Source organism: Symphalangus syndactylus, chromosome 20 (genome assembly GCF_028878055.3).
Source record: "Symphalangus syndactylus isolate Jambi chromosome 20, NHGRI_mSymSyn1-v2.1_pri, whole genome shotgun sequence".
NCBI classification, from domain to species: domain Eukaryota; kingdom Metazoa; phylum Chordata; class Mammalia; order Primates; family Hylobatidae; genus Symphalangus; species Symphalangus syndactylus.
The window spans coordinates 42,259,885-42,503,677 of record NC_072442.2 but is presented as its reverse complement, the minus strand read 5'-3'; the positions used below and the strand labels follow the sequence as shown (position 1 = coordinate 42,503,677).

Below are 243,793 nucleotides of genomic sequence, written 5' to 3'. Positions count from 1 at the left end.
CTGGCTAATTTTTGTATTTTTTGTAGAGATGGGGTTTTGCCTTATTGGTCTTGAACTCCTGACCTCAAGTAATCCCCCACCTTGGCCTTCCAAAGTGCTGGGATTACAGGTGTGCGCCACCACGCCTGGCCACCCCCATTTTAGGACAAGAGAAGAGAGGTGATAAGAAACTGCTATTTCAGAAAGATGAATGGGAGGGAAGGGACCAGAAAGTGACATCATCAGGGAACACGTGATTCAGGCATGAGTAGCAAGTTCAGTTACCTTACTCCTGGCAGCAACAGGATCGGGGGAGGGAGTCTTGGAGAAGATTTTGTCTGCAAGTGTCGCAACACTGTTGCAGTGTGAGTATGCCCCTTGGCAGGGGCACAGGCCTGCTGCTTCCCTGCATTCTGGGCTGACCTCTTCGCCTGAGCCGGTTAGTGGATGCTTCTGGCCTCCTTCCTGGAGCTAGACAGCTGTTAGGCTTAGGGAGCAGCTCCGGACCTACAGGGTTGGGGTGCAGGTAGGGAGGGAGGCTGCAGCATGTCCGAGTGGTAAATACATGTCCTGCTTTCCAGGACTGATTTCACATATTCTGCCCCACAAGTTCACCAGCACCTGTCAGACTGGATGTCCCAGTTTTTGGTTTGGAAAATTCGATCTGTCTCAGGTAATGGAGAAGCGGGAGACACCAATTCATTCATTCCAGTGTCTAAGCCTGGGGTTGGTGGGAGCAAGAGACTGTCTGGGATGGCTCCAGCCCTGCGCTGGAATCTCGCATTGAATTCCTAGCTCCGCCCTGATCCGTGCTGAAGCGAGCAGGTGAGTGGGACGGACAGCGCTGTGCCTGCACCCTCCTAGCCCCACTTGCTTACCGCGGCCCCTGCCCTATCCCACACTGGGAAGTATGCTCTGTTAGCCTCGGCTCAGCCTTGCCCCATCGGCCCAGTGGGGAGAGTCCAGGGAGGGGACAGGCGCCACGTGCTAATAGAAAGCGGCCTGCCAGCCACTGCTGCTTAAGGAGACTGTCTAAGCAATCGGGTTCGGTGCGGCCCAGATGCAGACTTCCGTTTCTCCCAAGGGAGGGAGCAAAGGTACTCCAGGTCCCAAAGCTGCGTTGCAGCCAGTTGGGCTAATCCCATCCTCCCCTTCCCCAACTCCCCGAGTGGCAATCTGTCCAGCCCCTCAAGCGATCAGGCCACAGCCCCCAGCACCACACGTTCTCCTCCCAGCCTAGCCCGGCCCATCTCCCCACTCGGGGCCCCGCCCCGGCCCCGCCGGCTCCTAAGAGGCGGTGGACGGGCCAGTGGGACTACAAATCCCAGCAGGCCCCCGGGCCCGCCCTCGTGGGGCGGGGCCAAGGCGGCAGCGAATTGGGAGGAGCTCTGGCGCTCAGGCTAGGGAACGCGTGTGGCCAATCGCGGGGCCGTTCTCGCCGCGAGCTGATGGGGGCGGGGAGAAGCCCGGCTGGGCCGGGACAAAAGCCGGATCCCGGGAAGCTACCGGCTGCTGGAGCGCTCCGGATTTTGCGGGGTTCGTCAGGCCTGTGGAGGAAGCGCCGCGCACGGACTTCGGCAGAGGTGAGCACGAGAGGCTGTTTTCGCTGGCTGGAGCCCGCTCGCCCTAGGAGCTTCCTGCCTCCCTCCACTAACCCGGAACCGCCTTCCCCGACGCGGGCTCGGTGCCCACGCGCTCTCCCTGCACCTGCTTGGAAGTTTTGAGGGTCTTAGCTTTAGGTTAGCCTTCGCCCGGGGTCCCGGCTGGTGGCCGCTTGTCGACGCCCCTCCCCTCCCCCCGCGCGACACACACATTCCAGTTCCTGGGAGTTTGCATGGGGCTTGCCGCCGTCCTTGCCTCTCCTGCCTCTGCCACATTGCATGGGCCTCCTCCTGGCGCGCCTCATCCCTCCCGGGCACAGCTATCGAGCTCCTCGGGCTCATCGGGCCGCCTTTTGGCTCCATCCGGGTTCCCCCATCGGATGCCGGGACAGGAAGTAGAGAAAGCGGTTGCGACTTGTCCCACTCCGATTCCTCACTGGCCGGGCTCAGGCCCTTCCCTTGGTTTTGTGGGGACAAAATTGAGCTCCACGCCCAAGTGGAGAGAACGAGCTATGCGCGCCTCCGGGGCGGGCCACGCGGGGCCAGGCTGCCCCAGGGTGCCCGAGGCCTTGCCTCGTCTCGCCGCGAGGGCTGGAATCTCGCAGCAAGGACCCTCCTCGCACTGGAGGTACCGTCGAGTCCAAACCCCTAAGCGACAGATGGCCGGGGTGCCACCCCACCCCTGAGCTGACGCCAAGTCTGGCCGGGGAAAGGTCTTCAAGGGGCTGGAGGATGCTGCCGCCGCCCTCCTGTCGAGCCTGGCAATGGGCCAGTCCCAGCGCCTGCCGCCGTCTCCAACCTTGGCAGATACCGTGCAGCGCCGAGTTCTGCCGTTACGGGGTCTCTGGAGGTCTTCCTGGGAAGAGGATTTTGGAAGAGATAAGGAAAAGTGCACAGCACAGTTTGGCCAGCTAGCCTACTCCTCTCCACCCTTAACTTTGCTCTGTGTTTTCAACTGGCTCAGCTGAACTAAAATGTGGGGTGAGGGACAGCTGGTAGGTCCCAGTTGCCCAAATGGGTGATTTTCACCTCTTAGAAACCTTCCTAAACAGCTTGGGGGGCGGTAGTGGGAAGAGCCCTCAGACACTGGGCAGCTGATGGCTCCATCCCCGTTCTGACACTATGCCTGCCGCAGTAGGGGGCACTCACAGAATTCTGCCTCTCTAGAATTTACTCCAGGGATTGCCTGTCTTCTAAAAAAATAAATACATACATACATACATACATACATACATAAATCCCAATCATGCAGAGACTAACCTTCAAATGAGTGTTTTTGTCTTTCCCAGAGGCACCCAAAGTAGCATCCCCAGTGATTCCCTTCCACTGGCTGTGTCCCAGAGTGTGTCCTGGGGAACAGGCTTCTTTCATTCAGCCTCTTGTGTGGGCTGCTTCTCTCAGTGTCTGCTAAAAGTGAACTCAATCCTGGGTCACTCACCCGTCTGCAGAAAAGACTCCATTCAGCTCATAAGGCCCCTCCCTTAGAGAATGTGTGTATGTGTGTGTTTTCAGGTTCCTTGGCATGATTTCCCCCAAATGGTTTACACATTTAGCTGTTACCAAGTAACAGTTCCTGGAGTCCAAGCTCAGCCCAATCATCTGTCACTTGTTTGACAGCACATTCAGCTACTGAGGAGGCAGACTAAGACGTTGCAGGGAGAGATCCCAAACCCAGATAGGTATTTGTAGGTATTTGCTGATTCCACTAGAGCAAATATTTTCTTTCTTTTTTTTTTTTTTTGAGACAGAGTCTTGCTCTGTCGCCAGGCTGGAGTGCAGTGGTGGATCTCGGCTCACTGCAACCTCCGCCTCCTGGGTTCAAGCAATTCTCCTGCCTCAGCCTCCCTAGTAGCTGGGACTACAGGTGTGCACCACCACGCCAGGCTAATTTTTGTATTTTTAGTAGAAACAGGGTTTCATCATATTGGCCAGGCTGGTCTCAAACTCCTGACCTTGTGATTCGCCCTCCTTGGCCTCCCGAAGTGCTGGGATTACAGGCGCGAGACGCCGCGCCCGGCCGCAAATGTTCTTAACTGGTGGTCAGTCTGTGGGCCATCGGATCATTGTCACAGGTGAGCACCTTGAAACAATATGCACAATTGGATTTGTGTACCTTTTTCTGGGATTTTCTTCAGTCTCAGAAGAGTCTGAGACCTCAAAGAGGTTAAGAGCCACTGCCTTAGAGAGACTTTAAGACCTCACTGAAGGCCGGGCGCAGTGGCTCATGCCTGTAATCCCAGCACTTTGGGAGGCTGAGGCGGGTGGATCACGAGGTCAGGAGTTCGAGACCAGCCTGACCAACATGATGAAACCCGTCTCTACTAAAAATACAAAAAAATTAGATGGGCGTGGTGGCATGCGTCTGTAATCCCAGCTACTCAGGAGGCAGAGGCAGGAGAATCACTTGAACCTGGGAGGCTGAGGCTGCAGTGAGCCAAGATCACTCCAGCCTGGGCGACAGAGCAAGAGTCCTTCTCAAAAAAAAAAAAAAAAAAAGAAAAAAAAAAAAAGAAGACCTCAGTGAACCATTAAAGTTGCGATTTATCTCTACTGACTCCACTCCCTGGGTTTGTGAGCCATTTGCCTTCTCTGTATTGGTGAATTTGCAGAGACCTTTTTTTTTATTATGTTGTATACATTCCTTGTCTCAACCTCCCCTCTCTAAACCAAAATGCTCTAGTGGCAAATCTCTTGTTTTGGTAAACTGGCAAATCTTGTTTTCTATCCTGTATCATCCCATTGTGTCTTCTCTCCTATCCCTCTTCCAAAGACCCTATGGAGGTGGGCTCTTGGACCTGAAATTTGATCTGGGTCTCAAGAAAACTGTGATTTCTCAGCTGCAGGGGTCCGTTTTCTTTCCCTTGTCCTTTCCAAAGTTGGGTCTTGTGTCTGTTTTGGAGGTGCCAGGTTCAGGGGACTGTTTTACTGGAAGTCTCAGACTTCTTTCTCCTAGAGAGGCATAGCCCAGGGACTTCCTTTCCCCTGGAGTTATGGAAGGAGTCTGAATTGCTGAGGATGGTCAGCCACTGCCCCCTCCTCTCTGAGTGTGCCTTGATCTGCCCTGGGCTGCACTCTCTTTGGAAGAGGGGTAGGGGGTGTATCCATTCAATTTCAGGACCGGTTTTTCTGGTCTGAGTCAAAAAGATTGGGAAATGGAGCAGTGGGTGGCGGGTGGCGGGTGGCGGGTGGAGGACCGTGGGGCAGTGGGGCTGGTTGGGACGTCTCTGGAAACTCATACTGAGAAGGAATCTCAAGTCATTCCAGGGGAAGGCCAGAAAAGGGAACATCTCTGAGCCCCTTCCCAGCTACCCCACTTTAGGCAGACAACAGGCTGAATACACCCATTGTGCCATGCTGGATACTAGCTGGGAGGCCAACAGAGGCAGCTAAGCCAGGATGAGAACCTGAAGCCCCACCAGCCTGGCCGACTGGGAGGGGGCACAACATAGCCCCTGGAATGTTGGCCTTCTCTGAACTGGGAATGGAGACCCAGCTTCCACCACATGTAAACAAGCCGGCTCCTTCACTCTGCCCTCCTTTATTTGTACTTGACTTTTTTCTCCCACAGCAAATTCAACAGCTTTGCTTCTGGGCCTTGGCAGGAGAGACAGGAGTGACTTTTCCTGATCCGGCCAAGCTCTTGGCCTGAATTCCCATGCCCATCTCCCCCCATTCCCCTCCCCAGCTCACTCGGAGTTACCCACAGGAGAATGGGTGTATCAGGACAGAGTGGTGGGGAGGGGAGATGATGAAATTCTTATCATAGACTCTTTGAAGTGAAAAGGACACACGGGCCTGGCTTTTGGAAAAATGGTCTTTTCTCGGGCTAGTGTGGATTTTTCTGGGGACCTAGGTGTAAGAGGGTTTGGGTTCGAGTCTTGGGTCACAACCTTGCTTATTATTAGGTGGGCTTCTTGGGCAAGTTATCCTAACGCCTCTGAGATTTTATTCCTCATCTAAGAAACGGAGTTATAAATCTCAGTGTAGCTCCCAGAGCTCATATGAGATGAGTTTCTTTTTGTCTTTTTTTAGACACAAGGTCTTGCTCTGACACCCAGGCTACAGTGCAGCAGTGCAATCACAGCTCACTGTAGCCCCGAACTCCAGGATGAGTTTTCTTATACATGTGATGAAGGATGGTTTCTGCCTCTTCCTCCTTCTCCTCTCAGTCTGCCCCAGTTAGAAGTGACCACTACAGGGTGGTCCCCAGAGAGGCATCTGTTTTGCTTAGTGAGTTTTGCTCTAAATTAGCAGCTGGATGACTCAGTGGGGCGGATGGAATGTACTAAAGCTCAGTTTCCCTGCCCTGTGTCTGCTCCATACTCAGGGTTGGGAGGCTAGTGTCCGGGAGAAATGAGGAGAAAAGAGCTTTGCGATGATCCTCCCCCCTCCCCTACTCCCCTTCTAACCAGGACCTGGGGGTGTGACCCTTTTTGAGGCTAAGTAAACTTGCTGGCTTGGCCATTGGCCCGGTGGTGTGTAAGGGTATGTGTAGGGGTAAATCTGGGTGTGGGGGAGATGAAACCTGTAGGGAGAGAAAGCCTAGCCTTTTGCAATTTCAGCCGTACTCTGCACTGGTCAGAGAACAGAAAGGTGTTTCAGAGTCTCTGCCCACCTCAGATGGGACCAGCACTCAGATTTGGGTCAAAGCACCGGTTTTCCTGGCCGCCTAGCCAGCTGCCTTTTGCTCCAGGATGAGTGTGGTTGTGGGTCAGCTAGTTTGCCTAGAGGGAATGGGGCAGGGTGAGGCAAGAGTCCCAGGGCAAATGGCACCTTTGTTTTTCTCTATCCTCCCTCACCCATTATCTCTGGATCTTCTTCCTCTGTTGGCAAAAGTGCTGCTTGGTATCTCTCTTCCATCCTTCCCTCTGGGACAGCATTTTTTCCTTCCTCTTGAGAAAAGCTGAGATCTGGTTTTATTGTCTGGGGGCAACTGGGAGCGGGTCTGCCCTGCTGGGGAAGATAGTGCCTCCACACGCCTGCCCCCTTCTGACCAGCTCCTCTCTCCCAGACAGGTAGAGCAGGTCTCTCTGCAGCCATGTCGGCCAAGGCAATTTCAGAGCAGACGGGCAAAGAACTCCTTTACAAGTTCATCTGCACCACCTCAGCCATCCAGAATCGGTTCAAGTATGCTCGGGTCACTCCTGACACAGACTGGGCCCGCTTGCTGCAGGACCACCCCTGGCTGCTCAGCCAGGTGAGCCCTGCCTCCACTCGGGGCTGTTCTTCCAGGCCTGGGGTCTGAGGAAGAGAAAGCCGTTGGTTTGTTGGTGATGCCGATAGAGTCACAGGGTTGGAGGCTGCCAGCAGCAGCTGTGGGAAGCATGCCGTGGGCTGAGCAGGGTTTGTGTTCATGCTGAGCCCTGCATGTTGAGGTACCCCAGCATGGTATACCCTGCCATGGGCTTGAAACTGGATAAAATGGTGTCCAAATCACAGCTGTGTTTATTAACCATGTGGCCTGGGGCAAGCCATTTCACCTCTTTTGAGTTTTAGATTCCCCATCTCTCCAATGGGATAATACTTTGAGCTGTAAGGATTAGCAAGAAACATTTAGCATGCTTGGTGCCTGGCACATGGTAGATGCTCAGTAAAAAGTAGGGATATTCCCTCTCCTCCCCTAAGTGGAGTATATCAGGAGTGTATCAAGGCAATTAGGAAGTGTGACATTGTACTTTGTGAAGAATGGCCCTGACCCTGGAGGATCAGCCTGGAATAGAGGCTCCGTTCTTGAGATCTCTGCAGGACCGTTGTTAGAAAGCTCTTAGATTTCCTTGTCAGGGCTCAGAGAGCAAGCCTAGGACTAGTGGTGGTGTTTCTTCCCACTAGAAGGCAGCTCAACCACAAAGGGATGGAGAGAGTTTCCTGGCCCTGGAGATGTATGAGCAGTGGTTAGGGGCTGCTTGTTGGGCCTGTTGTAGACAGGGTTCAAGCACAGGGATGGGGTTGACCAGATGACCTCTGAGGTTCCTTGCTGCCTCAAGGCTCTGTCTCTCTGTTTTCCTCTTTGGAACATGGGTTCTGGTCCATATTCTGAGGGGCTTACTGTTGAATGAAGAAGCTAATGTATCACATAGGGAGGGTAGGGAATCACTTATTCACTCAGCAGGTATTTGCTGAGCGCCTCCTCTGTGCCAGGCTCCATCTGGGCACAAATGCCTCTAGATACCTGGTTGTCAAAAGCAAGATATTGCCTAGGGTAGGTGGGGGAAGCATCCAGGAGTTGACTCTGAAGGATGGATGGGGCTGGCTTTGGAGCAGAGTGAATGGGAAGTCAGTCCCTGCTGTCCTCTATTTGGATCCCCAAAATACTAATGTTTATCTAATTCTTCCTCACTCTAAATACAAACCGCTTTCATTCCAGAACTTGGTAGTCAAGCCAGACCAGCTGATCAAACGTCGTGGAAAACTTGGTCTCGTTGGGGTCAACCTCACTCTGGATGGGGTCAAGTCCTGGCTGAAGCCACGGCTGGGACAGGAAGCCACAGTGAGTGGGCATGGGGTCAGGGTGAACTTGTGTGGTAACAGAAGCAAATATGGTCACCTCCAGGTTAGCAGCTCTGTGGATCACCCCCACAGCCAGTCTCATTGTAGCTCAGGGAAGGCAGGGGTCCTGTGTCGCTGACCCACTCAGGTGGCTGCCAGCAGTAGGCTCAGTCTTGGTGCCCATTCCCAGCTCCCTCATCATCCAGACTTCTTTGTTTTATTGGTTTGGGCAAGATGTGCTGCAGAGGTAACCTCAATATAATTCAAGAGCCAGGTGGAAATGGTCTGAATCTTTTTTTTTTTTTTTTTTTTTTTTTTTTTTTTTGAGACAGGGTCTTGCTCTGTAGCCCAGGCTGGAGTGTGGCATGATCTTGGCTCACTGCAACCTCGGCCTCCCAGTTCAAGTGATTTTCCTGCCCCAGCCTCCTGAGTAGCTGGGACTACAGACACTTCCCACCATGGCAGGCTAATTTTTGTAATTTTAGTAGAGATGGGGTTTCACCATATTGGCTAGGCTGGTCTCAAACTCCTGACCTTGTGATCTGCCTGCCTCAACCTCCCAAAATGCTGGGATTACAGGTGTGAGCCACCGTGCCTGGCCTGGTCTGATTTTTTTTTTTTTTTTTTTTTTTTGAGGCGGAGTTTCACTCTTGTTCCCCAAGCTGGAGTGCAGTGGCGTGATCTCAGCTCACCACAACCTCTGCCACCCAGGTTCAAGAGATTCTCCTGCCTCAGCCTCCCGACTAGCTGGGATTACAGGCATGTACCACTATGCCTGGCTGATTTTGTATTTTTAGTAGAGACGAGGTTTCTCCATGCTGGTCAGGCTGGTCTCAAACTCCCGACCTCAGGCCTCCCAAAGTGCTGGGATTAACAGGCGTGAGCCACCACTCCCAGCCCCATTCTAGAAACTCCTTTCTTTCCAGTTTCCAAAAAGGAAGGGTTATGGTAGCTTGTGATAGCATGTGTACCTAAGGGGTGGGTTAAAAATATGAAAAAGGGAGATGCATAGTCATTTAGGCAGGAGGACGTACTGGGTCAAGAACCTAGGATGTGATAGTTAATAACGTTGAAGGGTAAATTCAGTTCTTTTTTAAATTTTTATTTATTTATTTTTGAGACAGGTCTCGCTCTGTTGCCCAGGCTAGACTGCAGCCTCGATGTCTTGGGCTCAAGCATTCCTCCCACCTCAGCCTCCTGATTAGCTGGGGCTACAATGCTACCACACCTGGCTAATTTTTTTGATTTTTTTTTTTTTTTGAGATGGAGTTTCACTCTTGTTGCCCCAGCTGGAGTGCAATGGCTGGATCTCGGCTCATTGCAGCCTCCGCCTCCCGGGTTCAAGTGATTTTCTAGCCTCTGCCTTCTGAGTAGCTGATATTAACAGGCATGCACCACCATACTTGGCTAATTTTGTACTTTTAGTAGAGACGAATTTTCTCCATGTTGGCCAGGCTGGTCTCGAACTCCTGACCTCAGGTAATCTGCCTGCCTCGGCCTCCCAAAGTGCTGGGATTACAGGCATGAGCCTCTGTGCCCGGCCTACTTTATTTTTTTTAAGACAGGGTCTCACACTGTCACTCAAGGCTGTAGTGCAGTGGCATGTTCATGTCTCACTATAGCCTCCACTTCCCAGGTTCAAGTTATCCTCCCATCTCAGCTTCCTGAGTATCCGGGACTATGGGTACATGCCACCATGCCAGGCTGCTTTTTAAAAATTTTTTGTAGAGATAGGGTCTCGAATGTTACCCAGGCTGGTCTCAAACTCCTGGCCTCGGGTAATCCTCCTGCCTCAGCCGCCCATGTAGCTGGGACCACAGATGTGTGCCACCAAGCCCAAATTCAATTATTAACTTCTCCTAGCTTGGTGATGAATTTCAACCATGTAGATGAGAGAGTTAAAGTGAAACATGGTTTAGGAAGGCTCAGAGATGCTGGAAATAAAATTGTGTTTCTTCTCACTCCCCAAGGGAGCTGGAGGACTAAGGGAGGGAGTGGAGCTGAGGCTTGGCCTAGCCTGGGAAGAATGTGCCATCCACACCTGGCTCTGTAGAGCATGTGGGTCTGAAGGGCGTGGTGCTTGTCTGGGGTGAAACTGTACCAGGGATGAGCTGTTCTCTTCCTTGGCTACCTCGGGAATAGTAATGAAGGTGGTGATGGAGATGTCTTCCTCCCTTATTGGTCTTCCTCAGAGTAGCCCTTAAATGTTAATTTCCCAGTTTCTGGCTCTCGTTGGTAAAGAGGGATCCTTGAAGTTGCACATGGACCCAGGCATGAAGCAACCTGTCCCTTGAGTTCCCAGGCCTTTGGAGAGAAGATGGTGGGATTGGAGGGAGGGATGCTGAGCATGTCCCCAGGGAGCACGTCCTGCTTCCTTCTGCTGGCCTCTGGGAGGGGAAGGTGGGGGACATCAGACATCTGAGCTGGCGGCAGCGTTGGGCCAGCAGGAGTGGCTCATTACCTCTGATGGATTGCTGTCTGGTCCCTGACTCAGCAGTGACGCACAGGCCGGGTGGGGGGTTTAGGACTTACTAGGATGAGGGCTGTCTCGCCACAGCCGCCTCCAGGGAATCACTCAAACTGATTAGCTCTGCAGGCCTGTGGTCCTCAGCCAGGAGAGTCTGTGTGGAGAAGTTTCCCTGATTAAGCCCTGGCTCCCCACTTCTCCACCCATTCCCCACGCCTGGACCCATGTCCTGAGGCTGAGTCACTGTGCCTTCCTCAAGGCCCATGAAGCAGAATGGTTACCTCCCTCCTACCCAGTTTCCCCTCCCTGTCAAGCTCTGCCACAGCCGTGACTTGTTGGAGCCCTTTCACTTGCACAGGTCCTGTGTCACCCTCCAGAGGATGCCAAGAGTGGGCAAGGTCGGTGCCTGTTCAGGCACAGCCCGCACCAGAGCAAGGGGTGAAAGGGCGTCTCATGAGGACTTACTGAGCTAGGGATCTGTGACCCCATTTTTTCTGGAAAAATCTCTCTTTGCTGGGTGTGGTGGTGGGAGTGCTTGGGCACCACCCCTGTGTAGTCCCTCCTTCTGCCCTGGGGGCAAGATGTGCTGTCCCTCTGAGTTTCATCTCCCTCAATTTTTCTGTAGGTTGGCAAGGCCACAGGCTTCCTCAAGAACTTTCTGATCGAGCCCTTCGTCCCCCACAGTCAGGTATGTGTGAGGCGGCTCCAGGCTGGGTCTTCTCCCTCCTGGAACCTTGGGTTTGTCCACCGTAACATGATGAAAGAAGTCAAGCTGATGAGGACAGTCAGAGGGACCGGGGTCCCTGAAGCTGCACTGAGGATCTGAGGGTGCTGCGGACTCGGGAGTCCAGAGGGGAAGGAAAGGGCTTGGTCTGCAGCAGAGAGGAGTTAGGACTGGTAACAAAGGGGACTTCCCACTGCAGGGATGAGAACGACCTGCAGGCAGGCCCCACCCCTCAGCTGGGGTCGGTCACACTGATTCAGTCTGGACCGCCAGCCAGTGGGGTAGAGGCTTCTTCCTCTTGTCCTCGGGGAAATGATGGTGGACAAGTCTCTGGATATATGGTTTTTACTGGGTTTTAGAAAATAAGACCGTGGGGATTGGTTTCCTCTCCCAGTACATGGTAGACCCCCCCATCTTCCCCAGTTCAGTGCCCCTCACCAGCTTCGACCCTCAACCCCAATCCCACTGTCCTGTCTCTTCACCTGCAAGGCGGAGGAGTTCTATGTCTGCATCTATGCCACCCGAGAAGGGGACTACGTCCTGTTCCACCACGAGGGGGGTGTGGACGTGGGTGATGTGGATGCCAAGGCCCAGAAGCTACTTGTTGGCGTGGATGAGAAACTAAATCCTGAAGACATCAAAAAACATCTTTTGGTCCACGCCCCTGAAGACAAGAAAGAGTTGAGTGAGAGGGATGGTAGGGAGGTGGCAGTTGGGATGAGAAGGCTGACAGGCTCTGGGCACAGACCAGGGAGAGTGGAGCGGTCTCCTCTCTGGGAGCCAGGTGGTAGACATGGCCCTGTCCTGAGGAAGACAGCTAGGTGCAGGGCGGGGACTGGCTCGGAACCAGACTGAAATATGCCGCCAGCGTCCCTCACCTCCTTGCCCCTGTCTGTCTGACGCCTCTGCCTCCAGCTTCTCGCCTGACAGCTCCTTTCCGCCTCAGTGGCTGAAGAGCGATGTCCAGGGAGCAGGGGTTGCAGAGGAGATGGAAGGGCTGGCGGGGTGCGTTTCGGGAAATGGAGCTGTTGGTGGCAGTGAGAGATTGCTGCGGGGCGCCTGGGGTGCTGCCGAGCTGCTCCTTGATGGATGAACTGTCCCTCTCTCCCTCCCACCTCTAGAATTCTGGCCAGTTTTATCTCCGGCCTCTTCAATTTCTACGAGGACCTGTACTTCACCTACCTTGAGATCAATCCCCTTGGTAACTGGGTGTGCTTGGCTGGGAGGGGGCAAGGGTCCCACTGCTTATGACAGCCCTGGCCTTGGCATTCAGAGAACCAGACTCCCGCTTGCCAGAGGGTAACACAAGACAGATGTGCACAAGCAGAGGGGTCCCCATGCACATTTAGTGCCAGTTCCTGTTTCTGAGCTCTCAGAAAACTGTAGTTCTTCTCTTAGTCAACTCCAACCTCTCTCTTTGGTCTTAGAGACAGTCTTGCCTTGTCACCTAGGCTGGAGTACAGTGGCACAATCTCGGCTCACTGCAACCTCCGCCTCCTGGGCTCAAGCAATTTTTCTGCCTCAGCCTTCCGAGTAGCTGGGATTACAGGTGCCCGCCACCACGCCGGGCTAATTTTTGTATTTTTAGTAGAGACAGGGGTTTCACCATGTTGACCGGGCTGGTCTCCAACTCCTGACCTCAGGTAATCTGTCCGCCTCGGCCTCCCAAAGTGCTGAGATTACAGGCGTGAGCCACCACGCCTGGCCAGAAGTCCTGGTTTTGATCTGACTGTGTGCTTCTGCTCCTCCCGCCAGGTCAGGCTGTCTGACAGCAGGAGGTGGGCAGCCTCTGCACTGCTCTCACCGTTTGGCCCTTCATTCCTCCTGGTGCACTCAGAGGCCTCACACTTGCCTCCCTCTGTGGGAGTTGGTCAATCATTAACCCTTGATGCTGGGAAGAGCTTGGTCTGTCTCTGGGGCTGTGAAGGACGCAGGTGGTGTTGAGGGAGAGTGGCGTGGGATGGCTCTGGCCAGGACTTCTCAGGGCAAAGTCTAGGAAGGCGAGAAATCAAATCATTCCAGCTGAGGATGCAGCCCCTCTAATGGACCAGATGGCCTTGTGCTAACTCAATCAGCTAATTGGTCCTGGGGGAGGAGGAAGATGGGTGTCCAGTGAAGTGGTATAAACAAATCCTGCTGACTGGCAGTCCAGTGCACCCTGTGGCCCCTGCTCCACCTGACACTGAGGCTTCCCCCTAGCGAGACCCTGGGAGACATAGATGTGCATACCGATGGGGGGTCTTCTGTCAGCAACATGTACCTTTAAACACTTTTTAAAAGTGGCCGGACCATGGGTTTGCGCATGGTTAGATACTCAAAGCAGGGAGTGTAGCGTTTTGTAAAGATGTTTGAAAATTGCCATGGCAACTAATATAGACCTCCATGTCCCATTACCTATAGGTCAGGGAGAGGGGAATGGCCTTGTAGAATTTGTTTTGCCTTTAATGGGGAAAAGCTCTGTCTCCATGAGGGCCTCTCTGGTTTCTTATTGAGCTTAGAGAGTTCTGAGGCCTGAGTGGGCCACCGTGGGAGCGGTGTTTGTGGAGGGGTTGGAGGTTGGTGGTTGTCTCTACCCAGAGCCGGTGTCTGATGATTGCCTCTGCTCCCCTTGAAGTAGTGACCAAAGATGGAGTCTATGTCCTTGACTTGGCTGCCAAGGTGGACGCCACTGCCGACTACATCTGCAAAGTGAAGTGGGGTGACATCGAGTTCCCTCCCCCTTTTGGGCGGGAGGCATATCCAGAGGTAAGGCTGGTTTAGAGAGGAGATAGGGACTGGGGGTAGGGCGGTCGGGAGGTGACTCATCTCTGATGTGCATTTGGCCCCCCTTCATGAGCTGTTTATTTGGCAGGGAAAGGAAGACCGAGAAGCATTTAATTTTCTTAAAACCCCAATGGGGTGGGGGTGGGAGTGAGCCAAGCCTCTGAATCCCAGCCAGAAATCCTTTTAGATTTCTCTCTCAATCAGCCTCCCTCGACTCTTCACTTGATTTGTTGCCTCTCCATGATTCCAAGTGGCTCGCCCTAATCCTGATGGAAGGTCATTCTCTTGGCGTCTCACTGAGAATTTTAATTGCTCTTTCCTACTCTGTCCTCTGAGAAGTCCTCGCAGCAGAGTTGGGCTTTCTGGGAAGTACCCCAGGCCCAGGGAAGAGGCTGGGCTGGGAGACGGTCTGGCCTGGGGAGGCCTGGGGTGGGGGGGACGTATGATGGGCCGGGCAGGCAGATGCTGGGGTGAGGGCATGGTTGAGCAGAGGGACATGGTGTGGCTCAGGACTTAGGCAGAGGGCCAAGGACTTGACGTCAGAGAAGGGAGATGGGAAGTTTGTCCCCAGGCAGTGACTGTGACTATGGATGGTTTTGGTACTTGGAGACACCATCAAGTGTCTTCAAGGCATGTGGGGCCCTGCATAGCCCCTTCTTCCCACCCCACTAAGGTGATTAGTAACCTCTTCATGTGCCTCCAGGGAAAGCGGGGAGAGGTCCTAGGATCTGGGACCTGGTAAAGGGGGCACCCCAAGGGCCTACCTGTTGCTGTCTGGTCCCCAGGAAGCCTACATTGCAGACCTAGATGCCAAAAGTGGGGCAAGCCTGAAGCTGACCTTGCTAAACCCCAAAGGAAGGATCTGGACCATGGTGGCCGGGGGTGGCGCCTCTGTCGTGTACAGGTGACTGAAGGGGGTTGCTGAAGGGATGCCAGCCCAGTCTACCCAGCATCTACATGTGTGTGGCATGGGTGGGTGGGGTCCTGCCACTTTGATGTGGGAATTTGGGGCAGAGGAAACCAGTGGCATCCCAGAGGGCTTCAAGGGACATTGGCGAGGGCATGTCCTGCACACAGTGTCTTCTATAACCTTCTTGTTTGTGTCAAAATGAAGCTGTTTTATAAGTTTTAATTCTGAAAATTATGTACTCCATACAAAGGTACAGCAAATACAGAAAATGAGCTAGAAAGTGAAAGCTGCCTGGACATTTCCCCATCCTCTCTCTGACCAGGTCACCCCAGTTAGCAAGTTACTGTATGTCCTGTCAAGCATATATAAATATTTATACTCTTTGCTTTATAGAATATTAGGATCATATTCTACACCCTTTACAATAATTAGCAGTTTTTTCACTTTAAGCATGGTAGACACCTGCTCATTTCTAGATGTGCAATCTGTCATTCCCTTCTGTGTGTGACTGGCACTATTTCCTCTGGCTGCAGCACACCTTCTCTTGGGCAGCCCGTCACGGATTCCTGCAGTGTGTGATTTTTCTTGTCTTTGTGTTAGGGAGGTGCTCATTGTTCATTTTACCTGCCATTGTCCAGGGCTCCCTAGTGCCCTAGGGCTGGCAGAGTGCCACCCAGAAGAGTCTGATGTAGCACCATTAACCTGCAGGCCAGACTTGCATGGGAGTTGGGGGCTGGAGGTCCAAGAGCCGGTTCCACAGACTAACTCCAGTGTTTTGAGGGATCCGTGTGTTCTCCCAGGCACCAGGCTGCCACCCCCTGCCCCAAGTGTGAGAGCCATCACTGACTTCCGTGTCTCCTTGGCAGCGATACCATCTGTGATCTAGGGGGTGTCAACGAGCTGGCAAACTATGGGGAGTACTCAGGCGCCCCCAGCGAGCAGCAGACCTATGACTATGCCAAGACTATCCTCTCCCTCATGACCCGAGAGAAGCACCCAGATGGTGAGATATGTGCACACACACACACCTGTCCCCCCTTCCCCAGGACAGCCCAGCAGGCTGCAGTGGGACAGCTTTATCCGAGGAGTCACCAAGGCTGTGTGTGGTCCTTTGCAGCTTGAGGCTAATCATTGAACTTTGGCTCTCGGTTTCTCTGACTGCACAGAGGGCAGGGACCACATCTATCAGTGGGAGGGGACTGAGAGGGCAAGAGGCGATGTGTCATAAAGCCCTTCAAACAAGTGCAGGGGAGGAGGTGGCTGTGGCATGCTCCTGCTACAATTGCAGTAAACTCAGTTTATCCGATTGCGATAAACTCTGATTGCAATAAACTCAGTTACCCTCTTATATTACCTGGCCTCTGTGAGGCTCAGTGCCCCTTTACCACCTGTGTTTTGGGGCTCTGCATACCAGTTCTTCTTCCCTTGAGCCAGAGAGAGAGAGAGATTCCCTCCAGAGATATCTAGAAACCAACCTGGATTTTTGGATGTCGGTTAGGAGTTAGGTAGTGCTCCTGTGGGTTTGTTCTGACCCCTGTCTGGTGGCATAGGTAATGGAGAGTTGAGCTGATAGAGTGGAATGTCTGGAGAGACTGTCCTGCTCACTCCCCAGTACCTCCTGGCAGATGGGGGACCCTCATTCAGGGGAACAAGAACTTCCTCAGTTGGATTGCTGGGAAGATGCTCAAGTCTACCTATGTAACTGTTTTTGATTTTTCTCTTACTCCAAATCCAGGCAAGATCCTCATCATTGGAGGCAGCATCGCAAACTTCACCAACGTGGCTGCCACATTCAAGGTAACAGCTGCAGCAGTGGTGCAGTTTCTGGGGAAAGTGGTTTGGGGAAAGCAGGGAAGGGGCCTTGAAAGCAGAGTTTGAGCCAGAGCCAAGTTACCATGAGTTCCCAGGTCAGGTAGGGAGCTCTTGCCCCAGGGTCTCTTAAAGGGGTGGAGAAGACATTGGGACAGGAGCTGCCCATCTGCGCTGTGTGTCTCTGGGCAAGCAGCTGCCATGCTGAACCATAACTCTCCCACCTGAAGCATAGGAGGCGAATTTCTGCTTTCTTCCTTCTCAGGACCAGTGCTTGGAGCACTGGCTCAATCGATCCTTTCTTTCTTTCCTTTCTTTCCTTCTTTTCCCTTCCTTTCCCTTCCCTTCCCTTCCTTCTTCCCTTTCCTTCCTCCCTCCCTTTCCTTCCCCCCTCCCTTTCCTTTCTTCCTCCCCTCCCTTCCTCCCTCCCTCCCTTCCTTTCTTCCTTCCATGGAGTTTCACTCTTGTTGTCGAGGCTGGAGTGCAATGGCACGATCTCAGCTCACTACAACCTCTGCCTCCTGGGTTCAAGTGATTCTCCTGCCTCAGCCTCCTGAGTACCTGGGATTACAGACACCCACCACCATGCCCAGCTAATTTTTGTATTTTTAGTGGAGCGGGGGTTTCACCATGTTGGCTAGGCTAGTCTCGAACTGACCTCAGGTGATCCACCCACCTTAGCCTCCCAAAGTGCTGGTATTACAGGTGTGAACCACCATGCCCAACTGATCCTCCTTACTTTCAACACTCTTGTGAGACTCTGGGTTCTCTGCATCTCCTTGGGTTTTTTTTGTTTTTTTTGTTTTTTTGAGACGGAGTCTCGCTCTGTTGCCCAGGCTGGAGTGCAGTGACGCAATCTCGGCTCACTGCAACCTCCGCCTCCCGGATTCATGCCATTCTCCTGCCTCAGCCCTCCAAGTAGCAGGGACTACAGGCGCCCGCCACCACACCCGGCTAATCTTTTTTGTATTTTTAGTAGAGACAGGGTTTCACTGTGTTAGCCAGGATGGTCTCGACCTCCTGACCTCATGATCTGCCCGCCTCGGCCTCCCAAAGTGCTGGGATTACAGACTTGAGCCACTGTGCCCGGCCATCCTGGTCTTACATCTCTCAGTCATGAGCTCTTTTTCCAAAAGATCAGAATGAAGAAAGTGCTTTGATGATCCGGGGCTCCTCTCATCCTACCAGGGTCTTCTCAACCTGGGTGCCTGTTCACCGGTCAGGGCTGTGTGTGCACATGCTTTAAAGCACATATGACTGCTGTCAACAAGGAAGACAGAGCTAACGTGTCTCAAGAGTCATCACTTTCAAGATAGCCACCCAAGGAGGCCATTTATTAATATTCCATACTGTCAGATGCTCAGTGAGTGTATTCAAAAGAGTATGTGCCACATCTGGTGGATCCATGTGAGTTTTGAGAATAATGACTAGATAAGTGTCAAACTTGAAAGTCTGAGATCTCAAGAAGTGAGGGGCTGGGCGTTGTGGCTCATAACTATAATTCTAGCACTTTGAGAGGCTGAGGCAGGTAGATCACTTGAGCTCAGAAGTTCAAGACAAGGCTGGGCAACATAATGAGATCTCACCTCTACTAAAATTCAAAAAAAATTAGTGGGTTGAGCTAGGAGGATTGCTTGAGCCCAGGAGGTCAAGGCTGCAGTGAGCCGTGATCATGCCACTGTGCTTCAGCCTGGGTGACAATGAGACCCTGTCTCAAAAAATAAATAAAATGTGGGACCAGACCCCATCAGTCCTGCCCAAAACAGGGTGTCCATAACTGGACCTGATTTAACAGACAAATCTGGGACAGGGGAGCCTCAGCAGCTTTTATTTAACTTCTGAGCAGCCCTGTACTGACTCTTGGTTAGGGCACTTGGTTTGGAGCAGGTACTGTACATGGAGCCTTGTGTAAAATGCCTTGGGTGACAGAAGTCAGACTCCAGGCTCAAAATCCAGCCTCTGTCTTGAGAAACAGAACTAGGACACACCTTTCCACCCTCTGATTTTTCCAAAGTGGATATCCATTGTAAGAACTGTTCTTACACCGCGCTGGGCGCAGTGGCTCACGCTTGTAATCCCAGCACTTTGCGAGGCCGAGGTGAGTGGATCACCTGAGGTCAGGAGTTTGAGATTAGCCTAACCAATATGGTAAAACCTCATCTCTACTAAAAATAAAAAAATTAGCCGGGTGTGGTGGCAGGCATCTGTAGTCCCAGCTACTTGGGAGGATGAGACAGGAGAATCGCTTGAACCCGGGAGGCAGAGGTTGCAGTGAGCCGAGCTCGCACCACTACACCCCAGCCCGGGTGACAGAGCGAGAATTTGTCTCAAAAAAAAGAACTGTTCCCGCACATCACTTAAGAAGCTTTTGTAGGACATTGACTATGTCTTAGTACCTCTGAGAACCCTTGCATAGAGCCCAACGTAGATATCCCCACCAAAAACAAAAATGTTGTAAGAGGCAGTAATGATTGCAGAAGGGGCAAAAGAGAGACCAGCAAGGCCTTGCTGACGATGGAGGCCTGGAGCACCATGACATTAAGGGGTGTCAATCCCGGGTACCCCACGTTCCCACCTCAGCAACATTCTGAGTGATCATATCCCAGGCCGTGGCTGCTTATGCGTAGTCCCATGCTTCCTGAGGAGCAGCCCTTGTCACATACACCGGGTACGTTTGTTTATCATGGTTATAAATCATTGACTTGTGGCTGCCTTGTTCTTAGTCACATGTCCCTTTGGGCTTCCAGGGCATCGTGAGAGCAATTCGAGATTACCAGGGCCCCCTGAAGGAGCACGAAGTCACAATCTTTGTCCGAAGAGGTGGCCCCAACTATCAGGAGGGCTTACGGGTGATGGGAGAAGTCGGTAAGATGAGGACCTTTTCTCTCCCCCTTACCCTGAGTGTGGCCTTCCTCTTTGGGATTCCTGAGCATCAATCTTGGGCTCTTTTGCTCTCCACTCCCCTTCCTGGGTGTGCAGTTTGGGTTTCCATTCCCTGTCCCAACACACAGTGCTGTCCTAAACTTTGGAGTGGTCAGGAAAGCATTTTCATTCAGCTCTACACTTAACAGATATTTATTAAAGATCACTCACTCTGTGCTGGGCTTTGTGCTGGCGATGAGGGTTACAGCCACAAAAGCAAGCCTTCACGCAACGGAGACAGACAGCAAGCCTTCATGGAACGGAGGGCACAAACTGTGATGTCAGAGGGTGCCAAGTGCCAGGAAGGAAAACAAAGCAGGGAAAGGGAGAATGTATGTGGGAGGGGCCGGGGCAGCCTTCAACAGGGAGATCAGAAAATGCTTGATCAAACTTGATCAAGGCTGGGCACAGGTGGCTCACGTACTTTGGGAGGCTGAATCAGGAGGATCCCTTGAGCTCAGGAGTTCAAGACCAGCCTGGGCAACATGGCGAGACCCCGCCTCTACAAAAAAAAATAGAAAAATTAGCCAGTCTTGGTGGTACACACCTGTAGTCCCAGGTACTTGGGAGGCTGAGGTGGGAAGATCACCTGAACCTGGGAGGTTGAGGCTGCAGTGAGCCATGATCTTGCCACTGCACTCCAGCCTGGGTGACAGAGTGAGACCCTGTATCAAAAAAAACAAGAAGAAAGAAAAGAAAACTGACATTTGAGCAAAGACCTGGAATGAGGGGGCAGCGCCATGGTGACTCTTGGAGAGGGAAGGGCAAATTCCAATGCCCTGCAGTGGTAAGGGGCTGGGGCTGAGAGAGTGGCAGCGAGACACTACAGGAGGACTTGGCTATTACTGTGAGATAGCAGGCACAAGAGGTGTTTAAGCAGAGGAACCACATATTTATTATTTTTTTTTTTTTTGAGACAATGCCTTGCTTTGTCACCCAGGCTGGAGTGCAGCGGTACCATCATAGCTCATTGCAGCCTCCATCTTGTGGGCTCAAGTGATCCTCCCTCCTCAGCCTCCCAAGTATTGGGGACCACGGGTGCGCACCACCACGCCTGGCTAATTAAAAAAAAAATTTTGTTGTGAGATAGTGTCTCACTGTGTTGCCCAAGCTGATCTCAAACTCCTGGCCTCAAGTGATCCTCTTGCCTTTGCCTCCCAAAGTGCTAGGATTATAGATGTGAGCCACTACAACCAGCCAAGTGACACAATTTGACTTAGGTTTGAATTGAATAGGGTTAATTTCTTTTTCTTTTTTTAATTTTGAGACGGAGTCTTGCTCTGTCACCCAGGCTGGAGTGCAGTGGTGCGATCTCGGCTCACTACAAGCTCCGCCTCCCGGGTCCACGGCATTCTCCCGCCTCAGCCTCCCGAGTAGCTGGGACTCCAGGCATCCGCCACCACGCCCGTCTAATTTTTTTTGTATTTTTAGTAGAGATGGGGATTCACCGTGTTAGCCAGGATGGTCTCAGTCTCTTGACCTTGTAATCTGCCTGCCTCGGCCTCCCAAAGTGCTGAGATTACAGGCAATTTTTTTTTTTTTTGGAGACAGGGTCTCACTCTGTCACCCAGGCTGGAGTGCAGTGGTGTGATCACAGCTCACTGCATCCTCTGCCTCCCAGACTCAAGGGATCCTCCCACCTCAACCTCCTGAGTAGCTGGGACTACAGATGCACACCACAATAAATACCCAATTTTTGTACAAAAAATTAGCACACACTTGGCTAATTTTTTTGTAGACGAACTTTTGCCATGTTGCCCAGGCTGGTCTCGAACTCTTGGACTCAAGCAATCCCCCTGCCTAGGCCTCCCAAAGTGTTGGGATTACAGGTGTTAGCCTTTTGTTTTCTTTTTAATAGAGCTGGTTCAAAGCTGAGGATCTGCTATGTGCAGTGGGGCAAGCCTGGGGACAGCACAGTGAAGTTACCAAATCATGCTCTTAAATTAGAACATTCCACAAATAAACAGTAGGAGAAGATGCTAGGGGTCTGTCTGTACAAGGAGGAGGGGAGCGTGGCATGGGAGAGTGACCGTCAAGGTCAGAGGGGACCTTTCTCCAGAGGTAGCGCTTGGGTTGGGCTGGGAGACCAGAGAGCAGCCAGGTGAAGCTCCATGGAGAGCTCCATGCAGAGGGAGGAGCAGGGCCAGAGCCCTGGGGGAATGGGCTCAGGGTGTTTAGGAACAGAGACCAAGCACTGGTGGATGCATGTGATGAGGGCTAAGGAAAGCTGGAGAGCTGGGGTCCAGACTGCGAACAGGAGGAATACGGGCTCTGGTAATTTGGTTACTTGAATCTTGCCAGTAAATATGTTTCTTGTTCTTGCGTGTCTTTTTTTTTTTTTTTGGTGACGAGTCTCACTCTGTCGCCCAGGCTGGAGTGCAGTGGTGCAATCTCAGCTTACTTTGCAACCTCTGCCTCCCAGTTTCAAGGGGCCCTCCTGCCTGAGCCTCCTGGGTAGCTGGGATTACAGGTGCATGCCACCACACCTGGCTAATTTTTTGTGTTTTTAGTAGAGACAGGGTTTCACCACGTTGGCCAGGCTGGTCTGAAACTCCTGACCTCAAGTGATCTGCCCGCCTCGGCCTCCCAAAATGCTGGGATTACAGGTGTGAGCCACTGCACCTGGCCTGTTTCTTGTTCTTGTTATCAGCAAGTGGCCTTTAGAAAGATTTGTCTGGTGGTGAAATTATATGACAGCTGGTTTGTCCTGGATATTGGTCTTGCACTGAATGTGCCAAACACTGATCATGGCTGTAAAAGGCCCTTTGCAGGGTCACATGGACTTGGGCACTTATCTGCAGACTTGAATTATGGATTTTTTTTCCTTCCCTTACAGGGAAGACCACTGGGATCCCCATCCATGTCTTTGGCACGGAGACTCACATGACGGCCATTGTGGGTATGGCCCTGGGCCACCGGCCCATTCCCAACCAGCCACCCACAGCGGCCCACACTGCAAACTTCCTCCTCAATGCCAGTGGGAGCACATCGGTAGGTGCCGGCCTCCCCCAACCTTACAGGAAGGAACCATCTCATCTTTTCCACTAGGATACAGTCCTCCTTCTCTGTTCCCTGGGGGCATAGAGGAAATACAGCAGGAGTTAGTGCATGGTTGGTTTCTGGATCTCTGCCAATTTTTTTCCTGTCCTGATCAAAGTAGTATAATGGAAGGATCAAGGATTTTAAAATTGGATCCAAGTTCACATTGTGGCCGGGCATGGTGGCTTACACCTGTAATCCCAGCACTTTGGGAGGCCGAGGCTGGTGGATCACCTGAGGTCAGGAGTTCGAGACCAGCCTGGCCAACGTGGTGAAACCGTGTCTCTACTAAAAATACAAAAATTAGCCGGACATGGTGGTGCATGTCTGTAATCCCAGCTACTCGGGAGGCTCAGGCATGAGAATCACTTGAACCCGGGAGGCAGAGGTTGCAGTGAGCTGTGATGGCACCATTGCACTCCAACTCTGAGCAACAGAGTGAGAATTCGTCTCAAAAAGAAAAGAAAAGAAAAACTTAAAAATCGTTACTCTTACTTTTTGCTGGGAGAGCAACCTTAGCCAGTGTCTTGTCCACCCAGGGGCCTCAGTTTGCTCATCTGTAACATGGGATAATATTAATTCGTATCTTAGAGGATTGTTAGTACTTTTGGAAGTAGCTTATAAAGAGCATTGTTGTGCATAATTTTTATTACCAGTTTTCTTTGGGGCCTTTAAGGACCAGTGGCTTTTTTTCCCAGCTGTGACTCTTACCTCTTACACTCTCTCCTTATCTCACCCCAGACGCCAGCCCCCAGCAGGACAGCATCTTTTTCTGAGTCCAGGGCTGATGAGGTGGCGCCTGCAAAGAAGGCCAAGCCTGCCATGCCACAAGGTAACTCCCTGAGGCTTCAGGCACGTTGCAGGGAGTGGCCTTTCGGTACCCTCTGTATCTCTCTCCCCTTTTCCTTTCCCTCCTGGGCTGGCAGAGGCGGATGAAAAGTGGTTTGGGTTTTGCAATGGGAGTGCACCTGGGACACAAGGATGGTATGACTTGAGCCTTCCCTGTGGGCGCTCCTGAGGCAGAGGACGCACGCCGTGCCTGGTCGCCTCAATTCCCCCTATTCTCTTCTACCCCTGTTCTTCTTATGGGGCTGTGAACTGGGCAGGGAGGCTGTGGAGGAGATAGGGTTACAGAAATTCCAGGAAGTGGAAAGTTCTCTGGGACTCTTCTCCTGAGTGGAGGGCAGATGCCGGGACCCCAGGACGGCAGAGCCAGCTCCTACGACAGCAGTTCCCAGGCCACCCCCACCATCTTGGGGCCCTAACAGACATTCCCTCCTCTGAATCCCCAGCAAGAAAAGCCCCCGCCTGTCAGCCCATCTGTATTTCACCTAATTTTTCTCTCCATGTAGATGTGATTCCTGCTGGCCAGCCCTTGCAGCCAGCTCTACAAAAGTGGTGTTAGTTACCCCTGGGCTGGTATGCCTGTGCAGCCTCTTCCTGGGACACACTTTGCTTACGGCATTTTGGGAAATAGTGACACTGTCCCAAATCAGCATCTTTGTCCATAGCACGGGTCAACCCCATGCTGGCCAATCATCTCATAGTGTTTCATGGAGACAAAAAGGGATTGGCATTAAGAGGGTGGGACTGTGCCAGCTAGAGAGCCCAGAGTTCAAGTCATCCAGCTGTCCCTGCAGAGGGCCTGGGGGAGGCACTGGTGTTGAGCACATCTGCCCAGCCTTCGTCCTCCTCTTGCCCCCTCTCTGCCCATTTGGTCTTTGCTCTTTCTTGCTTCCATTCTGCTCATCGGTGCTTTCACCTCTTCTGCTGGCCTTACTCCATTGTCCATTGCAGAACAGGAGAGGGATGGTGAGGGCTTTAGCCCTGAAAGCCTTGTCCATGGGACCCTTCCCTGTTCCCACCCTCTCCCTCCAAAGCCTCCAGCCATCAGTGGGTCACTCAGTTGCCTTGGTCATTTTCTTTGACAGATTCAGTCCCAAGTCCAAGATCCCTGCAAGGTAGGATGCCCCCACCCTGCCCCCACTCCGCGTGTGGCTTTGTTAGCGGGTGACAGTTTTATCGTGTGCTCTGTTTCCCCCTCCCCTGGTGGGTTGCAGTGTCGTCTGGTCTATTTTCTGTCCCTGCCTTGATGTGGCCTGACCCCAAGTCCTAAGTCTTCGCTCTTCCTCCACTCCTATCCCTGCTCAGTACGCGCCTCACTCAGCGCTCTCCTCACTGTGTGGCTGTTCCTGGCTCCAAGCTTGGGAGGGGGTAGAGATTTTGGAAGGAGCAAGAGCCAGACCCATGGCCCTGGAGAGTGTAGTGGTGTCAAGGAGAGAGTGTCGCCTGGGAAGGAGGGAGCCATCCAACTGAATGGCGAGTGGCAGAGAGTTGTGGGTGTCTGTCACTGCTGGGGTGCACAAGGGGAGCCACAAGTCACCCCTGCTTCTCATTTACATCTCCTGATGTCATTTTCTCACCTTTCCTGCCTGGACTTCACCACTGCCAGCTTCATCCTCAAGCTCCAGGGACCAGTTTATCTTTTTCTGGGGTTGTGGTGGAGGAACAAGAGAGGTGAAGAAGGAGGTAGACGGAAGCGCTGAAGGGTGTGCAGCGGATCTAGAGACTGGGTAATTGGAAGGGGTATGAGCTTTGTCTGGCATGTGAGGTCACATTTTACAGTGGACACTTCTGTGCATGCGCATTCACCCACTAGCCTAGCTGAGTAGATTAATTGGTTCATAGCATCAGAGCTTCCATTTAACTTTGACATTCACAGCCGTGGAGGCAGGGAAGTCTTTGTTGTCCCCTTGCTAAGGGGAGGGGAAGGAGTAATTGGCAGGGTCGATAACCAGCTGGAAAGGCCTGGAATGCAGCCCTTTGGCCACCTGGCTTTAATCCTGATGTTTTTGCCTCTGGAAAAAGTTAAGAGCAGGGTAAACCCAGTGTGGAAAGAACAGGGACCAGCCCTGGTTCTCCAGGAGCTCTCTGTGCTCTGAAGGGGAGGAGGGTTATGAGGAGGGAGGTTATCCTTGTTACTTTCTGGAGTGAGAGAAATAAAAGGAGGGTGTGTCAAGGAGGGAGAACAGATTATGGCTGAGCGAGCCCTCCCCTCAGCGAGGCCAGAGGAGGCCTGGTGTAGGGGGCATAGCCCCTGGCACAGAGGTTCTCTCTGGGGTCTCTCTGCTGCTGGTGGGCTGAGGATACACCCTTCAGCTTTGGTTTCTCTGTGCTTGAGGAAGGGCCACTTTACCTCCACCCTTTCCTGCTGGAGATGCTGGTAGGTTTGTAGATTCCAGGCTTTGTCTTGATTTCTGTAGCTGGCAGGGTAGATAGATCAGAGGCATGTGCACGTGCGTCACCTGTTGGGGGTGACATGATGCAGGCTTCCCCTGAGGATGGCGGGTCATGAACTCACACTTATATTCTCCCTCCTCACTTTCACAGTTGAGCTGCATTTTAAGTGATTATGTAATCCTGGCTCTGATGCTGGATGACCTCGGACCTCAGTCATTTGGCATCTCTGGGCTTCAGTTTCCTAGGACTGGGAAGTGGGAGAACTGGATTAGGTGGCTTCCCTTGTTCTGTGATCTCATGTCTCAGCAGAACCCAGGTGGGTCTAGGTGACAGTAAATCTCAGGTATTTGCAACATCAGGAACCTTCTGCCATGAGAAGCTTAAGGCTGTGATGGAAGAGGCAGGCCTGTACAGGGATTTAATGAGACCATGAACTTGGTTAGCCAAGCCTGCTCTAGTACAGTAGGTTAATTAATACCAGATGCCACTGGGCTAGATGCATCATTCTCCCTAGGGGAGCTCAGAACCTCCCTGAGGGCTGCTTTCCTCCTCTTGGACTTGCAGGGACCCAGAGGGGAAGGTCAACTGCCTGAAGCATGGTAAAAGTCCTTTTCCTTTAGGCTAAGGACTGCACTTTTTTTTTTTTAAATATACTTGCTGCATTAAAATTTTCTTTTTAAAATTTTTGTGGGTACATAGTAGGGGTGCATGAGCTATTTTGGTACAGGTGTGCAACGCGTAATAATCGCATCATGGAAGGTTTTTTTGTTTTGTTTTGTTTTTTGAGGTGGGGTCTCACTATGCTGCGGTGGCTGGTTTCGAATTCCTGGGCTCAAGTGATCCTCCCACCTCAGTCTCCTAAGTAGCTAGGACTCAAGCATGCACCACTATGCCCACCTAGAGAACTGCACTTCTACCAGCTCCTTTTGTTCCCTTACCTTTTTTTTTTTTTTGGAGGCAGGGTCTCACTCTGTGGCCCAAGCTGGAGTGCAGTGGTGCGATCTTGGCTCGCCGCAACCTCCGCCTCCTTGGTTCAAGTGATTGTGTGTTGGTTTCCCAAGAAGCTGGGATGCCACCACTCTAATTTTTTTTTTTTTTTTTTGAGATGGAGTCCTGCTCTGTCACCTGGGCTGGAGTGCAGTGGCGTGATCTTGGCTCACTGCAACCTCTGCCTCCCGGGTTCAAGCGATTCTCCTGCCTCAGCCTCCTGAGTAGCTGGGATTACAGGCGCCCACCACCACACCCAGCTAATTTTTGTATTTTTATTAGAGACAGCATTTCACCGTGTTGGCCAGGCTGGTCTTGAACTCTTGAGCTCAAGTGATCCACCGGTCTCAGCCTCCCAAAGTGCTGGGATTACAGGCGTGAGCCACCACACCTGACCTGCGCCTTACCTCTTAAGTGCCCACTGAAGGGTCTGTCCCAGAGCACTGTCCTGAGCAGTAAAGAGCCACCTGGTAGAAGGGAGAAGGAGAGGAAAAACAGGAGAGCAAGTTGAGGGCACTGGCCCTGTGTAACTAGCTTGCTGCTCCTGCCTTGTGCAGAGCCCTGGCCGGAACTGCAGTTAGCGATAAGGTTGCTGTGTCCTCAGCCCCGGCTGCACAAACCTCTTCATTGGACCTACACTGACCTAGAATTCATGCTGATTCAAACCCTGACTGGAGCTGGTTTTATGTCCAGATTTACAGGGTAATAAGCATTGTTGGGACATAAGTCCTGAGCCCACCAAAATTGGGAGAGCTAAACATTTTTTTCCAATGACTTTAAAAATAATTTGTCAAGACCTCATTTGCATATAACCTGATGACACGCCTTGCTTGGGAAATGAAGCAGGTCCTATAGGAATTATCCTGGGCATCTTTGACTGTGGGGCCCTTCTTTCTCTGTTCTTTACAGAGCTACTTACTAGCTAGCAGGCCCTCTTAGCTTGATTTGCTCTTTCTGCCACCTTCTTCCAGAAAAATCGAGGCCCCTCCTCCCTAAGTTCTCAGAATTCTGTCCTCTTGACATTCCTTTACGGTTGTCATGAGGCATCACCCTGTGGACATGGGGTGTGGAGGGGTCTGGCAGGCAGCCCTGGCCCCTGCAGGTCTCCCGGGGGTATGTGTTCTGGGTGCACTCTCTGTGTCTTTGCCCACCAGGAAAGAGCACCACTCTCTTCAGCCGCCACACCAAGGCCATTGTGTGGGGCATGCAGACCCGGGCCGTGCAAGGCATGCTGGACTTTGACTATGTCTGCTCCCGAGACGAGCCCTCAGTGGCTGCCATGGTCTACCCTTTCACGTGAGTTACCCCATGGCGGAAAGTATCTCCTTCCTCTGCTAAGACAAAGCTTGGGGCTGGGCACAGGGGCTCATGCCTGTAATCCTAGCACTTTGGGAGGTCAAAGTGGGAGAATTGCTTGAGCCCAGGAGTTTGAGACCAGCCCTGGGCAACATAGGGAGACCCCCATCTCTACAGATAATTTAAAAATTAGCTGGGTGTGGTGGTGTGCACCTGTAGTCCCAGCTACTTGGGAGGGTGAGGCAGAAGGATTGCCTGAGCCTTGGAGGTTGAGGCTGCAGTGAACTCTATAATTATGTCACTGCACTCCAGCCTGGGTGACAGAGCAAGACCCTGTCTCAAAAGAAAGAAAAAAAAAGGCAAGGCTTGGGGAGTCAGCGAGCTCGTTCCCTTTGCTGGGGAACGCTTTGCCCATCCTAGAGACAGAGGCGGTCAGTATTCCTGGGGGATCTTTGTCCCTTAGATGAAAATTCTTTGAGGGCACAGACCATGCCTTTTCTACCTTCTAGGTGAAATTCCTCCCCTCAGCTTCCCCTTCCCCAGTCCTGACAGGTTGAGGATGTCCTAATTCTTCTTTTACTTTCTCACAGTGGGGACCACAAGCAGAAGTTTTACTGGGGGCACAAGGAGATCCTGATCCCTGTCTTCAAGAACATGGCTGATGCCATGAGGAAGCACCCAGAAGTAGATGTGCTCATCAACTTTGCCTCTCTCCGCTCTGCCTATGACAGCACCATGGAGACCATGAACTATTCCCAGGTAGATCACTGGGCTCTGGAGGGTGGGGGGTGGGGACCATGAACTATGCACAGGTAGATCACTGGGCTCTGGAGGGTGGGGGGTGGGGACCATGAACTATTCCCAGGTAGATCACTGGGCTCTGGAGGGTGGGGGGTGGGGACCACGAACTAGGCACAGGTAGATCACTGGGCTCTAGGGGGCGGAGGGTGGGGAAGCAAGAACGCCTCCTGATTGATGTCCTGTCACTGCTGCCTGGGACAAAGGGCTGGGGATTTGGGAGTAGCCAGTGGTTTGGGTGGAAATGGTTGGAGACATGCGATCTTCAGAAGTCAGGATAGTGACTCCGGGCAGGTCAGTCTGGGCAGAGGCTGCTTATCTGGGCTTACAAAGAGGCTGCTCAGGCTGGGACAGTGACTCATGCTTGCAATCCTAGGACTTTGGAAGGCAGAGGCAGGAAGATTGCTTGAAGCCAAGAGTTCAAGACCAGCCTAAGCAATAAAGCGAGACCCATTCTCTACAAAAAGTTTAAAAATTAGTCAAGCCAGGCATGGTGACTCACACCTGTAGTCCCAGCTACTCAGGAAGCTGAGGCAGGAGGATCGATTGATCACCCAGGAGTTCAAGGCTGCAGTTAGCTATGATCATTCCATGGCACTCCAGCCTGGGTGGCAGAGCAAGACCCTGTCTTTAAAAAATTAAATAAAGTAAAATAAAATATACGCTGGGCATGGTGGCTTATGCCTGTTATTCCAGCACTTTTGGGAGGTCAAGGCAAGAAGATTGCTTGAGCCCAGGAGTTTGAGACCAACAAAGCAAGACCCTGTCCCTACAAAAAAATTAAAAAAAAAAAAAAATTAGCTGGACATGGTGGCATGTGCTGGCTGAGGTAGGATGATCGATCACTTGAGCCTGGGAGGTCAAGGCTACAGTGAGTTGTGATCACACCACTGCACTTCAGCCTAGGCAACAGAGTGAGACTCTCTCTAAATAAATAAATAGATAAATAAATAAATGTTAAATAAATAAAGGAGGTGGCTCAGGCTCCACCCCACCCCCACTATATCCTCTCTGTGCTATCCATAACTGGCTTGAAAACCAGGATTGGCTGGATGCCGTGGCTTGTGTTTGTTAGGAGGCAGAGGTGGGGCGATTGTTTGAGGCTAAGGGTTCAAGACCAACTTGAACAACACAGCAAGACCTTGTCTCTACTTAAAAATGGATTAGCCAGGCATGGTGGCACTCACTAGTCCCAGCTACTAGGGAGGCTAAGGTAGGAGGATCGCTTGAGCTCAGGAGGTTGAGGCTGCAGTGTGCTGTGATCATGCCATTGCACTCCAGCCTGGGCAGCAGAGTAAGACCCAGATCCTGTCTCAAAAATAAACAAACAAACAAAAAAATCAGGATTTAAGCACTTTATTTTATGTATGTATGTATGTATTTATTTATTTATTGAGACAGAGCCTCACTCTGTCACACAGCCTCCGCTTCCCAGGCTCAAGTGATTCTCGTGCCTCAGCCTACTGAGTAGCTGGGATTACAGGCACATGCCACCACACCTGACTTTTTTTTTTTTTTTTTTTTTTTTTTGTAGAGATGGGGTTTCACCATGTTGGCCAGACTGGTCTCGAACTCCTGGCCTCAAGTGATCCACTCACCTTGGCCTCCCAAAGTGCTGGGATTACAGGAGTGAGCTACTGCACCTGGCCTATTTTAATTAAAAAATTTTTTTAATCGGTCAGCTTCCCAAGCCAGAGGAGGCTCAGAGAGACTCCAACATTTCATGATTAAAAATATTACATATTTATTATAGAACAGTTTCAAAATACTGATATTGTTTTGTTGAAAATAAATACTTGAGGTCCCATTTCAGAAAAACATGACTGCTGCTATGAGAGTATGTCCTTATCTACTCCCTTTTCTAGATTTGAACAAAGGGAATAATACTGTATGCCACTCATATAATCTGCTTTCTTCAGTTGCTCTTTCCACATCAGTAAGCACTTACCGGCAGCATCACTTTTGCTTTTGCACATCTTGTGATGGGCAATCTCAGATTAACATTTGCCTATATCCTTAATTATTCCCTAAGCATAAATTTCTAGAAGTTGAACTACTGCATCAGAAGGTGCAGGTTTGAGGCTGGGTGCGGTGGCTCACACCTGGAATCCCAGGACTTTGGGAGGCCAAGGTGGGTGGGTCATTTGAGGTCAGGAGTTTGAGACCAGCCTGGCACCGCCCCTACTAAAAATAAAAAAAATAGCTGGGTATGGTGGTGGGCACCTGTAGTGCCAGCTACTTGGGAGGCTGAGGCAGGAGAATCACTTGAATCCAGGAGGTGGAAGTTGTAGTGAGCCAGGGTCATGCTATTGTACTCCAGCCTGGGCGACAAGAGACTCCAACTCAAAAAAAATAAAATTAGGATGTTGATTATTTTGTTGAAAATTATCATCTGATCCCAGACTGGCTTATTTCAGTTTATGACTGGAGAACATAAAATTGTCTTGATATCTAGAGGAAGTGAAAAAATACATTTGCCGAAAATGAGCTACCTTTTTTTTTTTTTGAAATGGAGCCTCTCTCCGTTACCCAAGCTAGAGTGAGTACAGTGGCGTGATCTCAGTTCACTGCAACTTCCACCTCCCAGGTTCAAGCAATTCTCCTGTCTCAGCCTCCCGAGTAGCTGGGACTACAGGCGCCTGCCACCACGCCCAGCTAATTTTTGTATTTTCAGTAGAGATGGGGTTTTACCTTTTTGGTCAGGCTGGTCTCAAACTTCAGGCCTCAGGTGATCCAACCACCTCGGCCTCCCAAAGTGCTGGGATTACAGGCGTGAGCCACCACGTCCGGCTGCTACTTCTTTAGTCTAGGGCAGAGGTTGGCAAACTATGGCCCAAGGCAAAACCTAGCACATCACCTAGTTTTAAGGCTGTTTTTTTGTTGTTTGTTTTTGTTTTTTGTTTTTTGAGACAAGAGTTTTGCTCTTGTTGCCCAGGCTGTAGTGCAGTGGTGCGATCTCGGCTCACCGCAACCTCCACCTCCCAGGTTCAAGTGATTCTCCTGCCTCAGCCTCCCAAGTAGCTGGGATTACAGGCACGCACCACTACGTCTGGCTAATTTTGTATTTTTAGGAGAGATGGGTTTTCTCCATGTTGGTCAGGCTGGTCTCAAACTCCCAACCTCAAATGATCTGCCCACCTTGGCCTCGCAGATTGCTGGGATTACAGACGTGAGCCACCGCGCACAGCCAGGGGTTTTTGTTTGGTTTTAAAGAGACAGACATACTGCTCTGTAGCCCAGGCTGGAGTGCAGTGATGCAATCATGCAACTCACTGCAGCCTCAACCTCCTGGGTTCAGTTGATCCTCCTACGGGGTCTCCCTGTGTTGCCCAGGCTGGCCTTGAACTCTTGGGCTCAAGGGATCCACCTGCCTTAGACTCCCAAAGTGCTGGGATTACAGGCATGAGCCACTCCACCTGGCCCCTACAATACTATCTTGACCCTTTATAGAAGTTTGCTGGCCCTGGTTTAGAGCCAAAGAGAAGTGATTCCTGGATCTGTCCCATGCCCCTCCCACCCCGTCTCTGGGCTGAGTGTAGAAGCAGCTCATTTCTCTTAAACGCTGACCCTGTCCTGTGGGGATGGTGACAAGACTCGGAGGGTACCATGGAGAAAAGCCTTAGATAGCTGCTTTATGAGCAGGCACAGGAACAGGTAGACAACAGAAGGGTGTGAGCTTTTGGGTGAGAGTGAACATAGCTGCTATGACTGTAGCAGGGCTTCCGAAGTACCTACCTCTGTTGGGTGGATCACTGCGGCATTAGCTATTGGAGATCAGTTTCGGCTATCCACCACTTGTGTTTTCAGGAGATGGTTAGAGTGATTAGGAGCAGAGGCCTGTGGGAAGAATGAGATGCGTATTGGTTTTGTTTTTTCATTTTGTTTTGTTTTTGTTTTTGAGATGGAGTCTCGCTCTGTTGCCCAGGCTGGAGTGCAGTGGTGCCATCTCAGCTGACTGCAACCTCCACCTCCCTCGCTCAAGCAATTCTGCCTCATTCTCCCTAGTAGCTGGGATTATAGGCACGCACCACCATGCCCAGCTAATTTTTGTATTTTTAGTAGAGACGGGGTTTTGCCATGTTGGCCAGGCTGGTCTCGAACTCCTGACCTTAGAAGATCCACCCTCCTCGGCCTCCCAAAGTGCTGGGATTACAAGCATGAGCCACTGTGCCCGGCTGATATGCATATTGTTAGCATTACTTTGTTCTTGGACCCTGGAAGGGGACATGCGGAGTGGGAGGTGGGCCCTTAAACGGTGCTGTCTTGTTGCCCTGAGGCAGAAAGTTAACGGGAAGGGACTCTTGTCATCCTCTAGATCCGGACCATCGCCATCATAGCTGAAGGCATCCCTGAGGCCCTCACAAGAAAGCTGATCAAGAAGGCGGACCAGAAGGGAGTGACCATCATCGGACCTGCCACTGTGAGCTTCCCCTCCGGAAAGCTTTTTATGTTCGATGCTATCTTATGAAGTTCAATGCCCTTAGGAAGTTTACGTTTTGACTCCTCTATCTCCCTCCTAGGTTGAGAAGATTCAGGAAGTACGTGTTGAAAATCAGTCTGTCCATTTTTAGCTTTTTTTTTGAGACAGAGTCTCACTGCAATGCCTAGGCTGGAGTGCAATGGCGCGATCTTGGCTCACTGCAACCTCCGCTTCTGGGTTCAAGTGATTCTTCTGCCTCAGCCTCCCAAGTAGCTGGGATTATAGGCACCCGCCACCATGTCTGGCTAATTTTTGTATTTTTACCCCCAACGGGGTTTCACCATGTTGGTCAGGCTAGTCTCAAACTCCTGACGTTAGCCTCCCAAAGTGCTGGGATTACAGGTGTGAGCCACTGCGCCCGGCCCATTTTTAGTTTTTGTTACTGTTGTTGTTGTTTTTGAGATGGAGTCTTGCTCTGTTGCCCAGGCTAGAGTGCAGTGGCGCGATCTTGGCTCACTGCAACCTCTGCCTCCTGGGCAGAGTTATTTTTTTAAAGGCTGTCTCCCTAGTACATATCACCTTTATGGTTTCAAGGAGCTAATGAGTAATTTTTTTAGTATTTGTCTACCTTCATAAAACCATAGCATAGTCTTTGCTAAACCAAAGAATAAGCTGCCTGGTGGCCAAAAGTCTTCGTATAAGAAGAAATTATTCTTTTTTGGTGGGGGCGGGGACAGAGTCTCACTCTGTTGCCCATGCTAGAGTGCAGTGGTGCGATCTTGGCTCACTGCAACTTCTACCTCCTGGGTTTAAGCAATTCCCCTACCTCAGCCTCCTGAGTAGCTGGGACTACAGGCGCCTGCCACCATGCCTGGCTAATTTTTGTATTTGTAGTGGAAGCGGGGTTTTACCATGTTGGCCAGGCTGGTCTCGAACTCCTGACCTCAAATGATCCACCCCACCCACTTCTGCCTCCCAAAGTCCTGGAGTTACAGGTGTGAGCCACCATGTTTGGCCTTTTTTTTTTTCTTTGAGACGGAGTCTTGCCCTGTTACCTAGGCTGGAGTGCAGTGGCACGATCTTGGCTCACTGCAGCCTCTGCCTCCTTGGTTCAAGCAATTCTCCTGCCTCAGCCTCCCGAGGAGCTGGGACTATAGGTGTGAACCACCATGCCTGGCTAATTTTTGTATTTTTAGTAGAGACAGGGTTTCACCATGTTAGCCAGGCTGGTCTCAAACTCCCAACCTCAGGTAATCTGCCCCCTACAGCCTCCAAAAGTGTTGGGATTACAGGCGTGAGCCACCATGCCTGGCTGAAATTATTCTTTGAATTATTTTTTGTTTTTTTTTTTAAGAAGCAGGGTCTCGGCCGGGCGCAGTGGCTCACGCTTGTAATCCCAGCACTTTGGGAGGCCGAGGCGGGCGGATCACGAGGTCAGGAATCGAGACCATCCTGGCTAACACGGTGAAACCCCGTCTCTACTAAAAATACAAAAAATTAGCCGGGTGTGGTGGCGGGCGCCTGTAGTCCCAGCTACTCGGAGAGGCTGAGGCAGGAGAATGGCGTGAACCCGGGAGGCGGAGCTTGCAGTGAGCCGAGATCGCGCCACTGCACTCCAGCCTGGGCGACAGAGTGAGACTCCGTCTCAAAAAAAAGAAGAAGCAGGGTCTCGCTGTGTTGCTGGAGTGCAGTGGCTTTTCACAGGTGCAGTTATAACACACTTCAGCAGCCCCGAACTCCTAAGCTTGAGCAATCTCCCTGCCTCAGCCTCCTGAGTAGCTGGGATTACAGAAGTGTTCCTCCACACCTGGCTTATTTTTACTTCTTACTGTATTAAAAAATTGAAGCTAGTATTTATTTCCAAAGAGCTGAGATTACAGACCGGAGCCACTGTGCCTGGCCGAGTATACGTATCTGAACCTGAATGAGTGAGCCATGTTTTACAAATAAGGCTCTCTTTTGTTCTGTATAATGTCTCTTGAGAGAGAGAGAAGACTTTCCTAAGCAGGAAACCCAATGGGCAAGTGTGATTTCTCTTGGTCATTCTCTCCCCAGCCTGGCCAGAGGGGGCTGGGCAGTAATGCAGGGGCTTTGTGATTCTTTGTGGTGAATCTGGAAGTCACCTTCCTCCCTGATTGTGGTTTCTGCCCCCACAGGTTGGAGGCATCAAGCCTGGGTGCTTTAAGATTGGGAACACGGGTGGGATGCTGGACAACATCCTGGCCTCCAAACTGTACCGCCCAGGCAGTGTGGCCTATGTCTCACGTTCCGGAGGCATGTCCAACGAGCTCAACAATATCATCTCTCGGACCACGGATGGCGTCTATGAGGGCGTGGCCATTGGTGGGGACAGGTAATCAGCTGGGAAGCCAAGGAGGGGCTTCCTGCATTGAGAGCAGTGGGCTAGGAGACGATGCTGTGTCCTGCAGGCTGCTTGCTGCCCCTGATTTCCAGGCCCGCAGAAATGCTGCTGAAGTCTAAACAATGGGGCATCACTGCTCTTGTCTTAGGACTGACAGAGCATGAAATTGGAAAACACAGAACAGGGCAACAACGTGCAGGGGAGGTGACTGGGCTTTGGGGATAATTCTGTTTGTTGTGATTGGCCATAGGGAGGCAGCAGAGTGCAGTGGTCAGGAGGGTCAGTTCTGAAATTGGACTAAAGAGGTTCAAATCCCATTTTCCCTCTTTAGTAGGGGGTGGGTGGCAGAGGTCATCCTGGGCCAGTTACTTAACCTCCCTAGACCTCCATCATTTTTACACATCAATTGGGTAAATAATACCCCCACCTCATGGGGCCACTGGAGGAATAAATGAGGTGTAATACATATAAGTGTCTGAGCCAGGGCCTGCCCTCAGCAGGTGCTCAGTGAGTTTTTATTGTAGTTAATAATAGTATCTTCATTATTTTTGTTAGTGGGAACACTGATCAGTAGGTCATGAATACAGTATTATATCTTAGAGTAACGTCTGGCACTTAGTTCATAATAAATGTTAGCCATTATTGTTTATTATTCCTACTATTACTACTGCTGTCAGGCTTAGAAAGCAAAAGCTGTTGAGATAGAGTCACCTTGTTCGTCTCCCTAGCTCTGCCACATGATTTCCAATAGGATGCCTGGGTGGGGAAGAACTCTCACCAAGGTCTTTAGGGGTGTGGCCTGGGAATCCCCAGTCCTTGGGTACTACCTGACCGAAGTCTCAGGGAATAAGTCTAGGAAATGCTGCTTGTTTAGATTGTCTTCTTAGATTTATAATGATCATATCAAAAGACATGAAGAGGCCAAGAACAGTAGCTTATGCCTATAATCCCAGCACTTTGGGAGGCTGAGGGAGGAGGATTATTTCAGCCCAGAAATTCGAGACTAGCTGAGGCAACACAGTCTCAAATTTGGTAGAGACCCCCATCTCTACTAAAAAAAAATTAGCCAGATGTGGTGGCGTGTGCCAGTAGTGCCAGCTACTTTGGAGGCTGAGGCAGGAGGATCGCTTGAACCCGGGAGGCAGAGGTTGCAGTGCACCAACATCACACCACTACACTCAAGCCTGGGTGAAAGAGCAAGACTTCATCTCAAAAAGAAAGAAAATATGTGTGTGTTCTTAGGTTTTTGTGGGTTTGTTTTTTTTTTTTTTTTGAGACGATCAAAAAATTTAAGCCATCCTCCCGCCTCAGCCTCCTGAGTAGCTAGGACTGTACAGGCGCCCACCACCACACCTGGCTGATTTTTGTATTTTTAGTAGAGACGGGGTTTCACCATGTTGTCCAGGCTGGTCTGGAACTCCTGACCTCAGGTGATCCACCATCCTGGGTCTCCCAAAGTGCTGGGATTACAGGTGTGAGCCACTGCACCTGGCCGGAATTTGTGGATATAGTTTAAAACAACTGCACCAGGGCGTACTTTCTAGGTCATCTCTTACTGCTGAGCGAACCTCTCTGGGCTTATTTTGTGCCCAGTCCTTTCCTTTGCAAGTTAAATAGCTCCAACTCCCTCCCTCCTCTTTCTTCTCTTCTGTTCCATTTGCTACCTTCCCCTGTCCATTATTGCTGGGGCATCTCTGGACCTATACCGGCCATCCACATCCCCCCAAAATCCAGTGTTCCCAGTACAAGTGTGCTTCCTAATCCTGTACACACTTCCCCAGGCCTCCTCCTAATCCTGTATCTTGATACTCCCTGCTCTCAACAGGTACCCGGGCTCCACATTCATGGATCATGTGTTACGCTATCAGGACACTCCAGGAGTCAAAATGATTGTGGTTCTTGGAGAGGTGAGTTACTTTAAAAAAAAAAAAATTATGATTTTAAAACTGTAATGCATGATCTCAGTTTTCAAAAAATTAAAACATTTTGGTTACATGTAACTTAAAGGGACAGTCCCTGGTAATCCCATCCCCTAGATACTGGGGCCTCGAGGTTGTCACTATTAGTACTGCCATTTATGTTTCAGAGAAAGGAGTTCTTAATCTCCCAGTGTCCCAAACTTCAGTGCCAATAAGAGAAAAGCTCTGCTCTGGCTGGCCATGGTCTCTACCTGGTGGGCAGTGGAAAGCTGGAGTAAAAAGTGCATTTTTTTGGCCAGGTATGATGGCTCACACCTGTAATCCTCCCAGCACTTTGGGAGGCTGAGGCAAGTGGGTCACTTGAGATCAGGAGTTCTAGACCATCCTGGCCTACATGGCGAAACCCCATCTCTACTAAAAATATAAAAATTAGCCGGGCATGGTGGTGCACACTTGTATTCCCAGCCACTCGGGAGGCTGAGGTGGGAGAATCACTTGAACCCAGGAGGCAGAGGTTGCAGTGAACAGAGATTGCACCACTGCCCTCCAGCCTGAGAGACAGATCAAGACTCCGTCTCAAAAAAAAGCAAAAAAAAAGCACTTTTTAAAAAATGTGGCCGGGCGCGGTGGCTCACGCTTGTAATCCCAGCACTTTGGGAGGCCGAGGCGGGCGGATCACCAGGTCAGGAGATCGAGACCACGGTGAAACCCCGTCTCTACTAAAAATACAAAAAAAAAATTAGCCGGGCGTGGTGGCGGGCACCTGTAGTCCCAGCTACTCGGAGAGGCTGAGGCAGGAGAATGGCGTGAATCCAGGAGGCGGAGCTTGCAGTGAGCCGAGATCGCGCCACTGCACTCCAGCCTGGGTAACAGAGCGAGACTCCGTCTCAAAAAAAAAAAAAAAAAAAAAAAAAATGTGATGACTTCTGGATAGAACAGTTAAAAATTTTTTCTAAATACTAAAAAATTTGGGAGTCCCATAACCCCATCCCTTGTTTGCACCTCTGAAGGCAGGTCTAATCCTAAATCATGTTATATCTCTAGATTAGGAAGCAGGAGTACCAGAGATTCCTTTAGGAGACCTGCTGTTTGTTCCTTTAGAAATCCTCCTTGTATCCAGGCTGAAACTAAACTCGTTTTATTTGGCCAAAGCCCATGTCACTCCATTTTCTATCCAGTTTTTACGTCAGGATGGGCTGCACTAACTTGGCTTTTTCTCATTCCCCATTCCCTGGCAGATTGGGGGCACTGAGGAATATAAGATTTGCCGGGGCATCAAGGAGGGCCGCCTCACTAAGCCCATCGTCTGCTGGTGCATTGGGACCTGTGCCACCATGTTCTCCTCTGAGGTATGGCTGAGATGGGTCACTTCTGGGCTGGGAATGGGGATTGCAAGAGGGGGCATTTGAGGCGAACCATGTAATCATCTTATTAAGCAGCTAGTTGCTTCAAGAAACGTTTGTTACTTGCTTGGTTACTACAAAGTCCAGCCAGGGCCCTGCTCTCTGGGAGCTTATATCCAGTTGGAGGAGACCAACTTATAAGCAGATTAGAGCCACAGTCAGGCTCTGAGTCCCTGCTTGGCGTAGGTAGCAACCAGCTGTCTGGAGAAGTTGAGACGGCTTCCCTGAGAAGGTGATGTTTGAACTGTTAGTTTAGGGGATGAGAAGGGCTTTGCTGATGAAAGGGAGGCCGAGGAGGGAGAAGGACACAGCCTGGGCTCAGCTGGGTGGGGCTTGGTGAGATGTTTTGTGTGGGGAGAGGTGGTAGAAGGAAAGATTTGTTCTTGATGTGTTAAAATGATAAAATGTATGTGAAAGTGCCTGGCGCACCTGATGGTGTTGAATATAAACACTCCTTGGGCTTCTGCTGTCTGCTGAGCTTCTGAGCTATCTGTCTTCTGCTGGGGGATCATACACCAGACTTCAGCCCCTGTGCTTCGGCTTAGAGAACCCTTTACCACCTTGAAGGTGGCTCACATGATGATGATGAAATTGAAGGAAAAGCCAGGCGCGGTGGTTCACGCCTTTAATCCCAGCACTTTGGGAGGCCGAGGCGAGTGGATCCCCTGAGGTTGGGAGTTCAAGACCAGCCTGACCAACATGGAGAATCCTCGTCTCTACTAAAAATTCAAAATTAGCTGGGCATGGTGGCACATGCCTGTAATCCCAGCTACTCAGGCTGAGGCAAGAGAATCGCTTGAACCCGGGAGGTGGAGGTTGCAGTGAGCTGAGATCATGCCATTGCACTCCAGCCCGGGCAACAAGAGTGAAACTCCATCTCAAAAAAAAAAAAGAAAGAAACAACCACTCATCACCCAATTAGTTTATCAGTAGTTGTTAGCACCCTGTTAGTGTAGGGCCTTCTCTTAGTGCTGCGTATATAAAAAGGTAAAGCCTTCAAGGCTTCCTGCAATCATGAGAATCCTTAAGCTTTAACCCTAAAGTTTTCCTACCAGTAAGATACTGTCACTCTCTGCCTAGAATGCATGCCTTTTGCCTTCAGATTCCTGCCCACCTCAAAGTGGCAATATTTGTCCAGTTGTCAAGTGCATATCCTTTGAACGAGTAGTTCCACTTTTGCAGATTTACCCCATGGGTATGCATGCAGAAGTGTTTCAAAGTATGTGTACAAGAATTCTCTGCAGTATCATAACAACAAAAACTGGAAACAACTTTTTTTTTTTTTTTTTTTTTTTTTTTGAGACGGAGTCTCACTCTGTCGCCCAGGCTGGAGTGCAATGGTGTGATCTCGGCTCACTGCAACCACTCCGCCTCCCTGGTTCAAATGATTCTCCTGCCTCAGCCTCCTGGGTAGCTGGGATTACAGGTGCGTGCCACCACACCCAGCTAATTTTTGTATTTTTAGTAGAGATGGAGTTTTACCATGTGGGTCAGGCTGGTCTCGAGTTCCTGACCTTGTGATCTGCCTGCCTTGTCCTCCCAAAGTGCTGGGATTACAGGCGTGAGCCACCGTGCCCGGCCTGGAAACAACTTACATGCTTATCAGGAGGGGACTGTCAGCATGGCATATCCACAAACTAATGGAAAACGGGGGAGGCATGCAAAGAAGGAGGAACTTGATATGTTGATACAGAAAGAGTTTAAGATACATTACCTGTAAGAAAGGGCAGAGTTCAGTAAATGCTTATAATATCCATTTTGTGTAAAGTGTGTATGTGTGGGGTTTTTTTTGTTTTTGTTTTTATTCCATGTAAGTAAAAGGGGAGGAGAGGTCCAGAATCCTGCCCCTCCCTCCAGGATGAGCTCTGCTTGCACAGGCTTTAAAATCAGACCTTGGTAGATCTGTGTAGCCAGACGTGGTGGCAAGTGCATATAATGCCAGCTACTCGGGAGGCTGAGGCAGGAGAATTGATTGAACCCGGGAGGCAGAGGATGCAGTAAGCTGAGATTAGATCTTTAAAATCAGATCTTGATAGACCTGGGCAAGTCATTTAGCCTCTTGGTAACTGTTTTCTGAGCTGTAAAATGAGGATGCTGCAAGTTTGTTGTATGACTTAAATGAGGAAGTAATTGTAAAGGTCTGGCGTGCATAGGTCTTAGAAACTATTCCATTCCATGCCTTGTCAGTCCACTTATTCCATGAAGCTGTTCCTGATTCTCTTTTTTTTTTTTTTTGAGACGGAGTCTCACTCTGTCGCCTAGGCTGGAGTGCAGTGGTGCGATCTCGGCTCACCGCAACCTCTGCCTCCCTGGTTTAAACAATTCTCCTACTTCAGTCTCCCAAGTAGCTGGGATTACAGCCACCACGCCCGGCTAATTTTTGTATTTTTAGTAGAGACAGAGTTTCACCATGTTGGCCAGGCTGGTCTCGAAGTCCTGACTTCAGGTGATCCACCTGCCTCGGCCTCCCAAAGTGCTGGGATTACAGCCGTGAGTTACCGCGCCCAGCCGGTTCTCTTTCTTCTTGAGTGCTCTCCCCCGAGTCCGTACTCACCCAACAGCCAAAAATCAGTCACCCTCCTCCATTGTTTCTCCTGTTGCTTTGCATTACCAGCCCCTCCACCTTTCCACCCCACCTCCCCATCCCCACCATGATCGGGACACTTCTAAGAGGGTGAGCACCTTGCATTTCAGTATCTGGCGGCACTCATCGCCCCATGGGTAGGGTGGGTCCTTGAATTATTTTAGGTTTTTTTTTTTTTTTTTTTTTTTTTTTGAGACAGAGTCTCGCTGTTGCCCAGGCTGGAGTGCAGTGGCACGATCTCGGCTCACTGCAGGCTCCGCCCCCTGGGGCTCACGCCATTCTCCTGCCTCACCCTCCCCAGTAGCTAGGACCACAGGCACCCGCCACCTCGCCCGGCTAATTTTTTGTATTTTTAGTAGAGACGGAGTTTCACTGTGTTAGCCAGGATGGTCTCGATCTCCTGACCTCATGATCCGCCCACCTCAGCCTCCCAAAGTGCTGGGATTACAGGTGTGAGCCACCGTGCCCGGCCTTTTTTTTTTTTTTTTTTTTTTTTTTTTGAGACAGAGTCTCGCTCTGTTGCCCAGGCTGGAGTGCAGTGGTGCAATCTCGGCTCACTGCAAGCTCCGCCTCCAGGGTTCACGCCATTCTGCTGTTTCAGCCTCCCGAGTAGTTGGGATTACAGATGCTCAACACCACGCTCGGCTAATTTTTTTTGTATTCTTTTAGTAGAGATGGGGTTTCACTGTTAGCTAGGATGGTCTCAATCTCCTGACCTCATGATCCACCCGTCTCGGCCTCCCAAAGTGCTGGGATTACAGGTGTGAACCACTGCGCCCAGCCCTTTAGTTTTGTTTTTTTAAATAATTCATCTCCCCTTTAGAAATTTTGTTTTTAGTTTTGAGAAATCCAGAGTTAAAGAAACTTAACTTCTTTAAACCTAGGGTTTCTGAATATAGACTCTCTTCTTCCCACCCATCTGCGGATGCAGATTAAATCCTACAAAGAACGCATTGGGAACTCACGCTTTAAGGTGTCTTTCAACCTTTGCTTACAGAGCAGCAGTTCCTAACCTTTTAACCTTTTTGTTCTGTTTGCATGGTGAAGAGCACAGGCTGAGGCCAGATTGCCTAGGTTCAAGTGCTACCACATACTACCTGTGTGACCTAGGATAAATCACTCTACCCATCTGTGCTCCCATTTCCTTTTTTATAGGAAACGATCATAGCTACTGAGATTGAATGAGTAAAACTCTTAGAAAAGTGCCTGAACATAATGTTATGTAAACAGGTTAGATAGTACTATGATTACTCTCTGCACTCCATCCTAAGACAAGGCTTTGCATCAGATGTCTTGTGGGTTAATATCCTCCATCGCTTGATTAAAGACACAGTCACACTGGGCACTCTGGCTCATGCCTGTAATCCAGCAGCTTGAGAGGCTGAGGTGGGTGGGTTGCTTGAGTCCAGGAGTTGGAGACCAGCCTGGACAACATGGCGAAACCCCATCTCTACTGAAACTACAAAAAACTTTTAGCCAGGCATGCGCCTGTGGTGGCATATGCCTGTAGTCCCAGCTACACGGGAGGAGGTGGGAGAATCACCCGAGCCCGGGAGGTTGAGGCTGCAGTGAGCCAAGATAGCGCCACTGCATTCCAGCCTGGGGAACTGGAGGGAGACCCTGTCTCAAAAAAAAAAAAAAAGAAAGAAAGAAAGAAAAGATACAGCCACCATTTAGCGCTTTTTTTTTTTTTTTTTTTTTTTTTTTGAGACGGAGTCTTGCTCTTATCACCCTGGCTGGAGTGCAGTGGCACAATCTTGGCTCACTGCAACCTCAGCCTCCTGGGCACATATCTATAGTCCCAGCTATTGAGGAGATTGAGGTGGGAGGATTACCTGAGCCCAAGGAGGCCAAGGTGCCAGTGAACCATGACTGCATCACCTTACTCCTGCCTGGGTGACAGAGTGAGACCCTGTCACTTTAAAAAAAAAAAAAAAAAAAAAGGCAGGGGGTCAGGCGTGGTGGCTCACACCTGTAATCCCAGCACTTTGGGAGGCCGAGGCTGGTGGATCACCTGAGGTTAGGAGTTCGAGACCAGCCTGGCCAACATAGTGAAACTGCATCTCTACTAAAAATACAAAAATTAGCTGGGCATGGTGGCAGGCGCCTGTAATCCCAGCTGCTCGGGTGGCTGAGGCAGGAGAATCGCTGGAACCCAGGAGGCAGAGGTTGCAGTGAGCTGAAATCACGCTGTTGCACTCCAGCCTGGGTGACAAGAGCAAGATGTCTTAAAAAAAAAAAAAAAAAAAAAAAAAAAAGAAGGTAAGGGAAAAAAAAAAGGAAGGTGATTCTGGAGTTGGGCTGCCAGTCTTTGTATCCTGACTTCCATGCACATTAGCTGCGTGACCCTGAGGAAGCTCCTGAACTTCTCTGTGCTTTGGTTTCCTTGTCTGTAAAATGGAAATCATCTATTGTACCTATTCAGTGAGCTTGCTTGAGGCTTAAATGAAGTGATTCATGTAAAGTGTTTAGCACAGTGCCAGCCTATGATCAGTGTTGGCATTTCCCTGGGGATTCTATGTTCACTCTTGGGGAATTAGCAGTAAAGCTACTTTCCTTTGCTTTCCAGGTCCAGTTTGGCCATGCTGGAGCTTGTGCCAACCAGGCTTCTGAAACTGCAGTAGCCAAGAACCAGGCTTTGAAGGAAGCAGGAGTGTTTGTGCCCCGGAGCTTTGATGAGCTTGGAGAGATCATCCAGTAAGTGGACCCTGGGGAGGATGCCGGCCTCTCCCTCCTTGCCAAATCCCTCCTGAGACAGCAGCCTCTCCCATACAGGGACATTCCGTATTCCTGGTCCCTCTCGGTGTCTAGCGCAGCTGTGTGGATGGTTCAAAATCCTCTTTCTCTTTGGCTTTCCTTTTGTTTTATTTAGTTTGTGGAAGCAGTAGGTCTAGGCTGGTGTTAAAACGTGTTGAGTTTCTGAGCCTACCTATTTGGCTGGGAGGTGGCAGCCAGAGATGAGAGCTCTGCATGAAAATATTTAGAGAGTGTTACCTATGACTGATAGAGAGTTATTAGATATCCTGTGATCTCTTCCCATTTCTACCTCTTAAACCTGCCTGGACTCCCGGCTGTGTCCTTCCTTGCCATCCAGAGATTGGGACGTGAGGTAGTAGGGAGCAGACGGGCAGGTGCAGTCTTGGCTAGAACTTGTTTTCATTTAGTTCTCAGAATTCAGCAGGTAAGAGTAAACTAAGAAACCTACACTGTTTGGGTTAGATAGAGCATTCTTGGGATGACTTACAGGAGCCCAAAATAAGAAAACCCACGTGGATGTCTTTTTTTTCCTGCCTCCCAGGTCTGTATACGAAGATCTCGTGGCCAACGGAGTCATTGTACCTGCCCAGGAGGTGCCACCCCCAACCGTGCCCATGGACTACTCCTGGGCCAGGGTAGGTGCCTTGAATGTCGCTAACAGTGTGAGCAAGGGAGATCTGTGGGTCTATGGTGGTGGGTTTTGCGTTGATTTGCCTTGAACTCTTGGAGACCAGGCTTTCTGTATTAGTCGGGGATCTCTTAGAGGGACAGAACTAATAGGATATATATATATATATATATATATATATATATATATATATATATATGAGAGTTTATTAAGTATTAACTTACATGATCACAAGGTACCACAATAGGCTGTCTATAAGCTGAGGAGCAGGGAGAGCTAGTTCGAGTCCCAAAACTGAAGAACTTGGAGTCCGATGTTTGAGGGCAGGAAGCATCCAGCACGGGAGAAAGATGTAGGCTGGGAGGCCAGGCCTATCTCTCTTCACATTTTTCTGCCTGCTTTATATTCACTGGAAGCTGATTAGATTGTGCTCACTACGCTAAGGGTGGATCTGCCTTCCCCAGCCCACTGACTCAAACGTTAATCTCTTTTGGCAACACCCACACAGACACACCCAGGATTAATACTTTGTATCCCTCAATCCAGTCAAGTTGACACTTTTGGAGGTCAAGGTGGGAGGATTGCTTGAGACCAGGAGTTGAAGGCTGAAGTTAGCCATGACTGTGCCACTGCACTCCAGCCTGGGTGACAGAGTGAGACCCTGTCTCTAATTTAAAAAAAAAAAAAAAAAAGTGCTGGGCCTGGTGGCTCATGCCTGTAATCCCAGCACTTTGGGAGGCCGGGGTGGGCAGATCACCTGAGGTCAAAAGTTCGAGACCAGGCTGGCCAACATGGTGAAACCCCATCTCTACTGAAAAAATACAAAAATTAGCCAGGTGCAGTGGTGTGCTCCTGTAATCCCAGCTACTCGGGAGGCTGAGGCAGGAGAATCGCTTGAACCCGGGAGGCGGAGGTTGCAGTGAGCCAAGATCGCGCCATTGCACTCCAGCCTGGGCAACAAGAGCGAAACTCCGTCTCAAAAAAAAAAAGAGGAGAGAGAGAGAGAGAGAGCATATTCATGTTGTTTTTGTAATAAAAATGTAACTGTAAAGCATTTTGAAAATTCATAGAGGATAATTGGAGAAATAGGATTGGACTAAATTGGCTGATTTGCCTCAACTCTGGAAATGGGAAATTCAGGAGTTCAGTCCCCGTCCCCTGGGTAAAAGACATATTGAAGGGCTCCCCTATTTCTGTAGCCACGTATCTCCTCCCCCCCACTTTTTTTTTTTTGAGATAGAGTTTCACTTTTGTTGCTGAAGCTGGAATGCAATGGTGCGATCTCTGCTCGCTGCAACCTCCGCCTCCCAGATTCAAGCAATTCCCCTGCCTTAGCCTCCCGAGTAACTGGGGTTACAGACGCATGCCACCACGCCCCGCTAATTTTTGTAGTTTTGATACGGGGTTTCACCATGTTGGCCAGGCTGGTCTCGAACTCTTGACCTCAAGTGATCCGCCCGCCTCGGTCTCCCAAAGTGCTGGGATTACAGGCATAAGCCACCGTGCCCTGCCCCATTACATTATTGTTAGGGTTGGCAGCTGTATCTGAAGTGTATGTAAGATTTTCCCTTTGGATTCATTTTACCATTTCTTACCCAGGTGACCTTGGGCTGGTTACTGAGCCTCTCTAAGCCTCATTTTTTTTTTTTTTTTTTGTGCTATAACACAAGGAATGCTTCTCCTTTGTGAGGTTAAAATGAAGCAATGGGCTGGGTGCAGTGGCTCACGCCTGTAATCCCAGCACTTTGGGAGGCTGAGGTGGGCGGATCACGAGGTCAGGAGATTGAGACCATCCTGGCTAAAACGGTGAAACCTCATCTCTACTAAAATTACAAAAAATTAGCTGGGCGTGGTGGCAGGTGCCTGTAGTCCCAGCTACTTGGGAGGCTGAGGCAGGAGAATGGCGTGAACCCGGGAGGCAGAGCTTGCAGTGAGCCGAGATCGCACCACTGCACTCCAGCCTGGGCGACAGAGCGAGACTCCGTCTCAAAAAAAAAAAAAAAGAAGCAATGGATTGGGTCGCACACCTGTAATCCCAGCACTTGGGGAGGCTGAGGTGGGAGAATTGCTTGAGCCCAAGAGTTTAAGACCAGCCTGGACAGCATAGCAAGACCCTGTCTCTACAAAAAAATTTTAAAATTAGCCAGGCGTGGCGGTGTGTGCCTAGTTGCCCCAGCTACTGGGAGGCATAGCTGGGCGGATCGCTGATCCTAGCTAGGAGTTGGAGGCTGAAGTGAGCTGTGGTCTCACCAGTGTACTCCAGCCTGGGCAACAGAGAGACTCTGGTCCCCCTCCAGAAATGAAGCAATGGATGTAAACTGCTTAGGCTATTTCCTAGCCCAGCAAGTGCTCAGGGAAGGATAGAAATAGAGCTGATAGTGCTGATGCCAAGTGGTATCATGGGTCCTCCTGTTTTCTATGTCCAAAATGATCTAATGAAAGGGCTTTTGCACTTCTTCCTTGGGAAAACTTTGTCTGAGAGTTGTTACTTGGCTGCCAGAGTTTAAGACATTCTTGGGGTGCTTTGGTTCTGAGAGTACACACAGCGGGGCAGTCCTGGAAAAATCTGTGGTGGTCACCAGAGCCCTGCTTCCCTCTGCCCCATCTCTGCCCAGGAGCTTGGTTTGATCCGCAAACCTGCCTCGTTCATGACCAGCATCTGCGATGAGCGAGGACAGGAGCTCATCTACGCAGGCATGCCCATCACTGAGGTCTTCAAGGAAGAGATGGGCATTGGCGGGGTCCTCGGCCTCCTCTGGTTCCAGAAAAGGTGAGCATGGAGGGCAGAAGATGACAGGGCCCTGCAGCTCGGAGTTAATGATTTTCCCCAACAAAGGGGTAGGAGTGGACAGGCCTGGGGAGTGTGTCCAAGGTCAATCTTTGGGGCCACAGGTCAATTGAACGGCCAGAGGAAGGACACATAAGCTATTCCTAAGTCTTCCAAGGACAGAAAGTCCAGTCACATGAGCCACCGCACCCGGCCAAATGCAGATCTCTTGACAGCAAGATAGAGGTTAGGCAGGAGAGAACTGGGAAGATGTGGTGGCCTAAGGAGTGTGGGCCTAGTGGAGCTGCTGAACAGATAGAAAGTACCTTATGGGCCAGGCGCGGTGGCTCACGCCTGTCATCCCAGCACTTTGGGAGGCCGAGGTGAGTGGATCACCTGAGGTCAGGAATTCAAGACCAGCCTGGCCAACATGGTGAAACCCCATCTCTACTAAAAATCCAAAAAATTAGCCAGGCATAGTGGTGCGTGCCTGTAATCTCAGCTACTCAGGAGGCTGAGGCAGGAGAATCACTTGAACCTGGGAGGTGGAGGTTGCAGTGAGCCAAGATTGCACCATTGCACTCCAGCCTGAGCAACAAGAGCAAAAATACTCTGTCTCAAAAAAAAAAAAAAAAGAAACAAAAAAGGAAAAAAAAGAAAGTACCTTATGTTGTGTTCACTTTGCAAATTTGTTTCTCCCATCAGCTTGAATGTTAGAAAAAATTGGTTTTCTCTGCAACTCCCAATCTTAGCCCTCCCATGAGACTGACGGCTGGGCAGGGAAGCCAGGGAGTATGTGATTCACAGAGCCCTGGGCTTAATGTGGTGCTAGGCAGAAGGCCAGGTCAATGTCTTTGGTTGTGTCATGCCCTCACCTGCAGAGAGATGGGTCTTGGTCCTGCTTTGGATCCTTCCTGGGAAAAGTTCATGGGTTATAACACCTGAGCAGGTCTCTCTCTGTCTGCTCCTGCCTCCCACCTCTCCATACTTTGTTCCTGATTCTTAGTTGGGAGGTTGAATACTACAGGAACGAGGCATGGGGCCTCTTACACTGTGAAGGGACAGGGTTCTCACCTCCTGTCTGTCTGGCACATGGAGCATAGCCACAAATACAGGTCAAATCCTGGTGCAGGCAACTCATGCTGAAAATCACTGACCAAAGAATAGATTCAAAACTCTGGTATCAAACTCTATTTTACAAACAGTATTTGGGGCCGGGCGCAGTGGCTCATGCCTGTATGTAATCCCAGCACTTTGGGAGGCCGAGGTGGGCAGATCACTTGAGGCCAGGAGTTCTAGATAGCCTGGCCAACATAGCAAAATCTCGTTTCCACTAAAAATACAAAAATTAGCCTGGCGTGGTGGTGCGTACCTGTAGTCCCAGCTACTTGGGAGGTTGAGGCAGGCAAATTGCTTGAACCTAGGAGGTGGAGGTTGCAGTGAGCCAAGATCACACTACTGCACTCCAGCGTGGGCGACAGAATGAGACTCTGTCTAAAGGAAAGAATCAGGAGGTTTTGCCTTAGAGTTGTGTGGTAGTATTAGACTTGGATTGGTAGTTACCCTTCTTGGATTTGAATGACTTGTTTAGGGAGATAGAAAGTACGAGCATGGCCTTGTTGACCATCTCCTGGCCTTTGTTCTTCCCGCTCCAGGTTGCCTAAGTACTCTTGCCAGTTCATTGAGATGTGTCTGATGGTGACAGCTGATCACGGGCCAGCCGTCTCTGGAGCCCACAACACCATCATTTGTGCGCGAGCTGGGAAAGACCTGGTCTCCAGCCTCACCTCGGGGCTGCTCACCATCGTAAGTACTGTCATCATGGGAGGTGAACAGTGGGGACACTGGGCCTTGTCCTCATGCTGCTTTGCCACAGCAGGGCCCTAGAAGGAGCCCCTGAGTGTAAAACCCAGTGCTCAGGGCCGTTTGGGACACACTGGGTTGGTTTGCCCAGCTGAAGGAAACTCTTAAAGCTCAAGGCAACATGCACTTGTTTCTCCTCCAGGGGGATCGGTTTGGGGGTGCCTTGGATGCAGCAGCCAAGATGTTCAGTAAAGCCTTTGACAGTGGCATTATCCCCATGGAGTTTGTGAACAAGATGAAGAAGGAAGGGAAGCTGATAATGGGCATTGGTCACCGAGTGAAGTCGGTGAGTTGTTACTCTCCTAAAAAAGTGGGATGGAAGCCAGGCGTGGTGGCTCATGCCTGTAATCCCAGTGCTTTGGGAGGCCAAGGCAGGTGGATCACCTGAGGTCGGGAGTTGGAGACCAGCCTGACCAACATGGAGAAACCCCGTCTCTACTAAAAATACAAAAAAAATTAGCCAGGCATGGTGGTGCATGCCTGTAATCCCAGCTACTTGGAAGGCTGAGGTAGGAGAATCGCTTGAAACCTGGAAGTGGAGGTTGTGGTGAGCCAAGATTGCGCCATTGCACTCCAGCCTGGGCAACAAGAGTGAAACTCATCTCAAAAAAAAAAAAGTGGGATGGATCTACTGGGTGGGTTGTGATAGTGGGGGCATTAATTTATTTGGGAGAATACCTAAGCTTTCAACTCCCAAAATACAAAGTTTTGGATGCGTTGACAGATGCCAAATACAAAGCAGCTATTTTTTCCATGTTATAATACAGATTGCCCTTAACAGTTTTTCTGTTGTTCGCTTGCAGTATGGAAATAGCAGTTGAAATGAGATGGAAAACTTGGTAACTTTGGTTTCCCAAATGAACCTTATGGGAAAAAGGACCAAGGTCAGGTTGAGGGGACATATTGGTCACCTTAGGCTAGATAATACCTCGTTCCGCAGTAACAGACAACTCCAAAAATCTCAGTGGCTTACCACAGCAAAGGTTTATGTCTCATTCACACTACATCCACTGAGGGTTTGCTGTGCCTGTTCTCTGCCATCTGTGCTGAAGGAACAGCCCTTGTCTGGGATGTGCTGGCCTCACGTCAGCAGGATAACAGCAATGGCAGGACCACGTGCAGGCTCTTAAAGCCTTACGTGATTCACCTTCACTCACATTTCATTGGCCACCGCAAGTCAGGTGGTTATTTGTGACCTCACTGGGGCAGGAAGAGTGATAATATCAAGGCATATCTGATTGGGAGAGACCAGTGGGAAAGGACAGTAAATATTTGAAACAGTTTATATGGTCTCACATAGGGCCGGTCATTTCTATGTCCTTATAGTGTGCTGTGGTTAGAAACCGAAGAGCAAGAGATGAGGTCACTGGCAGCTGCTCAGGGCCTTATGGGGACAGCTCCTTAGTAGATCCCTTTACCCTGGGCTCCTTGGCTCTGTAGCTCCAGAAACCTCATTTATTTGGTCACTCCACTGGCCTTGGTGGGGAGTATTAATACGAAGGTCATGCATGTGATTCAGGACACCACCTTCTAGGCAGCCAAACACTTGGCCATCTCAGGTGCTACCCAGAGGTTGCTTGATGAGCAAGGACCAGCTCAGAACCAAGCAGGGAAGGTGGGTGGCTCTGAGGGACATTCCATCCAGGACTTGCTGGACTTTGCTCAGCCAGCCCCAGCTCCTGAGCATATAATACTTTGCCCATCTACAGTACAGAGCCTCTTCCTAAGATAATGCTAGACTTACACTCCACACTCACTCATTCACTCTTTGAGCTCCCCGCTTTCTAGAGGATGTACTGACCCAGCTATCTCTTTTGCTGAGGGCGGAAGTTGCTTTGGTATTCGATTTGGTATGTCCCTAGATCATCTTCCTCCCCCACTGACAGGTGGTTAATTTCATTCACGGCAGGTCTAGAGTTTTTCCTAAAATTTTGGGAACACTTTGCCCCCCCACACTCAACACGTGTTTGTTTAGTGTTGAACTTTGTCACAGCTTGAGTAGGCACAGAGCTGGTGGGGGCATGGCTGGAGGCTGGAACCTAAGACTCTTGAGTTGGAGAGTGGTTAACTTTCACACCTCTGCTGCTCAACACTGTAGGACCTGGCCAGTTCCCTGAACATCTCAGGGCTCAGTGTCTTCTTTGCAACTTAAAAGTGAGAACCTACCAAGGTTGTTTTGTGTCCCAATTGAGATATGAGAGGACTTCAAAAGCCAGCCTCATGACATTAGCACAGTTGGTGCCACATGGAATTGTACACGTGGGTCAGGTTCCTGAATCACCTCTGGGATATGTCCAGTTCTACCCACCTGTAACACAAGTATGAACAAACACATCCCAGCAGTGTGTGAGTGTTCCTCTGTACTGTTGGATTCATTTCTAGATAAACAACCCAGACATGCGAGTGCAGATCCTCAAAGATTACGTCAGGCAGCACTTCCCTGCCACTCCTCTGCTCGATTATGCACTGGAAGTAGAGAAGATTACCACCTCGAAGGTAACAAAGAAAAAGCTTCCTAATTCCCTAATATTACGTTGGACACATTATTGGAGGAAATAGGAGCCAGGTTACATTTTGATTATGCAGCTAAAAGCAAACCTAGTTTTCTGGAAATGTTATTTTTGTTTCATAACTAAATTTAACAGACATGCACTAAATGTCAACTAGGTGTTGGGTACTTTGCTAGATGCTGGGAATTGAACTGAGTCAGACACAGTGTCAATCAGTGGGGCTGGTAGAAGGTTTTTAAATGATGGTCACAATTCGTAGTAATAGTAGTAACAGTGGAAAATTATGAAGAAAAAATGAGAAATAATGATAAATGCTTTGAATTTTTTGCCTTCCCAGAAGCCAAATCTTATCCTGAATGTAGATGGTCTCATCGGAGTCGCATTTGTAGACATGCTTAGAAACTGTGGGTCCTTTACTCGGTGAGCATTGCAGCTGTTTTCTTCTACACTTGATCTTAGCCAAAAGGCCGAGAAGCGATGCAGCTGTTTTCTTCTTCATTACGTTTGTTGATTTTTGTTGTTTCCTCCAAACTATAAAAGTAATGCATACTCATAATAGAATATTTGAAAAATAAGGAGAGGTATAAAGAAGAAAACAAAAATTGCCTGTAATGCTACCACCCAGAGCACCCCTTTTCTCCTCATTCCTGGGCAGTAGTAGTACTGTCTGTGGGGAGGAGGGCAGTCACGTGAGCCTTTTAAAACTACAAGTTGATTGTGTGTTACAGGGAGGAAGCTGATGAATATATTGACATTGGAGCCCTCAATGGCATCTTTGTGCTGGGAAGGAGTATGGGCTTCATTGGTGAGTCCATTTGTTGTTGTTTCAAGTTTTTTTTTTTTTAAACCCCTACGGTTCAGCTACACCACTTACCCATGGGGTTGAGTTTCTTTCTTTTTTTTTTTTCTTTTTTAATTCTCTTTTTGTGGTTCAGTTTCTACAGAAGAAATGTCATATCCTCTTAATCATTGTTCTTAATCTTTCCTTTCTTACTTTAACCTTTCCCCTTATCTTTATCATTGTTCCTTTGTTCTTAGAAATGATTGCTAGCCCTGGAAAAAAATTTTTTTTTTTTTTTGAGACTGAGTCTTGCTCTGTCGCCTGGGCTGGAGTGCAGTGGCGCAGTCTTGGCTCACTGCAACCTCCGCCTCCTGGGTTCAAGCGATTCTCCTGCCTCAGCCTCCCAAGTAGCTGAGACTACAGGCGCATGCCACCATGCCTGGCTAATTTTTTGTATTTTTAGTAGAGACGGGGTTTCACTGTGTTAGCCAGGATGGTCACGATCTCCCAACCTCGTGATCCGCTCACCTCGGCCTCCCAAAGTGCTGGGATTACAGGCAAGAGCCACCGTGCCCGGCCTATTTTTATTATTTATTTTATTTTATTTTTTCCCTTTAAAATTTTGTTTTAATTTAAAGGAAAATAGAATCAGATCCAACAGCTCCCTTGTACAAAGTCTGCCTCATCTACCTATGCAATGGATTTGGACTAAACTTCCCACTGCTTTGTGTCTACTTTTTTTGTGTATTAGAAAGATTTCCCTTCCTTAGCCTCTTCCTCTCACCAGGCTTATGAAGCTCTAATAAAAAAGATGTGTTTGCTTCATTTTAGGACACTATCTTGATCAGAAGAGGCTGAAACAAGGGCTGTATCGTCATCCGTGGGATGATATTTCATATGTTCTTCCAGAACACATGAGCATGTAACAGAGCCAGGAACCCTACTGCAGTAAACTGAAGACAAGAACTCCTCCCCCAGGAAAAAGTGTACAGACAGCTGGCAGTGGAGCCTGCTTTATTTAGCAGGGCCTGGAATGTAAACAGCCACTGGGGTACACACACCGAAGACCAACATCCACAGGCTAACACCCCTTCAGTCCACACAAAGAAGCTTCATATTTTTTTTATAAGCATAGAAATAAAAACCAAGCCAATATTTGTGACTTTGCTCTGCTACCTGCTGTATTTATTATATGGAAGCATCTAAGTACTGTCAGGATGGGGTCTTCCTCATTGCAGGACGTTAGGATGTTGCTTTCTTTTTCCATTAGTTAAACATTTTTTTCTCCCTTGGAGGAAGGGAATGAAAAATTTAAGGCCTCAAGATACTATACATTTAAAGTACCCCAATGTCTCTTTTTTTTTTTACTTCCCTTTCTTCTTCCATATATAACATGAAGAACATTGTATTAATCTGATTTTTAAAGATCTTTTTGTATGTTATGTGTCAAGGGCTTGTTTGGTATCCCACTAAAATGTTCTGTGTTGCAGACCAGAGTCTGCTTATGTCAGGGGGATGGGGCCATTGCATCCTTAGCCATTGTCACAAAATATGTGGAGTAGTAACTTAATATGTAAAGTTGTAACGTACATACATTTAAAATGGAAATGCAGAAAGCTGTGAAATGTCTTGTGTCTTATGTTCTCTGTATTTATGCAGCTGACTTGTCTGTCTGTAACTGAAATGTGGGTCCAAGGACTCCTAACTACTTTGCATCTGTAATCCACAAAGATTCCGGACAGCTGCCACCTCAGTCTCTTCTCTGTATTATCATAGTCTGGTTTAAATAAACTATATAGTAACAATGAAGGCATACTGCTGGCTCCTGGCATCCATATCCTTTGATCTGTATTCCTTTGTAACTGTACTTTTTTCCAGACAGGGTCTCACTCTGTCGCCCCAGGGCTGGAGTACAGTGGCACCATCGCAGCTCACTGCAGCCTTCATCTCAGGGGCTCAAGCAATCCTCCCACTCCAGCCTCCCAAGTAGCTGGGACTACAGGAGCGTACCACCACTCCAGGCTAACTTTTGTATTTTTTGTAGAGTTATATAAGGTTTTGCTGTATTTCCCAAGCTGGTCTGGAACTCATGGACTCAAGCAATCCATCCTCCTTGGCCTCTCAAAGTGCTGTTACGGGTGTGAGCCACTGTGCCCGGCCTGAACTGTACTAATAGTTTCAGTACATATGGTTTTAAAAATGCTCATCCACCGTCAGGCGCGGTGGCTCATGCCTGTAATCCCAGCACTTTGAGAGGCCGAGGCGGGCGGATCATGAGGTCAGGAGATCGAGACCATCCTGGATAACACGGTGAAACCCCGTCTCTATTAAAAATACAAAAACTTAGCCGGGCATGGTAGCGGGCGCCTGTAGTCCCAGCTACTCGGGAGGCTGAGGCAGGAGAATGGCGTGAACCCGGGAGGCGGAGGTTGCAGTGAGCCGAGACCGCGCCACTGCACTCCAGCCTGGGCTACAGAGCGAGACTCCGTCTCAAAAAAAAAAAAAAAAAAAAAATAGCCTGGAGTGGTGGCGGGCGCCTGTATTCCCAGCTACTCGGGAAGCTGAGGCACGAGAATCGCTTGAACCCGGGCGGCGGAGCTTGCGGTGAGCCGAGAGCGCACCACTGCACTCTAGCCTGGGCGACAGAGCAAGACTCCGTCTCAAAAAGCCAAAAAAAACGGATAACAAGTAACTCATTCATCCCTCATCCACTTAGCTGGGGCTAGATCTTATAAAAATCCTGTATTGCCACTCAAGGCTTTAACAACAGGTATAGTCTAAGGTGGCTTTTACTCGACAAAATGACTGCAGAAAGCATGCTACCCCCTAAGGAAAGGGAGCGAGCCATCCTCGCACCGACGTCCTGGGGGTAGGCCTGGGGCGAAGTCGTCTGGACTGGTCGACTGTTACTGCCGGACCTCACCAAGGCTGGCAGGGCTGCTGGAGGCGAGGCGGCGCAAGCGCGGCGGGCGGGCGACCTGGCCCCGCCCCGCGCGCAGTATTTAATCCCAGAATCCCTCTCTGTCGCACCAAACGGCCGCATCGTTCCGAGGCTGCGGAGGCCGGGCGCAGCGGCGTCAAGATGGCGGCTGCGGCAGTGGCGGCGGCGGCGGCGGCGGCCGCGGCTGCATCTCTTCAGGTACTGGAGATGGAGAGCATGGAGACGGCCGCCGCCGGCTCGGCAGGACTGGCCGCCGAGGTCCGAGGCAGCGGCACGGTGGACTTCGGGCCTGGGCCGGGGATCTCTGCAATGGAGGCGAGCGGGGGCGATCCGGGCCCAGAAGCCGAGGATTTCGAGTGCAGCTCTCACTGCTCAGAGCTGTCCTGGCGGCAGAACGAGCAGCGGCGCCAGGGCCTCTTCTGCGACATTACCCTGTGCTTCGGCGGGGCTGGAGGCCGCGAGTTCCGGGCCCACCGCTCGGTACTGGCTGCCGCCACCGAGTACTTCACGCCCCTGCTCTCGGGCCAGTTTTCCGAGTCCCGCTCGGGACGGGTGGAGATGCGCAAGTGGAGCTCCGAGCCGGGGCCCGAACCCGACACGGTGGAAGCCGTTATCGAGTACATGTACACCGGGCGCATCCGCGTTAGCACGGGCAGCGTGCACGAGGTGCTGGAGTTGGCCGACAGGTAGGCGAGGGAGGCGGGAGCGCGGAGGGCGGCGGGCGCGGAGAGGGGGAGATGCTCGCCGGCGGAGGGGAGGGCAGTGCCTGCCACGGCAGCTCGCGAGTCCTGAGTGAACGCATTGGTTTCACACTCGCTGCGCGCCTGCTGGGGGGCAGCCACCGCGGTGGGCGAGGAGGATGTACCATCAGGTCCGGCGGGGGCGCCCCGCGCCCAAGGAGCTCAGATACTAGGTGGTGGGACAAAAGTGATGAAAAGGAAAGTCAGTATGTGGTAACTGTTGTGCTGACGTTCAAAAGGAGTGAAAGGCTAGGGATTGAATAAAGATTTCTGAGGAGGTGAAGTTTAGATCGATCTCTGAATGTCAAAAAATAACTGACCGTGCAAAGATGGGGAATGAATATTGCAGACAGCGCAAAGGCCCTCAGGCAGGATCCAGTTTGGCTTAGAGAAGAGAATTAAAATACAGTCCAGTGAGGCTGGATCTAGTGGATGAAGGGGAGAAGGATGCGTGAGATGCGCTGGAATAAGGAGTTCGGATTTCACTAAGTGTGATAGGAAGCTGGGTAAAGAAATTATCTGATTTAAATATTTTAATATTATTCTGCCACTGTGGTAAACGGATTGTAGGGAGCAGGAATGCTCCAGAGACTGGTTAGAAGGCAGGTAATACCGTTTATAGAGATGGAGAGGCGTTTATTTTGGCAATTATCGTCTTACAGATACGTTAACAAAAATGCCTATTGAGCGCCTACTGCGCATCAGCTCAGATGCGGGATTCTAAGGTGCTAGGGTTTCAGCAGTGATCAAAACAGGCAAAAGTCCTTTTCCTTATCGCACTTAGGTTGGTAGATGGACGGTAAATAGGTAAAATGTATAGCCTGCTGGATGATTGTTATCACTGATGAAAAATAAAGCATGGGGGGAGTACATAGAAAGTGCTGAGGGAGAGGAAGTGTTTTTCAAATTGGGTGGATAGAGAATGCCCTATGAAGAAGACGTTTTGCTAAGAACCGAAGGAGGTAAGGTAGACTGTGTCAGGTAGGGGACACAGGTACAGAGGCTCTGAGGTGGAGCTTGTATGTTAGAGAACAGCGGGGAGCCAGTGTGGCTGTATCAAAGGGATGCAGGGTGAGAGGAACAGGAGAAGCCCCAGGGTGGTGATGGGCATGGATCCAGATCCCGTAGGGCCTTGATGGCCTGTAGAAGGACATGAGCTTTTACTCTGATTGAAATGGGAAGGTTTGGGGCAGAGGAATGATGCAGTCTGATTTGATGAATAGTGCTGTGTTGAAAAAGGATGTGGCGGCCGGGCGCGGTGGCCCACGCCTGTAATCTGAGCACTTTGAGAGGCCGAGGTGGGTGGATGCTTGAGGTCAGGAGTTCGAGACCAGCCTGGCCAACATGGTGAAACCCCTGTCTCTGCTAAACGTACAAAAATTAGCCAGGCGTGGTGGCGTGCCTGTAATCCCAGCTGTTGGGGAGACTGAGACACAAGAATCGCTTGAGCCTGGGAGGCAGGAGGCTGAGGTTGCAGTAAGCTGAGATTGCGCCACTGCACTCCAGCCTGGCTGACAGAGCAAGACTGTCTCAAAAAAAAAAAAAAAAAAAAAAAAGAACAAAGGATGTGGCGTTGGGGAGGAGGGGGCAACAAGGGCAGACGCAGAGAGACTAGTATAGGAGGTTGTGGCAGTGGTGGTGGAGGCTTCGATTGAGGAGGGAGAAGGAAAGGTGATGAGAACTGCTCTTGTTCCAGATATATTTCGAAGGTGGATGAGATGAATTTGCTGATGGATTTGATGTGGGGTATAAGGGAAAAGACTGCTACCTTTTTGACCCAAGCAATGGGAAGGGTGGAATTATTAAGATGTGGAAGATTGCAGAAGAGCAGGTTTGGGAGTAAGATCAGGAGTTTTTGGATTTGGTTAAGGAGATCTCTGGGAAGTGCATGGGAGCTAGAGATACAGATTGGGGAAAATTACCGTATAAATGGTAACTAAAGCCTTGGCGCTGGATGGTATTACTTAAGGAGTATACATAGAAAAGGGGCAGCGGGGAGAGGGTAGGCAAGACTGAGCCCTGGGGTTCTCTAGAATGTAAAATAGCCGGCTGGGCGAAGTGGCTCACGCCTGTAATCCCAGCACTTTGGGAGGCCGATGCAGATGGATCACTTGACCAGCCTGGCCAACATGACGAAACCCCATCTCTACTAAAAATACAAAAATTAGGCCGGGCGCGGTGGCTCACGCCTGTAATCCTAGCACTTTGGGAGGCCGAGGCGGGCGGATCACGAGGTCAGGAGATCGAGACCATCCTGGCTAACATGGTGAAACCCAGTCTCTTATAAAAATACCAAAAAAAAAAAAAAAAAAAATTAGCCAGGCGTGGTGGCGGGTGCCTGTAGTCCCAGCTACTCGGGAGGCTGAGGCAGGAGAATAGCGTGAACCCAGGAGGCGGAGGTTGCAGTGAGCTGAGATTGTGCTACTGCACTCCAGCCTAGGCAATAGAGTGAGACTCCATCTCAAAAAAAATAATAATAATACAAAAATTAGCAGGGCGTGGTGGAAGGTGCCTGTAATCCCAACTACTCAGGAGGCTGAGGCAGGAGAATTGCTTGAACCCGGGAGGTGGAGGTTGCAGTGAGCTGAGATCGCGCCACTGCACCCCAGCCTGGGCAACAGAGTGAGAGACTCGGTCTCAAAAAAAAAAGAATCTTAAAGAGGAGATTGATCTTATGGAAACGTAGAAAGAAAGGATATCAAGGAGAGAGTAGCCAATCGTGTCAACTCTGTCAACCCATAAGTGATAGTTGCAGGTCAGAGATGCCATTGACAAGAGCTAGTTAAGCCTTGCTTTATAAAGAGGATCAGAAACGTGTAAATGTTTTGGGGGACAATCCCACCAAGGTAAAAGATACTAGAGCATGTCTGTGTGCTGCTGAAAATGATTCAGTAGAAGATGAGTAATTGGTGTTACAGGAGCAGGGGAATAATTGCAGGAGTAAAGTCCTTGCAACCAAGAAGGGAACTGTCGGGATGGAAGAGGGGTGATCCCTTTCCTCTCCCTCATAAAGGGGTCACAGCTGACATTCTTTTTTTTTTTTTTTTTTGAGACAAGAGTCTAGCTCTGTTTCCCAGGCTGGAGTGCAATGGTGCAATCTCGGCTCACTGCAACCTCTGTTTCCCAGGTTCAAGCGATTCTCCTGCCTCAGCCTCCCAAGTAGCTGAGATTACAGGCATCTGCCACCACGCCCGGCTAATTTTTGTATTTTTAGTAGAGACGGGGTTTCACTGTGTTGGCCAGGCTGGTCTCGAACTCCTGACCCGCTGTGGCCTCCCAAAGTGCTGGGATTACAGGCATGAGCCACCGCACCCGGCCACAGCTGACATTCTTATAATAAAAGACAGGTTATATAGGACAGAGAAAAGCATAGCAGATTATTACAGGCATATTTGTGCTTGAGAGTCTTACAAAATATGAAAACTAAGGGTGACTGAAGTTTTTATACCATCCTGTGGTTATAGAAAGAATAGGGGCTTGGGGCCGGGCGCGGTGGCTCAAGCCTGTAATCCCAGCACTTTGGGAAGCCGAGGCGGGTGGATCACGAGGTCAGGAGATCGAGACCATCCTGGCTAACACGGTGAAACCCCGTCTCTACTAAAAAATACAAAAAAATTAGCCGGGCGTGTTGGCGGGCGCCTGTGGTCCCAGCTACTCAGGAGGCTGAGGCAGGAGAATGGCGTGAACCCAGGAGGTGGAGGTTGCGGTGAGCCGAGATCGCGCCACCGCACTCCAGCCTGGGGGAGAGAGAAAGACTCCGTCTCAAAAAAAAAAAAAAAAAAAAAAAGAAAGAATAGGGGCTTGGAATGCATCAAGACAGGTTATGGGAGAGCCAGGAGAGGAAAGCTTGGCAAGCACAGGCTGTCCTGTTAGGCAGGTGAAACCTCATGGGCAGCAGCTGTCAGAAAAAATGGATGTAGCCTGTGGGAAAAGTTTCTGTCAGATCTTTAAAGTGTCAGACCTTAGCCTCCTTAGTTTTTCCTGTGAGTGCATCTTTCCTCGATCTGAGTTAGGCGAGGCCTCAGAGAAAGCCTGTTTGCATCCCTGTTTTCCTTGCTGTTTACCTCATTAATGTAGATTTTCTCTACAGATGCAAATCGCCCCCACAAAAGACAGCTCTTCAAAGCTATTCCTGTGTTTTCGGCCCCTCTGAATATGTCAAATGAGTATATTTTGGGGTGAAATATTCTGGTTATTCAGTGTAGAATCCATATTAAAATTGGAACGGTTGTACTGCAAAGTATAGGGTACAACTGCTGGTGGATTGGGTGGTGGGAAGATGAAGTTCCTGCTTGATTGTTTTCTCAAGAGGCTGGGTCATCAATGAGAAAGTGAAGTGGGATGGGCATAGCTCTGAGGGAGAGAGGTTTGTTGCATGAAAATGAGTGGAAAAGGGTCATTGCACTCACTGGAAGCTATGTTTGATTCTGTCATATCATCTTGAGTTTGTCAGATTTGTTCCTGCTCTGTTGGGGAGTTAGAGGAGAGGAGAGGATACTCCGGGGCATTTTACTAAAAACTCTTAACTACTCCTCTCCATCTGTCAGCAGCTAAGCCAATGGCTTTTGTCAGGCACTGTTCAAAGTGCCCTGCAGCCATCACATTTAATCTTCCCATCAGCTCTGAGGCAGGACCCGCCCCCCCCAAACCCCTAAATACATATGTCTGTTGATGATCATGCCTGCCTCACTGGGCATTTGTAAGGATCAGAAATATAATAATAGGATGTGCACAATGCCCCTCACATGACAGATGCCTAGTGTATGACAGCTATTTTCATAGAGTATTGCTTCCAGACACCTAAGGGAATTTGTCTCCGAATTACCTGGCGTGCCCGCTAAAACTAGGAGCCCAGGGCAGCCTGGGAATCAGGTGACACTGGCACCCAGACATGTCTGGGAGCCACTATATCCCTTACCACTCTACTTGTCTTTGCTTTATCTCTAAAATGACATGTTCTCTTAAAAGGGTGAAGGGAGCCTGCCTTATTGATTTTCATATCATAGTTAAGACAGTTACTAAGCACAGTCACTAATAACAAATGGTTACTGAATTGGGAAAGGCTTGAATTGATGAAATGATTCTTAATCTTGTTTAAGGTTCTTCTTGGTTCTGAGGACTTAGTCTTTTTAAAGCAGTGGTCTCAAATTGGCTGTCCTCAGGCTGATTGCTGCCAGATTTATGAATTTGTCTGAAACAATGTTGTTTTTTTTTTTTAATTAAACTTTAAATGTATTTAGGTGAGCAGACAATATCTAGTCAGCTGCATGCCAAATCACTTTCTTTTTTTAACCTACGCATGTTTTGTACTGTGTCGCCCAGGATGGAGTGCAGTGGCGTGATCTCAGCTCACTGCAACCTCTGACCCCAGGTTCAGGCAATTCTTGTGCCTCAGGCTCCTGAGTAGCTGGAATAACAGATGCTCGCCACCATGCCCAGCTAATTGTTGTTGTTGTTGTTGTTGTTGTTGTTGTTGTTGTTGTTGTTGTCGTTGTTTGAGATAGCATCTCATTCTGTCGCTGGAGTGCAGTGGCGCGATCTCGGCTTACTGCAACCTCCACCTCCCGGGTTCAAGCGATTCTTCTGCCTCAGCCTCCTGAGTAGCTAGGATTATAGGCACCTGCCACCACGCCCAGCTAATTTTTTGTATTTTTAGTAGAGATGGAGTTTCATCATGTTGGCCAGGCTGGTCTCGAACTCCTGACCTCAGGTGATCCACCCACCTCAGCCTCCCAAAGTGTTGGGATTATAGGCCTGAGCCACTGCGCCCAACCCTACACATTTTTTTTTTGTTGTGTTTTTGTTTTGTTTTCTGCTTCTTCAGATGTTTGAGTTTGCTTTGCATCCCTGCTTTGATGAGAACCCAGTAAAGGACAAATCTTCTCAGTACCCCATCCCCTCTGGCTGCCCAAAGAAAAAGCTCTGGTGATGAGATTAAAACCTCTGACACAGGGAGTATATATTCAGGGCAACTTGAATCTATGATCCTGGAGAAAAATTTAAAAATGAAATAAAACCTCTAGCAGAAAGCCTAGATCTGAGTAAGGGTGGCCGTTCCTTCTGATATCTGACCAAACAGGCCCCCAAAGAAGTTCCTGCCTGGCTGTTACTTTATACCATAAAGTCCCTTCACTGAGACGCTGTTTCATTTAAGAGGAGGCTGGTGGGCTGGGCGTGGTTGCTCACACCTGTAATCTCAGCACTAAAGTGGGCAGATTGCTTGAGCTCAGGAGTTTGAGACCAGTCTGGCCAACATGGCAAAACCTTGTCTCTACAAAAAATTACAAAAAAAAAAAGTTATCTGGGTGGCCAGGCACGGTGGCTCATGCCTGTAATCCCAGCACTTTGGGTGGCCGAGGTGGGTGGATCACCTGAGGTCAAGAGTTCGAGACCAGCCTGGCTAACATGATGAAACCCTGTCTCTACTAAAAATACAAAAAGTTAGCTGGGCGTGGTGGCAGTTGCCTATAATCCTAGCTACTCGGGAGGCTGAGGCAGGAGAATCGCTTGAACCCAGGAGGCAGAGGTTACAGTGAGCCAAGATTGTGCCATTGCACACCAGCCTGGGCAATAAGAGCGAAACTCCATCTCGGGGGGCAAAAACAAAAACAAAAACAAAATATGGGTTTGGTGGCATGTTCCTGTAGTCCCAGCAACTTGGGAAGTTAAGGTGGGAGAATCACTTGAGCCCTGGAGGTCGAGGCTGCAGTGAGCCATGATTGCACCACTGCACTCCAGCCTGGGTAACAGTGATAATCTGATCTGTCTCAAAAAAAAAAAAAAGAGGCTGGTGACTAGCAAGGAATTAGGAAAGGAGGCAAAGAAGTTTGGATAGGGATTTGCCTTTGCCAAGGACAAATTAAAGTGAAAATAAAGTGTTTGGCCGGGCGTGGTGGCTCACGCCTGTAATCCCAGCACTTTGGGAGGGCAAGGCAAGTGGGTAACCTGAGGTCAGGAGTTTGAGACCAGCCTCGCTAACATGGTGAAACCCTGTTTCTACTAAAAATACAAGAAATTAGCCAGATGTGGTGGCACGCACCTGTAATCCCAGCTACTTGGGAAGCTGAGGCAGGAGAATCGCTTGAACCCAGGAGGCAAAGGTTGCAGTGAGCCGAGATCACGCCATTGCACTCCAGCTTGGGCAACAAGAGTGAAACACTGTCTCAAAGAAAAAAAAAAAAAACGGAAAAAAAACCTCCAGCCAGACACAGTGGCATGTGCCTGTAGTCCCTGCTACTCTGGAAGCCGAGGCAGAAGGATTGCTTGAGCCCAGGAGTTTGGGGCTGTAGCGCACTGTGATCTCACCTGTGAATAGCCACTGCAACATACCAAAACCCTGTCTCTTAAAATAAAAACTCTATTTTGGGCCGGGCGCGGTGGCTCATACTTGTAATCCCAGCACTTTGGGAGGCCGAGGTGGGCGGATCACCAGGTCAGCAGATCGAGACCACGGTGAAACCCTGTCTCTACTAAAAATACAAAAAATTAGCCGGGCGTGGTGGCGGGCACCTGTAGTCCCAGCTACTTGGAGAGGCTGAGGCAGGAGAATGGCGTGAACCCAGGAGGCGGAGTTTGCAGCCAGCCGAGATCGCACCACTGCACTCCAGCCTGGGTGAGAGAGCGAGACTCCGTCTCAAAAAAAAAAAAAACTCTATTTTGTGTTTTTATATATGTATATGTGTGTATATATGTATGTATTTCACATATATGATAGGTAATTAAACTATATAATATAAATAATACTTTATATTGTATATATAAATAAGATTTTTATATATGCTTTTTTTTTTTCTTGAGACAGAGTCTTGCTGTGTTGCCTAGGCTGGAGTACAGTGGCTCGATCCCGGCTCACTGCAACCGCTGCCTCCCGGGTTCAAGCCATTCTCCTGCCTCAGCCTCTGGAGTAGCTGGGATTACAGTTGCCCGCCACCACGCCCGGCTAATTTTTTTGTATTTTTAGTAGAGACGAGGTTTCACCATGTTGGCCAGGCTGCTTTCGAACTCCTGACCTCATGAGCCACCCGCCTTGGCCTCCCAGCGTGCTGGGATTACAGGCGTGAGCCACTGCGCCCGGCCTATACACGCTTTTTTTTAAAGAGACAGTCTTGCTATGTAGCCCTGGCTGGAGTGCAGTGGCTATTCACAGGCACGATTATAGCTTACTGCAGCCTTGAACTCCTGACCTCAGCCAATCCTCTTGCCTAAGCCTCCTGAGTAGTTGAGACTACAGGCATGCATCTCCCCGCCCAGCTCTATATGTGCTTTTTATTTTTATTTTTATTTTTTTTGAGACAGAATCTCACTCTGTCACCCAACCTGGAGTGCAGTGGTGCAATCTCAGCTCCCTACAACCTCTGCCTCCCAGATTCAAGTGATTCTCCTGCCCCCGTCTCCTGAGTAGCTAGGATTACAGGTGCCCACCACCATGCCCAGCTAATTTTTGTATTTTTATTAGAGACAGGGTTTCGCCATGTTGATGGCCAGCCTGGTCTCAAACTCCTGCCTTCAAGTGATCTGCCTGCCTCAGCCTCCCAAAGTGCTGGGATTACAGGTGTGAGCCACTGCGCCCAGCCATGTGCCTTTTTTTAAAGAGACTTGGTTTTGCCATGTTTCCGAGGCTGGTCTTGAACTCCTGGCTCAAGCAACCCTCAGCTTCCCAAAGTGCTGGGATTATAGGTGTGAGCCCCCATGCCCAGCCTATATGTGCTTTTAAACATACTTTGCCAGCACAATATTTTCTACTTTGGTGGTGGTTTTTTGTTTTGTTTTTTTCAGATTTTGTGTATAAAGTGAGATTAATCTAACTATTTCAATATGTATAATTTAGATGCTCTCAAAATGTGACCATAGGCTGGGTGTGGTGGCTCACACCTGTAATCCCAAACACTTTGGGAAGCAGAGGCAGGAGGATTGCTTAAAGCAAGGAGTTCAAGACCAGTGTAGACAATATAGTGAGACCCCGGCTCTACAAAAAAATAATAATTTTTTTTAATGTAGGCCATGGCCAGGCACGGTGGCCCACGCCTATAATCTCTGCACTTTGAGAGGCCGAGGTGGGTGGACGCTTGAGATCAGGAGTTCGAGACCAGCCTGGCCAACATGGTGAAACCCCGTCTCTACTAAAAATACAAAAATTAGCTGGGTGTGGTGGCACACGCCTGTAATCCCAGCTACTCGGGAGGCTGAGGCAGGAGAATTGTATGAGCCTGGGAGAAGGGGGTCGCCGTGAGCCAAGATTGTGCCACTGCACACCAGCCTAGCAGATAAAGTGAGACTCTGTTTTTTGGGGTTTTTTTTTTTTTTTTTTTGAGATAGTGTAGGCCGGGCATGGCAGCTCACACCTGTAATCCCAGCACTTCGGGAGGCCGAGGCAGGTGGATCACTTCGAGGTCAAGAGTTCGAGACCAGCCTGGCCAATATGGTGAAACCCTGTCTCTACTAAAAATACAAAAATTAGCCGGGCGTGGTGGCACACGCCTGTAATCCCAGCTACTCGGGAGGCTGAGGCAAGAGAATTGCATGAGCCTGGGAGATGGAGGTTGCCATGAGCCAAGATTGTGCCACTGCACACCAGCCTGGCCGATAAAGTGAGACTCTGTCTCAAAAAAAAAAAAAAAAAATGTAGGCCGGGCACAGCAGCTCACACCTGTAATCCCAGCACTTTGGGAGGCCGAGGTGGGCAGATCACTTTGAGGTCAGGAGTTTTAGACCAGCCTAGCCAATATGGTGAAACCCTGTCTCTACTAAGAATACAAAAATTAGCTGGACGTGGTAGCATGCCCCAACTACTTAGGAAGCTGAGGCAGGAGAATCGCTGGAACACAGGAGGTAGAGGTTGCAGTGAGCTGAGATCACGCCACTGCACTCCAGCCTGGGTGGCAGAGTGGGACCCTGTCTCAAAAAAAAGAAAAAAGTAACCACATAAAATATGCACATTCTTAAAATTAATCTTTTCTCTTTTTCTTGATTTTAGGTTCCTACTCATTCGTTTAAAAGAATTTTGTGGAGAATTTCTCAAGAAAAAACTTCATCTCTCAAATTGTGTGGCAATTCATAGCTTAGCACACATGTACACCCTGAGCCAACTTGCTCTGAAGGCTGCTGATATGATACGGAGAAATTTCCACAAAGTGATTCAGGATGAAGAATTTTATACGTTACCTTTCCATCTCATTAGAGACTGGCTTTCAGATTTGGAAATTACGGTTGATTCTGAAGAGGTTCTCTTTGAAACCGTTTTGAAATGGGTTCAGAGAAATGCTGAAGAGAGAGAGAGATACTTTGAAGAACTTTTTAAATTGCTCAGGTTGTCCCAGATGAAACCTACCTACCTTACTCGACATGTCAAACCAGAGAGGCTGGTAGCCAATAATGAAGTTTGTGTCAAGTTGGTCGCTGACGCAGTGGAGAGACATGCTCTGAGAGCTGAGAATATACAATCTGGCACATGCCAGCACCCCACTTCTCATGTCTCACTATTGCCTCGTTATGGGCAAAACATGGATGTGATCATGGTTATTGGAGGTGTGTCAGAAGGAGGGGACTATTTAAGTGAATGTGTGGGATATTTTGTTGATGAGGACAGATGGGTAAATCTGCCACATATTCATAATCACCTCGATGGACATGCTGTTGCAGTAACAGAATCCTACGTGTATGTTGCTGGATCAATGGAGCCAGGGTTTGCTAAAACTGTAGAAAGGTATAACCCAAATTTGAATACATGGGAACATGTTTGTAGTCTGATGACAAGAAAGCATTCTTTTGGACTAACAGAAGTCAAAGGGAAGCTCTATAGCATTGGAGGACATGGCAACTTTAGTCCTGGTTTTAAAGATGTGACTGTTTATAATCCTGAGCTTGATAAATGGCACAACTTGGAATCGGCACCAAAGATTCTTCGAGATGTCAAAGCACTAGCCATTGAAGACCGGTTTGTATACATTGCCGCCCGCACTCCTGTAGACCGGGACACTGAAGATGGATTAAAGGCTGTAATTACTTGCTATGATACAGAGACTCGACAGTGGCAAGATGTGGAATCTTTGCCGCTTATTGACAATTACTGCTTTTTCCAAATGTCTGTGGTCAATTCAAACTTTTATCAGACAGCATCATGTTGTCCCAAGAGTTATTGTTTAGAAAACGAAGAGGCAGTAAGAAAAATTGCCAGCCAAGTGTCTGATGAGATCCTTGAAAGCTTGCCTCCAGAAGTCCTAAGCATCGAAGGAGCAGCCATTTGCTATTACAAAGATGATGTCTTTATTATAGGAGGCTGGAAAAACAGTGATGATATTGATAAACAGTATCGGAAAGAAGCCTACCGATATTGTGCGGAGAGGAAGAGGTGGATGCTTCTTCCTCCTATGCCACAACCTCGTTGTAGAGCCACTGCTTGTCACGTGAGGATCCCATACCGGTACTTGCATGGCACACAGAGATACCCTATGCCTCAAAACCTGATGTGGCAGAAGGACCGCATCAGACAGATGCAAGAGATACATCGTCACGCCCTGAACATGAGGCGAGTGCCAAGCTCTCAGATTGAATGCTAGGTTCTCTCAAGCATGCCGATTAAAACTGTTAAACCATTTCGTGAAGCTGAAGATATCCAGGCTGTTACTTGAAAAAGTATGTCGATAACTTACTTTCTACATGAACTGATTATTACCCCATATAAAGGAAATAGAGTTAAAAACTAAAGAATGGGAGACTCAGTTCAATACATGGTCATTTTGTTAGCTTGCAATTTTTGTCTTTGGTTTGTTTGTGCTAGCTACATAAGATCTTATTAAGGACAAGTGGAAAAATCAGGTGTAGTTGCTTAGCTGTTTTCCTGCCAACGAGTTATAACTCCTTTATCTTGGGGACTTATGTTTTGAACATGCTTTAAGCACCAATTTTATTTGCACATTTACTTTGATATTCTTTTTCATTTTTTATTAAATGATTGATTTTGGCAAGATCTGACTTCTGCATTGAGCCCTCATCTGCAGGAGGCATGTGCAATAGTCAGACCGAAATTTGGATGAAAACACTCAATATTTCAGCAAGATAATTTGAGAATGTTCGCATTTATATTTTCTTATGTTTATCTAGAAATGCCACTTTCTTTCCTAGAAGATGTGACTGATGAGAAATTTTTTATTGGCTCATGCATTTTTTGAATATTTTTCATTAGCAGCTGTTTATAGACTTTAAGCCTTCAATCTGAGGTGAGGGTAGTTGGCAAAAGTATAGATCTTTAGCTAATTGACTAAATACAGAGCAAGTTACATGTGTGAACTTTGTTTCTCTAAGAAGAAAAGTATTAGTGTAGACTGAGAAATAAAAGGCATTTAAAATTTTTTCAACATTTTTTTCAGGAGTTGCAGGATTATTTGAGGATATGTTAATGAGTGTAAATAATGCCTATGACAATCGACACTCAATGCCTTCCACTTTAATTTTTGCTCTAATGCATATTATATAGAATCTTCATTATTCCTTTTCTTTTTTTTTTTTTTTTTGCTCTTGTTGCCCAGGCTGGAGTGCAGTGGTGCAATCTCGGCTCACTGCAACCTCTGCCTGCCAGGTTCGAGTGATTCTCTTGCCTCAGCATCCCGAGTAGCTGGGATTACAGGTACCCGCCATCATGCCTGGCTAATTTTTGTGCTTTTAGTAGAGACAGGGTTTCACCATGTTGGCCAGGCTGGTCTTGAACTCCTGACCTCAGGTGATCCGCCCGCCTCAGCCTCCCAAAGTGCTGGGATTACAGGCATGAGCCACCGCGCCCAGTCCATTATTCTTTTCTACAAGAAACTGTTTTTTTCCAAAATGGGAAGGAAGTCACAATTTAGAGAAATGTTGCTAAAGAGAAGCCTTATTATTTCTGATTGTTATATTTTATCCAGTTGCCCTACACTTTTAAACTTTGCCTGATCCTAGGATACCAAATTTGGGTACATAATTTTGGCTTTTAAAGGTTTATGGGCTGGGCACGGTGGCTCATGACTGTAATCCCAGCACTTTGGAGGAGGCTGAGGTGGGCAGATTTTGAGCCCAAGAGTTCAAGACCAGCCTGGGAAACATAGCAAGACCCTGTCTCTACAAAAAGTACACAAATTAGCTGAGTGTGGTAGCTGGCACGTGCCTGTAGTCCTTCCTGCTTGAGGCCAAGGTGGGAGGATCACCAGAGCCTGGGGAGGTTGAGGCTGAAATGAGCCGTGATCATGCCACTCTGCCCTGGGTGACAGAGAGACGGTGTCTCAAATAAAAATTAAAAAGATCACTGAAGCTATCTTTAATCTTATGCATTGTTCGAATTCTGTCTCCTGAGCTTTATAAAAGTTAGCACTCAAATTGACCTTTTTTTTGGGGGGGTCAGGGGATGGGGTCTCAGTTTGTCACCCAGGTTGGGGTGCAGTGGTACGCTCTCGGCTCACTACAACCTCCACCTCCCGGATGCAAGCCATCCTGCCACTTCAGCCTACTGAGTAGCTGGGACTACAGGCACGCGCCACCACGCCCAGCTAATTTTTTTTTTTGTATTTTTGGTAGAGGCGGGGTTTCTCCATGTTGCCCAGGCTGGTCTCCAACTCCTGGGCTCAGGAGATCCACCCGTGTCAGCCTCTCAAGGTGCTAGGATTAGGTGTGAGCCACCACGCCCAGCCTCAAATTAACTTTTTTTTTTTGAAACAGTCACGCTTTGTCGCCCTGGCTGGAGTGCAGTTGCGCAGTCTCAGCTCACTGCACCCTCCACCTCCCAGGTTCATGCAATTCTCCTGCCTCAGCCTCCTGAGTAGCTGGGATTGCAGGTGTGTGCCACCACGCCCAGCTAATTTTTCTATTTTTAATAGAGATGGGGTTTCATCATGTTGGTTAGGCTGGTCTCGAACTCCTGACCTCGTGATCCGCCCACCTCAGCCTCCCAAAGCGCTGGGATTACAGGTATGAGCCACCATGCCCGGCCCTCAAATTTACTCTTAATGCTCAGTTAGTATAAAGGATTCCTAACAGTTTACAATGTGGTTTTCTTGTTTTTGTTGTTGTTTTGGTTTTTTAAGATATGAGGTCTCACCTTATTGGCCAGGCTGGTCTCAAGCTCCTTTCCTCAAGCAATCCTCCCACCTTGACCTCCCAAAGAGCCACCTGTCCAGTGATTTATCCTGTTTCTTAAGGACTGTCTTTACCTTCTTAGACATTTTGGCATACCATTCTAGAAGTCAAATTCCCAGTGCAGTGATTTTTTTTTCCCCTAGTCCATTATAGTTAATCTTGTTAGTGATCAAATACCAAAAGAGAAAAGCACAACCAGAAATTTTGGCTATTTGCTGCAAGACTAATAGTTGTAGGTCTGGGGCTCTATACTAAGAACTTGAAATTTTTAAATTAGTATCCCTGCCTAGGTGAAAAGTTCTTAATAAATATGTTGAAAATCAACTTTAAATCCATTTAATTTCGATTGGAGTGGGCGTGAGAAACTGCAAGTCTATTTCTACATATAAGGATATATTATCCTATCCCACTACTACCTTTTTCTCAATTTCTATTTCTTTGTAGTTATTTTAATAAAAGCCGTTTGGATTCTGAGAAGCACTAATTCTTAGTTGTGAGAGATCTATGCAAGTAAGACAGAATCATTAAATGAAGCTCACTAAATGAAGTTCTCATTTCTCTCCAGTAGACTATGCTAGCAAACTTCGTTTTCTTGATTGTGTTTAAATAATTTAGTGTCTCACTACGATAATCGTTTTTCACGGGGAGGGTGTGATGTGTTTTTTGTTTTTTGTTCTCAGAGTTGTCTTCTGAGATAATCATTACCAAGTCATTTGTGGGGTTGTGTTTTTTTCACATGACGTGACAGAAATTATAACTCATAAGATTTAGGCATAATCTGGTTTTAAAACCTTGATTGAAACTGTTGTTTTTTAACTTAGCAGGCAGCCTAGGCCATGGCTGAAAAGAAGGGGTAAGTCCTTCATTGCATGATGATGTGTGCAGGTTTTCCTGATTTTCTAATTTGTATATTTGAATTCACATGTGTAATTTCACATCAATAACTTGTGTTTCTGAAATATCCTAACTAACTTGTTAATAAGGAAAAAACCAGATTTGCTTAAATCTGTTCAAGGCTGACATTCTGAAATTCTAAACTGGAAATAACTTCCCAGAGTATTTGGAAAGGTTCTAATTACAAGGATCAGGCCTAAAATAGCTTCTTGGGAAAGAAATTTCCTTTTTGATGAGAAAACTTAAAATACTGTTTTTGGTAATGTATGCAGTTAAAAACATGACTTTAGAAAGACAGCTTAATGTGTATTCAAGCAAACCTTTGTTTTGTTGCTTTTGCTTTTGTTTGTAGAAAAGAGAGGAGGTCATTATACCAAAAAGTAATAGTATATATAACTTTGAGTGAGGCTACTTATATCTTAGAATGGGTATCCTTGAACTATACCCCACCATGGCTTAAAAAAATCAGTGGTATATATTGAGAATGTCAGTCATGAGCTTAGTGTTTAAGTAACACATCCCACTTACAGTTGTTTGCATGATTAGTCTTGTGTATCATGATGTTCAACTTTGCTTTTGCTGTGCCAGTTCAAAAACAACTTTTTTGCTAAAAACTCTTAAAATTCATGACATAAGTTTTGTTTTGATCACCTGGTTTTATATAGTATTTCTGGGACCAAAAAATTTAAATATACCTTTTTAATATAGAACAGAGGTTTGAAGCTGGAAAGATAGCGTTTATGGAAGATTTATGTGCTTTTGTGTTTTTTAAACCCGTCAGGCTGCTGGTAAGGCAGTTTCTAGGGCTCACTTTTCCTCCTTACCTCTTGACTAGTGTAGCATGTGGTATGTTTAAAATATTTCACTTTCTGCTTTGTAATTCTAATGTCAACACTATACTGTATGTAGACAGGAGAGTTGATTTGTATATTTTAGTTATTTGGTCTAATCAAGCATAACTAAAGGGACTTCTTTTTTGATACTTTTCTCAAATTAAGTTTAAATATAGTATACTGGCCACATTTCATGTCTTTGAAAGTGTTGTACATTACTGTAAACCAAGTACTCTGTCTACAGCAGAGGGTGCTTTAACTGTACAATATTTGAGAAACAATTCAGTCTCTCAAACATTTTGGCACAGTTGATCGCTCCAGTTTATTACTTTCTTGAGAATAGTCCATTTTTTGTTTTTGTTATTATACCGTATGTTCTGGTCATTGGAAACAGAACAGCTCATAGTTGAGTGATGTAATATAATAGCAGTAATATAACCTAGTAGTCATTTTGCTTCAAATAATTTAATTAGATAGCAAAATCACTGCTGTTTGTTTATTACATTTGTAGGGCTTTTTGTCTTACTCAGTGACCATCACTACGAATGTCTTACATTGAAGCACAGATTGCAGAGCACTTGTTAACTTAGTCCTCCTGCATAATGCACTCGTGAAAAGTAGTGCTTGCTAGGTGTTTGAAGATTTTATGATCCGTGTGCTTGGGCTCGTTGAGTTATTTGTAAAATAAACATTTAGTTTGAGTTGATGCAGTAAGTTTTTTGGGCTAGTAGTATCCAGGTCCCTACTCTACTGAAAATACAATCTTCACTATCTCCCCTTAAGTCAGAGGAGATGTAGTATTTAGAACACCTTGAGACATGACATTGTAAAATAGCTTGTTTTATGTTCCTGAAGCTATCTTGTTCTCTGTTAAAGCTACTAATTGTCTCAGTGTAAGTTTTAAATAAACATATTTCTTTAAAGCTGGTTTGTACTGTGTGACTTTTTTTTTCTTCTTTATGCACTGTCGGATATAATTGCCTTCTTCCATCCCTCCTGCTCCCTCATTTATCCAGCCATTGGCTCTCTTAAGTTGAACATTTTCCAGTACTCTTCAAAGTTTAAACACTGCATTTAAAAAAAAAAGAATTAATTCTTATTGCTTAGACTTTTTATTAGCTAAATGAAGAGGCTCATACAGGTAGGGTACTTGTCGAAGCAGAATATTTTACTTCATCTCGCAGTGCTAATCCTGGGAAGTTGTCCCGTCTAGCTGCATATTCCTCAACATTGGCCAGCTCTGGTACTACACAGCAGCTCAGAGCACTGCGGTATATATTCATGTCATGAGCATCATACCACTCATCGGTCTTTTCATCATAGCACTCAACATTAAAGGTGGTGGTAAAACCATTAAAGCCACCCACCACAAACAAGAGGTCGTCCACCACCTCGATGCCAAAATTGCTACGAGGATTAAACATAGTGGGAATTGTGCGCCAAGTGTTAGCCACAGGGCTGTAGGCTTCGGCACTCCTGAGTCGATTAGCTCCATCAAAGCCACCTACCTGTGGATAGCAAAAGAAACACAGTTGACTGCTAACCATTGATTCTGTTCACTGAGGAAGCCCTTGTTGGTGGTACCAGTGATTTCATAACTCCCTCTTCCATTATCTTCCATGAAAAAAAGCTTTTCAGCCGGGTACAGTGGCTCATGCCTGTAATCCCAGCACTCTGGGAGGCCGAGGTGGGTGGATCATGGGGTCAGGAGATGGAGACCATCCGGGCTAACACGGTGAAACCCTGTCTCTACTAAAAATACAAAAAATTAGCTGGGCATGGTGGCGGGTGCCTGTAGTCCCAGCTACTCGGGAGGCTGAAGCAGGAGAATGGTATGAACCCAGGGGGCAGAGCTTGCAGTGAGCCGAGATCCTGCCACTGCAGTACAGCCTGGGCAACAGAGCGAGACTCTGTCTCAAAAAAAAAAAAAAAAAAAAAAAAAGCTTTTCAAATACTTACCAATAGTAGCATAAACCCATTTACTAATACAAAATCTAGGGGTAATGTTTTCTTTTTTTTTTTGTAGTACTAGATAAACTTACCGCATATACATGTTCTCCATAAGCAATCACGCCTATTCCACTCCTCCTGCTTCTCATGGGTGCTATGACTGTCCACTGATTACTTTCAGTGTTGTATACTTCTGCTGTAAACAGGCACTCGTTTCCATTAAACCCACCACATATGTAGACCTGTGTGAAGAGTTCCAAGATTATTAAAATTCCCACTCTAGGGAGTAGAAAGAAAGGATATGTGTGTAGTGGTAGTGGGCACTTAATTCCAGTCTGTACAGTCTGAATTTCTTTTTTTCATATGTGCATGCATTGCTTTTTATTTATTTTTTAGAGACAGAGTCTCACTTTGTCACCCAGGCTGGAGTCCAGTTGCGCCATCTCTGCTCACTCCACCTCCCGGGATCTAACAATTCTCCTGCCTCAGCATCCGGAGTAGCTAAGACTACAGGCACACACTGCCACGCCCTGCTAATTTTTTGTATTTTAGTACAGACAAGGTTTCACCGTGTTGTCCAGGCTGGTCTCGAACTCCTGAGTTAAGGCAATCCATCCCCCTCGGCCTCCCAAAGTGCTAGGATTACAGGCATGATACACTGTGCCCAGCCTATTTATTTATTTATTTATTTATTTATTTTTTTTTGGAGACGGAGTCTCGCTCTGTCACCCAGGCTGGAGTGCAGTGGCGCAGTCTCGGCTCACTGCAAGCTCCGCCTCCCGGGTTCACGCCATTCTCCTGTCTCAGCCTCTCCGAGTAGCTGGGACTACAGGCGCCCGCCACCACGCCCGGCTAATTTTTTTTTTTTTTTTTGTATTTTTAGTAGAGACGGGGTTTCACCGTGGTCTCGATCTCCTGACCTTGTGATCCGCCCGCCTCGGCCTCCCAAAGTGCTGGGATTACAAGCGTGAGCCACCGCGCCCGGCCCAGCCTATTTATTTTTATTTTTTGAGATGGAGTCTCGCTCTGTTGCCTGGGCTGGAGTGCAGTGGAGCTATCCCGGCTCACTACAACCTCCACCTCCTGAGTAGCTGGAATTACAGGTGTGCACCACTGTGCCTGGCTAATGTTTGTATTTTTAGTAGAGACTGGGTTTCACCATGTTGGCCAGGCTGGTCTCAAACTCCTGACCTCAAGTGATCCGCCCACCTTGGCCTCCCAAAGTGCTGAGATTACAAACACAAGACACTGGGCCCTGCCACATTTTTTTTTTTTTTTTGAGACGGAGTCTTGCTCTGTCATCTAGGCTGCAGTGCAGTGGCGCAATCTTGGAGCACTGCAACCTCCGCCCACTGCAGCCTCCGCCTCCCGGATTCAAGTGATTCTCCACCTCAGCCTCTTGGGACTACAGGCGCCCCCCACCACGCCCGGCTAATTTTTTGTATTTTTAGTAGAGACAGAGTTTCACCATGTTAGCCAGGATGGTCTCGATCTCCTGATCTCGTGATCCTCCTGCCTCGGCTTGCCAAAGTGCTGGGATTACAGGCGTGAGCCACCCAGCCCAGCCTGCATTACTTTTTTTTTCTTTTTTCTTTTGAGATGGAGTCTTGCACTGTTGCCCAGGCTGGAGTGCAGTGGCACCATCTTGGCTCACTGAAATCCTCTGCCTCCTGGGTTCAAGCGATTCTCCTGCCTCAGCCTCCCGAGTAGGTGGGATTACAGGCGCCTGCCACCAGGCCTGGCTAATTTTTTGTATTTTTAGTAGAGACAGGGTTTCACTATGTTGGCCAGGCTGGTCTTGAACTCCTGACCTAGTGATCCGCTCGCCTCGGCCTCCCAAAGTGCTGGGATTACAGGCTTGGGGCACCGCGCCCGGCCTTGCATTACTTTTTAATAAGCAAAATAAAAGGCAGTTGCAACTAGTCACCTTGTCAATTGAAGAAAGAATGAGTGCTCCAAAGTGAATACTGCCACTGCATCTTCCAACCACCCCAAAAAAGAGCAGTATCATTTCTGGGCTTGTACTTTGCATCCATCTCTTCCCTTCCCACCCTGGTCCTTTACCTTCCCATAGAGTGTTGTGGCGCTTGCATCACTCCTCTGTTCGTGCATGGGGGCGATGAGTGTCCATTGATTGGTCTCTGGCTCATAACGTTCAGCAGTGTTTAGACGCACGTAGCCATCAAATCCTCCCATGGCATAAATAAAATTGCTGAGGACTGTCACACTGACATAGCAACGTCTGGAGTGCATCGGGGCCACCTGATGCCAAGTTTTCTTGACTGGGTCAAAACGCTTAACACTATTGAAATAGTCTACACTATCAAACCCCCCAATGATATACACATAGCCTTTCAAATAGGCTGCCCCATGGTAGGCACGGGGACTCTCTTCCTCACAAGTAACATTCACCCATCTGTCTGCCCGAGCGTCATACGCCTCAATGGCATTGGTGGGGCTCCCACCACTCCAGCCACCAATTGCAAAGAGGATGGCATAGGGCAAGCGGGGTCTGGTGAGTGGGTTGGTGAAATCAGAATTAGAGGGTCCATTCATGTTGAGGTCATACATGGCCTTTAGGGCATTAATGATGACTGGTTTGCATTCCTCACTGTCTTTGACATAGTCATTCATCTTAACATTGTTCATGAAGTACTCAGCATGCATTAGGGCCAGGCGAACCTAAGAAGCAAACGCAGAAAGTCATTCAGGTGACCTGAGGGTGCCAGGAAATCCCACATCCTTAACTCCCATTTTACAATCTGCCTTTGAATTGCTGGAAATATTTTGGTTTGTTTTTGAAATGTATAAGTCACAGTTTAAATAGTCGATTTTGAGGTTCACACCATAATCCCAGCACTTTGGGAGGCCGAGGCAGGCGGATCACTTGAGGCCAGGAGTTTGAGACCAGCCTGGCAACATAGTAGAGACCCTGTCTCTACTAAAAATACAAAAGTTGGGGCCAGGCGAGGTGGCTCACGGCCGTAATCCCAGCACTTTGGGAGGCCGAGACGGGCGGATCACCTGAGGTCAGGAGTTCTAGACCAGGCTAGCCAACATGGCAAAACACCATCTCTACTAAAAATACAAAAATTAGCTGAGTGTGGTGGCACGCACCTGTAATCCCAACTACTCAGGAAGCTAAGGCAAGAGAATTGCTTGAGCCAGGGAGGCAGAGGTTGCAGTGAGCCGAGATCGCCCTACTGCACTCCAGCCTGGGCCACAGAGCGAGACTCCGTCTCAAAAAAAAAAAAAAAAAAAAATACAAAAATCAGGCTGAATGCAGTGGCTCACGCCTGTAATCCCAGCACTTTGGGAGGCCGAGGTGGGCAGATCACTTGAGGTCAGGCATTTGACACCAGCCTGGCCAACATGGTGAAACCCCCATCTCTACTAAAAATACAAAAATTAGCTGGGCGTGGTGGCAGGTGCCTATAATCCCAGCTACTCAGGAGGCTGAGGCAGGAGACTCGCTTGAACTGGGGAGGTGGAGGTTGCAGTGAGCTGAGATCGCACTACGACACTCCAGCCTGGGCAACCGAGCTAGACTCCATCTCAAAAAAAAAGAAAAAAAAATTAGCCAGGCATGGTGCCGCATGCCTGTAGTCCCAGCTACTCTGGAGGCTAAGGCGTGAGAATTGCTTGAACCCAGGAGGCGGAGGTTGCAGTGAGCTGTGATCACACCACAGCACTCCAGCCTGGGTGACAGAGTGACACTTGACTCAAATAAATACTCGTCAGCCGGGCGCAGTGGCTCACGCCTGTAATCCCAGCACTTTGGGAGGCTGAGGTGGGCGGATCACGAGGTCAGGAGATCAAGACCATCCTGGCTAATACGGTGAAACCCCATCTCTACTAAAAATACAAAAAGTTAGCCAGGCGTGGTGGCGGGTGCCTGTCATCCCAGCTACTGGGGAGGCTGAGGCAGGAGAATGGCATGAACCCGGGAGGCAGAGGTTGCAGTGAGCCAAGATCGCGTCACTGCACTCCAGCCTGGGCGACAGTGAGACTCCTTCTCAAAAAAAATAAATAAAATAAATATTTATTTATTTTTTATTTATTTATTTATGGGGAGGTGGTATATACATTTGGAAGCTGAGAATGAGTGAGATAGAAGGCACCTCAAGTGGCCAGAGAGCAATCCCATTCCTTGGCCAATGGTCAGTACTATTAGACCAGGAAAAACCATGGTAATTGTTCAGTAATTGAGCATGTCTGTATATGTAAAATAATGCTTATTAGCACCAACTGACAACAATCGAGTGCAATACTTACGATTTTGTTTGTTTGTTTGTTTTGTTTTTTTGTTAATTTGAGACCAAGTCTCTCTCTGTCACCCAGCTGGAGTGCAGTGGTGTGATCTCGACTCACTGCAGCCTCCGCCTCCCGGGTTCAAGTTACTCTCCTGCCTCAGCTTCCCGAGTAGCTGGGATTACAGGCATGCACCACCATACCCAGCTAATTTTTGTATTTTCAGTAGAGACAGTGTTCTGCTATGTTGGCGAGGCTGGTCTTGAACTCCTGACCTCAGGTGATCCACCCACCTCCGCCTCCCAAAGTGCCAGGATTAGACATGAGCCACTGTGCCAGCCATGATTTCTAATTCAACTTCTACCTTGGGTATGGAGAAATTCATAGAAAGGAAAAAAGCTGAAAGGAATGTCAGCCTTTAGAATTTTTTTTTTTTTTTGAGACAGGGTCTCGCTCTATTGCCCAGGCTGGATTGCAGTGAGGTGATCACAGCACACTGCAGCCTTGACCTCCCAGGCTCAAGCAGTCCTCCCATTTCAGCCTCCCACCTAGTAGGTGGAACTGCAGGCATGCACCACCAAGCCTGGTTAATTTTTAAATTTTATAATTTTTTTTCTTTTTTTTTGAGACGGAGTCTTGTTCTGTCACCCAGGCTTGAGTGCAGTGGCATGATCTCAGCTCACTGCAACCTCCGCCTCCCAGGTTCAAGCGATTGTTCTCCCTCAGCCTCTTGAGTAGCTGGGATTACAGGCGCCCACTACCATGCCCAGCTAATTTTTGTATTTTTAGCAGTGATGGAGTTTCACCATGTTGGCCAGGCTGGTCTCGAACTCCTGACCTCAGGTGATCTGCCCACCTCGGCCAAAGTGCTGGGATTACAGGCGTGAGCCACTGCACTTGGCCAAATTTTATAATTTTTAAATTTTATAACCTATGTTGCCCAGGCTGGCCTCAAACTCTGGGCTCAAGTGATTCTCCCACCTTGGCCTCCCAAAGTGAGCCACCACACCCCACCTAGAATTATTTTGAAGGCTCTCTTCTTCCCCTACCACCAGGAAGGATTTTGGTCAAAGAATGTAACTTAGGTAAAAAGAACTAGTAATGCCAAGGGAAAAGACAGTTGCAAAATTCCAGAGAATAGTAGATGCCTTCTATCTAAGGACATGTAAATACAGCCTTGGGATCTGTCATATGTCTGAATTTTGCTTTTAGGACAATCTCTCTGTGATAAATGAATCAAGAGTGAACACTGACCTTAGGAAGCAAAATTGAAATGTGCTGCTTTCTATTTTGGGGGTCATGAGAAATCCACTTTAAAATGGCCTCAAATACAGCATCTTCCTGTTTGACATTGAGCTCATCTTTCTCGATGATATCCTTAAGTTCGGTGACCGAGAGCTCTAAAAATTCCTCCGAGACTTTCACCATCTCCTCGAAGTTGTGCAGTATGAACATGTAGGCCTTCTGCCTCAGCTCAGGACAGTAGTAGTAGTCCGTGAACTTACAGATGCCGATACAATTATCCAAGCACAGCTCCGACTTGAGGAACTTGCAGCAACCCCTGACGATACCCATGATGTTAAACTGGTCTGCAGCGGCAAGCAGTTTCTCCACATTGTCCGGTGTGATAGGCACGGTCCGGGTGTATGCATACTCAATGATTAGCTTCATCATGTCAGGAGAAATGCCAGGGATGTTGTATACCTTCTTTTCAGTGTTGTTCCAGCCACTTGTAAACAAAGCTCTGGAAAAAAAAAAAAGAAACTAGCAGCCACAGAAACATTTCTCTCCTGTTAGGTGAGTACATTGGAAATGGCCTGAGAAAGTGGGGTGCAGGCATGTGCTATATACAGTGGACAAGAAGAACACCTTTCCAAGAACTCTGACTTTGGTCACTCTTACCTTGTGGATGGAGAAATTAAGATCTAGAACTGAGAGTTAGACCCAGGTCTCTTGGGCCAGGCGTAGTGGCTCAAGCCTATAATCCCAGCACTTTGGGAGGCTGAAGTGGGTGGATCATGAGGTCAGGAGTTCAAGACCAGCCTGGCCAACGTGGGGAAACCCCGTCTCTACTAAAAATACAAAAATTAGCTGGGCGTGGTGGCACTTGCCTGTAGTCCCAGCTACTTGGGAGGCTGAGGCAGGAGAATCGCTTAAACCTGGGAGGCGGAGGTTGCAGTGAGCCAAGATCACGCCACTACACTCCAGCCTGGTGACAGAGTGCGACTCCACCTCAAAAAAAAAATTTTTTTTCATATAAAATATGAGATTGGGGTTGTGGGGGGGTCTCCCTATATTGCCCAGGCTGGTCTCGAACTCCTGGGCTCAAATGATGCTCCCGCCTCAGCCTCCCAAAGTGCTGGGATTATAGGTGTGAGCCACTGCATTCAGCCTAGAGTTTATATAGTCTTATCCCAGCAGCCACAGTGATTCTTATGAGTTTATGTTTCTTTGCTACTTGAAATCTTCCACTGAATTCCCTTCTTACTCAGGGTAAAATACAAAGTCCTTACCCAGGGAATGCTTAGGCCTCTGAGGTCTGGACCACTAATACCTCTCTGACCCTGTCTTCTTCCACCTTCCCTTCACTCTGTCTCCAGCCCTACCGGCCTCCTTGCTGTTCCTTAAGCACACCAGAGCTGCTTCCACCTTTGGTCCTTTGTACTTGCTGTGCCCTCTGCCTGGAAGGCTCCCCCACATCCGCATATTTCTTCCTCCTTCGTCCCCTTGAAGTCTTTGTTCAAATGTTACTGTGTCAGCAAGACCTTCTCTAACAATCCTAACAATGGGGCAGGGTGCACTGGCTCACACCTGTAATTCCAGCACTTTGGGAGGCCGAGGCAGGCAGATCATATGAGGCTAGGAGTTCGAGCCCAGCCTGGCCAACATCTCAAAACCCTATCTCTACAAAAAATACAAAAATTAGCCAGGCATGGTGGTGCATGTCTGTAATACCAGCTACTTGGGAGGCTGAGAATCACTTGAACCTGGGAGGTGGAGGTTGCAGTGAGAGCCAAGATCACACCACTGCACTCCAGCCTGGGGGAAACAGCGAGACTCTGTCTCAAAAAATAAAAATAAAATAAAAATAAAATGGCCACTCACTGCTTTTTATCTTCCTTCCTTTTCTTATTTTCCCAGGCATTTATGATGATTTGATATGCATTTTACTCATTTAATGCCTATTTCCCCATCCAGAGGGTAAACTTCATGAGAACAGGAATGCTTCTCTTTTTATTCATTGTTTTCTTTTCTTTTTTATTTTGGAAACAGGGTCTTGCTCTGTCACCCAGGGTAGAGTGCAATGGCACGATCTTGGCTCACTGCAACCTCCAACTCCTGAGTGCAAGCAATTTTCCTGCCTCAGCCTCTTGAGTAGCTGGGATTATAGGCGTGTGCCACCACGCTCAACTGATTTTTGTATTTTTTAGTAGAGATGCGATTTCACCATGTTGGCCAGGCTGGTGTCATCATATTGGTCAGGCTTGACTCGCACTCCTGACCTCAGGTGATCTGCCCGCCTCAGCCTCCCAAAGTGCTGGGATTACACAGGTGAGCCACCATGCCCGGCCTTTGCTTCCTTTTTCTAAGAGGTTTAAGGAAATGTGGTCTTAGAAATCAAATTCTTCCTCTAGAGCAGGGGTCTGCAAACCTACAGACTCTGTCCAAATTTGGCCCACGTCTTGTTTTCATGCTGCCCACAAATTAAGAATAATTTTTACATTTTAAATGGCTGGAGGAAAAAATCTTTTTTTTTTTTTTTTTTTTGAGATGGAGTCTCGCTCTGTCTCCCAGGCTGGAGTGCAGTGTCTTGATCTTGGCTCAGTGCAACCTCTACCTCCCAGGTTCAAGCAATTCTCTGCCTCAGCCTCCCAAGTAGCTGGGATTATAGGCGCCCACCACCATACCCGGCTTTTTGTATTTTTAGTAGAGAAGGGATTTCACCATCTTAGCCAGGCTGGTCTTGAATTCCCGACCTCATGATCCACCCACCTCAGCCTCCCAAATTGCTGGGATTCCAGGCGTGAGCCACTGCGCCCGGCAGGTTGGGGGAGAAAATAAAAAGAATATTCTGTGACACCTGAAAATTATAATACATTCAAATTTCAGTGTCCATAAATAATCTTATTGGAACACAGCCACACCCATTCATTTAGTATTGTCTATGGCTGCTTTTGCGGTATAAAAACAGAGTTGAGTAGTTGCAACAGACTGTGTGGCCTGCAAAAACCTAAAACAATTTCTATTTGGTCTATTTCTGGACTCAGCTGAGCGCGTTGGCTCACGCCTGTAATCCCAGCACTCTGCGAGGCTGAGGCAGGCGGATCACCTGAAGTCAGGAGTTCAAGACCAGCCTGGCCAACATGGTGAAACCTCGTCTCTACTATAAATACAAAAAAATTAGCTGGGCATGGTGGCAGGCACCTGTAACCCCAGCTACTCGGGAGGCTGAGGCAGGAGAATTGCCTGAACTTGGGAGGCGGAGGTTGCAGTGAGCAGAGATCGTGCCATTGCACTCCAGCCTGGATGACAAGAACAAAACTCCATCTCAAAAAAAAAAAAAAAAAAAGAAAGAAAAATTAGCCAGATGTGGTGGCACACAGCTATAATCCCAGATACTCGGGAGGCTGAGGCAGGAGAATCACTTGAACCCGAGAGGTGGAGGTTGCAGTGGGCCGAGATTGTGCCACTGCACTCCAGCCTGGGTGACAGAGCAAGACTCCATTTCAAAAAAATAAAAATAAAAAATAAATTGTGGACTCTGCTCTGTGGTCTACATGAATGAGAAGTTTTAGCAACAGGTAGGACACATTGATCATATCTTCATTGGAATTGATTACTCAAACATTTTCAGCTCATGAACAAAATAGCCCTTCTACCTCCTGGGTTACAATGGTTTTAGCCCAAACTCCCTTTTTCTTCTGATATTTCCCGGGTATTTCCCCCTCATCCCCCTTCCCATCCCCTTAATCTTTGTTAATTTATCACCCTGTTTGAAATGGTCTCTATTGGGATGGGGGTACAGGGGGGTCCCTGAAGTGGCATTGTCATCTGAGATCCAGTAGGGATGTCCAACCTTCCCAAAGGTTGGTTGGATGAGAATCAAAGATGAAAGCACCTGGCCCATCAATAGTTGGTTGAAATCCAGTTGAAAAATCAGATCTTAAAGGCCAGATGCAGTGGCTCATGCCTGTAATCCCAGCACTTTGGGAGGCCAAGGAGGGTGGATCACGAAGTCAGGTGTTCGAGACCAGCCTGACCAACGTGGTGAAACCCCGTCTCTACTAAAAATACAAAAATTAGCTAGGCATGGTGGCGGGAGCCTGTAATTCCAGCTACTCGGGAGGCTGAGGCAGAAGAATCGCTTGAGCCTGGGAGGCAGAGGTTGCAGCGAGCTGAGATCACGCCACTGCATTCCAGCCTGGGGGACAAAGCGAGACTCCATCTCAAAAAAAGAAAAATCAGATCTTGCCAGGCGCGGTGGCTAATGCCTGTAATCCTAGCACTTTGGGAGGTCAAGACGGGCAGATCACCTGAGGTCAGGAGTTTGAGACCAGCCTGAGCAACGTGGCAAAACCCTGTCTCTACTAAAAATACAAAAATTAGCCAGGCATGGTGTCAGGCGCCTGTAATCCCAGCTGCTCGAGAGGCTGAGGTGGGAGAATGGATTGAACTGGGGAGGCAGAGGTTGCAGTGAGCCGAGATGGCGCCATTGCACTCTAGCCTGGGTAACAGAGTGAGACTCATCTCAAAAAAAAAAAAAAAAAAAAAAAAAGACAAAAATCAGATCTCTCAAGAGCAAAAGGAAAAAAACAAAACAAACAAACAAAAAAAAAAAGAGAGAAAAAAGGCCCTGACCCTAGTCATGCCTCTTCAGAAGCCAAAGGAGCCAGGCAGGAGCTCCTGCCTGGACCAGAGTTGGCCAGGCACGGTGGTAATCCCAGCACTTTGGGAGACTAAGGCAGGAGGATCACTTTGGGCCAGGAGTTCAAGACCAGCCTGGGCAACATAGCGAGACTCCCTCTCTACAGAACATTTCAAAAGTAGCCGGACGTAGTGGCATGTGCCTGTAGACCTAGCTACTTGGGAGGCTGGAGTAAGTGGATTGTTTGAGCACAGCAGTTCAAGGCTGCAGTGAGCTATGATTGCATCACTACACTCCAGCCTGGGTGAAAGAATGAGAGCTTATCTCTAAAAAAAAAATTTTTTTTTTTAATTTTTAAGGAGCCCAGAGCTTTGACAGTCTCCCTAAAGTTAACGTGGTGGGGTGGGAACCAGAAAATGGATCAAAGTGTCTCAAAATGAGCCCAATTACCCCTTTGGCTTAATTTGGCAACCCTGTTATACCTAAAGTAGGAACTGCAGCTACAGAGGATGTTCTTATGGGCACTGAACTCAAAACCATTGACCTTGATGACCACGTCGCAGAGCTTGCCCTCTAGTCTAAGCTCATTGAAGATCTCACAGGCCATCGCACTCATCTTCCTTTCCATGTGAGGCTGGTGGAAACGTGTGGAGGCCGCCGCGCTCTCCATCTCCATGGCACCCTGGGACAGTGGAGAGAAGCTGCTTTCCTAGGGTTTCGGGGAGGGTTGTGGGGGGCCCCTTTAGCCAGCTGTCGCTCCTTTTCCCTACTACATTTTTCCTATAGGGTCTATCAGGCAACCCAAGTTCCAGAATCCTGGCCCTGCAGTGAGATCACAGGATTGTTCTCTCAGGTTCTGGAACTGCCTCCTGGACTTGTCCTCTTCCTTCTCCCCTCCTTACCACCCCACTTAGGCTGAAAACCACCTCACGCCTCCTTCTGTGTCCTCAAACCCAGAACAGGACCATGACCACTAGCACCATCTGAGTGTTTATTGATTCCAGCTCCTGTTACTCACCTGATACAGGTCTCTATCCCTGGAGCATCCATCTACCTTCCACAGCCCAACACTTGGCTCCCTAGACACCGAACTCCAGGAAATCCAAGTCAGTTGAGGCTGAAGGGAGAAGTAAAGCTGATTAAATTTCTTTCTTAGGCCGGGCGCAATGGCTCACACCTGTAATCCCAGCACGAGGTGGATGGATCACGAGGTCAAGAGATCAAGGCCATCCTGGCCAACATGGTGAAACCTCGTCTCTACTAAAAATACAAAAATTAGCTGGACGTGGTGGCACATGCCTGTAGTCCCAGCTACTCGGGAGGCTGAGGCAGGAGAATCGCTTGAACCCGGGAGATGGAGGTTGCAGTGAGCCAAGATTGCACCACTACACTCCAGCCTGGCGACAGAGTGAGACTCCATCTCAAAAAAAAAAAAAAAAAAATCTTTCTTTTTCTAGGGACGGGTTTCGCTCTCTCACCCAGGCTGGAGTGCGGTGGTGTGATATAACTCACTACAGCCTCAACCTCCTGGGCTCAAGTGATCCTCCCACCTCAGCCTCCTGAATAGCTGGGATTGCAGGTGCTCTGCACCGTGCCCAGCCAACGCTGATTACATTTCAGAAAGCTGTCCCGGGTCTCCCAGCCCCCCTGGATGGGTTAGTCACTCAGTTTCTTCTGGAATGAGGAATGGCCTAGTTAACAGAGCCCCTTCTGGGTGATTAACAGAATTCAGTTTATGGCTCCTTCATCTCTCCTCCCATCCAGCCGTGTGGTTTTTCTGTTTTTGTTTCTGAGACAGGGTGTCATCTGTCACCCAGGCTGGAGTGCAGTGGTGTGATCTTGGCCCACCGGAGCCTGGACCTTCCGGGCTCAAGTGATCCACCTGCCTCAGCCTCCCAAGTAGCTGGGACTACAGTTGCGTGCCACCATGCCCGGCTAATTTTTGTATTTTTTGTAGAGACAGGGTTTCGTCATGTTGCCCAGGCTGGTCTCGAACTCTTCGGCTCAAGCGATCCTCCTGCCTCAGCCTCCCAAAGTCCTGGGATTACAGGCATGAGCCACCGCGCCCAGCCCCAGTCATGTTTTTGTCACACAAACTTTCAGCCTGGAAATGACCACGCTTGGCAAGGCTTTTCCTCCACAAAGAGTGGCAGAACCCTACCTACCCACGTAACCCCAACACCTTGGGACCTTCACCCTGCTCTTCACAATAAATAGAACCCTCCTCCAGTTTGCCTAGCGCACCCGGCAAGCCCACCCGGATCGCGGCCATCTCCCGGACCACTCGATTCTCGGCCCCGCCCACTCCCCCGCCCCCGCCCCGGCCCCGCCCCCCTGCCCGGGCACCCGGCGGGAGGCGACGCCTGCGCAGTGCGGTCGCGGGGGGCCGTCGTTGTCCCCCGAGCCGCCGACCGGGCCTCGAACGGGATGGCAGAGGAGGTGAGGAGGGAGGAAGCGTCCGGAGTGGGGCGGGCCCGGACTCCGACCCCCGGGGCGCTTCGAGCCCCCCAGCGGGTCACCGAGGCACCGCCGCTCCACCCAGGCCAGTAGCCGCCCCCTCGCGCACCCCGGCCCCGCCTTACACGCGCGCCCGAGCGAGCCCCGGGCTCCCCTCGGGCCCAGCGCGGCGCAGGGGTCAGTGGTTCTCTCGGGTCTCGGGACAGGTGAGCACCCTGATGAAGGCCACGGTCCTGATGCGGCAGCCTGGGCGGGTGCAGGAGATCGTGGGCGCCCTCCGCAAGGGCGGCGGAGACCGGTTACAGGTACCTCTGGGGCGTGCGGGGGCCGGCCAGGCTGGGGGCGGCTGGAGAGGCTTCCTGGCCGTTGGGCCTTCCCGCTTTGCTCGGCCGCGGACCCCTCCTAGCTCTCTGCCCCAAGAAATGGCCGGGAGCTTGAAGGAGAGCGGGTTGGTTCGCCTGTCCTAAAACCCAGATTTCAGATTTCTCAATGTGGTCATGCTGCTTCCTCTAATTGGACAGAAGGCGCCCACACCAGTACCTAGGGCCTTATCCTCCCCAAGCCAGCGGCTCCCCAGTAAGTTGAAGATGTCCAGATGGGCCGTAATGGTAGAGATCTCTTAGGAAGGACCTGATATTGAAGGAGTCAGAGGGGTCCTGAGTATTCACCCTCGCCCCTACACTAGGAGACTGCGTTTTCCTCAGGGTTAACGGGTACTAATTAGGATCACTTCCCCTCTATCCCTCTGTGTCACTCGGTAACTCCCCTAGGGCTTTGCCTACATCCTGGCCACTGAGCTGTATTGATTTCCATAATCATCCCCCAGGCTGAGGCAGGGCCACACTAGAATTCTGGTGCCTATTTAGGCATCATCTCTCTTTTGCCTTTTAGGTGATTTCTGATTTTGACATGACCTTGAGCAGATTTGCATATAATGGAAAGAGATGCCCTTCTTCTTACAGTAAGTCACATTCTAGCTTCCCTTGAGCTTGACAAGACGATGGGTTCTAAGAGACAAGTAAAAGGAGTTTTCTCTTTTTCCAGATATTCTGGATAATAGCAAGATCATCAGTGAGGAGTGTCGGAAAGAGGTGGGTTGCTCCTGTCCTTTATTCAGAAATGGTTGTCATTTGCTACTTCAAATGGTTCCTGATTGGAACCAAAGATTCCAGTATAGAGACCTTAGAAAATTAATTTTTAAAAACTTGTTGTTTTGCTAAGGAGGATCTAGTTTTAATACATTAAGACAGCTTTTCCTTACTGGCCAGGACATATGATGATTAATGGTTGGAACTGGACGTTATACTTACTGTTGGCTATAGAGTTTACAAGAGATTTGAACATTCTGGAGGTTCAGCAACTTACCCAGGGTCATACAGCCAAATGGCAGAGCTTGTTTGTTTGTTTGTTTTGAGACAGGGTCTCACTCTATCACCCAGGCTGGAGTGCAGTGGCTTGATCATTGCTCACTGCAGCCTTGACCTCCTAGGCTCAAGCGATCCTCCTGCCTCAGCCCTACTGAGTAGCTGGAACTACAGCCATGTGACATTACACCTAGCTAATTTTAAAAAATGTTTGTAGAGATGGGGTCTCACTATGTTGCCTAGGTTGGTCTCGAACTCCTGAGCTCAAGCAACCCTCTGCCTCAGCTTCCCCAAAGTGCTGGGCTTATAAGCATGAGCTACCACACCTGGCCTTTTTAAAAGAAAATTTATATTCTTCTGTTGGGTTCTAGTGTGTGTGTGTGTGTGTGTGTGTGTGTGTGTGTATTTTTTTTTTTTTTGAGACAGAGTCTTGCTCTATCGCCCAGACTGGAGTGGCATAATCTCAGCTCACTGCAACTTGGGTTCAAGCAATTCTCATGCCTCAGCCTCTCGAGTAGCTGGGATTACCGGCATGCATCACCACGCCCGGCTAATTTTTGTATTTTTAGTAGAGACGAGGTTTCTCCATGTTGGTCAGGCTGATCTCGAACTCCCAACCTCAGGTGATCCGCCCGCCTTGGCCTCCCAAAGTGCTGGGATTGCAGGTGTGAGCCATCTCGCCCAGCCTGATTTTTAGAGAAATGTTCTCACTCCAAAAAAGACACACACATTGAGAATCTTAACACATTTCAGAAGTTTTCTGCCTTTGTTACTATGTCATCTTTGCATTTAATCTTCTTTTGAACAGATGGACAGGGATTCCATTTTACCTTGTAATGTTCCTGAGAATCATGCATGTATTAAAATTCGTTACTTGGTCATTTTTACTAGGCACTGTTACGGACTGGCTCTGTGTGTCACATGATCCCTGGAACAGCCCCTTTAGAGTGTCAAAGTCCTGACACATAGAAGGAAACCTTAGAGGAAACACACGTAGATGCTGTGCATTCACGTGATATTGACACTTTTGACGGAATTGTCCACCAACATGCCGTGTCCCAAAGTACAGTCTTCTAGTTATATTTCATTTTTTTTTGCCATATCTGTATATCATCTTTACTAAATCTTTCTCTAAATTGGCCTGCTTTTAAAAATTGTAATTAACTATAAAGAAACAGGCCGGGTGTGGTGGTTCACGCCTGTAATCCCAGCATTTCTGGGAGGCCGAGGTGGGCAGATCGGTTGAGGTCAGGAGATTGAGACAAGCCTAGGCAACATGGCGAAACCCCGTCTCTACTAAAAATACAAAAAATTAGCTGGGCGTAGTGGTGCATGCTTGTAATCCCAGCTACTCGGGAGGCTGAGGCAGAAGAATTGCTCGAACCTGGGAGGCGGAGGTTGCAGTGAGCCGAGATTGCGCCACTGCACTCCAGCCTGGGCTACAGAGTGAGACTTCATCTCAAAAAAAAAAAAAAAAAAAAAAAAAAAAATTGTACATGAAAATGAATCCAAAACTACTGAGTTGAAAAGCGCTTCTCCATGAATTCCCTAAAGTTACCTATCACCTGAGAAAGTGGACCACATTCTGGGAAACACAGCATTAAGTAAGTTCTTATTGGTTAAGCTCTGACAATTGAGCTAATTAATAACAGCAAAAAAATCTTAGTACCCTTCTTCTCTCATAGTAAAATCTGATATTGCTGACTTTTAGACCTCACTCTCAAGGTGAGTGCAAAGGAATGACCAGCTCTGTGGATCCAGGTGCTCCCTGGACTTCACCAAATAGGTAAAAATGTGAGTGTATTGAGCGATTATGTTGGAAGATAATAAGAGAAGAGAAACTTAGGTCTTATAAATGACATGTCCCCAAAGGAAAACTTGAAGAAAATTTCATGTAACACTCTTAGATGAAGTTGCATCTTCTTTTTATTTGAGACACAGTTTTACTCTGTGGTCCAGGGTCGAGTGCAGTGGTGTGATCCCGTCTTGGCTCACTGCAACCTCCGCCTCCTGGGTTCAAACGATTCTCATTCTTCAGCCTCCTGAGTAGCTGGGATTAAAGGCATGTGCCACTACACCCGCTAATTTTTGTATTTTTTAGTAGAGACAGGGTTTCGCCATGTTGGCCAGGCTGGACTCGAACTCCTGACCTCAAGTGATCCACCTGCCTCAGCCTCCTAAAGCACTGGGATTTCAGGTGTGAGCCACCGCCCCTGGCCATGAAGTTGCCTCTTCTAGGTGACTTTTTTCTCATACTAAGCTGTAGAACGTTGCTGGGAAGAACTTGATATAGACTAATGGCCTTTCTCCCCATTTGAATATCCCAGCTCACAGCACTACTTCACCACTATTACCCAATTGAGATCGACCCACACCGGACCGTCAAGGAGAAGCTACCTCATATGGTAGAATGGTGAGTGATGGTGGTGGAGAAAAGCTTCTGGGCCCTTGAGATGGAGTAGGCTGAGAGGGGCCTATTTTTCCAGACCCTTGATGAGATGACAGGCTGCCTTACTTCACTGAGGGCTTAATTTAATGCTATCAGTCCAGCTATTGGAACAAACTTTTCAGATGAACCCAGGGCTTTTTTGTGGCTGCTGCTGGAGTGGAGACCCTCAGAGAATCCTTGGAATAAGTTAAAGACGCTTGGTGTCGGGGGATAAGTGCTTTACGGAAGTGACTCTTAGTCTGTTTTGTGCTGCTGTCACAAAATAACAGACTAATTTATTTATTTATTTTTTCTATTTTTTGAGACAGGGTCTTGCTCTGTTGCCCAGGCTGGAGTCCAATGGCGTGATCATGGCTCCCTGCAGCCTCGACTGCCTGGGCTGAAGAGGTTCTCCCACCTCAGCTTCCCAAGTAGCTGCTACTACAGGCACGTGCCACCGTGCCCGGCTCATTTTTTCTATTTTTTGTAGAAATGGGGTCTCACCATGTTACCCAGGCTATTTTCAACTCCTGAGCTCAAGCAATCCTCCCACTTTGGTCTCCCAAAGTCCTGGGGTTACAGGCATGAGCCACTGCACCCAGCCTAGACTGGGTAATTTATAATGAATAGCAATTTATTGGCACACAGTTCTGGAAGCAGGGAAGTCCAACATCGAAGGACTGGCTGGCATTTGGCAAGGGCCTTCTTGCTGCGTTATCTCCTTGTGGAAGGGCAAAGAGAGTGGGGGAGAGAGAAAGAGAAAGAGAGGAGTTGTTTTTATAAGGAATCTGTGATAATGACATTAATCCATTCATGAGGACGATGCCCCATGACACCTCCCATTAGGCCCCATCTCTCAACACCTCCACATTGGGGATCAAGTCTCCAACACATTCAAACCACAGCAACCGTCATCACTGGACAGAGCTCCAGTTCTCCAGATAAAGGGTTCACGGAGGAAGGGATTCAGAAGAGTGCCGACTTCACCGGTCAGCTTGCCCAGCACTTGTATCTGTTGGGTTGCTTTTCTCATCCTCTTCCTTTTTTTTTTTTTTTTTTTTTTTGAGATGGAGTCTTGCTCTGTCACCCAGGCTGGAGTGCAGTGGCCCGATCTTGGCTCACTGCAACCTCCCCCTCCTGGGTTCAAGTGATTCTCTTGCCTCAGCCTCCCGAGTAGCTGGGATTACAGTAGCTGCCACCATGCCCAGCTTATTTCTGTATTTTTTAGTAGAGACGGGGTTTCACCTTGTTGGCCAGGCTGGTCTCAAACTCCTGATCTCAGGTGATCCACCCGCCTTGACTTCCCAAAGTGCTGGGATTATAGACATGAACCACTGTGCCCTGCCACCCGTTTCCTTTTAAGGGCAGCTAACGTAAGGATGAGGCCTCTGTCGGCAATGCTGTCAGAGAGTACTTGGCTCCGTAAAGGGAAAGGATGAGTTATTTACTTCAGTGATTTGAATTTGGGGTTTTCTGGGGTGTCTGTTTCCAGGTGGACCAAAGCGCACAATCTCCTATGTCAGCAGAAGATTCAGAAGTTTCAGATAGCCCAGGTGGTTAGAGAGTCCAATGCAATGCTCAGGTAAGCGTCTTGCTCTGGAAAACATTTCTATCAGACTATTAAGAACTGTTTTGTTCAAAAAAAGGAGGTGGGGGAAGAGTAGAGAGGAGTTAGTTGCTTAAAGGACCGGAAGGGACATGGCACTATGAACAACTGATGTGATACAGCTAAAGCATTTCTTACCCTTGCTAGGAAACATTCAGCAGGTAGTGGGTGTAGTACAAAATGGCCAGGGCACTATCTCTGAGAACAAACCAAGTCTAGCTCTTTCTTTCTCTCTCCTTCTCTTCCCTCCTCTTCTCTTCTCTTCTCTTCTCTTCTCTTCTCTTCTCTTCTCTTCTCTTCTCTTCTCTTCTCTTCTCTTCTCTTCTCTACTCTTCTCTTCTCTTCTCGAGACGGAATCTCGCTCTGTCGCCAGGCTGGAGTGCAGTGGTGCGATCTCGGCTCACTGCAACCTCCACCTCCTGGATTCAAGCAATACTCCTGCCTCAGCCTCCCGAGTAGCTGGGATTACAGGTGCCCGCCACCACGCCTAGCTAATTTTTGTATTTTTAGTAGAGACAGGGTTTCACTATGTTGGCCAGATGGTCTCAATCTCTTGACCTTGTGATCTGCCCACCTCGGCCTTCCAAAGTGCTGGGATTACAGGCGTGAGCCACCGCGCCCAGCCAAGTCTAGCTCATTTTTCACAATGGTAAAAGACTTTTGGGGTCTCTCTGGTGACTGGTGTTCTTCACGGCGACTGGGAGATGGCTAGGCTGGGACGCTTGATCATTGGCGGCCTTCACTGAACAGCTGTCTCTGCCGGAGATTTCTTTCCTGGAGGAAAGAAATCCTCATAAAGGAAGGAGTGACATGGGTGCCTGCCCTCAAGGGTTGTGCATCCTAATTGGGGAGATTGGCTAGCTCCTGAAAAGTCAAGACAGTGGAGACGTGTGCTGACCCAGTAAGTGCCAGGGTGGGAGTTCGTGTACCCTAGTGAAGGTGCCCAGGTTACAGATTAGCTTCCTGGTTGTATGGACAGCAACAGAAAACATATGCCTACCTTCCGCCATAACAGCATCTCTCCCAGGTATGTACCCCAGAGGAGTGAGGGCATGTAGCCCCTATAAGACATGCACAGGGTATTCATGGCAGCTGTATCCGTAACAGCTGAAATCTGAAAATCTCTCAACTGTCTATCAAGGAGAAGCTGGGTAGATAAATTGTGGCATGTTTATATGGTGGAATAATGCTGCATAGCAGTGACAAAGAATAAACTCATTACATGCAAAATATAGATAAACTACATAGCATTATATTGAACAAAATAAGCCAGGCACAAAAGAGTACATGTGTATGAGTCTATTTATATGAAGTCCAAGGACAGGCAAAGCTAATCAGTGGGAGGGATGATATTGACTGGGAGAGATCGTGAGGGAGCCTCAAGCTAATTAGTTACATGGGTGTGTACGTATGTCAAAATCAACTGAGCTGAACACTTAGGATTAGCACACTTTGACCGCTTATTGAATATATCGTATGCTCTATTTTATTTATTTATTTTTTGAGATGGAGTCTCGTTCTCTTGTCCAGGCTGGAGTGCAGTGGTGCGATCTCACCTCATACCTGTAATCCCAGCACTTTGGGAGGCCAGGGTGGGTGAGTTGCTTGAGCCTAGGAGTTCGAGACCAGCCTGGGCAACATAGGAAAACCCCATCTTTACAAAACATAAAAAAATTAGCCAGGTGTGGTGGTGTGCACCTGTGGTCTCAGCTACTTGGGAGGTTGAGGCGGGTGGATCACTTGAACCCGGGAAGTCGAGGTCGCAGTGAACTGTGATTGTGCCAGTGCACTCCGGCCTGGGCAACAGAGCAAGACCCTGTCTCACAAAAAACCCAAAAAAACAAGTAACCCAAATAGGAAACAAAGAACAGCAGTAGAGGCAGTGCCATTTCAGAATTCCTCTATCTCTTTTCAGGGAGGGATACAAGGCCTTCTTCAACACACTCTACCATAACAACATTCCCCTTTTCATCTTTTCTGCGGGCATTGGTGATATCCTGGAAGAAATTATCCGACAGATGAAAGTGTTCCACCCCAACATCCACATCGTGTCTAACTACATGGATTTTAATGAAGATGTGAGCCAAATCCTGTTTGGGCTGGGAAAGGACGAGGGGTGGGGACCACCAGCCAGGGCAGTTAACTCTGCATGAACCCTAACCTGGGGAAGAAGGGGAGGGAAGCCATGCTGGCTTCTTCACCCTCAGGCAGTTGTTTATGGGTTACTTTTTGGCCAGGCGCGGTGGCTCAGACCTGTAATCCCAGCACTTTGGGAGGCCGAGGCGGGCGGATCACTTGAGGTCAGGAGTTCGAGACCAGCCTGGCCAACATGGTGAAACTCCATCTCTACTAAAAATACAGAAATAAGCCGGGCGTGGTGGTGTATGGCTGTAATCTCAGCTACTTGGGAGGCTGAGGCAGGAGAATCGCCTGAACCCAGAAGGCAGAGGTTGCAGTGAGCCAAGATCACACCACTGCACTCCATCCTGGGCGACAGAGTAAGACTCTGTCTTCAGAAAAAAACAAAAACAAAAAAACTTTCAAAGGATCCTCTCTCTTTGGTGTTTGCCTGACAGTCAACTCTCTGCCCTGGGGTACCTAATTTATGAGCCTGCCCTGCCCCATGTCACTGTCATATTATTATGTGCCATTCTGGGTCCTAAAGGGTTTGGGGTTTGATTTGTTTTTCCCAAGCCAGAGGTGGGCTGCTCCAACTCATCCACGTTCTGACTTTTTTCTCCATGAAACTGATGGTTGGAATTTTCATCATGTTGACCTACAGTGAGGATGTGGCCCTCAGCTGAGCATTAGTACATGTGTAACCTGAGCGGCATTTGTATCACAGCTTTGTACGTCCACCAGAACAGATGATCTGCAATATTGGGTGGCTCCTGTTCATTTAAACTAGGAGTTACAAACTTATGCTGTAAAAGGCCCTGTCGTCAATATTTAGGCTTTGTGGGCCGTGGCATCATTGTTGCAACGGCCCAACTTTGCCTTTATAGCATAAAAAAGCAGCCATAGGCATCATGTAAACAAATGAGTTTGGCTGTATCCCAATACAACTTTATTTACAAAAGCAGGCCAAGTCTGGCCCATGAGCCCTAGTTTAGGCTACAGTGAAGTTTTGGCATTATCTGTCACTTTTGGGATTCCCTTTTCTCTGTGACAGAGACAGTGGAGAGCTGGTGCCGCATGGGTCCCTGCAGCCCTTCCATCTGTCTCTTGTCTTCATTATTTAGGGTTTTCTCCAGGGATTTAAGGGCCAGCTCATACACACATACAACAAGAACAGCTCTGTGTGTGAGAACTCTGGTTACTTCCAGCAACTTGAGGGCAAAACCAATGTCATCCTGCTGGGAGACTCCATTGGGGACCTCACCATGGCCGATGGGGTTCCTGGTGTGCAGAACATTCTCAAGATTGGCTTCCTGAATGACAAGGTGGGTAGAGGACCAGGGCTGCTTCTCTTCATGGCTTTCTTCTCTTTGAATGCCCATTAAGAAATGCCTTTGAACATATTCTTCTTTTTTATTTTTATTTTTATTTTTATTTTATTTTATTTATTTATTTTTTTTGAGACGGAGTCTCACTCTGTTGCCCAGGCTGGAGTGCAGTGGCGCTGTCTCGGCTCACTGCAAGCTCTGCCTCCTGGGTTCACGGGAGCCTCAGGCTCCCAAGTAGCTGGGACCACAGGCGCCCGCCACCACTCCCAGCTAATTTTTTGTATTTTTAGTAGAGACGGGGTTTCACCGTGTTAGCCAGGATGGTCTCAATCTCCTGACCTTGTGATCCACCTGCCTTGGCCTCCCAAAGTGCTGGGATTACAGGCATGAGCCACTGCACCCAGCTTTTTTTTTTTTTTTTTTTTTTGAGATAGAGTCTCACTCTTGTCGCCCAGGCTAGAGTGCAGTGGCGCGATCCTGGCTCACTGCAAGTTCCACCTCCCAGGTTCAAGTGATTCTTCTGCCTCAGCCTCCTGAGTAGCTGAGACTATAGGTGCGTGCCACCATGCCTGGCTTATTTTTGTATTTTTACTAGAAATGGGATTTCACCATGTTGGCCAGGCTGGTCTTGAACTCCTGACCTCAAGTGATTCGCCCACCTTCGCCTCCCAAAGTGCTGGGATTACATACGTGAGCCACTGTGCCCAGCCACCTTTGAACACCTTCTGTATGCTAGACACTAGGTAAAGTATTATGGGCACAGAAGGAAGCTGTATTGTCTTGGAGCTCATAATCTCATAGGAAACAGAAACCCAGTGATTACAGCTTTGTCTTACCACATGACCTGATAGGCGTTCAGAGAGAAGATCAGGCCGGGCATGAGATCCTAGCCTCAGTTTACTGATTGTGCACCGCACTGTCACTCTTCTCAGCATTTCATGGATATTAATTCATTTGATTTTTATGATAACTCCTTAAGGTAGTGAGTGTTATCCTCATTTTACAGATAAGGAAACTGAGGCCTGGGGTTAAGTAACTTGCCTAAGATGATAGAGTTCAGGAAACAGTGGGGCTGATTACCAGCCCTAAAGCCTACTGGAAGGCATGATTGAGGTGGGAGATGTTGGTAGTGAGGACATTGGTTTATAATTCAGGGAAGAAAAATAACAAGAACAGATCAGGGACTGAGAGGGGTGAAAGCAGCATTGTCATAAAGGGGCCCAAATATGGGGTGAAGCTAGGCAGCTGCCAGGGTGCTTCCCCACAGCCTGCAGGCACTGGAGCCCACCAGGATGCTTAAGCCGTGTAAAACTGGGTCCTGTTGGGTGTGGTGACTCACGCCTGTAATCCCAGCACTTTGGGAGGCTGAGGCAGGTGGATCACCTGAGGTCAGGAGTTCGAGACCAGCCTGACCAACATGGAGAAACCCCGTCTCTACTAAAAATACAAAATGAACCAGGTGTGGTGGTGCATGCCTGTAGTCCCAGCTGCTCGGGAGCCTGAGGCAGGAGAATCGAACCCAGAGGTGGAGGTTGCAGTGAGCTGAGATTGCGCCACTGCACTCCAGTCTGGGTGACAGAGCAAGGCTCCATCTCAAAAAAAAAAAAAAAAAGGGTTGTGGTCAGGTGTGGTGGCTCATGCCTGTAACCCCCCCACTTTGGGGAGGCCAGGGCAGGGGGATCACTTGAGGCCAGGAGTTTGAGACCAGCCTGGGCAACATAGTGAGACCCTGTCTCAACAACAACAACAACAATCAGCTGGGTGTGGTTAGCATGCCTGTAGTTCTAGTTACTCAGGAGGCTGAGGCAGGAAGATGACTTGAGTCCAGGAGGTCGAAGCTGCAGTGAGCCAAGATTATGCCACTGCACTTCAGCCTATGCAGCAGAGTGAGATCCTATCTCAAGAAAGAAAGAAAAAGGAAGGAAGGAAGGAAGGAGAAAGAAAGAAAGGAAAGAGAGAGAGAGAAAGAAAGAAAGAAGGAAGGAAGAAAGAGAAAGAAGAAAGAAAGAAAGAAAAGAAAGAGAGAAAGAAAGAAAGAAAGAAAGAAAGAAAGAAAGAAAGAAAGAAAGAAAGAAAGAAAGAAATTAATTCAGTCCGGATGGATTAGAGGCAATATCTGTTTTGGTTGTTTGTTTTTTTTTTTTTTTGAGACAGGGCCTCACTCTGTCACCTAGGCTGGAGTATCATGGCTCAATCTTGGCTCCCTGTAGCCTTCATTTCCTGGGCTCAAGTGATCCTTTCTGCCTCAGCCTCCCGAGTAGCTGGGACTACAGGCACGCACCCCCATGCCCGGCCAATTTTTGTAGAGATGGGGTTTTGCCATGTTGCCTGGGCTGGTCTCAAATTCTTGGGCTCAGATGATCCTTCTGCCTCAGCCTCCCAAAGTGGCAACATCTGGTTTTTTGTTTTTATTCCTTGTTACTGTCCTTTGGTATTGGCCCAAGGGTTAATTGTGATAGCCCATGCCCATCCCTTGTCTGTCTCCAAAGGGTAGGTCTGGTAACCTTGAACTCCTTTGGCTCTCAAAAAGGAGCTGGGAGTTGCTTCTTGAATGCTCTCCTCCCCAGCCCCAGGGGCTTTGAGAGTGAGCTATGGAGGGCAGGGCATTTGGGGACCCTCTGGCTTCTTCCTCTCATTCCGGGCAGGTGGAGGAGCGGCGGGAGCGCTACATGGACTCCTATGACATCGTGCTGGAGAAGGATGAGACTCTGGATGTGGTCAACGGGCTACTGCAGCACATCCTGTGCCAGGGGGTCCAGCTGGAGATGCAAGGCCCCTGAAGGCGCAGGCTCCAGCCCGGCCTGCAGGCCGTGGTGAGGAGGGGCGCCTCCCCAGAGTCTGCTCCCCCATGAACACAGAGCAGAGGCCAGGGTGGCCAGCAGTGGCTGGGTCCTTCCATGCCCCTCCGTCCTCCTTTCCCTGAGCACCTTCATCACCAGAGGCTTGAAGGAACCCCGCCATGTGGCAGGGCACAAGCACTGTTCTTGGTGAACCTTGGACCACAGCATGTCAGTGCTCTAGGGATTGTCTATTCCAGGGATTTTTTTCAAAATTTTTAAACATGGGAAGTTGTTCTTCAAGCAAATATAATGTGTGAAACAGTCAACATTTTTAAAATGAAAAAACAGCTGTTCTGATTCAGGGGATGTGGGTGGGGGTAGAACCTGGACATCTTGGTCCTGGGGGCACATGCGATGCTTCTAGGAACACAGTTTGAGAACCACCACAAATTGGCCTGAGACCCCATCCGAGCACAGCCTGATTGTGTCTGTCTGGTTCAGTGTGGGGCTGAAAGGATATGTTCTAGCCTACAGTGGTTTGACTTTATTCTGATTCAGCCATCAAACTTGAAATTCATTTGAGATCGGTGGGGTTGAGGCAACGCTGTGTGAGGGCCCCCTCTTTAGGGATCACTGAGGGGATGCATTCGTGTGTGGCTGTCCCCCTATGCCCTAGGATCTCCTTTCCCCTCCTCTTATGGGTCAGGGCCACTAAAGTGGATGACCTGAAAAGGGGAATTTAGAGCAGGGACCTGAGGGAGACTGTGCCAAGGTGAAACAAGTGATGTGTGCACTGTGGTCTTGCATTATTGGGCCGACCCTGAAGAGCCAGTTAGCATTGTCTTACTTAGCCTTAGAGGAAATCACCAGCACCCTTCCTGCAGTGTTCGGCTAGCCGTTGGAAAGTTCTATTATTCTGCAGATGTGAAGCGGGAAGTAATAGAGATGTTACTGAAGGCCTGCGGTGTGCCAGGTGCCACTCTGGGCACTTGGGTGCCTGCCAGTTCACCCTCACAATGACCCCACGAGTAGTTGCAGCTCCTCCTGCTTCCAGATGGCTCAGGCAGGACGGGTAACTTGCCCAAACTCCACAGCTGGGAGCTGGAGCCAGGATTTGAATGTTTCTGACCAAAGCCCATGCCTTTTGCTGCATTTCTCTGCTTCAGGCCTGTTCCATTCAGTTTTGGGAGGAGGGAGTGGCCACCACCTGAGGCTGGGTTAGTAACCACTTCCAGACTTTAATCAAGGAGCTTTCTTGGCCGGCGCAGTGGCTCATGCCTGTAATCCCAGCACTCTGGGAGGCCAGGGTGGCAGATCACTTGAGGTCAGGAGTTTGAGACTAGTGTGGTCAACATGGTAAGACCCTGAGGTCTCTACTAAAAATACAAAAATTAGCCGGGCTTGGTGGCCCGTGCCTGTAATCCCAGCTACTCAGGTGGCTGAAGCAGGAGAATCACTTGAACCTGGCAGGCGGAGGTTGCAGTGAGCTGAGATCATACCACTGCGCTGTGGTGACAGAGCGAGACCCTGTCTCAAAAAAAAAAAAAAAAAAGACTTCAATCAAGGAGCTTTCTGGATGCTTCGGGGCCAGAGAATGTCGTTCATTGCCCGTGGGGAGCAGTCACATCTCTAAAGGGACCCTGGGCAAGAAGTGCTGATGGGGGCAGTTTGCTGTATGAGTCCAGTCCTGTCATTTTCTTTCCTAAGTCCCCACCCCGTCCTCAGAATGCTTGGGTCATATCAGGCAAGCGAGGACAGATGGCTTGTTTGGCGGCTGAAGTCCTCCTGCAAGACACTGTGGAGATCTGAACCATTACCTTTCCCCTAGCAAGAGGGAGAAGGGTGGGCAGGTGGTAACAGGTGGTGGCCAGGAGCAGGGAGAGATGGGAATATCATAGTATTGGAAATGATCTACGGAAAAGGATCATCTGACTTGTGTGGTTTAATTTAATCCTTGAACTTTGTAGGTTGTGTTTGAGGTCAGGGACCTTGTCTTTCCCATTCAATGGGGACAATTGGAGGATGAGGATCATCTCTCCACACCCTGCTGGAGGCCTCCCCCCTTTACACATTCACCCCCTCCACAGACCAGGGCTCCTTCCCACAGCGAAGCCCCCAGGTTAGGCCCAGGGCAGGCAGGAAACCTCCAGATGGGGAGCCCCTGATCTGGGGACACACTGCCTGGAGCTAACAAGACCATGGAAACAGCCTGGTTTAACTTTTTCCCCAATCTCTGGATCTAAAGGCCTCCCACAACCCCCACTTCATCCCCCTGCCCCTCAACCTGTTCCAAAAGACACCCTAAGGCCATTGGTTTAATCTTTTATTTGGAACAAAGGAAAAAAGGACTGACACCAGTTTAGCCTTTGAGTGTGCAGAGCTCTGCCCTCCCTCCCACCCCTCAGCCCCAAATCCAAGATTTCATAGCCCTAACACCCACCCAAGCAGCTTCCCTCACACATGCCGTTTGTTTTCTTCCTCTTCTATGGTTCCTTAGGGAAAGGAGCCTTCTTTAGGGATGAAAAGCTAACTACAGCCCAGTCCGGCCTCCAGCAGCCCAGGGGTCAGCTCAGCCTCCACTGGAGGCGAGGTAGGGCAAAGGGCATGGGAGAGGTAGGGCTGCCCTCCAGGAGCTGTCCCCTTCCCTAGGAGCCAGTCAGGATTGGGGAGGAAGGCGGAGGGGTCCTAGGGAGCTGTCACACAGAGGAATAGGGGCTGGGAGTGGGGATGACAAGAAGTACAAATAAAGAGAAAGTGGGGAGATGAATAACAAGCTCAGCTGTATCAGTGATGTGGAGGGGAGGTATGGTGGGGGACCAGCCATGGCCCTATCCAACCCCAGGCTCCACCGGCCCCAAATTGGCTTTGCAAATCCAAACATTTTAAGGAAGGGGTTTAGGGATGAAAGAGAAACGGGGTAGAGGTCTGTGCTGTGGATTTTCATCTAGGGTGGTGGGAACACCAGAGATGTCTCCTCTGCCATCATTTTAGTTGGCTCCTGGACCTCATCCCAGCAGAGGGAGGGTGACTGTCAGCAGGTCAGTCCCACCGCCACTGTCCCCCTCGCAGTGGGCCTCTGTGTCTCAGGCCCGGCCAGGCTCCCTGCCCCTCAGAGCTCCTCGTGGACCAGCTCCTGGTCCTCATCTGACTTCAGCTTGAGCTCCTCGACTGTGATCTTGCCATCCTGGTTGCGGTCCTGGTTCTGGAACATGTCTCCTATGGTTTTCTCAGGGTCCTGCCCAGGCATGAGGCGTCCTTTGCCCTCACTCACTTGAGCCTTGATGAAGGTGGAGAACTGGGGGAGGGGAGAGCGAGGGAGTGGGCAGTGAGGGTCATAACCTTGGGTGGAGGCCAGTGAGTGCTTTCTTTTTCTTCTTTTTTCCCAGGCTCCCCCGCACCCTGTAACTCAGGAAGGGCTGGGAAAGGCACTGGTGCTGGGGTCCTGGTGGGGGCTGGGGTGGAGGCGTGGCATGGGGGATATTCTGTGACTGGTCTCAGGTAGGGAACAGCCTGCATATGTGCCCAGGAAAAAGCAGGGACGAGGAACCTGAGGCACGGGACTCAGCGCAGGCAGGAGCACCAGGGCAGGTGGGCAATCCAGACAGGGGACGTCTTCTTCCTCGATGCTTCCTGGGTGTGGGGATTGCGTGGGCATGGCTATTAGGACTGAACCTTCACTCACCTCCTCTGGAGGGACCTCGCCATCCTTGTTGAGGTCCATGTCTTCAAACAGGTTGGCAGGAGGGTCCTCGTGCCACACAAACAGGTAGCCTGTGGGCAGCCCATCCTCCCGGGACACCAGCTCCACCTCAAACAGCAGCACAGCACTGCCTGGGACTCCCCGGGCTGGAGGGAGGGCAGGAGAGAAGGGAGGGGTCCTAGTCAGGCCAGGGTCTGGGCCTGGCTTCACTGTTTCCCAGCCCACAAGCCAGTTTCCCCTCCTGGGGCTGGGCTGGAGAGTGGGGCATGGGATGTTTAAGGAGCCATCCTGAAGGCATTCCTGACTCCTCCCACCAGCCATCAGACCCACAATGGACGGGAGCAAAAGGGACAGATGCCAGTCAGATTACGGTCTCGGGCCAGGCTCAGTGGCTCACGATTGTAATCCTAGCAGTTTGGGAGGCCAAAGTGGGTGGATCACCTGAGGTCAGGAGTTCAAGACCAGCCTGACCAACATGGCAAAACCCTGTCTCTACTAAAAATACAAAAATTAGCTGGGCAGGGTGGCAGGTGCCTGTAATCCCAGCTACTCAGGAGGCTGAGGCAGGAGAATCGCTTGAACCTGGGAAGTGGAGGTTGCAGTGAGCTGAGATCACACCACTGCACTCCAGTCTGGGTAACAGAGTCAGACTCCATCTCAAAAAAAAAAAAAAAAAAAAAGATTATGGTCTCAGCCCCTCACCTCCACTCTCCCCGTGGGCCAGGTGCGGGGGCACGATGAGCTGCCGCCTCTCTCCCACACACATGCCCTGCAGGCCCGTGTCCAGGCCTTCGATCACCTTGTTGGCCCCTAGAGTCGCCTCCTGGGGTGCCCCGTAGTCATGCCTAGGGGAGAGCAGATGCCCAGGTCAGCAGCCATCCTGTCCCCTGCCAGGGCACACCCCACTCTCTCTGAGGTGGGCCCAGAACAAGCCCTTAGTTCCGGAGTTACTCCCACTGGTGACTTCGGCCATGCAGCAGAGTGCAGGGGCCCAGCGGTGCAGACGTGGGGTTCCCTTCTCATCTTGCCTCTGCCCCCTAAAGTGTGGCCTCGAGGGCTCATGGCTCCCTGCGTCAGTTTCCCCTCTGTGAAATGGAAAAAGCTGTTCTCCCCCAACTGTTGGCTTCCCCTTCCCTTCCCCTGCGAAGCAGAGAATTTCATCTCCTCATGGCTCCCCGACATACTCCAAGATGGGGACTTACAGAAGCAGCAAGAGGCTGAATGCTCCCCTGGCGCTCGAGGACCAAGAGGGAGGAGCAGGCATCAGGGGTGCGCTGAGGAGGACTCCCCATGCCTGTGCTCACCCACCTGCCCAGTCCCGGCCCCACCCCGGACCCACGAGGTGAACAGCTGGGTGCCGTCCAGCAAAGAACAGTTGTAATGGTATCGAACAAAGTCCCCAAGCTTGGTGGTCTCATTGCAGGTCTCAGATGGCCGGGACAGTGTCCTGATTTCCACCACATCCGCAGGGTTGTGGAAGTCAATGACATGGACGTTGAAGATCAGCACGGCAGAGCCAGGGATCTTGTCTCCTGAGGCCAGAATGGGGGAGTGTGGTCAGCTCAGAGCACTAGGAGAGGTTCCTTGAGGTCTCTCCATGGAGGTCCCCAGACCTGATACCCCTTCCCGACCCTCAGGATCCAAAGGAGGATGGGACGGGATGTTTGTCCAGAGTCAATTCTAACAAACTCTCACTGGGGCAGGGGGCAAGGGAAGGCGGCTTTCCAGTAAGAAAGCCCTTTTCCACTCACCGTCTTGCAAACTCCCAGTAACTTACCCGCGGATCAGCATGGCTTGCCCATTTTACAGGTGAGGACACTGAGGCTCCCAGCACAGCTGGGTCCTGGGGGTATGCTGGTTCTGTTTTTCCATAACCACCCTCCCTCCCCAAACTCAGGAGTTGGCTGCCCTTCTCCACTGCAGAAGGGGAGAAGTGAGGCGCTGCCCTGGAGGAAACCGATGGAGTCTGTGTGGCAGGAATCAGATGGGGTGACCAGATGTAAGCTGCATGCATGTTTTTGTGATGAGAGGGGCCGAGCGGTGGCTGGAATCCCACTGTGGGAGGGGGCAGCCTAGCCACAATGGGCAGTTCGGAGGAGGAGCTGAGGTGGTGGCTGGGGAACGCCCCTACCAGTTCCATTCTCCCCGTAGGCGAGGTGCGGGGGGATGGTAATTCTCCGGCGTTCCCCCATGCAGGCACCCTGCAGCCCCTGGTCCATCCCGGGGATGATGTAACCCTGCCCGATATAGGTATTGTAGGTGTGGTTGCGGGAGTAGCTGCAATACAAGGCGGGAGGGCCAGGAAGGGAGTCAAAGGGGCCCTCCCCTTCCAGACAGCTCAGAGTGACCCCCAGCTTCGTCCACATTTCACCCAGCCCCCGCCCTCCCACCTCAAGACCCTCCTGACCTGGAATCGAAGAGGGTGCCGTCCATCAAGGAGCCATTGTAGTGGTAGCGCATGAAGTCCCCGGCCCCGGCTCTGCGGACACAGCCGGGGGGGAGCTCCAGCGTCTCTAGCTGGACAGTGTCCTTCGGGTTGTGCACATCAATCAGGAGGACGTGAAAGACCAGTGAGGCCTGTGGGGGGATCACTGTCCCTGGGGAAGGGATAGGGCTTGAACCATACAGTTGGGGAGCAAGCCGAGGCTCCTTCTTGAGTCAGGAAGACCCAGTGGGCACCATGCAAGAAGACACTAGCCCCACTCTCCAGAGCCCTTTCCCGCCCATCAGCAGCCCTGCTTCTTGCTCCTCCAGTAAGGCCTCAGCTGGGTTTTCCCCAGGGCCACCACCGGCTCATACTGAGCCTTCGTGTGAATCAGAATAAAGCACCCCTTCTTAATGAGGTAGCACCAAGGGTAGATTTCATCCCGCCTTGAGTCCTTGGTTGGATGCCCTCGTGCAACTATATGTGGAGGCCTGATTTTTCCCTCTTCTGCAGAATTTCCCCTTGTGTCCTTGCCCACCCTCACCATAGCCTTTCTCGCCATAGGCCAGGAATGGAGGGATGATAATCTTCCTTCTCTCTCCAGGACACATGCCCAGCAGCCCCTGGTCCATGCCCTTGATCAGCCAACCAGAGCCGACGTAGGTGTCATAAGTGCCGCCCCTACTGTAGCTGCAGAAAATGAGGTGGAGGTGGGAGAGGCAGGCTGAGCCCCGGATTCCTGCTCCCCATGCCACAGTCCCCAGTGCCTCAGGGTTCCCCTCCAGCCCCTTACCTGGTGTCGAAGGAGGTGCCGTCCAGCAGGGTGCCATTGTAGTGGTAGCGGACAAAGTCGCCATCCTGGACCATGCGGGGGCAGTGGGGCGGGCGCAGCAATGTGCTCACCTGCACGGTGTCTTCCTTGTTCCACACATCCAGCAGAACCACATCGAAGTAGAGGGTGGCATCCGGTGGAATGAGCCCCGCTGTGAGGGCACAGCAGCGTGGAGATCTCAGAGTTCTGCTCTGCCAACCACGATCCCAGCCAGGGCCCCGTTATTCCCCTTCCTCTCATCCCAGCACCAAGAGACCCAAACCAGGCACAGAGCTGCCACTATTTTTGTTTTTTTTTTTTAAGAGATAGGGGGCCGGGCACAGTGGCTCATGCCTGTTATCCCAGCACTGTGGGAGGCCAAGGCAGGTGGATGGTTGGAGCCCAGGAGTTCAAGACCAGCCTGCGCAACACGGCGAAACCCCATCTCTACTAAAAATACAAAAAATTAGCCACGTGTGGTGGTGTGCACCTGTAGTCCCAGCTATTTGGGAGGCTGAGAGGGAGGATTGCTTGAGCCCAGGAGGCTGAGGTTGCAGTGAGCCGAGATCGCACCACTAAACTCCAGCCTGTGCAACAGAGTGAGATGCTGTCTCAAAAAAAAAAAAAAAAAAAAAAAAAAAAAAAAAGATGGGGTTTTGCTCTGTCACACGGTGGAATTCAGTGGCATGATCATGGCTCACTGCAGCCTCCCGGGGTCAAGCAATCCTCCCATCTGAGCCTTCGGAGTAGTTGGGACTACAGGCACACACCACCACACCTGGATAATTTATTTTATTTTTTGTAGAGACGAGGTCTCACTATGTTGCCTAGGCTGGTCTGGAACTCCTGGGTTCAAGCAATCCTCCCACCTCGGCCTCCCAAAACTCTGGGACCATATATGTCAGCCACTGCCCCAGCCAGAGCTGCCACTCTTCATACTGAGTGCACAGTGTGACATTGGGCAAGCCACTCCTCATCTTGGCACTTCAGTTTTCTCACCCCAGGATCCCTGATTCTGCCTCCTGGTCTCCTCCACCCCCGGTCTGTGCCCCAGCCCTTCTCACCCAGGCCGATGCTCCCATAGCCCAGGTGGGGAGGCACAATGAGGCGTCGCCGCTCGTTGACACACATGCCCATGAGGCCTCGGTCCATGCCAGTGATGAGGCGCCCCACACCCACCACGATGGCCACCAGGGTGTTGCGATCATAGCTGGGGGGGAGGGACAGATGGGATACAGTGACCTCAGACACACACACACTGCCCATGGTGGCATAGGTGCACAGGTGTGCCTGCACACACGCACACAATCCCCCCTCCCTATACCCAGGTGTGGATACGCACACACACTTCTCACCTCCTTTTCAAGTCCCCCTCCTAGGTCGGCCGTGACGCCCACCTTAAGAGAACGGACTGTTGTGAAAGGCAAGTCCCTGAGGAGGACAAGGGCTGCTATTGCCCTGGGATGGGGTTGGGTGGGATGCATGGGCCTGATGGCTGCTACCATTTGCTGACAGCAAGTGGGGAGTGGTAGGTACAGCACGGAGGGGCAGAGGAGCATTACTATATGGGATTAAATGCTTGGCATTTTACATTCCGTATCTTCTTTCTCTCCCCTGTGAGGTGGGCATTCTTGTTCTCATTTTTCTTATGAGAGAAATGGAGACTTGAGAGACCCAGTGCCTTGCCCAAGGTCACACAGCTAATATGCAGTCAGCTGAGTTCAAAATTTGCCATTATACTATTGGCTCTCCAAGGAAAAGACGGGAGAGCAGAGGTGGGGTGGGAATTGGTTTCACATTTTGAAAAGGCCTATTCTACAATCCTGGCTAACACAGTGAAACCCCATCTCTACTAAAAATACAAAACATTAGCCACGCGTGGTGGCAGGCGCCTGTAGTCCCAGTTACTCAGGAGGCTGAGGCAGGAGAATGGCATGAACCCGGGAGGCGGAGGTTGCAGTGAGCCGAAATCACGCCACTGGAGTCCAGCCTGGCGACAGAGTGAGACTCCCTCTCAAAAAAAAAAAAAAAAAAGCCTATTCTAAAAATGCCATGGCTTTTGTTTGTTTTTAGTTAAATACACTTTTAATTAATGTATTTATTTTTACTTATACATATGTATTTTTGGAGATGGAGTCTCAGCTCTGTCACCCAGGCTGGACTGCAGTGGTGCAATCTTGGCTGACTGCAACCTCCACCTCCCGGGTTTAAGCGATTCTCCTGCCTCAGCCTACCAAGTAGTAGCTGGGATTACAGGCATGCACCACTATATCTGGCTAATTTTTGTATTTTTAGTAGAGAGGGCTTTCGCCATGTTGCCCAGGCTGGTCACTCTTGGCCTCAAGTGATCTGCCTGCCTGGGCCCCCCAAAGTGCTGGGATTACAGGAGTGAGCCAGTGCGCCCAGCCAATTATATACACTTTTAATTTATTTTAAGTTTTCAAAAGTAAAGTGAGGATGGGAGTTTTTTGTTTTGTTTTTTCTTTTTTTAATTGAAGGGGCCATGGGTTAAGAAAGTTTTCTGGCTGAGCGCAGTGGCTCACGCCTGTAATCCCAGCACTTTGGGAGGCCGAGGCGGGTGGATCATGAGGTCAGGAAATGGAGACCATCCTGGCTAACATGGTGAAAGCCCGTCTCTACTAAAAATACAAAAAAAAAATTGTGGTGGCGCCTGTAGTCCCAGCTAATCTGGAGGCTGAGGCAGGAGAATGGCGTGAACCCGGGAGGCGGAGCTTGCAGTGAGTGGGGATCGCGCTACTGCACTCCAGCCTGGGCAACAGAGCAAGACTCCGTCTCAAAAAAAAAAAAGTTTTCTAAGTTGTGTGGGCGCAGGGGCTCACGCCTGTAATTCTAGAACTTTGGGAGGCTGAGGAGGGTGGATTGCCTGAGCTCAGGAGTTTGTGACCAGCCTGAGCAATGTGGTGAAACGCCATCTCTACTAAAATACAAAAAATTAAGGCTAGGCGCCGTGGCTTACGCCTGTAATCCCAGCACTTTGGGAGGCTGAGGCAGGCGGATCACAAGGCCAGGGTGGCATGTCCAACTGTGTGACACGTAGACAGACAGGGCCTCTGCAGGGAGCCATGCCCTACCCCCAGGTCCAGCTGGCTGTTTTCTTAAAATGCCCACCCGCCTTTTTCGAGACCAGTCTGGCCAACATAGTGAAACCCTTCTCTACTAAAAATACAAAAAAATTAGCCAGGTGTGGTGGTGTGCACCTGTAATCCCAGCTACTCGGGAGGCTGAGGCAGGAGAATAGCGTGAACCTGGGAGGCGGAGGCAGAGGTTGCAGTGAGCTGAGATCACTCTATCGCACTCCAGCCCAGGCAACAGTGTGAGACTCTGTCTCAAAAAACAAAAACAAACAAACAAAAATCAGCCGGGCATGGTGGCACGCGCCTATAATCACAGCTACCTGGGAGGCTGAAGCAGGAGAATTGCTTGAACCCAGGAGGCGGAGGTTGCAGTGAGCTGAGATCGCGCCACTGCACTCCAGCCTGGGCAACAGAGTGAGACTACAACTAAAAAAAAAAAAGTTTTCCAAGCTCAACACTCATGAGCTGGGCTCCCAGAGTCCCCATCAGGGATGACAACCCCTAAATCCCAACCCCTGCCTCACTCCTAGCAGTCAAGGGCTCAGGGCTGTGCTTCTGGCTACTACCCTAGATCTGAATTTGCCCACCAAGCAGACAGGTTTTAAGTCTGGACTGTTTCCTTCTCAGTGTTGTTATGAAGGCTTAAGCTCTGTATGAAGTTTCTACAAGTTCAACAGCATCAGGTCATACGGTTTTCCTCAGGGTCAACGTTAATGTGTGCTGAAGTGGCTGGAGGACTGCCAGGCCCTGCGAGAAGCCTACGTTCATTCATCCGTGTCCTTGGAGTCCTAACATCAGCCTTAGCAAGTAGGTCCTGTTTTTGCCTCCACTTTTCAGATAAGGAAAGTGATGCTTAAAGAGACAAAATTCTCTGTCCATGGTCATAGACTGGATTTGAACCAGGGTCTTGGGACTCTTGGAGTTTGTAGGCTTACCCCAATATATGCCTGCCTCTAAAGTCATGGCCACTAATTTCCTGTGGGCTGAGTTGTGTGTTTCAGAGGAGAGTCTAAGAAACACTGACTTCTTTCAGTGTGCTGTGGGGTCTGTGTGTAACTGGGACCCTAGGTTTACCCCCGAGGCTGGCACACAGCCCTGCCCTGTCCCTGCTAACAAAAGTGGACTTGCTGGAGCAGACCAAAGGCCTGGATCAGACCAGGAAGCCACCTTACAAACCCCAAGGCTGGCAAAAATGGGCGGCCTGCACCTCTGGCCTGGTGTACCTAAAATGGAGAGAGATGAGGGTTCCAGGAGAACCAGAGAGGGAGGAATGAAATTCCTCCAAGGAGCCCAGGGTGGCATGTCCAACTGTGTGACACGTAGACAGACAGGGCCTCCGCAGGGAGCCATGCCCTACCCCCAGGTCCAGTCGGCTGTCTTCTTATAATGCCCACCAGCCTTTTTCCCCGCCCACCAGGCCACTGAAAACTCCCACCCGCTCCAAAAGAAAGTTCTATTCCCTCTTCTGTGACCACAAAGGCACTGAAAACAGTGGAACCAGAAGGGGAGTCAGGGTGGGTGGAAAGGTCACGGGGTCCAGGCTGATAGACCATCCCAGGGTTCTTAAGCAGCAGGGACCACCCCCTTCCCCCCAACACTGTAGACCAGAACACCCCTCTCCATCAGGTCATTAAATACAGCCCTGGTAACTACACACGGCAGTTCACCTTCATTATCGAGTCCTTTCCGGGATGTGGAGAGCTTGTGAGAAAGAAAAGGGATCCTTTGAGAAGTGAGGGTTTGGAAGTGGGGGCAGGAGGGTATCTTTGGGGAGCTGGGTGTCTGGGAGGCCCCAGGGGGGGTGTCTGGGAGGCCCCAAGGGTGCTGTCTAGGGTTACAGTATTGGGATGCAGAGCTTAAAAGAGGCAGCAAGGAAACAGGACCCCGGGTTCAGGGGACGGAGTGGTGAATCCCGGGGCGCCCAACCGGGGTTACCTTGAATCAAACTTCTTGCCATCTTCAAAAGTGCCGTTGTAGTGGTAGCGCACAAAATCCCCCATCTGCACTTCCCGGGGACAGGCCCTGGGGATGTGGTACCTCTCGATGACCACATCTTCCAGGGGGCCCCCGGCCGGGCTGGCGCGGCCCAGCCCCCTCCCCACGGCCTGCACCACCAGTAGCAGCAACTGCAGCAGGGGGAGCCGGAGGAGGCTGTGGCTGGGGGGACCCGCGGGGAACATGGTGCCTGGAGTTGGGACCGCCGGCAGTGAGGGCGAGCGAGGGAGCCGCCGCCAACCTCCTTCCCCCCGCCTCCCAGAACTGGCTCCCCCCCTTCCTGTCCTCTTTCCCTACCCCCGCCCTGGCTGGTCCACGTGGAATGGGGGCTGGGAAGACTGAGCTGGCCTGGCCTGGAGGAGCGCGGGAGGGGGGTGCAATAGGAGGAGGGGGCCAGGCTGAGTGTGTTAGAGTCGGAGGGAGGCACTACAAAGAACTCCAGGTTCCCCCTCCCCCCATCTTCATCCCTGGCTGCGAGACCTGGGGCCTGGCCAGGGAGAGAGGCTCGGGAAAGATGAGAACTCTGAGTGGACACCAAAGGAAAAAAAAAAAAGTTCAATGTCTTTTTCCGGAGCCCCCGGGTCCTAAAGCCGGGCGGAGATGCCCCTTGCTTCTTTTGCGGGCACCTCCAATTCTAGTCCCCTCCAGGTGGGTGGTGAAGCCGCGGAGTGTGAGAGGCATCTCCATGCTCATCCGTGACCCCAGCTGTGCTCCAAGGGAAGGCATCTCCAGGGAAGAGCAGCTTGGTCCCGCAAAAGCTGGACTGCAAGAAGGACTTTGTGACTTGGGATGTGACGGGCACGGAGATGGAGTGGGGGGTGGTGGCAGCGCAAGGTGTGCAGGTGACAGCAGGTGTGTACCTCCGACGTGGGCGGGGGAGACACTCGGAGGGTGCAGGAGGGCGCAACGACGGAAGGCCCGGCTCCAGGGCTTCCCTCTTGTATGGGCAGCGCAGAGGAGGCGGCCCTCACTCAGTGTCCTGATCTCAGGCGGGGGCACTGTTTGTGTGGGAAGGGCTTCCTGGGCTTCCCATCTCTGGCGGGAAGCGCTCCCCGACTCATTCTCTACGTAGGGGACACCCCCAAGGCAGGAGCCCGGGCCGACGGAGAGGACTTAGGACACTATCGAACCCTCTGGGAAAAGAGGAGAGAAGTCGTGACCCAGGCCCCGCCCCGTCTTGCCGCCCTCGTGCCCGGCGCTAAGACCCAGCGGGCGCGCCGCCCGCCCGGGGCCCAGCCCTGTCCCCTTCCGTCCGCGGGGCCGCCAGCTCAGCTCCGGAGAGCCGGCGGCGCGGCGGGCATGGCTCGGGTGGCGTGGGGGCTGCTGTGGTTGCTGCTGGGCAGCGCCGGGGCGCAGTACGAGAAGTACAGCTTCCGGGGCTTCCCGCCCGAGGACCTGATGCCGCTGGCCGCGGCCTACGGGCACGCGTTGGAGCAGTACGAGGGAGAGAGCTGGCGCGAGAGCGCGCGCTACCTGGAGGCGGCGCTGCGGCTGCACCGGCTACTGCGCGACAGCGAGGCCTTCTGCCACGCCAACTGCAGCAGCCCCGCGCCCGCGCCCAAGCCCGACCCCGACGGCGGCCGCGCCGACGAGTGGGCCCGCGAGCTGCGGCTCTTCGGCCGCGTCCTGGAGCGAGCCGCTTGCCTGCGGCGCTGCAAGCGGACGCTGCCGGCCTTCCAGGTGCCCTACCCGCCGCGGCAGCTGCTGCGTGACTTCCAGAGCCGCCTGCCCTACCAGTACCTGCACTACGCGCTGTTCAAGGTGGGAGCCCGCCCCCACCCGGGGACCCGTCTCGGGCTGGGCGTCGTGGCTCCCCACCGATCGGTCGAAGGAGCGTTGCCTTTCCCGAGGCACGAAGCCCGCCGTGCGCTCGGGGACGCGAGCTCCGGTCTTGCTGACCCGCTCCCCCACCCCCTACCCCCTGACCAGGCTAACCGGCTGGAGAAGGCGGTGGCGGCGGCCTACACCTTCCTCCAGAGGAACCCGAAGCACGAGCTGACCGCCAAGTATCTCAACTACTATCGGGGGATGCTGGACGTCGCCGACGAGTCCCTCACGGACCTAGAGGCCCAGCCCTACGAGGTGGGGTGGAGGGGCAGGAGGAGGCTTGTAGAGGAGGGGAGATGTTGGGGGCGCCCTGACTCCCCCTGCCACTCCCCTTCCAGGCTGTGTTCCTCCGGGCTGTGAAGCTCTACAACAGCGGGGATTTCCGCAGCAGCACGGAGGACATGGAGCGGGCCTTGGCAGAGTACCTGGCAGTTTTTGCCCGGTGCCTGGCCGGCTGTGAAGGGGCCCATGAGCAGGTGGACTTCAAGGACTTCTACCCAGCCATAGCAGGTATCCGCCACCCAGACCACGGTGGGCGGTCCTCTCACCCACAGGCCCGGTAAGGCAGATGTCCCCTCCCTGCACGTGGAGCACTGCGAATGCGGAGGAGCCAGCCAGGAGGAAGGCCTTGTCTGTTGAGAAAGACGCTGGGTGCAGGGGCCCCAGGTGGGAGTGTCCAAGGGGCTGGATCAGTGAGGAGAGGCAGTGACATCCCTAAAGGGTTTGGGAAGCTTGGGTTCATAGGCCTTCCAGGCAGAGGGCAGTGCAGATGCAAAGGTGCAGCGGTAAGAAGTAGCCCAGCAGGTGTATGCAGAAAGCAGGTGGTAACCAGAAATCACACCTAGTCTTGGGATCTCTAACCCTGGGGTCCCTCGAGCAGGGGCAGAAAGGACTGTTCTTGGCCAGGTGTGGTGGCTCACACCTGTAATCTCAGCACTTTGGCAGGCCGAGGCAGGCAGATCACGAGGTCAGGAGTTCAAGACCAGCCTGACCAACATGGTGAAACCCCGTCTCTACTAAAAATACAAAAATTAGTTGGTCTTGGTGGCAGGCACCTGTAATCCCAGCTACTCGGGAGGCTGAGGCAGGAGAATTGCTTGAACCTGGGAGGCGGAGGTTGCATTGAGCCGAGATCGTGCCACTGCACTCCAGCCTGGTCGACAGAGCAAGACTCTGTCTCAAAAAAAAAAAAAAAGACTGTCTTTTAGCTTCTCTGTTTGGACTTCTGCCCCACTTCTGGACCTCACCTGCTGTTCTCCCAGAATGCCCTGGCTCCCTCTGGCTTGGGGTGGTGGTTGAGTGGCGGGGGTGGTGAGTCAGCCCAGCCCACCATCACTTGTCATATAGTATGCCAAGCACTTTACACACATTCTCTCCTGTGATTGCAACAGCAGCACATTTTCTGGACAAGCAGCTTGGCTTAGTCGGCAGAGCTTGGATTTGGAGTCTTCTCCACTGGGGGGACGGAGATGTTCATCGCAACGCCAGCCTCTCACTGCTGCCTCCCACCCTCAGATCTCTTTGCAGAGTCCCTGCAGTGCAAGGTGGACTGTGAGGCCAATTTGACCCCCAATGTGGGCGGCTACTTCGTGGACAAGTTCGTGGCCACCATGTACCACTACCTGCAGTTTGCCTACTATAAGTGTGAGCCCCCTGGGTGGGCTTGGGCAGGGGACGAGGTGATAAGGGAGAGGACTGCATGGGAGCCTCCCAGAGTTGTGGGGAGCTTTCCTTCAGTATTGAGGACCCTGGGTGATAAGAGGAAAGGCTAGGGGTGGTGGAAATATGGGGACGGCACCCTGGAAGTCTGGGGCAGGTGAGAGGCTTCTGAGTGGGAACAGACAGCAGCCTCAGGGAGAAGAGGAGGGTCTTTTGGGCAAATGACTAGACAATCAACAACTGCAGAGCACTCGACAGTTTATTTTTATTTTTGAAACGGAGTTTCACTCTGTTGCCCAGGCTAGAGTGCAGGGGCACGATCTCGGCTCACTGCAACCTCTGCCTCCCGGGTTCAAGTGATTCTCTTAGCCTCCTGAGTAGCTGGGATTATAGGTGCCTGCCACCATGCCCAGCTAATTTTTGTATTTTTAGTAGAGATGGGGCTTCACCACGTTGGCCAGGCTGGTCTTGAACTTCTGACCTCAGGTGATCCACTGCCTCAACCTCCCAAAGTGCTGGGATTATAGGTGTGAGCCACCGCGTCCAGCCAACACTTGAGAGTTTATAAGTCACTTTATCTTATGTGGTCCTTTCACCAACACCATGCAGCTGGCATTACTGGACAGATTTTTCAGATGGGGAAACTGAGGCTTATAGGGTAAAGGGCTGTTAGTCTCATGACTAATAAAAAGTGGCACCAGGACTTGTGGCTCTCCTCACTGGAGAGATCCTGGCATCCACTGGGGCTGGAATGGACAGCCTCCAGTGTTCCTGAATCTCGGAGATGCCAAGATTCAGACAGAGCCGGGAGTCAGAGCAGAGGGGCTGAGAACCCAGGGGCCAGGAGACCCTTCCTGGGTACAGATAGCAGAGAGGCTAAGGGCCTCTAATTCCCTAGAGCCATCGTTCTCCAGCTGTGTGAGCTTGAGCAATTTATCTAACCTCTCTGTGACTCAGATTTCTTGACTGTAAAATGGGGATGACGGTAATAGGCATGGCCTGGCATGGTGGTTCACACTTGTAATCTCAGCACTTTGGGAGGCCCAGGCAGGCAGATGGCTTGAGCCCAGGAGTTCGAGACCAACCTGGGCAATATGGCAAGACCCAGTGTCTACAAAAAACACAAAAAGTTAGCCAGGCATAGTGGCGCGTGCCTGTAGTCCCAGCTACTGGGGAGACTGAGGTGGGAGGATTGCTTGAGCCCAGGAGGCAGAGGCTGTAGTGAGCCGAGATCACACCACTGCACTCCAGCCTGGGTGACAGAACAAGACCCTGTCTCAAAACAAACAAAAACATACAAAAAATTAGATGGGTGTGGTGGTGCCTGCCTGTAGTCCCAGCTACTCAGGAGGCTGAGATGAGAGGATCACCTAAGCCTGGGAGATCAAGCCTGAGGTGACCATAATTGCGCCACTGCACTCTAGCCAGGGTGATAGAGTGAGACCCTGTTTCAAAAACAATAAAAAGACAATAAGAGTGAGGTTTAGATGAGTTAGTCAGGGCCTGGCATAGGGTAAGTGCCCACTACATGCTAGCCGGCATTATGCTTGGGTGAGATAAGGAGCCCATTAGGTATTCTGGGAGGTGGCTGGGTAGCAGGGGTGCTGGACTGAACTGGGAGATGGGGTTGACTCTGAAGGGGAAGTGCCAGAGCAATTCCTCACCCCTGTCCTGTTGCAGTGAATGATGTGCGCCAGGCTGCCCGCAGCGCCGCCAGCTACATGCTCTTCGACCCCAAGGACAGCATCATGCAGCAGAACCTGGTGTATTACCGGTTCCACCGGGCTCGCTGGGGCCTGGAAGAGGAGGACTTCCAGCCCCGGGAGGTGGGCACTGCTTTCTGGGGCACTTGCTGGACATGCACTTTGTAAAAAATAAACTCCTGGTGGCCGGGCGTGGTGGCTCATACCTGTAATCCCAGCACTTTGGGAGGCTGAGGCAGGTGGATCACGAGTCAGGAGATCAAGACCATCCTGGCTAACACGGTGAAACCCCGTCTCTACTGAAAAGACAAAAAAATTAGCCAGGCGTGGTGGCGGGCGCCTGTAGTACCAGTTACTCGGGAGGCTGAGGCAGGAGAATGGCATGAACCCGGGAGGCAGAGCTTGCAGTGAGCAGAGATCGCGCCACTGCACTCCAGTCTGGGTGACAGAGCGAGACTCCGTCTCAAAAGAAAAATAAATAAATAAATAATAAAAAAATAAACTCCTGGCTTCCGTGGAAGGCAGGATGGGAAATGGAAAGAAAGAATATGAGTTGAGGTTAGAGTCCTGGGTTCAGAGCCCAGCCCCACTGCTGTGTGGTCCTGGGAAGACCATGGCCCTTTCCTAATCTATTGCCTCACCTGCAAAATGGCAGTGGTACTGCCACCTCACCAGCAGTGTCCAGACGAGGGAGGTATGAAGGTACACATCCACTCCTGCCTGCTCCCCTCCCTACCTTCATTACCCTCACTGCTGACCTTTGTCCCTCTTCCCCAGGAACACCCTAGGTAACCAACGGAGGAAACCTGTTGGAGTTGAGGGCCAGGCTGGCAAATATGGGGCACATGGTGCCACTCCTGCCTTCCTTGTCAGTGGCAGACATTGCTAAACGATTGAGGGACTCTTTCTCACCAAACCCTCAGAATCCTTCTTTTTTTTTTTCAGAATCCTTCTTAACCCAGTGTTCCAAGCAGCCACGATGATCTGATTAGCTTGTGAGCTGATACATATTCTCTGATCCTTGAGCTAGAAGAGGGCCAGTGGACCCAGATCCTAGGAGCCCTGGCTTCTTGCCATCTGGCAACAGGGTATGGCTCACCCCCACCCCGTCCTTCCCTCCTTCCAGGAGGCCGTGCTCTACCACAACCAGACCGCTGAGCTGCGGGAGATGCTGGAGTTCACCCACATGTACCTGCAGTCAGATGATGAGGTGAGTGCCTCCTGCTTTCCAGGATTGGGCTGTGATGGGGACACCTTGGACATTTTCCTGGGGCCACCAGTGTGCCAGAATTCAGCCCCAGCCCCTGGCGGTCAACTGTCATGAAGCGGAGAGGTTTGCCTGTTCCTTGTCTAGACTGTCCGTTCCTTCCCCAGCCTTAGTATTCTCATGTCCCCCTTCTGTACATGTCTCAATCCTGTTCCTCCCAGGCCCAGCTCACATGGTGCCTCCTCCAGGAAGCCCTTGCTGCATGCCGTGGCTCTTTGTTCTGGGCTAGCAGTGCCCACTCTGACCTGTGTGCCTCCCTGGCCACCTGTAGCCTGGACCTGGGTGATTGCAGCCCTGGTCCATCTCAGCCCTGGCCCCCTTCTCCAGCCAGTCTCCAGGAGAACCGCACTGCAGGACATAGGGCCACGTTCTTCCCTGTTCTCCCATATCCTGCATAGAGCTTGGGCTCAGAAACTGAGTTTGAATGAACCAGTGAATGAATGAATGCAGGACCTCAGGACAGAAGGACCGTATTGTATTACATTGATTTATTTTATTTTATTTATTTTTATTTATTTATTTATTTATTTATTTATTTATTTATTTATTTATTTGAGATGGAGTCTCACTCTGCCACCCAGGCTGGAGTGCAGTGGTGTCATCTCAGCTCACTGAAACCTCTGCCTCCCAGGTTCATGCAATGCTCCTGCCTCAGCCTCCTGAGTAGCTGGGATTACAGGCGTGCACCACCACTCCTGGCTAATGTTTGTATTTTTAGTAGAGACAGTGTTTCACCATGTTGGTCAGGCTGGTCTCGAACTGGTGACCTCATGATCCGCCTGCCTTGGCCTCCCAAAGTGCTGGGATTACAGGCGTGAGCAGCCACGCCCGACCCTATTAACATTAATTTCAAGTGAGGGTTTGACAGCCTTAGTTTCTCTGAGGTGTTGCTGCTCAGTGCTCATTTATGTATCCTCTCCTTTGTTCATGCCCCCATGCCCCCACCCATCCAACTCCGGGGGGAGGAGGGCAGAATCTACACTGTCAGCACCCAGGATGAGGGACTAGCCAGACCTGGCTCCATTACTTACCAGTTGGGTGGCCTCCAAACAAGTGTCAGGCAACCTCTCAAGCTTCTGTTTCTTCATCCATTGAATGGGGAGAATCATGCCCATCTCACATTGTTGTGGTGAGAATAATACAAGATCTGGCCAGGTGTGGTAGCTCATGCCTGTAATCCCAGCAATTTGGGAGGCCGAGGCAGAGGGATCACCTGAGATCAGGAGTTCAAGACCAGCCTGGCCAACATAGTGAAACCCTGTCTCTACTAAAAATACAAAAATTACTCAGGTGTGGTGGTGGGCACCTGTAATCCCAGCTACTGGGGAGGCTGAGGCAGGAGAATCGCTTGATCTGGAGGCAGAGGTTGCAGTCAACCGAGATTGCGCCACTGCACTCCAGCCTAGGTGACAGATTGAGACTCTTGTCTTGAAAAAGAATTAAGTGAGATCAAGTATGTATTTTTTTTTTTTTTTTTTGAGATGGAGTCTCGCTCTGTCGCCCAGGCTGGAGTGCAGTGGTGCAATCTCGGCTCACTGCAAGCTCCGCCTCCCAGGTTCACGCCATTCTCCTGCCTCAGCCTCCCAAGTAGCTGGGACCACAGGCGCCTGCCACCACACCATGCCTGGCTAATTTTTTTTTGTATGTTTAGTAGAGACGGGGTTTCACTGTGTTAGCCAGGATGGTCTCGATCTCCTGACCTCGTGATCCGCCCGCCTTGGCCTCCCAGAGTGCTGGGATTACAGGCATGAGCCACCACGCCCGGCCTCAAGTATGTATTTTTTTTTTTTTTCCTTGGAGACAGAATCTCACTCTGTCAGCCAGGCTGGAGTGCAGTGGTGTGATCTCTGCTCACTGCAACCTCCACCTCTTGGGTTCAAGAGATCCTCCTGTCTCAGCCTCCGAGTAGCTGGGATTACAGGCGTGTGCCACCATGTCCAGCCGATTTTATTTTGTATTTGTAGTAGAGACAGGGTTTCACCACATTGGTCAGGCTGGTCTCAAACTCCTGACCTCAAGTGATCCGCCTGCCTCGGCCTCCCAAAGTGCTAGGATTATAGGCATGAGCCACCGTGCCTGGCTGAGATCAAGTATGTAAAGCACTTGATAAAGAGCCAGCACCTGGTAGGTGCACAGTGAATGGCAGCCGAGTCTCGCTCTGTCACCCAGGCTGGAGTGCAGTGGCACAATCTGGGCTCACTACAACCTCCGCCTCCTGGGTTCAAGCGATTCTCCTGCCTCAGCCTCCTGAGTAGCTGGGATTACAGGCATGTGCCACCATACCCAGCTAATTTTTGTATTTTTAGTAGAGACATGGGGTTTCACCATGTTGACCAGGCTGGTCTTGAACTCCTGACCTCAAATGATCCACCCACCTCAGCCTCCCAAAGTGCTGGGATTACAGGTGTGAGCCACCGCGCCTGGAGTATGGCAGCCATTTTGACGGCTGTCTCTTATTTCTTGTGGTTTGCCAGACACCAGACAAGGGGCTGGAGTAAGTTAGTGAAAGTCATGGTCCCGGCGGGGCGCGGTGGCTCACGCCTGTAATCCCAGCACTTTGGGAGGCCGAGGTGGGCTGATCACGAGGTCAGAAGATCGAGACCATCCTGGCTAACACAGTGAAACCCCGTCTCTACTAAAAATGCAAAAAATTAGCCAGGTGTGGTGGCATGCGCCTGTATTCCCAGCTGCTGGGGAGGCTGAGGCAGGAGAATGGCATGAACCCGGGAGGCAGAGCTTGCAGTGAGCCGAGATCATGCCACTGCACTCCAGCCTGGGCAACAGAGCGAAGCTCCGTCTCAAAAAAAAAAGGAAGTCATGGTCCCTTTCACGTGCAGCTCACAGTCTAGTGGGGGAAACACAAACTGCTGCTGGAGAGGGCAGCACATGGCACCAGGGGAGGTCTCCAGCCCAGCCAGAGTCACCAGCAAGGGCTCAGCCTGGAACTGATGCCTGGCTTTGGAGGGATTAGTGCAGGCTACGCAGGCATAGCGGACAGCAGTAGTTCCTGGCAGGGAAACAGTATGAGCAACCATTATGCATGGACTAGCAATATTCTTGCCAGGGTCTTTATGCTTAAAAGGTGGCGCTGTGCAGGGGCGATGTTTATGCTGACACCAAATTCTACTGGTGGTGCCCTATGCAGCCACTCAGGGAGGGGCAGTTTGGGAAAAATCCTCAGGACTGTCTCATTAGATGTTGAGACTGGGGAAGGGGAGTGGCTTTGGGGACCGAGAGATGGGATGGGAAGTCCCATTGGCCAGGAAGGGAGCCCATATGGGTTTGGGCCTACTGTGACCCGGTTTCTCCCACAACCGTGGCGCTACTCTAGATGGAGCTGGAGGAGACAGAACCGCCCCTGGAGCCCGAGGATGCCCTATCTGACGCCGAGTTTGAGGGGGAGGGTGACTACGAGGAGGGCATGTATGCTGACTGGTGGCAGGAGCCGGATGCCAAGGGTGATGAGGCCGAGGCTGGTCAGTGACACGAGTCCTTGGGGGGTGGGGATGCAGCCTGGGATGGAGGTTGGGGACAGATGGATTCACCCACTGGGCTCCAGAGCCCAGGGTGTGTGTGGGTGCCGGGGCCCATCCTCCAGGGGCCTCCAGCCTGTTGGCAACCCCTGTCCTGCTTGGGGGTGGTGGTGCAGCATCTCCCCTGGAGCTGGGACCAGCTGAGACCTGTCCTGGGGAGCCTCACCCCACCTCCCATCAGGACAGCACCTGGACACCCATTGGGAGTGGGTGGGGGACCAACCCCAGTGCTTTCTCCTTTCCTTTTCAGAGCCAGAGCCTGAACTGGCATGAGAAGGGGACACCCCACACCTCTCAAGCTTGGGAAGCCTGGTCCCGATGGCCCCACCCTCACCAGCCTGGGCAGCAGCAAGAACTATTTATTAAAAACTTAAGATGGGCCAGGTGTGGTGGCTCACACCTGTAATCCCAGCATTTTGGGAGGCCAAGGTGGGTGAATTACTTGAGGCCAGAAGTTCAAGACCAGCCTGGCCAACATGATGAGACCCTCATCTCTACTAAAATACATAAATTAGCTGGGTATGGTGGCAGGCACCTGTAATCCCAGCTACTCAGGAGGCTGAGGCAGGAGAATCGCTTGAACCTGGGAGGCAAAGGTTGCAGTGAACTGAGATTGCGCCACCGCACTCCAGCCTGGGTGACAGAGCGAGACTCCATCTTTAAAAAAAAAAAAAAAAAAAAAAACAAGACGGGCTGGGCACGGTGGCTCACGCCTGTAATCTCAGCACTTTGGGAGGCTGATCACTTGAGGTCAGGAGTTCAAGACCAGCCTGGCCAACATGGTGAAACCCCATCTCTACTAAAAAATACAAAAATTAGCCGGGCGTGGTGGTGCACACCTATGATCGTAGCTGAGGCAGGAGAATCGCCTGAACCCAGGAGGCGGAGCTTGCAGTGAGCCAAGATCGTGCCACTGCACTCCAGCCTGGGCGAGAGTGAGACTCCATCTCAAAAAAAAAAAAACAAACAAAAAAACAACTTAAGATGGAAGATGGACACAGCTGACTGGGCCCCCATCCTGCCCCACCCCAGACCCATCCTGCCACTTCTGTGTCTCTGGACCACAGGATGGTGGTGGCATTGCAGGTCGGCTAGTGGGCTGATGGGGTCCGCCCTCCTCACTGCTGAGCTCCTCACCTGGACAGTCTCCTGGACGAGGAGTTTCCAGCTGCTGGCTGGAGTCTCAGGCCAAATTGCAGAGGGTCCTCCAGGGTCCTGAAGAGCACTGGACTAAGAGTCTAGTGGTTCCAGGGCCCTGACCAGTAGGTGCTCAATAAATGTTTGTTGTTGAATGAGTCATAGTACCCGTGGTCGTCTCCCCGGAGCTCAGTTGTAAGGGTACAGGTCCTTCCCTCCCTCTCTCCGCACCTGTGTCCCCTCATCTGTAAAATGTGGGGCGGAGGGGCACCGTCTGGGCCCTGGCTGGTCCTCTGCACCTGGGGCTGAAGCTTGTGTGAGAGAGGACGCAGTGTGCAGATCTACCGCCAGGGGGCAGGAGAACACAGTCCTCCCCAGGCTTGGGAAGACGATGGTTTCAGATTTCTAAGATGGGAAGTCCTGTATTTTCCTAGTTCAGGATCACTTCCCTCGGGGAATGTGGCAAGTGTGGGAGGGGGCCAAGGACATTTGCTCCTAGTGTTTACTTTGTGGGCATTTACTGACCCAGTTTCCTTAGAGTCAGAGGGAGCTGGCCCTGCCGCTGCCCTCTATTCCCCCATTCCAGAGCTGGGTTGGGGCCCCAACTTAGCAGCCAGAGGAGTCCCAGGGATGTGGTTTGATTACTTTGGGCTTCTTGGGGTGCAGTGGGACAGCCAGATCCCTCCTGACCAATTTTACATGGGCTCCCAGGGCAGCGGGTCCCGGTGTGCAGGGTGTGCAGGTGACGATGGTGCCTGGTGGCTGCCTCCTAGCCTGGGACTCACCGCTAAACCCTAACCCCTATTCCACAGCAGGGAGGTGGGGGCAAAGGGGGTCTCTCTGGGAGGAACCCAGGGCCAAGGCCAGCGGGTGACAGTTCTGCCCCATATTTCCAGCCTCCTGGGGGCAGGGTGGCAGAGTTGTCTTCCCACTCGAAGGTGGAGTCAAGGCTGGGAAGCCAAGTTCTCACTGCCCCACCCCTACCTTCTCTCCAGATGTGCCAGGTGATCTGGCCTGGGCCCTGTCCACCTTGGTTTCCAGGAGGATTCCTTGTCCCACCCCAAGCCCCTCCCCTAGGCCTTTGATCGGGATGAGAGCTAAAAGGGCAGAGTCTGAGTCTGGAAAAAGGGCTGGGTCAAGGCTGGGGGCTCAGTGACCTCACTCCTTCCTCCCATAGGTGGGTCTTCCAGGGAAACACATCTGCAGTGGTAGCGTTTCCTGACCGCCTCCAGGTGCAGGGTGGCCCCGCCCCACCCTACCTCTTTCAAGCTGCAGTGTTGTCAGGTCCACGAAGGCCCAGCCCCTGTTTCTGGGAGGGGTTGGCCCTTCAGAGGGTGGGGAGCAGGATGTGCTGTGGCCTGTCTGCGCAGAGGTGAACCTGCCATGAGCACAAGCTTTGGAATCTGGACGGCTGGGTGTGGGTCTGAAAGTGCCCGTGTGCTTGTGTGCTTGTGTGTTGCGTGAATGTGCGGGTCTGGGTGTGAATGTGTGCCTGCCTGCGTGCATGCATGAATGTGTTTTTTTTTCTTTTTTTCTTTTTTTTTTTGAGACAGAGTCTTGCTCTGTCGCCCAGGCTGGAGTGCAGCAGCGTGATCTCAGCTCACTACAACCTCTGCCTCCTGGGTTCAAGCAGTTGTCTGCCTCAGCCTCCCAAGTAGCTGGGATTACAGGCACCTGCCACCACACCTGGCTAATTTTTGTGGGGTTTTTTGTTTTGTTTTGTTTTTGTTTTGAGACAGTGTCTCACTCTGTTGCCCAGGCTGGAGTGCAGTGGCACTTGGCTCACTGCAGCCTCCGCCTCCCAGATTCAAGCAATTCTCCTGCTTCAGCCTCCCGAATAGCTGGGATTACAGGCATGCGCCACTGTGCCTGGCTAATTTTTGTATTTTTAGTAGAGACAGGGTTTCACTATGTTGGCCAGGCTGGTCTCAAACTCCTGACCTCAGGTGATCCACCCACCTCGGCCTCCCGAAGTGCTGGGAATAAACGTGTTTTTAGAGGGATTCATTCACTCAATCAGCACATATTTATTGAGCACCTACTATGTGCCAGGCATGCTGAGGTGCTGGGCGCAGATTAATGAACAAATCAGGCCAAACACCGGGCCCACATGGGTTTACATTCCAGCAGGGAGGCAGGCAGAAAACAATAAATGTCAGAACGTATGAATTAGATAGGTATGGCATATACGGAGGTGGGAAAAGGATCTGAGAGCTGAGGGGTTGTAGTTGAGGTGTGTTGGTAGCTGTGCAAGTGCGCATCTGAGCATGGCGTCTCCGAGTGTGTGGTGAAGCAGCGTATGTATTAGGGAGCAGGCCCGCCCTCTCTAGGCACCACTCTTGTGCAGCCCTTTAGCCCAGGCCACTGGCCCAGCCTTGCCTTACTCAGCTCCCCTTTCCCAGGAGAGCCGCCAGCCCCTCCCGCCTCCCCTGATGCCAGCATCTCCCCATAGCCCAGCCAGCTCTGCAAACCGGTGAAACCTACTCCCAGCCAGTCCCAGTGTGGGCCCTCTGGGGCCCTCCAGCTCATTCTCCTGACTCCACCCATCCAGACAGCTTCACCTCCTCCACACCTCCGTCTCAGGTGGCCACCTCCCCACCCGCCCTCACACCCCACCCAGCACCTCACCAGTCCTAGAATCTTGGAATAATGGGTAGGAGGTTAGGGATGACCGAAAGGGCTCTGAGGAGGCTGGCCTCATGCAGCAGGACCAGACTCAGATGCCGCAGGAAGACCCCATCCTAAGGAAATCAGAGCTACTACGATGTACTAAGTGCTCACTGTGTGCCAGGCACTTGGGAGCTTATTTTTTGAGACAGGATCTTGCTCTGTCACCCAGGCTGGAGTGCAGTGACAATCACGGCTCACTGCAGCCTCAACCTTCCAGGCTCAAGCCATACTCCCACCTCAGCCTCCCGAGTAGCGGTGACCACAGGCACGTGCCAGCACACCCAGCTAATTTTTTTGATTTTTGGTAGAGACAGGGTCTTGCTCTGTTGCCTAGGCTGGTCTCAAACTCCTGGGCTCAAGTGATCCTCCTGCCTTGGCCTCCCAAAGTGCTGGGATTATAGGCATGAGCCACCACCAGGCCTCTTGACAAATTATTGATAACCCTCAAAACAGTCCTCAGATGTACATGTCAGTTCCCCTCTGCTCCAGGTGGGGCTGAGGAGTGAGAAGCAATTTGTCCAGGGTTCCTTGAGGTGGTTGGTGACTGAGCTGGGTTTGGATCTTTTCTCACTAAATCGGTGCTGCTCAGAGAAGAGAGAGAATGCCCTGGTCGCAGGGGCTGGCCTGGTGTGTGTTTGTTTGTTCGTTTTTGAGACATAGTCTCACTCCAGCCCAGGCTGGAGTGCAGTGGCGTGATCTCGGCTCACTGCAACCTCCAACTCCCTGGTTCAAGCGGTTCTCCTGCCTCAGCCTTCCAAGTAGCTAGGATTACAGGCACACGCCACTACGCTCGGCTAATTTATTTTTAGTAGAGACACACCATGTTGGCCAGGATGGTCTTGATCTCCTGACCTCGTGATCCGCCTGCCTCAGCTTCCCAAAGTACTAGGATTACAGGCGTGAGCCACCCCACCTGGCCAGCCTGGTTTTGTTAGGCTGTCAGCTGGGGCCAGGGAGAGGAGAGGGTGGGCTGCAGGATGTGGAGATAAATCCCCTACAGGGCCCTGCGCTGTGGCTAACACCTGTTATCCCAGCACTTTTGGAGGCCAAGCAAGGCGGGTGGATCACTAGAGCCCAGGATTTCAACACCAGCCTGGTCAACATGGTGAAACCCTGTCTCTACCAAAAAATACAAAAATTAGGCCAGGCATGGTGGCTCACGCCTGTAATCCCAGCACTTTGGGAGGCCGAAGCGGGCAGATCACCTGAGATTAGGAGTTCGAGACCAGCCTGGCCAACATGGTGAAACCCCGTCTCTACTAAACATACAAAATTAGCCAGGCATGGTGGCACATGCCTGTAATCCCAGCTACTTGGGAGGCTGAGGCAGGAAAATCTCTTGAACCTGGGAGGTGGAGGTTGCAGTGAGCCATTGCACTCCAGCCTGGGCAACAAGAACAAAACTCTGTCTCAAAAGAAAAAAAAAAAAGAAAATTAGCTGGGTGTGGTGGAACATGCCTGTAATCCCAGCTACTCAGGAGGCTGATGTAGGAGGATCACTTGAGCCTGGGAGGCGGAGGTTGCAGTGAGCCAAGATCAGGCCACTGCACTTCAGCCTGGAGCCTGGGTGACAGAGTGAGTCTCAAAAAAAAGTCCCCTGCAATGCCATACCTCAGCTCTCGCTGAAGGAGGCAAGGAGTGGGAACGGAGGGGGAAAGAAACAAATGAAAGGAAGAAAGGAGGAGGAAGGGAGCAAAGAAGGAAGAAATGAAGGGAGGGAGGCAGGGGGGCCTGGGGACCGAGTTGCTGGAATCACTTAGACTAACAACTTCCTGAATCCTGAGAGTCATGATCGGGGAGGTGGGAGGGAGTCCCTTGGGCTCCCCGCAAATTCAGTACATTCCAGCAGAAGAAATTCCACTCTTGGATTTGAAAAGTAGTTCTTGCCAGGCGCAGCTCATGTCTGTAATTCCAGCACTTTGGGAGGCTGAGGCAGGTGGATCACCTGAGGTCAGGTGTTTGAGACCAGGCTGGTCAACATGGTGAAACTCCGTCTCTACTAAAAATATAAAAAATAAGCTGGGCATGGTGGTGGGCTCCTGTAATCCCAGCTACTTGGTAGGCTGAGGCAGGAGAATCGCTTGAACCCGGGAAGTGGAGGTTGCAGTGAGCCAGGATCGGGCCACTGCGAGACTCCGTCACAACTAAAAAAAAAAAAAAAAAAAAGGCCGGGCGCAGTGGCTCTTGCCTGTAATCCCAGCACTTTGGGAGGCCGAGGCGGGCGAATCACAAGGTCAGGAGATCGAGACCGTCCTGGCTAACACGGTGAAACCCCATCTCTACTAAAAATACAAAAAATTAGCCAGGCGTAGTGGTGGGCGCCTGTAGTCCCAGCTACTCCAGAGGCTGAGGCAAGAGAATGACATGAACCCAGGAGGTGGAGTTTGCAGTGAGTGGAGATTGCGCCACTGCACTCTAGCCTGGGTGACAGAGCAAGACTCCGTCTCAAAAAAAAAAAAACAAAACAACAACAACAAAAAAGAAACAAAGAAAAAGAAAAAAGAAAAGTAGTTCTTGAAGTCTCAACCTGGTTCTCTGTCTCTAGGAGAATAGAAACTCCCTTGGGAACAAAGAGTGGCCCCTTCCCCTTGTCAGAAGGCTGTGGCCAGCTGTCGCTGGAGCCAATAGCTCAACATGACTGGGGAGGTTCTGGCAGCCACAGGACTCAACTCTTAGACAGTTTCCCCATTCTGGGGCCTTGCTCCAGGCCTTCTCTTGTATCTTATCTCTAAGGACAACCCTGGCAGATAGATGGCTTCCATTTTGTGGATGGGGAAACTGAGGCGCAGAGAGTCTGGGTTGGGCCCCCAGGGCTGAGGCTCACTCTAAGCTAGGCTGGCGCAGCCCTGCCCAGCTCCCTTCACAAGTTCCAAGATGACTTGGGAATTAGATGGGAGTGTGCTGAGGGCTGGGGACAGCCCCCTGGTACCAGCCCCATCCCAAACCCCAGGTCTGACCTATGGACACATCACTGCATAATCACTGCCTGCCGGGGTCCCAGCTGGCGCCAGGGTTCCTGGATAGCATCTCTTCTGTCCCGCAAACAGCCCTTGGGATGGGAATACCTCATGCCTGTGACTCAGGTGGCGAAACAGATAACTTGGAGGATAAGGTTGTTTACCCTTCCCTCAACATGCATACACTGTACAGACAGTTCCCAGCTTACAATGATTCAACTTAGGATTTTTCGACTTTAGGATGGCATAAAAGTGATAAGCATTCAGTAGCAACTGTACTTCAAGCACCCAAACAACCATGCTATTTTTTCACTTTCAGTATAGTATTCAGTACATTACATGAGATAGTCAACAAGTTCTTCTTTTTATTTTTTGAGACAGAGTCTCACTGTTGTTGCCCAGGCTGGAGTGCAGTAGTGCAATCTCCGCTCAATGCAACCTCCGCCTCCCGGGTTCAAGCAATTCTCCTGCCTCGGCCTCCCGGGTAGCTGGGATTACAGGCGCACGCCACCGTGTCGGGCTAATTTTTTGTATTTTTAGTAGAGATGGGATTTCACCATGTTGCTCGGGCTGGTCTTGAATTCCTGACCTCAAGTGATCCACCTGCTTTGGCCTCCCAAAGTGCTGGGATTACAGGCATGAGCCACCACGCCCAGCCAAAATATTCAACAAATTCTCATAAAATAGGCTTCATGTTAGGCGATTTTGCCCCACTGTAGGCTGAAGTGTTCTGAGCCCATCTGAGGTAGGCTAAACTAAGCCATGATGTAGGTTAGGTGTATTAAGTACATTTTCTTCTTTTTTTTAATTTTTAATTTTAATGTTTTCCCCTTGTCTCCTCTCACAATCTTCTTCTTCCTCTTTTTTTTTTTGGAGATAGGGTCTCGAACTGTCGCCCAGGCTAGAGTGCAGTGGCACGATCTCGGGTTACTGTAACCCCCAACCTTCTGAGCACCTGAGACTACAGGCATGTGCCACCATGCTCAGCTCATTTTTTAACGTTTTGTACAGATGGGGGTCTTCCTATATTGCATTTCAACTTACAATGTCTATGAGGACATAACCCCCTCTGAAGCTGAGGAGCATCTGCACTTGATCCTTTCTTTTTTCTTTTCTTTTCTTTTTTTTTTTTTTTTTTTTTTTTTGAGACGTTGTCTCGCTCTGTCGCCCAGGCTGGAGTGCAGTGACGCAATCTCGGCTCACTGCAAGCTTTGCCTCCCAGGTTCACGCCATTCTCCTGCCTCAGCCTCTCCGAGTAGCTGGGACTACAGGCGGCTGCCACCACGCCCGGCTAATTTTTTGTATTTTTTAGTAGAGACGGGGTTTCACCGTAGTCTCGATCTCCTGACCTCGTGATCTGCCCGCCTCAGCCTCCCAAAGTGCTGGGATTACAAGCGTGAGCCACCCACCTGGCTCTTTTTTCTTTTCTTTTCTTTTCTTTTTTTTTTTTTTTTGAGACAGAGTTTCGCTCTTGTTGCCCAGGCTGGAGTGCAATGGTGTGATCTTGGCTCACCACAACCTCTACCTCCTGGGTTCAAGCGATTCTCCTGCCTCAGCCTCCTGAGTAGCTGGGATTACAGGCGCCCGCCACCATGCCCAGCTAATTTTGTATTTTTAGTAGAGACGGGGTTTCTCCGTGTTGGTCAGGCTAGTCTCGAACTCTCGACCTCAGGTGATCTGCCCATGTTGGCCTCCCAAAGTGCTGGGATTATAGCCGTGAGCCACCTCGCCCAGCCTTGATCCTTTTGCTCTCCAGAAGAACTTACTAAGTGAGGTCATGTGCAAAGAAGAGGCCAAGAGAACTTGACATTTTCCACTCGGGGTCACCCTTTTCACCTTTCTTTTCAGAAGAAAAGTGTGATATTGTGTTTCTGGGGTGAAATAAGGGGTAGCTAAGCCAAATTACTTTATTTTCCCTCGACTACCGGGCTAAATTCTTCTGACCTTCCTGGAGGAGGAGGCTGGGAAGGGGCAAGGTTCAGCCAATGTAACTGGATAATTTGGCCTTTCCTCCCTGGCCCCAGGCAGTAGGGGGTCATTTGAGGGCCTCACAGCCCTAAAAAAAAAGCTCCCATTAAAATTTTTTACATTATCTCCGGATGAGGTTATAAACCCAGTCACAGAGACAGGGGCAGGACTGAAGTCAGAAAACCCTGTCATATGACTTTAACCTTGAGCATAATTGTTTTGATAACGCCATTTTGTTTCTTTATTTTAAAATACATCTGTATCCTCAAACATGGAAATGTCCCCGGCTTTGGAGCCCCTTTCCCCCAGCTCATACACACTTTGGACCCGGCAGCCTTCTTCTCCATCAACCCTTATTGGCAGCCTGGCCCAAGCTTCACCCTCCCCCATGCGCCCGCCGCTCCCCCTGGCTACTTATAGGTTCTCTGTTGGGACCATAAATGCTCCAGGAGCTGTAAGTTGGCTGCTGTTTCCACTGGAGGCTGAAGTGCTGATGAAATATTCAAAGATCTCAACTCTCAAATTCCTCGGGGGCCGAGGGATGGGACTGGGAAAGACAGGATGAAAGTACAAGGCCAGGGGCTGCTGAGTCCTGTCCCAGTTCTCAGCCAGGTGGAGTCCAGCGCTCAGAGACCTGGGAAGCAGAGGGCAGGAGGGCGAGAGGCGGGGGTGGGGAAGGGTCTCTTTGCATAATCAACGGCTAGAGGCTCTGGGTGGTGCCATCCGCTGGTTGGCTTAGGGGAAGTAAGGCCTGGGTCATGGACCACCCAGAGCCACCCACCCCTCCCCCAGCCCTGGCTCTCTAACTCCAAGGTTTTCCTGGAGTCACACCTCGGGCTGACAAAATCAAGCTGGCAAAATCGGTTCTCGTCTCCTCCCTGACTGCAGCCTGTCTTTGCCTTCCTTGGGGTGGAAAGAGACCTACATTGGTGGGGGAGGTGAACTGGCTGGCAGAAGACCAAGGTTCAAGTCCCAGCCCTGCCAGGAATTTTCTTGTGTGATCTTAGGGAAGTCCCTCTCTTGGCTCCAGCCTCAGTTTCTTCATAGATGCAGGGAAAAGAGGGCTCCGCTTAGACTATGCCTTCTTCCTCTTCCCAAGGCTCTCCATGGGTCAGGGAGAAATGGCTGCCTCCAGCCGTGTGTGCGCGTGAGAGGGATGGCTTCTCCGTGGGAAGCATGCCTTGTCAGGGCAGGCATCTTTCCTGGCTTGTGGAAAGAGGGAGGAGCGGGGCAGGCTGGCAGGTGGGGCCCCAGCTGTGTCAGCCTGTGAGTGGAGTTGCCCAGACCAGGAGCAGGAAGCGGGTGACTCAGGTGACAAAGGCTCGGCTACCCCCTCCCCACTCAGAAGGAGGGTGTTGCTTAGAGAGTTGGTGAACCAGCTCCGGAGCCCGATCTAGATGCCGGAAGTCCTGGAGTTTCAATTTGGGGGGCTTGGGGTGAATAAGGAGGGGCAGCCTGGGACAGGCATTCTCTGGAGAGGTTTCGACAGACCCTCCTCCAGCCTCTCCCTACACCACCACTGGCCGCTGCTATCTCACCCTGGCCTGTACTATTTCTGGCCCGTCCTATCTCTGTTTTCTTGTCTCCTGTTTTCCTTCTGACATTCCATCCCCACCCACACGCCTTGCAGTGAAGTGTCGCTGGAGCTACATCTGTAATTAAAAGACACGCCCACAGAACCAGGCTGTGGGCAGCCTCTGGCCTCAAGGCCCCTCCCCTGGACACAAGGCAGGAAAAAAGGCAGGAGTCCATCTCCCCACAGCCTCCCTCCAGGGCCCTGCACCCTCCTGCTCCCTTCCCAGCTTCTGGCCATGCTTGGGCCCACTCTAGCCAGCAGAGTTTGGGAGCTGCAGGCTCTTCTGCAGCTGTGTCCTCCCCCAGCCCTGAAGGGGGCCTTCTGAGTAAGCCCCCACCCCCAGAGCCAGTGGGCAGGGGCAGGAGCACAAATGAGGCCCACATGCCATAGATCTAGGTAAGTGACAGAGCACACTCCCAGGCCGGTTGTGGTGACTCATGCCTGTAATCCCAGCACTTTGGGAGGCCGAGGTGGGTGGATCACTTGGGGTCAGGAGTTCAAGACCAGCCTGGCCAACATGGTGAAACCCCATCTCTACTAAAAATACAAAAAATGGCCTGGCATGGTGGCGCGTGCCTGTATTCCCAGTTACTTGGGAGGCTGAGGCATGATAATCACTTGAACCTGGGAGGCGGAGGTTGCAGTGAGCCAAGATTGCACCACTGCACTCCAGCCTGGGCAACAGAGCAAGACTCTGTCTCAACAAAAACCCAAAAAAACAAAAAATGGAGCATGGTCCCAAACTGCTAGGTCAGATATATCTTGACAGGTGCACCCCCGCGATGACCTGAAAGTCCATGATGGAGCCCCAAGTTCTCACTGTGTCAGGGCATGGCAGCCCCATGGAGAACGGCTCCTCCCTGGCCCCCAGCTAGGGCCTGGACCATTTCCCCTTCCTTAGCACCTCTGGTTCTGCCTGCGCCACAAGGTCCTCCAGCCCGTGCACGGAGATTCCCTAGCCTGCGTGTCCATGCTGCCTCTATCTCCCCACCCCAGCAATAACTGCCCCTTGTCACGTCCCTAGTTTGGCCCAAGTGTGTCCATGCACAGTAGCACTGGTGCCGCTGCTCCTGGGGAGAAGGACCAGAGTCAGCGACCTGCAGGCCTAGAAAGTAGGGTCAGTGCTGGGCAGGAATTCCAGAGTTTGTGGTGCTGGTCCCTGGAGTGTGGTCTAGAAGGGATGTGAAGTCCATGTAGGCTCCTCTGTCCCTTTGCCCCTGTGTGGAGGGGGCAACCCCAGGAGGGCCAGAGTGGAGGCCTTTTAAAGGCCAGGATCGGCCAGGCATGGTGGTTCAGGCCTGTAATCTCAGCACTTTGGGAGGCCGAGAGGGGCGGATGACGAGGTCAGGAGATCGAGACCATCCTGGCTAACATGGTGAAACCCCATCTCTACTAAAAAAAAAAATACAAAAAATTAGCCAGGCATAGTGGCACGTGCCTGGCTACTCAGGAGGCTGAGGCAGAAGAATCACTTGAACCCGGGAGGTGGAGGTTGCAGTGAGCCGAGATCACATCACTGCACTACAGCCTGGGTGATGGAGCGAGACTCCAAAAAAAAAAAAAAAAAAGGCCAGGACCTGGAGAGAAACTGGGTGTAAAGATGGCTCTGGCCAGGTATGGTGGCTCACACCTGTAATCCCCACACTTTGGGAGGCCGAGGTGGGAGGATCACTTGAAGCCAGGAGCTCCAGATCAACCTGGGCAACATGGTGAGACCTTATCTCTCCCAGAAAAAAAAAAAAGAAAAAAAATTAGCTGGGTGTGGTAGCGCCCGTGGTCAGCTACTCAGGAGGCTGAGGCTGGGGGATCCCTTGAGCCCAGGAGGTTGAGGCTGCAGTGAGCTGTGATTTCACCATTGCACTCCAGTTTTGGCAGCAGAGTGAGATCCTGTCTCTAAGAAAAAAAAAAAAAGGCTGGCTTTGTCCCTGGGCTGAGAGATGGCTCATACCCAAGGTGCCTCTAGCTTTCCACTTTGCCTTTCTTTCAAGTCTGCCATCTGGGAAGAACCTCCCGTTGTGTGATTTCCTTTTCTGCTGCTGCAAAGCGTGGGGAAGAGGCTACTGGGTGATGAAAAGGTACCATCATCAGCCTGAAGTTTGGCAACCCAGCTGTTCACCCTGGGCTCCCCTTTATAGAAGTGGTTATGTCTTAGGCTACCTGAGGCTGAAGAGGCAGGAAGAAGGGTGTGTGTGTGTGTGTGTGTGTGTGTGTGTGTCTGGGTGTCTGTATTAGAGAAAGCTGGTGTTTGTGTATCTGAATCTGCACCCGCAAGTGTATATCCCTGAGGTGTGAGCACAGAAGGTTGTGTGTGTGGGGGGGGAGGGGGGGGCTTGTGTAGATCTAAATTTCTACCTGTCTCTGGGGAAAGGGCCCCCATAGAATAAAGACTATGAGCCGGGCGCGGTGGCTCACGCCTGTAATCCCAGCACTTTGGGAGGCTGAGGCGGGTGGATCACGAGGTCAGGAGATCGAGACCACGGTGAAACCCCGTCTCTACTAAAATACAAAAAAATTAGCCGGGCGTGGTGGCGGGCGCCTGTAGTCCCAGCTACTCGGAGAGGCTGAGGCAGGAGAATGGCGTGAACCCGGGAGGCGGAGCTTGCAGTGAGCCGAGATTGCGCCACTGCACTCCAGCCTGGGTGACAGAGCAAGACTCCGTCTCAAAAAAAAAAAAAAAAAAAAGAATAAAGACTATGGGTTTTTTTTCTTTTTTCTTTTTTTTTTTTGAGCCGGAGTTTTGCACTTGTTGCCCAGGCTGGAGTGCAATGGCACAATCTCTGCTCATCGCAACCTCTGCCTCCCGGGTTCAAGTGATTCTCCTGCCTCAGCCTCCTGAGTAGCTGGGATTACAGGCATGTGCCACCACGCCCAGCTAATTTTTTGTATTTTTAGTAGAGATGGGGTTTCTCCGTGTTGGTCAGGCTGGTCTCGAACTTCCGACCTCAGGTGATCCACCCGCCTCGGTCTCCCAAAGTGCTGGGATTACAGGCATGAGCCACTGTGCCCGGCCCTAAGGACTATGTTTGAATAGAGAACAGAAACTCTTCCATCTCCTTGTATGGCTCAGAGGCCTTGTGGAAGATGAGGGAGGTTGTGAGATAAGGAGAGGAGGGTGGCCTGGTGGTCCTGGACGCTGGCTGATGGTGTGCACCCTCCCCTAGAAAACAGCCTCCCTCCCACCAGCCCCTCACTGAACCCCTCTGTGCCAGTTACTTCTGTCTCTGCAGCAGCTTGAGATGGGCCATGTGGTACCCTTATATTCTCTACTCTGAAGCACTAGCAAGCTGCAAGGTTGAGTTACCCATATGTATTTTTGGCAGCCCACGGACTCTGCTTCCACTGAGCCCTGGGCAAGAGGAAGGAATTGAAACTGCAGGAATAGGAATCGAGGCTGGACATTAGAACAAGGAGACAGGGGCATTCACCATAAGGGAGACTGCAGGATCTTCTTTCCCGGACATTTGTCAGAGAATTCTTGCCTTTAAAGGTTTGCAGGCAGGGGACTGGATAAGATGATCTTGCGGCCTTTTCTTCAAGTTCAAGCTACAGGGGAGACTGTGGTCACAGCAACCCCCAATCCTATCCCTACATACCTCCTTTCACAAGAGACCAAATTGCCTGTGCAGACAGCTGAGTCTAGGAAACATCATTTCTGATTCTTTTCTGTATTCTCAGATACAGATGAATCCTCAGTGCCTGCCAGGCACACAGTAGGTGCTTAAAGAGAATCCCTTGGCCGGGCGCGGTGGCTCACGCTTGTAATCCCAGCACTTTGGGAGGCCGAGGCGGGCGGATCACGAGGTCAGGAGATCGAGACCATGGTGAAACCCTGTCTCTACTAAATGTATAAAAAAAAAAAAAAATAAGCCGGGCGCGGTGGCGGGCGCCTGTAGTCCCAGCTACTCGGAGAGGCTGAGGCAGGAGAATGGCGTGAACCCGGGAGGTGGAGCTTGCAGTGAGCCGAGACTGCGCCACTGCACTCCAGCTTGGGCGACAGAGCAAGACTCCGTCTCAAAAAAAAAAAAAAAAAAAAAAAAAAAAAGAGAATCCCTTGATCAGGGAGGAGAGACTCAGCTCTAATCCCAGTCTTTGCCGCTGCTGCGGTGGTGCTTCCACCAGTCCCAGCCTGTGTGTTTAGCTCTGGGGCTGGTGTGATGCAACATGTTCCATGCTAAGACACGCAGGGGGCATTCTGGGGAGACACACACACACACACACACGGTTTATTTTGAAACCTTATTTCTGCTCCTCCACCCACATGGGCTCCTCCACCCCTCTCTGCAGTCAACCAGCCCTACCCTGCCTGTTTGCTGAGGTCAGGAGAAATAGGAAGGAGTTAGGCCAGGCTTGGGGCTGGGACGTATGTATGTGTGCATGTGTGGAGGTGGGAGGAGGGCAGAAGGGGGAAGAAATGAAACCCTGGCAGCTGCAGCAGTCCAGGATTGTGAGCCCATTCCTTCCCCAGCTGTGGCCTGGCTACAGCTCTATGTGACAGGGTGAAAAGCAGGTGGATGGGGCAGGGGTAAGGCAGGGATATAGGGAGGTAAGCTGGAGGATGGGGAGTTGAGGAAACAGGCAAAGGGCAGTGGCCCTGGTTATGGGACGGCCACTAGTTCAGGGATGTCCGTATCTCCCTGGCCCTGCTTTTGGATGGCGCAACTTCAGAACGGAGAATATTCAGCTACCATTCTTTTCTCCAGTGGGGAGAGTGGTCAAGGATGCTGCTAAGGTACCTTCATCCAGCCCATCCTGTGTGCTAGCTTTGGGGCTGTAGAGCTTTGTTGATGGGGGACTGCTTTCTAAACCACCACTCCCCCAACACCCACCCACACAGGCTGCTTCTGCTTATCCTTCTATGAGCTCTTTGAAGGTTGGGATCATTTTTATTTTCTATGTCACCAGGTTTTATTTTCTGTCTTCACCAGTGCCTAACATACAGTTGACACTGAATACTCAAGTGTTGAATGAAGGAATGTTTGTAGGGCCCTTGGCACACCATACAGCCACGAGCAGCATTCATGTCATCAAGCACAGAAAGGAAGTGCCCTTGTCTTCTTAAGCTGCCTGTGAGAAGTTCTTTTTATTTTTTTGAGACAGAGTCTCACTCTGTCACCCAGGCTGGAGTGCAATGGCATGATGAGGCAACCTCCACCTCCTGGGTTCACGCCATTTTCCTGCCTCAGCCTCCCGAATAGTTGGGATTACGGGTGTCCACTGCCATGCCCGGCTAATTTCTGTAGTTTTAGTAGAGACGGGGTTTCACCATGTTGGCCAGGCTGGTCTCGAACTCCTGACCTCAAGTGATCTGCCCACCTTGGCCTCCCAAATTGCTGGGATTACAGGCATGAGCCACCACGCCCGGCCAAGAAGTTCTTTTTCATCTCTACCCCAGGCTCTCCTATCACGGAGGGGTGTGCTGCCCGGTTTATTTTTATTTTTTTCTTTTCTTTTTTTTTTTTTTTTGAGATGGAGCCTAGCTCTGTCACGCCCAGGCTGGAGTGCAGTGACATGATCTCGGCTCACTGCAACCTCCGCCTCCCGGGTTCAAGCAATTCTCCTGCCTCAGTCTCCCAAGCAGCTGGGATTATAGTTGCCCGACACCACGCTCGGCTAACTTTTTGTATTTTTTGTAGAGATGGGGCTTCATCATATTGGCCAGGCTGGTGTTGAACTCCCGATCTCAGGTGATCCACCCGCCTTGGCCTCCCAAAATGCTGAGATTACAGGAGTGAGCCACTGCGCCTGGCCTGCCCCATTTCTTTGATGCCAGGGCTGGATTTCCTTCAGATCTGCTGCTTGATGTTTCCAAGCCCACCAAAGCCTCCTGACACCAATACTGTATTTTTGTGCCAATTAATTGTTCTGTCTCTCCTCCAAGTGTTTGTGCCTTTTCTCTGCCCCTTCCCCATTGCCTTGACATTTTATGTCTATGCTCTTCTTCCATGAGGGGAACAGCTGGTTTGGTGGTCCTTCAAATGAGAGGAAGGAGGTTCTAGCTTGGGGTGTGCCGCTTTGTAGTTTTGTGACTTCTCTGAACTTCGGTTTCTTCATCTTTACAATGAGGGTCGTTTTCTCATCCTAACTATTTTTCAGAGCTGTCACAATAATTAAAAAAAAAAATACCATTAATTTAAATTCTAACCTTTAGCAGTTTCTGAGTGCTTTCACAAACCTGACGTCATTTAATCCCCACATACTCCAGTGAGGTAGATATGGCTAATGTATCCAGTTTACAGATGAGGAGAAACAGGGTGAAGTAACTTGCCTAAGATCATTCTAAGTGGGAGAACACAAACCCTGGCCTTCTAATTCTAAATCCCAGGAGTACTCCATCTTTGGGGAAAAAAATCCCAACCCAGCACAAAGCCTATGAAATGTTATACAAATATGTGATTACTACTTTGGGGCAAAGATGAATAAGCCCAAAGAAGCATCATGCCTGACGCTGAGTTGGCTGACCGGTGAAGGTGTCTGTCCCTTCCCTTGGTATCCCCCAGACTTACCTGTTGGACAGGTAGGGGGAAGGGGAGAGTAATGAGTCTCACCTGCTCAGAGCAAGGGTGGGGCAAGACACACCCCATCCCTTCCATTGGTTTTTTCCTTAGTCTTACTGACAGCCCCTTGTCCAATCAGGAGGAAGTAACTTTCTATCTGCCAATAGATGCAGTGTTAGGATGAGACCTCAAGTTAGAGTCCATCCTTAGAGCCGACTGGCAGTCCCTGGGGCCAATGGCAAGCGGATAAACAGAGGAGGCCGTGGAAGAGGACTGGAGGCGAGGCTCCACCCCTCCACGGGACAGTCAGGAGAGACAGCCAGTGAGCTCGCACCAGAGGGTGGGCGTCTCCCCCAGGGGCGGAGCTTCGAGGTGGCGAGGGGCGTGGCTTGGCTGTCAGGTCTCTTCGCCTTTTGTTCGGATACTGAGTTGCTGCCTTGGCCAGAGTCCGGAGCAGCCGCCGCCCGACCGCGCCGAGCTCAGTTCGCTGTCCGCGCCGGCTCCTACCCCGGCCCGACCCCGACCCGGCCCGGCCAGGCCCCATACTCAGGTGCGGGCGATCGGGGGCAGGTATCGTTGGGGAGAGAAGGGGTGGCGAGCGGCCGCAGGGCCGGTCCCAGCCGTCCCTGGGCAGGTGAGGGCGGGTGCCATTGAGCGCCACCCTGCACCGGCGGCAGGAGGCGCGCTGGGGTCCTGGGCGCGGCGACTTGTGGGTCGCGCTGTTCGGGCCGAGCGCGCCTCGGAGCTCCGCGAACCAGAGATCTGAGCAAGGCGGGAGGGATCCGGACAGGTGCCTCCGGGGTCGCGCCTCCCCCGGGGCCCGCGCAACTCGCCTGACGCCGCGTCCCCTGACTCTCGCCCTGAGCTGGCGGGGGAGACTTTGCCCTGCTTTGACTGCGTCCCAGGGCTCACGCTGCAGTCAGGAATTTACCGTTTGGGAAACTTGCTGCCGCTGGTCTCTTTGGGGCCACCCTCACCCCACCCCACGCGTCATCTTCGCTTTCCCTCCCTCCCTACTCCCCCAGGCCTGGGTGGGGCCCTATTGTTTGCGCCCAGCTTGCCCAACTGTGGGGGCCGAGCGCACATTTTCCCAGCGACGCTGGCCCCACCTGCCGAGCAGGTGAGCGCACGGAGTCCAGAGGCCCTGCCCTCCAGCTCCCAGAGCCTCGTCGATACTACCTGCGGCGCCTCCCTCCACGCCGGTGGGAGCCCGGCTCTGGCTTCTTCAGCGGAGGTGGGATGGAGTGACAGTGGGGGGGTGCAGGGCTCGGCTCAGTGTCCAGCTGGTGTCTGGCACCCGTGGCTCGCCCTGGGGTCTGGGGGGCGGGGTATGTGCACCGATGAAGAATTCAGGGTCACCTGGCCCAGTTTCCAGTAGCTGTAGCTGCCAGAGTGTTGGTAGGGGAACAGGACCCGTCTTCTCTAACCTCTTATTGTTGGAAAAAATCACCCAAAACAAACTTTGCAGGAGGAAGTATTCACAGCAGCTTTATCTGGGGGTTTTCCCGTCTCCTTGCCCAAAACTTCCTTTAGGCTTAGGGGGTCCTTCCTGGTGCAAAGCCCCTTCCCCCAGCCGGCCCCTGGCTGAACCTGGGCCGGTGCCTGCGCTCAGACCCTGTCTTCCCTGCCCCCACATTCATCCTGTTCGCTGGGCCCCAGGGGCCTGAGGTAGGGGCCGGGGTGGGGGATGGAAAGTGCTGAGAGGGGAAGCAGCTTCTTCCTTCTCTTCCTGCCTCCGGGGACCACCACACCCCCTCAGACAAGGCCTGCGTAAGTGGTTCTCTCTCAAGCTCTGCCCTCTCCCCAGGAATGGGGGTGGGGCAAGGCTGGGCCAAACTGAGGAAGGTCGGGGGAGTGGTTGTTCTTGTCTTTTTTTTTTTTTTCCTCTACCCCATCCCCCACATTACTTAGGTGGCTGGTTATTGAGGCAGAAGAGCATGAGGCTGTGGGACTTGCCTTCCATTTGATTTCTGAATTATGAAGGTGCATGCTTTCTGGAGGCCTGCACAGACTTTTCCCACCCGCTTTCCTGAAAGAATTTGACGGGGAAAGTGAGACCGCAGGAAGGCTTTTTGGGGGAAGGTTTCTTCAATGCTAGACTCTCTCGGGCAGAGCTGCATTGGGCCCCCTGCCTTCCCTGCTCCCAATTTCCTGAGACGCCCCCCTCCAGAATTGGGGATCTTGATCAGGCTTTGTACCCTGGTTTAAAAAAAAATCTGAAGTGTGGTCTTTTTGCAGGATTTGGAGCCCAGCCTCCTTGGGGAACAGAGAGAGAATACAACAGTTAGGTTCTCTCTCAGTCCTGGGGGTGGGAGAAAGATTGTGAGGGGCGGGGATCGAAAGTGCTTGGAGGGGAAGAGTCTACCACCTCTTCCTTTGTTGTAGATGGGGCAGTGAGGCTGGGGGCCCAGCCTCAGACCCTTTATCCTGGGTGGGGATCACGCTCAGCCCTGTGTTAGGGGGAAGTCAGTGTGGGAACTCAGATCCTTTTCTGCTGGGGGATGGGGGCTGTGCACCCCTGGGGAGCAACAGGAGCACGGAGTTTGGGCAAAAATAACCTGCTTTCCCTCTTCTCTGTGCCAAGGTGGAGGAGGGGAGGGCATTGTAATTATGTTGGCTAAATGATTAGTTTAGCTAATCTGGTTTGTGGCTGTGATGAAAAGATAATACTGAGGAAGTACTGCTAGGAGGTGCCTGGTGAAAACTGGCCACTGACTGGACTGGGGGACGAGGGGGAGGAGGAGAAGGTAGGACCCAATTAGTAATTTCTTGCTAGATCAAGCCCCAGCTTGGGTGACTTGAGCCCTCCCACCCCCACTCCACCCCTCCCTTGCACCCTGGCTCTACCCCATTCCCTCTGGAGCCTCTGTTTGGGCTGCCAGGGCAGAGGCTTTGAGAATGCAGTGCATAGGAACGAAAAAGGTCGGGCTAGGGCTGCCAACCTTTTTCCCGTCTTGGAGCCACCTTAGAGTGAGATGGGTCAATTGACTAGTCTACAGGACTGTTTATTTGGAGAGATGGGACAGTGGGGCAGTTCTGAGCACAGGGCTTTGGGCTTGAACTGAGCTGGGTTTGAGATGCAGCTCTGTCTCTCATTACCTGAGCCTCAGTGACCTCTTTGGCAAAATGGGAATACTAATACCTAATACCTATCTACCCAGTAAGTACTTGACAAACGGTAACTCAAGATCAAGGTAAGACTTTACAGAAACCAAGCACTTTCTTTTTTTTTGAGATGGAGTCTCGCTCTGTCACCCAGGCTCACTGCAACCTCCGCCTCATGGGTTCAAGCGATTCTCCTGTCTCAGCCTCCTGAGTAGCCGGGATTACAGGCACGTGCCACCACGCCCGGCTGATTTTTGTATTTTTAGTAGAGACGGGGTTTCACCATGTTGCGCAGGCTGGTCTTGATTTCCTGACCTTGTGATTCGCCGGCCCCGGCCTCCCAAAGTGCTGGGATTACAAGCATGAGCCACCTCACCTGGCCCAAACCAAGCACTTTCATTAACTATTTTTACTTAATCCTTATGGCTGGCCAGGCTGGATGGCTCAAACCTGTAATCCCAGCACGTTAGGAGGCCCAGAAGGGTAGACTGCTTGATTGAGCCCAGGAGTTCCAGACCAGCCTGGGCAACATGGAGAAACCCCGTCTCTACAAAAAAATAGAAAAATTAGCCGGGCGTGGTGGTGCATGCCTGTGGTTTCAGCTACTGGGAATGTTGAGGTGGGAGGATTACCTGAGCCCAGAGGGGTCAAGGCTGCAGTGAGCTGTGTCACTGTATTCCAGCCTGGGCAACAGAGTGAGTCCCTGACTCAAAAAAAAAAAAAAAAAAAAAAAAAAGCGCGTATCATTATCCCCATTCTACAGATGAGGAAATTGAAAGTCAAAGAACTTAAGTAATTTCCCCAAGGTTGTACAGCGAGACCCAAGCAGCACCAAGACTGATGTTTTGGTCCTCTGATTCCAACCCCAGAACCCATCCTGCTGTATTGCCCCATGCAGCTCTGGAAAGGATTTTTTTTTTTTTTTTTTGAGACGGAGTCACGCTCTGCCACCCAGGCTGGAGTGCAGTGGTGCGATCTCAGCTCACTGTAACCTCTATCTCCTGGGTTCAAGCGATTCTCCTGTCTCAGCCTCCCAAGTAGCTGGGATTACAGGCATGCACCACCACACTAGGCTAATTTTTGTATTTTTAGTAGAGATGGGGTTTCACCATGTTGGCCAGGATGGTCTCGAACTCCTGACCTTCAGGACATCCGCCCGCCTCAGCCTCTCAAAGTGCTGGGATTACAGATGTGAGTGGAAAGTATTTTTCTGCACCCCTTTTTGAGAGCCTCTGCCTGACTGGGGAGAAGAGAATTTAGAATGGCCCATGAAGGCATGTGTGAGTGGTGAATGTAGGGCAGGTTTGGTAGGTGGGGGTGATACCTGTCCTGGCCACCAGCCCACTTAAATCTCCCCAGTGCTTGATTTTTAGTTTCCAGTGGAAGAGGCTTCTCCCCAAGGCCAGGGCTGTGGTGAGTGTTGGGGGGAGGTTGAGAGGGAAAGAGGAGGCAGGGGTCAAAGCTGTGCTGCCTCCTAGCTTGGGTTAGGTAGAACCATGGCTGTTCTAGGCTTGTTCATGTGTAGGAAGTGGGAGTTGCCTGTTTTGCTGGGGGCTGGGGCTATGCCAAGATAAAGGGGTGCTGCCCTGTGGGGAGTGGCGAGAAACAAGAGTCCAATTTAGGCCTGGGCTAGTGTCCTGCTGGAGTGGACCAGGCAGTGCTGCCAGGCTGCTCTTGATGGGGAACTGGCTGTCCTCTGCTCTGAAGCCCAAGAGACCTGAGATAGGCAGCTGCTGGGAGGGCCTTTCTGGTGATGGAGGTCCCCACCTCCAACACACTGTCATGTGTGCTGCCTGTCAGCCACAGCCTTGGCCCTCTAGGGATGAGCTGGTGTCAGATTGTTCTCCAGACCTGCCTGGTTCTGGTGTCTCTGCCGACTGGACATCTGACACCAGAATGGGCCTGGATTTGGGGTCTGGGAAGTGGGTTCTCTTTATGTGATGGTGCAGCTGAGTACTGAGCCTGTCACTACCATGCTTCTGGATTCCCTGAGGGCAGGCGGGGACCCCAGGCAAGGGGATTATTGATCGTGGAGAAGGCTAATGGGACTTGAGACAGAGAAGAAAACAGAATGAACCCCGTCCCACTGACTACTACAAAGAGGGCATGAGGTTGCAGTTTTGCATCTCCCCCGAGGACATGAGAGCTACAGGCCCGATGCACTTACTGAAGGGACGCAGTCTAGACAGGAGGAAGGGCTCTCTGCCTGCTAAAGATGAAATCTTGAGTTGAGAAGTAAGAGGGAGAAGTGGAGACTGAGCACTGACTCTTTGATGAGGGCCGTCCTGTCCGGCAGGGAGGCCAGGCAGGAATTGCTGCCCTTTGGGAGACTCCTCATTTGTACATTTTGGGAGAAGAGCGACCTGGCAGTGAGAGGGAAAGGCATCTGTGAGCTGGCCCTGTGACCCCTGTGAAGAGGAAAAGCAAGCCGTGTGGCTGGGCAGGTCACCAGGGCTTGTGTTCCTGCAAGTGACACTGAGCGGCCTCTCCTGGGACATGGTTGAGTCTGGGGACATGGAATACCTCATTGTGAAGCGACTTCCTCTGCCAGGCCTGAAGGGAAAGCTCGTGGACCACTCCCCTTTGCTCAGCCTCCTGGCATCTTGGCCAGGGGCCAGCAGGGCAGGAAGCTCAACTTTCTTTTTTTCTTTCTTTTTTTTTTTTTTTGAGACCGAGTCTCTCACTCTGTCACCCAGACTGGAGTGTAGTGGCACAATCTTGGCTCACTGCAACCTCCACCTCCCGGGTTCAGGTTATTCTCCTGTCTCAGCCTCCCGTGTAGCTAGGACTACAAGCGCCTGCCAGTACGCCCAGCTAATTTTTTTTTTTTGAGACGGAGTCTAATTCTGTCGCCCAGGCTGGAGTGCAGTGGTGCGATCTCCGCTCACTGCAAGCTCCACCCCCTGGGTTCACACCATTCTGCCTTAGCCTCCCGAGTAGCTGGGACTACAGGTGCCCACCACCACGCCCACTAATTTTTTGTGTTTTTAGTAGAGACAGGGTTTCACCGTGTTTGCCAGGATGGTCTCAATTTCCTGACCTCGTGATCCGCCTGCCTCAGCCTCCCAAAGTGCTGGGATTACAGGCGTGAGCCACTGTGCCTGGCCTAATTTTTGTATTTTTAGTAGAGATGGGGTTTCACCATATTGGTCGGGCTGGTCTTGAACTCCTGACCTCAGGTGATCCACTCACCTTGGCCTCCCGAAATGCTGGGTTTACAAGCATGAGCCACCACTTTTGGCACTCAGCTTTCTTTCCTCCTCCCTTCTCCTCTTCTCTTTTCTTTCCTTTTTTTTTTTTTTTTTTTGGTTTGTTTTTTGAGATGGAGTCTTGCTCTGTTGCCCAGGCTGGAGTGCAGTGGTGCAGTCTCGGCTCACTGCAACCTCTGCCTCCCGGGTTCAAGCAATTCTCCTGCCTTATCCTCCTAAGTAGCTGGGACTACAGGCATGCGCCACCATGCCCAGCTAATTTTTGTATTTTTAGTAGAGATGGGGGTTTCACCATGTTGGCCAGGCTGGTCTTGAATTCCTGACCTCAAGTGATCCACCCTCCTCAGCCTCCCAAAGTGCTGGGATTATAGGCGTGAGCCACTGCGCCCGGCCTTCTTTCCTTTTTTTGAGGTAAGTACTCTCTCTGTCCCTTAGGCTAGAGTGCAGTGGCATGATCACAGCTCACTGCATCCTTGAACTACTGGGCTCAAGCAATCCTCCTGTGCAGCCTCCCAAGTAGCTGGGTCCACAGGTGTGCACCACCATGCCCAGCTCATTTTTAAAGTTTTGTGTAGAGACAGGGTCTTGCTATGTTGCCCAGGCTGGTCTTGGACTCCTGAGCTCGAGCATTTGTCCCATCTCAGCCTCCCAAAGTGCTGGGATTATGGGCATGAGCCACCATGCCCAGCTGAAGCTCAGCTTTCTGTCTTTCCCTACTGTGGAGACAGTAGCAGGGACCAGAGCAAAGTTGGGACAGGGGCTTGGCAATCAATAAGCTGCTTATTTAGGGAAGACTCCTCCTCTTCCTTGATTGAGAAAGTAATATCTGGCTGGGGCAGTGGCTTACACCTGTAATCCCAACCACTCTGAAGGTTGAGGCAAGGAGGGTTGCTTGAGGCCGGGACTTTGAGACCAGCCTGCCAGCCTGTGCAATATAGCAAGACCCCATCTCTAAAAAAAAAAAAAATTAGCCAAGCATGGTGGCATGTGCACGTGGTCCTAGCTAGTCTGGGGGCTGAGGCAGAAGGATTGCTTGAGCCCAGGAGTTCAAGGCTGCAGTGAGCGATGATTGTGCCATTATACTCCAGCTTGGGCAACAGAGCGAGACCTTGTCTCAAAAAAGAGAAAGATAATAAAAAAAGTAATATCTGATCATTGTAAAAAAAAAAAAATTGGGGGCCGGCCGCGGTGGCTCATGCCTGTAATCCCAGCATTTTGGGAGGCCGAGGCGGGCGGATCACGAGGTTAGGAGATCGAGACCATCCTGGCTAACATGGTGAAACCCCGTCTCTACTAAAAATACAAAAAATTAGCTGGGCGTGGTGGTGGGCGCCTGTAGTTCCAGCTACTCTGGAGGCTGAGGCAGGAGAATGGCTTGAACCCGGGAGGCGGGGCTTGCAGTGAGCCAAGATTGCGCCACTGCACTTCAGCCTGGGCGACAGAGCGAGACTCTGATTGAAAAAAAAAAAAAAAAATTGAGAAGTTTAGAAAAGTTTAAGAGAAAAGAAAAAAATCGCCCATAATCCTAAAAGGCAACTTTCATTAAGGTCTCTTCCTCTTTTTTTTTTTTTTTTTTTAAGACGGAGTTTTGCTCTTGTTGCCCAGGTTGGAGTACAGTGGCACAACCTCAGCTCACTGCAACCTCTGCCTTCTGGTTTCAAGCGATTCTCCTGCCTCAGCCTCCTGAGTAGCTGGGATTACAGGCACCTGCCACCACGCCTGGCTAGTTTTTTGTATTTTTAGTAGAGACGGGGTTTCACCATGTTGGCCAGGCTGGTTTCAAACTCCAGACCTTGTGATCCACTCGCCTCGGCCTCCCAAAGTCCTGGGATTACAGGCATGAGCCAACACACCCAGCCAAGTCTCTCTTCCTCTTTTCTTAGCATCCTTTTGTTCTGTTTTTTTTTTTGAGACGGAGTCTCACTCTCCCCCAGACTGGAGTGCAGTGGTGCGATCTCAGCTCACTGCAAGCTCCGCCTCCCGGGTTCACGCCATTCTCCTGCCTCAGCCTCCTGAGTAGCTGGGACTACAGGCACCCGCCAACATGCCCGGCTAATTTTTTGTATTTTTAGTAGAGACGGGGTTTCACCGTATTAGCCAGGTCTTGATCTCCTGACCTCATGATCCGCCCGCCTCGGCCTCCCAAAGTGCTGGGATTACAGGCGTGAGCTACCGCGCTCGGCAACATCCTTTTGTTCTTTAGCTTTGATCTTGATGAGCTCATCCTCTGTATATAGTAACTTTTTTTTTTTTTTTAGACGGGGTCTCACTGTGTTGCCCAGGCTGGAGTGCAGATCTTGGCTCACTGCAACCTCTTCTTTCTGGGCTCAAGCGATCCTCCTACCTCAGCCTCCCAAGTAGCTGGGACTACAGGCACACGCCACCACACCCAGCTAATTTTTGCATTTTTTTGTAGAGACAGGGTTTCGCCATGTTGCCCAGACTGGTCTGGAACTCCTGAGCTCAAGGGGATTCACCTGCCTTGGCCTCCTAAAGTGCTGGGATTACAGGGGTGAGCCACTGCACCCTGCCTACAGTAACAGATTTTAGCCAAACCTTTATTCCAATCCTGGTTTTCCGTCATGTGTTGTACAATAAACAGATGGATCTTCCCAGGAGAGGGTTATATGTAGGGATCCTTGCAGAATCACACCCCAGGGAGTGGGCCTCAGTCAGCTGGGGTCAGAGCTGCTGTTATTGAGAAGTGGGCCGCCCCTGGACCCCAGGCTGCCCAAGCCCCACTGGTGGTGGTTGGAGGCAGTGGAATGAGAGTACTTGTGTATTTTGCGTCACCAACACACGTCATCCTTTTGTTGTTGTTTCCTGGTGTGGGGTGAAGTGTTTTTCCATTCCCAGGAGTCCCGGTTTGGGGTCGTCTGCCAGTTTGGGAATCTGCCCACTGGGGTCACCAGCAGGGAACGGAGCTCCAGCTGGAGCCCTCTCCAGGGGAGCATAGAGGTCCCTGGGTCGAGCCACTTGGCCGTGGCATTTCCCTCTCCTACAAATCCCCTTCATTTTCCCACCCGGGTTTGTTTGCTTTGGGAAGGAGCCCAGAAGGAGGAAAATAAACAGCAGCTGGGTCGGCAGGCCTGAGCCTCCCCCAGGCCCCAGCTCATCCTCAGGCCACAGCCCGGGCTGCCCTCCAGACTGGAAGTGAGGGTTTTCCTCCGGAAGCCTAAGACCAGCTTCTCTGATAGCTCCTGCTTTAGTTCTGCCCTCTTGGAATGGACCAGCTTGCTGATGGAGACCACAGTGTCTGCCAGAGAACCTCTAGTGTGCAGGAGGTTCCGTCCTGGAGCTGCCAGCCAGAGGGGAGAGGCCTCCTTGGGCAGCCCCAGCCTGAGAGGGAGACAGGCCCTCAAGGGAAGCCGTCATGTCCGTCTCTCTGCACTTTCTAGAGTCTGTGTCTGTGCTTGGAACTGCTGGCCAGACCTCAGCAGGAGCCAGGGACAGAGTGGGGAAGGTGGGGGCTAGAGACCCTGCTGAGCCCAGCTTCCCCCGGGACTGCTATGTGGGGAATGTTCACGCCTGGCTGTGCAGCTGCCCCTGGCTGCAGGAAGCAGCATGGACTGGGCATGGGGCAGCCAGTGTCTCCACCTGGCCTGAGCGAAGTTCCACTTCCCTTCTCCTCAGCCATGTTCATTTCACCTCCCCAGGGCCTGGGAGGCAGCTCCTTACCTAGTCCCCATCTCAGGGGTCAGAGAAAGCAGCCAGGGTTCCCCCAGACAGACTGCCAGCCACCTTGCCCGACAGGTCTCTGTGCCGGCCCTCGCCTTTTTAAATTTTTATTATTTTTCTTCTTTTTTGAGACGGAGTCTCGCACTGTAGCCCTGGCTGGAGTGCAGTTGGTGCGATCTCGGCTCACTGCAACCTCTGCCTCCCGGGTTCGAGTGATTCGCCTGCCTCAGCCTCCCAAGTAGCTGGGACTACAGGCGCCCGCAACCACGCCCGGCTAATTTTTTTTGTATTTTTAGTAGAGACGGGGTTTCACCGTGGTCTCGATCTCCTGACCTCATGATCCTCCCGCCTCGGCCTCCCAAAGTGCTGGGATTACAAGCGTGAGCCACCGCGCCCGGCCTCACCTTTTTTTTTTGAGACAGGGTCTCGCTCTGTTGCTTAGGCTGGAGTGGCGTGATCCTGGCTCACTGCAGCCTCAATCACCCGGGCTCAAGTGATGCTTCAGCTTCCAGAGTAGCTGGGACTGCAGGTGCGTGCCACCATGCCTGGCTAATTTATTTTTATTTTTTGTAGAGATGGGGTCTTACTATGTTGCCCAGGCTGGTCTCGAACTCCTGGGCTCAAACGACCCTCCCACCTCCGCCTTCCAAAATGCTGGGATTATAGGCATGAGCCACTGCGCCAGCTGGCTTCCGCCTCCTCTGCCATCTCTTTGTTCTTCTAGTATGAGAATGCATGCCTTTCCTGTGGACAGAGGGCTTCCAGAGTCACAGTGACAAAAGAAGTCACTTGATCATCTCCATTTTACAGATGAGAAAATGAGGCTTAAGGAAATTGAGCCCCTCTCCTCACTCAGAATCCTGTGCTCACCCTGTCACTGTCTGAGCCTGGGGACCTGTGTCTGCACAGAGTCCTGGCCTCTAGCCTAAGGAACCTCTGGGGGACCCAGCCCTGCCCTGCTCTGCCCTGCTCCTCTGTCCCTAAATGCAATGCTTCTGAGCCTGCTTCCAGCACGGCCTCTGGAGTAACCCATTCCTGTCCTTATTTCCAGGTGTCTTGGCACTTGGTGCCCTGCAACCCAGCCTAGATGTGCCCCTTGCTGACTATCCTCGGCAGGTGCTGGCTGGGGAAGGAGCCTGGTGTAGCTCTGGTGGGGCTATTTTTAATGTCAGGGCTGGGCCACACTCTGCCAGGTCAGTCTTGGATTTAGGGTGCCTGGTGCCAGCCCTCTGGGTTGGCTGCGCAGAGGAGGAGGCAGGAATGAAGGGTAGGGGTGCACCCAGTCTAGCCTTATTACTTGCTCACACTTACCTGGTGTGGGCCCCGTGGGGAAGGGTCCTCTGCACCCCCTCTCCAGGGCCCGTCTTCCTTCTTCCTGTCCTTGGGCTGTCCCTACAGTCTCTGATCTGGCTTCTTCCTCCCGTGCTGCTAACAATAGAGCACGCTTTAAACAAAGGCCCCCCATTCAACTCAGAAACCTGCCCTGTCTCTGTCCCTGCCGTCTCTGGCTGGGGTGAATGGGCAGGGCCCACATCTGTCTCTTTCTCTTCCACCCTGGCTCTGTCCAGGTGCATTGCGGGAGGTCTGACTCCAGGTCCAGGATGGAGAGGGACAAGACTGAACTGGGTGTGGCCCCCTTCACCCTGGGAACTGTAAAACCAGCACTTTTGTTTCTTGTGAGACAAGTTCCCTTGTTCTCTTGGGCAGTAGGTAAGGGGAAGGGTGGGGCTGGTTGACAGTCCTGCCTGAGGTCTGACTTTCGGCCTTCCTGTTGCAGGAATAGCTCCCATGACGCCTTCCTCAGGAGGAGTTCTGGAGTGTGTCGTCTCTCTGAACTGGTTCCCAACTCTGACGTTGCCCATCCCCAGCCGTCTTCTGTCTGTCATGGGAATCCTGGTTTTTTATTCCTAGAATCTTAGACATCAACATTCCTTTGAGATCCAGGGACACAAGGGCACTCAGCAAGTTTGTGGCAGAGCTGGGACTAGAACCTGGGACTCTTTTTTTTTTTTTTTTCGAGACAGGGTCTTGCTCTGTTGTCAGCCAGGCTGGAGTGCAGTGGCGCGGTCTCGGCTCACTGCAACCTCCACCTCCCTGGTTCAAGCAATTCTCCCGCCCCAGCCTCCCAAGTAGCTGGGATTACAGGTGTGCACCACCATGCCTGGCTAATTTTTGTACTTTTTAGTAGAGACAGGATTTCACCATGTTGACCAGGATGGTCTTGAACTCCTGACCTCGTGATCTGCCTGCCTCGGCCTCCCAAAGTGCTGGGATTACAGGTGTGAGCCACCGCTCCTGGCCTGAACCTGGGACACTTGATTTGCAGCCGGGTGCTCTGCTTCCATCTGCAAGCACCTTGGTCCCCTCCTCCCCTTGGCAAGAGGGCTCAGCTCCACTCAGGCTTGTCTAGTGGACTGGATGCTGTTCCTACCACAAGTACTGCCATTTTCTCAGTGTGCAGGCACAGCTTCTTCACCTAGAAATTGGGAATAAAGCCAGGCACAGTGGGCCAAGCCTATAATCCCAGCACTTTGGGAGGCTGAGGTGGGCGGATCACCTGAGGTCAGGAGTTCAAGACCAGCCTGGCCAACGTGGGGAAACCCCGTCTCTACTAAAAATACAAAAATTAGCCAGGCGTGGTGGTGCACGCCTGTAGTCCCAGCTACTTGGGAGGCTGAGGCAGGAGAATCGCTGGAACCCAGGAGGTGGAGGTTGTAGTGAGCCAAGATCGTGCCACTGCACTCCAACTTGGGCTACAGAGAGGGATTCTGTCTCAAAAAAACAAAAACAAAAACAAAAACATAAAGAAAGAAATTGGGAATAATAAAACATCTGCCAGGGTTGCTTTGAGGGAAGGATAAGATTCACCTAATAAAGGCCACTGGGCTTCCCCCACCCCCCATGGCATCCTGTGGCTTCTGTCTCTCCCTGGGTAGCTGTCCAGCCCTCAGCAGTCTCCTGGCGGTCGACCTAGGCTGGTGGGGGTGGTGAGGGGCCTGCTGAGGAAGTTCCTCGGCTTGACTGTGGTGGTCCCTTTAGACGTGAGGCTGGCAAGGAGTGACCCTTGTTTGGAGTGAGGTCCGCTTCCCTCTCCCTTAGCTGAGAAGCCCCCAGGTTAGGCGCTGTCTATGGAGGAGGGCCCTCTGGCTGGGATGCAGAGTGTTTATTGACCAGAGCTGCAGATGTCCAGCAGCGTCCAGATGTTGTTCAGCCTTGAGCCCAGCAGAGCGGCATTCAGCGGGTTATTGCCACCATGTTTACTGGTACACTTACACCTTCCTCCTCTCCCAGGGGCAGCTTCTCTTCCAAATTCTCCTCTACTCTCTCTTGGGACTCGCCCTTGGGGCAGGGAAATGGTTGGGGAAGGCGGCACAGCACGAAGAGCTCAGGATTTTCGCACCCTGCCCCCACCGCCACCCACGGTCGCCCCGTTTCCTGCCAGTGGCCATTCCCCTCTGCTGCTGGGGAAGGGGTGTGTGTGGAAAGGGGGCTGGTGGGGGGGCTCCTCCTGAAATAGCTACACTTACGAATGCCTGGGAAGCAGCTGTGCACATCTGGCAGCCCAAGCCTGTCGTCTGGGGTCTGCCGTCTGGGATTGTGGGATTGCTTCTGTTTAATCACCCTGAAACTCTGAGTCACTAGGGATGGCGGGAGGAGAGGAAGGAGGCAGCTGGGAGCCGGCCTGGCCCCTGCCTCTGCCTGTTCCAGGTATGCTCACGGCTGCCTGCCATAAAAGGCTGGGAGACCTGTAGGACCATTCGTCATCCTCCTGGAGGGCGGCATTGGGGCTGTCACAGGGAAGCCTTATCCTTGGTGATCTTTGTTCCTGGGGTGGGGCAAGGTTGCCCCAGCCACCCCACCCTCACCTGGTCCCCATCACAGTGAGACAACCTGGGTGCTGCCTGGCTTCATGGGTGGACCAGCGTGAGTTCTGCTTACTCGCTGAGGCTGCACGAGGATGTGCAAAGACCACAGACCTCAGTGCCCTCACACCTGTACTGGGTCCCAGTCCCAGCTCTGCCATTTCTAACCTCAGTTTCTGCATCTATACGCGGGGGAACAGTGCATGTGCTTTGAAACCCGCCTATGAGCATGACGGTGTCTGTGAGAGGTCTGGCTCGTAGTAGGCCCTCATGGGATCATGGCGTCCATTCTCCCCGCAGCCTCTGACCTCTGCAGGTCAGTTCCCAGGACAGTGGAGCCAAACACAGGCCAAGCGGGAAGTTCACCTCCCTGGTACAAAGTACAGCCCTGCTACTCATTAACCTTCAGGTGCGACTAAACCTCTGCAGAGAGAGGGGTTCCTAACAGCAGTGACCACCCATAGGCCTGCCCCACTCCACATCCCTAGCCTGGGCTCGAGGAGACCAGGAGGTGAGGAAGCACCTCTGGAGGAGAGGCTGTGCTGATGATTATGGCCATGGCCTCTGAGCACCTGCTATGCACCAGGTCCTTGCAACCACTTCTGAGGGAGGTGGCGTGACCCCGCTTTACAGATGAGGACACTGAGGTTCTGTGGGGAGGGGAACTGCCCCAGTAGTGAGTAGCTGAGATTTGAATTGCTCTGTGGGACTCAAAGAGGCTTCTAGGGGCTGGGAGGGCTGGGAAAGAGGGGGCCTTAGGGCCTGGACCTCAGGGCCATGTGTGATCCTGCCCAACCTGTAGGAAAGCCAGATCCTGGAGTTTCTGAGGGAGCCTGGGGCGCTCCAGAGAAACCTGTCAGACCGCTTCCCTGCCCCACCCAGTTTCCTGCCCAATGGCTGGGGTGCCTCCTCCCTGCAGCCTTTCCCAGGGAACCCCAGTGGTTGAGGGTGGGCCCAGGGGACCTCAGAAGCTGCTAGAGGCCCTGAGTGCCTTCTCTTGCCCCTGGGAGAGTTGGGTCAGGGCAGCAAGGTGAGTGAGCAGGGGCTTCTGGCAGCAGCTGGCCCTTTACTGTCCTGCCCCCTGGGGCTCATCCCCCTGAGAGGTCAGAGATGCAAGCCCAGGACACACACGGCTCCACCCCTGGGGCTCACTGCTCCCAGGGTATCTCATCATGGGCAGCCCCTCCCTGGGCCTGGTGCCCTTCTGGGCACTCCCCCCATCCCCAGCCTGCATCCTCATTGAAACCCCTGGGGCCATGGTGATGATGTGGGAAGACAGGCAGGACTTGGAGATGGGCTGAAGCTGGGGGCTGGGCCAGGTGACTTCCTGCTTCCTGACTTCCTCCTTCGTGCCCCCAGTAGCCACGATGGAGGTGATGAACCTGATGGAGCAGCCTATCAAGGTGACTGAGTGGCAGCAGACATACACCTACGACTCGGGTATCCACTCGGGCGCCAACACCTGCGTGCCCTCTGTCAGCAGCAAGGGCATCATGGAGGAGGATGAGGCCTGTGGGCGCCAGTACACGCTCAAGAAAACCACCACCTACACTCAGGGGGTGCCCCCCAGCCAAGGTCAGGACCCCTGGGGACTATTGCATGGGGCAGAAAACCTGCCTGGGTCCTGGAGAGAGGTCAGAGTGAAAGGAGGCAGATTGTAGGGGGTCTCTGGTCTGAGGGAGGAGGCACAGCTCATCCTAACTAGGGGCCCACCCAGTCTGAAGGAGGAGGTGCAGCTACTTCAGGGTGCTGCATCTGGGAGGGTCACAGAATCCTCTTCTGTGAACCATCAGTAGGGAGGGGAGGGAAGGCATAGTCCCTGCCCTTAGGGTGCCTCCAGTCTGAAGGAAGAGCCACAGTCCTTGCCTTCTGTGAACATAAGAATCTGATGAAGACGTTGGGCGTGGTGGCTCACGCCTGTAATCCCAGCACTTTGGGAGGCTGAGGTGGGCAGATCACTTGAGGTCAGGAGTTCGAGACCAGCCTGGCCAACGTGGTGAAACCCCGTCTCTACTAAAAATACAAAAATTAGCCGGGTGTGGTGGCGCATGCACCTGTAGTCCCAGCTACTCGGGAGGCTGAGGCAGTAGAATTGCTTGAACCCAGGAGGCAGAGGTTGGAGTGAGCTGAGATTGCACCACTGCACTCCAGCCTGGGCAACAGAGTGAGACTCCGTCTCAAAAAATAGTAAAAAAAAGAATGTGATGAGGAGGTATTACTGTGGCTCTCAGGGAGCCCATGGATGGCAGGGAGGACACAGCCCTTTGGCTGCAGGAGCCTCACGTTTGATGGGAGAGCCAGGGCCGTAGCCCCCAGGAACCCCCCAGGGATTCCCCTTTGGGTAGAGGGGTGTAGGTGTCAAGCCTGAGGGCCCCTCATTGGGGTTGGAGGGATACCAGGCCTCTGCTGCTGACATGCAGATAGGCCGAGGCTGTGGGATGAGTGACTGACTCAGCTCTGGGACTTAGTCTGGGATGGGGATGCCCCGCCAGCCCAAGCCTCCCCTGCCCCTCTGGGGGAGAGGAGTAGCCAGGCCCTAGAACTGTTGGCCACAGGTGCCTCCAGGACCCTGAACATGCCAGGGGATGGGCTGTGGGCGCTGGGAGTAGTGTGGGTGGACTGCGGCTGGTGGGGCTCTACAGAGCTCAGCCCTCACACGCGTCTCCTCCCTGACGGCTGGTAGGGGTAGCAGGGGGCCTTTTGGCTGGGCAGGGCCAGGCACTGTGTTGGTAGCAAAAAGTACAGCATCCAGGTGGGAAAGCCATGCAGCTGTCTCCTCCTTCCCGACTAATTAGAGGGTGGAACCTCTGCGTCCCTCTCCCTGGGGGCATCAGGACAGTTGCCAGGGTGTGGCTGCTTGGGCACCTACCTGTGGGACGCCCAGACCCACCCAGGGGATGGAAGCTAGAGAGGAACCTGACGTCTCAGCTGAGGACCCAGCTCCTGCCCTCTGAACCCACAGCCCTGACTTTCCTCTCATCTGCTGTGAGATGTGATGTTGGTGGTTCTCTGGGCCTCTGTTTGCCTGCCTGTATAGTGGGAGGATTGCTACCATTGGGGATGATGAGGGTGTAATTAGACTCCTGAGATTTCAGGGTTGAAAACAGACCTGATGGGTAAGGGAGGAGAATAGAGTAGGGGTTTGGGCCCCTGAGTCAGGCCGCCTTATAACTCCTCTGTGCCCAGTTTTCCCATCTGTAAAGTGGAGCCAGTGATAGTACTTACCTTGCAGGGTCGTTGTCAGGTTATATGAGAAAATATAAGCAGGGCACTGAATTCACTGCCAGGCACACAGTAAGTGTGCAAAAAAAAAAAAAAAAAATTCCCGTGATGGACAGAACATGTGGGGCCCATTTTACAGATGAGATTACTGAGGTGATGGTGACTTCCCCAAGGTCCCTGGTGAGAGGTAGAATGGCCAGTCATGCACTGGGGCTTTGGGCAGGGCGAGAGGTAGCTCAGAGGACCTAGGTGGGGTTGTCTGCAGCCTGCCCTGCTCCCCAGTGTCTGCCCAGCCCACTGCCTGCACTCAGTCCCTGTCCCCACGGCCCCCAGGTGACCTGGAGTACCAGATGTCCACAACAGCCAGGGCCAAACGGGTGCGGGAGGCCATGTGCCCTGGTGTGTCAGGCGAGGACAGCTCGCTCCTGCTGGCCACCCAGGTAGAGGGGCAGGCCACCAACCTGCAGCGACTGGCCGAGCCGTCCCAGCTGCTCAAGTCAGCCATCGTGCATCTCATCAACTACCAGGACGATGCCGAGCTGGCCACTCGCGCCCTGCCCGAGCTCACCAAACTGCTCAACGACGAGGACCCGGTCTGTGAGAGTCCCTGCTAGGGTGGGGGCCGGGCAGGGAGGGGAGAGAGCAGATGTCCTCAGGGGAGGGACATTGTAGGGGTGGAGGGAGGTTATGACACGGACTCCCCCGTGTGTGACGAGTCTGACTGGGGCCCTCCTCAGCTCTGTGGAAGGGTATCCCGGCCCCTCCTTAGTGCTCACGTCCCCGCACCTGCCTTTGCCGTCCAGGTGGTGGTGACCAAGGCGGCCATGATTGTGAATCAGCTGTCGAAGAAGGAGGCATCGCGGCGGGCCCTGATGGGCTCGCCCCAGCTGGTGGCCGCTGTCGTGCGCACCATGCAGAATACCAGCGACCTGGACACGGCCCGCTGCACCACCAGCATCCTACACAACCTCTCCCACCACCGGGAGGGGCTGCTCGCCATCTTCAAGTCGGGTGGCATCCCTGCTCTGGTCCGCATGCTCAGGTACCCACCCCTGCTCATTGCAGGAGCCCAGGACCCCCTCTCACTTGGGCCTCTCCCCTCCCTTCCCTGGGCTTCCATAAATACCCAGTGAGCACCTACTATGTGCCAGGCAGAAGCACACCCCATCCGGGTGCTCAGTGGCTCACAGCCCAGCAGGGAACACAGGCATGTAAACAGGATAGGACACAGGCTGTGGCAGAAGAGCACTGAGATTGCTCAAAGGTGGAATCGCTTAATGGCAGGGGATTGACAGATGAGTGGAGTTTGGCTAGTGTAGAGGAAAGGAAGAGTGTCCCAGGCAGAGGGAACAGCAAATGCAAAGTCCCTTGCAAACTTTCTGTTTCCTGGCCTCCTACAAAACGTTGATTGGCCTCATTTCTTTATTTTTTTTTTTTTGAGATGAGGCCTTGCTCTGTCGCCCAAGCTGGAGTGCAGTGGTGTGATCTCAGCTCACTGCAGCCTCCACCTCCTGGGTTCGAATGATTCTCCTGCCTCAGTCTCCTGAGTAGCTGGGATTACAAGCATCTGCCACCATGCCCAGCTAATTTTTTTTTTTTTTTTTGAGACGGCGTTTTCCTCTTGTTGCCCAGGCTAGAGTGCAATGGCACAGTCTCGGCTTACTGCAACCTCTGCCTCCCAGGTTCAAGCAATTCTCCTGCCTCAGCCTCCCAAGTAGCAGGGATTACAGGCACCCGCCAGCATGCCTGGCTAATTTTTGTATTTTTAGTAAAAATGGGGTTTCACTATGTTGGCCAGGCTAGTCTTGAACTCCTGATCTCAGGTGATCTGCCCCCCTTGGCCTCCCAAAGTGCTGGGATTATAGGCGTCTGCCACCATGCCCAGCTCAATTTTATATTTTTAGTAGAGACGGGGTTTCGCCACGTTGGCCAGGCTGGTCTCGAACTCCTAACCTCAGGGTGATCCACCTGCCTCGGCCTCCCAAAGTGCTGAGATTACAGACGTGAGCCACTGCTCCTGGCCTCATTTCTCATCCCTGTACCAGGCTGGGAGCTCCCTGAAGGGGAGACACTGATTTCACTCCCCTCTGAACGCCTTGCAAGGCCTCTCTAATATGTGGCCTTCCACATGGTAGTTACTTAGTAGGGATCAGTGTCTAGGGGACCTACTGTGCGCTCAGCACAGGGCTGGGGGCTCAAGCAGGAGGAGTCATTGTCCCAGTTGGGAGAAGAGAGGTGCTGTTTGCTTCATGCTTAAGAGCAGGGCAGGCTCAAGGAGTGATGAGGTTTTAGCAAAGGGATATTTCCAGAGGGGCGTCAGTAGGGGGGAGGCTTCCTGGGGGAGGTGGGAACCCATGCCAGGCTCACATGTATGCCAGGCCTCTGGGACCTCAGCGTACTAACCCCTGCCCACCGCCCCCAGCTCCCCTGTGGAGTCGGTCCTGTTCTACGCCATCACCACGCTGCACAACCTGCTCCTGTACCAGGAGGGCGCCAAGATGGCCGTGCGCCTGGCCGACGGGCTGCAAAAGATGGTGCCCCTGCTCAACAAGAACAACCCCAAGTTCCTGGCCATCACCACCGACTGCCTGCAGCTCCTGGCCTACGGCAACCAGGAGAGCAAGGTGAGCCCTCCCCAACCCTCCCGAGGCCTGAAGCCCACCCTTGCGCCACCTTCTATCCTGCATAGCCTCACGCCGCTGCCCCCTTACTCCTTTTAGATGAGATATAGGTGCAGATATACATGCATCATCATGCGACTGAATTGCCCAGAATTATTATTTTGAGGACAAGGAAAAAAAATCACTCATCCTCATATAGCCACTATTGTCATTTCGATGTGCTTCCTTAAGAGCTGTTCTGTGGGTGGATTACAGATATGTACACATCCTTGTCATCATAACAATCTGCAACATCTGTTTTCGGCCTGATTTTTTTTTTTTTTTTGGAGACAGGGTCTCAGTCTGTCACCCAGGCTGGAGTGCAGTGGTGTAATCAGGGCTTACTGCAGCCTTGACTTCCTGGGCTCAGATGATCGTCCCACCTCAGCCTCCAGAGTAGCTGGGACTTCAGGCGTGTGCCACCACACCTGACTAATTTTTTTTTTCTTTTTTCTTTTCTTTTCTTTCTTTCTTTTTTTTTGAGATGGAGTCTCACTTTGTCCGCCAGGCTGGAGCGCAATGGTGCGATCTCGGCTCACTGCAACCTCCACCTCCCGGGTTCAAGTGATTTCTCCTGCCTCAGCCTCCCAAGTAGCTGGGATTACAGGTGCCTGCCACCACACCCAGCTAATTTTTAAATTTTTAGTAGAGACAAGGTTTCACCAGGTTGGCCAGGCTGGTCTCGAACTCCTGACCTTAGGTGATCCATCTGCCTCGGCCTCACAAAGTGCTGGGATTACAGGCATGAGACACCATGCCCCACCCCCAACTGATTTTTTATAGAGATGGGATTTCTCCGTGTTGCCCAGGCTGGTCTCAAACTCCTGGGCCTCAAGTGATCTGCCTGCCTTGGCCTCCCAAATTGTCAGGATTACAGGTGTGAGCCACTGTGCCTGGCCTGTATGATGTTTAAAAAAAATTTTTTTTTGCGATATTGTCCTCAAAACCACCCTCTAATAATGACAGATTGCCTTTCCTTTCCCCTTTCCCTTTTCCTTTTCCTTTCCCTCTCTTCCTCTCTTTCTTGCTTCCTTCCCATTCCTTCCTTTTCTTTCTTTTTTGAGACAGGGTCTCACTGTGTTACCCAGGCTAGAGTGCAGTGGCGTGATCCTAGCTCACTGCAACCTCAGACTCCTGAGCTCAAGCATTCCTCCCACCTTAGCCTTCCTGATAGCTAGGACTATGGGAACGTACCACTGAGCTAATTAGCACCCCGGCTAAGTTTCTTTTTTTTTTTTTTTTTTTTTTGAGATGGAGTCTCGCTCTGTCGCCCAGGCTGGAGTGCAGTGGCGCGATCTTGGCTCACTGCAAGCTCCGCCTCCTGGGTTCACGCCATTCTCCTGCCTCAGCCTCCCGAGTAGCTGGGACTACAGGCGCCTGCCACCACGCCTGGCTAATTTTTTGTATTTTTAGTAGAGACAGTTTCACTGTGTTCACCAGGATAGTCTCGATCTCCTGACCTCGTGATCCGCCCGCCTCGGCCTCCCAAAGTGCTGGGATTACAGGCGTGAGCCACCGCGCCTGGCCCACCCGGGCTAAGTTTTAAATTTTTTGTGGGGATGGGGTCTTGCTCTGTTGCCCAGGCTACCCTCAAGGAATCCTCCTGCCTCAGCCTCTGAAATGCTGGGATTAAAGTCATGAGCCACCATACCCAGCCTATAGATAGCATTTCATTAAGTGGAGACCTTAGGCTTTATTCTGAGGGAGGGTATTTAGATTGCTCCTATTCCATCTTTATAAACAATGCTGTAACGAATGTCTAGCCTTTGTCAAAGAGCAGAAAAAATTCTCATCAATTTTTAACACTTCTAAGCTTTTACCCAAATGGCCAGATTGATTTCCGGAAGGATTGGATTAATTTCCAGTGCCATAACTGGTAATGGGTGTGCATACAGTTTTGTCACATACTTGTCAGCACTGGGTACTACCCTTTTTTCAAAATTTTGGCTTACATAACAGTCATGAAACTATTGGGGTGGGCTGGGGTGTGGTGGCTCACGCCTGTAATCCCAGCACTTTGGGAGGCAGAGGCGGGTGAATTGCCTGAGGTCAGGAGTTTGAAACCAGCCTGGCCAACATAGTGAAACCCTGTCTCTACCAAAAAATACAGAAATTAGCCGGGCGTGATGGCACACGCCTGTAATCCCAGCTACTTGAGAGGCTGAGGCATGAGAATTGCTTGAACCCGGGAGGCAGAGGTTGTAGTGACCTGAGATCGTGCCACTGCACTCCAGCCTGGGTGACAGAGCGAGACTCTATCTCAAAAAAAAAAAAAAAAAAAAAAAAAAAACTTATTGGGGTGTTTGGCTGGGTGTGGTGGCTCACATCTGTAATCCCAGCACTTTGGGAGGCTGAGGTGTGAGGATCACTTGAGGCCAGGAGTTCAAGACCAGCCTGGGCAGCATAGCGAGACCCCTATCTTTATAAAAAGAAAAAAATACATTAAAAAAAACAAACAAACAATTAGTGCTTTAGCTGAAGCTTAGTAATGACAGTTGTCTCCTGCCCCGTGCTTCCTTGTTCCTGTCATATTCCCCGTCCGTCTCACATTCATTCCCTCTTTACCCATAGCTGATCATCCTGGCCAATGGTGGGCCCCAGGCCCTCGTGCAGATCATGCGTAACTACAGTTATGAGAAGCTGCTCTGGACCACCAGTCGTGTGCTCAAGGTGCTGTCCGTGTGTCCCAGCAATAAGCCTGCCATTGTGGAGGCTGGTGAGTATGATGGCCTTGAGGGCGACTGGGGTGGGAGCTCTGCCCAGCTGCCAGGCTCAGTCAGCCATGCTCCCCGTGGCTGATGGCACCCCTATCCCTGCCCCAGGTGGGATGCAGGCCCTGGGCAAGCACCTGACCAGCAACAGCCCCCGCCTGGTGCAGAACTGCCTGTGGACCCTGCGCAACCTCTCGGACGTGGCCACCAAGCAGGTGAGGGAGGTGTCTGGGCCTGGGGTTGACCTCTTCAGCTGCCCCATCCAGCCTCCTGTCTGGGCATCTGACCTTAGGTACTGTGGGAGGACTGGGGGCTCTAAATCTCTCTTCCTTGTGGCTGAGGCTGGAAATGCCTTGAAGACCCTCATTTCTCTCTTTTGTTTTTTTTTTGACGGAGTCTCACTCTGTTACCTAGGCTGGAGTGCAGTGGTGCAATCTCGGCTCACTGCAAGCTCCGCCTCCTGGGCTCAAGCAATTCTCCTGCCTCAGCCTCCCGAGTAGGTGGGACTACAGGCACCTGCCATCATGTCTGGCTAATTTTTGTATTTTTATTTAGAGACAGGGTTTCACCATGTTGGGCAGGCTGGTCTTGAACTCCTGACCTCAGGTGATCCACCCGCCTTGGCCTCCCAAAGTGCTGGGATTACAGGCGTGAACCACCACATCCAGCAAAAGAACAGTTTTGACCTGGGCCCTGGGCTGGAGCAATAGTGTACCAAGAGACAGGCCCCTATGACTGAAAATACAATTTAAGGAAAAATGCAGCTCCAGGGCAAGTGCCCTGTGCCTCCTTCCAACAACCACTCCCCAGGCCTCCCCCAGCAATATGCTGTTTATCAAGTGCCCACCCTGTGCTGGCCCTCTGCGTGGCATTTGTGGACATTAGCTTGTTCAACCTGGGGTTAGAGTGTGGGACCCTGTGGGTTAGATGAAGACACTGAGGCTCGGGGAGCTAATGGCCATGGTCACAGGTAGTAAATGGCAGAACTGGGATTTGAACCCAGGACTGTCCGTCCCCAAAGCTGGGGTTTTTCTGTCCCACCACAAGGCCCACGTGTCTCCCTGGGAGAAGTGAGATAGATAGATGTCTGAGTTAGTGATTTTACTGGAAGTGGATTTGGCTCAGGGCCCCAGGGTGGTGGGTAGCAGTGAAGGCCCAGAAAGGTGACAAGCGAGTAGACGTGGCTCAGCTGGGCCACTGAAGCATGCGGCCCCCTCAACAATTGCCTCCTGGTCTCGAGGCCTCCCTTGGCCACCGTACTTTGGCCTGAGGAGGATTCTGCCTGGGTCTGAGGGCCCCAGGGAGAGGCTAATGGTTTGGAGGGAAGAGATGTGGGGCTTAGAGCCAAGCCTGGGTTCAGATCCAGCCACTAGCTGTGTTTCTGTTGGCAAGTTCCCCAACCTCTCTGAGCCTCATTGCCTCACTTGCACCACAGGATAGTAAAGCCCTCTCACAGGGTGTGGCGGGTCATGGGGATGAAAGTTCCCAGGCACACACAGGCAGGGCTGACCCCTTTAGGTCATCCCACTCCCCTTGGGCATATTCCAGAAGGCTCCTTGGAGTTGGCTGCTCCCTGACTCCCCCATCCCTTCCTTACCCTCCAGGAGGGCCTGGAGAGTGTGCTGAAGATTCTGGTGAACCAGCTGAGCGTGGATGACGTCAACGTTCTCACCTGTGCCACAGGCACACTCTCTAACCTGACATGCAACAACAGCAAGAACAAGACGCTGGTGACACAGAACAGCGGTGTGGAGGCTCTCATCCATGCCATCCTGCGTGCTGGTGACAAGGACGACATCACGGAGCCTGCTGTCTGCACCCTGCGCCACCTCACTAGCCGCCACCCTGAGGCTGAGATGGCCCAGAACTCTGTGCGTCTGAACTATGGCATCCCGGCCATCGTGAAGCTGCTCAACCAGCCCAACCAGTGGCCACTGGTCAAGGTATTGCTGTTAGGCGAGGGGAAGGAGCTCCCTGCAGCAGGCTTAGGTGCTGTATTGGTATAGGCAAAGCTGCTGTAGCAAAGAAGCCCTAAATACAGTGGCTCGAATAAGACAGAAATGTATTTCTCTCTTGTGTAATAGTTTAGACCTCAACAATGGCTCTGCTCCAAAATTCCAGAACTGGGATTTCTATCTTGTAGCTCCACCAGCCCCTAGGGCAGAGCTCAGAGTTCAAAATGCACACGAGTATCCTGGGCGATTTCATTAAACTGCAGGTTCCAGGGCCAGGCATGGTGGCTCGTGCCTGTAATCCCAACACTTTGGGAGGCCAAGGTAGGAGGATTGCTTGAGGCCAGGAATTTGAGACCAGCCTGGACAACATAGCAAGACCTGTCTCGACAACAACAACAAAAATTAGCCAGGTGTGGTGGTGCACGCCTGTAGTCCCAGCTACTGGAGAGGGGAGGCTTAGGTGGGAGGATCGCTTGAGCACAGGAGTTGGAGGTTACAGTGAGCTATGATCGCATCAGTGCACTCCAGCCTGGGTGACAGAGCAAGAACCCGTGTCTTAAAACCTCTGCTTCCTGGGTTCAAGTGATTCTCCTGCCTTGGCCTCCTGAGTAGTTGGAATTACAGGTACACGCCACCACATCCGGATAATTTTTGTGTTTTTAGTAGAGATGGGATTTCGCCATGTTGCTCAGACTGGTCTTGAACTCCTGAACTCAAGTGATCCACCAGCCTCGTCGTCCCAAAGTGCGGGGATTACAGGTGTGAGACACCGGGCCCGGCCGCTTCTGTATTACTCTTTTTTTTTTTTTTTTTTGAGACGGAGTTTTGCTCTTATTGCCCAGGCTGGAGTGCAATGCCGCGATCTCGGCTCACCGCAACCTCTACCTCCCGGGTTCAAGCGATTCTCCTGCTTCAGCCTCCCAAGTAGCTGGGACTACAGGCATGCGCCACCATGCCTGGCTAATTTTGTATTTTTTAGTAGAGACGAGATTTCTCTATGTTGGTTAGGCTGGTCTCGAACTCCTGACTTCAGGTGATCCACCCACCTTGGCCTCCCAAAGTGCTAGGATTACAGGCATGAGCCACTGCGCCCAGCCCAATTCTGTATTTCTAACAAGCTCGCAGTTGCTGCTACTGGTCCATGGAGCACATTTCATTTTTTTTTTTTTTTTTTTTTTTTTTTGAGACAAAGTCTCGCTCTGTCGCCCAGGCTGGAGTGCAGTGGCACAATCTCGGCTCACTGCAAGCTCCGCCTCCCGGGTTCACGCCATTCTCCTGCCTCAGCCTCTCCGAGTAGCTGGGACTACAGGCGCCCGCCACCACGCCTGGCTAATTTTTTGTATTTTTAGTAGAGACGGGGTTTCACCGTAGTCTCGATCTCCTGGCCTCATGATCCACCCGCCTCGGCCTCCCAAAGTGCTGGGATTACAAGCGTGAGCCACCGTGCCCGGCCTAATTTTTTGTATTTTTAGTAGAGACGGGGTTTCACTGTGTTAGCCAGGATGGTCTCGATCTCCTGACCTCGTGATCCGCCCGCCTCGGCCTCCCAAAGTGCTGGGATTACAGGCGTGAGCCACCGTGCCTGGCCATGGAGCACATTTCTTATGCCACTGGGTGTAGACGAGAGGGTTGTCCTCACACGAATGAGTGGACTGTATCATCCCCGTGGATGCGTTCTAGCCCTGAGAACTGGGGATGGCTAGCGGCCACCAGAACGTGGCACACATCACTCCTGCTCACACCCCAGAACTTGGTCATTTGGCCACATCAAGGTGCAAGGAGGTTAGGAAATGTGATCACCAGCCAGATGGCCGTGTGTCCTGCTGAAAATCAGGAGAGCCACTACAGAGACACAAGGCAGAGAGGATTCTGGGGGACGCTTAGCCTCTCCCATAGGGAGTTGGGTGTGTGAAGGAGTGGGGTCTTCTTGAGGCTACCCAGGTGGAAGAGAGATGTGTGTCACTTCCCTGTCAGGTGGAGGAAGTGAGAGTGGGTCAGGGGGTGGGCAGACCCAAGGGACAGAGTTATGGAGGAAGGCGTTTGTGTGTGTATATATCTATGTGTAGAGACAAGGAAGGCAGCCAAAGGCAAGGTGGCATCTTATGCCAGAGAGTGAGGAAGCTACGATAGATGAGGGTCTTGTCAATGGGCACAGGAGCCAGCTGGCAGGGGCATCTGCTAGCTACATTTAAGACAATTTAATAGTACAGACAAGCTAGGCGCAGTGGCTCACGCCTGTAATCCCAGCACTTTGGGAGGCCAAGGCGGGAGGATTACCTGAAGTCAGGAGTTCGAGACCAGCCTGGCCAACATGGTAAGTCCCCACCTCCACAAAAATTAGCTGGCCATGGTGGCATGCCTGTAATCTCAGCTACTCAGAAGGCTGAGGCAGAAGAATTACTTGAACCCGGAAGGCAGAGGTTGCAGTGAGCTGAGATTGCTCATTGCCCTCCAGCCTGGGTGACAGAGAGAGACTCTGTCTTGGAAAACAAAAACAAAAAACATAGCCAGGCGCGGTGGCTCAAGCCTGTAATCCCAGCACTTTGGGAGGCCGAGGCGGGTGGATCACGAGGTCAGGAGATCGAGACCATCCTGGCTAACACGGTGAAACCCCGTCTCTACTAAAAAATACAAAAAATTAGCCGGGCGTGTTGGCGGGCGCCTGTGGTCCCAGCTACTCGGGAGGCTGAGGCGGGAGAATGGCGTGAACCCAGGAGGTGGAGGTTGTGGTGAGCCGAGATCGCGCCACTGCACTCCAGCCTGGGGGACAGAGAAAGACTCCGTCTCAAAAAAAAAAAGAAAAAAAAAAAAAAAAAAAGAAATTAGCTGGGCGTGGTGGCGGGTGCCTGTGGTCCCAGCTACTCGGGAGGCTGAGGCAGGAGAATGGTGTGAACCCGGGAGGCGGAGCTTGCAGTGAGCCAAGATCACGCCAGTGTACTCCTGTCTGGGCGACAGAGCGAGACTCCATCTCAAAAAAAAAAAAAAAGTGCAGATAAGAATGACTCTAAGTGATTCTATACATTGAATTATTATTATTTATTATTATTATTTTTGAGACGGATTCTTGCTCTGTTGCCGAGGCTGGAGTGCAGTGGCATGATCTCAGCTCACTGCAACCTCTGCCTCCCAGGTTCAAGCAATTTCTGGCTAATTTCTATATTTTTAGTAAAGACGTGATTTCACCATGTTGGCCAGGCTGGTCTCGAACTCCTGACCTAAAGTGATCTGCCTGCCTTGGCCTCCCAAAGTGCTAGGATTACAGATGTGAGCCACTGTACCCGGCCTATACATTGAATTAAAAAAAGAAAATCCATGTTTAGAAAAAAAATATCATTGTGACCCCTCCTTGATGCTTGGTCCCTGCTGCAAACCTGAGGTGGGACTTTGCATCCTAACCCAGCAGCTAAGTGGCAAGTGACTTTGGCAAGTCATTTGCCCTGTGCTCACGTCCCCATCTCACATGATTTTCATCCCTGCCCTCCTGGCGTCTTGTTTTGAGGATGAAGTAGATGACACCTTGAGAGGCTCTGGGAGGCCAGAGGGGCTCCTGTGAGTCAAGGACCCTGGGGAGGAGATCTCAGGACACCTCTTTCCAGAGCTGCCCTGCTGGGGATTAATGACAATGTGAGCACCACCCAGCAGGAGGCTTTGGGGCCACCTAGAGCAAAGACTTCCTGAGAATCAGGCTTGGGGAACTATCAGAAAAGCAAGCATGATGATGTCTGTAGGGGGGTGGTTAAGAAAGAGGGGACAGGGTGAGGGTCCAGGCATGGGGCTGGCAGGATGTTCTGGAATGGGGTGTCATTTTAGCAAGGGCTATTAGAATTAGCCATGAGCAGCTGGGCGCGGTAGCCCACACCTGTAATCCCAGCACTTTAGAAGGCTGAGGCAGGCAGATCACCTGAGGTCAGGAGTTCGAGACCAGCCTGCCCAACATGGCGAAACCCTGTCTCTCTAAAAATACAAAAAATTAGCTGGGCATGGTGGCGGGCACCTGTAATCGCAGCTACTCAAGAGGCTGAGGCAGGAGAATCACTTGAACCCAGGAGGTGGAGGTTGTAGTGAGGTGAGATTGTACCACTGCACTCCAGCCTGGGTGACAAGAGCGAAACTCTGTCTCAAAAACAAACAAAAAAAAAAGAATTAGCCATGAGCACCCCCAGATCCTGTGGATTAAGTGACAAGGCTGGGATGGTCTCCTTCTCTGGATATTTTCCAGTATGTCTATGTCTGGCCTCGGGGACAGAAGAAGTGAAGGAGGGAGGGGATACCTGAAGCTGGGAAGCTGGGATCCTTCAGATGTCCAAGAAGTGCCCCTGATCACTGCCCCTTTTTTTGCCAGGCAACCATCGGCTTGATCAGGAATCTGGCCCTGTGCCCAGCCAACCATGCCCCACTGCAGGAGGCAGCGGTCATCCCCCGCCTCGTCCAACTGCTGGTCAAGGCCCACCAGGATGCCCAGCGCCATGTAGCTGCAGGCACACAGCAGCCCTACACGGTATGTGAGCTGGTGGTGCCTGTGACAGCCTTCCTGGGGGGTCAGGGTGTCCTCTGTGGGTGTGTGTGTGAATGGGAGGTCAGTTGCAACTGATGCCAATTCCAAGAGCCTGTGAAGTTCATTCGGCTGTCATGGGGAGGACTTGTGGCCATGTCCAAGGCACCTGTCCCATGCCCCCTGCCTCGTCTCACGCAGGATGGTGTGAGGATGGAGGAGATTGTGGAGGGCTGCACCGGAGCCCTGCACATCCTCGCCCGGGACCCCATGAACCGCATGGAGATCTTCCGGCTCAACACCATTCCCCTATTTGTGCAGGTGAGTCTGGGGCAGGTGGGCAGGAGAGGTCCCCCGACCACTGCTTAGAGGGCAAGGTTAGGAGTCCCAGATTTGGGAGGCCTGGACCAGGCATCAAGAGGTCTTTGGAGGAGTTTGGAGGAAAGTTGCCACTCCAGATTGACTACTTAGCAACCCCCTGCATGGGCATGGCTTTCTAAGCTTCAAAGCAAGGAAAGAGATCACAAGTGGAAAAAAAACAAAACAAAAAACTTGAGATTCAACCATATAAACATGAAAACCATCTGTATTTCAGAAAGAACCTTTAAAAAGCATTTTTAAAAAATCAGCAAACTGGGAGAATATGTGCAAGTACCATAACAGACAAGAGTCTAACATCTTTCATATCAGTGAGCTCGTTAACACTAGATTCCAATGGTTAGATGAAGCAGAGTCACAGGTAATTTCAAGGTAGCTCATCAACAACGCTCAGCCCAGTTTAAAGCAGTAACACTTACTCCCTAGTGATGGCCCATTTTCCACTATGGAATTGCTACAGGGTGGAGGTGGGCAGGGCTGTGGGGTGTGTTGTCCGGCCTGCCTCACCCCTTTCCACCTCTCCCCTGCTTCCCATGTCCCCTCTCCCCAGCTCCTGTACTCGTCGGTGGAGAACATCCAGCGCGTGGCTGCCGGGGTGCTGTGTGAGCTGGCCCAGGACAAGGAGGCGGCTGATGCCATTGATGCAGAGGGGGCCTCGGCCCCACTCATGGAGTTGCTGCACTCCCGCAACGAGGGCACTGGTGAGCTGGGGGAGGGCAGGAGGCTGGGTCCCACTCCCCCAGCCATGATGGAGGCTGGCCGACGTTTAACCTGGCTTTTCCTCTCCTCTCTGCCCAGCCACCTACGCTGCTGCTGTCCTGTTCCGCATCTCCGAGGACAAGAACCCAGATTACCGGAAGCGTGTGTCTGTGGAGCTCACCAACTCCCTCTTCAAGCATGACCCGGCTGCCTGGGAGGCTGTGAGTATCCTAGGTTGGACTGCAGTAGTTGGATACACAAGTTGTGCACTGCCCAAGGGCAACACTTTTGGGGGTCTCCTACTACTGTCAACTTTACAGATTTTTATTTTGTAATTGGATCATTTATAACAATTCCTAGCAGATGGAAGTAGTGGGTTGAACCATATATCCACAAAATGCCAATTTTTATTTTGCCCAAATGAGTATACAGTGTTTGAGGAGGGGGTACCTTTTCCTAATTTGCGTGGAGGTGCTGGATAGGCTACGGGCGGTCTTTTCCAGGGTGGGGCAGTGCCCTGCACCCATTCTTGAGTCCTCTGCCTCCTCCCCTGAGCTGCTCTAATTGGGCAGGAGTCCCTGCTTCATGAATGGGGAACCCTCCTCCCTGGGGAGTACCGAGGACATGAGTACATCAGGGCACTGGGTGACCCCATTTCATCATCCTCTATTCCTCCAAGGCCTCTTTGCTTTTCTCCGGCCCCCTCTTTTATTTATTTATTTATTTATTTATTTTTATTTTTATTTTTGAGATGGAGTCTTGCTCTGTCGCTACGCTGGAGTGCAGTGGCATGATCTTGGCTCACTGCAACCTCCGCCTCCCGGTTTCAAGCAATTCTCCTGCCTCAGCCTTCTGAGTAACTGGGACTACAGGTGCACACTACCACACCCAGCTAATTTTTGTATTTTTGGTAGAGACGGGGTTTCACCATGTTGGCCAGGATGGTCTCGATCTCCTGACCTTGTGATCTGCCCGCCTTGGCCTCCCAAAGTGCTGGGATTACAGGCGTGAGCCACTGCGCCCGGCCTATTTTTTATTTTTTTCAAGACAGAGTCTCACTCTTGTCGCCCAGGCTGGAGTGCAATGGTGTAATCTCGGCTCACTGCATCCTCTGCCTCCCCGTTCAAGCAATTCTCCTGCCTCAGCCTCCCAAGTAGCTGGGATTACAGGCATGCACCACCACGCCCAGCTAATTTTTTTTGTATTTTTAGTAGAGACAGGGTTTCACCATGTTGGCCAGGCTGGTCTGGAACTCCTGACCTCAAGTGATCCGCCTGCCTCGGTCTCCCAGAGTGCTGGGATTACAGGCGTGAGCCATGGCACCCAGCCTGGCCCCCTCTTTTAGAAGCATCTCTCCCTGCCCCCCAACTGAGATCCAGCTCGGAGCCTGCATTTTCAAACCTCTCCTCCATGTTTCTCTCTCCTTTTTCAGGCCCAGAGCATGATTCCCATCAATGAGCCCTACGGAGATGGTAAGTGTGTGCGGGCTCTTCAGGACTCTGGAGATCCTGGGCGGCTGTGTGGGTGTATGTGAGGGGGCAATATTATGTCTCTGCGGCCAGAGGACCAGTGGCAACTGCTGTGTGGCATCCACATGTACCCCAGTCTAGATGCCCTAGTGTGGGGTCTGGGGAGGGGGTCAGGCCCACCAGGGGTGGGCATGGGTAGAGGAGGTGGCTGAAGGCTGTGCAAACTGCCCCCTGCAGGGTAGCTTGCAGACCCTAGGACTGAGCCCCACTTTTCATCCCCAGACATGGATGCCACCTACCGCCCCATGTACTCCAGCGATGTGCCCCTTGACCCGCTGGAGATGCACATGGACATGGACGGAGACTACCCCATCGACACCTACAGCGACGGCCTCAGGCCCCCGTACCCCACTGCAGACCACATGCTGGCCTAGACGGCCTGGCCCCAGTACGGCCCCCTCTTTGCCGGCTTTTCCTCCTCTCTAGAACGTCCTTCTGTTGGAGGCCCTCCCATCTCCCCGCTGAAATCTGCGCTCCTTTTTGGGGGGATCCTTTGCTGCTGAGCTTCCCCAAGCACGGTGTGCCCTGGCCTGCCTTCTTCTTGTGTCTTTGGTGGGGATGGGGAGGCCTATTCCTGCTGTCCCCTTCTGGGGGTGGTGGGCAGGTGACACGGAGTGGCTTGAGCTTCTGGGGATGCAGGTCCACCGAGCCCCTGACCCCTGTCTGTCCCCGCTCCCCTAACAGGTGCGGTTCCTCATCTGAGAGGCTCTCCGTGCAGGCGATGGGGCAAGACAGAAAAGTGCCTGAGCTGGGGAAGCTGGGGCGCAACTTCCTGCTGCACCCCGCGCCTCCAGAGGTCCTCCGTAGGGTCTTTCTTGGGATAGTGTTCTGCTCCTGCTTTTCTGTCCTGGGCATGGGTCCAGGGCCTGACACCCCCTCCCTGCCCCTGTGGCCCTGGCCACTAAAGCTTCAGACTCAAGCACCCATTCTGTTTTCCCCCAGCAACCCCCCCCAAACCTCCAGCCTTCCTGTCTCCAGCTGCCTGGGCCCGGAAGGGCTTTGGTTCCTTCTCTGGGTCTGATTTTCTCACTGAACTCCACTGACCAACTGTCCTAAGCCCCCAGCATCTCCAGGGCCCACGTTCAAGACCCAAACCCCCAAAATCCAAAGCTTCTCTTGAAAAGTTCAGGGACCGTCCAGGGGAGATGGGGAGGAGATATGGAGTGAGTCACCCGCTCCAGAAGATGCCAGCTTCTCTCTCCAGGGTGCTTAGTTGGCTTTGCCCACCCCTCACTCCCCAGGGAGCTCTGGGGACAGCTCCCTCACACCCCTGTCCCACCCACACAGCTGCCCTAGCTGACCCCGAGAAGTGCTCTTGGCTGACCCCTCTGGTGTGTGGTGAGGGGCTTTCTCTTCCCCTTCCTGTTTCAGACCCCCCCCATCTCCCGCACATGGTGTGGGGGACTGGGTGAGGTCCCAGCAGAGTGTTTTATTATTATCGCTTTATGTTTTTGGTTATTGGTTTTTTTTGTATAGACCAAAGCAAAGAAAATAAAAACACAGATGCATTGGAGGCTGTTTAGGGGAGTGGGGTGGGAAAGTTGAGGTGTTTCCCTAGCGGCCTGGCGCCCTCTTTGGCTGGGTCCTGCGGGTCCTCAGGGCTGCCTTGCATGTGGGAAGGACTAGAAGAGACAAGCTGGGGAGCCAGGAGTGTTGGGGAAGCCGGAGTGGATTTAACCCAATATGCGCTTGTAGGGCGAGGACGGGGAAGGAGGTGAATGGGGGTGAGTCCCTCACTTCGGGAGGCCAGGCCTTGTTTCTCTCTCAAACAGGCAAGCTCTTGGCTGGCTCTCCTCCCGTCCAGACTTTAAAGTGAATATGGCAGATGTCCCTGTGCCTAATGCTCCCCGAGGCTTATGGCTTTGAGTCCAGGCCCCTTGTTGGTCAGCTGTGGGCCCAACCCAGCTCCTGCCCACCTCCCCTTTTCCTTCCCCCCACCACCTACTCTGCTCTCAGCCATGCCTGTGACAGCCAGCAGCCCCCTCCTGTTCTTTGTCCATGCTGTTCCCACTGTCTGGGTACCTCCACTGTTCACCTGCCGGGATTGGCTCAGACCTGACTCCAGGAACGCTTGCTCCATGACCTCCACCCCCAGCAGGGATGAGCAGGTGCCCCTCCTGCTGTGCTCCACGGTGCCCCGTGCACAACTGTCATTTCACCCATCACGTTGGTCTGTCCTTTAGCTCATGTGACAGTTCCCCCGCCCACAACCCCAAATTCTCCTTTCTGAGGGGGTGCTAGTTACAATGCACCCAGCAAATCTGAGAACCTGTGGTGCCTGTGTGCCTGCCCAGGGCCCGATGCCTTCTTTCTATTCCACTTGGAGCTCAGGGCAGTGGAGAGAGGCCATGGCCTCCTTCACAGAGGATTGGTGGGATATGGGGCTGGGGCTGGGGCTGGAGATATTGGGGCTGGCTGTAAGGTCCAGACACGAGGGGATGAGACACAGAGCTGAGCTCTGCCGACTAGAGTCGGGGCAGCAGGGAGGGGACGGAGTTTTCAGAGCTCCGGAAGATCTGAAAATCTTTTAACAATGCCCCATGTTTTTTTTTTTTTTTGAGAGGAGTTTCACTCTTATCTCCCAGGCTGGAGTACAGTGGCACCATCGCGGCCCACTACAACCTCCACCTCTTGGGTTCAAGTGATTATCCTGCCTCAGGCTCCCCAATAGCTGGGACTACAGGCGTGCATCACCACACCTGGCTAATTTTTTATTTATTTATTTTTTAGACAGGGTCTTGCTCTGTCGCCCACGCTGGAGTGCAGTGGCACGATCTCGGCTCACTGCAACCTCCGCCTCCCAGGTTCACGCCATTCTCCTGCCTCAGCCTCCCGAGTAGCTGGATCTACAGGGTTTCACCGTGTTAGCCAGGATGGTCTTGATCTCCTGACCTCGTGATCCGCCCACCTCGGCCTCCCAAAGTGCTGGGATTATACGTGTGAGCCACTGCCCGGCCAGCTAATTTCTGTGTTTTTAGTAGAGATGGGGTTTATCCATGTTGGCCAGGCTGGTCTCGAACTCCTGACCTCAGGTTCTCTGCCCACCTCAGCCTCTCAAAGTACTGGGATTACAGGCGTGAGCCACCGTCCCCAGCCAACAATGCCCTTTATATGTGCTCTGTGTTCAGGACCCTGGCAGGAAACACTCGAATTGGGTGATTTGAGACTGTGGTAAGGGGACAGTTTACAAAGGTGTGGGCATGTATAGGAAAGAGCAAGGGATAGGACAGGGCGCCGGGCTATTTATAATGACATCACCTCTGGCCTGATACTGGGAGGAGGGGGTGCTCCCTGGGACAAGACCCTGTGGATGAGGCTTCCTGAAAAGGGGAGGCTGTGACCGTGCTCCCTCCTACCAGAGCTCCCTACTGGCCCAGCCCAAGCAGAAACGAGAGCCCATTCATGTCCATTTGTGTCATCTCCCACCACCCAGCGCAGAGTGGAGAAAAGGTCTGGAGAAGCCAATGAAGATAGATAACTGACACATTAATGCCATTTCCCCACCCCAGCTTTCCAAAAGAGTGCCGGAGGCACCCCACAGAAAAGGACTGCTCTCAAGCCTCATGACAGGTGCTGAGGACAAGGGAAAGGAGATAGCTAAGTCCCCATGCTAAGGGGCAGTGCTAGATTGGAGCTTCACAGTATGCCCTCAGCTTCCTGGCAGCCTGGCCAAAATGGGAAACTTAAGGCCAATTAATTTTTTTCTTTCTTTTTTTCGAGACAGAGTTTCGCTCTTGTTGCCCAGGCTGGAGTGCAGTGGCGCAATCTCAGTTCACTGCAACCTCCGCCTCCTGGGTTCAAGAGATCCTCCTGCTTCAGCCTCCTGAGTAGCTGGGATTACAGGCATGCACCACCATGCCCGGCTAATTTTGTATTTTTAGTAGAGACAGGGTTTCTCTATGTTGATCAGACTGGTCTCAAACTCCCAACCTCAGGTGATCTGCCTGCCTCGGCCTGCCAAAGTGCTGGGATTGCAGGTGTGAGCCACCGCGCGCGGCCAGGCCAGTTAATTTCAATGCAGTGAGTTGGCCACTTCAGTTTTCATGGAAGAGCTAGCTGAGCCTTGCAACCTTGAGAGAGTCAGTTCGCTTCTCTGAACGTCAGTTTCCTCACATGTAAAATGAGGATGATCCCTTCTTCATGTACCTAATGTGAGGATGAAATGAGAAAGCGCAGGGATTCCAGGTAGGCAGAAGGGGGGAAGGGCAATGGGCCATCTCCCGGAAAGGTTTTGCCTTTTTGATTTTCAGAAGGGACATCTACCCTGGGGACTTATCTGGACCTTGGCCTGAGCTATGTCACTTGCCCATCTTTTGCTGCAAGGAAAGCTGGGAAATGGAGACTATTTTAGCTGCACACATGCCCCCTTGATAAGAATCAGGGTTTTTTGTTTGTTTTATTTTTAATAGACAGGGTCTTGCTCTGTTGCCCAGGCTGGAGCTCAGTGGCATGATCACAGCTCACTGCAGCCTCAAACTCCTGGGTTCAAGTGATCCTCCTGCCTCAGCCTCATGCGTAATTGGGATTACAGACTACAGGTACACACCACAATGCCTGGCTATTTTTTTTTTTTTTGTAAATGATTTGTAAAGATAAGTCTGGCTATGTTGGCCAGGCTGGCCTTGAACTCATGGTCTCTAGCAATCCTTCCACCTTGGCCTCCTAAGGTTCTGGGATTACAGGTGTGAGCCACTGCACCTGGTATAAAACTCAGGGTTCTGACAGTAGGAAAGAAAAAGATGGGTAAGGCATTGGGTACATCACCACAGGGGACTGCCACAGCTAGGAACAAGTCTCCCCAGACTAACCTTGCCTCTTCTTGGGTAGGCTTGGTCAGGGAGATGGCAGGAGAGCTCTGAGTGTCCGGGTTTCAGCAAGACCAGAAGGCAAATGCAGGCTTCAGTGATGTGAGCGGGCTTGGTGGAGCAGCCATCCCCAGGGAGTAGCAGACGTGGTCCTGTCCATCTGGAGGAAGCTCTCTATCTGCCATCTGCCAAGGCCAACATTTCTATGTCAGAATCTACAGAACCAGTGGAGACAGAGATAGACCTATCAAAAAGGCAGGTGCCATACTGAATGACAAGTTATTAAAACAAGTCTTAAAAATAATGTATCAGCTGTGAAACTAAAACTGCTCTTAAAAATTTTGTTAATCCAGGTGTGGTGGCACGGCTCTATAGTCCCAGCTACTTGGGAGGCTGAGGCAGGAGGATCACTTGAGCCCAAGAATTTGAGACCAGCCTGGGAAACATAGTGGGACCTTGTCTCAAAAAGAAAAAAAAAAGTGTCATTTTTAAAACAGTTGCTCAAAAATAAATGTCATTAAAGTCATACCAAAAAAATGTAAAACATGTACACAATCTCATCCCAGAAAGTCTGTCACTGGGCTCAAAAGAGGACAGTCGGCAGGTACAGTGGCTCACACCTGTAATCCAAGCACTTTGGGAGGCTGAGGTGGGCAGATTACCTGAGGTCAGGAGTTTGAGACTAGCCTGCCTAACATGGTAAAACCCCGTCTTTACTAAAAATACAAAAATTAGCCAGCATGGTGGCACGCACCTGTAGTCCCAGCTACTCGGGAGGCTGAGACAGGAGAATCACTTGAACCCAGGAGGCGGAGGTTGCGGTGAGCAGAGATTGTGCCACTGCAGGACAGAGGCACAGGACAGAGGCCACTGCAGGACAGAAAAAAAAAATACCAGCCTAAGCAATATAGTGAGACCTTGTCTCTACAAAAAAATTAAACAACAACAAAAAAAATTAGCCCAGCACGGATGGCACCTATGGTCCCAGCTACGCGGAGCCTGATGTGGGAGGATTGCTGGAGCCAAGGAGGTCAAGGATGTAGTGAGCTTTTTTGTTTTGGTTTGGTTTGGTTTTGGTTTTTTTCATTCTTTGAGAAGCTGTGAATGACATGTAGTGAGCTTTGATCGTTCTGCTCTCCAGCCTGGGTGACTCACAGAGCAAGACCATGTCTCAAAATAATAATAATAATAACAATAACAACTAGGTAGGAAATCTTAAAACATCTGTGCCCAAGTCCGGGCTCAGTGGCTCACACCTGTACTCCCAGCACTTTGGGAGGCCGAGGCAGGTGGATCACAAGGTCAGGAGTTCGAGACCAGCCTGGCCAGCATGGTGAAATCCCGTCTCTACTGAAAATACAAACAATTGGCCGGGCATGGTGGCACACATCTGTAATCCCAGCTACTCAGGAGGCTGAGGCAGGAGAATCGCTTGAACCCGGGAGGTGGAGGTTGCAGGGAGCCGAGATCATGCTACTGCACTCCACTAGGTGACAGAGTGAGATTCCATCTCAAAATAAATAAATAAAATAAATAAAATAAAATAAATTGGCCGGGTGCGGTGGCTCACGCTTGTAATCCCAGCACTTTGGGAGGCCGAGGCAGGCGGATCATGAGGTCAGGAGATCGAGACCACAGTGAAACCCCGTCTCTAGTAAAAAAAATACAAAAAATTAGCCGGGCGTGGTGGCGGGCGCCTGTAGTCCCAGCTACTCGGAGATGCTGAGGCAGGAGAATGGCGTGAACCCGGGAGGCGGAGCTTGCAGTGAGCCAAGATTGCGCCACTGCACTCCAGCCTGGGCGACAGAGCGAGACTCTGTCTCAAAAATAAATAAATAAATAAATAAATAAATAAATAAATTTTATTTATTTTATTTAGGCCGGGCGTGGTGGATCACGCCTGTAATCCCAGCACTTTGGGAGGCTGAGGTGGGCAGGTCACCTGAGGTTGGGGGTTCGAGACCAGCCTGACCAACATGGAGAAGCCCTGTCTCTACCAAAAATACAAAATTAGCCAGGCGTGGTGGTGCATGCCTGTAATCCCAGCTACTTGGGAGGCTGAGGCAGGAGGATCACTTGAAGCCGGGAGGCAGAGGTTGCAGTGAGCCAAGATCATGCCATTGCCTGGGCAACAAGAGTGAAACGCCATCTCAAAAATAAATAAATAAATAAATAAATAAATAAATAACATCTATGCCCATATAGAAAGTATGGGGAAATTCTGCTATACCCAGGACATGAGGGACAGATTTGAGAAACTCAGTTGACTCTCAAGTTCACAATAAATTACTAATACAATGATTATATATAATGGAAAATAGCTAAAAATGCAGTCCAGTGTATTAGGGTTTTCAGACAACAGAACCAATAGGACATATATATGTTTGTGTGTGTATGTCGGTGTGTGTATATGTGTGCATGTGTATATATACGTGTGTGTGCATGTATATGTGTGTGTGTATATATATATATGGGGCTATAGTCGCAGCTAATTCGGAGGCTGAGGTGGGAGGATCACTTGAGCCAGGAATATGAGACAAGCCTGGGAAACATAGTGAGACTTATACACACACACACACACTCACACACACACGTATATATGGAGATTTATTATGAGGACTCAGTGTTTTTTTTTTTTTTTTAGACGGAGTCTTGCTGTGTCGCCCAGGCTGGAGTGCAGTGGTGTGATCTTAGCTCACTGCAACCTCTGCCTCCTGGGTTCAAGTGATTCTCCTGCCTCAGCCTCTCGAGTAGCTGGGACTACAGGCACGTGCCACCACACCCGGCTAATTTTTGTATTTTTAGTAGAGACAGGGTTTTGCCATGTTGTCCAGTCTGGTCTCGAACTCCTGACCTCAAGTGATCTGCCTCGGCCTCCCAAAGTGCTGGGATTACAGGCGTGAGCCACCATGCCCAGCCCAGTGGATTTATTATGAGGAATTGATTATGGAGACTGAGAAGCCCCATGATAAGCTAGAGAGATGGGCAAGCTGGGGGCGCCATTCAATCTAAGTCCAAAGGCCTGGGAACTGGAGGAGCCGATGATGTAAATCCCAGGAGATGAGATGAAATGTCTCAGCTCAAGTGGTGAAGCCAGAAGAAAGGGGACAATTTCTTTTGTTCTCTTCAGGCCCTCAACATACTGAAGGACACCCACTCACACTGGCCAGAGCAATCTACTTTGCTGTCTACTGACTTATTTATTTATTTATTTTTGAGACAGAGTCTCTCTCTGTTGCCCAGGCTGGAGTGCAGTGGCGTGATCTCGGCTTGCTGCAACCTCTGTTACCTGGGTTCAAGCGATTCTCCTGCCTCAGCCTCCTGAGTAGCTGGGATTACAGGCGCCTGCCACCACGCCTGGCTAATTTTTGTAGTTTTAGTAGAGACGTGGTTTCACCATCTTGGCCAGGCTGGTCTTGAACTCCTGACCTTGTGATCCGCCCGCCTCGGCCTCCCAAAGTGCTGGGATTACAGGCATGAGCCACTGTGCCTGGCCTGTCTACCAATTTAAATGCTTTCATCTCATCCTGAAACACCTGCATGAAATAATTTTTTTTTTGAGATGGAATTTCGCTCTTGTTGCCCAGGCTGGAGTACAATGGCGCGATCTTGGCTCACTGCAACCTCCGCCTGCCTCCCGGGTTCAAGTGATTCTCCTGCCTCAGCCTCCTGAGGAACTGGGATTATAGGCATGTGCCACCACATCTGGCTAATTTTTTTGTATTTTTAGTAAAGACGGGGTTTCTCCATGTTGGTCAGGCTGGTCTCGAACTCCTGACCTCAGGTTATCTGCCCGTCTTGGCCTCCCAAAGTGCTGGGATTATAGGCGTGAGCTACCGTGCCCGGCCCCCCTTTTTCTTTTTGGGGGGAGTCTCGCTCTGTCGACCAAGCTGGAGTACAGTGGCATGATCTTGGCTCACGGCAACCTCTACCTTCCGGGTTCAAGCAATTCTCCCTGCCTCATCCTCCCTAGTAGCTGGGATTACAGGCCCCCACCACCACGCCGGGTTAATTTTTGTATTTTTTAGTAGAGATGGGGTTTCGCCATGTTGGACAAGCTGGTCTTGAACTCCTGACCTCAGGTGAGCTGCCTGCCTTGGCCTCCCAAAGTGCTGGGATTACAGGCATGAGTCACCGCACCCAGCCGAAATAATGTGGGGTTTTTTTGTTTGTTTGCTTGTTTGTTTTGAGACAGAGTCTCACTGCATCACCCAGGCTAGAGTGCAGTGGCACAATCTCAGCTCACTGCAACCTCTGCCTCCTGGTTTCAAGTGATTCTCGTGCCTCAGTCTCCTGAGTAGCTGGAATTACAGGTGTATGGTACCATGCCTGGCTAATTTTTATATTTTTAGTAGAAACAGGGTTTCGGCCGGGTGCAATAGCTCATACTTGTAATCACAGCACTTTGGGAGGCTGAGGCGGGTGGATCACGAGATCAGGAGATCAAGACAATCCTGGCTAACACGGTGAAACCCTGTCTCTACTAAAAATACAAAAATTTAGCCGGGCGTGGCGGCGGGCACCTGTAGTCCCAGCTACTTGGGAGGCTGAGGCAGGAGAATGGTGTGAACCCCGGAGGCAGAGCTTGCAGTGAGTGGAGATCGCGCCACTGCACTCCAGCCTGGGCGACAGAGCATGACTCCGTCTCAAAAAAAAAAGAAAAAAAAAAAAAAAAGAAACAGGGTTTCACCATGTTGGCCAGGCTGGTCTCAAACTCCTCAAGTGATCTGCCCTCGTCGGTCTCCCAAAGTGCTAGGATTACAGGCGTGAATCACTGCCCCTGGCCAGAAATAATGTTTAATCTGGGCACCCCGTGCCAGTCAAGTTGACACATAAAATTAACCATGGCACTTACTTCGTATTGATAGATGTATAATGTCTCCCATCCAGGTGCAGTGGCTCATGCCTGCAATCCCAGCACTTTGGGAGGCCGAGGCAGGCAGATCACCTGAGGTCAGGAGTTCAAGACCAGCCTGACCAACATGGAGAAACTCCATCTCTATTAAAAATATAAAATTAGCTGGGCGTGGTGGTGCATGCCTGTAGTCCCAGCTACTCGGGAGGCTGAGGCAGGAGAATCGTTTGAACCTGGGAGGCGGAGGTTGTGGTGAGCCGAGATCGCGCCATTGCACTCCAGCCTGGGCAACAGAAGCAAAACTGTCTCAAAAAAAAGAGAAGTGTAGTATCTCCCAAGGAAAGCAATGAGCACTGCATTGGCTACATTCATTGCATTCATTGGTCATTCATTCATTCTTTCACTAAATGTGTCCTAAGGGCTGCTCTTTGCCAGCCTTGGTTCAAAGTCCTAGGAATAGAGATGCCCAACCTTCTTGTCTTCCAATGAGAATCCACAGAAAATTGTGGGAGAGAGCATTGCGCTTAAGAGTCTGGGAGCTGGAGGCAAGAGGGTCATTCCAATGAAGGAAGAAGGAGTGAGTGAGATTTGAGGAGGAGGTGTTCGCTGGGCCCCAGGGAAGGCATTGGCATTCCTGGCAGCTGGAGCACTGAAGACATGGAGATCAGACCTACCTGGTGGGAGGGTGTGAGAAGTGACAGTGGGTTGACGTGACCAGCCTGGGAGAGGAACTGGTAAGACAGCCAGAAACAAGGCTGGAAAGTAAAGCAAAAGTCAGATGGGGAGGCCTTTGTCTGTCAGACCAAGGTCTGTGAATTTGGTTCTGCAGAAGATGGGGGTGGGAGGCCAGGCACAGTGGCTCACGCCTGTAATCCCAGCACTTTGGGAGACCGAGGTGGGCTGATCACCTGAGGTCAGAGGTTTGAGACCAGCCTGACCAACATGGTGAAACCCCGTCTCCACTAAAAATACAAAATTAGCCAGGCGTGGTGGCACATGCCTGTAATCCTAGCTACTCGGGAGGCTGAGGCAGGAGAATCACTTGAACCTGGGAGGAGGAGGTTGCGGTGAAGCACCATCGCGCCATTGCACTCCAGCCTGGGCGATAAGAGCTAGACTCTGTCTCAAAAAAAAGAAGATGGGGGTGGGAACCCCTGATTCCCCTGATTGGTTTTAACTGCAAGGTAGCTGTGACCTGTCCTGGAAGGTGAGGTTCTGTCCTGGGTCATTCTTGGAGAGCCAGGGACTGGTGACACTTACTGATCATGCCCATCATAGACTAAGCTTTCTTTGTGCTGGGCCCTGTGCTAAGTAAGTACCTTCCTTCTAACAATCTTAAGGTTGGAGATGTTTCTCCTTTATTTCACTTTGGAGGCCAAAGAAGTTTGAGCGACATGCCTAGTGACCCTATTGACTTCTTCTTTCTGTTTTTTTTTGTTTGTTTTGTTTTTTTAATAGAGATGGAGGTCTTTCTATGTTGTCGAGACTGGTTTCAAGCTCCTGGACTCAGGCAGTCCATCTGCCTCTGGCTCCCAAGTGCTGGGATTAGACGTAAGCCACTGCCCCCAGCCCCCAACCCCGACTTTTATTTTGTGAGACAAGGTCTCATTCTGTCACCCAGGCTGGCGTGCCGAAATCACGGCTCACTGCAACCTCTGTCTCCTGGGCTCAAGTGTTCCTCCCACCTCAGCTTCCTGAGTAGCTGGGACTACAGGCATGTGCCACCACGCCTGGCTAATTTTTGTGGGGTTTTTTGTTTGTAGAGATGGGATTTTGCTATGTTGGCCAGGCTGGTCTCGAACTCCTGGGTTCAAGCTATCTACTTGCTTTGGTGTCCCAAAGTGCTGGGATTACAGGCATAAGCCACTGCACCTGGCCAACTCTATTGTTTTTAATAATCATATTAACAATAACTGTTACCATTTGTTGAGCCCTCATTGGGTGCTTTACTGCATAATCTCAAGTGCCACAGCCCTGCCAGCTGTGCAATATGAAGGTCAATTATACAAGAAGCAGGGTCGGGCACGGTAGCTCACGCCTGTAATCCCAACACTTTGGGAAGCCGAGGCAGAGGCATCACCTGAGGTCAGAAGTTCAAGACTAGCCTGGCCAGGTCGGGCGCGGTGGCTCACGCCTGTAATCCTGGCACTTTGGGAGGCCGAGGTGGGCGGATCACAAGGTCAGGAGATCGAGACCATCCTGGTTAACACGGTGAAACCCCGTCTCTACTAAAAATACAAAAAATTAGCCGGGCGCAGTGGCGGGCGCCTGTAGTCCCAGCTACTCGGGGGGGCGCTGAGGCAGAAGAATGGAGTGAACCTGGGAGGCGGAGCTTGCAGTGAGCCGAGATTGCGCCACTGTACTCCGGGCTGGGCGAAAGAGCGAGACCCCGTTTCAAAAAAAAAAAAAAAGACTAGCCTGGCCAACATGGCAAAATTCCATCTCTATTAAAAATACAAAAATTAGGCCGGGGGCGGTGGCTTACACCTGTAATCCCAGCACTTTGGGAGGCCGAGGTGGGCGGATCACAACGTCAGGAGATGGAGACCATCCTGGCCAACATGGCGAAACCCCGTCTCTACTAAAAATACAAAAATTAGCCGGGCGTGGTGATGCATGCCTGTAGTCCCAGCTACTTGGGAGGCTGAGGCAGGAGAATTGCTTGAACCTGGGAGGCTGAGGTTGCAGTGAACAGAGATTGCGCCACTTCACTCCAGGCTGGGCCACAGAGCGAGACTCTCTCTCAAAAAAGAAAAAATAAATTAGGCTGGGTGCGGTGGCTCATGCCCGTAATCCTAGCACTGGGATTTGGGAGGCTGAGGCAGGTGGACCACCTGAGGTCAGGAATTCGAGACCAGCCTGGTCAACATGGTGAAACTCCATCTCTACTAAAAATACAAAAATTAGCCAGGCATGGTGGCACGTGCCTGTAATTCCAGCTACTCAGGGGGCTGAGGCAGGGAATTGCTGGAACCCGGAGGTGGAGGTTACCATGAGCTGAGATTGTGCCACTGCACTCCAGCCTGGGTGACAGAGTGAAACTCCGTCTCAAAAAAAACAACAACTACTGGGCGCGGTGGCTCATGCCTGTAATCCCAGCACTTTGGGAGGCCAAGGCGGGCGGATCACAAGGTCAAGAGATTGAGACCATCCTAGCCACCATGGTGAAACCCTGCCTCTACAAAAAATACAAAAATTAGCTGGGCGTGGTGGTGTGTACCTGCAGTCCCAGCTACTTGAGAGGCTGAGGCAGGAGAATCACTTGAACCCGGGAGGCGGAGGTTGCATTGCCGTGAGCTGAGAACGCGCTATTGCGCTCTAGCCTGGCGACAGAGCGAGACTCTGTCTCAAAAAAAAAAAAAGTTTTTTTTTTAATAGAGACAGGATCTCATTATGTTGCCCAGGCTGGTCTTGAACTCCTGGCTTCAAGCGATCCTTCTTCCTCAGCCTCCCAAAGTGCTGGGATTCCAGGTGTAAGCCACCGCACCTGGCCAACAGCCACCACTGTTGAGGGAGCTCTTGGAGTGCAACTTGGCGTGTGTGGTCTCATTCGTTCTCGAATGAACCCTGTGATATAGGCGGTCTTATCCCCATTTCACATGTGGAGAAGCCGACTGCAGTAAGACGGAGCTGCCTGCTGGAGTTAAAGCTACAGGGCAGGGGGCAGGTGGACTTTGAGCCCAGGTATGTCCCTGGGCTTCCTGTTAGGCCCAACTCCAGTTGGTCCTCAGGGAGCTAAGGATTGGAGGGTAGTGGAGAACGCCTGGTCCCCATCACATCCTGTCCTGGCTCCTCCTGCCTCTCTGTTCCTGGGTCTGCCATGGCACTCTGATGCCCTGGGATGGAAGGGACCTCTAGGCTCTGCCTGCTCGGCCCTGCCCTACCTCTGCCCGGCTTTGCCCACTCTGCCCTCCACTGTGGAGAGAAGGGGGTGAGGATTCCTTTCCCCTCCAAGAGCCAGCTGGGGAGTCAAAGGGGAAGCCCTTGCTGAGCACCTGCTATGTGGCTGCTAAGTGCCTTACTTTCCTTATCCCACTTAATAGGAAGTCTCTACTAAGCAGGACTTAGGATTCGTTATCCCCATTTTACAGATGAGGGAAACTGAAAGCCAGGGAGGTCTTATAAAAATCTCTGGCCAGGCGTGGTGGCTCATGCCTACTGTAATCCCAGCACTCTGGGAGGCCGAGGCGGGCAGATGACTTGAGGTCAAGGGTTTGAGACCAGCCTGGCTAACATGTGAAACCCATTTCTACTAAAAATACAAAAAATTAGCCGGTCCTGATGGCGCACATCTGTAATCCTAGCTACTCAGGAGGCTGAGGCAGGAGAATCGCTTGAACCCAGGAGACAGAGGTTGCAGTGAGTTGAGATCGTGCCATCGCACTCCCGTTTGGGCAAGAAAAGCGAAACTCCGTCTCAAAAAAAAAAAAAAAAAAGAAAAGAAAAAAGAAAAAAAAATCTCTGCCAAGGGGCCGGCAAAGTGGCTCATGCCTGTAATCCCAGCACTTTGGGAGGCCGAGGTAGGCAGATCACTTGAGGTCAGGAGTTCGAGACCAGCCTGGTTAACATGATGAAACCCCATCTCTATGCCGGGCATGGTGGCTCACGCTTGTAATCCCAGCACTTTGGGAGGCCGAGGCGGGCGGATCACGAGGTCAGGAGATCAAGACCATTCTGGCTGACACGGTGAAATCCCATCTCTACTAAAAAATACAAAAAAATTAGCCAGGTGTGGTGGCAGGCGCCTGTAGTTCCAGCTACTCAAGAAGCTGAGGCAAGAGAATGGTGTGAACCCAGGAGGCGGAGCTTGCAGTGAGCCGAGATTGCGCCACTGCACTCCAGTCTGGGCGACAGAGCGAGACTCCGTCTCAAAAAAAAAAGAAAGAAAGAAAGAAAGAAACCCCATCTCTACTAAAAATACAAAAAATTAGCTGGGCATGGTGGTGTGTGCCTGTAATCCTAGCTACTCGGGAGGCTGAGGCAGGAGAATCACTTGAACCCGGGAGGCGGAGGTTGCGGTGAGCCGAGATCATGCCATTGCACCCCAGCCTGGGCAATAGACTGAGACTCCGTCTAAAAAAAAAAAGAAGAAAAAAAACCTCTGCAAAGACTCTCTGTGATGTCTACCGTTGAGTGAGAGCTGAGAGGTTGAGAGGTCAGGGCAGCAGTGAACATCTTCCACTTTGGAGACCACTTGTAGCAGTGACCGGCCCAGCCAGGCCCTGAGGGCATCCCTGGTGCCACTTTGCCCCACCTACACCATGAGAGCCTGCCCTCCAGACTAAGGAATCAGCGCACATTGCTGGAGCCCCTGCTAGGTACGAGGTGCCTAGGTGGGGTGACCACAAGCATGTGAGGAGCTGTCTCTGTTCTTGATGCTGTAGCTTTTGGTCAAGCTGACACCTCTACACACAGGAGAGTGTAAATAGCCACCTGCGGGGCAGCCCAAGGCCCTCCTGTAGCCCAATGGGCGTGATGTGGTTGGAGAAGGCAAAGGATGCTCTGGGCTTCCTGGAGGAGGGTTTGGGGAGAGCTGGGCCTTGAGGAAGTGCCTGGGGTCAGGGTGTAGCCTGCTCTCCTTGTTTGCTAAGTTATCCATAAGTATTTATTGAGCACTCAAGCTTGCTAGCCTGCACCAGGCTGTGGAATGCACAGATAAAGACTGCCAACCCCTGCCTTGAGTGGGGCCCACAGGTGAGAAATCAGTGTTTATAGCCCAGGTCAAAGAAAGAGACAGACACATAGAGGAAAAGAACATTTACTTATGAGGAGTAAAGAGGGTTCCTTTTCAGAAGGCCTGGATGGGGCAGATACAAAACACGGCAAGGATGTAAAGGAAAGCCTGACATTATCTGTTCTGCCATGGGAACCACAATGATTTTACTACCTTATCACAAAGGTCATGACTTAGCTTTAGGAATAGGCTTATTTTTTGTTAGGGAGTTCAGATTTATTTGTTTGTTTCTTTATTTATTTATGACAAGGTCTCACTCTGTCATCCAGGCTGGAGTGCAGTGGCGGGAACACGGCTAACTGCAGCCTTGACCTCCTGGGCTCAAGCAATCCTCCTGCCTCAGCCCCCGCAAGTAGCTGGGACTACAGGCGTGCACAATCACGTCCATCTAATTTATGTATTTTTTGTAGAGACAGGGTTTCACCATGTTGCCTAGGCCGGTCTCCAACTCCTGGGCTCAAGCAATCTGCCTGCCTTGGCCTCCTAAAGTGCTAGATTACAGGTGTGAGCCACCGCGCCTGGCCAGGAGTCCAGGTTTGTGGTGAAAACTCAGTCTTTCTTATTCTGAAGACTGGAACCAGTCAGGATGAGTCTGTTATTTTGGATTTATGTCAGAGTACAAGTGTTTCCCTCTGAGCCCATCAAGCATGGGCCAAGGCAGGCTCAGATACTAAAAGCTGGGCACAGAAGCCCTTCTTGCTTTTGCCCCAGTGTGTGAAAGGCTGGGTTAGAGGGAAGCACATTGGATCTGGGAGGCAGGGACCCAGATCCAGCCAGGTTAGATCAGGGAAGTTTCCCAAGACTGGGTGGCGTCTGAGCTGAGGCTTGAAGAAGGAACAGCGGACATAGCATCTGCAAAACACATGGTATTTGTCCCTCCTTTATCTCCATCCTCTGGCAGGATTTCTCCAGAGGCCATGGGGGGAGATGCCCACGGTGGGCATCTAAATTATAAGACCTAACAGTTGGCTCGTAAGTACTATTATGTGGAAGCAAATCCAGTGAGCACAGGCAGCCCCCGGGTACTGGAGAGGGAGGGTCGCCCAGCTTCTTCTCTGAACTGGGAGGCCGTGGACAGCACATGGGCTGTTGGTAAGACAAGCGTTTGTGATCTTCCCTCCCTGATACTTCCTGGCTGTGTGGCCTTGGATAAGTTGCTTGACCTCTCTGGGCTTCTGTTTTTCATCTATAACACAGTAATATTTTTTTCCTTCCAGTGATAATAAAATGAAGTATATCCAAAATCCATACGGCATCTAGTCAGGTCTCAGTGAATGTGTATTTATCCCTCTGTCTCTATCCCCAAACCCACAAATTGTCCCTGGAAGGGCTCAGAGCCTGGACATGGACACAGGGATGAGAGGGAATTGTTGACTCTGGGGACAGAGGTCAGGGAGCGAAGGGCTCCTTGGTGTTATCCCTGAGGCTGAAGGTAGCTCAGGGAGGCCAAAGGGCCAGAGAACATCCTTCTAGGCTCGCCACCACCTGGCATTGCCTGTCCAGCAGGCTGGATGCAGCTGATGGTCCTGCCCTCCTCACAGAGGGTGCTGTGGTCCCCCCACTCCCAGCTGCTTCCCGTGGAGCCTCCCAGGTCAGGGTACTGCCGACCTGTTGGACCCAGCTCCCTATCAGGCCAGCCCACGCCTCCTGCTCTGGTCCCTGGGGAAAGGAGCGGGGCTGGGCTGAGGGCTCTAGGGAAGAAGTGGGCACCCGGCTGTGCCGAGGGCCGCTCCCTGGGGATCTGTGGCTCACGTCCTGGCCTGTCTCCACTCTCTCCCACAGGTGCCCCTGGAGGGTTCCTGGTGGGGCTCCCCTGTGCCAGGGGATGTGGAGCCCTGGTCTGGGAGTCCAGAGTCCAGGATCTCACCCTTACCAGAAGTCACTTCCCCAGGGCGATTACCACTCCCGCCGTCCATACCCAGAGAATCCACTGATGTGTTCATTCAACAAATATTTATTGGACGCCTCATTAGAGTCCTGAGAATACAAAAGTGAGCAAAACAGATACTGCTCTCATTGTTACTAAATAGATCATCTTGTCAATGACATCATCTTACCCTGTGAGCGGGCAGAGTCGGGAGAGAATGCCAGGGGAGGGGAGGACACAGAGAGGCCCGATCTGGCACAGGGGACCTAACACAGGTGAGCCCCACCAGGGAGGGCTTCTCGGAGGAGGAGTCAGACATCAGAACCAAGAGCAGGAGTGAGCCTGTGTGGGAGGCGGGGCCTTCCTCCAGGATAGGAGCCCCCAGGTGGGGAAGAACTTCGGAGTGGGGGTCAGTACTCTCCACCTGAGGTCCCGGCCACCTCAGCCCCTTGCCCTCGCCCCTGGCACTTGCTCTCTGTCCTTTCTCTCCTTGCCTCTCTCCCTTTCGGTCCTGGCCAGCAGCGGGGCTGTGGAAGACAGCAGGCAGAGGGCTCAGGCCCCCAGGTGCCCCCAGCTGCCCCCAGCATCTCGTTACCTCCTTGCTCCAGGCCAGAGGGGCTCAGTGGCCCAGGAGTTGGGCTGCGCTCTTTAAGAAGAGGAGAAAAGTTAAAGGGAGCCAGGCGTGGTGGCTCACGCCTATAATCCCAGCACTTTGGGAGGCCGAGGCTAGGTGGATCACTTGAGGTCCGCAGTTCGAGGCCAGCCTGGGCAAAATGGTGAAACCCTGTCTCTACTAAAAATACAAAAAAACTGGCCGGGCACGATGGCTCACACCTGTAATCCCAGCACTTTGAGAGGCCAAGGCGGGCGGATCATGAGGCCAAGAGATTGAGACTATCCTGGCCAACATGGTGAAACCCTGTCTCTACTAAAAATACAAAAATTAGATGGGTATGGTGGCATGTGCCTGTAGTCCCACCTACTCAGGAGGCTGAGGCAGGAGAATTGCTTGAACCCAGGAGGCAGAGGCTGCAGTGAGCCGAGATCATGCCACTGAACTCCAGCCTGGGCGACAGAGTGAGACTCCCTCTCAAAAAAACAGAAAAGTTAAAGGGGAACCCCTGAGGGCCTAGGCCCTCAAGCCCCCCATTCTCCGCTGATGTGAGGAGGGACTGTACCTGGGTGCTGGGGTGGGGGTGAGGGCTATGGCGGCCACTGCCTGGTTCTGGAGGGGAAGGCCTGGATCAGAGATGGGGGATGGCCCCCGAAAAGCCTGTAGGAGACAGCAGGACTGCGGCAGGGGTGAGGAGGTCTCCCCTGTCCCTAGTTCAGGGTGCCTCTCCACCCTGCTCCCCTGCAGAAAGTAACCCTGGTGCCTGCCACCCCCCCCCCCCCGCCAGGTCCCTGGCACCTTGCAGCCTGGCAAGACTTCTGCACCCTCCTATCCTCTTTCGGATCCAGGAGGGTCCATGGGTGCACATTGGGAGGGAGGGCAGGAGGCCGAGGGTCTTTGCTGTGTCTGATTTCTCCCCCTAGACCAGAAGCAGGAGAGGGAGGGGGTGGTGGACAGAGGAAAACCACTCGACAGGCCTGGATCAGAGACCACCCCCGGTCTCCTGGACAGCCCTAGGCCATGGAAAGGCCAAAATGCTTACTTCCAGAATGACGGGCCCGAGCCCTGGTTTCTCCATCTGTAAAATGGGGTCACTGTCCCTACTCCACCTGCTGTGGGGCGACAGCCTGTAGGTGAGGAAGCCGCTTGGGGAGGTACACGGGCAGGCACTGCCCTCTGGTGGCCGTAGCCAGAGTTGCTGGCTGCCAGTGCGCTGACCTAGAGGGTGTGGTCAGCTGGGGGAGCTTTCAGGGTCTCCTAACTTCATCACTGTCTTCTCCATCCCACTGCCTCTGCCTTCTTCCCCGTCAAACTCTCCAGGGGGTTCCCAGGGCTTCTTCCTCATGGGCCAGAAACAATTTAATTTAGCAGGAGTGTAATAGGCTTCTTCTGTATGCCCTGTTCTGTGCTTGGTGGTTGGAGCTGCAGAGATATCCAAGGCACAGAGAGACAGTCAAGGAAGCTGGGCTCTGGGAGGACCACTCGGCAGAGCCTACAGGGCTGCAGCCTGGCTGTGCTGATGCCCGAACAGCCACCTCCTCATGTTCTTCAACCTCACTGTCGTAGCAAACCCTGGGGTTGTGTCTCCTTCAAGCTTTCTGCTGACAAAGAAATCATGCAGACTTTGGGCCAGGCACGGTGGCTCACGCCTGTAATCCCAGCACTTTGGGAGACCAACGGGGAGGTGGATCACATGAGGTCGGGAGTTCGAGACCAGCCTGACCAACATGGAGAAACCCCGTCTCTACTAAAAAGACAAAATTAGCCGGGCATGGTGGCATGTTATTGGGTAGGCTGAGACAGGAGAATTGCTTGAACATGGGAGGTGGAGGATGCGGTGAGCCGAGATTGTGCCATTGCACTCCAGCCTGGGCAACAAGAGCAAAACTCCGTCTCAAAAAAAAAAAAGAAAAGAAAAGAAAAGAAAACATGCAGACTTTGAACAAGAAGAACGGGTTATGTTATGAAAGTTCCTCCATTTCCAGAATTATTCTGGGAGATGGGCTCTCTTTTCTGCACCTGTTTTCTCCTCTCTGAGGGAACATTCCCATCAGCATGTAGACATATTGTCCTCTCTCCCATCTTCAAAACACACTCCCTGGCGCTCATGTCCTCCTTCAGCTCCCGTGCCCTTTTCCAGCTCTCCTTTGTTGCAGATTTCTTCAATACAGTTTTCTATACTGTTTCCTTCCTTCCTTCCTTCCTTCCTTCCTTCCTTCCTTCCTTCCTTCCTTCCTTCCTTCTTCCTTCCCTCCCTCCCTCCCTCCCTCCCTCCCTCCCTCCTTCCTTCCTTCCTTCCTTCCTTCCTTCCTTCCTTCCTTCCTTCCTTCCTTCCTTCCTTCCTACAGGGTCTTGCTCTGTCACCCAGGCTGGAGTTCAGCCTCGACCTGTGCTGAGGTGATCCTCCCACCTCAGCCCCTGAAGTAGTACAGGTATGCACCACCATGCCCAGCTTTTTTTTTTTTTTTTTTGAGACGGAGTTTTGCTCTTGTTTCCCAGGCTGGAGTGCAATGGCACAATCTCGGCTCACTGCAACCTCTGCCTCCTGGGTTCAAGCGATTCTCCTGCCTCAGCCTCCCGAGTACCTGGGATTACAGGCACCCACCACCATGCTCAACTAATTTTTTGTATTTTTAGTAGAGATGGGGTTTCACTATGTTGCCCAGGCTGGTATCAAACTCTTGACCTCAGGCGATCCACCCGCCTAGGCTTCCCAAAGTGCTGGGATTACAGGTGTGAGTCACTGCATCCGACCAATTTTTGTATTTTTTTGTAGCGAAAGGGTTTTGCCATGTTGCCCAGGTTGGCCTGGAATTCCTGGGCTCAAGCAATTCACCCTCCTAAGCCTCCCAAAGTGCTGGGATTATAGGTGTGAGCCACAGCGCCTAGCCTTTTTTCTGTTTTCATTTTGTTACCTCTCGTTATTTCCTCACTCCTCTTTGGTCTCTCTCACCCCCACTACCAAGACCACTCCTTTTTCTTTTGAGACAGTCTTGCTCTGTTTCCCAGGCCGGAGTGCAGTGGGGCAATCTCGGCTCACTGAAACTTCTGCCTCCTGGGTTCAAGCAATTCTCCTGCCTCAGCCTTCCGGGTAGCTGGGCTTACAGGCTTGTGCCACCACATCGAGCTAATTTTTGTATTTTAGTAGAGATGGGGTTTCACTATGTTGGCCAGGTTGGTCTCGAACCCCTGACCTCAGGTGATCCACCCGCCTTGGCCTCCCAAAGTGCTAGGATTACAGGTGTGAGCCACTGTGCCTGGCCCTGCAAGACCGCTGTTGCCGAGGCCATGACCCCGGCTCACCAAGGTTGCCCATGACCCCAGTTTGCCAAGCTGAGTCTCTGTCCTCAGTCTTTGCCTGGCCCAGCAGCACCACCCAACACAGGTGGCCACTCTCTACATGAAACATTTTCTTTACTTTCTAGGACCCAACTTTCCTGGTTTTCCTCTACTTCACTGCCCCACTCATTCCAGTCTTCCTTTTGATGCCTCCTCCTCCTTTCTGCCCTCTGAATCCTAGGGGGGTTAGTCCTGGGCGCTCTTATCTGTCTTCTCTCAGTCTCTCGGGGATCTCACCCAGTCTCATAGCTTTAAATGGTCATCAAAGAACAATGACTCCTACATTTAAATCTCCAGCCCAGTCTCTCCCCTACGCTCAGATTTATACATCTAATTGTCTACCCAACATTTCCAGTAGGATACTTAAAAAAAAAAAAGTATTCTATTTATTTATTTATTTTGAGGGGGAGTCTCGCTCTGTAGCCCCAGCTGGAATGCATTGGCACAATCTCTGTTCACTGCACCCTTTACCTTCCAGGTTCAAGCAATTCTCCTGCCTCAGCCTCTTGAGTAGCTGGGACTACAGGCACATGCCACCATGCCCGGCTAATTTTTGTATTTTTAGTAGAGACAGGGTTTCACCAGGTGGCCAGGCTTGTCTGGAACTCCTGACCTCAGGTGATTCGCCTGCCCTGGCCTCCCAAAGTGCTGGGATTACAGGCGTGAGCCACTGCGCCCGGCTACAGGGAGAATTTTAAGCGGCGTCTCCCAAGGAGAACAGGGGTTCGCCAGCATGGCAAGAGGAGGACAAAGCGAATTAGGGTTGGAGGTGAAGAACAGTTAATCCAATCAAATGGAAGATGTCGACTGTCGCGAGCACTGGGGTGTGAGCGCGAGGGTCAGGGTTGCAGCGCCAGGCAGGGTTGCAGCACCAGGCAGGGTTGCAGCACGTTGGAAGCGCACTGGAGTTTGGAATGTCTCTCTCCAGTCAACCGGGAAAGACGCAGCGCTGCCCTAATGCACTGGCCACCCCAGACCGTATGCACAACGTTGGGTTGGCAGCTTCTACACCAGGGAAGGCACCCGAACCCCGGTGCGGCAGCCGGGGAGGGGCTGCCCCCAGCCAGGGACCCGCGAGTCCTGGGGCAGCCGCGGCTTTGGGCAGAACCATTCTCCGGAGATGGAGAGGGGAGAAGAAATCTTTCGCTCCCATCCCAACTCGGAGCCATCCGGAACCTGCACTCGCCCTTCTTGCCGTCCTTTTCTTACTGTGCTCTGTGCCGTCACCAGTAGCTCCCCTCCCGCGCGGCTCTGAGTCCCGCTTGCCACTAGTTGCTTCTCGGCAGCTCCCACCCCTACGCGTGGTCCGGCCCGGCGGTTGGCGCAGGTTATAAAGGTACCGCCGCAGCAGCGGACAGTGGACTCGAGATGCGCCCGAAGGGGTCAGGGCAGGGCTGCGCGGGGAGCCGGCCGGGACCCGGGCTCGGACCCGGGGACCCAGCAGCACTCACTTGTGCACCTTCACCCTCAGCCAGTCCCGCTCCGGAGCCCTCTGCGCAGCCGCAGGCACGGGGCACTGGACAGAGAGCAGGATCCCGAGCCGCCTCTGGATCCCAGTTCCTCTCGGAAGCCCGCACCGGAGCCCGCCCGGCCTCCAAGGCTGGAGCCAAGGCAGGAGCCCGGCGCCCGTCCGCATTCTCGGCCATCCAAAGGGATGTCCGGTCTATGCCCGACAATTCGGACGCTCGGTGGACCCTCTTCGTATTCCAAGGGCCGTTTGGTTCCCCGGCCACTGGCCTGGGGACTGGAAAGGCAGCCGGCATCTGGAAGACGCCAGCCGCCTACATAGGCCGGCGACCCGGGGTGTCCGGCCCTGAGCGCGCCGCCTTTATTCGGGAGCTGGAGGAAGGTAAACCGGGCCCGCGGGGTCCTGGACGGGGTGGGGACTGGGGCAGCTCCAGGGAGGAAGTGGCCCCATCGGGTCCAGGCGCTCCGCCCCCTCTGGCACTCAGTGTCACCCGTCCACCACCCCCGCCATGTCACTGCGGCGTCTGTCTGGTCGCCCCTTCTCCATCTCCTCCTCCGCTCTTGTCCCCTGGTTTGTGCCCGTGAGTCAGGTCCTGGGGCCTGCGCGCTCGCCCACCCACTTCCATGCGCCTCTTGCTGCGGCAGATCTGCACCCCCTCAGCGCCCCTCTCCTGGGTCTACCGCAGTGCCAGGAGAGGGGCGGGGGTCTGCGGGAGGGCGCTGCCCCGCGCTCTCTGAGCCTGCGCTGGCCGACCGGGCTTGCGTGCGATGGAGGGGTGGGCGGGCGGAGGGGGAAGTTTTGCCCACTTTTTGGTTGCGGGTATGGGGGCAAGGTCGCGCTCTTCTCCTGCCCGTTCTCTCTCCTTCTATCCTCCTGCGGGTCGGGAGCGATCTCTGGATTGGGCCTAGAGGCTAATCTGGTGAAGTCTTCCTCCTGCCCTCTGCACACGCAACAGGTGCAGGGTGAGTGGCTCCGTCTGTTTGTATGACCCAGGAGACTCCATTGCACTGCCTTCTGGGTAGGGGGTGATGAGCCAGTCTGAGGCTGTACTTCCCCTGGCTGTCTCCATTCTCCTAGACGCCAGGGACCCAGGTGTCCTCAGAGCCCAGTTTCTGAGCCTGGAGGACTGTGACCCCCTTACCTCAGGCTCCTCCAGGGGTTAAAAAAAAAAAAAAAAAAAAAAAAAGGCCGGGCGCTGTGGCTCACGCCTGTAATCCCAGCCAGCACTTTGGCAGGCCGAGGCGGGCGGATAAGGAGGTCAGGAGTTCGAGACCAGCCTGGCCAACATGGTGAAACCCCGTCTCTACTAAAAATACAAAAATAAGCTGGGCGTGGTGGCGGGCATGTATAACCCCAGCTACTTGGGAGGCTGAGGCAGGAGAATTGCTTGAATCTGGAAGCAGACGTTGCAGTGAGCCGAGATCTCGCCATTGCACTCCAGCCTGGGGGACAAGAGCAAAACTTTGTCTCAAAAAAAACCCAAAAAAACCAAAACAAAAAACCCCAAAAACCCCGTCCACTTGGCCCTGGGAGCAGGGAAGGGAGTGTTGAGTGCTGAGGGGTAAGGGGAGGATGTGGGGGGCAGGAGGGGAGCCCAGTCTTCTCTCCCGATGACCCTTGTTGGAGAACTGACGATAGGACGGGAAACAGCTGGTTGCTGGTAGCATCTGCTCCTTTTTCCTGACGTGGCTGGGCCTTTTCTCCCCACCTGCCGCCTCCTGCAGCACTGTGTCCTAACTTACCTCCGCCAGTCAAAAAGATCACCCAGGAAGACGTCAAAGTGATGTTATATTTGCTGGAGGAGGTGTGTACTGCCTTCCTGATCCAGGCAGGCCCTTATTCTAGTTTTGTCCTGTAGGGGTGGGGGTCTTGTTTATTTCCTGATTGGCAGTCTCTCTGGGGACCCAGGTAAGGGTCCTTCTTGTGGAAGACAGGTCGATGTGGGATGTTCAGGCTGGAAGAGCTCTCAGAGCCAATCTGATCTGATCTTCTTTTTCCATAAGGGGAAACTGAGCCAGGTTCCACAGTGGGTTAATGGCAGACTCTGGTCTGGTACCCTAGAGAACTAGGGGATGGGGAGAGTTCTCTTAGGGGCCTAGCCTCCCTCTGACCCCTGTGTCTCCCCCCACAGCTTCTCCCACTTGTCTGGGAGAGCATTACCTATGGGTGATGGTTCTTCTGCAGAGAGAGAGGGACCTGAACACTGCAGCTCGCATCGGCCAGTCGCTGGTGAAACAGAACAGTGTTTTGATGGAGGAGAACAGCAAGCTGGAAGCCCTGCTGGGCTCAGCCAAGGAGGAGGTAACTGGGTGGGGAGGAGAGGATAGGGGGCCAGTCTACACCCGCCTCATGCCAGGACCCTCTCCTGTCCCTGCCCACTCCCAACCCATGGCTCCTCTCTCTTCCTGCCAGATTTTACACCTCAGACACCAGGTGAACTTGCGGGATGACCTCCTCCAGCTCTACTCAGATTCTGATGAGGAGGATGAGGATGAAGAAGAGGAGGAGGAAGAAGAGGAGGCAGAAGAGGAACAGGAAGAAGAGGAAGCAGAGGAAGACCAGCAGCATGCTCATCCCTGTGTTGCCCCTAAGCTGTGAGTTCTTGCCTTTGCACCTGCGAGTCCTTTCTCTGCGCCTCAATTTCCTCATTTGTTAAGAGGGACACAGGTGATGTGCTTGCCAGCAGGGTTGCTGGAACTAATTGAGAACACTGCCCTTAGCCCTGGTGGGGAGGCTCAGTCCCTGCACCCTGACTCCCATTCCTCCCTCCCCTAGGATTTCGCAGGAGGCATTGCTGCACCAGCACCACTGCCCACAGCTGGAAGCCTTGCAGGAGAAGCTGAGGCTGCTGGAGGAGGAGAATCATCAGCTGAGAGAAGAGGTCAGAATGGGGGGAGGAGGGTGTCCTTGCTAGCGGAGGGTGTTGACTTCCCTGTCCTTTCCTCTTTGCCTCCCTCCAGGCCTCTCAATTCGACACCCTTGAGGATGAGGAACAGATGCTCATTCTGGAGTGTGTGGAGCAGTTTTGTATGTAATGTTGTCACTTGGGGTTGAGGGGTTGTCCCAAGGAGCAGAGAAAAGAACTCAAGATGCAGAGTATGGAGATCCAAGTTCAAGTCCCAGATCTGGCACTCCTAGCTGTGTGAACTTGGACACGTTCCTTGACCTCTCTGAACCTTTGTCTTTAGAATGGGGATTACTTTTCTCAGCCCCACTGATCTCTCCAGGGTTTATGAAGATTAAGAGTGTCAACAGCTGAGGAAGTACTTTGTGCAAACTATACAGAGCTATACAGAATTTGTGAGTCTCAGGCCAGGCACGGTGGCTCACGCCTGTAATCCCAACACTTTGGGAGGCTGAGGCGGGCGGATCACCTGAGGTCAGGAGTTTGGGACCAGCCTGGCCAACATGGAAAAACCCTGTCTCTACTAAAAATACAAAAATTAGCCAGACGCGGTGGCACAAGCCTGTAGTCCCAGCTCCTTGGGAGGTTGAGGTGGGAGAATTGCTTGAACCTGGGAGGCAGAGTTTGCAGTGAGCCTAGATCGCGCCACTGCACCCCAGCCTGGGCGATAGAGCAAGACTCCATCGCAAAAAAAAAAAAAAAAAAAAAAAGTGGTGGGTCTCCTCCAAGCCTGCCTCCTCTTATTTGGGGCAGGCAAGAGGGAGCCATGAGCTGCCAGAGACCAGGCACCCAGGGTTGGGACAGTTCAGAGTGATGCACGGGGCAGTGGCTGTGCCTGGAATTGTCCTAGGTGATGTGTGTTTATGAAGATGAGTGAGGAGCAGTGTTTGTGCCTGAGGAGTTCAAGTGTAGCTGGTGAGATGCAGACGCAAAGTGGCAACAGCTGAACTCCTGCTGTTCCCTTTACCCCAGACCTGACCTTCCTTCCTTCCTGCCGGGTTCTGCAACTCCCTGAATGGCCCCACTGGTCCCCGGGCTACTGGAGTAGGAACCAGTCCCCAAGCTCTGTTGCTTTTACCTCCTAGGAATGGCTTAAGTCTTTTTCCCCCTCCCCAGTCTGACTGCCTCTAGCCCAGGATACCTCTTAACTGGTCGCACTGCCTCTACTCGTGCCCTACCAGGAACTTCTGCACACAGCCTCAATGAGTTTTCTAAAACCAAACCTGGCCAGGTGCAGGGGCTCTCCCACCTGTGGTCCCAGCTACTCAGGAGGCTGAGGTGGGAGGATTGGTTGAGCCTGGGAATTCTGGGCTGTAGTACACTATGCCAATGGGGTCAGTATGGTCCAGGGAGTGGAGTACCACTGGGTTGCCCGAGGAGGGGTGAACTGGCTCAGGTCAGAAACAGAGCAGGTCAAAACTCCCATGCTGATCAGTAATAGGATCGTGCCTATGAATAGCCACTGTACTCCAGCCCCAGCCTGGGAACCTGGCAAGACCTCATTTCTTTCTTTTTTTTTTTTTTTTTTGATGGAGTACAGTGGTGCCATCTTGGCTCACTGCAACCCCTGCCTCCTGGGTTCAAGTGATTCTCCTGCCTCAGCCTCCTGAGTAGCTGGGACTACTGGTGTGTGCCATCACGCACGCCTGGCAAAATTTTTTTTTTTTTTTGAGACAGAGTCTCACTGTCGCCCAGGCTAGAGCAATGGCGTGATCTCGGCTCACTGCAACCTCCGCCTCCCAGGTTCAAGTGATTCTCCTGCCTCAGCCTCCTGAGTAGCTAGGATTACAGGCGCGTGCCACCGTGCCCAGCTAATTTTTGTATTTTTAGTAGAGATGGAGTTTCACCATGTTGGCCAGGTTGGTCTTGAATTCCTGACTTCAAGTGATCCGCCTGTCTTGGCCTCCCACAATGCTAGGATTACAGATGTGAGCCACTGCGCCTGGCCAAGACCTCATTTCCCTTTTTTTTTTTTTTTTTTGAGATGGAGGCTCCCTCTGTAACCCAGGCTGGAGTGCAGTGGTGTGGTCTTTGCTCACTGCAACCTCCACCTCCTGGGTTTAAGCGATTCTCCTGCCTCAGCCTCCCGAGTAGCTGGGATTACAGGCATGCGCCACCACGCACGGCCAAGTTTTGTATTTTTAGTAGAGATGGGGTTTCACCATGTTGGCCAGGCTGGTGTTGAACTCCTGACCTCAAGTGATCCATCCCCCCTCGGCCTCTCAAAGTGCTGAGATTACAGGCGTGAGCCACTGTGCCTGGCCCAAGACCTCGTTTCTTAAAAAATAAGTAGCTGGGTGCGGTGGCTCACTTTGGGAGGCAGAGGCAGGTGGATCTCTTGAGGTCAGGAGTTTGAGACCAGCCTGGCCAACATGGTGAAACCCCGTCTCTACTAAAAATACAAAAATTAACCGGGAGTGGTGGCACACGCCTGTAATCCCAGCTACTCGGGAGGCTGAGGCAGGATAATCACTTGAACTTGGGAGGCAGTTACAGTGAGCCAAGATTGCACCATTGTACTCCTGCCTGGGCGACAGAGATTCAGTCTCAAATAAATAAATAAACCAACAAACCCAAGTCTGACCACGTCATTATTGTACCTAAAACTCCCAAATAGCTTTCCATTGGCCAAAGAATAAACCCCACCCCCTTGCCCACCATTGTGGTCTGGCCCCTGTGCACTGTTCTGGGCCCTCCCCCTCCCAGTGTCTTATGATGGCCTCTGGGCCTTTCCAGTCAGCCTGGGCCCATGTTTTTCCTTCTTTGCCTGGCTGAGCTTCACTTGCCCTGTGGTCTTAGCTTAGTGGTTCCTTTCTCCAGGAATCCTTCCTATACCTTGCAGGTCGGGTTGGGTGCCGTAGCTGTGATGCCCCTGCCCCATACACCCTTGACATTGGCCCATCATGGCCTGTATGGTGCGTGATTGTGGTCTGTCTCCCCACCAACTTTACCTCAGTGTGGCGGCTGGGTCTTATTGACCACTCACCCCGGTGCCCTGCTCAGTATCAGTCAATGAACATTTCTTGAAGACCAGAGTGAGGACTGCAAAGCCCTGTGGGACCTGCTGGCACAGCGCAGCAGCCGAGGGTGGGGCAGACAGAGGCATCTGGGAGGGCCAGAGCTGGTCCCCGAAGGCCAGGGGAGCCAGGGCTTGACCTGTCCTCTGCCTTCCCCAGTGGAGGCCAGCCAGCAGATGGCTGAGCTGTCAGAGGTGCTGGTGCTCAGGCTGGAAAACTATGAATGGCAGCAGCAGGAGGTCGCTCGGCTGCAGGCCCAGGTGCTGAAGCTGCAGCAGCGCTGCCGGACGATGAGTCGGGTGTGTGTGGAACCCTCTTGTCGTGGCCCCATGGGACCCTAGCTTCCTTCTCCCTGCCTCCACTTAGCTCCACCAGGCCCAAGGTCCCTTTGTGTGTCAGAGTCAGAGGAGACCTCAGAGAGCCCCTTATCTTGACCCCTTGTTGTCTTAAGGAGGAGACCAAGGCCCAGAGAGGGTCCTGGAGTCTTCTAGGAACCAGGCTGTGTGACTCCTCTGCCTTCTTTGCCCTCCTTCCGTGTGACTTCTCACTTCATGGACTGCCAAGGACTCACTGATGCGCCTGGGAAGACTTGCTGGAAGAAGGGGGTGCCCCGAGTGGGTAGGCCTCAGATAGGGGTTCACTGGTTTTGGGTCCTTCCAGTATGGGGCTGAGACTGAAAAGTTGCAGAAGCAGCTGGCTTCAGAGAAGGAAATCCAGATGCAGCTCCAGGAAGAGGTGAGTCTCCCTGCCGGCTCCTGCCCCTACCCTGGAGAACCGCTGGCCCAGAGTGGGGAGCCCAGTCCCTTGGCAGCTACCTGACTCTGGAGAGTACTAGCAGGAACTGAGTCTTGTCCCTTTCCACCCCCTCCATGCCTGGCACAGCCCAGCAGGTGACAGTTCCATCAAGGTCTGAGTGGTGTGGAGTGCAGGGACCTGCCCTGGGTCCCCCACATGACACTCAGAGTCCAGAACCTGGGCCTCTGGCCTCAGCCTGAGAGCAGATAGGCAGGAGTGCTGGACTGGGTGTGCCTGGGTCCCAGCAGAGCCTGTGGGTGGGTTCCCAGCTGCAGGACCTGCGGGAGAAGTACATGGATTGTGGGGGCATGCTGATTGAGACGCAGGAGGAGGTGAAGACCCTCCGCCAGCAACCCCCAGTGTCCACTGGGTCTGCCACCCATTACCCGTACAGCGTGCCTTTGGTGAGGACCCTCCCCTGGCTGCCCACTTTTCTACGTCTGTGCCTGTGTCTCAGCCTTGGTGGCTGATTGAGATCCCAGTTCCGTTCTGTGCCTGAGCCTATGGGTGGGGGTTCTGTGGGGGTCCTCTGGTAACGTCTATTCTCCCCACCATAGGAGACTCTTCCTGGTTTCCAGGAGACGCTGGCTGAGGAGCTCAGAACGTCTCTAAGGAGGATGATCTCTGACCCTGTGTATTTTATGGAAAGGTGCGTGGCTGGGGCCCTCCCCTGCCCCGTAGGCCATGGCCTTTCCTGTAGTGGGGAGGAGGTTTGCCCTCATACTCTGACCTTCCACGCTTCCCTATACCCGCCTCGTTCACTGCGTCAGCCCCTCCACTCATTGCTTCTCTATGAATATGGACCCATCACTTCCCCCTGAGGTACTTTTTTTTTTTTTTTGAGACGGAGTCTTGCTCTGTCACCCAGGCTGGAGTGCAATGGCATGATCTTGGCTCACTGCAACCTCTGCCTCCCAGGTTCAAGCAACTCTCCTGCCTCAGCCTCCTGAGTAGCTGGGATTACAGGCGCGCACCACTATGCCTGGCTAATTTTTTGTATTTTTAGTAGAGACAGGGTTTTACCATGTTGGTCAGGCTGGTCTCGAACTCCTGACCTCAAGTGATCTGCCCGCCTCAGCCTCCCAAAATGCTGGGATTACTGGCGTGAGCTACCATGCCCAGCCTGAGGTTCTTTTTTTTTTTTTTTTTTTTTTTGAGACAAGTCTCACTCTGTCACCTGGCCTGGAGTGCAATGGCGAGATCGTGGCTCAGTGCAACCTCCATCTCCTGGGTTCAAGCGAGTCTCCTGCCTCAGCCTTCCAAGTAGTTGGGACTACAGGCACGAGCCTGGCTAATTTTTTTTTTTTTTTTGAGATGGAGTCTCGTTTTGTTGTCCAGGTTGGCGTGATCTCGGCTTACTGCAGCCTCCGCCTCCTGGGTTCAAGCGATTCTCCTGCCTCAGCCTCCTGAGTAGCTGGGACTACAGGTGCCCATCACCACGCCTGGCTAATTTTTGTATTTTTAGTAGATATGGGCCAGTAGAGATGTTGGCCAGGCTGGTCTCGAACTCCTGACCTTGTGATCCACCCGCCTGGGCCTCTCAAAGTATTGGGATTACAGGCGTGAGCCATTGCACCTGGCCAAGCCCAGCTAATTTTTGTATTTTTAGTAGAGACAGGGTTTCACCATGTTGGCTAGGCTGGTCTTGAACTCCTGATCTCAGGTGATCTGCCCACCTCGGCTTCCCAAAGTGCTGGGATTACAGGTGTGAGCCACTGCCTAAGGTTCTTCAGCTTGACCGAGCCCCAGGGACTGCAGTTTCGGCTTCCATTGTCTCATAATGAAGGTCCTTTTCTCTTTGAAGGAATTATGAGATGCCCAGAGGGGACACGTCCAGCCTAAGGTCAGCCTGCCAGGGGCTCCCCCATCACCTGCCCTCAGCTTTCAGTAGCCAGACAGCCACCTGCCTCTGGTTCTGCCAGCCTGCAACTCCGGAGAAGGCCCCGCTGTCTCCGCTGGCTGAGCTGAGAACTGTTCTGGGAAGGAGCTGTCCCCCTTTTCCTTCAAATCTTGCCCCCTGGGTGGCTGTCTGATTCTAGGCAGCTCTGTGTGGGGACTGAAGCTTTCTCTTCACCTGACCAGGGGCTGAGAGGTGACAGGCACTGGCTTAGGAGCTGGGAACACCTGGGACTAAGGCCCAGCGTGGTCCCTTTCCTGACCGTGTGTCCTTGGGCAAGTCATTTGACCTGTCTGAGCCTGTCTAGAATGGATTTGTTCCTATGGCAGGTAGCTGTGGGGGGTGCTATGAAGGTTAAATCATGCAGGAGGGAGGCAGAAGGGAGTGTTAGCCCTGTTGGTGTCTTCTGTGCAGGGTCAGGGACATAAAGGAAGGTGGGGCCTATGCAGTGTTGGTGACCATTTCCCTCCCTCCTACCAGGGGGATGGGCTGGGTGTTTGAAGCCTTGGAGCTGGTACCCAGCTCCCCTCTCCCCTGGCTGGGACAGAACCGGGAGGAACCATCAGGGTCTGTGTGGAGACAGGGGTGGGGATGGGCCTGGGGGATTGGACTTTCCAGCCCCTCAAAAGATGTCGCTATCTCCCGCCCAGGTATGATTTTCGCTACAGTGAGGATCGAGAGCAGGTGCAAGGGTTTGAGGCTGAGGAAGGGTTGATGCTGGCAGCGGATATTATGCGGGGGGAAGATTTCACGCCTGCGGAGGAGTTGGTGCCCGAAGGTGAGCTGGGGGCTGCCGAGAAGGTGCCGGCTGAGGAAGGGGTGATGGAAGAGGCAGAGCTGGTGTCGGAGGAGATTGAGGGTTGGGAGGAAGTGGAACTGGAGCTGGATGAGGCAACGTGGATGAATGTGGTGACGTCAGCCCTGGAGGCCAGCAGCTTGGGCCCTTCACATCTGGACATGAAGTATGTCTTCCAGCAGCTGGCCAACTGGCAGGATGCCCATTACAGGTGGCAGCTGAGGTGGAAGATGCTCCAGAAAGGTGAGTGACCCCACGGGGGCCTCCCTGATGCCAGCGGGACAAGCTGCAGATCGTCGTGCCAATGAAAAGAGAGGGTGGATAAGCTCCCCGAGTGCTCAGCTCCCCAGCCTGGCCCTACCTGGTGTGCTGATTTGCACGGACTTTGCATATCATTTGCATAGGCACCTCCGATCCCCTTCAGTGGGAACTGTAGCGCCAGTGCTCAGTTATGTGGCATTTGCTTAGGATTCCAGATCTCCATCCACTTTTCTCCTGGGGGCTGTGCTGGGGGTCAGGGCTGGGACTGTACCCCCACACTGCGCCTCAGCTTCCCATCTCTGCCCACCTGCTTCCCCTGCCCCCTGCCTCCTCTATCCCCCAGGCTCTCCAACCCTGCAGCAGTGGCAGCAGCAGTCAAAACAAATTAGGGGGTGGGTGGGGGGAATTGTGGAGCAGCCCGGGGGCTGACCCAGGCTGGAGGGCAGGGCCAGCCACCCTCCCACGGCCTGGGAGGAAGAGAGGCCTTCTGGGGCTGCCCAGGCTACAGGGACAAAGGCCTCCACCAGCAAGGGCCACAGTTGGACCAGTCCCCTGGGTGAATTGGAAGGTGGGCTAGGGGGTGGAACAGGGTCTCCTCTCCCCAGCCAGAAACCCCAAAGTCTGGGAGCTGCACCTGCTGACTGCCGGTCTTGTGAGCCCTGCCTCTTTAGGGAGTCATGGGACATGAAAGATGACCTCATGACACTCATGCACAGCAGCCATTGCACGTGCAATGTATATGTAGTCAGCTCCCATCAGCCTCACTCCCTATGGCAGGAGATGTGTCCCCATTGATTAGGTGAGGAGGGTGAGGCTCAGAGGGCTAAGGACACTTGTTCGGGGCCACACAGCGAGGGGTAGATCTGAGCCTGTCCACTCCTGTGCTGTAGCACCTTCACTGGCCCATCCCTCCACTCTAGTTCTGTCCTGGTACCCGCCCCAGCCTGTCCCCATTCTCATGGCCCTTTGGTCACTGCAGGGTGGAATAGCACTGGCTTCAGCAGGCCTGTTACGTAAGCTTGTGCAGGTTATAAACTGAACCATGACCTTCATGGTGCATGCAGGGGGCAACCTGCATAATTATCAGGACTTTCCGTGTCCTTCCGATATAGTTGACCAGACCCCTGCCCACCACCCAGGCAGGCCTGTGGTCATCAATGCCCCAGTTCACATCCACCTGCTTCTCTTCTAGGCTTTGCTGTTCCCCAGCAGCCTGCAGAGGCCCCACAGACAGCTTGAGGCCCCTCCTTCTGCTGCCTGGCCAAGCCCCACACCCACAGACCCTCCTTCCCATCCTCTGAAATGGGACCCTGTATCTGTCACCAGCCCACCCTCTGTGTTCATGGACCTGGGCTGGAGCTTGGGGACCCGCGCCTCCACCCTCTTCAGGGACAGGCGGTAGGAACCCTGGCCCTCGCTCTGCAGTTGGTGCAAAAGCTGTGGCTGCCAGGCCTGGGTCACAAGGCAGCCCAAGGAGCGGGAGAAGCCCGGGAGAGGCCCACTGGCTACCAGACCCAGCTCTGAGTGGGGAACAGGGCCCAGCTTCCACTGGTAGGTTGTGAGCGCCCTCCCAACAATGTGCCTCTCACCCCTTGACGCCCATGCTAGCAGTGGCCACTCCGGTTCTTGTTGACTTGAGGGACCTGGCCGTCTTCCCTGTTCTTCATCCTTTCTTCTCAGTCCCTACTTACTGTTTGTAACCACAAGTGTCTCTGTGTGTGGGTGGGTGAGGGCCCCTCTGTCCAGTGGTGTGTCTCCTCTCCCTCCCTCCCTCCCTCCCTCTTCTGCCAGTGGCCTGGGGGTGTCCAGGCTCCCACCCATGGCCCAGCCCCTCTCCCCTCCCTCTTGACCCCCCTTCCTGCCCCTGGCTTCCTCTTCCATGTTCCGCCCTCTCCCACACCTTTGTTCCTCAATAGCTGGGGGCTGGGACTCAGGCCTCCCGCGGGTGCCTGCCCCCCTCCACACAGCACCTCTCAATCTCCTATTGCTTGTCAGCCTATGTGCGTGTGGTCCAGGAAATAAAGGATCTATGCGCTCCTGGCCCAGCCTCCAGCTGTCTCTCCTAGGGAGTGTGTGTGTGCAGGCATGTGCATGTGCACTTGGCAGGGCGAAGTTGTGGAGAAAGGGTGAATGCTAATATTGAAGGATATGCCAAGGACTCGTATTAAATACACTGTTTAATCACAGCAGCAGCTCCTGGAGGGCGGTGGGTGATGTGATAAGTGTCTGTCAGATGGAGAAACTCGGGCCAGAGTAGGTTAAGTGATGCTCTCACCAGCAGATCATGGCTGGTGTGGAGCTAGGATTTGAGCTCATGCTTCCCTGATCCTTTCACCCCAGAGACTGACTCAGTGGCCTGGCTGTGAAAGATAGGATGGAAGAGAGTCACCCACTGTCTTAGGGTGAAGTCCCCAGAGCAGACCTGGAACAGGGTTTAGGAACAAGTATAGTCGCCCTCTGTATCCTCGGGCTTTGCATCCGTGGACTTAACCAACCACAGATAGAAAATATTTGGGGGAGGCTGGGTGCAGTGGCTCATGCCTGTAATCCTAGCACTTTGGGAGGCCGAGGTTGGTGGATCACTTGAGGTCAGGAGTTTGATACCAGCCTGGCCAACATGGTGAAACCCCGTTTCTACTAAAAATACAAAAATTAGCTGGGCGTGGTGGTGGGCGCCTATAATCCCAGCTACTTGGGAGGCTGAGGCAGGAGGATCACTTGAACCCAGAAGGCAGAGGTTGCAGTGAGCGGAGATCATGCCACTGCACTCCAGTCTGGGTAACAACAGAGTGAGACTCCATCTGAAAACACGAGAAAATATCTGGGGGAGGCCAGGCGTGGTGGCTCATGCCTGTAATCCCAGCACTTTGGGAGGCTGAAGTGGGCGGATCACTTGAGGTCAGGAGTTCGAGACCAGCCTGGTCAACATGGTGAAACCCTGTCTCTACTAAAAATACAAAAAAAATTGGCCGGGCATGGCGGCGGGCCCCTGTAATCCCAGCTACTTGGGAGGCTGAGGTGAGAGGATCACTTGAGCTTGGAAGGCAGAGGTTGCAGTGAGCTGAGGTTGCACCACTGTGCTCCAACCTGGGTGACAGAGTAAGACCTGTCTCAAAAAAAGAGAAAAGAAAATGACAGACAAACCAGACATGCGGGAAATTGCCAGCTTTGATAAAGCTTTGAAGGAAACGAAGATGCAGGAGAACACCTTGTGGACCAGAGACCGCTGAGCAGGAGAAGCAGTGAAATTTCCTAAAATCTGGAGGATTCCCTGCCCCTGTTATCTTCAAGCCCCCAGTGGTGATGTGGAAGAAAAGCAACCTGCAAGGTGGATGCAAGCCACAAGCTGCTCTGTGAACCTGGGCACCTTGCACTGATGCCACTGGCCTGTGGGTCTCTGAGGGGACCCGCAAATGGGACTGCCAAATTCTCTGGTTTTCTCTAGGTTATTATAGAAAATTATTTATATGAATAGTAAAAATAAAACACACTTTGTGGCCCCCCTGCCAAAAGAATATCATTGAGAAGGCTATTGCTGTGGCTAACCAGGTCTCAGTCCTGCTGGGAACTCGGGGGGACAGTAGAATAGATCTCAGAGTAGCCTGGGCGAGGTGGCTCACACCTGTAATCCCAGCACATTGGGAGGGTGAGGCAGGTGGATCACCTGAGGTCAGGAGTTCGAGACCAGCCTGACCAATGGACGAAACCCCCATCTCTACTAAAGGTACAAAATTAGCCGGGCGTGGTGGCACACATGCCTGTAATCTCAGCTACTCGGGAGGCTGAGGCAGGAGAATAGCTTGAACCCAGGAGGTGGAGGTTGCGGTGAGCCAAGATTGCACCATTGCACCCCAGCCTGGGCAATAAGAGTGAAACTCTGTCTCAAGGAAAAAAAAGAATATATCTCAGAGTTATCCCACCCCTTGGCGGGGGGAGCTGGGGTATTTATCCTCTAACTGTCATCTGACACTGAGAGATGCTTCTGGAGGCATTTAACTGCCCTGCACTTGGCCCTGAGGGAAACTAGAATGTGTTACCTCCAAATACGCCACTTTGGCGTAGGGACTGTTTTGAGCTGAAGGCAATTGAGAAGAAGCAGATACAAGAAAAGCTCCCTGCCCTCTTATTTGCATAAAAGCAGGACATACATTTTCAACTGTGTCCATCTACCAGGAAGGATGAAAGTTAAATCTCTGGGCTGGGCACGGTGGCTCATGCCTGTAATCCTAACACTTTGGGAGGCCAAGGTGGGCAGATCACCTGAGGTCGGGAGTTCGAGACCAGCCTGAGCAACATGGAGAAACCCTGTCTCTGCTAAAAATACAAAATTAGCCGGATGTGGTGGCACATGCCTGTAATCCCAGCTACTTGGGAGGCTGAGGCAAAAGAATCACTTGAACCTGGGAGATGGAGGTTGCAGTGAGCCGAGATTGCCCCATTGCACTCCAGCCTGGGCAACAAGAGCGAAACTCTGTGTCAAAAAAAAAAAAAAAAAGCTGGGCGCCGTGGCTCACGCCTGTAATCCCAGCACTTTGGGAGGCCGAGGCGGGTGGATCACGAGGTCAGGAGATCGAGACCATCCTGGCTAACACGGTGAAACCCTGCCTTTACTAAAAATACAAAAAATTAGCCGGGCTTGGTGGTGGGCGCCTGTAATCCCAGCTATTTGGGATGCTGAGGCAGGAGAATAGCGTGAACCCGGGAGGCAGAGCTTGTAGTGAGCCAAGATCGTGCCACTGCACTCCAGCCTGGGCAACAGATTGAGACTCCATCTCAAAAAAAAAAAAAAAAAGTTAAATATCTGGAGACAACTTTATTTTTTATTATTTTTTTGGTTTCCATAATTTGGACTTATTTTATTGATACTCAGTGAATAAAATGTTGATTTTTGATGCATTACAATACACTTTTTGGTAGTGGTTGCACAATGTTGATCGTTTATTTATTTACTAAATACTGCAATCTCCAAATTGCCTTTTTTTTTTTTTTTGAGACAGAGTCTCGCCCTGTCTCCCAGGCTGGAGTGCAATGGCGTGATCTCAGCTCACTGCAACCTCTGCCTCCCGGGCTCAATCAATTCTCCTGTCTCAGCCTCCTGAGTAGTTGGGATTACAGGTGCACAACACCATGCCCAGTTAATTTTTGTATTTTTAGTAGAGACAGGGTTTCACCATATTGGTCAGGCTGGTCTCGAACTCCGACCTCAGGTGATCCGCCTGCCTCGGCTTCCCAAAGTGCTGGGATTACAGACGTGAGCCACCGCGCCTGGCCAAATTGCCAATTTTTACGTGGTATTTCTGGCAATGATGGTGGCTTCTCTCTTTGAATACATAAAATGGTCCATTCAATCCATGGTTTTCATATTCCTTTGTTATTCTATCTACTGCTTTAAAATACATTCAGCCTGGGTGCGGCGGCTCACACCCAGAATCCCAGCACTTTGGGAGGCCGAGGCGGGTGGATCACGGGGTCAGGAGTTTAAGACCAGCTTGGCCAACATGCTGAAATCCCATCTCTACTAAAAATTACAAAAGTTAGCCTGGCGTGGTAGTGCCCACCTATAATCCCAGCTACTTGGGAGGCCAAGGCAGGAGAATCGCTTGAACCTGGGAGGTGGAGGTTGCAGTGAGCTGAGATGGCACTACTGCACTCCAGCCTGGGTGACAGAGCAAAACTCTGTCTCAAAAAAATAAAATACATTCAAATAAAAAAATATAAGTTACTTGCAACAAGTGCACACTTACAACAGCGAGGAGAGCTGAGAACATAATTAACCAATACTCTTGTGTTCACAGAATAAATAGTCTGAAACCGTGGGACTGAAGCTTGCTCCTCATAGACTTTCTCAAAGTATCCTTGGTGGACGTTAAGGTTACCCTCACTCAACGGAAGGACACATCTTCTGCTGTGGTGGGAGGACACAGAATGACAATTTCATTTACATAGGATGTTTTCCTTCCATAATGTCTGGAACAAGTCGGAGACAGCTTTAGACCCCTTTCAGCCTGGAGTGGCACCAGTGCAATCTACATAACAAACTTGACTCACTAGCCTTTATTTACCATTCGTTTTCCATATAGCTGCTTTCCCATGCACGGTTAGCCACCCTTGGAAGTCCAACCTAGGCTGGAGCTTGGGGGCCTGGACCTCAGCCCTCTTCTGGGACAGGCGGTAGGAACCCCAGCCCTTGTTCTGCAGCTGGCACAAGAGCTGTGACTGCTGGATGTGGGTCACATGGCAGCCCAGGGGGCAGGAGAAGCTGGGGGAGGCCCACTGGCTACCAGACCCAGCCCTGAGAGGGGACAGGGCTCAGCTCCCATGGGCAGAAAGCTGTTTCCCACACACAGTTAGCCACCCTTGGAAGTCTTAAAACTGCTGTCCTTTATCTTGCCTACAAATGTATTGTTCTTTGTTGAAGATGCTCTGTGAGCCTGAATTCTCCCATCTGAGTACTAACCAGGCCCCACCGTGCTTAGTTTCCAAGATCAGGGCGCGTTCAGGGTGGTATGGCCGTAGACAGTGTGAGCCTGAATTCTAAGCTACCTCTCTGAGTTACTCATCTCTGGGTACACTGTGTGTTAAATGTGTGATACACATGTTAATAAACTTGTTTGCTTTTCTCTTGTAATCTGTCTTTTATTACAGAGCCCCAGCCATGGACCTAAGATGGGTTAAAAAAAACACTTTCCCTCCCCTACAGCCCTCAGGTGGAGGGTAACTCAAGGTAACGGCTTCAGCAGGCACAAGAACAATGATGGAATGGGGTGAGACACCAGCAATGTCTGCACCAGCCACTCATGGGCAATTATTTACAAATATTTATTGGGTTCCTCCTATTCTTGCCACCGGGGATACAGAAGGGAGGAGGGACTTGTCACGCTCCCAGTTTCCTGTTTCGCCAGAGGCAGACAATAAACTGGCAAACAAAACAACTACAGATTGTGAAGTGTGTTCTAAAGAAAATATTCTGCTATTGTGAGACAAAGCAACAAACATTAAGAAGCCGTGTTTGCTCCTTTCTGCTTGTCGGCATAGTTTCACAAAGCCCCTGACTCTGTGACTACAGACAGACGTGCAGCCCTCTGGAAAGATGCTTTGCAGACAGCACAGTAGAGAGCCTGAGGCCCCCCCATGTCTCTTGGCTAAGTCACTACGTTTCTTTTCTTCTTCTTCTTCTTCTTTTTTTTTCTTTGAGAGAGGGTCTTGCTCTTGTTGCCCAGGCTGGAGTGCCGTGGCGCGATCTCAGCTCACTGCAACCTCTGCCTTCCGGGTTCAGGCAATTCTCCTGCCTCAGCCTCCCGAGTAGCTGGGACTACAGGCACTTGCCTGGCTGATTTTTGTGTTTTTAGTAGAGAAGGGGTTTCACCTTGTTGGCCAGGCTGGTCTCGAACACCTGACCTAAAGTGATCCACCCTCCTTGACCTCCCAAAGTGCTGGGATTACAGCCGTGAGCCACTGCGCCCGGCTTGAGTCTTCACATTTCTTAAAAGAGAAACAATCCTAGTCCTTGGCTTTTCCGACATAGAACATTTCCAAGATGACATCTGACGAGGTTAGTGATGATGCCTCTGTGATCTAGGACCCAAACCTTGCTGTGATTCTGCTGTCATGTAATTGTGAGCAAGTCTGATGGGATTTTGCACATACGGAACCTCCGCCTTCAGCCCCCAGCTGTATATAAGCAGTGGGCTGAAACATTGTGCCAGAGCCTGCTCCTGGGCTGGAGGCTTCAATCTATAGTCCTTGGTAGGACTTCTGAATACAACTAGCATTCATTCTTTTAAAAGCTTGATTTTTTTCTCTTTTATTTGACCCTGTGGTAGAGAATAACTGGGTCTATGTGTGAAGGGTGAGGAGCAGAAAGGGTAGGTCTCTCAGAAAGAGGCATTTCACCCAAGAGCTAAGGAGGAAAGGGGAGCCCACCATATTCGTGCCTGGGGAAGAGCGTTGCAGGCACAGGGAACGACAAGGTCGGAGGCCCTGAGCAAGAGAGAACATGGCATGTCTGTGTAAGGGAAAGGACCTAGAGGACAAAGAGAAGGAAGCCACGTGGCGCACAGTGGGAGGAGACCCTCGGGGCTAGCTCTCAGGGCTGTGGCAGGGAGTTCAGGTTGTATTCTAAGTGCATTGGGAAACATTGCAAGATTAAAACCGAGAGTGACATGGTTTATCTTTTAAAAAGCTTACTCTGAGGCTGGGCACGGTGGCTCATGCCTGTAATCCCAGCACTTTGGGAGGCCGAGGCGGGCGGATCACGAGGTCAGGAGATCGAGACCATCCTGGCTAACACAGTGAAACCCCGTCTCTACTAAAAAAATACAAAAAATTAGCCGGGCGAGGTGGCGTGCGCCTGTAGTCCCAGCTACTCGGGAGGCTGAGGCAGAAGAATGGCGTGAACCCCGGGGGGCGGAGCCTGCAGTGAGCCGAGATCCCACCATTGCACTCCAGCCTGGGCGACAGCGAGACTCTGTCTCAAAAAAAAAAAAAGACCAGCCTGGCTGACATGGTGAAACCCTGTCCCCACTAAAAATACAAAAAGATTAGCCAAGTGTGGTGGTGGGCACCTGTAATCCCAGCTACTTGGGAGGCTGAGGCAGGAGAATCGCTTGAACCTAGGAGGCAGAGGTTGCAGTGAGCCGAGGTCTCATTATTGCACTCCAGCCTGGGCCACAAGAGCGAAACTCCGTCTCAAAAATAAAATAAAATAAAAATAAAAAAATGTTACTCTGGCTATGAACCCTACCGTCTATTATCCCGCCCACACCTGTGGATTCTTGTTCAATGTGGGGCTCTGGGGGACCTAAGAAGAATCAGCCAGGGTCCCTGCCCCTAAGAGGCACTCAGCTCTTCTCCCTGCCACAACTTCACCCCCAAATGAGTCCCCCTCCTCTGCCCTACAGCACTGACACAGTCCATTGATCCACTGGAAACTAGTTTATTTTTGATTAGTTTTTCAGGGGACAGGGCTGGGGTGGAGCGGGAGGTGGCTGGGCTCTGAAGCTTGGTTCTAGGGTTGTTGGTTCTCATCCTCAGCACTGCGGCGACCGAAGTCCATCCATCCATAGGCTTCTTCTTCTTCCTCTAGCCATGGTCCCTGCTTCTTGGACGGGTCTGAGGAGGTGAGAGAGGCGAGAATGGGGGAAGGATGCCTACGTTCCAGGAACCGAAGTCAGGGCCAGTCTGGGGAGACCTTGGCCAGACCTGGCTAAGTGAGGCAAGCAGGGCAGTCAGCAGCTCCTACCTGCCACGAGGTGTGGGGGACCCTGGGGTCCCAGCTGCCTTCGGTGGTGAGAGGCTGGGCCCTGCTGGTCCAGCCAGGGTAGCTCCAGGTCCCTGTTGGCCCCTGTACCTAAGGGTGCATCTGGCTGCTGGGAGCGGGGCTTCCAAGAAGCTTCAGAGAAGGCGGCCAGAGCCAGTGCAAAGATCAGCGCATACACACACAGTCGCTGCATCTCGTCTGCAAAGGGGAGAAGGGACTAGCTTAAGGGTGAGGCTGTCCCCACACAGGCCCAGAGGCAGGGGACTGAACCATGTGGCTCCAGGCCTCTACCTGCTGATGAGTCTGCAATTCTTTTTTTCTTTTTTTTTTGAGACAGAGTTTCACTCTTGTTGCCCAGGCTAGAGTGCAGTGGCGGGATCTCGGCTCACTGTAACTTCTGCCTCCTGGGTTCAGGTGATTCTCCTGCCTCAGCCTCCAGAATATCTGGGACTATAGGCACATGCCACCATGCCTGGCTAATTTTTGTAATTTTTAGTAGAGATGGGGTTTCACCATGTTGGCCAAGCTGGTCTCGAACTCCTGACCTCAGGTGATCCACCCGCCTCGGCCTCCCAAATGCCGGGATTACAGGTGTGAGCCACTGCGCCCGGGTGAGTCTGCAGTTCTGTGTGGAGTTGTGAACTATTTCTTCAGTTCAGTTCTCCAGTTTCTGTGAGTTCCACACCAGCCCCGAAGTCTTGTGTTTTTTCTCTTTGCCTACCCCAGATTACAGCCACTGCTTCTCTTGGAGAAAGTCAAATCCTAGGGCAATGGTTTCCTTAGGTTCTGTTCTGCAGAATTTGAGGCCATGTTAGTGGCTCTGTAGCTGTTTAAGTCATGTAATTTATTTATTTATTGAGACAGGGTCTCACTCTGTCATCCAGGCTGCAGTGCAGTAGTGCAATCACTGCTCACTGTAGCCTCTACCTCCTGGGCTCAGGTGATCCTCCCACCTCAGCCTCCAGAAGAGCTGGGACTACAGGCTTGCACCACCATGTCCGGCTAATTTTTTTTGTATTTTTTGTAGAAACGGCGTTTCACCATGTTGCCCAAACTAGTCTTGAACTCTTGGGCTCAAGCAATCCTCCCGCCTCAGCCTCCCAAAGTGCTGCGATTACAGATGTGAGCCACTGTGCTCGGCCCAAGACTTGTTATTTAAAGTGAACTTTTTAGGCCAGGCATGGTAATCCCAGCACTTTGGGAGGCTGAGGAGGATGGATCCCTTGAGCCCACGAGTTTGAGACCAGCCTCAGCAACATACCGACACCCCATCTCTACAAAAAATACAAAAATTATCCAGGCATGGTGGCATGTACCTGTATTCCCAGCTACTTGGGAGGCTGAGGTGGGAGGATCGCTTGAGCCGGGGAGGTGGAATTTGCAGTGAGCCGAGATTGCACCACTGTACTCCAGCCTGGGCGACAGAGTGAGACCCTGTCTCAAAAAAATAAAAACAAAAAGTGAAACTTTTAAATAGTAATACCAAAGGAACGCAGACATCCAACTGTGTTACAGACCGCATGTTACCACTTTGGAGACTGCAGCACATTCAACCCTTGGCCAGCTCACACTGATTTTTGTGCAGCCCTGAGAGGAAAGGTTCTCCTGTCATTTTTGCTTAACTGAGGAATATCCTGTGATTATAATGAAGCAGTTAAGAAAAAATTAAGCTGTCACCATTAGCAATTATGTATCAGGGTGAATCAAGTTTGGGGAAAACATAATACAGAACTAAACTGGAATCTCAAACAAACATAAAATTCAAATGGTCATCTGTTCCCTGGACTCACTATTTTTGTATTCTTTTTGTCTCACTATTCTGATTGGCCTTATCATAAGAAAATGATAAAAATTTTCTCTTTTCAGAATACATTTGTATTAATAAAATACTGTACTACTTTTAAGTTTTTCTTTTTTTTTTCTTTTTGTGAGACAGAATCTTGCTCTGTCTCCCAGGCTGGAATGCAGTGGCTGGCGTGATCCTGGCTCACTGCAGCCTCGACTCTTGGGCTCAAGAGATCCTCCCACCTCAGCCTCCTGAGTAGTTGGGACTACAAGTGTGCACTACTATGCCCGGCTAATTTTTTTTGTTTTTATTTTTAGTAGAGACGAGTTCTCACTATGTTGCCCAGGCTGGTCTGGAACTCCTGAGCTCAAGCAATCTGCTTGCCTCAGCCTCCCAAAGTGTTGTGATCACAGGCATGAGCCACAGTGCCTGGCCATTAAGTTTTTCATAATGAGGTTTTCTGTTAGGTTTTCTTTGGAAGAAAAGAATTCTGCTGCTGAAGAAATGTTTGAAAAATCAGTGATCTGGAGCTGTACTGTCAGATGCTAACCACATGTGTTGTTCAGTGTTGTAGCCACCAGCCACATGTGGCTCTTTATATTTAGATTAATTAAATTAAAAAATTACTGCCAGGTGCAGTGGCTCACACCTGTAATCCCAGCACTTTGGGAGGCTGAGGGGGTCGGATCACTTGAGGTGAGGAGTTTGCGACCAGCCTGGCCAACATGGTGAAACTCTGTCTCTACCAAAAATATAAAAAATTAGCCGGGTGTTGTGGCAGGCGCCTGTAATCCCAGCTACTCAGCAGGCTGAGGCAGAATTGCTTGAAACTGGGAGGCAGAGGTTGCACGCCACTGCACTCTAGCCTGGGTGACACAGCGAGACTCTATATAAAAAACAAACAGGCCGGACGCAGTGGCTCATGCTTGTAATCCCAGCACTTTGGGAGGCCGAGGAGGGCGGATCATGAGGTCAGGAGATCGAGACCACAGTGAAACCCCGTCTCTACTAAAACCACAAAAAATATTAGCTGGGCTTGGTGGCGGGCGCCTGTAGTCTCAGCTACTCGGAGAGGCTGAGTCAGGAGAATGGCGTGAACCCGGGAGGCGGAGCTTGCAGTGAGCCGAGATGGCGCCACTGCACTCCAGCCTGGGCGACAGAGCAAGACTCAGTCTCAAAAAAAAGAAAACAACAACAACAACAACAACAACAACAAAAACCTTCCTTACACTAACCCCATTTCAAGCACACACGTGGCTAGTGGCTACCATATTGAACAGTGCAGATGAAGACCATTTCCTGCATCATAGGACGTTCTTTTGGATGGCACTGGTCTAGGAAAGGGCTTGAAGTGGGATCCAGGAGCTGTGGATTCCTATCCCAGCCCTGCCTAATAATCCCTGTGACTTTGGGCAAGTCACATCTTGCCTCTGGGCCTCAGTTTTCTCATCTGAGAGAGAGGAGAAGATCTCCAGTCCTCCTCACCTCCCAGGGCTGGGAAAAGTGTGAAGGGAGAGGCTAAGGGCAGGGTCCCGGCTGCAGCAGTAGGGCAGGTGGAAGGCAAGGCTGGGAATACCAGGGTAGGTACCGGAGCCAAGACCTAGTTGCATCCTGGGATAAAGAAAGGGTCCCAGCTCTGGAGACCCCAAGGGGTGACTCCCAGACTCTGGCCAGTGGCCTGGTACCTTGATGGGGGAGAGGACCTGTCAACCCACTTCCCAGCCTCTGCCCTCTCCTCCTGGGTTTTCTCACCTGCAGAGCTGGGAGGTGTGTGGTGCGGCGGCTGGGCCTGGTGCCTCTCAGGTCTCTGCTCTGCTTGGTGCTCCAGGCCTGCCTGCTCCAGGCCTGCCTTATAAAGCCCTCAAGGTCCCTCCCAACCGTGCCCCCCCGCCCCACCCTGCCATATGAGTCCAGGCGAGAGGAATGGGGTGGGGCACAGGTACAGCCCATCACCCTGCCCCGCCTTGTCATTTAGTGTTGGTCAGTCATCCAGGATGTGGGGGAAGGACAGGGGAGTTGACCTTCATGGTGAGGGGCTGGAGCAGGGTGGCGGCAGCTCTCCAGCTCTACCTGAGGGGCAGGAACCAAGCTCCCTGGGTCAAGAGCAATGCTCCCCACCATATCCTGGGGGTCAGAGGCCTGGCACTCATCTCTCGAACTACATAGGGACCTTTGTGGGTGGTGGTAGGTGAGGGAGTGAACCTGATGGGCGTAGATTCAGGGAAAGTGGATTTCACCATCCACTGATGTTTGGTGAGTGTGTGAATGTGGGGTGATGTATTGATTCCCTGTCCCCTCCTCTGGACTCTGCAAACATAACATGTTACCAGGAGCAATGGGTTGTGGGCTGATGGCCCTGTTCTCTCCTTCTAGTGGCTCACATCCTGGTCACCTCTGAAGTCCTTTCACCCTCCCCCTACCATGGAACACCCTCGGTGTCTTCTTCTCCTTAGGCCCTCTGTGCTGGGCTGGGTTTGGCTTGTAGCTGCCCCATGTCTCCTAGGTCAGCTGCCCATGCACCACCACTTGCAAACCCCCTATGCAGAACCAATTCCTGGAGGGTCCTGCCTTTCAAGCCTCCTTCATTTTGCTTTCGAGGGGAGCTAGTAATCTGCATAACAACTTTTTTTTTTTTGAGACAAAGTCTAGTTCTGTCACCAGGTTGGAGTGCAGTGGTGTGATCTCAGCTCACTGGAACCTCCGCCTCCTGGGTTCAAGTGATTCTTCTGCCTCAACCTCCCTAGTAGCTGGGATTACAGGCGCATGCTCCCACACCTGGCTAATTTTTTGTATTTTTAGTAGAGATGGGATTTCACCATGTTCGGCGGGCTGGTCTCGAACTCCTGACCTCGTGATCGGCCCGGCTCGGTCTCCCAAAGTTCTGGGATTATAGATGTGAGCCACCGTGCTCAGCCAACAACTTTTCAGTATCAAAACATACCTTCAAATGATTAGCAAACAGACTAAAGCATTTGCCAAAGATGGACCAGAAAACAAAATGGTACCTTGTTGACTTATTTGATAAACTGCTGCCTCCACATGGTTTGACCAGATATAATGAGCTGTAGGCTGTTTTTGATTTTTCCATTGTTGAGAGCAGAGATTTTGCTCCTGTTCATGCGTCATTGGGCCCCCTGCTTTTCTGAGAGAGTTTGATCCCCCTTGGGTATTGGGTAACGGCAGTGGTACCCACGCTTACAGCCAGCCTTACTGAGAATTAATGGATGATGAAGGAAGCAGGCTTTGCGGTGTCCATGGCAACCGACGGCTGAATAACCGTTGTGAATAACCACTCTAATCTAGAGCAGGACACGGTGACTCAGCAGATGGAATAAATGAAAATGACAAAAAGCAGTGCAGGCGTTGGTGATAATTAATTGAATCACAGAATCTCAGAGATGAAAGGACTTTGAGGGGGCTTGGGAGAACAGGTGGGGTGGGTGTAGCTCTGTTCATACACTAGGGGAATGAATGAAGACATTCGTGTTGCTATGGTAACACTAATGGGAAATGATAAGCTTTCAGTAGAACCCTGGTTGTACCAGAGCCCAAGACTCAGTTTGTGCCTGTGGAGGGGGTTATGCCCCCTTGAATGTTCGTCCCCAGGCTGGTTACATGAGGGATGACAATTTCAACAAATAGAAGCATGTCTCCTATTCCACAGGCAATGGTTAGAATGTCACTATTTGGCTGGGCGCGGTGGCTCACTCCTGTAATCCCAGCACTTTGGAAGGCTGAGGCGGGTGGATCACGAAGTCAAGAGATCGAGACCATCCTGGCCAACATGGTGAAACCTTGACTCTACTAAAAATACAAAAATTAGCTGGGCATGGTGGCGGGCGCCTGTAATCCCAGCTACTCGGGAGACTGAGGCAGGAGAATCGCTTGAACCTGGGAGGCAGAGAGAGGTTGCAGTGAGCTGAGATCATGCCATTGCACTCCAGCCTGGCGACAGAGCGAGACTCTGTCTTAAAAAAAAAAAAAAAAAAATAGAATGTCACTATTTGCAGACCCTGCCAGGTCTGCAGGAGAGGGGTTGCATTCAGAGATGAGCATCCTTGACCCTGAGGAGCTCCCCAGTCATGGACTGCACCCTCTCCTCACGAGGGGACCTCATCTGATAGAAAAGGAAGGGTTTCCTGGTCCTGTCTTTTTCCAGCTGTTGAGCTTTGAGCATATTTCTCCCCCTCTCTGAGCTGTTTTCTCCTCTAGGAAATGAGGAAAGTAACTTGGGGAAGAGGGTCTCGTGAAGGTGATGTACATAAAGCGCCCTGCACGGTGCTCAAAACATTGCAGGTATTTGGCCGGGCGCGGTGGCTCATGCCTGTGATCCCAGCACTTTGGGAGGCCAAGGCAAGCAGATCGCCTGAGGTCAGGAGTTCGAGACCAGCCTGAACAACATGGTGAAGCCCCGTTTCTACTAAAAATACAAAAATTAGCTGGGCATGGTGGCGCATGCCTGTAATCCCAGCTACTTGGGAGGCTGAGGCATGAGAATCGCTTGAACCCAGGAGGTGGAGGATGGAGTGAGCCAAGATTGTGCCATTGCACTCCAGCCTGGGTGACACAGTGAGACTGTCTCAAACAAACAAACAAAAGAGAATATCGCAGGTATTTAATCAATTTTGCATCTTCTCCCCCATCCTCTCTGGGTCTCAGTTAACCACATTTGGAAACAGGAGTCATTCATTCGTACCTCATAGGGCTGCAGTGAAGGGAAGAGGTGACAAGGTCTGTGCACATGCTTTATACACTTGGGGGAGTTCTCCTCCCCCAAGGCTTAAAGGAGGGTAATTCCCTAAGCGTATCACTCTGTGAATCCAAGGGTTTCCCTTCTGCCAGCTGTGACTCAGAGGGACATTAGCCCAACTGCCACTGAAAGAGGCAGCAGGGATAGAGTCTGTGGAAGCTGGACCTCCTGGTGTACAGGGGGTTTTGGAACTGATGAGGCCAGGGTTTGAATCATGGCTCTAACACCGACTAGCTGGGTAAGCAGAAAATTCAATTTCAGGGCCTACCAAATTGAAGACCAGATCCCAGACCTTGGGACCCATCTCCATCCCCCTCCAGGGTGCAGGTGTGTGGGCCCTGCCCCTGTCATCACAACGATGACAATGCCGTGTACCAGGCACTGATAAGCTCTTCGCATGAATGAATGCAATCACTCTTCACCATGATCCTAGGACCTAAGTGCTAGTGTGAACCCATTCTTCAGAAGAAACTGATGGGTACGGTGGCTCACGCCTGTAATCCCAGCACCTGGGGAGGCCGAGGCCGGCAGATTACTTGAGCTTCAACTTCAAGAGTTGAAGACCAGCCTGGGCAACATGGCAAAACCCCATCTCTACAAAAAATACAAAAATTAGCTGGGTGTGGTGGTGCGTGGCTGTGGTCTCAGATATTTGGGAGGCTGAGGTGGGAGGATTGCTTGAGCCGGGGAGGCAGAGGTTGCAGTGAGCCATGATTGTGCCACTGTACTTGGGAGACAGAGTGAGACGCTGTCTCAAAAAAAAAAAAAAAAAAAAAAAAAAGCAGAAACTAAGGCTTAGACAGGTGAAGCAATCCCCATGCTGAGTCCACACACCAAAAAGGAGAGGTGGGGCTGAAACTCAGGTCTCTGTCCTCCCAGTAGGAATGTGGCAGGCAGAACAATCATGTCCCCAAAGATGTTCCTGCCCCAATCCTTGGAACCTGTGAATATGTGATTACATAACAAAAGAGACGTTGCAGGTGTGATTAAGGTTACTGGCTTTAAAATAGAGAGCTTATGCCAAGTGCAGTGGTGCATGCCTGTAGTCCCAGCTACTCTGGAGGCTGAGGCAGGAGGATCACTTAAGCCCAGGAGTTTGAGACCAGCCTGGGCAACACAGTGAGACCCCTGTTTCTGAAAAAAAAAAAAAAAAAAAAAAAAAAAAAAAAAAAAAAAAAAGCTTATGCTGGATTATCTGACTGGGCCCAGTGTAATCACATAGCCCTTAACTTTCTTCAGCTAGAGGCAGAAGAGATGTGGCTGAAGGTCAGGTCGGAGAGCTGGAGTTATGAGGACTCCACAAGCAATTGCTGGTCTGAAGATGGCGGGAGGGCAACAGGACGAGGAATGCAGTGGCCTTGAGGAGCTGAGGGGTTCTCCACCGTCAGCCCCACAACTACAAAGAATGAAATCTGGCCAACAACCTGGATGAGCTTGGGAGTGGATTAATCCATGGAGCCTCCGGAAAGAAATGCAGCCCTGCCCTCCTGATTGTGGCCTTGGGAGATCCTAACTGGGGACCCCGTGAGCCACTCTGTGCCAGGACTTCTGACCTACAGAACCGCGAGAGAATAAATTGCTGTCGTTTTAAGCTTCTAAATTGTGGTGATTTATTATGGCAGCAATCAAAAATGGATACAAGGGATCACAGCTGTGTGAAGGTTTCTGTTTACTAAAAACTGGCCCAGCATGAATTTGCATGTAAATTTTCAAATACAATGAAGGGAGATGCTCTTTGAGTTATTTTGACCATCCAAATATTCCAAATTCATTCCATTTACTGAGCACCTGCTGTGAGCTAGGGTACAGATGAGGCTACTTGGGGATAAGAGGTGAATATGACAGCGCTGGGTGCAGTGGCTCACGCCTGTAATCCCAGCACTTTGGGAGGCAGAGGTGGGCGGATCACTTGAGGTTAGGAGTTCAAGACCAGCCTGACCAACATGATGAAACTCTGTCTCTACTAAAAAATACAAAATTAGCCGGGCATGGTAGTGCACATCTGTAATCCTGGCTACTTGGGAGGCTGAGGTGGAAGAATCGCTTGAACATGGGAGGCAGAGTTTGCAGTGAGCTGAGATTGTGCGATTGCACTCCAGCCTGGGCAACAAGAGCGAAACTTTGTCTCAAAAAAAAAAAAAAAAAAAAGAAGTGACTATGACAGGACAGACCCTTTCATTGCTTTGATGGAGTTTAGATTCTAGGGGCATAAAAGAGTAACTGACGGCCGGGCGTGGTGGCTCACGCCTGTAATCCTAGTACTTTGAGAGGCCAAGGTGGGCAGATTGCCTGAGCTCAGGAGTTCGAGACCAGCCTGTCTGGTGAAACCTGTCTCTACTAAAATACAAAAAAAAAAAAAAAAAGCCAGGCGTGGCGGTGTGTACCTGTAGTCCCAGCTACTTGGGAGGCTGAGGCAGGAGAATTGCTTGAACCCAGGAGGCAGAGGGTGCAGTGAGCTAAGATCGTGCCACTGCACTCCAGCCTGGCGACAGAGTGAGACTCCGTCTCAAAAAAGAAAAAAAAAAAAAAGAGTAACAGAATAACAAGGGTCCTCTGTGGAGGAGACTGTTCCCTGAGGAGGGAGAGGCTTTTCAGTGGACCCAGGCACACTCCTGCCTGCCAGGGCTGGCTTTGGGAAACAGATCACTATTGATGAGCTGCAAACCGCTGTCAGGGAGGCAGTGCCTTGGCTTCCTAATTGGTTATTGATGGCAGGAAAGGAAGAGCTTGATGACGACTCGATCATTCTGGCCCAGGCAACCAGGGCTTTGGAGGATGTGATGGTTCTGGGGACAAACAGTGACACCTGGAAGGTGTTTGCGTCAGTGAGGGCATCCATGGTCCCCCCTGGGGTAGGGGGCTAGGTAGGGGGAGGTGGGTTCTTGGGTTCTGGCCTCAGCTGCTGTCTGAGAGTGGTGACATGGCAGGGTCAAGAGGGCAGCCTGCAAGCTGCTTGCAGACTGGGCCGGAGAGGCTGCCCACCACCCCTGGGCCCAGGCTGGGCTGTCAAGGACAGAGAGTAAGGGACAGCTCCCCTTACTCTGGCTTCTGCTTCTCTCCTGAGCCTCCTCTCCCTTTTCTCCTCTGATGCCCACCTGTGCCTTCGAAGCAGTGGTTCTCAGCCCAGGCTTTGTATTTGGATCACCTGGTCTCAAGTGATCCTCCCTCCTGGCCTCCCAAAGTGCTGGGATTATAGGCATGGGCTACCATGCCTGGCCTAACAGAGCTGTGACCTCCGGCTCCTCCACTGTCTGGCTCCTCCCAGCCTGCCTACCCCTCCCAGGGTTTGTCATCTCAGTTCTGTGTGATGTACATAGATTGCTGCCCCTGTCCTGCTTCTGAACCTTCCAGGCTGGTCCCAGGTCCCTGCCAGGCCACCCCCACCCCTTCCTCAGCTCCTGTCTCCCACTCCCTGCAAAAACCGACAGGAAGGTTCCGAAAGTGATCAGTTGATTCAATTGCAAATTAATATTCTGCATCTTGGTTGTTACTGGCAACTGTGGTGAATCATTTCTCTTTCATTCCCAAGGTCATTTGACATCAGCCCCCTTTTCCCCACCGTGAACACAGCTGCCTAAGTCCCTCTTCCGTCCTTTTCTCCTTTCCTCCATCACTGGAGGGTCTGTCACCCCATTCAGTGTCAGCCCCTCCACCAGGGCCCATCATCCCAGACCCTCCTGCCTGCCTAGAGACCGTGTGCTTTCACTCTTTCATTCATTCATTCATTCATCCATGCATCTGTTTACTCAACACAAATTTTCCAAGTGCCTGCTTTGTGTCAGGCACTGTGCTGACCCTGGGGACACAATGGTGATCGAGAGGGTCTTTGTTCTTTCTCTTCCCTTTTCTTTGTTGTCTATTGAGCCCCGGAGTGGGGTGGGTTGGAGTGACACACGGTGGGCTCAAGGGCCATGGGGGAGGTTTGCATAGCTGGTTATGCCTATGATCTTGCTATAGAGAACGCTATTTCAGAGAAGGTAGAAGGATCAGTGCGTTTCTTCAAGCTTTACTGAAGTTTTGCTGTATATATAAATCCACCTAATTCCAAACTATCCCTGGCAGAGGGCAGAGGTCATTTCTGTCCACGAGCCAGAGAGATGCTGCCATGTGGCAAGGGCAACACCCGTGCTCATAATGTGCCCACCCAGCCGGCTTTGGAAATGATGCAATTCTTTTTTTTTTTTTTTTTTAAATAAGCCATTTAGCCAGGCGCAGTGGCTCACGTCTGTAATCCCAGCACTTTGGGAGGCTGAGGCAGGCGGATCACTTGAGGTCAGGAGTTCGAGACCAGCATGGCCAACATGGTGAAACCCCCGTCTCTAATAAAAATACAAAAATTAGCCGGATATGGTAGCGCGTGCCTGTAATCCAGCTACTCAGGAGGATGAGGCAGGAGAATTGCCTGAATCCAGGGGGGTGGAGGTTGCAGCGAGCCGAGATCAGGCCACCGCACTCCAGCCTGGGGGACAGAGTGAGATTGTCTCCAAAAAAAAAAAAAAAAAAGCCGTTTATTTAGATATTGTTTATATACAATACCTTTTGCCCTTTGAAAGTATACACTTCAGTGGCTTCTATATTATTTACTTTCTTTTTTTTTTTTTTTTTTTTTTTTTTTTGAGACGGAGTCTCGCTCTGTCGCCCAGGCTGGAGTGCAGTGGCTCGGTCTCGGCTCACTGCAAGTTCCACCTCCCAGGTTCATGCCATTCTCCTGCCTCAGCCTCCTGCGTAGCTGGGACTACAGGCGCCAGCCACCACGCCCGGCTAATTTTTTTGTGTTTTTAGTAGAGACAGGGTTTCACCGTGTTAGCCAGGATGGTCTCGATCTCCTGACCTCGTGATTCACCCGCCTCGGCCTCCCAAAGTGCTGGGATTACAGGCGTGAGCCACCGCGCCCGGCTTATTTACTTTCTTTTTGAGACGGGTTCTTTTTTTTTTTCTTTTTTTTGAGACGGAGTCTTGTTCTGTCACCCAGGCTGGAGTGCAGTGGCATGATCTCGGCTCACTGCAACCTCCGCCTCCTGAGTTCAAGTGATTCTCCTGCCTCAGTCTCCCGAGTAGCTGGGATTACAGGCGCCCGTCACCACACCTGGCTAATTTTTTGTATTTTTAGTAGAAACAGGGTTTTGCCATGTTGGTCAGGCTGGTCTCGAACTCCTGACCTCAAGTGATCTGCCCGCCTCAGCCTCCCAAAATGCTGGGATTACTGGCGTGAGTAACTGCGCCTGGCTGGGATCTTCTTATATTGCCTAGGCTGGTCTTGAATTCAGGTGATCCTCCTGCATTGGGCTCCCAAAGTGCTGGGATTACAGGCTTGAGCCACTGTGCCCAGCCAAAGACAGGTTTTTTGCTGTGTTGCACAGGCTATTCTCAAACTTCTGGGCTCAATGATCCTCCCATCTAAGCCTCCCAAGTAGCTAGGACTGGAGATGCAAGCCACCAAGCCCAGCTTCAGTGGCTTTTAGTTCACACATTTGTGCAACTATCACTATTATCTAATTCAGAACACTTTCATCACCCCACACCCATTTGCAGTCATTCCTCATTCCCCCTTTTCCCTAGAAACCACAAATCTACTTTCTGTCTCCAAGAATTTGCCTATTCTGGACCTTTCATTTAACTGGAATCACACAATATATGGCCTTTTGTGTATGGGTTATTTTACTTAACGTGATGCTTTTGTGATTCATTCATGTTGTAGTATATATCAGAACTTCATTCATTTTTTTTGAGACAGAGTCTCGCTCTGTTGCCCAGGCTGGAGTGCAATGGCAGGATCTCAGCTTACTGCAACCTCTGCTTCCTGGGTTCAAGCGATTCTCCTGCCTCAGCCTCTCGAGTAGCTGGGATTACAGGCGCCTGCCACCACGCCCAGCTAATTTTTTGTATTTTTAGTAGAGACGGGGTTTCACTATTTTGGCCAGGCTGGTCTCGAACTCTTGACCTCAGGCGATCCACTCGCCTCGGCCTCCCAAAGTGCTGGGATTACAGGTGCGAGCCACCGTGCCCGGTCTTTTTTTGTTTGTTTGTTTTAGAGACAGAGTTTTGTTTTTGTTGCCCAGGCTGGAGTGCAATGGCGCGATCTCGGCTCACTGCAACCTCTGCCTCCAGGGTTCAAGCGATTCTCCTGCCTCAGCCTCTCGAGTAGCCAGGATTACAGGTGCTCACCACCACACCCGGCTAATTTTTGTATTTTAATTAATTTATTTATTTTTAATTTTTTTTTTGAGACAGTGTCTCACTCTGTTGCCCTGGCTAGAGTGCAGCGGCACAGTCTTGGCTCACTGCAACCTCCGCCTCCCGGGTTCAAGTGATTCTCCTGCCTCAGCCTGGCCAGCATGGTGAAACCCCGTCTCTACTAATAGTACAAAAAATTAGCTGAATATGGTGTCGCGTGCCTGTGATCCCAGCTACTCGGGAGGCTGAGGCAGAAGAATTGCTTGAACCGGGGAGGTGGAAGTTGCAGTGAGTTGAGAGTGCGCCATTGCAGTCTGGCCTGGGTGACAAGAGTGAGACTGCCTAAAACAAAACAAAACAAAGAAATGGTGCCAAATCTTATTTATTTATTTATTTATTTAGAGACAGGCTCTCTCTCACTCCCGTTGCCCAGGCTGGTGTTCAGTGGCGCAATCTCGGCTTCCTGGGCTCAAGTGATTCTCCCCTGTTAGTCTCCTGCGCAGCTGGGATTGCAGGCACACACCACCACACTGGCTAATTTTTTTTTTAGTAGAGACAGGATTTTGCCATGTTGCCTGGGCTGGCCTCGAACTCCTAGGCCCAAGCAATCTGCCCGCCTTGCCTCCCAAAGTGCTGGGATTACAGGCGTCAACCACCGCACCTGGTCCAAATCTAATTTAGAGCATTAAAAAGTATTCATGGCCGGTCATGGTGGATCATGGCAATAATCCCAGCACTTTGGGAGGCTGAGGTAAGAGGATCACTTGAGCCCAGGAGTTTGAGACCAGCCTGGGCAACATGGTGAGACCCTGTCTCTACTTAAAAAAAAAAAAAAAAAGCCAGGCGTGGCAATGTGAACCTGAAGTCCCAGCTACTTGGGAGGCTGAGGCGAGAGGATTGCTTGAGCCTGGGAGTTGGAGGCTGCAGTGAGCTATGATCAGATTGCACTAGTGCACTCCAGCCTGGGTGATAGGGTCTGGTGCACTCCAGACCCTATCTCAAACAAAATAAAACAAAACATTCATTATTAAACAAAGGAATTAAAATAAATGTGTGAATCTTTAAACTCAAGAAGTTAGAAAAGAGCCACAAAATCAAGGAAAATAAGGAAGAAAGAAAAATAAAATCAGAGATTAAAGATTGAGAAAAACAGAAAAAAATGATAGAGTTGGTAAGATTAAGAATGGATTTTTTGGTTGGGTGTGGTGGCTCATGCCTGTAATTCCAGCACTTTGGGAGGCCAAGGTGGGAGCATCCTTTGAGACCAGGAGTTGGAGGCTGCAGTGAGCCATGATCACTGTACTCAGCCTGGGCAACAGAGTGAGACGGTGTCTTAAAAAAATAAAAAATAAAAATTGGCCTGGCTCAGTGGCTCACACCTGTAATCGCAGCACTTTGGGATGCTAAGGCGGGGGGATCACCTGAGGTCGGGAGTTCAAGACCAGCCTGACCAACACGGAGAAACCCCGTCTCTACTAAAAATACAAAATTAGCCGGGCATGGTGGCACATGCCTGTAATCCCAGCTACTCGGGAGGCTGAGGTAGGAGAATCACTTGAATCCGGGAGGCAGAGGTTGCAGTGAGCTGAGATCGTGCCATTGCACTCCAGCCTGGGCAACAAGAACAAAACTCTGTATCAAGAAAAAACAAATTGAAGACTGGAGTTTTGGGGAGGGAAAAACCAATAAAGCAGAGAAGCATCTGGCAAGGGCAATCATTCAAACAAGAGAAGCCATGTGGGGTTAGACATGAAAAAGAGGATTTAGTATAAAAAATTGAGATAAAAATTTATTGGCCGGGTGTGGTGCCTCACGCCTATAATCCCAGCACTTCGGGAGGCTGAGGCAGGCAGATCACTTGAGGTCAGGGGTTTGAGACCAGCTTGGCCAACGTGGTGAAACCCGTCTCTATTAAAAATACAAAAATTAGCCGGGTGTGGTGGTGGGCGCCAGTAGTCCCAGCTACTCAGGAGGCTGAGGCAGGAAAATGGCTTGAACCCAGGAGGAGGAGGTTGCAGTGAGCTAAGATGGTGACACTGCACCCTAGTCTAGGTGACAGAGCGAGACTCCAACTCAGAAAAAAAGTAAAATTAAAAAGTCTCCTTTAAAACAGAGTGCTTGTTGGACAGGAGGTGCACACGCAGCAGCCGTGACCCCAGGGCACCCAGGTGTCCAAACGGGCTCCCTCAATCCACAGTCACTCTTGCCAGCTGTTACCCAGCCACAGCAGCCTGGGTCACTGCACAGTTTAAATTGTCTTTAATCATAGTCCTTTATGGTTAATTTATACCCATAATGGACAATTGGTTAAAAACAGGAAGCAGAGGGAGCACAGAGGTTGAAAAATAAGTGAACATTGAACATAAACATGACGCCCTTTGTATGTCTAGTTATTAATTCTCGCTCCATTTCTGTGATATAGGAGGAAACAAGCACAAGGGGAATATAAGGTTCAGAGAGATTATGACTTGCCCACCTTGGAGAGAGAACTAAAGATTTTTGCTGCTCAGCATCACCTGGGAGCTTGATAGATGGGCAGAATTTCAGGCCCTGCCCCAGATCTACTGAATCAATCTCCATTTTAACAATCTTCATTTTAAACAGTTTGAAGGCCAGATGCAGTGGCTCACGCCTATAATCCTAGCACTTTGGGAGGGCAAAGTGAGAGGATCACTTAAGCTCAGGAGTTCAAGACCAGCCTGGGCAACATAGTGAGATCCCACCTCTACAAAAAATACAAAAATTAGCCAGGCATGGTGGGGCATACCTGTAGTCCCAGTTAGAGGCTGAGGCAGGAGGATCACTTGAGCCTGGAAGGCGGAAGTTGTAATGAGCCATGATCACACCACTGCACTCCATCTTGGGTAACAGAGCCAGACCCTATCTTGAAAAAAAATTTGATATAGCCTGATGCAGTGTCTCATGCCTGTAATCCCAGCACTTTGGGAGGCTGAGGCGGGTGGATCATTTGAGGTCAGGTGTTCGAGACCAGCCTGGCCAACATGATGAAACTCCATCTCTACTAAAAATACAAAAATTAGCTGGGCGTGGTGGTGCATGCCTGTAATCCCAGCTACTTGGGAGGCTGAGACACAAGAATCACTTGAATCCAGGAGGCTGAGGTTGTAGTGAGCTGGGATTGTGCCACTGCACTCCAGCCTGGGTGACAGAGCAAGACTGTCTCAAAAAAAAAAAAAAAAAAGAAAAGGCCAGGCACGGTGGCTCACGCCTGTAATCCCAGAGCTTTGGGAGACTGAGGCAGGTGGATCACGAGATCAGGAGACCGAGACCATCCTGGCTAACACAGGTGAAACCCCATCTCTACTAAAATTACAAAAAATTAGCCAAGCATGGTGGCAGGCACCTGTAGTCCCAGCTACTTCGGAGGCCGAGGCAGGAGAATGGTGTGAACCTGGGAGGTGGAGCTTGCAGTGAGCCAAGATTGCACCACTGCACTCCAGCCTGGCAACAGAGCGAGACTCCGTCTCAAAAAAAAAAAAAAAAAGAAAAGAAAAAAGTTTGAGATGCAGCACTGTAGACCATAACATTAGCAGACTTTTTAAAAAAATTTTATTTATTTATTTTTTTGAGACGGAGTCTCACTGTGTCGCCCAGGCTGGAGTGTAGTGGCATGATCTCGGCTCACTGCAACCTCTGCCTTCTGGGTTCAAGCGATTCTTCTGCCTCAGCCTCCCAATTAGCTGGGATTACAGGCGCCCGCCACCACGCCCAGGTAATTTTTGTATTTTTAGCTTTTACCATGTTGGTTAGGCTGGTCTTGAACTCCTGACCTCAGGTGATCCGCCCACCTCAGCCTCCCAAAGTGCTGAGATTATAGGCATGAGTCACTGTGCCCAGCTTTAGCAGACTTTATATTGTGATCTGTGCACTGGTTAAAAAGAGACGGTGGCATTGTTTAGTTTTTATAAGTGCACATTCCATCGCAGTTTTAGATCTGCATTGGAGCACACAAAAATGGACAGTAGAAACATAGAAAGCAACAGTTATGAATTGAGTATGGATTGAGCATCGTTGCATTAAGTGAGAGGTGTGGGTATCTGACTGGCAGGGGAATCAACCAGGGAGCCCTTCAGTGATACCAAGCCTGGGCTCAGGCCTCAGAGTCTCAGGCCAGAACTGCTGCGGGTGGCGAAGTGATGGTGATCTACCCAGCCACTCCCACTGAGCCTCACCAGACTCACAGGTCGACCGATTAAGAGGGCTCCAGGATGTCACAAACAACGCTGACAGAGAAAATTCAGTGACGGTTATATCTGATTTGGCTTTTCTTTTTTTTCTTTCTGATACAGTCTCGCTCTGTCGCCCAGGCCGGAGTGCAATGATGCCATCTCAGCTCACTGAAACTTTAGCTTCCCAGGTTCAAGCAATTCTTCTGCCTTAGCCTCCTGAGTAGCTGGAATTACAGGCATGCACCACTACACCCGGCTAATTTTTGTATTTTTAGTAGAGATGGGATTTCACCATGCTGGCCAGGCTGATCTTGAACTCCTGACCTCGTGATCCGCCCACCTCGGCCTCCCAAAGTGCTGGGATTACAGGCGTGAGCCACTGCACCCGGCCTTGGCTTTTCATCTATGGGGACCAAGGACAGCCTACATCTCTCACATACTATTTGCAAACTTCTTGGATATGAGTATCCTGAAACTGTCTTATATCATGCTCTAGGAAAAAAATACATGAGTTATAAATTCAAATTTTAATGTAGTGAGTGTAAGCAGGGGACCCTAATGAGCTTAGTGTTAATAAAACACTCATAATGAAATCTAAATCTGCATTTTATTTTATTTTACTTTGAGATGGAGTCTTGCTCTGCCGCCCAGGCTGGAGTGCAGTGACACCATCTTGGCTCACTGTAATCTCTGCCTCCTGGGTTCAAGCGATTCTAGTGCTTCAGCTTCCTGAGTAAATGGGATTACAGGTGCACACCACCACACCTGGCTAAGTTTTGTATTTTTAGTAGAGTTGGGGTTTCACCATGTTGGCCAGGCTGGTTTCAAGCTCCTGGCCTCAGGTGATCTGTCCGCCTCAGCCTCCCAAAGTGTCAGGATTACACATGTGAGTCACCATAACCGGCCTAAATCTGCATTTTAATATATATGTGTTCTCATAACCAAACATAATGTAATATCACTTTTCAGTTTGTTTGGCACTTTTCTTTTTCTTTTCTTTTTTTTGAGACAGGATCTCACTCTGTCATCCAGGCTGGAGTGCCGTGGCGTGATCGTAACTCACTGCAGCCTCAAACTCCTAGGCTCAAGTGATCCTCCCATCTCAGTCTCCTGAGTAGCTGGGACTACAGGCACATACCACCACAATAGGCTTGCTTTCTCCCCCAATTATATATACAATATTTGTTAGTGAGTCCCTGGGAGATCTAAAATAAATAAATAAATAAACAAACAAACAAACATTGTGTTTTGTCACTTTTTTAACGGAGAAAGTCAAAATAGTCTTTGGTATAATTACCACAGATTATACTTTAAATGCACTTTAGAGAAGGAAGAAACTATCATGTAATTTACCAACCAATTATCTTTTACTTAAAATTCCTAGCATAGTCCGGGCGTGGTGGCTCAAGCCTGTAATCCCCAGCACTTTGGGAGGCAGAGGCAGGAGGGTCGCTTGAGTCCAAGAGTTTGAAACAAGCCTGGGCAACACAGTGAGATCCTGTCTTTATCTGTTTCAAATAAACAAATAAATAAATAAATAAGTAAAATAAAATTCCTAGCATATACCAGGCATATGATGAAAAAGATCTAAAATTCTCAAGTTGGTCCTCTAGATTGCTGATATAACAGGGGAAAGGATTATTGGGTTCAAAAAATGTTGAGACTCACTGAGAGAGACAGCAGCTTCTCAGCTCAGGGACACAGGATAGAAGACAGTCACGTGGGTGACTCTGAAAAGCTTGCCCGGGTTTATGACATGTGACCCAGGGTTTCCCAACCTCAGCACTGTTGATATTCTGGGCCAGATGATTATTTGTGTGGGGCTAAGAGGCTGTTCCGTGGGTCACAGGATGTTTAGCAGCATCTCTGACCACTTCTCACTGGATACCAGTAGTATACATCTCTTCTCTCCCACCCCCACCCCAGGCAACTAACATAGTCTCCAGACTCTGAGAACTACTGATGTAATTCCAGCCTTTCCCTCTGGCTCTAGCAACTAGGGACGCAAAGGAGAGGTAGTAAGTCACATAACTTTTTTTTTTTTTTTTTTTTTTTTTTTTTTTTTTTTTTTTTTTTTTAGGAGAGACGGGGTTTCGCCATGTTGCCTAGGCTGGTCTCGAACCTCTGACCTCAAGTCATCCGCCTGCCTCGGCCCTCAAAGTGCTGGGATTACAGGTGTGAGCCACCGTGCCTGGCCCTAGCAAGTCACATAATTTATAGAGGGTAACTCTGTCGATTTTAAACTTCTCATAGTCTGACCCATTCGTTCATCCAATAAACACCTAGTATGTGTCAGACACCCTTGGAGGCACTGGGGATACAGCCCTGGACAAAGGTTTTTGCCCACAAGGAACTTATGTTCTAGTGGGGGAAGATGGCCAAAATCAAACAAACAAATAAATTATATTGTTGCCCTATAAATAAGTCATATAGTTGTGCTATGGAGAAAAAAATGGAAGAAGAGAGATTGTGCCTCTCCCTGTCACAGACCCGAATGTGGCCCCTTCTAAACACAGTTTAAATTCTTCAGTATTCCCGGCCGGGCGCGGTGGCTCACGCTTGTAATCTCAGCACTTTGGGAGGCCGAGGCGGGCGGATCACGAGGTCAGGAGATCGAGACCACGCTGAAACCCCGTCTCTACTAAAAATACAAAAAATTAGCCGGGCGTGGTGGCGGGCGCCTGTAGTCCCAGCTACTCAGGAGGCTGAGGCAGGAGAATGGCGTGAACCCGGGAGGCGGAGCTTGCAGTGAGCCGAGATTGCGCCACTGCACTCCAGCCTGGGCGACAGAGCGAGACTCCATCTCAAAAAAAAAAAAAAAAAGAAATTCTTCAGTATTTATACGATGATTGGTTTAGCATCTGACTCTCCGACTGCAGTACTGCAAACCCCATGAGGAGTGTGGTTTCTCTTGTTCATCACTGGGCCCCCACACCTGGCACAGCACCTGCACCGAGCTGGACACAGATCCTTAGGATCGGGAACACTGAAGACAAACAAAGCCATGACAGGGTGAGACCACCAAGGGAGAGCGAAGGACAGTCAGGATAATCCCTTGGGAACGCTTGCATTTAGAGTGGAAGAAATGAGAGGCTTGAGCGGGAGGGGGCAACGAGGGTGCATGGTGCCTAGCAGGAGACCTCACTGCACTCCAGCCTGGGCAACAGAGTGAGACTCTGTCTCAAAAAAAAAAAAGAAAAAGTTAAAAATTGGTCAAGGAGCTCTTAATTGAAAAATTGGAAAGCCTTGTGCACAGTAAACTGTGTTTTTACACTACTGCCACAAGGGGGCACCATCGAGGCTGACAAACCAGGAAGGGGGTCATGTTCAGTTCTCCAAATACGCTACGTGTTTTTCTGGCTTATTCGTAGAGTTGACAGCAATTGGAATAGGTTCTAAAGTTGTTTTGTAGCTTCCTGTGCAGTTTTAGCTGACCAGTTTTCATTTTGTCCTCATAACACCATTTTAAGAAACACTCAGTTTGTCCTTGCGTGTAGCTGTTGCAGCGGGTGGGGATGAGGGCAGGAGGGCTGGGGGTTTGGGGTGGGAGAGGGGGACTAAGGAGCAGAGAGCTGAGGGACCTTTCCAGCATAATCAATCCTTCTTTTTTTGTTTTTGTTTTTGAGACGCAGTCTCGCTCTGTTGCCCACGCTGGAGTGCAGTGGCACGATCTCGCCCGCCCACCACGCCCAGCTAATTTTTGTATTTTTAGTAGAGATAGGGTTTCGCCATGTTGGCCAGGCTGGCCTTGAACTCCTGACCTCAAGTGATCTGCTGGCCTTGGCCTCCCAAAGTGCTGGGATTACAGGCGTGAGCCACTGCGCCGGCTTCCAGGTGCCTTTTCACCTCTGGGTGTGACTCTTTTTCTCTGCTCGAAATGCTTGGCTTCAGACTGCACCTCCTTCACGAAGCCTTCCTGGCCCCCTTGGCTGAGGATGGGAGTCGGGAAGATTTCGCAGTCCTCAGAGATCCTGTGGTTCTTTGGGTCCCTTTCTGTCCTGTGTCAAGGCTGTGTGCTGGTCTTACATCCACCTATCAGGCAGTCAGCTCCCTGAGTGCAGGGGGTCTGCCTGACATGCCCCGTAGTGTACTACAGATACCAAGCACTCAACAATCTCTGTCAGATGAGCATTTATTTATTTATTTCTGCTCCCACTCCACCGGGAAAATGAGTTACATAAATTGTGAATGTACAGGTCCAGCTGGTGGGAGGAGGGGTACACAGGGAGTCCTGGGTTCTAGACGAGGCTCCACAACTTACCTTGGGAATGTCCACATCACATTGTTTTCTTTTTTTGAGACAGTGTCTGTCTCTGTCACCCACGCTGGAGTGCAGTGGTGTGATCTTGGCTCACTGCAACCTCTGCCTCCTGGGCTCAGGCCATTTTCCCACCTTGGCCTCCCCAGTAGCTGGGACCATAGGCATGCAACACCACGCCTAGCTAATTTTTGTATTTTTTGTAGAGACAGGGTTTAATCATGTTGCCCAGGCTGGTCTCAAACTCCTGGACTCAAGCAATCTGCCTGCCTTGGCCTCTCAAAGTGCTGGGATTACAGGCATGAGCCACCATATCCAGCCATCATTCCTTCTTTTTTTTTTTTTTTGGAGACGGAGTCTCGCTCTGTTGCCCAGGCTGGAGTGCAGTGGTGTGATCTCGGCTCACTGCAACCTCTGACTCCTGGGTTCAAGCGATTCTCCTGCCTCAGCGTCCCACCTGGGACTACAGGTGCATGCCGCCATGCCTGGCTAATTTTTTGTATTTTAGTAGAGACAGGGTTTCACCGTTGTTGCCCAGGCTGGTCTTGAACTCCTGAGCTCAGCCTATCCGCCTGCCTCGGCCTCCCACAGTGCTAGGATTACAGATGTGAGCCACCGCGCCCGGCCCATCATGACTTTTTAATCATACTTTTCTTCATTCAGCCTGAGATAGGTTACATCAGGTGGATAAGGGTGTTCACCAACTTCCTCAGTTCTATGTTCACAGATACTTGTTTCGCTTGGCTCCATAGAGCTGATTTAATAGATGTTGATGGTTTAACTTGGAATAATCCCATCCTGGAGAATTGGAGGTCCTTAAAAAGCATGAGATGGAACAGCCTAGCACAGAACCTGGCCGTGTTCACAACCTATGGCCGTGTTCACAACCTACAGCATATAAGGAATTCTCTTCTCTTGCTGTTTCATCCTGATTGTAGTATTTTGTGTGTTTAGCCTCCAGCCTTGCTGTAGAACTTCCTCCAAGAAAAAACCTTCTACATTACAGTCAAATCTTACTGATTTAAAAGTATCACCTAGCCAGGCATGGTGCTTATGCCTGTAATGCCAGCACTCTGGGAGGCTGAGGCAGGTGGATCACAAGGTCAGAAGATTGGGACCATCCTGGCCAACATGGTGAAACCGTCTCTACTAAAAATACAAAAATTAGCCGGGTGTGGTGGCACGTGCCTGTAGTCCCAGCTACTTGGGAGGCTGAGGCAGGAGAATCTCTTGAACCTGGGAGGCAGAAATTGTAGTGAGCCGAGACCGTGCCATTGCACTCCAGTCTGGGCAACAGAGCAAGACTCCATCTCAAAAAAAAAAAAAAAAAAGTCACTCAAATATTTTGAACAATGCCACTGTATTTGGAGCCTTGGGGCCAAGTGCTAAATTATTTTGTGTTCATGAAACAGTTCGGTTTTGTAGGACCTTTAACACGACAAGCTCCTGATGCTGGGGTTAGAATCATTGCTATGGTTTGAATGTTCCCACCCAAACCAAAACCCATGTTGAAATTTAATTGCCAATTGAACAGTTATTGGGAGGTGGGGTGCTTTTTTTTTTTTCTGGAGACTGTCACCCAGGCTGGAGTGCAGTGGCAGTGGCACGATCACAGCTCACTACAGCCTTGGCTTCCTGGGCACCAGTGATCATCCTTCCTCCTGCCTCAGGCTCCTAAGTAGCTGGGACTACAGGTGTGTGCCATCATGCCTGGCTAATTTTTATATCATTTGTAGAGATAGGGTTGTGCCACGTTGCCCAGGTTGGTCTCAAGGATTCACCCGCCTAAGTGCTGGGATTACAGGTGAGCCACTGTGGCTGGCCGAGGTGGGGTTTTTAAAGATATTACGTCCTGAGCCTCTGACCTCATGAATGAAGTGGGCTCACAGCAGGAGTATAGGTTTGGCCCCCATTTGCTGTCCAACCCTTCCACCATGTTGTGATGCAGCAAGAAGGCCCTCACCAGATGCCAGTGCCATGCCTTTTGACTTCTGTGAGCCAAATAAATCTCTACCAATTATTCAGTCTGCGGTATTCTGAAACAATCACCTCCTAGTTTTAGGGCAGTTGCCACTGGCTCAACCTCTCACCAGCCCTCCTCCACAACTCACCTGGTTCTATGCTGTTTCCCAACCTGGGCTCTAACCTAACTCACCACTTGTACCTTTATCTACAAAATGGGCTGGTAGTAAACTTTGCGTTACTCAATGACAGGGACATGTTTTGAGAAATGCATTGTTAGGCGATTTTGTGTTTTCTACGAACATCATCGTGTACTTACGCACACCTGGATGGCACAGCCTACTACATGCCTGGGTTATATGACACAGCCTGTTGCTCCTAGGCTACAAATCTGTACAGCATGTTACTGTGCTGAAATTGTAGGCCGGGGTGTCTTATCTTTTCACTTCCCTGGGCCACATTGGAAGAATTGTCTTGGGCCACACATAAAATACAGCAACAATAGCTGATGAGCTTAAAAAAAAAAAAAAAGTCACCAAACAAAACTCATGTTTTAGCAAAATATGTTAGTGTTGGGCCACATTCAAAGCCATCCACACAAGCTTCCTGTAGGCCATTGTAACACAATGTTAAAAGGTACAGTAGAAATACAGTATTATAATCTTACTGTGTAGCACGGCTGTGAGGCTCATTGTTGAATTAAGCATCCTTAGGCAGCACGTGACTGCATCCAGATATGTGTGCTGGAAGAACTTTGCCTTTTTAACTAAATTAACGGACCCAGGAACAGAACTTGGTCTTTTACTTGCCATTCGTTGTCCCTGATGAGGGACGGCCTCCCAACACTTAACTTCAGCTCTTCAAATACTTTAGTCATTAAAGCTTCTAATACTACAAACTTACTACCCAGAGTATACACATTCCTAGCGATTTGTGGATCTTAACCCACAGCGTGACTGTCCTTGTTACAGCCCCTGCATTTACTCTCCATTCTGCACCCTTAAACCAAGGCTGTTACTGAGGGGGCTCCACGATTTCCAAGCAACCCATTCTCCAGGACACTGATTAACAGGACAGCATAACTCTGGCTAAATGCTTGCAAAAACAGTTGACCTGCTGGGCATGGTGGCTCATGCCTGTAATCCCAGCACTTTGGGAGGCCGAGACAGGCAGATCACTTGAGGCCAGGTGTTCGAGACCAGCCTGGCCAACATGGTGAAACCTTGTCTCTACTAAAAATACAAAAATTAGCTGGGCATGGTGCCTGTAATCCCAGCTACGAGGGAGGCTGAGGCACGACAATTGCTTGAACCTGAGGTGGAGGTTGCAGTGAGCCGAGACTGTGCCACTGCACTACAGCCTGGGCAACAAGGGCAAACCTCAAAACAAACAAAAAACCAGCTGACCAGGGAGGGACAAGCTCATAAAGGTTTTTCTTGGCAAGTTCAGGCCCGTTGAGAAGCTGTGGGTGTGGAGGAATCCTCCACTGCCCATTTCTATGGTTCCTTTATATGCACGAGATCGACTATATATAAACAATCTGCAAGTCACATATTTCTGAAAACAAGTTTTATTTAAATAAGGGTTTAAATACATTACACATAACATTAAAACTGAAGGGGGAAAAAATCAAAAACCAGTTTGTTACTTCACATGGCATTGGGCAGCTGCTGCTATTAAGTTGCAAGCTCTACAGCTAGCTACATGACTGATGGATCAGTTTGAGATTTGTTCCCTTGTCAAAAGTTTAACTCTGATAGAAGGTTGGCCTCACATTCTGATGTCCGGACATCCCTTAGCTAGGATATGTCTGGTCAAACAGATCTTTGTGGCAAGCCAGATGTCCTAACACCTCGCTAGCAGGAAGAGGGCCTCTCTGAGCTCTGTCCACCTGGTCAGGTTGGAGACACCAGGGGATCTACCACCAAAAACTCCCTTCTAGTAGTACAGCTGGTGCTTCTGCCTTACCCCATCCTCTCCTCTCAGACTCACCGAGGACTGTTCAGGTGGTAACATTCTCTTAGGGTAGGGAACTCTGCAGAGGGAGAGCTGAGGAGGTTCCGGCCATAGTTGTTTGTGATCTTAGGGCTCTGGGCTTGGCTGAAACATGACGGTACTGCTTGGTTTCAGGCTTGACACTGCCAGGCGCCTATTGCTTGACCTCTGTTTAAATGAGGGACTTCAAGACTAGACAGCATGGCTCTTTTCAGTTTATTGCATGAAGGAGTTACACTAGTCCAAGTTAAAAGCGGACCCCAAATGGTTACATTATACAAGCTGTGAGGTTTTTAAACTTGTGACAAGGGACAGAAGGGAAATTCTACTCATTGCAAGGAAATCCTCACTTAAGCTTCAGTGAGCCACAAGCACTTAAAACCCATGAACCTTCAGCTGATCGTCCTTAGCCAGTCCAATCTGAAAAGACAAAAGGGCAAAGTTTTAAATGTGGGACAGGGAGAGTTAAAGCCTCCATTTCTAATGGCAACAACTCTGTCTTCCTGCTACTACACTGCCCAAGAGCCAGAGGTGCACACAATGGTTCAACAGAGGGTCCTCAGTTAAGAGCTACCTTTTTTGAACACTCAGTGCCTTCCAAGATTCTGAATTAGTGTGAGAATGAGACTCATCAGGTATCGGAACTCAATTATATCAAGAGCTGATAATATAACGGTATTTTAGTATCAATATTCAGGAAATTCATTTTTAAAAACTCATGTCCTTACAAATACAGGAACAACCCGGCATGTGGCTGATTTTACAATGCATCTATGTGCTATTCAAATTTGCATCTGTAAAGTAGATCCACAGAAACAGTAAACCGAAGGTAGACAAGTCCCTTCTGCTTTTTCCTATAAAACAGAAATAAGTCTATGTACTTTAAAACCCAACTGAGGTTTTGCTCAGCCTTACAAAGCCAACTTTTATGTCCCCAGCAGAAGTTAATAGACAGGATCTGAGATTTGCCAGCAGAGAGGCACAAATCAAGAAGTGACTGAACTCACCTCTACGAGGAACTGGCATATGTTCTTGCGTTGGTCACCCTGTAGTTGAATTACTTCTCCATATTCCGGATGCTCAATTACAGTACCATTGCAGGCAAACTTCTGCAAGCACAAAGGAAACAAAACAAATTAGGCCTAGCAAGAGCATGAATGCATTTATCATCCCTTCTGCTAACAATACATACAACACAGATAGCACCCCCTTGTGGGCAAATCCATTATGATTTTCCCGCAAGCTCACTGAAGACCTACTTTCTTAAACGCCTTCACTAGTTTCTTTTTATCGTAATCATCAGCGATCCCTTGGACAGTAGTAAGGGTCTTCCTGCCGTTTCTCTGTTGAATTCTTATATGGATATAATCCTCAGTGCCAGCAGGAAGCAGGTCATCACCCTTACTTGCATCAGCAAAGGGGTCTGAAAAGAAAGGTTAAGCTAGTTCAGAGCTGTCAAAGATCGGATGCCACTGCCATCCCCTCGGTCCCCAGGTGTTTCGCGCGTGCAGACAACAACATTGAAATCGTCAGGGCTTGGGTCAGGCCGAATGTGTCCTTTGCTGGCTCTCCCCGAGCAGGTCAGTCCGGGACGGCCAGCTTCCCCAGGCTCGGGGAACGCCCGGGCCTCCCGCCCTCCCTGGGAAGCCGATCACATGTCGGGGGAGTCCGGGCTGGCAGGCAGTGCCCCACCCGGCTGATGCAACCCGCCGGAACCCGAGCTCCCGAGGCGGGGCTAAGCCTCCCACCCGCATTGGTGCACACGCTTGCCACTTAGGGCTGGCACCGCCTTTCCCTCCGGATCCGTGACAACGGGTGGTGACGTGACGGACGTGACGCAATGGTGACGGGAGGGACGGGTGTGGCCCGAGGAGGCCCAGGAGCCATTAGTAAATGCGCCACCGAGACGCCGGGCCCGCCCAAGGGCTGACCTCCCGCCTGCTCCTTCCGGTCGCGCTCAGGGTACAACCCTGGGGCCCAGGCCTTGATCCCGCTGCCCTGCGACCCTGGACAAGTTTCCCCTGCCCGAGCTTACGAAGGCCCGGAGCGCTTGGCAGCTTCCCGGAACACGTCTCCGGGCCCGGAAGGCCCCGCTGCCCCACCCGGGCCCTCGACCTTTCCCATAGCTTACCGAAAGAGTGGAGGTTCTGGATAGCGGACATACGATACGATTCCTTTTCCTCGGTGGAAACGGCCTGCGGAAGGCGGCGGCGGCGGCGGGAGAAGGCGGGCAGGGGGGAAACGGAACGTCGGGAAGCGAGGGGGCTCAAGGGGGAAGGCTGTTGAGTCCTCGGCGGCGGCTCAGTGACTGGGGCAGATGGGCGGTGCCTGTGTTCACTTATATAGCCGCGCCTCTGACGCCAGCGCGCTGCCCTCACGTACCGGCCGCACCCACAGCGTCGTGCGCCGCTTCCAATTGGTTTGGGGGCGGGGACATGGGATGGCGCTTGCGCAGGAAGTCTGCGGCAGGAGGGCGTCCTCTTGACTCTAGGAGAGCTGGGAGGGGGAGGGAGAGCTTGATCTGTCTCGGCGCCTGCGCAGTGCGAGTGGACGGTGTCTGGGCGCCGAGAATACTGGCCGAAGTTTCAAGCGCGCCTACGCACTGTGTCCTTTGGTACGTTCCACCTTCTTGACCCTGTTGCATCCCTGTCTTCTCGAAAGGGGGTGTTTCATAGGGTAGATGAACACTCCGTAGAGAGGGTTTAGATGCTGAGCCTCCCAAACACGATAAATCCCCGTTGTGTCAAACCCACCTACCTACCTACCCTACTACCCACTGAGTCACAGCGGGATTTAGGGCGGCACTTTGGTTAATCAACATACAATAATATAATCAGAACGGTAACCGCATAATTTAGATTGCCATTTAGATTTATTCTAAAGTGGGTTAATCTGATCTAAAATTTTCATTTAGATTGGTTTAATCCATCTAAGGAAAAAGTGTGCCCAGCTCATTGGCATGAGTTCAAGGGATAGTAACTGGTTCTGGGCCCCCCCCGCCGAGAATAATTCTGGCACCAGAGGGCGTCCTTCATGTGGCACAGCTTGTGTGGAGTAGAGCCTTCCTAGAGTTTAGATGAAATATTTCCTTCAAAACAGTCAACCTTTCTTGCTTTCAGTTTATTTATTTCAACACTCAGTGGCAGGGGTAAGTAGAGTGGTGAAAAGAGACCAGGAATTTTAGACTCAGAGGCCTCCAGGGATAGGCAGGTAAGTAGGATCAAGGAGTGCAAACAGCCAAGTGTGATGTAATGGGGTGGACTGGGGGCTGGAGTAAGAACTACAGGCTGCAGTGGCCGGTCACCTCCAGCCCATTGTGCTAGATCTTTTTCAAGAGTGCCAGGAAATCCAGGTGTTTACATAAAATCTCTTGATTTTTGAATATTGCCAATAAATTGATTTTTTTTTTTTTTTTGAGACAGTCTCACTTTGTCGCCGAGGCTGGAGTGCAGCGGCACTGTGTTGGCTCACTGCAACCTCCGTCTCCTGGGTTCAAGCAATTCTCCTGCCTCAGCCTCCCGAGTAGCTGGGGTTACAGGCATCCAACACCACGCCTGGCTAGTTTTTAAAAAATATTTTTAGTAGAGACAGGTTTTCACCATGTTGGCCAGGCTGGTCTTGAACTCGTGACCTCAGGTGATCTGCCCGCTCGGCCTCCCAAAGTGCTGGGATTACAGGAATAAATTGAATTTTTGATAAAACACTGCAAGCCAAACAAAAATATGCATGCCCATGGACCGCTGATTTATGTCCCTGACAGTCAGGGTCACTGCCCTTGTGGAGTTGAATGCCAGCGGGAGAGAGAGCCACTAAACAAATAATAAGATAATGAGGCTGGGCGCTGTGGCTTATGCCTGTAATCCCAGCACTTTGGGAGGCCGAGGTGGGCAGATCACCCGAGGTCAGGAGTTCGACACCAGCCTGGCCAATATGGTGAAACCCTGTCTCTACTAAAAATACAAAAGTTAACTGGGCATGGTGGTGTGTGCCTGTAGTCCCAGCTACTCGGGAGGCTGAGGCACGATAATTGTTTGAACCCGGGAAGAGGAGACTGCAGTGAGCTGAGATGGCGCCATTGCACTCCAGCCTGGGTGACAGAGCAAGACTATATCTCAAAAAAACAAAAAAGATAATGACAGACTGTGAGAGGTGCCAAAAAGGAGATAAACAGGGTGATATGACGGGGCCAGGCTCCTTCAGATGGGGTGGTCAGAGAAGGCCTCTGGGGAGGCAACATTCCGGCTGACAGAGGGTAGGAAGGAGTCCACTGTGGGGCAGGGCATGTACCCGCCAGAGGAAAAACTCTGGGGGAGGAAATGCTAGGTGTACCTGATATATATATGTGTATGTGTGTGTATATATATATGTATGTATATGTGTGTATGTGTGTGTGTGTGTATATGTGTATATATGTATATATATATGTATGTGTGTGTGTATGTGTGTGTATATATATATATATATATATATATAGACAAGGTCTCACTCTGTCACCCAGACTGGCTGGAATGCAGTGGCATGATCACAGCTTACTGCAGCCTCAACTGCTTAAAGCGATCCCCCTGCCTTGGCCTCCCAAAGTGCTGGGATTACAGGCAGGAGCCAGTGTGCCTGGCCTGATACTTTGCTTTGATTCTATATTTACTAAATTAACTTGATTAATAGTTTGGTTTCCTTGACATCAGGAAGGAGGAACCATGGCTAGGTCATGGGCATCCCAGTCTCATGGTCATCTCCGTTTGAGAAGCTAAGGCCCCAGTCAGCCAACTTGGGAACCTTTACTATCAGGCGAAATTCACCCCCGATATTTCACGTAGGTTCTTTTCTATTTTCCTTAAGTGTCGGCTGGTCTGAGAAATAAAGGGACAGAGTACAAAAGAGAGAAATTTTAAAGCTGGGTGTCCGGGGGAGACATCACATGTCGGCAGGTTCCATGATGTCCCCCAAGCCGCAAAACCAGCAAGTTTTTATTAGTGATTTTCAAAAGGGGAGGGAGCCTATGAATAGGGTGTGGGTCACAGAGATCACATGCTTCACAAGGTAATAAGATATATCACAAGGCAAACAGAGGCAGGGCGAGATCACAGGACCACAGGACCGGGGCAAAATTAAAATTGCTAATGAAGTTTCAGGCACACATTGTCATTGATAACATCTTATCTGGAGACAGGGTTTGAGAGCAGACAACCGGTCTGACCAAAATTTATTAGGCAGAAATTTCCTCGTCCTAATAAGCCTGGGAGCGCTACAGGAGACGGGGGCTTGTTTCATCCCTCAGCGACAACCGTAAGAGACAGCTGTCCCCAAAGTGGCCATTTCAGAGGCCTCCCTTCAGGGATGCATTCTCTTTCTCAGGGATGTTCCTTGCTGAGAAAAAGAATTCAGTGATATTTCTCCCATTTGCTTTTGAAAGAAGAGAAATATGGCTCTGTTCCGCCGGGCTCACCAGCAGTCAGAGTTTAAAGTTATCTCCTTTGGTCCCTGAACATTGCTGTTATCCTGTTCTTTTTTCAGGGTGCCCAGATTTCATATTTTTCAAACACACATGCTCTACAAACAATTTGTGCAGTTAATGCAATCATCACGGTCCTGAGGCGACATACATCCTCCTCAGCTTATGATGATGGGATTAAGAGATTAGAGTAAAGACAGGCATAGGAAATCACAAAGGTATTGACTGGGGAAGTGATAAGTGTCCATGAAATCTTCACAATTTATGTTCAGAGATTGCAGTAAAGACAGGCGTAAGAAATTATAAAAGTATTAATTTGGGGAACTAATAAATATCCATGAAATCTTCACAATTTATGTTCTTCTGCCATGGCTTCAGCTGGTCCCTCTGTTCGGGGTCCCTGACTTCCCACAACACTTTGCACTGACAGACATGGTTCTGCTGGAAAGGGTTTGGGGAGAGAGTTTGAATGAATGAATTGGAGCTGTCCTTCCCAGTGTGCATGCAATATTTTGTCACACTAAAATATTTTTTGAGACAGAATCTTGCTTTGTCGTCCAGGCTGTAGTGAAGTGGTGCGATCTCAGCTCACCACAACTTTTGCCTCCTGAGTTCAAGCTATGCTTCTGCCTCAGCCTCCCGAGTAACTGAGATTACAGGCAGGTGCCACCATGCCCAGCTAATTTTTATATTTTGGGTAGAGAAGGGGTTTTACCACATTGCCCAGGCTGGTCTTGAACTCCTGACCTCAAGTGATCTGCCCGCCTCGGCCTCCCAAAGTGCTGGGATTACAGGCATGAGCCACCACACCCGGCCAAGACTCAATTTTTTTTTTTTTTTGAGACAGGGTCTGGCTTTGTCACTTAGGCTGGAGTGCAATGGTGCCATTACAGCTTACTGCAGACTTGAACTCCTAGGCTCAAGTGATCTGCCTCAGCCTCCTGAGTAGCTGGGACTACAGGCATGCGCTACCATAGCCAGCTAATTTTTTAAATTTTTGGTAGAGATGAGGTCTCACTATGTTGCCCAGGCTGGTCTTGAACTCCTAGGCTGAAGTAATCCTTTACCTCGGCCTCCCAAAGTGCTGGGATTACAGGCATGAGCCACCGCACCAGGCCTGAGACTCAGTTCTTGACTTGCCACCAGCTTTGTGGGTGACCTGGTTTACCTCTTGGCTTCAGTTGTATGCCCCATAAAAGGAGCACTGGGTGATCTCTTCCTGGGTCTAAAGTCTGAAGCGCTGTTTTCCCAAGTTGGGAGCATTTCCAGAAGGGTCTTCCGAAGTCCACCTTCCAGTGTGGGAAGTTACCCCAGCCCCAGAAGCCTGAGGAGTAATCATGGAGGCAGGAGTAATTAGTTTGAAAGTGATATGCATGCCTGCTGTTAATGCTGGCTTCTTTATTACTGTGCTCCTGGCTCTGAGGTGCTGTCACCTGGGCAGCCAAGGGCAGGGTACAAAGCACAGGCTGGAGTGTCTGTCTCTGAATATCATCTCCATCTTGTTGCCTGGGCAACTTAGCCCCTCCCAGCCTGCATTTTCTCCTCTGTACGACAGAGACAATAATGCCCTTCTCATAGGCTGTTGAGGGGATTTAAAGAGGAGACTATGTACAGCCGGATAAAAATGTAAAGTTATGAAACCACCATATAGATTATACCAGTTTCCCAGAGGGGAAGGGAGAGAGAGCCTCCAAGAGCAGCAGGGGACAGGAGTGAGCCCCTCCGAATGAGGATGGGACAGAGGTGGGCACCTCTCCATGGTGATCTCCTTGGGATGTGACAAGGGCATGGCTGTGTGGGACACCTTGGGACTCTCGACCTCAATAAGATTCTCCAAGGCCACCAACTTGTCACGGAAGCAACAGAATCTCCCTCCAGGAAGGGATTGCACCCTCTGGGAAAATAGACATCTCCATGGTAACCAAGGCAGATAGATGATCTGGTCCAGGGGCTCCTTGTAGCTGTGGTGCTCTAGGAAACCCTGTGAGTGAGAGAGAATCCTGGGGAGGGCTGGAGCCCCTGTCATTTCCAAGGCTGGATTTCTGAGCAGCCCAGTGGGATGTTAATTGGCAAGGATCTCACTGGATTTAAAGAAAGTCCAATTAATGCCATATTTCTTGCATTCCTTATTTGGGACTTACCACCCACGTATGTAAGTGATTAGAATAGTTCCCCCTCCCCCGCTCCCATGCACATAGAAGGTCCCAGTGAATGAAGGCTGCTGTTCTTACCACTTGGAGAAGGAGGGAGACCCAGGCTTGCTGCAGCTTGATCTGTAACCTGCACAGGGTAATGATGAGATGTGCAGGTCAGGCATCAGCTGGGGTTCTGCTGGCAATACATCAATTCTTCAAACCTGCCTAGGGTAGATGCTGGGAAGGGACATGGGGGAATCTTTTTTTTTTTTTTTTTTTTTTGAGACGGCGTCTCGCTCTGTCGCCCAGGCTGGAGTGCAGTGGCACGATCTCGGCTCACTGCAAGCTCCACCTCCCGGGTTCACGCCATTCTCCTGCCTCAGCCTCTCCGAGTAGCTGAGACTACAGGCGCCCGCCACCACGCCCGGCTAATTTTTTGTATTTTTAGTAGAGACGGGGTTTCACCGTGGTCTCGATCTCCTGACCTCGTGATC

The 243,793-nt window shown here is 51.2% G+C and overlaps 10 protein-coding genes and 1 long non-coding RNA gene across 36 annotated transcripts in view; 7 read left to right on the top strand and 4 right to left on the bottom strand.

Annotated features, from left to right (window-relative positions):
* Nucleotides 1-239: 239 nt before the first annotated feature.
* ACLY (ATP citrate lyase) lies at nucleotides 240-54,828 on the top strand. Of its 5 annotated transcripts, XM_055255747.2 has the most exons (30): nucleotides 240-344; nucleotides 653-1,562; nucleotides 6,592-6,777; nucleotides 7,945-8,067; nucleotides 11,159-11,221; nucleotides 11,747-11,937; nucleotides 12,379-12,458; nucleotides 13,872-14,002; nucleotides 14,806-14,924; nucleotides 15,797-15,933; nucleotides 16,666-16,727; nucleotides 19,487-19,604; nucleotides 22,498-22,652; nucleotides 23,442-23,532; nucleotides 24,632-24,661; nucleotides 28,082-28,223; nucleotides 28,814-28,982; nucleotides 33,337-33,441; nucleotides 35,598-35,794; nucleotides 37,629-37,710; nucleotides 38,961-39,071; nucleotides 44,279-44,406; nucleotides 45,008-45,101; nucleotides 47,710-47,864; nucleotides 49,517-49,667; nucleotides 49,867-50,010; nucleotides 52,107-52,220; nucleotides 52,572-52,654; nucleotides 52,963-53,039; nucleotides 53,847-54,828. In XM_055255747.2, the coding sequence occupies exons 2-30, from the start codon at nucleotides 1,428-1,430 to the stop codon at nucleotides 53,939-53,941; spliced, it is 3,468 nt and encodes a 1,155-aa protein (XP_055111722.2). In that variant the 5' UTR covers nucleotides 240-344; nucleotides 653-1,427; the 3' UTR covers nucleotides 53,942-54,828. The 5 variants fall into 5 exon arrangements, with proteins under 5 accessions (XP_055111722.2, XP_055111726.2, XP_055111727.2 ...); XM_055255751.2 differs by lacking the exon at nucleotides 240-344 and having other exon boundaries at nucleotides 1,364-1,562; nucleotides 6,596-6,777; XM_055255752.2 differs by lacking the exons at nucleotides 240-344; nucleotides 24,632-24,661 and having other exon boundaries at nucleotides 1,365-1,562; nucleotides 6,596-6,777.
* Nucleotides 54,829-56,031: 1,203 nt separating this feature from the next.
* On the top strand, nucleotides 56,032-73,443 carry KLHL11 (kelch like family member 11). Of its 2 annotated transcripts, XR_008653003.2 has the most exons (3): nucleotides 56,032-56,642; nucleotides 66,670-68,327; nucleotides 71,615-73,443. XR_008653003.2 is itself a non-coding variant. In XM_055255753.2 (2 exons), the coding sequence occupies exons 1-2, from the start codon at nucleotides 56,098-56,100 to the stop codon at nucleotides 68,249-68,251; spliced, it is 2,127 nt and encodes a 708-aa protein (XP_055111728.1). In that variant the 5' UTR covers nucleotides 56,032-56,097; the 3' UTR covers nucleotides 68,252-73,443. The 2 variants fall into 2 exon arrangements, 1 of the variants encoding a protein (XP_055111728.1); XM_055255753.2 differs by having other exon boundaries at nucleotides 66,670-73,443.
* Nucleotides 71,190-85,704, bottom strand: KLHL10 (kelch like family member 10). Of its 3 annotated transcripts, none has more exons than XM_055255756.2 (6): nucleotides 85,606-85,704; nucleotides 85,070-85,269; nucleotides 79,976-80,465; nucleotides 76,535-77,152; nucleotides 74,563-74,712; nucleotides 71,190-73,588 (listed from the first exon to the last, which is right to left on the bottom strand). In XM_055255756.2, the coding sequence occupies exons 2-6, from the start codon at nucleotides 85,261-85,263 to the stop codon at nucleotides 73,529-73,531; spliced, it is 1,512 nt and encodes a 503-aa protein (XP_055111731.1). In that variant the 5' UTR covers nucleotides 85,264-85,269; nucleotides 85,606-85,704; the 3' UTR covers nucleotides 71,190-73,528. The 3 variants fall into 3 exon arrangements, with proteins under 3 accessions (XP_055111731.1, XP_055111729.1, XP_055111730.1); XM_055255754.2 differs by lacking the exon at nucleotides 71,190-73,588 and adding an exon at nucleotides 73,614-74,028; XM_055255755.2 differs by lacking the exons at nucleotides 71,190-73,588; nucleotides 74,563-74,712 and adding an exon at nucleotides 73,614-74,028.
* Nucleotides 85,705-86,908: 1,204 nt separating this feature from the next.
* On the top strand, nucleotides 86,909-98,994 carry NT5C3B (5'-nucleotidase, cytosolic IIIB). 3 transcript variants are annotated; one of them, XM_055255758.2, is made up of 9 exons: nucleotides 86,909-87,026; nucleotides 87,251-87,349; nucleotides 87,936-88,005; nucleotides 88,089-88,135; nucleotides 90,736-90,821; nucleotides 92,329-92,418; nucleotides 94,358-94,520; nucleotides 95,685-95,885; nucleotides 98,534-98,994. In XM_055255758.2, exons 1-9 carry the CDS (start codon nucleotides 87,015-87,017, stop codon nucleotides 98,666-98,668), a joined length of 903 nt encoding a protein of 300 aa, XP_055111733.1. In that variant the 5' UTR covers nucleotides 86,909-87,014; the 3' UTR covers nucleotides 98,669-98,994. The 3 variants fall into 3 exon arrangements, with proteins under 3 accessions (XP_055111733.1, XP_055111735.1, XP_055111738.1); XM_055255760.2 differs by lacking the exon at nucleotides 87,251-87,349 and having other exon boundaries at nucleotides 86,921-87,026; XM_055255763.2 differs by lacking the exons at nucleotides 86,909-87,026; nucleotides 87,251-87,349 and adding an exon at nucleotides 87,426-87,620.
* A 1,983-nt stretch (nucleotides 98,995-100,977) lies between these two features.
* Nucleotides 100,978-110,969, bottom strand: FKBP10 (FKBP prolyl isomerase 10). The gene is made up of 10 exons (XM_055255757.2): nucleotides 110,635-110,969; nucleotides 106,669-106,814; nucleotides 105,587-105,776; nucleotides 105,338-105,483; nucleotides 104,776-104,965; nucleotides 104,500-104,645; nucleotides 103,708-103,900; nucleotides 103,071-103,213; nucleotides 102,351-102,514; nucleotides 100,978-101,963 (listed from the first exon to the last, which is right to left on the bottom strand). The coding sequence occupies exons 1-10, from the start codon at nucleotides 110,877-110,879 to the stop codon at nucleotides 101,778-101,780; spliced, it is 1,749 nt and encodes a 582-aa protein (XP_055111732.1). The 5' UTR covers nucleotides 110,880-110,969; the 3' UTR covers nucleotides 100,978-101,777.
* A 330-nt stretch (nucleotides 110,970-111,299) lies between these two features.
* On the top strand, nucleotides 111,300-121,978 carry P3H4 (prolyl 3-hydroxylase family member 4 (inactive)). Of its 7 annotated transcripts, XM_055257439.2 has the most exons (8): nucleotides 111,712-112,455; nucleotides 112,624-112,776; nucleotides 112,860-113,031; nucleotides 114,037-114,165; nucleotides 115,861-116,006; nucleotides 117,010-117,093; nucleotides 120,482-120,626; nucleotides 120,934-121,978. In XM_055257439.2, the coding sequence occupies exons 1-8, from the start codon at nucleotides 111,994-111,996 to the stop codon at nucleotides 120,954-120,956; spliced, it is 1,314 nt and encodes a 437-aa protein (XP_055113414.2). In that variant the 5' UTR covers nucleotides 111,712-111,993; the 3' UTR covers nucleotides 120,957-121,978. The 7 variants fall into 7 exon arrangements, 5 of the variants coding, with proteins under 5 accessions (XP_055113417.2, XP_055113413.2, XP_063485100.1 ...); XM_055257438.2 differs by lacking the exons at nucleotides 120,482-120,626; nucleotides 120,934-121,978 and adding an exon at nucleotides 117,312-118,620 and having other exon boundaries at nucleotides 111,703-112,455; XM_063629030.1 differs by lacking the exon at nucleotides 114,037-114,165 and having other exon boundaries at nucleotides 111,706-112,455.
* Nucleotides 121,979-137,862: 15,884 nt separating this feature from the next.
* Nucleotides 137,863-170,494, top strand: JUP (junction plakoglobin). 11 transcript variants are annotated; one of them, XM_055256085.2, is made up of 15 exons: nucleotides 137,863-138,035; nucleotides 152,700-152,915; nucleotides 154,896-155,155; nucleotides 155,366-155,604; nucleotides 156,985-157,186; nucleotides 159,794-159,938; nucleotides 160,045-160,148; nucleotides 161,538-161,876; nucleotides 166,231-166,386; nucleotides 166,582-166,701; nucleotides 167,309-167,459; nucleotides 167,557-167,678; nucleotides 168,890-168,929; nucleotides 169,209-169,374; nucleotides 169,671-170,494. In XM_055256085.2, exons 2-14 carry the CDS (start codon nucleotides 152,708-152,710, stop codon nucleotides 169,358-169,360), a joined length of 2,238 nt encoding a protein of 745 aa, XP_055112060.2. In that variant the 5' UTR covers nucleotides 137,863-138,035; nucleotides 152,700-152,707; the 3' UTR covers nucleotides 169,361-169,374; nucleotides 169,671-170,494. The 11 variants fall into 11 exon arrangements, with proteins under 11 accessions (XP_055112060.2, XP_063485081.1, XP_063485080.1 ...); XM_063629011.1 differs by having other exon boundaries at nucleotides 137,866-138,035; nucleotides 152,703-152,915; XM_055256084.2 differs by having other exon boundaries at nucleotides 137,918-138,055.
* Nucleotides 170,495-191,259: 20,765 nt separating this feature from the next.
* HAP1 (huntingtin associated protein 1) lies at nucleotides 191,260-207,957 on the top strand. The gene is given in 13 exon segments (XM_055256088.2): nucleotides 191,260-192,048; nucleotides 193,392-193,471; nucleotides 193,799-193,837; nucleotides 193,840-193,968; nucleotides 194,080-194,261; nucleotides 194,443-194,548; nucleotides 194,628-194,694; nucleotides 197,749-197,888; nucleotides 198,654-198,788; nucleotides 198,942-199,033; nucleotides 200,189-200,227; nucleotides 200,932-201,320; nucleotides 202,531-207,957. Coding segments are annotated over 13 exon segments (1,926 nt in total). The 5' UTR covers nucleotides 191,260-191,567; the 3' UTR covers nucleotides 202,578-207,957.
* A 2,300-nt stretch (nucleotides 207,958-210,257) lies between these two features.
* On the bottom strand, nucleotides 210,258-214,192 carry GAST (gastrin). The gene is made up of 3 exons (XM_055256093.2): nucleotides 214,136-214,192; nucleotides 210,580-210,795; nucleotides 210,258-210,449 (listed from the first exon to the last, which is right to left on the bottom strand). The coding sequence occupies exons 2-3, from the start codon at nucleotides 210,788-210,790 to the stop codon at nucleotides 210,346-210,348; spliced, it is 315 nt and encodes a 104-aa protein (XP_055112068.1). The 5' UTR covers nucleotides 210,791-210,795; nucleotides 214,136-214,192; the 3' UTR covers nucleotides 210,258-210,345.
* Nucleotides 214,193-235,271: 21,079 nt separating this feature from the next.
* On the bottom strand, nucleotides 235,272-238,165 carry EIF1 (eukaryotic translation initiation factor 1). The gene is made up of 4 exons (XM_055256094.2): nucleotides 237,844-238,165; nucleotides 236,972-237,135; nucleotides 236,720-236,821; nucleotides 235,272-236,132 (listed from the first exon to the last, which is right to left on the bottom strand). Exons 1-4 carry the CDS (start codon nucleotides 237,872-237,874, stop codon nucleotides 236,088-236,090), a joined length of 342 nt encoding a protein of 113 aa, XP_055112069.1. The 5' UTR covers nucleotides 237,875-238,165; the 3' UTR covers nucleotides 235,272-236,087.
* Nucleotides 238,166-238,179: 14 nt separating this feature from the next.
* Nucleotides 238,180-243,793, top strand: part of LOC134735164 (uncharacterized) — a 10,213-nt gene continuing 4,599 nt past the window's right edge. The window contains exon 1 of the long non-coding RNA XR_010117953.1: nucleotides 238,180-238,326. This is a non-coding gene — a long non-coding RNA (uncharacterized lncRNA). The remainder of the gene's footprint in view (nucleotides 238,327-243,793) is intronic.

Bases quoted from the DNA above. Each gene is read 5' to 3' on its own strand.
- JUP (XM_055256085.2), top strand. From the start codon at position 152,708: ATGGAGGTGATGAACCTGATGGAGCAGCCTATCAAGGTGACTGAGTGG. The intron at 160,149-161,537 runs GTGAGGGAGGTG...CTTACCCTCCAG, and splicing joins CGGACGTGGCCACCAAGCAG to GAGGGCCTGGAGAGTGTGCT. The intron at 167,679-168,889 runs GTGAGTATCCTA...CTCCTTTTTCAG, and splicing joins ACCCGGCTGCCTGGGAGGCT to GCCCAGAGCATGATTCCCAT.
- EIF1 (XM_055256094.2), bottom strand. From the start codon at position 237,874: ATGTCCGCTATCCAGAACCTCCACTCTTTCG. The intron at 237,136-237,843 runs GTAAGCTATGGG...CTTTCTTTTCAG, and splicing joins CCAGAACCTCCACTCTTTCG to ACCCCTTTGCTGATGCAAGT. The intron at 236,822-236,971 runs GTAGGTCTTCAG...TTGTGCTTGCAG, and splicing joins TAGTGAAGGCGTTTAAGAAA to AAGTTTGCCTGCAATGGTAC.
- KLHL10 (XM_055255754.2), bottom strand. From the start codon at position 85,263: ATGGAGATGGAGAGCGCGGCGGCCTCCACACGTTTCCACCAGCCTCAC. The intron at 80,466-85,069 runs GTATAACAGGGT...TTTTTTTTCCAG, and splicing joins AGCTGCAGTTCCTACTTTAG to AGCTTTGTTTACAAGTGGCT. The intron at 74,029-74,562 runs GTAAGTTTATCT...TGCTATCCACAG, and splicing joins ATGGAGAACATGTATATGCG to GTAGGTGGCTTTGATGGAGC.
- FKBP10 (XM_055255757.2), bottom strand. From the start codon at position 110,879: ATGTTCCCCGCGGGTCCCCCCAGCCACAGCCTCCTCCGGCTCCCCCTG. The intron at 103,214-103,707 runs GTGGGTCCGGGG...GCTCTCCCCTAG, and splicing joins GGCACCCAGCTGTTCACCTC to GCATGACTACGGGGCACCCC. The intron at 101,964-102,350 runs GTGAGTGAAGGT...CCCCTCCCCCAG, and splicing joins GCGAGGTCCCTCCAGAGGAG to TTCTCCACCTTCATCAAGGC.
- P3H4 (XM_055257442.2), top strand. From the start codon at position 111,637: ATGGGCAGCGCAGAGGAGGCGGCCCTCACTCAGTGTCCTGATCTCAGG. The intron at 112,777-112,859 runs GTGGGGTGGAGG...CTCCCCTTCCAG, and splicing joins TAGAGGCCCAGCCCTACGAG to GCTGTGTTCCTCCGGGCTGT. The intron at 116,007-117,009 runs GTGGGCACTGCT...CCCTCCTTCCAG, and splicing joins AGGACTTCCAGCCCCGGGAG to GAGGCCGTGCTCTACCACAA.
- NT5C3B (XM_055255758.2), top strand. The intron at 87,350-87,935 runs GTACCTCTGGGG...TTTGCCTTTTAG, and splicing joins GCGGCGGAGACCGGTTACAG to GTGATTTCTGATTTTGACAT. The intron at 90,822-92,328 runs GTGAGTGATGGT...GTCTGTTTCCAG, and splicing joins CTACCTCATATGGTAGAATG to GTGGACCAAAGCGCACAATC.
- ACLY (XM_055255747.2), top strand. From the start codon at position 1,428: ATGGGGGCGGGGAGAAGCCCGGCTGGGCCGGGACAAAAGCCGGATCCC. The intron at 24,662-28,081 runs GTAGGATGCCCC...TTTGCCCACCAG, and splicing joins AAGTCCAAGATCCCTGCAAG to GAAAGAGCACCACTCTCTTC. The intron at 52,221-52,571 runs GTAACAAAGAAA...TTGCCTTCCCAG, and splicing joins AGAAGATTACCACCTCGAAG to AAGCCAAATCTTATCCTGAA.
- GAST (XM_055256093.2), bottom strand. From the start codon at position 210,790: ATGCAGCGACTGTGTGTGTATGCGCTGATCTTTGCACTGGCTCTGGCC. The intron at 210,450-210,579 runs GTAGGAGCTGCT...TCACCTCCTCAG, and splicing joins TCCCCCACACCTCGTGGCAG to ACCCGTCCAAGAAGCAGGGA.
- KLHL11 (XM_055255753.2), top strand. From the start codon at position 56,098: ATGGCGGCTGCGGCAGTGGCGGCGGCGGCGGCGGCGGCCGCGGCTGCA. The intron at 56,643-66,669 runs GTAGGCGAGGGA...TCTTGATTTTAG, and splicing joins GTGCTGGAGTTGGCCGACAG to GTTCCTACTCATTCGTTTAA.